The sequence below is a fragment of the Chiloscyllium plagiosum genome, unplaced genomic scaffold, assembly GCF_037043375.1.
Source record: "Chiloscyllium plagiosum isolate Xiang-an unplaced genomic scaffold, Cpla_swu_hap1 HiC_scaffold_34, whole genome shotgun sequence".
Taxonomy (NCBI): Eukaryota; Metazoa; Chordata; class Chondrichthyes; order Orectolobiformes; family Hemiscylliidae; genus Chiloscyllium; species Chiloscyllium plagiosum.
Window position 1 is genome coordinate 9,142,885 of NW_028270172.1, and position 278,034 is coordinate 9,420,918.

The 278,034-nt window shown below is 40.5% G+C and overlaps 2 protein-coding genes and 1 long non-coding RNA gene across 9 annotated transcripts; 1 reads left to right on the forward strand and 2 right to left on the reverse strand.

Annotated features, from left to right (window-relative positions):
- Positions 1 to 10,017: 10,017 nt before the first annotated feature.
- pign (phosphatidylinositol glycan anchor biosynthesis, class N) lies at positions 10,018 to 125,430 on the reverse strand. Its single transcript, XM_043719611.2, has 29 exons — positions 124,873 to 125,430; positions 120,765 to 121,023; positions 117,653 to 117,774; positions 114,549 to 114,647; positions 112,518 to 112,624; positions 111,340 to 111,464; positions 104,673 to 104,803; positions 102,246 to 102,362; positions 100,096 to 100,136; positions 93,068 to 93,127; positions 84,490 to 84,582; positions 82,146 to 82,201; positions 66,997 to 67,075; positions 64,091 to 64,273; positions 63,661 to 63,803; positions 62,487 to 62,583; positions 59,936 to 60,028; positions 56,844 to 56,935; positions 54,912 to 55,032; positions 53,691 to 53,799; positions 50,621 to 50,723; positions 41,058 to 41,160; positions 38,986 to 39,075; positions 33,849 to 33,904; positions 33,427 to 33,502; positions 27,667 to 27,740; positions 27,510 to 27,552; positions 25,210 to 25,262; positions 10,018 to 11,297 (listed from the first exon to the last, which is right to left on the reverse strand). The coding sequence occupies exons 2-29, from the start codon at positions 120,983 to 120,985 to the stop codon at positions 11,174 to 11,176; spliced, it is 2,811 nt and encodes a 936-aa protein (XP_043575546.2). The 5' UTR covers positions 120,986 to 121,023; positions 124,873 to 125,430; the 3' UTR covers positions 10,018 to 11,173.
- Positions 125,352 to 217,033, forward strand: relch (RAB11 binding and LisH domain, coiled-coil and HEAT repeat containing). Of its 7 annotated transcripts, none has more exons than XM_043719605.2 (30): positions 125,352 to 125,771; positions 142,487 to 142,576; positions 153,090 to 153,161; positions 153,259 to 153,323; positions 157,313 to 157,426; positions 158,687 to 158,884; positions 159,781 to 159,872; positions 160,521 to 160,856; positions 164,740 to 164,815; positions 167,349 to 167,444; positions 167,602 to 167,625; positions 181,445 to 181,557; positions 183,701 to 183,791; positions 187,897 to 187,968; positions 188,059 to 188,199; positions 188,292 to 188,456; positions 189,758 to 189,905; positions 192,632 to 192,788; positions 193,136 to 193,259; positions 194,528 to 194,576; positions 195,583 to 195,668; positions 195,758 to 195,864; positions 198,537 to 198,636; positions 199,664 to 199,746; positions 201,149 to 201,212; positions 203,989 to 204,127; positions 205,430 to 205,546; positions 208,100 to 208,188; positions 212,937 to 213,007; positions 215,809 to 217,033. In XM_043719605.2, the coding sequence occupies exons 1-30, from the start codon at positions 125,357 to 125,359 to the stop codon at positions 215,927 to 215,929; spliced, it is 3,615 nt and encodes a 1,204-aa protein (XP_043575540.2). In that variant the 5' UTR covers positions 125,352 to 125,356; the 3' UTR covers positions 215,930 to 217,033. The 7 variants fall into 7 exon arrangements, 6 of the variants coding, with proteins under 6 accessions (XP_043575540.2, XP_043575542.2, XP_043575543.2 ...); XM_043719607.2 differs by lacking the exon at positions 199,664 to 199,746 and adding an exon at positions 200,602 to 200,684; XM_043719608.2 differs by lacking the exon at positions 167,602 to 167,625.
- LOC148141119 (uncharacterized) lies at positions 146,862 to 226,278 on the reverse strand. Its single transcript, XR_015752806.1, has 4 exons — positions 225,834 to 226,278; positions 221,610 to 221,886; positions 167,338 to 167,426; positions 146,862 to 147,009 (listed from the first exon to the last, which is right to left on the reverse strand). It is a non-coding gene; the product is annotated as an uncharacterized LOC148141119 (long non-coding RNA).
- Between the last annotated feature and the right edge of the window lie 51,756 nt (positions 226,279 to 278,034).

Below are 278,034 nucleotides of genomic sequence, written 5' to 3' on the forward strand. Positions count from 1 at the left end.
TCAGAAAGGCTAGAATTGAAGTGGCACAGATATCTCGGAAGGTTGGGGATGGAGGGGATCACAGAGGTAGGAAAGGGCAAGGCTACAGAGGGACTTGAAAGCAAGAATGAAAATTTTAAAAGAACGATATCAGAGGAATCTACTGAGGAACGTTTTTTGCTGTGTCACGGAGGTATGAGAGCAGATGAGCAATAGCTTGGTCACAGATATAGGTTTACTGGAAGAATGATATAGGTTTAGAACTGAATTCTCTGCTGATGTGGAAATTCCTGAGTTCTCTCATTTAACTCTGTCCTTACCCAGGTTACTCAATCACATTGTACTCAACCCTCATAAAGTAGCAAGTTAACAACAGTTTAATGATTTGTCACATAGAGATTGGTTATCCTTTCTTCTTTATAGAGTTTGGCCTTTAGCTATAGGGAGGGATTTAAGTCACATGTTAAAATCTGGTAGGTGATCACAAACAGAACTAAAAGATATTTTCCCTTCAAAAGACTTTTGAAAGTGTAGATTCACAACTCCATGTTTTACCCAGTTCTTGTCTTTAACTTTTCCTAACACAGCGAGAACAATTCCCTGGAACCTTTTGACCTGATCACAGGACAGCGATTCCTTCAATAAACAAAAGGGAATTACAAATGTTCCTTTGCAGCTGCCTTTGTTACTATTTTATCTTCCAATAAATTCCTATGTAAATTAAGACATCTGCAATAACTAGGACACTCCTACAGTGCACTAGTGCAATTTAAGATCACAACCACATTCTAAATAAAATGCTTTAGAATTACCCAAAATAAATCATAATTACTGATTCATTTGATAAAATTACTTGGCATTGTATCTTGTCCAGTGTTTCTATTCTAATACTCAAAGGAAAAACACATAATTGAACTTGAATCCACAAAAGTTTAACACTCTGTTTTTTTTAAACTTAGTCAGCTTGTTGAATTATGGTCTTTCAGGAGCCAGAATGTAGCTTCCATCATCAGGAAGCATATCATTATATGTAGCTTTTTAAGAGGATGCTACAGTCACTTGTACTTTGGTTTCAGGGGAGTGATGCATCATTTTGTGTATGTAGGAATAATTAATAGATTTAATCGGTAGGATTAGGAGTGTGGCTGAGACAGTAAAGGTAAAGTAAAGTCATAGACATGTACAGCACTGAAGCAGACCCTTCGGTCCAGCTTGTCCATACCGACCATTTATCCCAACCCAATCTGCCAGCACTTAGCCCATATCCCTCTAAACCTTTCCCATTCATATACCCATCCAGATGCCATTTAAATGTTGTAATTGTACCAGCCTCCACCACTTCCTCTGGCAGCTCATTCCATACATGCACCACCCTCTATGTTAAAAATTTGCCCTTAGGTCCCTTTTATATCTTTCCCCTCTCACCCTAAACCTATGCCCTCTAGTTCTGGACTCCCCGACCCCAGGGAAAACACCTGGTCAATTTATCCTATCCATGCCCCTCATGATTTTATAAACCTCTACAAAATTACCCCTCACCCTCTGACGCTCCAGGGAAAACAGTCCCAACCTGTTCAGCCTCACCCTATAGTTCTAATCCTCCAACCCTGCCAACATTCTTGTAAATCCTTTCTGAACCCTTTCAAGTTTCACAACATCTTTCCGATAGGAAGGAGACCAGAATTGCATGCAATATTCCAACAGTGGCCTAACCAATGTCCTGACAGCTGCAACATGACCTCCCAACTCCTGTACTCAATACTCTGACCAATAAGAGAAAGCATACCAAAAACCTTCTTCACTATCCTATCTATCTGCGACTCTACTTTCAAGGAACTATGTACCTGCACACCAAGATCTCTTTGTTCAGCAATTCTCCCAAGGACCCTACCACTAGCTGTACAAGTCCTGCTAAGATTTGCTTTTCCAAAATGTAGCACCTTGCATTTATCTAAATTAAACTCCATCTGCCACTCCTCAGGCCATTGGCCCATCTGATCAAGATCCATTATCCGAAATTCTCATGCATACAGGAGTCAGGTTGCTCACTTTGGGAACTGATTGTTTGATTGCATCTTGTACAATCCTTTTGATCAAATCGCGCTGATGGTATTTATACACGGTCCTATTCACACACACATATACGTAACCAGTGTGCATTCCCCGTATATGCCTGAGACTCAGGAGATTGCTGTACTCAATTTCTACCTCTTGGTGAAGTGGATGTGCAGAGACAGCAGGATCTAGAGAGCAGCGAAATACTGTCCGGTGGATCACTGATGATTCAGTCTGACCTGTCAGCTGATAATGGATTGTGAAGTTTCAGGGTTCACGAACCAAAGTGTCCCTTCATCCTGAAACATTTTCAAAACTAGACTGCAGTACTCAGAGTGATAAACACACTTTACCTGCAGCCCAGGGATGACTAGAGGGTAGTTCTCTGACTGTGACCTTCATATCACAAGTGAATGTTCAATCGCAATAGCAGTAGATGTGAAACTAGCTTTTTAACTTCTATCCTTGTGCATTTTTCAAAGGGAATAGCACAAAGGGTGTCAGTAGTTTGGGGCTTAATCCACAGGGGGTAACTTGCTGTTAAACAGGGAGTTGTTAGACCCTTGTTATTTTTATAGTCACAAGAGATCACAGTCTAATCTGTTTGAAGTTTCTTTGACACCTCTAGTGGTTACATTCCATCAGTACACAGAATTGGTTTAGACTGGTTATTTAGACTTCATAGCAATGTTCTTTTGAAAGACACATTTTAAAAGTGTTCCAAATATTTTGGGGCTCAAATGCATTATTGCATCATATTTGAGTAACTGCACGACAGAGCAACAGTGAGAGAAGAAAAGGAAATGAATATGTAACAGCAAGGACTGGAAGACTCACTCTCCTTGTTCCCTTTTCATCATCTTCAATGTCAGCACTGGTGAAAAAACAAATCAGAGAAACATCCATCACCAAGAACTCGATTCTACAAATTTCAATACTGCTGAGGATACAAGACATTAACTAAACAGTCATGGCCTCAAGTTCAATTGTAACAACTCAAGGATTCTAAGAACCATTTAAACAATACACTCTTACTATTGTTACTAGACCCTCCCTCTTTTTAAGAACTTAACATCTGGGTTTGTGTTTAATGTCACATATAATTGCTTTTCCAGAGGTTAGTAAGTAATAAAATTTCTTTCTTTCCATTCAAAGAAACCTTGAAATTGGCTCTTGAACTTTGACAAGTACCACAGTTTAGTTGTAGTGAGCTATAGCTTCCTGATAAAAAAGTAATAAAATATTTGCTGTGACTGACCAATAGAGGGGTTTCGGAAGAGGGGAGCCTTGTCACCCCTCCTCAGATATTTTACAAATTGCTTTTCAAGTTTATGAAGTGTCAAGATAAGGTAGATAGCGATTGATGAAAGAATCACTTACAACATTTGGCAAGATTAAACAACAGGTAATCACAAAAAAGATTTCAAAGATTTGAAAAATTATATCAGCAGGATAGAATGTGTAATTCTACGGCACAAACTGCCGAGGAAGCAGAGCCCATAAACATTTTTAAGTAATTGCTTGAATAAAAGATATTAAAGCACATGAAGTGAGGCTGAGATTGGAGCAGATGGCCTAATGGCTTGACTCTATGCAGTAACATTTTATAAGTGACGTTAAATGGCAGTCTCACTGATAGCTGTGTTGGACCAAACTTTATTATAATAAAATTGTTCTTTTGTTTTGCTTTGTTATTCCAAATACTGGAGTTCTATTATCACAGCAGAAATGCTGGAATTTTGAGTCTTGGTGTTGCTGGGATTCCCTTTGAAAACTGATCTCTTGCAATATGTTTTAAAAAGCTTTGGTTTTCTGTAAAGAAAGGGTCACTGGACTCAGAACATTAACCCTGTTTCTCTCCACAGATGCTGTCAGCAATTTCTGTTTTTGTGTGTTTCAGATCTATAGCATCTACAGTTCTTTGATTTGTTTTATCATACTGGCTTTCTCATTCCTCTGTTTAACAAAGAACATGTCATCTTTAAAAAAATCATTCAGAAGAATGTTTTAGAAGATGTTAGTTGGGGTATAATTACTATCCAGGGATTCTGGAAGAACAGCTCTTTGTCACATTATGGCATGGGATCATGTAAGTCACCTGTCAGGGCAAATATTTCCTTAACTTTTATCACTTCTGCTTTGGTGAACTATTAAAGTATTTCTGATTTCTAGCATCTGCAGTTCTTTGGTTTTTTTTAAATAAAGTGTCAGGGTTATGCTTCAGGTTTGAACTGAGATTTGAAGACAACTTGGAAGGCTGAAGGTAAAGCTGACAGCTAAACCATATTTAAAGGCAGGAGCATCTAAAACTTTACGTCAGATATAAGGATTTTCTCTGGTTTTTTGAATACTTGAAAGGCAACCATCATTAGTCGATAATAGTTCCTTTTTAACCCTTATTTTCCCCAAATGCATTGGATAGTGAAAGAAAATGCAAGGGAACATGCAGAGGAAATAATGAATGCCTTGGATGAATAAAATGACTGGCAGTTGGATTAATAGTTCATATAGCATGTCAGGGATTTTGAGTTAAATTAACTGTTAACTTTCCACAAAACATTGCTATACACTGTGTATTCTAAATTAGATTAGATTCTCTACAATGTGAAAACAGGCCTTCGACCCAACAAGTCCACACCGACCCTCTGAAGAGTAACCCACCCAGACCCATTTCCCTCTGACTAATGCACCTATCACTACAGGCAATTTAGCATGGTCAATTCACCTGATCTGCACATCTTTGGACTGTGGGTGGAAACCTGAGGAAACCCGTGTAGACACAGAGACAATGTGCAAACTCCGCACAGTCGCCCAAGGCTGGAATCAAACCTGGGACCCTGGTGCTGTGAGGCAGCAGTGCTAACTGCTGAGCCACCATGCCGCCATCTATTTGTGCCACAGATGATTCAAAGTTATATAAATGCTTTGGCAACATCTGCCATCACTCCAGTATCTAATGTATAAAAATATTTGAAGCCATTCAGCCCATTCATTTACATCAGTTCTCTGCAATAATACTTTAGCTTGTACCATTCCCTTCTCTTCACCCTGCAAATCCTTTCTCTCTAAGTAGTTACTCAATACCCTTTTGCAAGCCACACTCAGGATGTTACAATGCAGGCATTTATTAATATTAATACTTGGATTCGAAAATGGAAATTGACTTTCAATTCTGTGAACATAGGAACTAGGAGCAGGAGCAGGCAATTTTACGTGATCATGGCTGATCTTATCAACTCCATCTCTTTATCAGAAGCATATCTATTTCTTTCTTGAATCTGTTGATTGATTCTGCCTCCACTGCACTCTGGAGCAGTGAGTTCCACAGATTCACAACCCTCTGGGGGAAGTAGTTTCTCTTCATCTTAGTTTTGGACCTGAAGAAGGGTCACTGGACCTTAAATATTAACTCAGCTTTCTCTCCACAGATGCTGCCAGGCCTGCTGGAGCAATTTCTATTTTTGTTTCTGATTTCCAGCATCAGCAGTTCTTTCAGTTTTCAATTTTGAACCTAGCCCCTCTCACTCCATATCTATGACCTCTTGTTCTAGACTGTCTCCTAAGAGGGAACATCTGTTCAAACACCCATCTTATCTGAAGGTGACATTTATTCGGATCTGTCAGAATATCATTTGGAACACAGAATTAAAGACAGCTTTCCAAGAAAACAATGACTATATTTCTCTATCATCTGCCTGAGAGGTTAATTGCTGAATGCTCACAAAGTTAAGTTTTATGATCCACAGATAGATAGTCAGGAGCCACTAGAACGTTGAGTTCAGTAAAAAAAAGTTATACCAACAGTGGACAGTGTTCTTTGGCTTTTCTCCAAGTCTGTATTCTGAGAGCGCTAGAAAGAAGTCTTAATGTCCTTCAGCAGCCTAAGGAGAAGAGCTAGAAAAGTCTGTGAGTTAGTGTGTATTAATGTGCCTTAGGCAAAGACAGAGAAAACTGCATCTAGTGATTGTACAAAAGGTCAGTTGTGTGAGAAGCTTAAAGCGATGATACTTCCCTGAGATTGATTATCTGTAAGGGACGTTGCTGGGAACATTTTTCTTTTGTAGTAGATAGATAGTGAAGAAGGCGTTTGGTATGCTTTGCTTTATTCGTCAGAGTATTGAATGTTGAGGATCAAAGAAACCTTGGAGTGCAGATTCATAGTTTGTTTAAAGTAGTGTCTCCGGTAGATAGGATAGTGAAGAAAGCATTTGGTATGCTTTCCTTTATTGGTCAGAGCATTTAGTATAGGAGTTGGGAGGTCATATTAAGACTGCACAGGACATTGGTTAGGCCACTTTTGGAATATTGTGTGCAATTCTGGTCTCCTTCCTATTGGAAGGATGATGTGAAACTTGAAAGGGTTCAGAAAAGATTTGCAAAGATGTTTCCAGGGTTGGAGGATTTGAACTATAGGGAGAGGCTGAATAGGCTAGGGCTGTTTTCCCTGGAGCATCGGAGGCTGAGGGGTGACATTATGGAGATTTATAAAATCATGAGGGGCATGGATAGGATAAACAGACATAAACAGACACCCCAGACCCTAGGGTAGGGGAGTCCAGAACTAGAGGGGATAGGTTCAAGGTGAGAAGGGAAAGATATAAAAGGGACCTAAGGGGCATTTTTTTCATGCAGAGGGTGATGCATATATGGAATGAGCTGCCAGAGGAAGTTTTGGAGGCTGGTACAATTACAGCATTGAAAAGTCATCTGGATGGGTATATGAATAGGAAGGGTTTCGAGGGATATGGGCCAGGTGATGGCAAATGGGACTAGATTATGTTTGGATATCTGGTTGGCATGGACGAGTTGGACTGAAGGGTCTCTGTTTCTGTGCCAGCTAAGTACATCTCTATAACTCTATGGCATTTTTGTTAAGATTTTCTAAATTACCTTATACTGTCACCTTTAACAACTATTTTTGTGTTTAATCAACTTTGATATTCTTTTGTTAAAAATGCATTAGCATGTGACCTATTCCAGATAGAGCTAGCAGACACAGCAGATTCACTAGTCTAGGCTACAGAAATAGTCGGAAAATAGGGCTGAAAAACGCCAAACTCACTTGAGCATCATATGCACATGTTCAATGAGTGCAATTTGGTTATCATGGTGGTCAAACAAAAATATATTATGATCTATCAAACCAGTTTCACTCTCAGATTGGATTTGTCTGGAATTACCAAACATTATAATAGTGTTTTTCACATCTCAACCAAACACTATGGAAAAGCTTTTCTTTAAAGCAGTGTGTACTCTTCCCAATCCTGAAGATCAAAATTTCCATACACCTGGCAAAAAGCAATTGAACTGAAGTGGCCTCTAGAAATATTTAAAATTTACTTTCTGAAAGTACTGAGCCAGGTTAACAGCTCCAGACTACTTATGAGCAATGCCATAGATGGTCAGCAAGGTTATAATGAAAAGTGATTTATCACTATTTTTGAATTATTTTATGTTGGTCTGTTTCTGTAAAGAGTTTGAACTGGCTAAAAATGAACCAACTGAAGCAATCAACAGTTATATATTCTTTGTCAAATTGACCATGTGGTTGAGATGTTCCAGTTTGCACTCAATTTTCCACCTTAACTTTACTATATTTGATGAATCCAAATTCACCATTTGCCATTATGTGAATGCCCTCAAAATCTCTCTGGGTTTCTGGTCTGCTCCATGGTGCATACACCACACCTCCAACATTACAGGCACTTTTAAGCTGGGGGTGCTATTTACATTTGAAACTGTGTTGACCTTGTCTAGACCTATTCCAGACAGGGCTAGTGGACAAAGCAGATTCACCAGGGTGAAAGTGAGGACTGCAGATGCTGGAGATCAGAGTCAAGATTAGAGTAGTCCTGGAAAAGCACAGCAGGTCAGGCAGCATCCAAGAAGCAGGAAAATCGACATTTCAGGCAAAAGACCTTCATCAGGAATAAGGCAGGAAGCCTCCGGGGTGGAGAGATAAATGGGAGGGGGATGGGGCTGGAGAGAAGGTAGCTAAGATGGAGGTGGAGATGAAGGTGATAGGTCAGAGAGGAGGGTGGAGCGGATAGGTGGGAAGGAAAATTGGCAGGTAGGACAGGTCATGAGGATGGTGCTGAGCTGGCAGTTTGGAACTGGGGTAAGGTGGGGGGAGGGGAAATGAGGAAACTGGTGAAGTCCACATTGATGCCCTGGCGTTTAAGTGTTCGGAGGCGAAAAATGAGGCGTTCATCCTCCAGGCATCGGGTGGTGAGGGAGGCTAGCCAACAATCAGAGCCAAAAATCAGGGGTAGAAAGTGCTAACCCATCCTCACTGTACATCCCAAATAGCACAGTACAACAAAATGCACACAATTTGGTCCTACAGAACAGGACACCTTAAACACACTGGAGGGTAATCATTATCATATTATTTATCCAACGATCTCTAGATGTTTGGCTATCAGTGAGGATGTTGTAGTGAAGTGAGTGCATACTACTGTTGTTATAAATTTACCTTGGTGGGAAGGTTGGTTCTTTTTAAATATATAGTCAGTGATGGTTGTGGAAGCCTGTTGTGGATTGTAGGTTTCTTTTTGTAGGTCAGGCTAATAAATTGCCGTCGAGTTATAGCTTGCTATGCTGACACCTCGCAATGTTTTGTGATGCTTACAGCTGTGTGCTTGCTGATGCTGAGAGCAGTGAATGCAGCTGGTCAGTTTATTTTCAAAATGCCACCTCTACCCCTTTCGGGAAATAGTTGTATAGTTGGCTGTCATTGTATCTATGGGGAATGAAACCTGCATTCCAGTGACAATGTGCTAAACCAACTCATAAAAGAAAACTCAAGTGTGAGAATAACTGGCCAAGACAGGAGAGTGTGGGGTTCAGTTCCAATATGTGGGTGAAAAACTGGCAGTTATGGACCGAGAGATAAATTATTTTATGGTTTCAAGTTGATGACCTTTCATCAAGGTCTGACAAAAGTTCACATTGTTTCTCAGTCCATGGAAGCTGCTGAATATTCTCGATTTATAATTTAAAAAAAAAATCAACATTTGACTGGTGTGAAAAGGGAATGAGCTAAAACGGGAAGACTAAATAAGCTAATATCCCAGAACTTTTTATAGTTTATAAAATTTGAAGGTTACATAGATAAAAGTTAGCCCAGATTATAGGCTAAAATATAAAGGGCAAGTAAAGTCAGAGTGCATAAATTAAGTAAATTTCAAACAGTTATCAGGAAAATACTCCTTTGGATGTAGGTTTGCTCGCTGAGCTGGAAGGTTCCGTTTCAGACGTTTCATCACCATACGAGGTAACATCATCAGTGAGGCTCCGGATGAAGTACTGGTGGTATGGCCTGCTTTTCGTTTATGTGTTTAGGTTTCCTTGGGTTGGTAGATGTAATTTCCTATGATGTCATGTCCTGTTCTTATTCTCAGGAGTGGTAAATGGGATCCAAGTCAATGTGTTTGTTGATAGAGTTCCGGTTAAAATGCCATGCTTCTAGGAATTCTCATGCATGTCTCTGTTTGGCTGGTCCTAGGATGGATATGTTATCCCAATCGAAGTGGTATTCTTCTTCTTCTGTATATAAAGATACTAGTGAGAGTGGGTCATGTTTTTTTTGTGGCTAGTTGATGTTCATGTATCCTGGTGGCTAGTTTTCTGCCTGTTTGTCCAATGTACTATTTGTTACAGTGCTTGCAAGATATTTTGTAAATGACAGTAGTTTTGCTTGTAGCTGTATAGGGTCCTTCTGGTTCATTAGCTGCTGTTTTTAGTGTGTTGGTGGGTTTGTGGGCTACCATGATGTCAGTGAGCAAACCTACACGCAGAACCTCAACCTGAGCTACAAATCTTCTCAAAACCCACTAATACTCCTTTATTTGAGGAATGATAAATTATTGAAATAATCCATTAGACAAGACAAGAGAGTTATTATCAGGACGATTTAAGATGTAACTAAACACTTAATAGAGAATTAATGTACTCAGGGGGTGGAATTCCATAGGCCAAATAACCATTTCCCATTCTTTATATTTTATTAATTCACAAATACAGAAACATATTACATAAAAATCTGGGTCACACACATTGAATAACAAGTCCATAAATATTCAAGTTGTGCACAGCACATTCAAACCATGACTATTATGAACTTAAGGCATACTGGATAGTTTCATTACATAGATAATTACATGGACTCAAAATGCAACATTTCAGTGAAGGCTACATTTGGTCACTGTATTACAATTAAGCAAAAGTCCCAAAAGTTGGAATTGCCAGGTTTATACATGCATTTAATGGCAAACTAGTTGTCTTAACATGGCATCAACATTAATCCTATTTAATTAAAAAGTGACGCCAGACATGTAAACGTTGTGGTACAACTTATTCTGCCACACCCCTGAAATTCACCTGATACAGCATGTTCGAAGAAAGAGCAGTAAGGAGCGTAAATTAAAATATGTACAAAAAAAAAGAACCTTTCAAAAAGGCTTAATCATTAAAAGTGTTGGGTTTTACATTCCACCACAGTAACCTCTTCAGTACCTTTCTCCTTTCAGTTTATTATCCTTTAAATTTGGTATTTCATTTTGAGATTTCCACATTTCCTTTCTGGCAAATCATCCACACTTTTGCTCTCTCCATGCTCAATTACAATGGCAACTTTTGTCTTTGATCATCAACTTTCTCACTGCAATTTGCAGCCAAATACACATTCAAAACTGTAGGAGACTTAGTCCAGCTGCAAATGGTACAATGATGCCCTGGTAAACACAAGTGCTTTTCATTTATTGTAAATTTAGTAAACTCTGAAAAGATTTTCTGAATTCAGTTTCAAATCTTCCAAAGCTAGATTAAAGTTGATCTTCGGTAAAATTACAATTGTCTAGTTATTAGTGTTGATTTCAGATGTTACAATGGCATATTCAAGCTGACTGCATATTAAAGTTCATCAGACTGGTAATAAAAACATGATTACAAACCTCTGGTCACTTTCTGTTTCTAGGTTAACTATTTCGTGTAACCAATTGGTAACACCATCTGGCACACAATGAGGATAAGCCAAGAAGGCTTGTGTGATCAGTCACAGTCAATGCATTTTGGTTTAGATTAAGACAGTCACAGTTAACCATTGCAGATCCATTTTAATCATCATGTTACTCAATAATTACATAAAATGCTGCTTAATTTTCTTGTGAAGTCCAATTCTCTGGGTAGTCAGGATCTTAGCCAAGCGACTTAGAAACATGAGAAAAATGGTCATCGACATCACAATGACGTAATGACTGATACTGCAATAAAGGAAAGATCAATTAATTTATTTAATTGCATAATTTTGAAGAGACAATGTTGCTTTTGTACTTAAGCTATCAAATCTGATTAAATGTTTCTGCTGTGATGGTTTTTATAGGTGATGTGGAGATTAATAGTGGTCTACCCTGGATAGGATTTTCCTTGCTTACTGAAAGCAGTCCAAACGCCAATACAGAGAGTTACACAGAGAGTAACGCCAATACCCAAAGGAGCATCAATACATATGACACTTGCACTCTTTATATCAAACTGTCTCACTACAGTCATTGCAACATTAAAGGTCTCATACTGGACTGACCATCTTGGAAAATTCCCTGTTGTCAACAGTGGAAGATTTTTGTTGCCTCCCAGACCAGAACAATTATTATAAAAATTACTATTTACAAATTCTTCGTGTTGACACCAGTTTGCAGGTTCTCTTCCTGCAGTGCTGAACATAAAGTAAAGTTCTGTTGTTATATTTAAGTAGAGGTTGAAGCAGGTGGAAAAAATGCCTAACACCCCTGTCTCCTTGAGAAATTAGACCAAGAATACATAGCACTGCCACAGGTTCCAGCTTTCACCACTGTCAATTCCTTTATAGCTGAAGGATATGACACAGGTGCCAGAGGTATAGGCTAAGATTATACATGATAGTTGAGCTATTGTTTTGAACGAACCACATCAGATCAACAGGTAGACTCTGTGGCCACTCCAGACGTGTTTCTAACAACCCCTTGCTATACTGTGCTTTCCATTTGAATGCAAACATATAATATAAAGATGATGTGAAAAGCAAGGTACAGACCTGTAAAGTCTGAAAATGCTCAGATTGAACAACCTTTACTTAGAGCTGCTCACTCAGTTTCAAAATCATGTTTCAGCTTCAGAGCAGAAGCCAGAATTGAAACTGACAGAAAATATAATGTAATAAGGCAAGTTACATAGATGGTAACTGTTCTATATCAATGGATTAACACCAGTTCAGTTTTATGGCAAACATGACTCAACATTATGATTGGGTCTTCTGAATGACCCGTAGAGAAATATAATTTTTATGAATTACAAAGCCAATAAAGCAGTTAAGATCTCAAGTTCGCACTCTAGTTTGTGCTGTTCAACATGCAGATTAGATGGGCCGATTGCTGTTCACTGCTCTTCAGATGGTCTCCATATTTCTCAGTGACAGAAAATAGTCTGATTGTGGCCCAGAGAATCTCGTCATTTTGTGCAATCACAGGAATAGACTTAGCTAAACTGCCCCCTCACAATCAATGTCTCAAATCACATGTAAAGATTAGCCACAGATAGGCAGGTTTTTAACACCTTTACAGGACTCTGAGGAGATTTACCATAACATTTCTATGGACTATGACAACTTTAAGTACATTTAAGTCATCCAACTTTAAGCACATTTAAGTCGTCATTGGACAAGCATATGGACATACATGGAATAGTGTAGGTTAGATAGGCTTCAGATTGGTATGACAGGTTGGCGCAACATCGAGGGCCGAAGGGCTTGTACTGCACTGTAATGTTCTATGTATGTTCTAAAGATTGAGGCGAGAATTTATAAAAGGTGATGACAGACTTAGTTAAGATACACAGAGAAAACCTGTTCTCATTAGTTGATCTAACAAGGAGTAGGAGACCTAGATTTTAGGTTTTTGGCAAGAAATGCAGGGAGTGACAAGGAAAAGCCTTTTTTAATGCGATAAATGATAACGGCATGGATATCTATGCCTACAAAGGAGGGTGGAGCTGAGACAATGATTTCAAAATGAATTTAGATAAACACAAGGGAATAACCTTGCAGGGCTACAAGGCTAAAGCATGAGAATGCGGTTGCATGGTGACCAAGCCTGGGAAATCAATATTCAAGGACATTGACATTCCAGAAGACTAGTCAAAAAGGAAAAGGTGATGGGGTTACTTTGTTAATAAAGGAATGTGTCAGTGTGGGCGTGTAGTGGTAAAGGTGTCAAAGATCCTGACGTAGAATCAATTTGAGTGGAAATAAGGAATAGCAAGAGAAAAAAATCATGGGTAGGAGAGTTCTACAGACTCCTAAAGAATTGTATCACTGTAGGACAAAGTATTAATCAGGAGATCATCGAGCTGTACAAGGAGAACATTACAATTGTTATGGGTGATTTTAATCTGCTTATTGACAAGACAAATTTGATGAGTAGGGTGACATGGAAGACAAATCTGGAGGATGCATGAGATATTGTTTCTATGAGCAGCATGTTACAGAATCTACCCAGGAACAGGATATTCTAGATCTAGTAAAGTTTAATGAAGTAGCATAAGAGATCTCATTGTTAAGAATCCTCTGGTGGTAGCGATCATAACATGACAGAATTTCAAATATGAAGGAGAGTAACCTGGGTCTCAAACCAGTGTCCTCAACTCAAATAAGGGCAATTACAGAGCAGACTGTGAAAATAGACCAAGAGGAAGGTTGACAGAAGAGCAGTGGCAGATGTTTAAGCAGAGATTTCATAACGCTCAGCAAAAATATACTGCAATCAAATAGAAGAGCGCAAGAGAAAAGCATGTCCCATCTGTGGTCAACAAAGGCTGTCAAAGAGAGAATCCAATCAAACATTAAGGCATACAAAGCAGCAAAAACTCATGGCAGGCCACAGGAATGGGTGTTTATTTTAAAACAAACCAGATGTGGATGATTAAAAAGCTAATAAAGAGGGAGAAAATTGATTATGAAGGTAAACTGGTACAAAATATAAAAGCAAACAGCAATACTTGTACCGATATAGAAAGATAAAGCAACCAAAGTGTGGGACTCTTGAAAGATGCAACTGGGGAATTGACAACAGAAAACTGACATAATTTAAACCAACAGTTTGGATTGGTCCTCACAGTGGAAGACACAATGAACATCACAAAGATAACTGATAAGAAATGGGAGGTAAGGTCTTGTAACAACCTCTATCTGGAGGGTCAAAATATTTGACAAACTAAAGGGATAGAAGGGCGAACAGACTGGTCTGCATCCCAAGGGTTTTAAAGGAAGTGACTGCAGAGATAATCGAGGCCTCTGTTCAAGGTGGGATTAACACAGAAAGCAGAAAACTGAGAGTTACTTAGCCCAACATCTATCATTAGGAATAAAAGATTTAGAAAAGCTTAACATAATCAAACAAATGGAGTCAACATGATTTTTGAATGGGAAAATGATGTTTGACACATTTGTTAAAATTCTTTGAGGATGTAACAAGCAGAGTCGATAAAGGGGAACCAGTAGATGTAATGCATTTGGATTTTCAGAAGGCTCTCAATACAATGCCACATAAAAGGTTACTGCATCAGATAAGAGCTTCCAGAATTGGGTGTAATGTATGAGCACAAACTGAGGATCAGTTAACAAACAGAAGACAGAAGGAAAGTATTAATGGGCCTTTTATCATGCTGGAACGACATCTAGTAGAGTGACACAAGGAGAAGTCCTACAGGCTGAATTAATGACTTGAAAGAGAGGCAGAATGTACCCAAATCTGCCGATGATATATAAGTGGGAAGGCATGTTATGAAGAGGACAGGTCAAGTGAATGGACAAAAACATGGCAGATGGAAGTTAATGTTGGAAAGTGCACTTGTTTCATAGTTTGGAAGGAAGAATGAAAAGGCAAACGATTACTTAAATGAGGAGCAATTGCATTTCAAGGGATCCGGGTGCTCTTGTGCATGAAATGCAAAAGATCAGCTGCAAACAGCAAGTAATTAACATGACAAATAGAATTTTGGCTTTTTTGCTCAGGGATTGGAGTTCAAAAATAGGGAAGTCTTATTACAACTGTACAGGATGTTAGTGGGGCTGCAGTTGGAGTACTGTAGATAGCACTGGTCCCCATAGTTACGGATATATTGGGATTGGAGCAATTCAAAAAAGATTCACTACACTGATTCCAGTAATTAGGAATTTATTCATTATAGTTTAAAAGGATGAAGGGTAATCCTATTGAAAAACACAAGGTTCTGAGGGGGCTTGATGTTGGAAGGGTATTTATACAAGTGAGGGAATCTTGAACCAGGGACATAGTTTAACTCATTTAAAACTGCGATATAAAGAAATTTCTTCTGTTAAAAGATAGAGTTTGTCTGGAATTCTCTACCTCAGAGTTGAGGAGGCTAAATTACTGCAAGTATTTAAAGAGGAGGGAGATTGATTTTTGAAATCTCGGGAGTTGACGGCTATGAGAGCTGGCATGAAAGAGGAATTGATATCTGGGCAGATCAGCCATGATCTTATTAATGGCAGGCTTGGGGGGTTGACTGACATACTCCTGTTCCTATTTCTTATGCTGTTATGAATGGGACTGACTGGCCTGGTGGAGTTGAAAAGTGTGGTGCTGGAAAAGCACAGCAGGTCAGGCAGAATCAGAGGAGCAGGAGAGTCAACATTTTAGGCATAAATCCTTCACGAGGAATGTGATCCTTGTGGAGGGAGGAGGAGAACTTCTTCAAGGTGGGAACCCTTGGAAGAGGCTTCACTAAGGTTTTTAGCAACTAGGAGAAAGTGAGGACTGCAGATGCTGGAGAGTCAGAGTTGAAAAGTGTGGTGCTGGAAAAACACAGTGGATCAGGCAGCATCTGAGGAGCAGGAGAGTTGATATTTCGGACGTAAGCCGTTCATCAGGTTGGTTGCTGGAAGAACTCCAGCTCAGAGCCGATGAACTGGAGTCTGAGCTTCAAACGTTGTGACACATCAGGGATGTGGAGAGTTGTCTGGATGCTGTCTTTGAGGAGACAATCACACCCCTTAGATTAATTGAATTTGGCCAGTGGTCAGGGACAGAAGGGTGAGGCTGAGTGAGGAGTGGTAGAGAGATCCAGGACATAGAACCTGGATCCTGCAGGAGCCTCAGTCCCTGTCCTTGCCCAACAGGTTCAAGCGTTTTGCTCCCTGTGTGGATAGGAAAGGGGACTGCGAGGACGATGACTGAATGCAACATCGTGGTACAGAGAGCCATTCAAGTGGCGGGAGAGAAGAGAAATGTTGTTGTAATTGGGAATAGTATAATTAGAGGCATAGACACTGTTATCTGTGACTAGGATTGAGAGTCCCAAAGATTGTGTTGCCTTCCTAGTGCTTGGGTTTGTGATATTTCATCTGGGCTGCAGAGGAACTTCGAGTGGGAGGGTAAAGATCCAGTGCTCCTAGTCCAAGTAGGTACCAACAACGTTGATAAAACTAGGGCAGAGGTTCTTCTAAGGGAGTAAGAACAGCTAGGAGCTAAATTAAAAGGCAAAACCATGAGCTAATTGGCACAGGGTCAATAAGATTAAGTAGGTAAACGCGTGGTTCAAAGATTGGTGTGGGAGAAATGGGTTTGAATTCATGGGACATTGGCACCAGTACTGGGGAAGAAGGAACCTGTTCTGATGTGATGGTCTTCATCTGAACTGTGCTGGGACCAGGGCTGTAGATGGGGCTTTAAACTAAATGAGGCTGGGGGGAGGGGGTGTTCAGTTATAGGGAAAATTAGAAAACCCGAATTAAAGGAGAAGGTAAGAGTGCAGAACTCAGGACACAAAATAGGACTGAGTGTTTGGAAAAGGTTAGCAACCAAACTTCAAGCACACTGGACATACAAATGACAATAAGAGGGACAGTTATTACAGGACTTAAAGTGTTATATCTGAATGCACACAATGTAATGAATAAGATAAGTTAGCTAGTGGCGCAGATCAAAATTGGCAGGTATGACGTGGCTGCCAGGGGATCAGGACTGGGAGCTGAATATTCAAAGACATACATCCTATCGAAAAGATAGGCAGGTGTAAGGAATGAAATTAAATCAATAGTAAGAAATTATTTAGGGTCAGATGGTGCAGAATCTGTGTGGGAAGAATTGGGGAACCGCAAAAGTGAAAAAAAAACCATACTTGGAGATATGTACAGGCCACTAAACAGTAGTAAGGAGCTGGGGCACAAGATACACCAGGAGATAAAAAGGACAGAAAAGGCAAAGTTACAGTGGTATGGGAGATTTTGATATGCAGGTGGACTAGGAAAATCAGATTGGTAGTGGATTGCAAGAAAAGGCATATGTGAAATGTCTAGATTAGAGTGGTGCTGGAAAAGCACAGCAGGTCAGGCAGCATTCGAGGAGCAGGAAAATCAATGGCCTGTCTTCATCAGGAATGGAGTAATCGGAACGCAATGTACTGGGCTAATGGTAAGATTCCTGGGAGTGCATATGAGCAGAGAGATCTCGGTGTCCATGTACACAGATCCCTGAAAGGTGCCACCCAGATTGACAGGGTTGTTAAGAAGGCATACAGTGTTTTGACCTTTATTAATGGAGAGATTGAGTTCTGGAACCAGGAGGTTATGCTGCAGCTGTACAAAGCTCTGGTACGGCCACACTTGGAGTATTGTGTACAGTTCTGGTCACCGCATTATAAGAAGGATGTGGAAGCTTTGGAAAGGGTGCAGAGGAGATTTACTAGGATGTTGCCTGGTATGGAAGAAATGTCTTGCGAGGAAAGGCTGAGGGACTTGAGGCTGTTCTCGTTAGAGAGAAGAAGGTTGAGAGGTGACTTAATAGAGACATACATGATCATCAGAGGGTTAGATAGGGTGGACAGGGAGAGCCTTTTAACAAGTATGAGGACGGCAAACGCGAGGGGACACAACTTTAAATTGAGGGGAGATAGGTATAAGACAGATGTCAGAGGTAGTTTCTTTACTCAGAGAGTAGTAAGGGTATGGAATGCTTTGCCTGCAACGGTAGTAGATTCGCCAAGTTTAAGTGCATTTAAGTCGTCATTGGACAGGCATATGGACGTACATGGAATAGTGTAGGTGGGATGGGCTTCAGATTAGTATGACAGGGCGGCGCAACATCGAGGGCCGAAGGGCTGTAATGCTCTATGTTCTCACAATGGCAGGAGTTTCTAGGAATAATTCAGGAGACACAAGAGAGATTCATCCTGAGGAAAAAAGCATGGTATAGGGATGATGAGGCGACCATGGCTGACTAGGGAAGTCAGGAATAGCATAAAAGCAAAAGAGAAAGCATATAATGTAGCAAAGGGCAGTGGAAAACCAGAGGATTGGGAAGGTTACAAAGACCAACAGAAGGCAAGAAAAAAAGAAATAACGAGGGAGAAGATTAAATATGAAGGTAATCTAGCCAGTAATATAAATATTGTAATAGTTTCTTTAGATATATAAAGGGCAAAAGACAGGCAAATGTGGACATTGGGACACTGGAGAGATAGCAATAGGGAACAAGCAAATGGCTGAGGTACTGAATAATTACTTTGTGTCAGTCTTCACGGTGGAAGACATGAGTAATATCCCAAAAATTCAAGACAGTGAGGGGACAGAGCTGAGTATGATGGCCATCACCAAGGAGAAAGTGCTAGAATGGCCTGAAGGTGGATAAATCACCTGGACTAGATGACTATACCCCAGAGTTCACAGAATCATACAATCCCCATAGTGTGGAAACAAGCCATTTGACCCAAGTCCACACCGACCCTCTGAAGAGTAACCCACCCATTTCCTACCCTATTACTCTACATTTACGCCTAACTAACATTTACACCTAACCTACACATCCTTGAACACCATGGCAATTTAGCATGGCCAATTGACCTAAATAGTACATCTTTGGACTGTGGGAGGAAACTGGAGCACCTGGAGGAAACCCACGCAGACATGAGTAGAATGTACAAAGTCCACACAGGTAGTTGCCTGAGGCTGGAATCGAACCCAGGTCCCTGGTGCTGTGAGGCTGCAGTGTTAACCACTGAGCCACCATGTCACACCAGTTCTAAAGGAAATAGCTGAAGAGATAGTGGAGGTGTTAGTGGTGAACTTTCAGAAATCGCTAACTTGATACACCTGCTCAAAGAGGGAGTAAGGCAAAAGGTGGAAAATTACAGACCAATTAGCCTAACCTCGGTCATAGGTAAGATCGTGGAATCCATTGTGAAGGATGAGATTTCTGAATACTTCGAAGTGCATGGTAAAAAAGAACGTAGAACATAGAAAAGTACAGCACAGAACAGGCCCCTTGGCCCATGAGTATTCCTAATCTAAAACAAAATAACCTAACCTATGCACCCTTCAATTCACTGCTCTCCATGTGTATGTCCAGCAGTCGCTTAAATGTCCCTAATGACTCTGCTTCCACCACCACCATTGGCCATGCATTCACAACTCTCTACGTAAAGAATCTACCTCTGACGTGTCCTCTATACCTTCCTCCTAATATCTTAAAACTATGACCCCTCGTGCCAGTCAATCCTGCCCTGGGAAAAAGTCTCTGGCTATCAACTCTATCCATGCCTCTCATTACCTTATATACCTCGATGAGGTCACATCTCTTCCTCCTTCTCTCCAGACAGAAAAGTTTGAGCTTAGTCAACCTCTCCTCAAAAGGCAAGCCCTCCAGTCCAGGCAGCAACCTGGTAAACCTTCTTTGTACCCTCTCCAAAGCCTTAGTATCTTTCCTATAATACGGGGACCAGAACTGGACACAATATTCCAAGCGTGGTCTCACTAGGGTTTTATAAAGCTGCAGAAAAACCTTATGGCTCTTAAACCCGATCCTCCTATTAATAAAAGTCAAAACACCATATGCTATCTTAACAATCCTATCCACTTGGGTGGCAACTTTGAGGGATCTATGTACTTGAACACCAAGATCCCTCTGTTCCTCCATACTGCCAAGAATCCTGTTTTTAATCTTATATTCAGCATTCAAGTTAAGCCTTCCAAAATGCATCACTTCGCATTTATCCAGGTTGAACTCCATCTGCCATCTCTAAGCCTAGCTCTGCATCCTATGTCACATTGCAGCCTGCAATAGCCCTCGATACAATCAATGGCACCTCCAACCTTTGTGTCATCAGCAAATTTACTAATCCACCCCTCAACCTCCTCATCCAAGTCATTTATAAAAACTGCAAAGAGCAGAGGCCAAGAACAGAGCCCTGCAGGACCCCACTCAACACTGACCTGCAAGCAGAATACTTTCCATCTACAACCACTGTCTTCTGCCAGCAAACCAATTCTGAATCCAGATAGCTAAATCTCCCTGTATCGTGACTTTATGAATAAGCCTACCATGGAGAACCTTATCAAATGCCTTGTGAAGTCCATATAAATCACATCCACTGCTTGACCTTCGTTGACCTGTCTCGTCACCTCCTCAAAGAATTCAATAAAGTTTGTGAGGCCCAACCTGCCCCTCACAAAGCCATGCTGACTGCTATGATTTTCCAAATAGTCATAAATCGTATCCCTCAGAATGTTTTCCAAAACCTTGCTGACCACAGACATAAGACTGACTGGTCGGTAATTGCCAGGGATTTCCCTATTCCCCTACTTGAAAAGAAGAACAACATTCGCCTCCCTCCAATCCTCCAGTACAACTCCTGTGGAGAGTGAGGAAGCAAAGATCTTTGCCAGCAGCTTAGGGGAATGGTCTGCATGGTTTCATCAAGTGGACGTCATACCTGTCAAATCTGCAAGCATTCTTTGAAGAAGTAACGAGCAGCTTAGACAAAGGAGAGTCAATGGATGTTATCTAACTGGACTTCAAGAAGGCCGTTGACAAGGCCTGTGCCGCACACGAAGCTACTAAGAAAGATAAAGGCGCATCATGTTACAGGCAAGGTGCGAGCAAGGACAGAGACATGGCTGTCTGGCAGAAAGCAGAGACTGGGGATAAAAGGGTCTTTCTCAACATGGCAGCTGGTGACAAGTAGTGTTCTGCAAGGTTCAGTGTTGGGACCACAACCTTTCACTTTATACATGAATGATTTGGATGTAGAAACTGAGGGCATTCTGGTTAAGTTTGCAGATGATACAAAGATAGATAGAGGGACAGGTAACATTGAGGAGGTGGGGAGGCTGCAGAAGGATTTGGACAGGTTAGGGAGTGGGAAAAGCAGTGGCAAATGGAGTACAACGTGGGAGAATGTGAGGACATGCACTTTGGTAGGAAGAATAGAGGCAGGGACTATTTTCCAAATGGGGAGAATATTCAGAAGTCTGAAGTGCAAACAGACATGGGAATTCTAGTCCAGGATTCTCTCAAGGTAACTCTTGCAGGTTGAGTCAGTAGTTAAGAAAGCAAATGCAATGATGGCATTTATTTTGAGAGGATTTGAATAAAAACAGGAAAGTACTTCTGAGGCTATATAAGGCTGTGGTCAGACCACATTTGGAGTATTTAGAAGAATGAGGGGGGGATCTAATTGAAACTTACAGAATACTGAATAGCCTGGTTTGAGTAGACATTGGGAAGATGTTTTCCATTTGTAGGAGAGACTAGGTCCCAAGGACACAGCCTTGGAACAAAGGAAAAGCCTTTTAGAAGGAGTTAAGGAAAAACATCTTCAACCAGAGAGTGGTGAATCTATGAAATTCATTGCCACAGAAGGCTGTAGAGGCCAGGTCACCAAGTATATTTTAAAACCAAGATAGATAGGCTCTTGATAGTCAAGGGGATCAAGGGTGATGGGGAGAAAGTGGGAGAATGAGATTGAGAAACTTATCAGCCTTGATTGAATGGCACAGTAGACTCGATGGGCTAAATGGCTTAATTTCTGCTCCTATGTCTAATGGATTGCTTTGCAGAGAACTGGCATGAACGCAATGAGCCAAATGACTATCACTCTATGATCAATGTGACTATACAGAAAGCTCATGAGTCTGTGGTTGCAGAGCAGTTTTTGAAATACTAGATGGTGTCAATGAGCACAACATAACTACGACAGCTACAGTGACATTATTAATTGCGTTGCTAGTATCAGGGGAAAGGGAGGAATATGTTTGTCTCGGCATTGGAATGAGCTCTAATCTTGAAAGCAGGGTGGAATTTCCTCGAGTTAGGAGAGATTCACACATCAATTCTTATTCTCCAATTCCATATTGTGAACAGGGCAAGAAAAAACTTCAGAATTCATGTTTTCTAAGCTATTCTTTTCAACACTGTAGAATGGGTATAAATGAGTCTAATGCATGCACACCATGGTACTAAACAAAAGCAAGCCTGAGGCTGTATTTGTAGAAGACTGCAATTCAATCAACATCACACAGAAACATCTATTCATTATTTTTTATGGCACTATGCCAAAACAATTAGGGTCTTCTTTCATGCACTTGGAGAAGTGAATAAAAGGTAGCAACCTATTATAACAGGCATTGACATAAGGTGAAAATGGATCCATGTCTAAAATGGTTGCCAACCCAGGGTCTGCACTGTTATGGGACATGACCTCCCAGTCTTTCAGTCAATTTTTCTTAGAAATTGCTTACTGGATGACTTGTAACAGAGAAGCACATGTTAATGGATGTTAAGGATTGTCCCCTTCCTGATCCCTCTCAATGTCAAGAGTGAAAGAGGTAACCGACCAAAGATATAGAGGCAACTTAAAGCTTCTGTGATGAAACCACCCATCCATCCATCCACCATGATTCTGAATGTGTGACTGAGTCTGAAAGGCACTCAAACTTTGACGTGTTTTATGCTGAACAGAGGATGGGCCTGTACAATATGATCCAAGGTGAAAAAAAGTTGGTTAGTAGCTTTCTCACATTTGTATAGTACCAAAAAATGCCCAATAGTCAGTCATAGAAGAATATATGCGATATATATTTCACACCAAAATTGTAAAAAGCAGAAATGGAATAAATGTTGATACTGGACAATTTTGAATCAGGTGCTTCAGAAATGAAATCTGGAAGAGATGAATAATAAGAAGCTGATTCAATGCACTCTCCCCCCACACCCCCACCCCAATACAATAGCCAAAATCAATATCATACCAAATTTTCCCGAATAAAATCTAAGAAACACTTCTGCGTTGTATTTTAATTGAATATATCAAAAACATTATAGAAATTGTTAAACACGCTGACTCTTAATCCAGCTACCAAAAACGCACATTTATTGGTGTCTCCAAGATGGGGTGTGGTAATAACAGTGTTTGCAAAGCTAAGTAGGCTTGATTACTCTATGCCTCTCTATTCTTCTGTAAGATGCTTCTTAAAACTCACCACTTTGGTCATTTATTGAGTCATCTGTCCCGATATTGCCTTACGTGGCTCAGTGACAAATCCTGTTTGAAACATATTCCTTTGAAGCACTTTGCAATATTTTATTATGTTGAAAGGTGCCACATAAACACAAGTTACTGTTGCCTCAACCTCTCTAATTCTCCAAAATTGGAGCCATACAACTGATAATAATTACATAGCTTCAGATTAGCAACAGCAGAAAGTGACAGTGGGCTTTGGTGGAGTAGGTTTAAATCAGAGACAGAGGCAAATGCAAAAGGAGGGAGTTAGATCAGGAGTATGGAGCAAGGGAAGAGGACGAGTTGCATTGTTTCAACCACAGACTGTTACTTTTCCTGACTAATTAAATCCTTGTGATTGAAGTGTTACTGTGCTAGCTGGATGTATCAACACCATAGCTCCAAGGTAGATAAAGGGCCACAACTCAAGTGAAGGGTTTAATTAAGTGGGAAATTCTAAAAACAGAAACTGAAAATCTCTCATTAATTCAGATGAGTAAAATGTTTTGAGCAATGACTGAAATTTGCAAATATTGCGACAAAGCCGAGGCTCTAGGATATCGTAAACTGGGAAAACAATAAAGATAAAAGATTGTATTTAGTCAATTGAATGAATGCTTTCATTTAAAGTGTTAAGGACTTTTTAATGCCTTCTGTATGATCTAAACTGATTATGGGGATAAGACGAAAAGTAGAGTGAGGGATCATAAGGTTAACAATGAGCTTGTTGAATAGCAGATCAGATAGGCCAAATAGCCTACTTCTGCTCTTATGTTTCATGATCTTATAAAATCATAAGACATAGGAACAGGAGTATTCTATTCAGCCCTCAAGCCTGCTCCATCATTCAATAGGATCAGTTGCATCACAGGTAGACAGCATGTGAAAGAAGGTTAAAAATCACACAACACCAGGTTATAGTCCAACAGGTTTAATTGGAAGCACACTAGCTTTCGGAGCGACGCTCCTTCATCAGGTCGAAAGCTAGTGTGCTTCCAATTAAACCTGTTGGACTATAACCTGGTGTTGTGTGATTTTTAACTTTGTACACCCCAGTCCAACACCGGCATCTCCAAATTGTGAAAGAAGGTGTTCAGCACGCTTGCCTTCATTGCTCAGACCACTGAGTCAAAAAATTGGGACATCAAGTTATGGCTGTAGTGAACAAAAATGTCAATCCATTCTTCTTCAATACTTCTGATCTGACTCCATTTACACCAATGCATTGTCAGCAATTAATATAGGCATGGTTACAACTCATGTTGCAGCATGCTAAATATCACTAACAACCAGGCTTTGGCAGGTGAAACTGACTACTGTGAAGTTAACTTCTCAGCATTGCAGAGTTTTTTCCAATGCTTACATTACTAAAATAGAATACTGTGGTGGCAAGTGGTGTAGATGAAAATTAAGGGAGGTGAAATTAAGTTTCATTATGAAGGATTTAACAATATGCTTTCACAAAACAGTTTTGTCTTAACATGTGTGTGCAAGTACATATTAAGTTATATACATTTCGCATGTACATATTTACATATGTCGACAAATATACATATTAATGTACATGAATAAGTATGTACACAATGAATAAAACCATCAAAAAAAACCTCAAAACCAATACAAAAAGACGAATTATGAGGAGAACGCCACTCATCACCTTGAGCCTATTCCACAATTCAACTACAGCATACTTGATCGATTACTTCATATTCTCACCCTGATAATCTTTCACTCATTTAATTGTCAAGAATTTATTTATCACTATCTTAAAAATAATTCTATGGCTCCATTTCCACCACCCTTTGAGGAAGAAAATATAAGGATAAATACAGAAGACTTAAATACCTTGTTCCAATATCCAGCCAGCTTCCATAGTCTTTAACCAGGAAGAAGAAATGCTGTGATAATAAATTTGTAAATTAACACCACCGTCATCCATTGTAAAAAAGTAATCAACATTCTTTTTCATTAACTGAAAAGAATATTGCCTTTATTAGATTCCTGCCTTTAAAAGTTAAGAAAACAGTAGCCTGGATTTCCTGCACAGCTTTGTTCAGGTACATGAGCAATCAAGGGTAAAAATCAAATGCTGGCCTAATCAATTGCAGAATTTTGAGCATTGGGTGTGTTACAGCACATGTTGACTGTCCATCAATCTCTCTGCTTTTTACACTGGCCTAGCCTCAACCCCATGTTCAGAATTGCAACAAAAACAAAAAATGCTGGAATTCACAGCAAGTCGGGAAGCATCCATGGAAAGAGAGCAAGCTAATGTTTTGAATCTAAATGACTCTTCATCAGAGCTGATGTGAAGTGTGAAGAATTGTATACTGTGCACAGTTGTGAAGCAAGGTCGGGTTAGGCGTGAAATTTTTGCTCTTTTTTTTCTCTACAGATGCTGACATACTTGCTTTCTTCTTCTAGCACTTTGTTTTTAATCTTGGGATATCCAGCATTCACAGATTTTTCTTTTATTGTATCTGTTGTTTGCTGTTTGCTCAGACTTGGCTGCAAATTACAACCAAATTTTCAGGTGTAACTGGAAACAAAATCACTTTATCATTTTCACTTTTTGTTAGGTTTGAGTTTTTTGTTAAAAAAAAGCAATCTTCACTGAGATCAACTCTCTGTTTCAGTGAAAACATTTTCATGGCATCAATACAAGCCAAGTTATAAAGTGAAAATCTTCCACAAATGCTGGATTTTCAATGTGTTGTGTCTTAGAGTCATAGAGATGTACAGCATGGAAAAAGACCCTTTGGTCCAACCCGTCCATGCCGACCAGATATCCCAACCCAATCTAGTCCCACCTGCCAGCACACGGCCCATATCCCTCGAAACACTTCCTATTCATATACCCATCCAAATGCCTCTTAAATGTTGCAATTGAACCAGCCTCCACCACTTCCTCTGGCAGCTCATTCCATACCCGTACCACCCTCTGCATGAAAAAGTTGCCCCTAAGGTCTCTTTTATATCTTTCCCCTCTCACCCTAAACCTATGCCCTCTAGTTCTGGACTCCCTGACCCCAGGGAAAAGACTTTGTCTATTTACCTTTTCCATGCCCCTCATAATTTTGTAAACCTCTATAAGGTCACCCCTCAGCCTCCGACGCTCCAGGGAAAACAGCCCCAGCCTGTTCAGCCTCTCCCGATAGCTCAAATTCTCCAAGCCTGGCAACATCCTTGTAAATCTTTTCTGAACCCTTTCAAGTTTCACAACATCATTCTGATAGGAAGAAGACCAGAACTGCACGCAATATTCCAACAGTGGCCTAACCAATGATCTGTACAGCCGCAACATGACCTCTCAACTCCTGTACTCATACTCTGACCAATAAAGGAAAGCATACCAAACGCCTTCTTCACTATCCAATCTACCTGTGACTCCACTTTCAAGGAGCTATGAACCAGCACTCCAAGGTCTCTTTGTTCAGCAACACTCCCTAGGACCTTACCATTAAGTGTATAAGTCCTGCTAAGATTTACTTTCCCAAAATGCAGCACCTCGCATTTATCTGAATTAAACTCCATCTGCCACTCCTCAGCCCATTGGCCCATCTGGTCAAGATCCTGTTGTAATCTGAGGTACACCTCTTCACTGTCCACTACACCTCTAATTTTGGTGTCATTTGCAAACTTACTAACTGTACCTCATATGCTCGCATCCTTTATGTAAATCATTTATGTAAATAACAAAAAGTAGAGGACCCAGCACTGATCCTTGTGGCACTCCACTGGTCACAGGCCTCCTGTTTGAAGAACAACCTTCCACCACCACCCTCTGTCTTCCACCTTTGAAGAATGTTGAATTCGTACTCAATGAAGACATTTACAGTCTGAGTTCATGCTTTTCTTGTGCCTTGATTGTTAACACTGATTTCCACCTATTTCACATGCACGGATATTTTCATTCATTTTGTAGTGAACTAAACTGTAACTTTATATCAGGAGACTTAGCTTGGGATTGGGCACACAACTTTTAGGTCCAATGTCTTTGAAAGTTGTCTATGCAGTAAAACGTCCAGCCCTTATCGCACCCCAGCCCAACTAGAAGTGGAGCAGCACTGCACAGATTTTCACTCCTGATATGTAGTAACATAACCTCAACCTTCAAGTAAATTAAAGTATCATCAATGACTCACCAAAGCCATGATGTCTGAGATGACGAGCACAATGAGAAATAAACTATTGGAAAAGAAAATGAGAAAATGTCTTAAAGAAAAGTTCAGTGATAATGTATAGCATTGACATTCCAACAAGTATCTAAAACTTGGAGAAGATAATTTTAATTTGGCGTACCTGTTTGAGGACAAATGAGTTGAAACTTGAATACTTTCGAATGCACACATCACGATAACAAAAGGTATTAGTATCTGCAAAACCAATAGACATTGTGTTTGGTTCACGTTCTATACCATAGTGGAAACCTTCAAGGTAACTAACAGATGAATTACAAAACTTTAGGTTTTTCTTCAAATTATATCAAATGAGTAAATCAACCTAAAGACTTTACGCAACAGCAACACCAAGGTTTTGTTCCTTTATTCTTTCATGGAATATCAACATCACTAGCAAAACCACCATTTGTTACCCATCTCTAGTTATCCATGAACTGAGTGACTTGCTGGGACATTTCAGAGAGCGAAAGTGAGTACCGCGGATGCTGAAGTTTAGAGTCAAGAGTGTGGTGCTGGAAAGGCACAGCAGGTCAGGCAGCATCTGAGGAACAGGAAAATCAAAGTTTCAGGCAAAAGCCCTTCATCAGGAATCAGCTGAGACATTTCAGAGGCCAGTTAAGAGGAACCACATTGCTGTGGGTCTAGAGGCACATGTAGGTCAGCTTGGATAAGGATGGCAAATTTCTTTCCCAAACCAGATGGTTTTTAGAACAATCAATGATGGTTTCATGGTCACCATTACAGAGGCAAGCTTTCAATTCCAGACTGAGAAAGCAAATTTAAATCTCACCAGCTGGTGGGAATTGAACCAGTGCCCTCAAAGCACTAGCCTTGGCCTCTAGATTACTCATCCAGTGACATTACCACTCACAAAGCTGCTCTTTTCTGCATTATCTGGTTGTGTCATATTGCCACATTCACGGCATTATTAGCAGTCACTGAGGAGTAATAGTACCATAGAAATAATAGCAGGTAACCAACAGAATTTGCAGTTTTGTTATTAGATGGCAGAAAACTCAATATAAGGAGAGGACAATCTTTCATATTGACAACAGGAAAGTTTTGTTTGATTATCAACTTTGTCATTCATGAGTCAATGTCAACACCACACTGAGATATAATAGGTCCTTTACAGGTCCTCAGTGTTTTGTTTGCATCAAGTCAAAGTAATAGGATTGGACTAGCAACCAGTTTTATCTGGTGTGCCCTTCCTGCCCTCAAAGTGCTGGGGGGGTGTATATAAGTTTCCTCAGAACCCCAAGCAAAAAATCTATATGGAAATTCCACTGTAGTTGTAAGGGGTTCTACCATTATCTTTCAGATAAGATATTAAATCAAGACCCTTTCTGCCCTCTCAGCAAATGTAGAAGATGTCATAACACCATTCAACCAATTGTAGGGGAGCTCTTGCTGGTGTGCTGGCCTATACTTATTCTTTAACCAACACTGCTAAAACAGATTACTGATCAGAAGCACATTGCTGTTTGTGGGAGTTTGCTGTCTGAAGGCATGTTTCCTATGTTACAACTATATTACATCACAAAATTAACAATAATCAAAATTATTTCATGAGGTGTAAAAGTACTCTGGCTTATGAAAAATGCTATATAAAGCAAGAGATTCTTTCTTTATCACAATTTGAAGCAGAAATCAAAAGCAGCTAGCAAAGTAAATTATGAGGACATAAAGAATCCATAAAAAGGATTTCAACAGACTGAATGGGTGGACAAACCTTTGAAGATATGGTATTATATGAAAATGTGAACACGTTCACTTTGGCACATGAAATACAGAAATATATGTTACTTAAATAGAGCGAAATTGCAAAACTGTGGTAGTGAGGGATCTGGGTGTTCTCATACATGAATCACAAAATGTCAGTATTCATGTACAGTAAAAGCAAATGGAATATTGCCATTTGTTGCAACAAGAATGACATGTTGCTACAATTGTACATAGCATTGGTGAGGCAATGAACATAGATCAGTACAGCACAGTATAGCCCTTCAGCCCTTGATGTTGTGCCAGCCTCTATTCTACTCTAAGATCAGACTAACCTACATACCCTTCATTGTACTAGCTTCCATGTGCCTATCCAAGAGTCGCTTAAATGTCCCTAATGTATCTGACTCTACTACCACTGCCGGCAGTGTATTCCATGCATCCACCACTCTCTGTGTAACGAACCTACCTCTGGAGGAAGATTATGGGGAGATGTCAATCACTTTAAAATTATGCTCCTTTGAGATAGACATTTCCGCCATGGGAAAAAATCTCTGGCTATCCACCCAATCTATGCCTCTCAACATCCTGTACATCTCTATCAAGTCACCTCTCACTCTCCTTCTCTCCATTGAGAAAGGTCTCAAACTTTCTTCATAAGACATGCCCTCCAGTCCAGGCAGCATCCTGGTAAATCTCTGCCCCCTCTCGAAAGCTTCCACATCTTTCCTATAATGAGGTGACCAGAACTGAACACAATATTCCAAGTGTGATCTGACCAGGACTGTGTATACTTTTGGTCTCCTTATTTAAGGAAAGATGTAGTTGCATTAGAAGCAGTTCCAAGAAGGCTTACTTTATTGATTCCTGGGATGATGGGGTGATCATATAAAAAAGGAAATATTGGATAAATTGGATTTGCATCCACTGGAATTCAGAAGAGAAAGATGTCATTTTACTGAAACATCTAAGATCCTGAGGGGACTTCACAGGGTGAATGCTAAGAAGTTTCCTCTTATAGGAGAGACCAGAAATAAGGGACATAAAATTATCAGATCTCCCATTTAAGATAGAGATGAGATTTTTTTTACTTGTGGAGGCAATTGGCCATTGGAATTCTCTACTCCTGAGAGCAGGGAAGGCTGGGACATTGAACATAATCAAGGCTGTGTTAACAGATTCTCGACTGACAAGGGAGTCAAAAGTATTGGTGGTAGACAGCAAAGTGGAGCTTAGATCACAATCAAGTCAGTCATAATCTTCTCAAATAGCAGAGCAGATTTGAGAGGCCAAATGGTCTATGCCTTCTCCTAGTTCATATGTAGCCATGGGAATATTCTTACTCATTGACAAAGGATAATGATATTATACAGTTAGCACAGAATTTGAAACCTAGCAACAACCAAACTATCTTCCTTTGTGCAAAAGGCTGCCTGGCATTTAGAACTTTCTGGTTAGAGCAGATTTTTGAAGCCCGAAAAAAGGGGAATGAACATCATAAATGAAAGATGCACCTGCTGTGTCGATTTAGATTAAAAAACAATGTAGTGACGCCTTGTGCAGGCACTGGGTGTGAACATGGATATTAGGGGGTACAAGACCAGTATCTAACGACCAAGCCACCTAAATCTCTGGAAAGCAAAAACGTAACCAATAAAAGATACCTCAGTGATTTTGTAGTCAATTCAATATTTATTTGAGGATCTTCCCACTGTAAAAGGATAATAATCATGCACAAAATAAATAATGAAATTACTACTTGTTTTAGTATGGATTCTTCATATCTGTGGGAATAATTGATGAAACAAAAGGTGAGCATTTTTTCAAAATAAATCTTGAATCACTGAAGCTGTGCTGTCCTGAGCAATTAGTGATAAACCCTGGAGTCCTGACACAGAAACTGAACCACTCTCTGGATTTGATAGATGAAATGAGTGACAGATTTGATCACTGACAGTACATTGCTTGCTGCTGATGGACACTGACTGAGTCACCAGTTCCTAAGGGGCAGCTCAGCTGTTTGAGCAAAAGTGAAAATGTTGATTGTCAAAACAGCTTAATTCAAAAGCAAAAACGTATCTAAAATAGAGTAATGAATAGCCAGAAAATGTTAAGAAAACATAAAATCTCCCATAAATGCACATCATTTCCATGAGGAATTACAAGGCATATTGCCACAGATGCTCTACTTATAAAAAAAACCAGTAAATTACAATAAAAAAATGAAGCTCCAACTGATGTATTTAAAAAAACCACCGATGACTAAACTTTGAATGAACTCAGCACAGCACTTGTACCTAGGTTGAACAGCACAACTCATGCTAGACAGTCCCCAAATTCTAACATCAGTAAATTGCCAGCTCTTAACTTTATTTTTAAATATTAAGTGATCACGGTTAAGTATTAATTTGTATATGATTCTGAAGGACTTCATGTTCCTATTACATTAAGCTTCACCCAATTTGGGTGCATAGAGTTGAGTTCTACATCCACCTTTGTGGGGAACAGATGTATTCTGTACAGTTCCCGACAGTCCTCTGTAATTATGCCTGACTGGTAATGTAAACTGTAACAATTGCCATCATACAATAAACTACTTAGTGATGTAAAATTAAATCTATTTCTGCTTAGACTCTTCTGTAGTCAATGCTGTACCACTGATCATTATACAGGTCCAAGACTCAGCACAGAAGTGGCAGCAAAAATGCAGACTCGAAATCACTTGCCAACAGCAGTGGTAACTAATATTATGACTCTGGGGTTGGATTTATGTGAAGGCTCTGCCACTCGTTCATACAGATTTAATGAAGAGCTGCAAAAATTATACATTTAAGCCTGGAAATTAAGGAAAATGATCTAGTAAGGATATGTAAAATAATCAATTTTCTAAAAATATTATTTTCAGAATATGGGTAAAGCTGGTGAGGCAAGCAGTGATTGTATATTCCTAATGGCCGATGAGAATGCAGTGGCACGTTGACTTCTCCGGTACAACTGCACGGCTTCCTGGGCCATTTCAGAGGACAACATCGGATCAAACACACTGCTGAGAGACTGGAGTCGGACCAATTAAATTGCCAACAAAATCAGTTTTTATAACAATTCAGTAGTTTCATGGTTATTTCTTTGCATTATGCTTGCTATTATTAATTAATACTATTACTGACATAAGCTTTTTATTCAAGATTTATTTAACTGAATCTAAATTATCCAGTTGCGGGGTGGGATTTGAATTCATTGCCCACAGACTATTATTCAGAACTTCTAGATTACCGTCCATAACATAACCAATATGTGTGATACCACAGAATGTGTATTTCTATAGAATCCCTAAAGTGTGGAAACAGGCCAATTGTCACAATCTGTCTACACCAATCCTCCAAACAGCATCCTACTCAGTCCGACCCCTCTACATGTCTCTGTAACTCTACATATCCCATGGTTAACACACCTAACTTACACATGCTGAAAACAATGGTAATTTAGCATGGCCAGTTCACCTAACTTTCACATCTTTGGACCGTGGGAGTAAATCAGAGCACCCAGAGGGAACCTATGCAGACACGGGGAAAACATGCAAACTCCACAGACACAGTCGCCCTATAATATAGAAGGGTCTAATCCAGAATATCACCTTAAACCTAAGTATGACAGGAAGAAACTGGCTCAAATGTAGAAACAGTAGACCAGTGTAGACCAGTTCCTCTTCTGTAATTCCAAACCCCCAATGTTAAGAGAAAATGTGGACTTCAGATAAAGCAAAAATAATATCTGGAAGTTCTTTTCATGCATGAAGCTTTGAAAATATGAAATGAACTCCCAGCAGATGGGATAACCTCAGAATAAATTCAGAAACAAGTGGATGCTACAATGGGTGAGATTGTAGGGCATTTCTGTTTGAATGAAGGAAATAGACTAAATGAACGACCTTATCTGGAATTATCTTGTCAGGATAAGAAAGTGAGCATGATCATGAAGACAGAAGTTTTCTACACATTAGGCTGCACATACTGACCTTCCACATCATATACATTAGGCTGCATATATAGACTTTCCGCATCATATACATTAAGCTGTATATTCTGACTTTCCACAGCATATACATTAGGTTGCATATATTGACCTCCCACATCATATACATTAGGCTGTATATACTGACCTTCCACATCATTAATGCTCCCATTACGAAAGGATTAAAAACAGTCAAGAAGCAGTAAACTGACGCAGGATCAAAACTGGAATGAGATAACAATGGGTGAAGTAGTTGTCGATTATGTATTTATTTGCAAATTGGTTTTTCTGCTCGTTAAAGTACACCTTCCAGAAAATGCTGAGGAAGACTTTTAAACAGAATCTGCTTTTCATATGAGTGCAATCATTTCTTCAAATAATATAAACCATACTCTGAATATTTAATGCTAAATCAGAAGGACAGTTTGCATGCAATCATGTGAATCAAGAGAATTCAATGCAAGCCTACGATGATTGTAATCTATAAGATTTCAAACACTTATTTTCTTTGCATAAGGCAGGGACTATCTGCAACAGTTAACACAGGTAGTATTAAACTACTCTTCTTACCTGTTGATAGAAGCTATATTTCCAGTTCCAAAGAAAGCGGTCACAATTAAGAAAATCTTAAATTTCCAAGATAAGAAAAGTCAAGACTTCAAAAATATAAATCAATTTGAAGCAATCCACATTGTACTGAATTACACAACACCTTAATTGGCTACTAGCCTAAGAATTGTATTTTTTTTTACTCATTCATGGGATTTGGATATCACTAGCTAGATCGGCATTTATAGCCAAGAAGCACATTAATCTGGGATTCTGAGTTACTAGTCCAGTGACATTACCATAATTAACATTATCACCTCCCCTTATTTTTATACAAAATACTGCAAATCAATCAATGATAGATTTCAAAATCTTGATATATTTCAATGCACACTGGAGTTCAAATTCAAGTGGTTCAAAATGGGAAAGTCAACAAGTGACTTCCATTATGGTTCAATGAAGTGTCTGCATTACCTAAATCAAATGAAATGTTTTGATTGGACAAACATTTTCATAACCCAATTTTAAGAGTAGATCCAGGATATAAAATTCTTCAATTCGTTAATACTGAGAAAAACACTAGAGTCTATGATAAGCCATAGCTATTAATTTAACCTGGGGCAGTGTTTGTAGAGGAATAAAACGGTGTTATTTTCTGGGTCTGTAGATTGTGAAGGAGCAAAAATGGCCTTTGCAGTGATACATACTTCTTATCAGATGTGGGAGTTTAAAGAGAGTTTAAGGGTTACTGCGGATTATATCTGCCATAAATGCTGTTGGATGTGAATCTTATCAAATCGAGTGGATCGGTTGGTGAGACAGATAGAAGCGATGAGGAATTTGCAACAGCAACAGTGTGCAATGGATGGCAGTTATAGGAAGGGGGGAAAGTCTCAGATACAGTCACATAGATGGGTTAACTCCAGGAAGGGTAAGAGAGGTAGGCAGCTAGTGCAGGATTCTTTTGTGGATATACCCATTTCAAACAGGTATGCTGTTTTGGAAAATGTAGGGGCTGATGGATTCTCAGGGGAACGTAGCACGAACAGCCAAGTTTCTGGTATTGAGATTGGCTCTAATGCAACAAGGGGTACGTCAGCTTCCAAGAGATCAATTGTGTTAGGGGATTCTGTACTCAGAGGTACAGACAGACGTTTCTGTGGCCAGCAGAGAAAAAGCAGAATGGTGTGTTGTTTCCCTGGTGCCAGGATCAAGGATGTCTCAGAGACGGTGCAGAATGTTCTCAAGGGGGAGAGGGGCCAGCAAGAGGTCATTATCCACATTGGAACCAACGACATAGGAAGGGAAAAGGTTGAGATTCTGAAGGGAGATTACAGAGAGTTAGGCAGAAATTCAAAACGGAGGCCCTCAAGGGTAGTAATATCTAGATTACTCCCAGTGCTACGAGCTAGTGAGGGCAGGAATAGGAGGATAGAGCAGATGAATGCATGGCTTAAGAGCTGGTGTATGGGAGAAGGATTCACATTTTTGGATCATTGGAATCTCTTTTGGGGTAGAAGTGACCTGTACAAGAAGGACGGATTGCACCTAAATTGAAAGGGGACTAATATACTGGCAGGGAAATTTGCTAGAACTGCTTGGGAGGATTTAAACGAGTAAGGTGGGGGTAGGTGTGGGATTGGGACCCAGGGAGATAGTGAGGAAAGAGATCGATCTGAGACGGGTACAGATGAGAACTGAAGTGAGTCAAACAGTCAGGGACAAGGTAGGACTAATAAATTAAACTGCATTTATTTCAATGCAAGGGGCCTAACAGGGAAGGCAGATGAACTCAGGGCATGGTTAGGAACATGGGACTGGGATATCATAGCAATTACAGGAATGTGGCTCAGGGATGGGCAGGACTGGCAGCTTAATGTTCCAGGATACAAATGCTACAGGAAGGATAGAAAGGGAGGCAAGAGGGGAGGGGGAGTGGCATTTTGATAAGGGATAGCATTACAGCTGTGCTGAGGGAGGATATTCCCGGAAATACATCCAGGGAAGTTATTTGGGTGGAACTGAGAAATAAGAAAGGGATGATCACCTTATTGGGATTGTATTGTAGACCCCTCCCCGCAATTGTCAGAGGGAAATTGAGAAACAAACTTGTAAGGAGATCTCAGCTATCTGTAAGAATAATATGGTTGTTATGGAAGGGGATTTTAACTTTTCAAACATCGACTGGGACTGCCATAGTGTTAAAGGTTTAGATGGAGAGGAATTTCTTAAGTGTGTACAAGACAATTTTCTGATTCAGTATGTGGATGTACCTACTAGAGAAGGTGCAAAACTTGACCTACTCTTGGGAAATAAGGCAGGGCAGGTGACTGAGGTGTCAGTGGGGGAGCACTTTGGCCAGCGACCATAATTCTATTCGTTTTAAAATAGTGATGGAAAAGGATAGACCAGATCTAAAAGTTGAAGTTCTAAATTGGAGAAAGGCCAATTTTGATGGTATTAGGCAAGAACTTTCAAAAGCTGATTGGAGGCAGATGTTCGCAGGTAAAGGGACGGCTGGAAAATGGACGGCTGGAAAATGGAAAGCCTTCAGAAATGAGATAACAAGAATCCAGAGAAAGTATATTCCTGTCAGGGTGAAAGGGAAGGCTGGTAGATATAGGGAATGCTGGATGACGAAAGAAATTGAGAGTTTGGTTAAGAAAAAGAAGAAAGCATATGTCAGGTATAGACAGGATAGATTGAGTGAATCCTTAGAAGAGTATAAAGGCAGTAGGAGTATACCTAAGAGAGAAATCAGGAGGGGAAAACGGGGACATGAGATAGCTTCGGAAAATAGAATTAAGGAGAATCGAAAGGGTTTTGACAAATATATTAAGGACAAAAGGGTAACTAGGGAGAGAATAGGGCCTCTCAAAGATCAGCAAGGCGGCCTTTATGTGGAGCCACAGAAAATGGGGGAAGATACTAAATGAATATTTTGCATCAGTATTTACTGTGGAAAAGGATATGGAAGATAGAGACTGTAGGGAAATAGATGGTGACATCTTGCAAAATGTCCAGATTACAGAGGAGGAAGTGCTGGATGTCTTGAAACGGTTAAAGATGGATAAATCCCCAGGACCTGATCAGGTGTACCCAAGAACTCTGTGGAAAGCTAGAGAAGTGATTGCTGGGACTCATGCTGAGATATTTGTATATCAATAGTCATAGTGAAGGTGCCGGAAGACTGGAGGTAGGCAAACGTGGTGCCACTGTTTAAGAAGGGCGGTAAAGACAAGTCAGGGAACTATAGACTGGTGAGCCTGACCTCAGTGGTGTGCAAGTTGTTGGAGGGAATCCTGAGGGACAGGATGTACATGTATTTGGAAAGGCAAGGACTGATTCGGGATAGTCAACATGGCTTTGTGCATGGGAAATCACGTCTCACAAACTTGATTGAGTTTTTTGAGGAAGAAACAAAGAAGATTGATGAGGGCAGAGCAGTAGATGTGATCTATATGGACTTCAGTAAGGTGTTCAACAAGGTTCCCCATGCGAGACTGATTAGCAAGGTTAGATCTCATGAAATACAGGGAGAACTAGCCATTTAGATACAGAACTTGCTCAAAGGTAGAAGACAGAGGGTGATGGTGGAGGGTTGTTTTTCAAACTGGAGGCCTGTGACCAGTGGAGTGCCACAAGGATCGTTGCTGGGCCCTCTACTTTTTGTCATTTACATAAATGATTTGGATGCGAGCATAAGAGGTACAGTTAGTAAGTTTGCGGATGAGACCAAAATTGGAGGTGTAGTGGACAGCAAAAAAGTTTACCTCAGGTTACAACAGGACCTGATCCAGATGGGCCAATGGGCTGAGAAGTGGCAGATGGAGTTTAATTCAGATAAATGCAAGGTGCTGCATTTTGGGAAAGCAAATCTTAGCAGGACTTATACACTTAATGGTAAGGTCCTAGGGAGTGTTGCTGAACAAAGAGACCTTGGAGTGCAGGTTCATAGCTCCTTGAAAGTGGAATCGCAGGTAGATAGGATAGTGAAGAAGGCGTTTGGTATGCTTTCCTTTATTGGTCAGAGTACTGAGTACAGGAGTTGAGAGATCATGTTGCAGCTGTACAGGACATTGGTTAGGCCACTGTTGAAATATTGTGTGGCAATTCTGGTCTCCTTCCTATCGGAAAGATGTTGTGAAACTTGAAAGGGTTCAGAAAAGATTTACAAGGATGTTGCCAGGGTTGGAGAATCTGAGCTACAGGGAGAGGCTGAACAGGCTGGGGCTGTTTTCCCTGGAGCATCGGAGGCTGACGGGTGACCTTATAGAGGTTTACAAAATTGAGGGGCATGGATAGGGTAAATAGGCAAAGTCTTTTCTCTGGGGTCGAGGAGTCCAGAACTAGAGGGCATAGATTTAGGGTGAGAGGGGAAAGAGATAAAAGAGACCTTAGGGGCAACATTTTCACACAGAGGGTGGTACGTGTATGGAATGAGCTGCCAGAGGAAGTGGTGGAGGCAGGTACAATTGCAGCATTTGAGAGGCATTTGAATGGGTACATGAATAGGAAGGGTTTGGAGGGATATTGGACGGGTGCTGGCAGGTGGGACTAGATTGGGCTGGGATATCTGGTCGGCATGGACATGTTGGACCGAAGGGTCTGTTTCCAGGTTGTACATCTCTATGACTCTATGACGTGATAACAGAGCAATTGGAAAGATGATTGGAATTGGGCAAAGCATACATGGGTTTATGAAATGCAAATTATGTTTAATAAATTTACTGGAATTTTTTGATGATGTAACTAGTAGAATAGATAAGGAAGAATCAGGGATATAAAATATTTAGATTTTCAGAAGGCTTTTGATAAGTTCCCTTGCAAGATTAGTGGGCAAAGCTAAAGTATATATACCTCTTCCAATAGAATTTGAGCTGCACTTGAAACAAGAATCTGGCAGTTCTGCCCTAAATTCAAGCCCCAGTGACAATTCAAGCCCCAGCTACAGCCTTTGGAATGTTGGTTGCTTAATATTTTATAATGAGATTGGATTATCGACATTTGTTTCCAAGTTTATAAATTTAATTGGTCAATCTCAGACGTTCAGCTTCTTGGTTTCAGAATTGTTCTTAATGTCAGAATCTAGAAACTAACCAGATACAAATACCTTAAAATATACTCACAAACCAAAAAATGAAATGCAGAAGGATACAAAGAAGTAAGATCGTCTTATGTCATCTAGCTCAAGGTGTCGAATTGGTGTTTCATCAGCTCTTTGGGCAAAATCTATCAGGGATAACTCCTGAAATGGAAGGAAACCACAGTCATAGGAGGAATTAGCATGAATGGAACTGTGCATAAACATTTTACCAGGAGATACCGTACATTATAAATATCAGAAAAATGCAACAAAAACAGAAATTGCTGGAAAAGCTCAATACATGTGGGGGCATCTGTAAACAGAAATCAGAGTTAACATTTCGGGTCCTTCCTCATGAATGCTCTGTGCACGCCTCATTCCTTGGAACTTTGGCATAATTCTTGATGAGTGGAGCAGACCACAATATATGAAGTGCAGACGGGTCAAGGCCTTGTACAGTTTTTAGAGTGTCGTATTACATTTGATTGGTATGGTACAGAAGCATATTTTTGTTTTCTTTCTGTCATAGTGACTTCAGTGTTTGAGCTAGTCTGGTGTCACGCTCAAACAACAGACCCACACAGGAAGGGATGGGAGTGCAAAGTAGAGACAGTGACAGGATGTACCATCTGACATGTTGTCAAGGTCTGAAAAAGCAATTTTGGGCTTCATCCCCAATTTCATATCCAAAACAACACAACACATCAAATCATGGTGACAGGTTCTGTCATTTAACTACACAATCTTTTGGAATGAATTAGACAAGTGAATTTGCTGCGAAGATTCTTCAAAAATTAACAGATACAGATGAGTGATGACTCGTTGTTCAATAATGTCATATCATTAAGTTGAATACATACACATTTGCAGTACTTTTAGTAACTCTTCTCTGTCCTTTGGCAGTGAATGAGCAGAGATCAACACTGCATTTTGCTTGCCAAAAATGATCTCATAAATACTGGTTTGTTTTACTTTAGAATTGATTTCATATTTAATTTTGAAATTATTTTAGATTCTGTGCCCTATTCTTTTTCTCTGACGGGGTAGATTTTATCAATTGTTGCTCTGGCAAAGAGTTCACTTGACAGAACTGTGATCAGGAATTCAATTGCAGAGGATACCATGAATGAATTTTAATTAGTTGAAAAATCATGCAGTGAGCCCTCATCTCTCATTTTGAATTCACAACATAGACTTGCATGGCAGTGAGCTTTGTGCAAGGAACACAAATTTGTTAAATCTATTAATAGATATCATTTCCATGCTTCTGATTGTTAAAGCCCTGGGAATATACAAATGGTCTGTTGCTTGAACTGGTTGAAAGTTGTGTCCTTGAATGGAAAGTATACTTTACTCATGACCCTTTCCTCGATAGTCTTCATTTTTTAAACTTTTTTGTCAGACAACAGCAAGCATGTTTTCATTGCTCTCACGCCTCTAGTTCTTATCATCCCAAGCCCTTCTCCTGGGATTATGACTCTTCTGAAGAACTGCCAATACTATTAAAAGTCTGTTCGAAGTTGTACAAGAGTAACTCCCCACATTGTTTCCTCAGCTTCCCTGCAGAGAGAGCATCTGGCCTTCGTTCAGTTCCTCCCCATGGGAGAGCAGCAAAGGTCAGGAAATCAGTTCAGTGACAGACTTGAAAATGCATCACATCTCCTCACATATGCCTCATAATTTCTGGTCAGGCTGCAGACTGACTTAGAAAGTGAGAATGAGACAACACAGGGAGGTCCTATCATGTATCCTGCTGTCCCACTGAGTACTGTCAGATCTGGCACTGATGGTTCTGCAACTGTTGGAGCTCCACTTGTGATGGCTGATTCTCAGTGGGGCTAAGGAAGCATTTAGGAGTGCACTGCTAAGCCAACGTGCTCACTGAACACAAAAAACATTGGCTATCACAGTTAGATCAACAGCTGGAAATGTTCATGTTGTGATAACAATATTGTCACAAGATTGTTTAGTGCTAAATACCCATAATGCTGATTTGTATTTTTGGAACAACACAAATAACTTATTTCACTCCATGGATTTGTTTAGATAATACAATTCTGCTTTTTCAAGGACAAACATGCAATGTGACATTGATCACAATGTTGAGTAAACTACCAATTTCAAAACAATAGGTTTTTTGTTACCTTTTGGGCAGGAGATGTACTGTGAATCTGGATTGTCTCTTGCTCCAGATTAATCCAAATAAACAACAAGCAGGCCAGTACTAGAGGAAATAAAGCTTCATATCTGAATAAAACACCAAGTTGTTAAAGGCTGAACCATTAAAAGTAATTTTTCAATATTCCACAATATCACACGGTGAAATCTGGGCCAGGTTATTATTTATTCATCTGCAATAAATAAAATAATGCTAATTGTTTCAACATCACTTGGCAAGATGCATCTAATATCAAACATGTATGAAAGTGAGTGAACAGCTCTGCAGAACGCTTTGATCAAGGAAGTGTTGCATTTTAGTTTAGTTACATGTGTATATATGTCACTGGAAATCAGTTTCACAGGCACAGAAACCCGTAACTACAAGAAACCCGTTAGGACTGATGTTCCTCACTGTTAAGCTGAGACAAGTCAAGATGCCAACCCTACAGGAAGGATTGGCCTGAAATTTCCAGGATTTAAAAATTAAATTCTGAGACTCTGCTAGGTGCTTTTTTTTTAAACTAAAGAACATTTTCTTTAATCAGATAGTCAATTATTAGAGAAGGTATACGGCTGTGGTGTGGAAGCACAGGGTGGCGGGGGTGGGAGTGCTGCTGTTCGATTCGGTGGCACACATGGATTCAGAACGTCATGGGAGGAAACCTCCAGAGATGTATTTGGAAACCTAGAATTAGCATGAATCTAAAGTGTCTTGTGCCTGATCTAACCTGCACCATTCTGCCTAGGGTTTCTGGACATGAGTTAGTTTAATAAATCCAACACATCTGCAGCTCAGGATTAAAGCCTCTGCCTTGAAATAGTTGAGGAGCCAAAAAAGCTGCAGATGCTGGAATCCAAGGCAGACGAGCAAGAAGCTGGAAGAACACAGCAAGCCAGGCAGCATCAGGAGGTGGAGAAATCAACGTTTCCTGAAGAAGAGTTATACCCAAAACGTTGGCTTCTCCACGTCCTGATGCTGCCTGGCTTGCTGTGTTCTTCAACCTCCTACCTGAAATGGGGGAAGGACTGCTAATCACTGCTGTTTTGCATTCATTCTTTCAAAAGACACTAGGAGGTACTTAGGCAGCGTAAAAGGCACAGAGACCCTACATCACAGATTATGCTTCTATTGGCATTCAAGCCAACAGCCTTGTGAGTTGGACACAAGAAGTATGGCAGTGTATCTTCACAGTTCATGCTCTCCCAGTGCATGTATCTGATCACATCTTTCACTTCAATATATTTGTGTAGGCTTATCTTGAAGAAATCTAAACCGCTGGTTCGGTAACATCACAGTAAGCCATATCCTACTGTTTCAGCAGGAAAGTGAAGTGAATGAGAAGTTATTTAAAGATCATGCAGGAAGCATATGGAGCTGACAGTCTGGGATTTTCACGAAGTCAGGAGCCTCCATAGAGAAATGAAGATGACAGTTAGGATCCTCTTCTGGAATTCCCAGCTGATTCTGGAAGTCCCAATCCCATTCCTGTGGTTTTCAACTTTCGGTAGTGCCTTTAAATGCTGTGGGCTAGTACCCGCGTCCTGTACTCACGACCGAACTGGTTCCATTCCAGAGATAGATTACTCTGCTCCTCTGCAACTTCTGTCAATTTGGATCAGATCAGAGATGGCAGAACTTTTATTTCTCAAAAGGTTCCCTTGCCCCAAAATGTTTGAAGATGTTTTTCCTCATGTCCACCATGCCAAGCCTGGAATTTTCTTGACTCCTGCTACCCATCTCAAGAATGAAGAATCAGAAGATATGTCTGGTGGCCAGGATTGGATGCTGACATGGTTGTATTGATGGGGCAGTGCCCAGAGTGCCAACAAGAACAAACATTATTGCCAGTAGCTTCCCCACATTGATGGAATGGCTGGGTAAACCCTGGACTTGGTGACACGTCGACTGTGCCACTCTTTTCATGAACCCTATGTTTTTAGTCATTGTGGATGCCCATTCAAAATGGTTGGACATGCCTAGAGTTCATTCTCAAATACGGGGATGATGAATGAAAAGCTGAGAGGATCTTTTGCAATACATAAATGCCCGTAGGTGTTGGTGATAGACAATGGCTCATCATTTAGCAGCTGGGAATTTGACTATTTCCTAAAGTCGAATGGTTGTTGGCATGTAAGGACAACTCTACACCATCCATTGTCCAATGATCTCAATGATTTGGCAGACAGAACAGTCCAAAATTTGAAGGCAGGCTTAAAGAAACAGCCCACAGCTTCACTCAATATCAAACTTTCCCAGCTCCTGTTCGATTATAGTACCACCCCTCATGCAACTACAGGGATAGCTCCAGTAGACTTGCTAATTGGAGAAGATTCCAGACCAGGTTAAACCTGATCTTCCAGGAACTGAGCACTGGGGAGGGGGGGGGGGGGGGGGGGGCGGTGTCAACACAGCATCAGGAATGCCAATGCCAGACACAAGACTCCTCTAACTGAGACAGTTTACTTCAGGAGACAAAGTTTGGTCTCAAGACCATGGCAATGGCCCTGCATGGCTAACATGCATGTTCAATGCGAGGTCAGGTCCCATGATGTACACAGTTCAGGTTGGAAGCGCAGTCTTGAACATGCACGTGGACCACATGAAAGCTGCAACGTTGCAAACGAGGCAGAAGCAAATATACCTGACTCCTCAGAACATCCAACAAGACTGTCAGAACCTGTGAGTTCACCCTCTCCAAAGACACCCCTGAAGACAAGATGGACAAGGCCTCAAAGCCATTACCACCTTAAGATGAATTTTAGCTGTGACGCAAGAGGTGGGCTATGGTCCAGTACACACCACCAGTATCCAACACAGAGTCAGAAGAACCAGACTTGGTGTGAAAATGCCACAGGAGAAGTCGCAGGAAAAAGAACAGACCCATGTCCTAGGATGTAGAGAGGGAGGGATATAATGATTAGAACAAGGTCAGCTGGATAGACATCAATAATTGAGCTCCCTGATTGGGGCAGTTAGCCTGGCCCAATCAGGGAGTCCTGGCTGACAGACATAAACAGGAGTGTTCCAACTCTATTTTGATTTAGTCCCTACCCTCCTCTTCACTGTTTTTGATCACACAGCACTGCCCTTTGATGTGAAGGGCAGTGTTTGTCACTGGCCACCCGAGTGTTTTCCTGTCTTCCTGGTGGTGGAATTTGAATAAAGATTCGTACACCTTGTGTCTCTCACTGTGTCTCACACCTGCACACACACACCATGGGTGCTGGGGAAAAAAATAAGCACTACCGCAGTTAGGCGGTAGTGTGGGGGAAAAACAAATAAAAAAAGAAAACAAAATTAACAGGAGATTCTTACCCTCCCCTTCACTGTAAAAAAAAAGAAATACAAAATAAACAGGAGTGTCAGAGGTTCTAGGAACTGGCTCTGAGCTAGCTGGGTCAGTATCATTTGCTGTGCAAATGCAAATAAAGATGACTTGGTGACAGGGTAGTGACCTTCATGGAGTTATTTCCCATGGAGAAAGAAGGGCCCTGCTGAAAGGCCCCTGACCTTACTGTGAAACTCACTACCCAATGCTCTTTACTCCTGTCATTGGTTCCCCTGCCACTCCTGCACCTTGGATGGATGCATCACCAGTAATCAGAGTTAAAAAGTGTGGTGTTGCAACAGCACAGCAGGTCAGGCAGCATCCAAGAAGCAGGAGAGTCAACGTTTCAGGCATAAGCCCTTCATCAGGAATGTCAACTCTCTTGCTCCTTGGATGCTGTCTGACCTGCTGTGCTTTTCCAGTGCCACACGTTTTGACTATGACTCTCCAGTATCTGCAGTCCTTACCTTCTCTTAGCATCACCAGCAATGCCCACTGCCTCACTGGTGGCACTCATGAGTAATGCACAATACCTCTGATTGGCCAGCAGCTCTCAGAAAGTGGTATTTCCTCCTCCATGATCCTCAATTCACAGAAAGGCCCACTGCTATCCACTTCAGTGCCTGAATTAAATCTTAATTCACTTCCCCAAAGGAAATGGCAAATGAGATCCCCACAGACTTCAACTGTCCTAACAGCTCTTTGCGTCTCTGTGAGAAAAATGTTTTTATCTGTTGCTTGTCCATCACCATGGTGAAATTTGCTATACTAAAAGGCACTGCACAGAGCTTTTGTGATTGATTGAATGAATGACCACCTAATATTTGGTGCTGGTTGAAGAGCATTAGAAATTTCTGCTTTTTTACAAGCAACAAGAATTCTTGCCACTCAGGTAAGTTTCATTCCAAGTATAGCACGTACTACATTGGAGTGACAGACTAATTTATGCTCAAATGGGACTCAAACTGAGAACCGTGCGAGTCAGGAATTATAACAACTCAGCTAAGCTGACAAACAAAAAACCTGTTTAACATTGTCTTACCACAAAGATTTGGTCATTTCTTTCCTCTTTCCTATTTATAGTGGAATTTGTAATATGATTGCTAGTCTGACCCCAGAGATTTATAATCAGAATAGTATTCATAATATGTGGAGTGAAATCTATAACTAGTGAAAGCTGAACTGGGTAGGTCTGATAAATGTTTTGGTGTTAGGCAAATAATTAATTACTATTAGCAAAGCTAAAATAGCTGAAATTACCTCACAATCATCCAGTACTTAACCCTTATGTCATGATGTTGGAAACTGCAAATTAAACTCAGGAGTAAGCTTTGAGATCCATGATCACACAATCTGAAAATATGCATGAAATTTACTAACCAATCAAATGAAATCATAAATAGATCTACATGATAACATATTGTGATGTTAACAGTCAGTTATGGTTTTATCCAGCTGCCAGACAGTTTATTGTTTTATTACATTTATGAAAAGATAATTACTTTAATTAAAATTTTATTTGAAATCAAAAATGAAATATAGCTAGATAAGCCATGGCACTTACATTTTTTTGGAAATAACTAAAAATTAATTGGCTAATTTGATAGATTTCTAAAGAGAGTTTTTATTGCTGGCAGCTCATCAATAGAACTTGACGATTTTTATTCAAGTAGTATTCCTACAGGATATTCAAAACATAGCCTCCATATAAGGAGGACAATCAAGTAGGTTTGTAATGAACAGTTTTGAAAGATAAAGGAACAGTGCCCGAGCGAAGAAAGTGATAGACAACAATAACTTTGTACATATCTAGCACTGGTTATCCATGAGGTGCTGAGCCATCAACAGCAGCAGAATTGTACTCCAACACAATCTGCGATCTCATGGCCTGTTATGTCCCTTACTCAACCTTAAACGTCAAGCCAGGGGATTAAGCTTGGTTCAAAAAAGAATACAGGAGGGCATGCCAGGTGCAGCACCAGGCATACCTAAAAATGAGTTGTCAATCTGGTGAAGCTGTCAAACTGGACTACTTACATGCCAAACAACAAAGCAGCAACTGAGTCCAACACATTAGTGCAAAAGAGCAGGTTGAAGCATTTACAGCAATCTTCAGCCTAAAAAGTGCAGAGTGGATGATCCATCTTGGTGACTTCCACTGATACCCAGCATCGCAGAAACCAGTCTTCAGACAATTAGATTTACTCCACGTGACATCAAGGAACACTGGAGCCACTGGATACTGCAAAGGCTGTAGACCCTAACAACGTTCCAAAATTCACAAACTTGTCTGCCCCAGTCGACCCATTGTTTCAGCCTGCTCATGTCTCACTGAACTTATCTCCACATACCTTGACACCATCCTGTCCCCCTTGGTCCATGATCTCCCCACATACATTCGAGATACCATCCACGCCCTCCCCCTCCTCCAACGCCTCTAAGCCCTCAGTTTCTTCCTCTCCCGCCAACCCAACCAGTACCTTTCCACCTACACAGTCATTTGATTGGCTGAACTAGTCCTCACCCTCAACAATTTCTCCTTCGAATCCTCCCACATCCTCCAGACCAAAGGGGTAGCCTTGGGCACCCGCATAGGCCCCAGCTATGCTGCCTCTTCATTAGGTACATTGAACAATCCATCTTCCGCAGCTACACTGGCACCATTCCCCACCTTTTCAGCCTCTACATTGATGACTGTATTGGCACCACCTTGTGCTCCCACTAGGAAGTTGAGCAATTCATCAACTTCACGAAAATCTTCCACCCTGACCTCAAGTTCACCTGGACCATCTCTGACACCTCCCTCCCCTTCCTGGACCTCTCCATCTCCATTTCTGGTGACCGTCTCAACACCACGGACATTTAATTCAAACCCACCAACTCCCACAGCTATCTGGAATACACCTCCTCCCACCGTCACCCGTAAAAACGCTATGCCTTACTCCCAATTCCTCCACCTCCACCGCATCTGCTCCCAAGAGGATCAATTTCATCATTGAACATTCCAGATGGTATCCTTCTTGAAGGACCACAATTTTCCCTCCCATGTGGTCAACCATGCCCTCCAGTGCATCACCTCCACTTTCCACACCTCCGCCCTTGAACGCCACCTCAATAAGGACAGAACCTCCCTGGTCTTCATCTTGCGCCCCACCAATCTCCGGATACATCACATCATTATCCGCCACTCACAAACAGATCCCATCACGAGGGATATATTTCACTCCACACCCCTATCTGTGTTCCGCAGAGATCATTCCCTTCCTTGTTAGGTCCATGCCCCCTACCAATCCACCCTCCACTCCCAGCACCTTTCCTCGCCACCGCAAGAGGTGTAAAGCCTGCGCACGGCCCTTCCCCCTCACCTCCATCCAAAGCCCTAAAGGATCCTTCCACATGCAGTAGAGATTTTCCTGCACCTCCACACACATCATCTACTCTGTCCGTTGCTCTTGATGTGGTCTCCTCTACTTTGGGGAGACAGGACGCCAACTTGCGGAATGTTTCAGAGAACGTCTCTAGGACACACACTTGAAAGAAACCCACCGCCCCGTGGCCGAACACTTCAACTCCCCCTCCCACTCCGCCAAGTACATGCAAGTCCTAGGCCTCCTCCACCACCAAAATTCTAGCCTCGAGAAAGAACATCTCATCTTCTGCCTTGGGACCCTCCAACCACACAAGATCAATGTTGATTTCACCAGATTCCTCATCTTCCCTGCCCCAGCCTTATACTAGATCCAACCTACCAAATCGTCAGAGCCCTCTTGAACTGTCCTACCTGTCCATTTTCCTTCCACCTATCCACTCCACCATTTGCTCCAAACTATCACCATCACCCTCCACCTTCATCTACCTATCGCATTCCCAGCTACCTTCACCCCCAGCCCTCTCCCATTTATCTCTCAGATCCCCTGGCCTCCCCCACATTCCTGATGAAGAGCTTATGCTCGAAATATCGACTCTCGGCTCCTCGGATGCTGCCTGACCGGCTGTGCTTTTCCAGCATCTGCAGTCCTCACTTTCTCCCAACAACGTTCCAGCAATAGTACTGAAGACTTGTTCTCCAGAACTTGCTATACCCCTCGCCAAGCTCTTCCAATATAATTACAACTGGCATCTATCTAACACTGTGAAAAATTGTTCAGCTAAGCAAGACAAATCCAATCTGGCCAGTTATTAGCCCATCAGTCTACACTTGATCATCAGTAAAGTGATGGAAGGTGGATCAACGATGCTATCAAGCAGCACCTGCTCAGCAATAAGCTGTTCAGTGACACCCAGTTTAGGTTGCATCGGGCCACTCAAATCCTGACCTCATTACAGCCTGGGTTCAAACTTGGGCAAAAGAGATCGACAGCCCTTGACACCAAGGCTGCATTCAAACGAGTATGGCATCAAGGAGCCCTAACAAAACTGGAATCAATGGGCATCAGGGGGCCTGCTCTCCACTAGTTGTAGTCATACCTGACATATAAGAAGATGGTTGTAGTTGTTGAGGGTCAGTCATCTCAATTCCAGGACATCTCTGCAGGAGTTCCTTAGGGTAGGTCCTAGGCCAACCATCTTCAGCTGCTTTATCAATTACCTTCCCTCCATCATAAGGTCAGTAATGAAGATGTTTGCTGATGATTGCACAATGTTCAAGACCATTCACAACTCCTCAGAGAGATACTGAAGCAGTCCATGTTAAAATGTAACAAGATCTGGACAATATCCAGACTTGGGCTGAAAAGTGGCAAGTAACATTTACACCACACAAATGTTAATCACTGACCATCTCCAATAACAGACAGACAATCTAACCACTGCCCCTTGAGATTCAATGGTGCTACCATTACTGAATCCCCCACTGTCAAACATCCTGGGGGTTATCATTGACCAGAAACTCAACTGGACTCACCACATAAACTGTGGCTACAACAGCAGGTCAGAGGCTAGGAATACTGTGGTGAGTAACTCACAATTAAGTAACTCCTGATTCCCCAAAGCCTATCCACCATCTACAAAGCACAAGTCAGGAGTGTGATAGGATACTCCCCAGAATAACACTCCAAACGCTTGGCACTACCCAGGACAAAGCAGCCCACTTGATTGGCACCGTATCCACAGGCATTCATCCCCTCCACCATCTATTCTCAGTAGCAGCAGTGTGTACTATCTACAGAAATTCACCAAGGATTCTTAGTCAGCTTCCAAACCCACGACCATTTCCATCTCGACGGTCAAGAGCAACAGATACAGGGGAACATCACCACTTGTAAGCTCCCCTCCAAGCAACTCATCATCCTGATCTGGAAATATAATTGCTCTTCATTAATGGTCACTGGGTCAAAATTCTGAAATTCCCTCCCTAAGGACACTGTGGGTCACCGTACAGCAGGTGGACTGTAGCGGTTCAAGGCAGCAGCACCTGCTCAGCAATAACCTGCTCAGTGACACCAGTTTAGGGCAATAAATGTTGGCTGGTCAGTGCTGCTGACATATCACTAGTGAATTTTTAAAAAGTGTAAATCCTTCCATTCACTTTCTTCCTTGTCATTGCAGCACCCAAAACTTAAGTAACTCATTATTTTCATATGCTCAAGCCAACTCCTGTGACCACAATCAATATTAATTGTCTATATCAATTGTGCAGACTGCTCAGTTTGCACTGGTCTGCACTTCCACACCACAGAATGCCAAGTCACAAATTCCGTCACGGGAAAAGGAAAATAAAGTGTACTGAGAAGTGAACATCTCTCGTTTGAAGTCCAAGGCATTTTTATTTGGTTGGGTATTGTTAATTTGATGTTCTGATGGGGATTGGTCCAGTGCCCTATTTGAATACATTACAAAACACAGTTATTGCATAACTCTGATATCAAAGTATGATTTTAGGTGTACACTTTAAATGAAACTGAATCAATTAGATCATCGAAAACTCTGCTGCACACAATAACCCTGCTGTTACAATTTGCTATATGCTGTCTTCAATTACGTACAGGTGCATTTAATCAGACAAAACATATAAAATATTCTTGATTAAACAACCAATTTTATGACAGATCAGGAGAGAAGCATAGAAAATAATACATAGCTTACAGAGCGTTTAAAGAGATGGACTGTACTTGGTATAAATTTACCCTCCAAAAAAGGTACTAAGCTTTCAGACGTGGTATTCTAACATTCTCCCAGAAATTATTAGCAGCAATGTGACTTATAAAGAAAAAGGATACCCTGTGCTGAGCAAGAGGTAGGTTGACATCAACGAGAGATTAATGCTTAGCAGTCGTTGGAAGAGTAATGTTGAGCTAAGCAAAGGAATCAGTAAGGAGGAGGCTGTAACAAAACATAATGAGGCAAAATCAATAGTACTGCAGTGTCAAACAGCAATATAAAATGTGGTATCACATCTCTGAAAGGGTCATCCCTTTCACATTTACAGCTTATTAATTATTCTATGATGGCTGTAATTTCTGGTTGATCAGGTGTTGCATTTGTACAGCAGCAAATATTCATGTACAAAAGAGAACTTTTACTTGACTTCAAAACCAAATGTTCCAGTAAAATCCCTCAGTTAAAAAAATTGTGAGCAAGATTCCACACACAGCAATGATGTTGGTTGTGGGGGGGGGGGGGGGGGGGGGCTAAGTGTTGGCCAGAATGCCAAGAGAATTCCCCAGCTACCTGCAAATCACATTACTGGAGCTTTAACAACAGCATGAGGGGTCAGGACAGGTCAACCTCCAGTTTAATGTTACTTCCAAAAGAAGTAGTCTCAAATGGTGTGACATCCTTCAGCAATACAAACTATATGGAGGAAATGGTAGGTGTTAAACTTTGCATCCATAATCAAGGTTGAACAGGAGCGCACAACACCCGTAAATAAGGGTATAAGTCAAGAAGAAGAACTATCGATTTAATACAAGTTCAGAAGAAATGCAAATGCAGAAAAGGATGGGACTTAAGATGGACTAATCTCTGGGATTTGATTGCTTCAGCCCCAGAGTGAAAAAATAAATAGATGAGAATTTTGCAGGACTATTAGTCATAATTTTATCAACCTCTCTAGATTCAGAAATTGTGTCTTCAGATTGGGTAGTGGCAAACTTTACTCCATTTTTTAAAAAAAGAGTTGCAAAGAAAAATTGAGTCACAGCAGACCTGTCAATTTAACATCAAATTTAAGAAAGCTACTCAAAACTATGAGCAGAGACAGAGTGACAGAACATTGGTCAACTGATAGTTGACCAATGTGCTATCATGGACTTGTGAAGGTTGGAGCATGTCTGATTAAGCAAGGGGAATTTTTTTTATTTGCTGTAGTCAACAACATGCAAGGTATTGGGAGACTATGGATGTTGTCAATATGGAGTTCCAGAAGGTATCTGACAAGGTTCTCCACCAGAGATAATTAGCAAAAATGAGAGCACATTGTGTTTGAGGAAATCTTCTAACATGGTATGTAATTATTGGGAGGCAGAAAAAACAAAGAGTTGGGATAAGTGATCTGTTCTTAATTTTGCACGTGACAGATCAGATTCAGGAACTTGTACAGGGTCCTCAACCATAAATATTAGTGATTTACACAAAGGAATCAAGAGTTGCATTTCAAAGTTTGCAAATTTTACTAAGTTTGAGGCAGTGAGTTACATGGCAGGAGCAGGAATTCGCACAGAGACGCAGGCAGACAATATGAGCAGACAAAACTATGGCAGACGGAATGAAACATTGAGTTATTACTGCAGATGCTGGAATCTGTATTGAAAACATGAAACGTTAGCTTGCTCTCTCTCCATGGATGCTGCCTGACCCACTGTGATCTCCAGCATTTCTTTTTTTCAGTACAGATTCCAGCATCTACACATCAGCACAAATGAAGAGTCATCTACACTTGAAATGTTAGCGTGCTGTCCCTCCATGAATGCTGCCGGGTCCGCTGTAATCATCAGCATTCCGTGTTTTCAATATGAAACTACCCACTTTTGATCCAAGAAAGCATATCAGAACATTTTGTTAGCAGTGCCGAAACTAGGAATGGTGACGGACAAAAGGGATTGTTAGCCATGCACTAAGGCTGGCAGAGATGAAAAGAGGAATCAAATGTGCATTTATCTCTGATGGTGGATATTTCACTGAGGAAGTGATAATTAGATTGGATTTTGATCAGAACCTATTTGGTGTATTGCAGTTATTTCTGTGCATCTTAGCAAACATTCTTGTGCATTGGGTGGAGGTTGGGGGGGGGTAATAGTGCATATTTATCATACTCAAGAAATTATGAAGATAGGTTACATAAATTAATCCTTTGAGTTTAGAAAATTGAGGGTCAAAACAACTGAGGAGTTCATATTAAACGATTTAGTAGGTTATTTACAGAAAATCAATTTCCTTTGTTGGGAGAATCCAGAACAGGGGGTGTAGTCTTAAAATAAGAGCAAGGCCATTTAGAAGTGAAATCACAGAGGTTTTGTTTTCACAGATAGGGAAACAGAAATCAGAATTCATTCTAGGAGAGGCACCTGGAGGTCAAATGGAGTTTTCAAACAGGTTAATAGCATTTTGTTTGGTAAGAGCTGTCAAAGAAATGGATCAAAGGCCATTCAGATCCTTGGATCTATTTAGCAGCTCCATTTTACCAATCAACCTGCATCTCAATTGGGTTTACCCTCAAATCTCTGGGCTAGAACTTTAATCCACTCTTTCTGATTCAAAGGGAATAGTTCTGCGACTTGTGTTTTATTTAATATAAAATCTGGCTTGTAGAAAGGGTGGGTTTCTTGTTACAATTCTACACTTGCACCTGTATCTGATCCAATCACAGAGATTGGTGTTGTAGTTGATAATGTTCCGGGGACCCGGGTTCAATCTTGCCAAGGCAGAGGGTGGAATTTGAATTCAATTAGAAGTTGAAATTAAGAGTCTAATTACCACGAATCCATTGTGAACTGGCGTAAAAACCCATCTGGCTCACTAATGCCATCCTTATCTGGTCTGGTCTACATATGAATCCACACTCACAGTCAATGTAATTGACTTTTAATTGCCTTCTGAGATGGGCAATAAATGCTGGTCTAGTCTGTAATGCCTTCATCCCATGAATGAATTTAAAACAAAAATCAGATGCTTGTGTCCTGTATTGGTTCTTGGATAGAATTATGCTATTAGTCATACTCCTCTCTCTTCCTTCAGACAGCAGTTCCAAAGTCAATTAAGCACCTCCCACCAAGCCCACAAAACCACATGGCAACGCATAATCACAAAGAATCAATTTTGTTCGGAAAACTTCCTATAGCACACACTCACCAAGCGTTGTCCAACTGATGATCTGACTGGCTAAAGGAAGCCCATGTTTATCTGCCAAACTGGAGTGTGTCATGTTCACAACATAGATTGATAGAACAATGCTTGTGATCTGCAAATGAATACCACATTTGTGTTAGGTTAAATGTTGCAGTTCCCAAAACATCCTTATGATTTAAGCATCCTGACAGTAAGATATTCTCACAACATAATTCACCAGTGATTTTAGTTCAGCTGTGAAGTCGGGAGAGATGCTAAGTGAAACTGCTCACCCAGAAATGCGCGTGTCAGAGGGCTGCAAGGTTAAAGATAAGAAAACCCAATTACTGCAGAGGTGAATTTAACGCATCACCACCAAGTACTTCAAGAAAACCTGAGCAGAAAATTGCTTGCTGTCCCAGGCTTGATATATAAACAATTGTACCAAAATAAATTGAACTGGATTACACGTGTATGCTATTATAAATAATTAAAATGAGTTTAAACATGAACTAAAAGTCTTGTCATCTGACTGATGAGGAAAACTTTGCTTTGCCCTTCTACCCATCATTAATTTGTTCTCCCAGTGTCTCCATACAGCATCCTAACTGGCTGCCAGGATTTCACTCTGTGCTGCAAGATTCTCAGATTAAGGGTCTGTGACATTTAAACTGTAATAACTTTTGTTTTAAAAAATAATTTGAAAATGAAAATAGTCTTGAAATTAAGGGACCAAAAAAAAGGTAGCCAAGGTTACTGCTCCTCATGGATGCTGCATGGGTTCCTGATGTGAGATTCATCGTAAGGTTCACTCATGAATACTGGCTACTTAAGGGAGTAAGCCTAAGGAATCTGACAGCGCCTGGACAGGCGAAAATGAGAGAAGAGTTCATAGCGTGCATACATAACAGCACTTCTGAGAACAAGAAAACAAACCGGAAACTGAGGTGGTTTCTTTTTGGCTTCTGCAATTTCTTTCCTTTTCTTTTCCATTGATAACCAGCAGTACTAAGTTGTATTGAAACTATTTGTGCTGATTTAACATGTTAAATTGTATATTTGACAAACCTGGTGAAAATCATTACTCAGAGCATTAACAGAATATGGAGACTTGGGAATATTAGTCAATTACCATCCACAAAGCAGCAAGAAAAAAAATTAATACTTTTTTCAAACGCCTCAAGGTAATTAAAGGTGTTAAATCTAAAAGTACAGGATGAGAAAAATAAAAATAAATATGCAAACCTGCGCAATGTATACACTTTTGTTCACTAGTGTTGTAGTTTCAACTGATTTTGCCATTGGAGTCTTGAAACAGCTGAGGAAGATGAAGCTGCAGATGACAGTCAGTATTCCAGCGCCAGTTCTGTTTCCAATAAAAGACAACAAATTAAACATAGGCGTACTCAGGGCCACAGGACAATCAGCCTGTCTTGTTTGTCAAAAATCACAGAATAATGCAGCACCCCAGGTGGTCAATCAATCGGTCACTTGTGTCCTGTATTGGTTCTTCGGTAGAGCTATGCCATTAGTTATACTCCTCTCTTCTTTCCAAAAACTCTCCAAGGTTTACCTTTGAGCATGTTTCCAAATTCAAGTATATGTCATTTTGATTAATTATAAATTAGTAAAATATATTTCAACACTGAAAATCTTACTGTTTAGCCTTTGACATGGTGCAGTGTGTTTTCCTACTTAATGAAATCATGGTAATTTTATGCTAGATATTAGGGATCTCCTCTTCCCACAGAAAGGATATGATTCGAGCAATAAACTATGAAATATGTAGAAGCAGAAATAAAATTGTTGGATGCATTTAAGGAAGGCTTGATGTTCCATCGTTTCAATCCTCAGCTCTGTTCACCTCCTTTATTCCATATTCCTTAGTACTCTTATCGCATGAAAATCTCTAAGCTTAATCCTGAGAATTTCAATTGACAAATACCCTCAGATTTGTAGGAGATCAATTTCCAATTTTTCATGACCCTTTGCATAAAACACATGACCTGTTTTTCACACTTAAATGGTCAAAGCTCTAATCTTTTGGCTTCCCCAATCTAATTTTGGATTCAATCAGAGTTAGTAATTCTTTCTTTACTTATCTTATCAAATCAGTTTTCATATTGAAAACTTGATTAGATCACCCTTCAATGTTCTAAATGCAAGCCAATTTTATGCAATCTGTCCTCTTGTTACAGCCTTTAAAACTTTATATTGGTGAATCAGCAATGTGCTTTCTCTGAGGCTTCCCTTAAGTCCAGTGCCTGAAATGAATGATCTGTCCAAGAGTCTGAATCACTGAGATGTCTTTTTCGTTAAATTTTGTGCCTGTGCATCAGCTTTTAATGATTTGTTGCACAATAGATCTTTGCGATAAAAATCTTTTCACTTGTCCACAGTTCTTTGTCTCTCACCATAGAGAAAATATTCTAATTCACCTATTCTGATCTGAACTGATAAACCTCATGTATAAACTCTTTATCTCCAAGTGACTGGAGTGGGAGATAGAACCAATAATTTCTTAAATCATGCCTCTCTCTTTCAATTCTTTGCTTATTGAAACCCTGTTTCCTTTCTCTCACTCTTTGCACTCCTCACTTCTCAGTTCATTCACATCTATCAATCAACTCTTGTTCCAATTCTCTCAAATTTACTTTGAAGCATTCAAAGTTCTATTCAAGTAATATCAAATTGGAATGAAGAAGGAAGCTATCTTTTTCTCTTTCTCTCCTGGTACAGAAATCCTCGTCAATTTGCCCTCTCCCTATCCGAAGAACCAAAGTTAATTGCAAAGACCCCCCGTATTGCCCCAGTGTTGATTGTTCAGTTCAGTTTGCACTGAAGGCTTAACCTTCCTGGTCTATGCAGCACACTACACATATGTCCAAACAGCTAGGCAGTTTCAAGCTGAGCAAACATTAATATTTTAAAATTACTGAAGAAGTTACAGATTCAATAATTTTATATCACTATAATAGAAGTACAATCATGTCTGAAATCTTGCAATGCTCTGCTTTGAAAATGATTTCTTCCTCAATTATTATTTAAAACATAAAAGCTCATATTTTATTTTTCTTTGCACCTACATCAGGATACCACTCTATTGAATTATGCCACCAATCTCCAAGTGACATTTAAAATTAAGTTTTGTTTCAAAAAATACTTAAGCAAACTTACACAAGAGTAATATTGGGACTCCTGCCAATGACTGGCATCAGTGGAAACACAGCCAGGATGGAGCTGAAAAAGATCCAGTTTAAAGACATGACCTAAGGAGATTAAAATACAACAAAAAAAAAACAAAATTAACAAAAACTGTATTGATGTACCAAATGGATTTTACATAGTTTATAACTAATGCAATGGTATGAGTCAAAGGACTACAACATTGTGTTTCATATATTCAAATTTAAATTTAAATGAGATTGACCAATGAGCAAAGAAGAGTTACATGTCATTTGTTTTAGGCTCGTATGTTTGTGCAGTAAGTGCTATAATTACTGAAAAAGAACAAGTGCCATCTCTGGATATATTGAACAGTGTATATACAAAGCAAACAGATTTCCTCTCCATTTTCACTCAGCCAGGACCATAATGACAAGAATAAAGTACTAGGATTCAAATGGATAACATTTTTAAAAATGGGAACTTTATTATTTTTGATACCACCAGAAAGTCTAGCCATTGCCTGCACAAAATGAAAATTCAGGGGCAGGGTGAGTGACCTTGTTCCTGCCAACTTGCCTGCTTGAGCAGACTCCAAATAAACCCAGGCCAAAGTGTTAAGGTTTTTAATGACACTTGCTATGCAGCAATTCCCAGTTGAAGAGAGAGAGAGGGGGAGGGACAGCGAGTGTGTGTGCACGTGTATAAAATGATGAGGACAAATTACAATTTGTTTCTGATGCTTTCAATCCTCAAACAGTTTGCCAATAATGCAATGTTTATGTATCAAAATACCTGATCTGCAAAATATTACAAGGCTAACAACACTTGGAGATTTACAACAGGTGCCTGCATCCAATGCAAGGAAACGAGAACAGAAAGAAAAAGATGCATCTCATATGATATTAAGTTCTATCCATTAAATGGATGATGAGAAAAATCAGCCATTACTGGGATAAAACAGGATGATGCATGGCTGAGAATTTCAATAGTGCCTTCTACTGAACAGCACTGGTCGAGTGCAGCAAAGCACTTTCCTGTCTTTAGATTCAAAATACAGAAATCACAGTAATTGGCATGTAGATTGCTGTTCACCTGACTTCATAATGCTCAGTACTGAAATAATATTCCATTCATCCATTACTAAGAAATAAGCTTAAAGAGACTTTAAAGGCAAACACTATAAATTACCAAGAAGTTTACTTTCCAAAGACAGTTACAAGAGCAGTCAACCTGGGGTGGCACGGTGGCTCAGTGGTTAGCACTGCTGCCTTACAGCGCCAGGGACACGGGTTCAATTCCCACCTCGGGCAGCAGTCTGTGTGGAGGTTGCACATTCTCTCCGTGTCTGCGTGGGTTTCCGGTTTCCTCCCACAATCCAAAGATATGCAGGTTAGGTGAATTGACCATGCTAAATTGCCCGTAGTGTTAGGTGCAGGGGTAAATGTAAGGGTGGGTTGCTCTTCGGAGGGTGTGGACTTGTTGGGCTGAAGGGCCTGTTTCCACACTGTGGGGAATCTGTTGCTCAAACACAAAGTATGTTTGTGGTATGTCATTTTAAATGGATTAAAAAAAGAAACTGCAAGTAGTGGAGATCTGAAATATAAACAGAAAGTGTTGGTAATATCATAGAGAGCTTTCAGGGTCTGATCTTCTCCAGATAACACTGACATGGAAGACTGCCCAGATTTAGAGCTGCATAAGATAACATAGCACATGCTTAATTTTTTTTCTCTCTATGTAGCTGGCTTCTCCTGTAGCAGATAAGTAGTATGAAGCCAGAGGCGTGACAGACACCATTTAACATCAAACATGGCCAACCAGGAGACTGTCCTTACCACCTACCACAGGTATATTGGAAGGATGTGTAAGTTGATAATCAACCTGGTTTGACACATTACAAATGCACTTTCCATGGTCACCATGCGTGGGATGGAACTTGAACCTGGAGGACCTGGTTCAGATGCAAGGAGGGTAACCATTACAGCACAAGATCTCCTATGGTGAACATATGAAACATTGATCTCAAGAACATTTCAAACACAAAGAGGCACCCACATTCACCAGTCTGTATATTTGTGATTTATCATTGATAAAGCCATTAGTATTCAGTTCATTCTATAGAAAGAAACACAAAGACAGAAACAGGAAATATTTGGAATGCTCAACAGGCTTGCAAAAATTTCTCAAGAAATAAAGTTAATTCAGTGAGTCAAACATGAAATACCAATCTATCATCCTAGGATGCCAATTGACCTGCTACACATTTCCAGGACCTCTGATGGAACTTCAGATTTTCAGCATTCTCCATTTTGTTTTAATTCTTGATAAAACATACAGCTAATATTTGTAGGTTTCCCAATGAATATCTTGGTATGATTTTTAGTGTAACCAGCATTGCAATACACGTTCTCATGACTAATCACTGGACAAGAAATGTTAACTGCGTTCTCTTCACAGATCCTACCAGACCTGTTGAGATTCTGCATCAATTACTGCTTTTGTAATGATTTCCAGTATGTGCAGATCTTGTTTTTTTTTCATTCATTCATGGAATGAAGATGTCGCTAATCTGGCCAGCATTTTTGCCCATCCCTAATTGCCCAGAGGGCAGTTAAGGTCAAATGAAGTCAAATGTAGGCCAGATCAGGTAAGGATAGCAGTTTCCTTCCCTAAAGGACATTAGTGAACCAGATGGGTTTTCCAACAATCAACAATGAATTCATGGTCATCATTAGACTCTTAATTTCAGATTTGTTTTGAATTCAAATTCCACCATGGTGGGATTCGAACCTGGGGCCCCAGAACAGTCCAGTGATAATACCACTAAGCCATCACCTCACCCTTTATTATACTACAGGTTGTTGTGATCATGTGAAATTTGGCACTCTAGCACTTGTCCTGATGAGTGCAAATTGAAAAGCTTCGACAACATCGTTCTCTTTTCAGGAATATACAAGCTCTGTACTGCTGAGTGGAAGTATGATTTAGGCTTAGATAAATATATGCATATAGATAGTGTAACTGAAATATCTTTCAAAAAGAAACACTTTTTCATTTAAGGATATATAGCATATTAGATGTGTGAACTAAGAGATGGGCACCTTGTTCTGCCGCAACAGCTTTGAATGCACTGGCCAAATGGCAAACAATACCAGCCCAAACGTGAGGACTTGCCGGTAGAAAAAACTTGCAATCTAAAAAGAATAAACATCCTACCATCAAACACAGATGCAAAGAGATATAAAGTCAGAAAAACTATTAAACAAAGCACAGATGAGCGAAATGAAAACATATTGCAGTGGCACAATGCATGATTTGCCAGTACTCAGAATTTAATATTACTAGTTGCATGTCTGTTTCTTGCAATGGAACGTAAATGGTTAAGAGATACTAGCACTGCTAAATGTCAATAGGTTACTCTTACAGAGGCACATCAGGACGGGCTTTAATTATTTCTAATTAAATGTTCTAAAACTGCAACAATATTCAAGATGGATGTGCACAATTATGAGTAATTTTACTCAAGTATGATACACGAAATCCATCAGAAGGGTACTTTATAGCTTAAGTGATGTACTACATAGAACATTTCAACTGTAGCTCAGACAGAACATAATTTACAAAAAGTACCTTAGTTCAAATGGGAAAGATTATGAAAGATAATGAAGGTTTGTCTTTTATTCATTCATGGGGTGTGGGCATCGCTGCAAGGCCAGCATTTATTGCCTTTCCTTATTGCCCTTGAGTTGATAATGGTGAGCTCTGCATGACCCCTGTAGTCCATGTGATGAAGTTACTCCCACAGAACTATTTGGGAGAGATTTCCAAGATTTTGACCCAGGCATACGAATGGCTATTGCTTTTATTTAATCCTCTTCACTGAATGCCCTATTAACTTCCTTAGGTAGGTAAATATGTAAAAGTGTTGTAAATAAACTCTTAGTATCATCACAGCCTGTATCATTTACGCTACTAGCCATTCTACCTTGCCTGCTGATCCATACATAAGGAGTGTGATGTCGAAGAGCTGATCAGAGGGGACACTGGGGTGAGGATTATCAGACATTCGTTCACAGTATCCTGGAGAGGGTTATTTGAATATAACAATTATTGATCGTTTGAAAACCTGAATTCATTCTCAATACCTCAAGTTATAGGGTAGGTGAAATAAACCATTTATCAAACTAGTCCATCCAAATGCTACACACCTCAGTGCTTGGCTGCTATGTGAATCTAATGTCTTGGGTAAATCTGACTCAATGTAACACACCAAGATTGTTTTCGCACAAATAGGCAGAAATCTTACAATCTGACCCAAGGACCCCTGAATCTCTTTTGCCAATGGGCATATTGCATCATTTAAGAAGCTGGTTGCAGCAATGTTGGCCATGTTCTTTCCTGCTCTTCACTCAGGATGAGTCTGACTGAACCAAAGTCATATTGGTTCATCCATATTTTATGAGGAGTCTCAAATAACAAGGAACGGAATACTTTTCCACTCTTTATCCCGGTCATCACCACTCAACTCTTCCAGGTCAGCATAACATGGGTTAAAGTACAGAATAAAGGACTCTTTTCTTGACATGATCATCTTAGTCCATGAAGACTAGTGAGGAGTGATGGGGAAGATAAAACTTGCAAAAATTTCAAAAGCAAACCCAATTATCTATTTCTGGTTTGACTCGAGGTGGGTTGGGGCTCGAGTTGCCAGTCTTCTTTCAGAAGACCTAGTGGAAATAGATCTTTAGAGAAGAATACATGACTCCATTTTAATTAGATTTTAGTTTAATACATAGAACTAACATACAACTGAAAGATAGCAAGAAAGGCTAGAACCATGAGGTTAATGACTTCATAGCATTGATTGTGGGCTAGGCGGAAGAGGAGTACATCCCCCAGGGCTGACAAGCTAACCTTCATGTTGTTGGACCTTGACATTACCTTGCTCCTACTCCCACAGCTTGCTGTCCTCCCCAAATCAGGATTTCAGACCGACTAGCATTCACTCCACCCAACTGCCTTCCTATCAGGCAGGGTGATAGCTGACTAATCTGGTGGGTCTTTTGGCAGAAAACCCGTTGAAAGGGTTCTAAAACATCCTACAGTTAATATCTACAGGATGCTTGGGAAACCTAACTTTTCAGGTTTTGCATCGGGAAATTTTCCCTGTCCGGTCTCTTTCCCACTTGAGTAAATATCTGAGCCAGTGCTTTTAAATTCCACACAAAAAAATCCCAAACCATTCTACTATTAAATAGAAGAGACAGCACAGAAACAGGCTACTCAGCCCAATCTGTGCACTCTGCCATTTATGTTCCATCTGATTTTTCCTCATCTAACTCTATTGTTCATCCTTTCTGATCTAACTCTATCAATATAACCTTCAAATTCTTTTTACTTAACATATTTATCTAGTTTGCTCTTAAATACCTCTAATCATCTCTCTCTTTAGTAGTTTTAAATGTAAATGTCCTTATCCTCAGATCTCTACCTCATGTGAAAGACCATCACAAATCATTGATCATATTATGCTCAGAACTCATATCTATCAAAGTTGAGTTCCAAAGCATGAGGACATTTCCTTTAGTGATGAAAAAGAGTTTCATCCATAGATAAGAAAACAATGTTAGCAAAGTAGTTTATGCTACTTACCATTGTTTCAATGCCCAGGATAAAAAGTATTAAACAGCCCATGGATTTTGCAGGATGAGTTAAAACTAAATTGATTACATTTTGAATAAGTGTAAACCTGTTAAACAAATCAAAGCGATAGGTTATTATTTTGGTTCAAGAAAATCATTGAATGTCTACTTAATTTCCAATTCACAAATAACATTTACAAAAAAAATTCAGAAATCAACATTCTTAAGGTGAAAGTCATAACACAGGATACATGAACAGCACTTGCTAGAAATACACAAGTCAGAAGTAGCATCAAGTAGCACTAATAGTTTGAATTTTGATTTTCCATGCAGCAGGATTTAGTTAGGAGACTTGCACAGGCCACAAAGGGAATGGTCAGAGCCACTGTCTGCCTCTGGCCACTGGATATAATCTACACAACACCACTGTGAAGCAGTGCTGTGAAAATTTATTGCCCTCCCCTGCTGTTGAGACAGGTGAGGTAAATCTATTATTATAATCAATTTTTAAGCAATTCCATGTCCTAAACAACCAATTACTGTTTCAGAACTTTCAGGTTCTTAAAAGTTAAAAGTCTTTGCGGTAAATAATTCTATCAAACTGGAGCAGCATTTTCCACTTTTATAGCTTGAATATTATTATTTAACTCTTTTTGCCTTAATGCTGAGACATATAATGAATGATTTGGTAGCCTTTAGTTTGGAATAAAGAACCATGAGCTAATTAAAACTTTTTGTCCAATTCTAGAATTGATAAAATGCTGAAATTCTCTCTTAAATATATAAAATTGTAAATAATTTCAGTTTTTAACCAGGATACCATAGTGAAGGATGTAAATTATAACTGCACATTGCAAAGCTATGCCTCCATATAACATGGACTTCAGTTTATCTTGTTTCCATAATGAAAAATATCTGCACACATTTTTGCAATTGAATTTTGAGTGAAAAAAACTTCTGTTAAAAACAGCCACAACAAAATGTGTTGTCAGTGCAACAGCAGTAGTGGTATGCTATCAACATGCAAGACTGCCAACTAGCAAATAAACAAAAAGAAAAATAAAGACAACAATAAAGGATGAAAAAAAGTCTGTTCACATTCTTCGTCACAATTTTTTGGCAGCTTTTCAATGCTATGAAGCCTAAGAAATATAACAATCAGATCTAAATTATTTCCCACTTACTCCTTTATTACTGCGTACCACACTGGGACTGGCAGCAGGCAATAAATGTAATAGGTCCATGGACAGCTCTGAATTAGCAGTAATAGCGTTATCACCACACCAGCCCCAATGAATATTGCAGGAAGGTGATCGCTGGAGGATAGCTGTGAAGTACATGAAATACAACATAGATTTGCAGTGAGGTAGAATAGCTGCCTCTGAAATTATACAAATAATTCAGACTGAAACATGTCGAGGAAGCAGTGGCAATAATCACTTTTAGTGATTTCAAACTGCCATACTTTTAACTGTTATGAGACATTTTAATAGGCTCCAAATTATAAAAACAATTTTACAAGATACAACTAGATTTTCTTTATTTGTTAAAGCTTTCTAAAATTATTGCTAAGGATAGGTATTTTTGATACTTTATTGGGCCCTTTCCACCTACCTTGTCCAGCTGGCAAATTGGGTTGTTTAGTTTTGTGTGGTGTTTGGCAATCAACACAAAAGCGTAAGTTGTCCAGCCCACAAATCCCAGCACTACACTGATTCCCAAGAAGACTCGATCATAGGTGTGATAGTAAGACAGTCCTTCCAGGGCAAGGTTTATTAATGACTTGCAAAGATTAATCTGTGAGATAAAATGTGATCAATGGAAATTATTTTATAAACAAAAGACATTGCCCTTAGGCAGGATTATCAAGATGTATGTTAATCCAGTAGAATTTTCATGTCAATGAATATCTATTATCAGTTCCAACATGGTGCACAGTAATAAAGGTGCAAGTGTGAAATAACTTAGACCTTATGGCCAAAATTGTCTTGTTTCAATGCAATGAACAGATGCAAATACTGTCCGAAAGAATGTAATGTAACTTTTTAAAAAACCTTTTGGCTACCAGTATTGGCATAATGAAACGGTGTAGATTGAGACTGAACATATTTTGTTGTGGTCGTTCTTAACAGAAATTTGCTTTACACAATTAATTATGATATGCATATGTTTTCTTAAAGCAATAAAATGATGATAATACCACATTTGCATGGCATTGAAGTCAGGTAAAACTCCAGATTGAGTAAGGATGGGAGCTCTCTTTAAATTAATCTGTGAACCAGTCAGGAATTTAGGACAACTTGATAGCTAGATTATCACTTTTACTGATAGTTTTAGAATGTTATATCAGCATTTCCAAACAATTTCTTCACACAAATACAGTAATTGAAAACTGGAACTCTCTCCCACAAGAAGCTGCTGAGGATCATTTATTTTTTAAAAATTTGAATAAATTTGAGATTCGTCTTTTGTAAACTATTAAGAAAGATAAATAAGTTGAGACAATGTCAGATAGTGGACCAGGCATGGAGGAAGCTGAATGACCTCCTCCTTTCTCCAGGTCCCTGTGATGGAATTTTGTCTCCGTGACCAGCCTAGGTCCATAATTACTTGAAGGGAAAGCTTTGTGGTATTATCGCAAGACTACTAATCTAGAGACCTTGTTAATGTTCTCGGGACTCAGCTTAGAATCTCACTATGGCAGGTAGTGGAACTTGAATTCAATAAGAGTCTGGAATTAAGAGTCTCACGATAACCATGAAACCATTGTCGATTGTTAGTGGTTCACTAATATACTTACCTGGGTTGGCCTACATGAGACTCCAAACCCACAGCAATGTAGTTGATTCTTAACTGCCTTCTGGACAATTATGGACTTTCAAAGCTCATGAATGAATAAAAGAAAAATTGTTCCAAATGTAGTGTCTTCACTTATTCTGGTGCTCTTCAGACAGTAAATGGGGAAGTCAGATAATGAGAGGATTAGTTTTTCCATAGGAATTGAAACCATGTGCTGGACTTTACTGGAAGCAGTATTTCCTCCAGCTAGAATGTTGATCAGGAGCCTTCTCATGAAGGGTCATTGACTTGTTCGGTTTGGGGCTTCTTATCCATTCCCACCCCCCTGTAAATCTCACTTTAGCGAGTTACTGGCTCTCAACTCTACATTCTGTAGCAGTGCCAGGTTTATAGCCATCCCCTAAGGTAAAAGAGCTAATCGAGGCTGGACTGAAAAAAATTCAGGACCGAGGGGAACAAAAGGGAGCAGCTTTGAGAGGCTGTATCTTTGCTAGAAATGTTGATGAAACTAATTCCTAGAATGGGGAGGTTGTCAGATGAGGAAATGTCGAACAGACTAGGCTTGTGTTCCCTGGTGTTTAGAAGATTAAAAGAGGAATTGATTGAAGCACATCATATTCCAAAGGAGTCTTGACAGGGTAAATATGAAAAGGATGCTTCCTCTTGTGGTAGAATCTTGAACTAGGGATCACTGTTTAAAAATTAAGGGTCATCCATTCAAAGCAGGGATGAGGATTGAACTCTACTCCTGAAAAGGTATCAGAAACAGAGCCTCTGAATATTTTTAAGACAGAGGTACACAGATTCTTGATTAGGAAGGGAATGAAAAATTATTAGGGATAGATTAAATATGGAAGTAATCAGATGAGCCATAATCTTACTAAATAGCAGAGAGGTATCAAGGGATGAGTGGCGTACTCCTGCTCCCAATTTTTACATTTGTATGATACAGGGAACAACCAAAAGACATTTTTCTCCTCTGCCCCATCCTTCCTAGCTTCCCCAATACCAGATTACACAGTACAAGCTGTCATGCTACCTGTCAGACCTGGGCCTTCTTCTGCTGTGGATAAAATCACACTTGTGGGATAAGGCACTTGTGTGGCTGTTAAATTACCAATTAAGGGTCTCCACAGAACCAAGGGTGGGCAATCTGTCCAGCTTCCCCACTCTTCGGAACATGAGCGACAGGTTAAGGGTGTGCAGGTAAAAACTGCACAAGTATCCCACCTTCTATTTCATAATGGGGCACTGTAAAATCCAGGTCCATCATTTAAAGCATACACAATAGCATGGGGGATGCTTGCAAAATCAATATAAAAAATGAAATTTTACTTTATTAATCTTTTCACAAAACTGTCTCTATGGCAGTCAATTTCCATAGTAGCTTATTTCAAGTGAAAAAATAAAAAAGAACAGAAGCATGGAAGGCTATTTACCAGAACATAACTTTTTTGAGAAAGAGATAAAATATAATTTTTTTCTTTGAAGTACAGGTCTCCCAAGATACAGTATAGTCCACTGAACAGCTGCACGTCATACTTCATCGACAGAAGACAAGATAAATATTTATTTCCAGAAAAGAGTAATAAATTTTAAAAATACACTTTAATTTTATGTTAAAAGAATAAATCAACAGCATACTTCTGTTTAAAAAGTGCATAAAATGAAATTAATTAATTTCTTCATGTGAATAATTGCACTTTCAATGTAATACTTACTGCTTCATTGTACTGGTGCTGTTGAATATATAACCGGGCTGTGCGAAGCATGTCCTGCCCTTTGGAAAGGGGAAGAGGCCTAACAAAAGAAAATAAATATTCAAAACTCTGAATCCCCAAACAACTGCAAATGTTCACTGACACAAATTGGCCATTGATTTGTTCCAATTTCAAGAGCAAGATATAATCTTGTTTGCCTCCCTGATTGTATATAACTAGATTTTATTATTTCAGTAAAAGGGAAAGCACATGTATAACTAGCTATAATTGAAACTCTCAAGAAAAATATACAATATAATTTCCTTAATCTGGTTAACCATCTGAACCAGATCAGATCAATGCCCCAAACAGGACTGATACATTTATACAGGGATTGTACATATTTAGTCGCTGGATTAGTGGTGCTGGAAGAGCACAGCAGTTCAGGCAGCATCCGAGAGTTGCACCAGCTGACCATTCCAAATCATTATATAATAAAAATGGTTGCAATATTCTGAAGGCAGTGCAACTGTATGGCAATGTTGTTAATGTGACATAATAAATAACAGGTCGTTCTCAAGGTCTTTTAAATGAGTTTCTGACATATTGATCAACGAGTTTACCAAAAAGAAATAGAGCTTAATAAGAGCAAAAATATGATTACTCTCCAAGTTTTGTGATGCATTTAGAAACTTGATGAAATTTGAAGACCTGCCTTCATCATGTGGAAACCTAAATGGAAGAGTGTCATTTGATGTTGAGACAGATGGAGAAATGTAATGAGAGATCACTTCCCTTGAATTATTGGCAGAACATTAATGAGTTAAAAGAACAAAAAAAAATCAGCAGCAGTGAACTTAAACCTATAAGAATATATAGCGACCAGTGTTGAAGAAAAAGTTTAAAAAAAAGACTTGTATCCATACAACACCTTTTATGAACTCAGGATACACCAACCAACATTGCAAGCTGGCACAAGTTGTAATTTGATGTTGATTGATAAATATTGACAATAACAACAGGAATAGTTTCCCTTCTCTTTGAAATCATGCCACTGGGTCTTTTACAGAAGAGACAAGGCCGTGGTTTGGACACATCCAACAATACAGCACTTCCTAGGCCTGCATTAGGTATTTGAGCTCAAGAACCTGCAACGGGTTTGGAATGTATAACCTTCTGATCCATAGCCAAGAGTGCTACCAACTGAACCATGGATAACGCATTCAGAAAATGGGCAGTAGCATACATGGAACCCACCTTGCTTCAACAAAATGGTATGCTGGCGCTATCTGCTCCCCCAATAAAATAATAAAATATAAAGCATTTAATCAACCAAGCCCTGAGTATACTTCCCCAATATATTACTTCATTCTTTCACAGAATGTAGGCACTGCTGGCAAGACTGACACCTTTATCGTCTACACCTAATTGCTCCTAAACTAAGTGGTTTCCTTGGCCAGGAAGAAATTCAGAAGGCCATGATGTGAAGGTGTTGGACTGGGTTGGACAAGGTCAAAAATCGCACAACACCAGGTTAAAGTCCAACAGATTTATCTGAAAACATAAGCTTTTGCTGCGTTGCTCCTTGAGTGAGGGCTCCAAAAGTTTGTGTTTTCAAATAAACTTGAACTATAACCTGGTATCATATGATTTTTGACTTAATTCAAGAATAGTTAGGAGTCAACCACATTGCTGCCTGGCTAGAGTCACCTATAGCCAAACCAGGTCAGATGGCAGACTCCCTGAACTAAGGACATTAGTGAATAAGATGGGTTTTTACGACAATTGCTGATAGTTTCATGTTTAGGATCACTGGGATGAGATTTATTAATCAATCAATCAGCAACTATGAAAAAATTTGAACCAATGTCCCTAGAGTATTCTGAATTACGAGCCCAGTGTCAATGCATCCCCTTAAATTATGGCCAGACGAGTCAGTTTTAATGAAGGGTCATTAGTCTCAAAATGTTAACTCTGTTCTTCTCTCTACAGATGTTGTCAAACATTGTGTTTCTCCAGCAATTTCAGTTTTTGTTTCAGCATTCCAGCGTCAATAGTTCTTTGTTTTTATTTTAGGAAAATTGGGAATGGATTAGTTATAAATTTCCAATACTCCAAATTATGAATGTAAAACACGGTGGCAAAGTCTTAGGTTGAAAGGTTAATCATTGCGGCCTGCAGGATGTGCAGTAATAACTGAAATGAGTGCAAACCTTTAAGTTTCTCTAGCCCAGAGAACTGCATCATCTCCATTGTTGAATAAATTTAAAGCAAAGATTGACAGACCTTTGATCTCTCAGGGGACTGAAGGACACGGAGAGTGGCAAGAAAGTCCGTTGAAGTCCAAGATCAGCCTGAATTGTATTAAATGGCAGAGCAGGCTTGACAGGCTTTTTGTGCGCTTGATTTGCTTGATTCAAGAAAAAGATCACTGCAGACTGGACAACAGCAAAAATCATACCCTTATAAAAATATTTAAAAAAAAGACACACAGGACTGCTTCTAATACCAGTAGTTGAAAAACTGTAAAAGACCATCGCCAAATTTGGAAAATAGATTAGATTAGATTAGATTACTTACAGTGTGGAAACAGGCCCTTCGGCCCAACAAGTCCACACCGACCCGCCGAAGCGCAACCCACCCATACCCCTACATTTACCCCTTTAACCTAACACTACGGGTAATTTAGTATGGCCAATTCACCTGACCTGCACATCTTTGGACAGTGGGAGGAAACCGGAGCACCCGGAGGAAACCCACGCAGACACGGGGAGAATGTGCAAACTCCACACAGTCAGTCGCCTGAGTGAATCAAATATAAATTGATTCAAAAGAATCAGCAAGACGTGAAAAATAGGTCATGTCTAACATAGCAGAGCTCTTTGCCATATGTGCACAGAGAAAGATCAATATCATTTACATGGCTTTTCAGATGACATTTGATACATGTAGCAGCACAGTGGCTCAGTGACTAGCATTGCTGCCTCACAGTGCCAGGGACTGGTTTCAGTTCCATATGCAGATGACTGTGTGGAGTTTGCACGTTTCTCCAGTGTCTGCACGGTTTTCTTCGGGTGCTCCAGTTTCCTCCCACAGTCCAAAAATGTGCAGATTAGGTGGACTGGCTGTGCTAATTGCCCATAGCATCCAGCATGTGCAGGTTAGAGGGATTAGCCATGGGAGATGGAGGGTAAGGGGGGAGTGGATCTGGGTGGGGTGCTGTTCTGAGTGGGTGTGAACTCAATGGTCTGAATGGCCACACTACAGGCATCCTATGAAAGGAGGCATTACTAGGTAAAAATTGAGACACATGAAATTGCACAGGAACTGGGTAGAAGGTAGGATAGAGATGAAATAGAAGGAGTCTTTATTTTAAAAGGTCATTCGTGAAAAGTAGGCACTATTGTTGAGGTCAGTGTTTAAGGCTTATCCTGAATTGTCCTGAACTGAATCGTTTACTAGCTCAATTTTTAAGGGACAGGTAAGACTCAGTCATATTGCTTTGAACCTTGAGTCACATACAGGGCAGAACATGTAAGATGAGCTTTCTTCCTCAAAAGGAGTTTTATCATTCAGGGGGTTTTTTTACAACACTCCAGTTGATTATATGCTCACAATTACTGGTACTAGCTTTTCACTCCAGATTGACTAAGTTAATTGAACATACATTTATCAGTTCCTATGGTAGGATTTGAGCTGGTATTTTCAGATCATTGATCTAGATATCTGGCTTACTGGACCAGTATCATTTGCTCAAATGAGACAGAAATTGTTTCCCAGTTTAACTCTACTTAGAGTCATAGAGTCAGAGAGGTACAGCATGGAAACAGACCCTTCAGTCCAACACGTCTGTGCCGACCAGGTATCCCAACCCAATCTAGTCCCACCTGCCAGCACCCGGCCCATATCCCTCCAAACCCTTCCTATTCATATACCCATCCAAATGCCTTTTAAATGTTGCAATTGTACCAGCCTCCACCACTTCCTCTGGCAGCTCATTTGAGGTATTTTTACTTACTGAGTTTAGGAATAGAGGAAAGCATGTTTATGTTTGCATGTGATAGCAACTAGGGGACACAACAAACCATGTACAATAGGGTAAAATTAGAAATTAATATGGACAGACAAAATGAGTGGGTGCAAAATGATCGGTGCTCAGTGTAACAAATCTGCAGGTGCACCTTCCTAATTTAAAAATTTTACATGGAAATACAAGTTGATCCAGAAAGCTAGAGTAGGGAGTGCCTGAGCAAGAGAGTTCACTTCGCTTAGGCACAGACTATCTTAAAAACTAGCTTGCTGATCTAAAAAGTGATCACAAAAGCCTTGGATAAGTAAGGCAGAATCATTACAGTTACATAATGCCTTGGTCAGACCTCATTTGAATAAATGTGTTCAGTCTTTTGCATCCCAATTAGTAATAATACATGGGCCTTGGCCAAAGTCCAAAGTGATTGATTAGTATGACACCAAGTATAAAGTGATTGAGCAATAATGAGACTGGGTCAACATCCCTAGAGGTGAGAAAGAAAAAGGGTGATTTGACTACAAATTAACATTAGGCATATTGAGAGAAGAGTGGATAGGGATTTCCCACTCCCTCCATCAAAAGGGCAGGGAAGGGTGCACATTGAGGGGAACACTGATTGTCCACAGCCATTTAAGGACCAGTAAAGATTGAAGGAGAAATTTCTGTCCCTCAGTGACAGGAAGTCCCACCTCACAGAGTTATTGACCAATCAGAAGCTGGCAGCACTCATGCAGTTACCAACAGAGTACTGGATTGGGATTTAATCAGCACTTCAGGTCTTTGCAGAGTGCCAAACTGGCAGGCTTGAATGAGGGAGTTGGGGAAGAGGGGATAAAACTGTGGTGTTCCCCCACCCAGCCAACCTCTGATAAACCCAGGAAGCCCAAAGAGATCCCACCCCTGCCCACCACTAGACCTCACAGGGAAATCTGTCTGGCTGGCTCCTGGAATCTCTTTTGTTTCCATTTAAAGACCAGATGCAGTGTATGGGACTCTCATGTGTGAGCTAACTGCCTACTTCAATTGAAGATAATCTTCAAACAAACCAGGCCGACAACAGTAGTAGACTCTGACCTTGTTTTCATCTCCACACATAACTTTATCATAAATCTATATTCTTGCTAATACCTTTATCAGTTTTACTTGAAAACTACAGCAAAAGTTTTGCAAATAAATTAGCACCGATGTTAAGTTTGAAGTTTTGCTGCTTTCTTTTTTTAAAAAAATTGAAACACTTGCAAACTAAAAGTGGTCCTCACAAACGGATACAATTTCAATTCATGGGCTACTACAAAAGCACAGCTGGTGTGGTCATGAGATTACCAACTCTCCAAGATACTTGCACTCTCTCCCATTCTGCCTCTGATACATTCCCAATTTAGGTGACTATGTCTTCAGTTATCTGAGGCCTTACGTCTGAAGGTCCAACCCTAAAGCGCTCTGTCTGTCTTCAAGTGTTTCCCTTCACCCAAATTCCATAGTCTGGTTTTCGAAACGAACCTTTGCTAAACTAAAGAATGACAAGCAATTTCAAAGGAGCATATAGCAATTGTGAAGGGATTTGTTCAGATAGAGGCTGAGAAACCGTTTCCCTTGCTGGAAAATCTGGAACACGGCGGACAATCTCAGGACTGGGGGTTGATAATTTAGTCGCAAGATGATGAGAAATTACTTCACAACCTTAAAGAATTGTCCATCTTTGGAATTCCCTGCCTCAGGAGATTGTGGATGCTCCATCATTGAACACAATTAAGGTTTGAATTGGCAGACCTTTGACCTTGGGGAACTATGGAATATCTTTGAGGAGAAAGTAAGGACTGCAGATGCTGGAGATCAGAGCTGAAAATGTGTTGCTGAAAAAGCGCAGCAGGTCAGGCAGCATCCAAGGAGCAGGAGAATCGACATTTCGGGCATAAGCCCTTCTTCAGGAATCAGTTTCCTGAAGAAGAGCTTATGCCCGCAATGTCGATTCTCCTGTTCCTTGGATGCTGCCTGACCTGTTGTGCTTTTCCAGCAACACATTTTCAGAACTATGGAATATGTAAACGACACAAAAAGTGGAGTTAAAGCCAAACGTCAACATGACTGTATTGAATGATGGAGCAGGCCTGATGGACTGAATGGTCTACAAATTTTTTTTGTGCTAAGTAGATTTAAAATTTCCATCACTCAGTGAACTGAGAAGGTTTCTTGTCACAGTGCACAGCATAAATGTTGGGAATGAGTGCTCTTGAAGTTTCTATGTCTGCTGCACTTGAAGAAGCAGCAAATTATCCCATGCAAAAAAAACCTTGCTAATTTTAGATCAGACTTAAAACCTAACGAGAAAGACAATTTCTGTTAAGTTAGCAAACTTTTACAACAAAATATATGATATTCTTGAAACAGTTTCGATGTTTTACCTCTAATGAGCTGTAAGGTAAGTTTCAAAAAACTGTAAACTGTAATTTGTACAGCAGCTGTTAAATAATATAACTGCATCTATACCGCTTCCACAGAGACAAAATGTCAGCAGATTTTCTTCAAGGTGCCATACCTGTTTTCAATTCCAATCAGTTGCATACAGATTCTCTGGAAAGTTCAGTTTACACTTCAATGCAAATTTGGCAACAATCAAGTAGTTTCATGTCATACATTTACGAAGGAGACAGGTGCCAAAACATAGCATGTTACAGTACTCTGCTGGGACAGAATGGATTGATAGATACGAGTAACTGTCTCTCTAAAAAGGCCAATTTGGCATACAACTCATTTATGAGCCATTCTAGTAATTTCCTCTGCCCCTTGGGTCAATCTCAACAGAGGAAACAGTTAATATCAACACTTACAAATAGAATAATAAGGCCCTTCCACCTTGATGGAGTGCTAAAGGCTGCAGACACTTGGCTTTCCTGCTATTGATGGCAATCTGGAAGATAAATGTTCTAACCTCAGAAGCAATGACAGCAGCACAGACTATAATGATTGTAGCTCTTGCAATCTGCTGTGAAATTAACTGCTTCCTCTTCAGGAAAGCCAAATGTTCTGAGCTGGTTCAACCAGTCAGTCAGCATGCTAATGTTGTTTTGTACAACATTACCATCGTGACTGAAACTCTACTGCAGATCCTTCACTATTGCTGGATCAAAGTCCTAGAACTCTCTTTTTAATAGAAGTATGGGTGAAAGCAGCTCGCCACCACCTTCTCAAGGACAATTAAGGATAGGCAATAAATGCTTGCCTAATCAATGATGCTCAGGTCACAAGAAAGAATAAAAATTATTTCAGTGGTGATGTATGTATACTGCTGAACAGAGTCAGCTGTGTCAGTTCTCACACCCACTGAGCGCATCAAGATTTGCAATTGTCTCATGACACAGAACTCTCAGTTCTGTGACTCTGGTTTACAGAATAGCCAAGAAAGACATTTCTGTCATTTACACCACCACATCACAGTCCTGGTGTTGTGATATCAAGAGGCTCCAGAGAAGAATGGGACACAGTTTATCAAATCATCTGCTGATGAAAGACTAATGATTCATAAATGTGAGAGAAAATCAAATGGAAGACATTTTAGTGTAATTCTCTTGGGATATAAGGAACAGTAGAGAGAATATAAAATTAACCCCAATTTATGTTCCAAGATCAAGACCGAATGCATAACTAAAGTTATGTCTGAAAATCTATAAGAAATTCCCTCAATGTAATACTGAAGCGTTGATAATATAGCAGCAAGATACATTTATTATATGAAATACTTCAGAATTATTTAACAAAGTAACAAGATAGTGGACTGGGACTTTTCTGTCAGCAATTAACGAATAGTATCAGTTTGTCGACTTTGCAGCAGAACTTTATTAGAAAGTTAAGAGCTATATTGGAGCAGTGCCCTTTAAATGGAGCTGGGATCTGCGCAACAAGGGAAATTAAATGTGAATCAAACTAAGGCATCATTAATGAGCAGTACAGAAGTCATTTTTATAAATCATTCTGAAGCAGGGCTCTGTTGTGACCATGTTCCTGTCTCTGAGCCAGGACACCCAAGTTCAGGTTCCACCTGCTCCAAAGATGTGTCATAACATCTCTTAATTTTAAAAAAAAAGGTCTCTGGGATCTGGGTGCTACAGATTGCTCCTGCATTTATTGCCCATCCCAAGCTGCCTTTGAGAAACTGATAGTGTCTTCAAGCTGTCTTCTTACAGTCTATTTATTTGAGATAAACCCATAAGTCTAAGTCAGTGTGTCAATTAAATAATTAATTCAATGTCAAATAAAGGTATAAAAAGCAAAACAAAGAGGAAAAAGAAAAGAGAGGTATTAAGAAAGAGAAATTAGAGAAAGGTATTTTTAAAAACTTTCCAACTATAATTAAAATTTGAAATCAATAGAAAACACCCTTCCAAAGTTTAATTTTTAGGAAAAGGGAAGTTGTTTGGCACTAACTAAAACTTGCCAAAGAACAAGAACAAAGAACAATACAGCACAGGAAAAGCCCTTTGGCTCTTCAAGCCTGCACTGACACATTTTGCTCTTCCTTCTTAAAACTGTCTTCATTTCCAGGATTCACATCACTCTAGTCATATATTTGTCCAGGTACTTCTTGAATGCTGCTATTGGGTCTGCTTCCACCTCCTCTGGCAAGGTGTTCAAGGCACTCACCATTCTTTGTGGGAAAAACTTGTCTCGCACATCTCTTTTAATCGTTCCCCACCTCATACCTTGAACCTGGGTCCCCTAGTAAGTGATCCCTCCACTCGGGAAAAAAGCCTCATTCTTTCCACTCTATCTATGCTATTCACAATATTTTGAACATCTATCAAGTAACCCTTCAAACTCCTGCGTTACAATGAAAACAAACCCAGTCTATCCAACATTTCTTCATCACTAAAATCCCCCAAACCAGGCAACATCCTGGTACACTTGATCTGTACCCTCTCCAAAGCATCCACATTCTTCTGGTAATGTGGTGACCAAAACTGTTTGCAATATTCAAGTGTGGCTGAACTAAAGTTCTGTAGAACTGCAGCATAACTTGCCTATCCTTATACTCAATGTCCCCTCCAATGAAGGCAACCATATCATAGGCCTTTTTTATTACCTTATCTACCTATGATGCTACCTTCAGTGATCTGTGGATCCGCATAAGCAAATCTCTCTGCATATCAATGCTTCTCAGGGCTCTGCCATTCACTGTATAATTTCCACCTGTATTTGACCTTCCAAAATGCATCACCTCACATTTGTCCAAATTAAACTCCATCTGCCATTTTTCTGTCCATGCCTCCAACTGATCTATATCATGCTGCATGCTCTGACAATCCTCATTATCTGCCACTTCACCAATCTTTGTATCGCCTACAAACTTACTAATTAGACCAGCCACGTTTTTCTCCAAATCATTTATGTAGACCATGAACAGCAGAGGTCCCAGCACTGATCCCTGTGGAACACAGCTAGTCACAACCCTCCATTCCAAAAATATCCTTTTTTCTGCCCTCTGTCTCTTATGGCTAAGCCAGTGTTGTATCCATCTTGCCAGCTCACCCCGATATCATGTGACTCTACCTTTTGTACCAGTCTGCCCCGAGGCATTTTGTCAAAAACTTTACTGAAGTTCATGTAGACAACATCAAGCACTTTTCTCTCAATCATCTTTGTCACTTCATTAAAATCCACAATGGACAAGTCCCAACATTTTCTGGCTATCTTGGTAGATCTCTACCATGTAAACAATGCAACTTCTCAGGGAAAATCAGCAATGGGCAACAAATGCTGGCCTTTCCATTCCATAAAGAATAAAAAAAAACCATGTCCTTCAATGCATTTCAATGCACAACCTTTAGGAAAAACACTGGTACAACAACTAGAGAAGGGAAATTGAGTAGCAACTTGCTAATTTCCACATTAAAGTGTATAGCGGCTGGAAACTTTCTTATTTACTCCATAATACCTAAGCATTGCTATCCTTGTTGCTATCTCTAAAGCATTAGTGCCAACAGTCACTCAACTGAGAGCATGCTTGCCTCTGAAGTACAGGACTTTGGGTTCAAGTCCCCCTCTTGAGCTTATGCATAAAGTCAAGGCTGACAAGCCAGTTCAGTAATGAAGGAATGTTGCACTACTGGAGGTGCCATCTGTCAGATGAAAGTTAAATTCAGGCCCTGTCTTTTTTTTTCAGGTCTATATGACAGATCTCATGGCACTATTTCAAAGAGCGGGAGAATTATCCCCATTGCCTTGACCAACATTTATACCTCAACACTGCAAAAACAGATGATTATTAATTATCACTGCTGTTTCTGAGCATTTGCTAGGCACAAATTAGGTGCCGCATTTCCCACATTACAATTGTGACAACCCTACAAGAGGTACGACATTGAAACATGTAAGAGACAAGGTATAAAAATGTCATATGCAAGTCTCTCCATTATTTAATTTTTTCCAGTCTATCCCAAAGAGAACAACTAATTGCCACATTCAGATACCAGATCAGTAAAGCGTCGGATCCCAACAGGGTAACTATGCTACGTGTACAAAATGGTAATAAGCAGTTATATACAGAGCAAATAGAAATCCAAAATGAACACAGGATTGCATTCTTTGTTTTTATCTTTGTAATCCAGCCTCAAACCATCTACCCCACAGAACAAATCATTCCCAGCACAAATGCCACAAACAGTAGAATTCTGAAGCAAAACAAGGAACGCTTGAAATACTCAACATACCAATTAGCAATCAGTTAACATTTCAGGCAGAAACATCAGAATTAATGATTGAACCCAGTCAAAACAAACCTTTTACCAATTGGTATACTTTCTGAATGTTGCATGAATAACAGCAGTACTAACCATGATCATTTACCCTTCTCACAACAAGTCAGTCACATGCAACCTTTCAAGACATTTCTGAATTATTGTTAACATTTAATTGAGATAGTTTCACAGCCAGTCTCAACAATAATTAACATTTATAGAATGGCTTTAAAACATTCCCAATGATAAAACAGTGGGGAAGCAAGAGGTCCTCAGTTCAAATAGAATCCTTCACAAATGAAACATCTTTTGCTCTTTTCCAAGATGAAGGTGATTTATGGAGGGAAAAATGGGTGCACTGCTGAAATTGAAGTTTATAGGTGGCTCAGAAAAGAGCATTAATTGTTGAGAAGACACTGGAAAAACTGGTGAGGTATGGTAACTAAAGGAGAGCAATTTCATTGGAAACGCTACTCATACAACAAACAGAATTTATGCCACAGTTACAAAGACAGGCATGAAATAAACACTGAAGAAATTGCTCGTTTCAAAAATAAAAATAAGTTCTTACAGAAGAGATAGTCAGTCAGTTATCAATGTAAGAACCAAATGCAAACAGCAAATCACATGCGGTGGCACTCCACTGGGGATCCACATGAAGAATTTACTTCAATATTAGAAGCAAGTCTTTTTCGTCTACACTAACACAATCACAGTGCTAAGATGACAACTCTCAATATTCCTCAGTCAATTCACATTTACAGATAGTGGCAAAGGGAATGGCAAGCTTCCAAAATAAAAATTCTCCTAAATAATTTTGTTTTTTACAATATTACTTATATACTAAAATCTAGATCTCATTACAAAAGATCTTCTTCAGCAGGTCAGTTAGAAATCACAACAAAGGCAGGAAACGTTAAAACGTTAGCAACAAGAAACATATGCTCTTGACAATGACAGCATACCCACCCCTCCTTTCAGCAGCACCAGCTGCTTTAATGAAATCTTCATTTCACATGTTGGCGTCTAGCACTGACAGCACAACTGCAGATTCCTGTTTTCCTTGAGGTGACATCGCAGCCACATGACCATTGTGCTAACAGGGTTATGGTGCTGGCTTGTATCTAACAAAAACAGAAGCAATATTGCTGTCTGCCATCTGGCACTTGGTCGTTGACATTTTCAGCATTATCTATTCATTTAAATGTGTCCTCTCTAGTTAATACCAAGTCACAGTCAGACTTGTGCCATCTATTATTCAAGTGAAAGAGGAGAGCAAATGTTATTAACCTTTTCAAATTTAAAGTTGATTGTCAGCTGCAATGCAGTGGAGTGCACTTTTGGTTCTGAGGTAGAAGGTTGGGGATAGAGGATACATTCAAGTTATTTAAGTAGAAAACCCAAGCTAATGTTCCAGCGCAGAACAGAGAGAGTTGCACTGTTAGAGGTGCCATTTTTCAAATAAAACAATTAATTAATGCCCTCATTATCTTGAAGTAAAGAGTTACATGGACAAGCAATGGAATTCTCCCCAGCATCTTGGAGAATTTACCCTTCAACCAAATTTGTGAAAAAAGGCATTATCACAAATTGGCAATTACAAATTTCCTATGGACAAGAGCAATTGCTGTTCAGAAGTATTTCATTAGTTGCTTAACACTTTGGTATGACCCAGGGTCATGAAAGGTACTGAACAAATGCAGGCATTTTCTTTCTTTCCCATATACCATCTGGACATCACAGTGGTATTAACACAAGTCACTGACACCTGAGCACTAAAATTACTTATGTTTAAATAAGGGATACTTTTCAGTTCACTGGTTTATCTGAAATTATTGTCATTGAGGCTTTAAACTAGTAACTCTAGTGTCCTGGTCAACATTTATCATTCAACCAACATTATTAAAAACAAATTATTTTCAGTGTTGCTAGTGGGCGGTTTCAGCATACAAAATGGCTGACCCATTCCTATATTACATCACTTTAACACTGGCTGTAAAACATTCTGAGATTTCTGAGACCGTGAAAAGTGCTATATAATGCACTCGACTGGTATAAACTGTCCAGAACTATTCTCAACATTCGGAATTCCAAATCCTGCTTCTCAGAGACAGTCTGGTTCTAAATTAGTGGTTGCATATTTGGTGAAATCAAACAAAATGCTAATTGCAGGCAGAAATCAATAATACTGGAATTCCAGATTGAAATTATGGATCAGATCACTGAAGGCAAATACTATTAACATTTAATAAATATTGTATCAATCCCTCCGTGTTTCAGAGAACAGTCTCTGTATTTGCTATGTCCAACTTGGCTGCAGCATTTCCTACATAACAATGACTGCAAAAATACTTCATTGGCCCTAAGGTACTTCTGACATCCCGAGGTCAAAAAAGAAGCCACAGAAAAGCAAGATTTTAATTTTGGCATTCTCTGACATGACACAGCAATCTCTGGTAGTCACCTATCCACGGAGGGTGTCACAATCTCACTGAAATTTCAATAATGAGCTAATTTATGTGGCATTAATTATGAAATAGCTTGTTATATATTCTACATCATTTTTATTGTTAGAAAAGTTCTACAAAGCATTCAACATGTTGAAATGCAGAGTAGAGGAGGCAATGTTGGTTATATTTTGAAACCACAAAACATTTCAGTACTGGAAGAGTTAAATTAGCTTCAACATTACTTATGAATGTGATTATTTCTATCAAGCTAGGAAACTAGCTGCAAAATAACCTGACACATCACTTAAAAAGCTGACAATTCAAGAACAGCCCTGATATATGAAAACAAGTTGTTAAACAGGTTATAAACTTAACCACTGAGAAGTGCATGATCTTCCTTCACTTGTATTGGAGGAAACAAAAGTTATGCACGTGGAACTCATTTAGGGGTAATCCAAATGCTGCAGGTATAATACTGGTCTTGCCCTTCTGCAGGTTGGAAGGTCTGCATGGGCGGCACGGTGGCACAGTGGTTAGCACTGCTGCCTCACAGCGCCAGAGACCCGGGTTCAATTCTCGCCTCAGGCGATTCTCTGTGTGGAGTTTGCACATTCTCCCCGTGTCTGCATGGGTTTCCTCCGGGTGCTCCGGTTTCCTCCCACAATCCAAAAATGTGCAGGTTAGGTGAATTGGCCATGCTAAATTGCCCGTAGTGTTAGGTGAAGGGATAAATGTAGGGGAATGGGTCTGGGTGGGTACGCTTCAGCGGGTCGGTGTGGACTTGTTGGGCCGAAGGGCCTGTTTCCACACTGTAAGTAATCTAATCTAAAAAAAAGTCTGTACCACTGGAGATCAAAAAATGTTATTTCAATTGTCATTCTCCCATTTCCAATCAGTTTCATATCACTGTCTTAGTTCACAAAGGTACTCTTAAGCTCTTCAGATATAGTCAAAGTTACTGTACCTCAGTCAATCCCCTACTCTTTTTTTGGAAGTATTCTCTTCATCCAACTTTCTCAGTTCAATTTTCACTATGAGAGTCATAAACTCTCCCTTCCAAACCAAATCCCTCAAGCTGATAAGCTTCAGCTATTATCACCCCACGCTCACCTAAACTACTGAAACTAGTAACTTTCCTTCTAGCCCCCCAAAGTACTCACCACTCACCTTGCACAATTTAATTTTGGCAGTTGCCTTCCCCCTATTCACTCAGTGAATGCCTCCTTTCTCCCCACCATTCCTTAGCTTTTTCCTTATCCTATTGCATTTCAAATACAGCTTCTGTCCTTTACCATTTATTACCACAGATTATGCTCCCTTTGTCATTGCCATTTGTTTAATTCCTTCTTCATTTCCATATTTTTTTTCCTCCTTTCACTATTACCTTTTCCCCTTATAATTCCAACCATCACTACAATCCCTTCTCCTTTCACTGGTATCCACTTTGATTCCTGCTCTTCAAACTTCTCCCTCTGCTTGAGATCATTCCAGCTCCCTTCCCTCACTGTCTATTTCTGCCATGCCCCTCTCATATTTTCCTCCTATCCTATCTTGCTGCAGTTTAGAGTTTTCAGGCTTTGGTAGGTCGTGCTCTCTTTCCTGGCTTTGCCACCTTGGCATTCCACAAGTTGGAACTCTGGAAAGAGTTTCTACCTAGAGTCCACAGATGCATCACCACTAATCATGACTCCTGGGAATATGCCAAAATGAGGAGTGGAAGCTGTCCAATATATTAGACATCATATTGAAGAACAGTAGGACTGAAGATGAGAGGAGCAATAGGGTTGTTTTGACAAACACTGGCACACTGACACCAACAATTAAGACTGATGCTTAGCATACATGCACTATATCTCTTAAACTTTAAATACTTCAGATAAATGCTTCATTCTCAATTATACAAAATGGAAAAATAAATTTCAACTCACTCGGGGCAATAAAAAAACAGAATTTACTTACTTAAAGGGACTAAACAAAAAGGACAGTGTGGTCTCTTTTTTATGATTCATTTTCACCTGTAAAATAATTAAAAGTTTCAAAGTATGTTCCATGTCTAAGAGTTTTCTGGCATTTATACAGCAGTAATATTCCCTATCTTCAATTTTATAAGAGAACTTGAGAGGTGTCCTGACATTAAAATTGGTACAGCACTGATATGCGCATGGAGATATAGGAAGTAACTATTACCATGAAATTAAATCAACATTAATAAGATGCGGCTTAAAAGTAAGGTTTCAAAATGTAATTAATACTCTGCACATCCTTCCTTGCTAATTCCTCTTCAATTCCTTAGCTAATGGCACTCCATATTTGATGACTTTCTCAGTTCGGATTTCTTTACAATAATCACACTGAGTGGGCAGAATTTTACGGATGATCAGAGATTCCCTCCCTGCAACATGAACACTTAGTGGGGCGGGGGAGGGTGGCATGATGGCTGCCTGTGAAATTTTCCCTTCCTCTTGCAAGCCCGCTGACCTGAAGGCAGAGAGGTATGGGTTATAAACTTTTGCTCATAATATTCCACATCATGCACATATAAATCCTATGGACTGGAAGATCAAAATATTACACAAAATCATGCTTTGATATATGATAGACATAAAATTACTAAGTCTTCTGTTCTATCTCAACCTTTCTCATGATCCTAACATTCTAGAATATTTCATCTTCTTAAATCTTGAAAGTTATTAAGTCCAAAGAAATGTCATCCAATTGTGATTTGCTGATTTAATCAATTTTACTCCTTTGACCAGAGGCCTTTCGCTGAAATAATTTATTTTTTAACAATTTATTTAACAATAATTTATTTTTTAAAAAAGCATTAGTTTAACCAGGAGACCCTGAATTTCCTCAGTTGTCTGAACAATTTGTAATAATTTCAATCATTTGGACCTTTGCAGCTGGAGATCAGTCATTCCCTGCAGAGATTCAGAGCCAGAGTGCTCATTACATTTTGGCAGTGCCTTTGGCAACCACTGGATTTCCCTTGCTGGGAAATTCTAGCCACACTTTCAACTGAACTATAATCCTGGGTTAGCTTCATTGGTTCAGCAAGGTGGGCAGTCAAAAGGGTTCTTGCCACCAAAAGGGAGTCCACCAAGGAAGACTCGGGTGAGGTGAAGCAGGGCTGGGGCCCAGGCCCAGGTTGGGGAAAACGGGGGCCTGGGACTGGGGCCAGAGTGGGAAACGGGGCACACCAGCTTCTGTTCCCATGGCCTTAAAGCCTAAAAAGGGGCAGCATGGTGGCTCAATGACTAACATTGCTCCCTCACAGCATCAGGCACCCAGATTCAATTCTAGTCTCAGGCACTGTCTGTGTGGGGTTTGTACGTTGTCTATGTGTCTGTATGTGTTAGTTCCAGGTGCTCTGGTTTCTTTCCACAGTCCAAAGTTGTGCAGGTTGAGTGGATTGGCCATGCTAAATTGCCATTAATGTCCAAGGATGTGTACGTTACGTGGATTGGCCATGGGAAATGCAGGTTTATAAGAATAAGGTAGGGAGGTGAGACTGGGTGAATGTCGGTGTGGACTTGTTGGGCTGAGTAGACTGTTCCGATGCTATAAGGATTCTTAAGAAAAAGACTGGGAACAGGTGCAACAGGGCCTACTTGGAAACTCAGCAAATTGAAAGTTACCTTTAAAAGGGACAGAACCAACAAACAAGCCACATCATGAGAACGAAAAGCTTTTATAAAAACTCCTCCTTCCACTTTGGACATTGTGGACACTAGCTTAGCCTATCAGCTTCTAATTGGGCAACAGCAGAAATGGTAAAAACTGGTGGTAACTAGGTGAGAAGACCAAACCACATTTACAAACAGCATTCATTTACAATAGCCCAGCAGAACAGGGAGAGTGAAGTTCATGGTTGCCATGGCTTTTTGCCCCATTGTTTATTTCAGCATCTACCTACTGTGGAATGGCATAGGAGGTGAAATTCCAGTCCAAGTAATCATGAATTATATAATTCATAAAAATATACTAATGTAATCGCAAAGCTGGAGTGCTATTAAAGTTATTGCGCTGATCCAAAACAAAAAACAACGTACTGGCTATCATTTTTGACTTATACGTCAACATAACTTGGCTCAGAATCAAGTAATGTCTATTTAAGTAAGCTCAGAAAATTTAATCATGAGATTTTGAATTATTTAATGCTACGATTCAGCTCATAATCATGAATAACAATACCCAGAAACATTGTTTGAGGATCTGAATCACCCTCTCAACACACTGGTTTTTTGGGTGTGTATTTAAACTTCAAAACAAAAATAATATTTAATAATAACAAACTGCATACCGTAAATTGTTCCAATATTTGCACAGTATTTGTTAGTATGCATTCAGCTTTAAACTGGTCGCTGTTGTTTAAGTATTCCAAAGGTAAAATACCCTAAGAGAAACAGAATACATTTGACAAATTGAAACACAAACCACAAAAGAATAACCTAAAATATCTGAACCAACTGCTTTCAGTTATTTTAATACATTCTACGGCATCAGTTTTCTCAGGCTATATTTACTCTGAGTACAGAGTACCTCTCAGTTTTACTTAAAAAATAAAGTTAACAATGTGAAGCAGTTTATCAACAAAATAAAGAAATTAGTTAGACTGCCTAAGCAAGACAGCTGTCAGATTTCACAACGTCGTGTACTCTTGAATAACTGGATGCACTCTCCCATTCGATGTTATAAACTGATGAAAAGTAACAGAAGTGATTTTTGAGAAACAAAAAGAAACAATAAAAATGTGGTGCATGTTGATAATCCACCTTAAATTATATAATTTTCAAAATAAACATCATAACATCGTGCTTCATGAGATAAAATGTGTAGTTTTCCTTTTCATTTTGAACAGGCTTGATGGACCAGCTGGTCTCTTCCTGCCTGTCAATTTTGTATAATTGTCAATTTCATATAAATGCAATTTGGCATGGTCTTACATAACCAAATGTTATACATCTCCTTGAAGGTTGTTTTGATTTTTTAATGGCAGAACTCTCTCCATGATGAAGGAGCAAATCGAGGTTAATACAATCAAAACAATCACTAACGGCCTACTTATAAACATTTCCTTTTAAAGTAGCACCACCATCCAAAGGATGATAATGCTTTTGCCCCATTTTGGTGTCAAGCATTCATACCATATCTGTAGAAATACTCCAAGTGCATTATTTTAATTCAAAGTAGGATTCGTTAAAACCAAACCCTTTCATACCAAGAAGGGATGACCAAAGCAAACTATTGTATACTGATAAAACTTACCTATAAACTAAAGCTCAATTCAAAGAATGATCTGGTTTGGCATCATGATAAAGGGTCTGGTCCAAAGCCACCCAAACTTACTTTGGATTCACCCCTTAATGAGGATATAAGCACACTGCTGCTAGTCCCAATTGAGAATTCTAATCATGGCAATCAAGATATTTACATGGCAAACACAGCACAGAAGTGTTACTGAATCAGGTTGTCAGTGTCCTGGATATCCAGAGGCTCAGGCATGGGTGTAGGACCAGAGAGATGGTGTCTGCTATGGACCTATTGTGAATGTAGGTGAATTGCAGTGGATCAAGGTAATCTTGGAGACTGAAGTTGATGTGTGCCATTACTAACCTCTCAAAGCACTTCATAATGATGGATGTCAGACCCACCAAGGAGCAGTCATTACAGCACATTGTATGACTTCTCTTTCGCACCAGGAGTACCTATGCACGTTGATCAGAAGGTTTTAATACAGGGATATAACTCCCTTCAAGTATATCAACAATAATGTCAGTGCATGGAATTCAAGGTAATCTTGCAAAACAGATAAGGAAGGAGAAGATTAAGGAAAGGCAGTACTCTGCATGGTAGATGTGCCTAATGGTGTTGCCTAAGACTTGTACTTGGATTTTTGTTTTTCACTTTATGGATGAATAACTTGGATGTAGAAATATTCTGCTGCAGTTCAAGAAGGGAACTTCCCATCACATTCTCAAAAGCAATATGGGATTGACAGTAAATGCCAACCAAGCCAACAACATTCACACCCCATAAAAGAATGCATATGCATACAATAGGAAATTATATAATCATGTTTATATTCAAGTTCAAAGACACAGTTGGATGTATCGCTGTAAACAGGAACTTACAAAACAATGTTAAAAGAAAACAAAGTGAGTATCTAAGTGGAGCTCTACATTGGATGGTAGCAAGTCACATATTCAGCACCTTTGAAAAACAAATCAGGAAATCTTCATATTAGTGAGAAGCTGTAGAGTAGCAAAGAATCCAGTGGCAAATTATCACCTCCCAACTCCCCAAAGCCTGTCCACCACCTACAAGGTAAACACTTGTTGCATGTGCAACTCCAACTACACTCAAGATGCCTGACATTATTCAGAACAAAGCATCCCACTTAATTAGCACCTTACCCACAAACATTCAGCTCCGCCACTCAAGAGCAGCAGTGTGCACCATTCATAAGATATACTGCAGAAATTCACCAAAGTTGTTTAGACAACACCTACCATAAGACCATCAGAAATAAGAACAGGAGTAGGCCATTCAGCTCCTCAAGACTGCTCTGCCATTCAATAGGATCATTGCTGATCTGACACTTCTCATATTCATTTTCCTGCCTTTTTGCTGTAACTTTTAATTCCCTAATTGATCAAGAATCTATCTGTTGTAGCTTTAAATATACACAAGCACTTTTCCCCCACAGCACCCTGTTGCAAAATATTCCATTGACTCACAACCCTCACAAGACCTTCAAACTCATCTCAGTCTTATATCAGCACCCCTATATTCTGAGTCAAGAGTGTGGTGCTGGAAAAGCACAGCAGGTCAGGCAGCATCCAAGGAACAGGAAAATTGACGTTTTGGGCAAAAGCCCTTCATCAGGAATGGGGCCGGGAGCCTCTGGGTGGAGAGATAAATGGGAGAGGGGGCGTGGGGCTGGGGGGAAAGGAAGCTGAGAGTGCAATAGGTGGATGGAGGTGTGGGTAAAGGTGATAGGTTGGAGGGAAGGGTGGTGCAGAGAGTTGGGAAGGAAGATTGACAGATGGGCCAGGTCATGACAGCACTTCAGAGAACACCTCTGGGACACCCAAACCGATCAATCCCACCACCTGTGGCCCAACACTTCAACTCGCCCTCCAACTCTGCCGAGGACATGCAGGTTCTGGGCCTCCTCCATCGCCACTCCATCATCACCCGATGCCTGGAATATGAACGCCTCATCTTCTGCCTCAGGACCCTCCAACCCCATGGCATCAAAATGGATTTCACCAGTTTCCTCATTTCTCCTCCCCTTACCTCACCCCAAGTTCTAAACCTCCAGCTCAGCACCGTCCTCATGACCTGTCCATCTTCCTTCCCAACTATCTGCACCACCCTCCCCTCCGACTTATCACCTTCACCCCACCTCCATCCACCTCCCCCAATATCCCCCTCCTCCCCAAAACCCCCCACCCCCCATTTATCTCTCCACCCCTGAGGCTCCCAGCCTCATTCCTGATGAAGGGCTTTTGCCTGAAACGTCAATTTCCTGCTCCTCTGATGCTGCCTGACTTGCTGTGCCTTTCCAGTACCACATTCTTGACTCTAATCTCTGACATCTGCAATCTTCACTTACCCCTATATTCGGAGACTATGCCCTCTAGTCTGAGACTCTCCCATGAGGGAAAACAATCTCCCAGAATTTACCTTGATAAGACTCTTAAGAATCCCTTTGTTTTCATGAACTAACCTCTCATTCTTCTAAGTTCCAGTGAATAGGATCCCAAGCTGTTTAGCATTTGCTTTTAAGATAATCCCTCCACACCATGAATCATCCAAGTGAGCATCCAATTAAATATCTTTCCTTAAATAAAGGGACTAAAATTGCTCACAGTACTCCAGATGTGGTCTAACCAGCACCTTGTAGAGTTGCAGAAAGATATCCTCACTCAGCCACCAATCCCAAGGGCCAACATTCCACTAGCCTTTGTGAATACTTGCTGCACCTGTCAGCTTTCTAGGCTTCAGGTACATGTATCTCCCAGTCCCTTAATGTTGTCACTTTCTGCAGTGTTTCTTCATTTAAGTAATATTCTGTTATTTTATTCTCTCTTCCAAAATGGAAACTTCACATTTTCACACATTATACTTCATTTTTGCATTTTTTCAGTTTTTTGCCCACTTATTTAACCAATCAATATCTCTCTGTAAACTGTTTGTATCCTTCTCGTAACTTGTCTTTCCAACTATTTTTGTGTCGGCTGCAAATGTGGCTACAATATACCTACTTCTGTCCTCTAAGTCATGAACACACACTGCAAGCAACCCAAGACATTTACCATTTAGAAGGGCAAGAGCAACAGATACACAGGAATGTCACTACTACAATTTCCTCTTCAAGCCACTCACCAATCCAACTCGGAACTATAGAATCCATACAGAGCAGATAAAGGCAAGTTGATCCATCGAATCTGCACTGACCCTCCGAACAGCACACCACCCTATCCCGTAAATCCACATTTACTTCAGTTAAACCACCTAACCTGCACACTACAGGGCAATTTACTATGGCCAATCCATCGAGCCTGCACATCTTTGGACTGTATGAGGAAACCAACGCAAACATGTGAAGAGTGTCTTTGTGGAACTTGCACAGTCACCTGAGGGCGGGATCAAACCTGGGTTCCAGTGGCAGTGAAGCAGCAGTGCTAACCACTGAGCTACCGTGCTGCTATACAATTGTTCCTTCAGTGTTGCTGGGACAAAATCCTGGAGCTCCCTCCTTGACAAAATGGTGAGTGTACCTACACCAAATGGACTGCAGTGGTTCAATGCACTAACTAGAGATGGGCAATAAATGCTGGTCCCGCCATTATCGCCCATTCCCATGAATGATTTTTTTTTAAATTAAGATAATAGTAGTGAAACATCATTAAACGCTAGTGCACAGAGACAAATAGAATTCTAAAAAGGACAAACATAATGCCAGCTTTTAACTTAATTCAAAAATGAGGAAATTGTCTAACCTCATCGTTTTCTGTGTCAAAAGTAAATATCTATTGTACAGCTGATGAGGAAATTCTGCAAAATCTTGGGCTGTAAGATGTTATTAAGAGGTTGAGTATGATACCATAGGATTATCATCCAAGGTGGGGTGCCTACCTTTGTTGACTAGTTTGCAGAAAAGCCATTCTGCTGAAGGCAGCTGATAAGGAAATCTTGATAAATGGCAGGACAACTACTTGGAGAAATTTCCTAAAAGCTGAGTAACACATCACATGCTCATATATGCAGGGTTTTGTGTCCATTGTATTGGTGGAGTTGCAGAAAAGAAAATAGTTGCTATGGAGCTTTGTAGAATATGTACAGGGTGTACACCTGGGCACTGACATCTTTATGGGTGCTAACAAAGAACTAACTTGTCTTTTTTCTTCACAAAGATGTTGAGAGTTCTTTTACATATTATCAGCATTTGTGGGGCACTGAATTTGCAGTAGTTCTAGCTCCTCATTCATTTTAGATGAATTAGATTGATTAGAGCGCTACTGAAGACAAATTGCTTTTACCTGCTATTTCCTTAGCAAAGGCTCAAAGCTGCATTTTTTGTGGCGTCTTGTGAATGAGTAGTGACTATCTTCTTGGAAGGGCTGTATCTAAGATGCGATAGAAGACTGGAGGAAATAGGAGACTGGAACTAATCTAAGTATTCAAGTTTAATAAAACCAAAAGTAAAATACTGCAGATGTTCAACATCTGAAATAAAGACAGAATGTGTTGGAGAAATTCAGCAGGTGGGACAAAATCTGTGGAGAGAGTAACAGGTTCAAGTCCAATATGACACTTCATTAGACCAAATGAAAAGTACAGAGAACGTAGAACTTTACAGCGCAGTACAGGTCCTTCAGCCCTCGATGTTGCACCGACCTGTAGAACCAATCTGAATCCCATCTATCCTACACTATTCTATTATCATCCATATGTCTATCCAATGACCATTTAAATCTCCTTAAAGTTGGCGAGTCTACTAATGTTGCAGGCAGTGCGTTCCATGTCCCTACTACTCTGAGTAAAGAAACTACCTCTGACATCTGTCCTATATCTATTACCCCTCAATTTAAAGCTTTGTCCCCTCGTGCTAGCCATCGCCATCTGAGGAAAAAGGCTCTCCACCCTATCTAACCCTCTGATCATCTTGTGTGTCTCAATTAAGTCACCTCTCAACCTTCTTCTAACGAAAGCAGCCGCAAGTCCCTCAGCCTTTCCTCATAAGACCTTCCCTCCATACTAGGCAACATCCTAGTAAATCACCTCTGCATCTTTTCCAATGCTTCCACATCCTTTCTATAATGCGATGACCAGAACTGTACACAATACTCCAAGTGCAGCCACACCAGAGTTTTGTACAGCTGCAATGTGACTTCATGGCTCCAAAACTCAATCCCTCTACTAATAAACGCTAACACACCGTATACAATCTTAACAACCCTATCAACCCGAGTGGTAATTTTCAGGGATCTATGTACATGGACACAGAGGTCTCTATGCTCATTTACACCACCAAGAATCTTACATTAGCCTAGTACTCTCTATTCCTGTTGCTCCTTCCAAAGTGAATAACCTCACACTTTCCCGTATTAACTCCATTTGCCACCTCACTTCTACAGCTTATCTATGTGCCTCTGTAATCTGCAATATCCTTCATCACTATCCAAACTCCACCGGCCTTTGTGTCATTTGCAAATTTACTAAACCATCCTACACCACTAGTAACTGAACTTCAGGATGAACACTTCCCATCAACCACAATACTGTGTCTTCTCTCAGCTAGCCAATTTCTGATCCAAACCGCTAAATCACCCTCAATCCCATACCTCTGTATTTTGTGCAATAGCCTACCATGGGGAACCTTACCAACTGCCTTATTGAAATCTATATACACATCAACCACTTTACCTCATCCACCTGTTTGGTCACCATCTCAAACCATGGCCTATCTCATGGCTTGCTAAACCTTAAAGTGGACTTGAAGCACTCAGCCTGCAGAGAGAGATAGAGCCATCACCCTCCTCTCAGACAGTAAAGAAGAAATCCAACATGATCAAGGATGATCAGCTGAGAGGACAGCAGACACTGACTCCGAAACCACACAGACCACCAACTTTCACAGACAAAATGTGCCGGCTGGGGAGTAAGGATCTAAAGCTGCAATCATAGAGTCATAGCCATAGAGATGTACAGCACGGAAACAGACCCTTCAGTCCAACCTGTCCATGCCGACCAGATATCCCAACCCAATCTAGTCCTATCTGCCAGCACCCGGCCCATATCCCTCCGAACCCTTTCTATTCATATACCCGTTCAAATGCCTCTTAAATGTTGCAATTGTTGCAGCCTCTACCACTTCCTCTGGCAGCTCATTCCATACACGTACCACATTTTGCGTGAAAAAGTTACCCCTTAGGTCTCTTTTATATCTTTCCCCTCTCACCCTAAACCTACGCCCTCTAGTTCTGGACTCCCCGACACCAGGGAAAAGATTTTGTCTATTTACCCTATCCATGTCCCTCATCCGATGCTCCAGGGAAAATAGCCCTAGCCTATTCAGACTCTCCCTATAGCTCAAATCCTCCAACCCTGGCAACATCCTTGTAAATCTTTTCTGAACCCTTTCAAGTTTCACAACATCTTTCCGATAGGAAGGAGACCAGAATTGCACGCAATATTCCAACAGTGGCTTAACCAATGTCCCGTACAGTCGCAACATGACCTCCCAACTCCTCTACTCAATATTCTGACCAATAAAGGAAAGCATTCCAAATGCCTTCTTTACTGTCATAGGCTCATTACATTTGGACTTGAAACATTAACCCTATTACTCCCTATACAGATGCTGCCAAACCTCACAGCTTATTTACAAGGGTTAGTGGGATTAAGCTAAAAGGGGAGGGTGAATAGGCTGGGCTATTTTCCCTGGAGTGTCGGAGGATGGGGGGGTGACCTTATTGAAGTTTTTAAAATCATTATTTGGAGGTGCCAGTGTTGGACTGGGGTGTACAAAGTTAAAAATCACACAAACACCACGTTATAGTCCAACAGGTTTAATTGGAAGCACTGGCTTTCGGAGCACTGCTCCTTCATCAGGCCACAACCACAACCAAGGTGTAGCGCTCCAAAATCAAGTGCTTCTAAATAAACCTGTTGGACTACAACCCAGTGTTTTGTGATTTTTAAATTTAAAAACATTAAGGGCATGAAGAGGGTGAATGGTCAAGGTCTTTTCCCCAGGGTAGGGGAGTCCAAAACAAGAGGTCATAGGTTTAAGGTGAGAGGGGAAACAATTAAAAGGGGCCTAAAGGGCAACTTTTTCACGTGGAGGGTGGTGTGTGTATGGAATGAGCTGCCAGAGGTGATGGAGGAGGCTGGTACAATTACAACATTTAAAAGGCATCTGGATAGGTATATGAATAGAAAGGGTTTAGAGGGATATGGGCCAAATGCTGGCAAATGGGACTAGATTAATTTAGAATATCTAGTCAGCACGGACGAGTTGGACCGAAGGGTCTCTTTCCATGCTGTACATCTCTATGACGCCATAATCTGCTGAGTCTTCCAACATTTTCTCTTTTAGTTAATGAAATGTAAAGTGTTACTCAGTGTATTGCTTGTAACATGACACTGTTCCCTCTCCTGAAATCACATGCCCAAACATTGGACACCTGAGGTTGCACAACAGCTTTGCATTCTGCAGCAGCCATCAGCAAGATTCTGGACTGCTGACAGAACCTCACAGAATATACACTTAATCATCACAAAAATACAGAATCAAAATTACAGAACTTTCACAATTATGCACTGTCTGCAACATAATTAGATAAAATTTCAAAATATTAGCTCACCACAGAATTAAGAGGGAAAGGAATTCCGATTAAAGCAGCTATCAGTGGTGCTACATCAGCCTGTGCAATGCAAAATAGAAACAATTAGTTGCAACATTTCAAGGTGAACAGCAGTAATAAAGTAATATAAACTTTCGCACTCTGTTAAATCCAATAATTAGAAGAACCCATTGTCAAGACCTTCACATTTTTTATTTGTGTCATTTTGGTTTAGAGCTGTTAACTAAGAGCTGAAGGTAACTTTTGAGCTCTTAAAAAAAGAACAAGAACAAACATATTTGTTTATGAGGCCAGGCTTGAAAATTAATTCACTGTTCAAAAAACCTGTAGATGCTTCAGGTCTGGGCAGGCATTATGCTCAAACGATGGAAAATGATTGAATGTTAACAGAGATTTCAGAGGGAGGTTGGTATCCAGAGAATGTTGAAAAAAATAGAAAGACAAACCAAAGTTTGCACAGGTTTTGAACTGTCTGGTTTTTGTCAGAAGGATTGTCAATAATACAGGATGGAGGTTTATCGCACCCTGGCTATCCTCCCAAAATCAACTTCTGGAAAGTTTAACGAATAGAATTTGTTTTCAGAATTAAGTTAATATTCCACAGATCATACTGGAAACTGTTTGCATTGACCAGTGTCTTCAGAAACTACATTGATTTTTGTGTAAACTCCAGAAGCATCAAGCTGTTTATGTACCTGGCAACAAAAGCAGCAGCTATGCTGAGTTCAGAGCATTTACTTGAATAGTACTTGTCCCTAAATAATGGCACATAAAACCAGTGATATCAGCATCTTGGATAGGGATTGAAAATCACATACAAAAGAGCATCTAAAAGAAGCTGAAAACTGAACTGCAGAAAATAGTAACGTTGAAGGTTTTGTACTCATCAGGGTAAATGCAAGAATGCCAAAATAAATCACAATTACAAAGAAAGGAGAAAAGAATGCTGGATTTTGAAAGTCCAATCCAATTGGCCGAGGGGTTTCAATAGGAACCTACAAGATTCCTAAACTTTTGCATAATTTTTTCAAAAAATAATGAACTCATGGGATGTGAACATCACTGTCTGGGCTGCATTTATTGTTTATCTCTTGTTGCCCATGAGAATATGGTGGTGAATTGCACTCCAATTGGTATAGGTAGATGCAGTGGGGAGGGAGTTATATGATTATGACCCAGCAATACTGATAAAAGAGTGAGATATTTCCAACGGAACCGTGATATATTTCCAACTCAGGATGGTGAGGGCTTGGAAGGGAACTTGCATATGGTTGTGTTCCCATGAATCTGCTGCCTTTGACCTTCTCACATGGTAGTGGTTGTGAGTTTGGAAGGTATTTCTTATGGAGCCTTGTTGAATTGCTGCAGTGCATCTTGTAAACAGTACACACTGCTGCTGCTAAGCATGAATGGCATAGGGAGTGAATGAGATCGTTCAAATATTTTAGGATTTCTGATCTTACAATGGGCAGCATGGTGGCTCAGTGGTTAGCACTGCTGCTTCACAGTGCCAGGGAACCAGGTTTGATTCCAGCCTTGGGCAACTGTCTGCATGGAGTTTGCACATTTTCTGTGTGTGTTTCCTCCAGGTGCTCCAGTTTTCTCCCACAGTCCAAAGATGTGCAGATCAGGTGAATTGGCCATGATAAATAATCCATAGTGTTAGGTGCATTAGTCAGAGAGAAATGGGTCTGGAAGGGTTACTCTTTGGAGGGTTGGTGTGGACTTGTTGGGCCGAAGGACCTGTTTCCACACTGTAGGGAATCTAATCTAAAAAAAATTAGGATACCTTTTCTTGAGCCAATTGTTCGAAAACGAGAAAATATATCATAGGTTTAGCTTGTGTTATGTGCATTCGAAGTATATTGTGAGTTTTAGTTTGCGGGGAGCAGTCCAAAGGCAGAGCTGTAGCAGCACGGAGTGAGTATAAAACTCACTGAACTGGGGGAGCTTGGCCTCATCTGTGGAGAGCAGTCGGAAGGCAGAGCAGCCGTAATAACATGGGGAAGTAACATGGAATGAGTATCAAACTTCTGCTGCAAAAAAAATACTGGAGTGATGGCATAGGGAAGCTGTGACCTGATTGGTTGATTGACTGCAGTGAGTTTGAAAAAGAGCATAGCAAAGAAGTATTAAAAATTAATTAACTCATAAGTATATATAAATAAATAAAGTAACTAACTAAGTAGAGATGGCTGGGCAGGTGATGTGCTGTAGGTGTATGTGGGAGCTGGCTGATCGCATTGTGAACTGCAGTGATCACATCTGCAGCAAGTGTTGGTTGCTGGAGGCTCAGAATTAATGAGCTGGAATCTGAGCACATCCAGGAGGGAGAGAGTTACCTGGACGCTTTGTCTCAGGAGGCGATCACACCTGTAAACCAAATTCAGTCAGTGATCAGAGACAGCAGGGAGTGATTATAAGTGAGGCAGGTAGGGGGATCCTGAGTTCAGGAACAGAGGAGCCTCAGCTCTTGACCTTGTCCAACAGATATGAGGTACTTGCTCCCTGTGTGAAAGAAGGAAAGGACTGCAGGGAGGATAAGCCAGCTGACCACGACACCATCATGCCGGAGGCCATTCAAGAGGGGGGAACGAAAAGTCATGTGGTAGTTATAGAGGATTGTATAATTAGGGGAATAGATAGTATTCTTTGTAAACCTATTTAGGAATCCTGCATAGTGCATTGCCTGTCCGGTGCCAGGATACAGGACATCTCTGACCGACTTGAAAGGATATTGGAACAGGAGGGGGAGGATCCAGCTGTTGTGGTCCACTTTGGAACAAACAACATAAGCAAGGCTAGGAAGGAGAACCTGACTGGGAATTGTCAAGCACTATAAACGAAATTAAGGAACAGGTCCTCAAGGGTTATAACCTCGGGATTACTACCCAAGCCACATGCAAATTGGCTTAGGGATAAGAAAATTTGGAAAGTAAACATGTGGCTAGGGAAGTGGTGTGGGAAAGAGGGATTCCATTTCATGGGGCATTGGCATCAGTTTTGGAACAGGAGGGATCTGTATCGATGGGACGGTCTCCACCCAAACCAATCCGGAACCAGTGTTCTAGCGAAAAGAATTAAGTAGGGTGGTCACAAAGACTGTAAACTAGTGAGTCGGGGGCGGGGGAGGGGGGGAAATGACAGGAAGTATGATGGTAAATAAAAAGGTAAGCAGCAGGTTAGCATGTGTGCAGGAGGGTTTAACAACAAGACAGACTATGAAAGAAGTAAAATGAAAGGATAACTAAGGAGACATTAGAAGTGTTGGAAATCACGAGGACATAAGGGCATTTTATCTGAATGCTTTTAACACTTGTAACAATGTTTACTTTAGCCACTCTTTGTATTCTGTGCTAGTTTTTTTCTCATTTTCTGTTTTACTTTTCTTTATAGCTCTTTTGGCTATAGCTCGAGTGGCTTTCTATTGACCTTTAAAACTTGCCCAATCTTCTAGTTTCCTGCTGATCTTCTCTACTTTGTATGCCTTCCCTTTCAATTTGATAGCCTCCCACAAATCATCGGAAATGAATATGATTTAGTGACCATTACGGAGATATTGGTACAGGATGGTCGCGACTGGGAGTTAAATATCCAGGGGTATCAGACTATTTGGAAGGACAGACAGGAAGGTAAGGGAGGTGATGTAGCTCTGAAATTCAAGAACGACACCAGGGCAGTGCTGAGAAATGATCTCAATTCTATGGAGAATAAGGTTGAATCCATTTGGGTGGAAATTAGAAATTCTAAGAAGGAAAAGTCACTGATAGGCGTAGTATTTAGGCCACTAAATAATAACATCACATGGACGGGAAATAAACAAAGGAATAATTAATGCCTGACTGGTAGGGCAATTATCATGGGGGATTTTAATCTACATGTCGATCAGTCAAATCAGCTCAGTCAGGATAGCCTTGAGGAGGGGTTTGTTGAGTGTATCCGCGATTATTTTCTTGAACAGTATGTAACAGAACCGATGAGGGAGCAAGCTATCCTAGATCTGGTCCTGTGTAATGAGACAGGAATAATTAATGATCTCATAGTTAGGGATCCTCTTGGAAGGAGTGATCGCATTGTGGTTGAATTTAGAGCACAGATGGAGAGTGTGGGGGAGACTACAATAGGATGAAGGAGGACTTGGCTAAAGCAGACTGGAAACAAAGATTTTATGGTGGGCCAGTTGATGAGCAGTGGAGGACTTTCAAAGCAATTTTTCAAAGTGCTCAGCAAAAGTATATTCCAGTGAAAAGGAAGGAGTGTAAGAAAAGAGGTAATCTGCCATGGGTGCCTAAGGAAATAAGGGAAGCTATCAAATTGAAAGGGAAGGTACACAAAGTGGAGAAGATCAGCAGGAAACTAGAAGATTGGGTAAGTTTTAAAGGTCAATAGAAAGCCGCTCGAGCTATAGCCAAAAAAAGCTATAAAGAAAAGTAAGACAGAAAATGAGAAAAAAACTAGCACAGAATACAAAGAGTGGCTAAAGTAAACATTGGTCCTTTAGAGGATGAGAAGAGGCATTTAGTCATAGGATATGATGAAATGGCTGAGGTATTGAATAGGTATTGTGTGTCGGTCTTCACAGTGGAGGACACGAATAACATGCCAGTAATTGACAAAGAGACAAAAGTAGGTGAGGACCTGGAAACAATCATTATTACAGAAGAGATAGTGTTAGGCAAGCCAACAGAGCCAAGGATAGACAAATCTCCTGGCCCTGATGGAATGCATCCCAGGCTACTAAACGAGACGGCAGAAGAAATAGCAAACCATGCAGTTGTGGGAAATTTTCCAAAATTTGCTGGAGCAGTTCCTCCTGAAAATAGATTGGAAAACAGCAAATGTGATGCCACTGTTTAAAAAGGGTGGTAGACAAAAGCTGGGGAATTATAGACTGGGTCACTTAACTTCCGTAGTCGGGAAGATGCTTGAGTCTATTATCAAGGAAGAAATAGCAAGGCATCTAGATAGAAATTGTCCTGTTGGGCAGACGTTGCATGGGTTCGTGAAGGGCATACTTTACAAATTGTTTGGAATTCTATGAAGAATTCCATGGTGGACAACGGGGACCCAGTAGATGTGGTATACCTAGATTTCCAAAATGTCTTCAACAAGATGCCACACAAGAGGCTGCTGCATAAGATAAAGATGCATACCATTACGGGAAAAGTATTAGCATGGGTAGAGGATTGGTTGACTAACAGGAAGCAAAGAGTGGGGATAAATGAATGCTATTCTGGTTGGCAATCAGTAACTAGTGGTGTGCCTCAAGGATCAGTGTCGGGATTGCAATTATTCACAATTGGGGACCACGTGTCAAAGTTTGCAGATGACACTAAGACGAGTGGCAGAGCAAAGTGCAGAGGATTGTGAAACTTTGAAGAGGAAGATAGATACTTTAAGTGAGTGGGCAAAGGTCTGGCAGAGGGAATACAATGTTAATAAATGTGAAGTCATCCATTTTGGTAGGAGTAACAGTAAAAAGGACTATTTACTTGAATAGTAAAAAGTTGCAGCATGCTGCTATGCAGAGGGACCTGGGTGTCCTTGTGTCTGAATCACCGAAGGTTTGCCTGTAGGTACAACAAGTAATTAGGAAGGCAAATGGAATTTTGTCCTTCACTGCTAAAGGAATTGAATTTAAAAGCAGGGAGATTATGTTGCAGCTGTATCGGGTGCTGGTGAGGCCACACCTGGAGTAGTGTGTGCAGTTTTGGTCTCCTTACTTGAGAAAGGATGTACTGGCTTTGGAGGGGGTACAGAAGAGGTTCACTAGGTTGATTCCAGAGTTGAGGGAGGTTGGCTTGTGAGGAGACACTGAGTAGACTGGGATTATATTCATTGGAATTTAGGAGAATGAGGGGCCTCTTACAGAAACATATAAAATTGTGAAGGGAATCGATAAGATAGTTGTAGAGAGGATGTTTCCACTGGCAGGTGAAACTAGAACAAGAGGACATAGCCTCAAAATTAGGGGGAGCAGATTTAGAACTGAATTGAGAAGGAACTTCTTCACTCAGAGGGTTTTGAATCTACATTCAGTAAATGTTTTTAAAGCTAACATACATATTTTTTTGAACAATAAAAGGAATTAAGCGTGAGGTGAGAGGGTGGGTAAGTGGAGCTGAGGCCATGAAATGTTCATCCATGATCTTACTGAATGGCAGAGCAGGCTCGAAGGGCCAGATGGCCTACTCCTGCTCCTAGTTTGTATGTTCTAATCATTTCATCATTGATTCTGATGCCATCAGTTGCATGGGTCCATGGGTCTAGATTTCCCTCTCTACACCTTTCTGCCTCTATATTTTCCTTTAAGATGCTCCTTAAAGCAGATCTTTTTGACCACAATACACACAAACCTAAGTTTTTGGTCATCTAACAACATTAATATTGACTTAAAAACAAAATAAAGCACTGAATCTCCTGCATCTTATTAGGTTAAAGGTACTGTTAAAAGATATGCTGTTGCTATTTCTCTCTTTCTGAAAGATTAGAGCTCTGTCCAGTTTAATTTCAAAGGGAGCCTGGTGAAAGTTTTGAACGTTGTTTGGCATTGGGTAGGGGAAAGCAAAGAGGATCACAAATCAGGCTGACTCAGCAGGTTCCTGTTCAACAAACTGGTCAACACACTTATGACATGTTGGAAGCAGGCATGAGGCTCATTTAACATTATATGGAATTCAAATGAATAGTAATGAACATATGATTCACAGTAGCCATGTGACACACATCCAACCCATCCTTATAAAATGGTTCTTCCAGGTTGTCAAGATGGACAGTGATAAGCATACCAGCATTTAAGGATCGATGGGAAAGTGAAGTGGAGGTAAAAGGTCAGCTGCAATTCTATTATGGTACTGCAAGTTCAAGGGGCAAATCATCTAATCCTGCTCCATTTTATGTTAACAAGATGGTATCTTTGTACTTAGAACCCTGGAGCTTAAAAAGTGAGAATATCTTAGGTGTCAGTTTTCTTTTCACAATGAGAATTAGAATATAATGTTCATCTTTGAGCAAGATAAGGATTTTACCTGGTTTAGATCTAATCTTCTCGAGTCATTTAGTTTCCATTCTGAAACAAACATCGAGAACAAATTTTAAAAATGAAAGGTAATAATTTCTCAAATCTTCCCTTCCCTCCACAAAAAAACAAAAATCTAATTAGTACATGCAATGTGAATGGCATTGGAAATTGCCTTGGAAAAAGACACTACTCCTCCAACTCATTTCCACTTTGGTACCGAATGTAAATCCCCAATGACTGACAGCAAATCAGTGACTATGTAGAATGAGACAGAATGATGGATTGTCATCTAAGACTACAATTGCATCACTTTGCTCTCCTCAATTTCACTTACAAGGTCATTGATGAATAGCAGAAGTGAAGCAGAGGCATACATCTATCAGACTTGTACAAGGTAAGATTACCTTGATGTTTCTGTTTTGAGCAAACCATTCAATACTCAACATTCAGTAATAGAGAGTGGGCTACAGATCTTTTCACAAAAGCAGTGTTTTCCTTCACAACCACCTCTGGACCTTCCTCCGTACCCTGCTTTCCCCAGTAAGGAAAAGCAAGAGGAGTAGAGGAGCCCAGGAGAGTCCTGATGCACAGGCAGCAAATGAGTTAGGAAAGGGGTGATCCAGCCAAACATTCACCCTGCATAGGATTCATCACCCCAAATTTCTGAGGAGTAAAGCACCACAAAGCAGGTTTCTCCAGGAAATGTTAAATGACTCATGCAGGAGACCTTCAAACTGGACCTTGCAGCATTGTCTTGCACTCTAACAAAATAGACATTCAATGACTCTACAAGGTAGACTTATCCTGATCAAATGCAGAGGATTTTTGCTACTGCTCAATCTGCATGGGGCATCGTGTATGCTATTGATGCTCCCTCAGAAGGACTAATTTGTACACTTCTACTTTCCCGGACATAAGACCATAAGACACAAGAATAAAATTAAGCCATTCCAACCATCAAATCTGTTCTGCCATTTGATCATGGCTGAAATGTTTTTCAACCCCTTTTTCCTGCTTTCTCCCTGTAACCCTTGATCTCCAACCCATCAAAAACTTAGTTATCTCTGTCTTAAATTCACTCAATGACTTGCCCTCCAAAACCCTCTGTGGCAATGAGTTCCACAGATTCATCACCCTCTGGCTGAAGAAATTCCTCCTCATCTCAGTTCTAAAGGATTCTCCCTTCACTCCGAGCTGTGCCCTCAATCCTAGTCTTTCCTCATGGAAACATCTTCTCCACATCCACTGTTTCCAGGCCTCTTATTATTCTGTAAGTTTCAATCAGATCCTACCTTATCCTCCTAAACTCCATGGCGTGCAGATGCAGAGTCCACAACCACTCCTTATTTGACAAGCCCTTCATCCCCCAGGATCACTCTTGTGAAGCTCCTCTGAGCCCCCTCCAATGCCACCACATTTCTCCTTAGTTTCCGGACTCAAAACTGCTCAAAATATTCTAAACATGGTCTGTCCGACCAGAGCCTTATACATCTTCAGCTGTACATCTTTGCTCTTCTATTCTAGCCCTCCGGAAAACTTTTGCATTTACCTTCCTAACTGCCAACTGAAACCACATGTTAACCTTGAGATTCCTGAACCAGGATACCTAAGTTCCTTTGTTCTTCAGATTTCCGAGGCAGTGATATCAGAGGCAGTGTGACCTCTGCATTTGTGGTGCCAACGCACACATCCTCAAATATAAAGCAATTGGATTGACTGGCAAATTATTCATGTTATATATTAACAATCTGGACGAAGGAACTGAGAGTGTTGTTGAAATGTTGTTGCCTTCTTTACCACCTGCTGCCCCTGCATGCTTACCTTCAGTGACTGGTACATAAGTACACCCAGGTCCCGCTGCACATTCCCCTCTTCCAACTTACAGCCATTCAGTTAGTAATCTACCTTCTTGTTTTAAATAGAAAATGGCTAATGTTAGGTTTTGAAAAATATTAGCTTTTTTGAAAAAAGAAAGTTCATGCAGAATAGTTTAATACTCCACAATGGTGACCACAGTTGAAAAACGACTGAATGACTAAAGTGCATCAAAACGTCTTATGGTTGTGCAAGATGTAAATAAATATCTGTCTTTCTTTTAGTTAGCTTTTCCAAGTAGGCGGACTAGGGACAATCAAACTGGAATGTGATTAACTGTACCTTGGAGAAAATCATCTTGAAATTGTTGATTTGAGTCAACCAATGGTCCATTTACTCCCGCTCCCCATGCAACCAAGGGTGTGAGGGTTTCTGAGGGGTGGCCTGCACCATGTGAACCTGTATCAGTAAACAAATTCAAAATTTACAAATGAATTTGATGTAGCAAGATACATCTTGTCAAGACCCTTTTGAAACAACGACAATGACGCAAAGGAAAATTTGGTCTTGAACATTTTCTCACACACACAAATTTTCAAACTGTTTTTTCCCATGCCGATATTATTCAGCTGCTAAGAAAATGGATCATTTTATGGAGAAATATCCCTGGAGAAAGGTCATTTTTTGTCTTTTAACTTCTAACTTCTATTTATAGCTTCTAACTTCTATTTATAAATGAAACAGCGGTGGGACCAATATTGGAAAGCGGCCACTCAGATTGCGCCTGCTGTGATATTTAAAGCAGAGTTCGATCTGGGCAGTCAGTGCTCCCCCTGCAAAACTTGCAAGAAACTAATTAAAAGGCAGAGGTCAATGGACTTCGTGGAATGGCCAACATTATTTTTGTCAGTTGCTTCATCTGCTACTTCCTGAATCCACTCAAACTCTATGGGTTTGTACAGGAGTGAGGGCACCCACTCCCTTTATGCTCATCAAATATTAGCCAATCCCAGAGGCTGTCAGCAGCTATTCAGTACAATTTATTTTGCTGGAAAAATAAGAACACAAGACATAAAAGCAGAAGTAGGCCATTTAGCCAATCAAGTCTGCTCCACCATTCAATGAGATCATGACTGATTTGATAATCTTCAACTCCACTTTTCTACCTGTTCCCATAAACTTTGATTTCTTTACTGATTAAAAAAATATACTTAATGACGCAGTCTCAACAACCCTCCATGATAAAGAATTCCGCAGGTTCAAAACCCTCAGAGAAGATATTCCTCCTTAAGTCTGTCTTAAATGTGCAACCCTTATTTTGAAATTATGCCCTCTTGATCTGGGTTCTTTGACAAGGGGAAACAGCCTTTCTACCCTGTCACATCCTCTAAGAATCTTATATATTTCAATAAGGTCGCCTCTCATTCTTTTATATTCCAATGAGTACAGGCCAAATCTACTCAACCTCTCCTTCTAAAACAATCCCTCGTTTCTGTTAGCAGCCTAGTGAACCTTCTCTGTACTGCCTCCAATGCCAGTATACCTTTCCTTCATTATGTGGCTCAAAACTGTTCACAGTATTCCACCTGTGGTTTGACTAGTAACTTACATAGTTTTAGCAAATCCTCCTCACTTCTATACTCTATTCTCGTTGAAATAAAGGCCACTATTCTATTTGCCTTCCCTATAACTTGGATGCTAGCTTTTTGTGATTCATGGTTGAGGCCTCACAAATTCCTCTGTTCTGTAGCTTTCTGCTATCTTTCTAAATTTAAATTATAATCAGCTCCTCTGTCCATCCTGCCAATGTGCATAATCTCAATTTCCCCACAATAGATTCCATCTGTCAAGTGTTTGCTCACTTATTACCTTATCTACATCCCTCTGCAAGGATGGGTTTCTCGGATTTTGTTTCCTGCTTGGAAGGATACTTTGCCAGTCAATCCAATTGCTTTATATTTGAGGATGCGTGCATTGGCACCACAAATGCAGAGGTCACACTGCCTCTGACATCACTTTCAGAAAAATCCCAGCAGGTGCCCGCCTCCAAGATGACGCAAACCAAATTTAATTGGAAACAAATACTGTTCTCACCTTCCGAACCATCGCCACTCCATTTGCTATCTCACTCTTTGCCCCTCTGCTATTCCTCATCAGTCCATTCATTCCCTCCCCACTGCTAAGCTTGTGGCAAATAGCGAGGGCTTGGAAATGAGCAGTGAGCAGGAAGTGGTAGAGGTTCAGAAGAGAAAGGGACAACAAGTGACAGATACTATGTGTCCAGGAGGCAGTACGCAGGCAGCTGATGGAGGCGGATGACGAGTGCAAAGCAATGACATCTGCAGTGGGAGAAACCAGAATTGTGCCAGCAGATGGAATGAGGTGCCAAATGGGCATCAGCAACTGTTCCTGTTCATTGGCAGGAACTGGAGAATTTCTTTTACAAAGGTATTTGCCACTCCCCAGTAAAAACATTGGTGCAGCACCACCCGATGGCAGATGTGATCTACTGCACCAAGAATTCAGACAAAGCTGAATATCAGTAGATTAATGATCACACAACATTTGGTGCTAAATTATGCAGAGTTTAATACAAAACCTCATTATTCCCATGCTTCTTATAATGTCGTATCCTTGGAAAACCTGACAACAATCAATATTTTGTTAATTACATAATAGATTATTAAACACCACATGGACAATAATCTCAATATTATTGTCCAGAATAATAATCTCAATATTATTGTCCAGAAATATCAAAGTTCTTACCCCAATCTGTCATCCCATGATCAGAAGTGTAGATGAAGACAGTGTTCTTATCATTTCTGTAGAAATCTTCAATGATAGACACAACTTCTTCTATACCTTTATCGACTGTTCGGATATTTTCCTTGTACTCGCTGAATAATAAACATTCAGAATCACGTGTAAGAAAAGCAAATTCACGCACTTCTGTAATTTAGTGAAAGATTGCATTTATATGGTGTCTTTCATGACCTCAGGATGTGCCAACTGTTTCAGTGCAAAGGAAGTAGTTCGGAAGCATAATCACTGTTGTAGTGTAGGAAACATGGCAGCTAATCTGAGCACAGCAAGTTCTTTGAAATACCAGTGACAAAGCCACCACATAATGTTTTGTAATATTGAATCAGAAATAAACAATGGCCAGGATACAGGGATAACTCCTCTACTCCTCTTCAAACCAGCGCCATGGGATATTTTACCTGTGAGGGCAGGTGAGACTTCAGTTTAAAGTTTCAGCTGAAAGACAGCACGTCTGACAGCATAGCACTCCTTCAACACTGCACTGGAGTGCCAGCTTAGCATTTGTACCTATACCCAAGACTGGGACTTCAACTCATAACCTTCTGACTCTGAGGGGACTACCATACACTACCTTCTGACTACCATACACTACTGGCCTTTTGCCAGCTCATGCAAGCTAATTAGAAAACAAAGAAAATTATGCAATTGATGTTGTAGTCAACAACCACAAGGACATGATATTCCATAAACTTCTGAACAGCAGGTTCTATTCACCAAGTTCAAATGTCAAGTACAGGAACTTAACAACATAGAGTGATGGACTGCTGGCTTTTCAAATCCAATAACCTGAACTTTAGAATAGCAAGTCAGCTATCCAAAGTGAAATAAGTTTCAGAAATCTCAAATGGATTTATAATCAATTGTGCGACAAATTGAGAAATCCCTCAAAGAGCAGATGATAACTTGATGTCGAAGATGCACAAATGAAAACCATATTCCTGGAATCAAAGAATTTCCAAATTCCGATGTCCCAGTGATTTAGATAAATATAATATGATGTGTGTGTGCACCTTACAACAATGTTAAGAATGGACATGCAATCTTTCAATGATAAAGTACTTACTGTAGAAAATCAATGACTGAAAATACCATGCAAATCTTATCTACAGATATTTCAGAGAAATAATAAGACCTGCATATCATAAATACTTGAGACAAGTGTCAGCTGTCACAAGTTTGTTATTGCCTCCAATGTTTACCTCAAAAATATATCTAATTCTCTGAATATTTGTTTGGTGTACAGATTGAATAATTTTGGCATAAGGACACAGTCTTGTCATACTCCTCTCTTTGCTGGAAACCTATCTATTTGTCCTTCTAGCCTATTTGATCCCAAATCACACATCTTTACATTAAGGTAGCATTTTTATGTAACATGTCTATTAATAAATGTTTTTTCATAGTCTACAAAACATAGACAAAAGTCCTTGCTTAGCAGAAGGAGGTCATTTGACCCATTATGTCTGTACCAACGCCTGAAAGAGATACCCAGCTATATATACCCAAATATATATCCAGCTCTCTGTTGAAATCTCCTATTATATCTGCCTTCACCACTCTCCTCAGCAGCACATTACAAATCCTAATAATTCTGAGTGAAGACGTTTCTCCTAATCTCCCGCCTATCCCTTTTGCTGACAATCTTGAATTGTTATCCCTAGTTATTGTCATATCAGACAGTGGGAACAGAAGATCCTTCTTTACCCTATCAAAATTGCTCATAATTTTGAACACCTCAATAAAGTGACCTCTTAATTTTCTTTGCTTCAAGGAGAATAAGCCCAATTTCTCAAAACTTTCCTTGTACCTAAAATCCCCCATTCTTGGTATCATTCTTGTCAATCTCCTTTACACTGTCTTCAGGGTTTTAACATCCTTCCTTAATTAATGTGCCCAATTCTGAACACAAAATTCCAAATATCGTTTGACCAATGCTTTGTAGAAGTGCAGCATCATTCCTTGCTTTTATACTCTATGCCTCTTTTATCAGCCTAAGGATCCCATAAGCCTTCTTAACAAGTGATTAAATTTGGCTGACCACCTACACAGAATCATGCACTTTTAGATAATTATTGAATACTTATGTTCTTAGGCTGCGTAAATGCTGACAACACAGCACTATTCACAGAATCAGTCCAGCCCTATAAAATATCTCTCATGAAATCAAAGTGAGAAGTTTAGAATATAGGTTGAACATGAACAGCAAAAAGATTCTTAAAATGTAATGAAAAGGAACATATTAGAAGAAACTAAAGGGAAGACTCCCAAAATGTTGATAGTGAGGAATTCAGAAGGCAATGCCACTGACTATCAAAGGGAGATGGTTAGATTCTCTCTTATCCGGGATGATTATTGCAGGGCACTTGTGTGGCATACTCGTCACCTATCACATATCTACCCAAGCCCTGAAAGTTGTCCAGGTCTTATTGCATATTAATGTGAACTGCTTTCGCCTCTGAGGAGCCATGAATGGTACAAAACATTACACAATCTTCAGCGAACATTCCCACATAATGGCAGGAAGGTCATGACAGAATCATAGAGATGTGCAGCACGGAAACAGACCCTTTCATCCAACTCGTCCATGCTGACCAGATATCCAAACCTAATCTTGCCCCGTTTGCCAGGACTTGGCCCATATCCTTCTAAACCCTTCCTATTTGTTTACCCATCCAGATACCTTTTAAATATCGTAATTGTACCAGCCTCCACCACTTCCTCTGTCAGTTCATTCTAAACACTCACAACCCTCTGCTTGAAAATGTATGGGTAGCTTAGTCTTTTATGTTCAAGAGGCATTCTTATTTCAGAACAGGAAGAAGGGTAATTTTTTTTAGATTAGATTAGATTCTATACAGTAGGGAAACAGGCCCTTTGGCCCAACAAGTCCACACCGACCCTCCGAACAGTAACCCACCCAGACCCATTCCTCCACCCTCTATTTACCCCTGACTAATGCACCTGAGTATGAACATGTGGAAACCGTGACAAACAGCAAATTTTTTTGACAGAAGTATTCTAGTTAGTTGAGAGATGCCAACAACGTTGGATTTGATGTGTTGAATTGGCAGAGTGGCTTGAAAGCTGCTCTGCTTCTCAACAAACTGCCCACAATAAGGTGATAAGCTCATGACTGATCCTATTTGAGCAGCAGACAGGACTTACCCTCACTTAGTGCCCAATTTTTGGAATAAACATTTGCACAGTAGGGAGCATTGAGCCAAAATCAGACTGTTTTATTCATTCCAGGGGAACACTCAATTTCTGGTGACAAGATATGCCCATGAAATGCATTAAATATCACAGCAAAAATATAATGGCATGTAGCGTAACCTCACTACATTCATCACTCTGCAACTAAAAGGTATTCAAAGCTTAATAATGAAAATGGCATTAAAACACAATTCATAAAATTTTACTTTATATCATATCTAGTTTTACATCAGAATGAGATCTGATAGCTTCCATAGATGACTTGCATGACATAGATCTCTTGGTGGTATTTTTTCTGAAGTCTTCTTCTCGAGCTTTGTCATGCTATATCAAGACCGGACTAATGCTACATACCGAGTCTTAGATCAATTGCAAGCATCAGGAAAATGAATTTCAACACTTTTTTGTTGCAGAATTTTCCAAGCTGCCAGAGGTAAGTTACTTGGAATTAGAATTGGTTTGAACTTGAAGAATTTTCTCAAGCCAACCAATTAAACCTGTTGGTTTATAACCTGGTGTTGTGTGATTTTTAACTTTAAACTAAAGAATATCAGGATACATTATCCTCCATCTATGCACAGTACTGAACACGTCACTCTTATATTTAGCAATGCATAGTGTTTACAGCATAACATCACGCCATTTGGCCCTCGAATTTCATGCCAAAATATACATTCCACACGAGTTTCTTCCCATCTCTCTTCATTTAACTCTTTCAACATTTCCTTCCACCTGTTTTTTCCTCATGTGTCTATTTAGATTCCTTTCAATACAGCAATACTATTTATTGCAATGACTTATGACAGCAAGTTTCACATTCTAATCACTGCTGGGTAAAGAAGCTTCTGCTGAATTCTCGATTGGGTGTACTACAATTATGGCCTCCATTTTTGTTTTCACCCCCGAATGGTAACATTTTCTTCACATTTACGCCATCAAATTTATATTTGCCAGGATTTGGTGTTGGAGAGGCTGTTAGGTCTGAAGGTTGATAAGTCTCCGGGGCCTGATGGTCTGCATCCCAGGGTACTGAAGGAGGTGGCTCGGGAAATCGTGGATGCGTTGGTGATTATTTTCCAGAGTTCAATAGATTCAGGGTCGGTTCCTGAGGATTGGAGGGTGGCTAATGTTATACCACTTTTTAAGAAAGGTGGGCGAGAGAAAGCAGGTAATTATAGACCAGTTAGTCTGACCTCAGTGGTGGGAAAGATGCTGGAGTCTATTATAAAGGATGAAATTACTGCACATCTGGATAGTAGTAACAGGATAGGACAGAGTCAGCATGGATTTATGAAGGGGAAATCATGCTTGACTAATCTTCTTGAATTTTTTTTGAGGATGTAACTATGAAGTTGGACGAGGGAAATCCAGTAGATGTAGTGTACCTGGATTTTCAGAAAGCTTTTGATAAAGTCCCACACAGGAGGTTAGTGAGTAAAATTAGGGTGCATGGTATTGGGGGCAAAGTACTAACTTGGATTGAAAATTGGTTGGCTAATAGGAAACAAAGGGTAGTGATAAACGGCTCCATTTCGGAATGGCAGGCAGTGACCAGTGGGGTACCGCAGGGATCCGTGCTGGGACCACAGCTTTTTACAATATATGTTAATGATATAGAAGATGGTATCAGCAATAACATTAGCAAATTTGCTGATGATACAAAGCTGGGTGGCAGGGTGAAAAGTGATGAGGATGTTAGGAGATTACAGGGTGACCTGGACAAGTTAGGTGAGTGGGCAGATGCATGGCAGATGCAGTTTAATGTGGATAAATGTATGGTTATCCACTTTGGTAGCAAGAACAGGAAGGCAGACTACTACCTCAATGGAATCAATTTATGTAAAGGGGCAGTACAGAGAGATCTGGGTGTTCTTGTACACCAGTCAATGAAGGCAAGCATGCAGGTACAGCAGGTAGTGAAGGCGGCTAATAGCATGCTGGCCTTCATAACAAGAGGAATTGAGTATAGAAGCAAAGAGGTGCTTCTGCAGCTGTACAGGGCCCTGGTGAGACCACACCTGGAGTACTGTGTGCAGTTCTGGTCTCCAAATTTGAGAAAAGACATTCTGGCTATTGAGGGAGTGCAGTGTAGGTTCACGAGGTCAATTCCTGGAATGGCAGGATTACGTTACACTGAAAGACTGAAGCGACTGGGCTTGTATACCCTTGAGTTTCGAAGATTGAGAGGGGATCTGATTGAGACGTATAAGATTATGAAAGGATTGGACACTCTGGCAGTAGGAAACATATTTCCCCTGATGGGTGAGTGCCGAACCAGAGGACACAGCTTAAAAATACGGGGTAGACCATTTAGGACAGAGATGAGGAGAAACTTCTTCACCCAGAGAGTGGTGGCTGTGTGGATTGCTCTGCCCCAGAGGGCAGTGGAGGCCCACTCTCTGGATTCATTTAAGAAGGAGTTGGATAGAGCTCTCAAAGATAGTGGAATCAAGGGTTATGGAGATAAGGCAGGAACAGGATACTGATTAGGAATGATCAGCCATGATTATATTGAATGGCGGTGCAGGCTCGAAGGGCTGAATGGCCTACTCCTGCACCTATTGTCTAAATCCTTTAATGATTCTGAAGGCTTCCATCATGTCAGCTCTCAGTGACTTCTAGAGAAGAAGCCACATTTCACTGCACTATTTCATCAGTTTAGATCTGGACTGCTGATTGCGCCAGTGTGCTTGGCATTTCAGGACAACCTGTTGTTTCACCAATTCGGCTAACCAGGCACAAGGACATAACACCTTATCCGAATAGAGTAATTAAAGAAGTCAATGGAGTCTAATTAAAACACTCAGTAACCATGGCTCAGCTGCTTAATCCAGGTATCATCTAGATCATGATCACTAGACTTTCATCAAGGCACGTAGGTCTTTCCTAAAGGTAGGCCAAAATTATCAAAGCTCCTGGTCAGTATTTTCTACTGCCTTCTTGATCATACACCCTTCTCCTCACAGCCAATATCAGCTACTAAATTTTAATACATTCCCAAGTCTTTCACATTTTCATATGGAATGAAAGGGGAAAGAATTCAATCTTTTTACTCCCAATTCATTCCATATTTATCGTGCTATGATGTTCACAATACCTCACCCCCATTTTGTTAGCAACCTTCCAGGTGGAACCATACTAAATGCCTTCTTAAATCAATCAGGTAAGATTTCCAAATATTAGTTTTTAATGGATTCTAGCAGTTTTCCAACTGATGATTTAAAACTCACCAGTATACAGTCCTTAACATGTCTGTTAATTGGTTTTGAACAGTAATTTTACACTTTCTGCCTTTCAACCAGGGAACGTGAAGCCAGCAAACCTTGGGAGATGAAAAAGGTACAACTCAAAGTGCAGGAAAATGCTATAAAAATTAAGAAGTACAAGAGAGAATCACCTTGACATTGGCCTGTGAGCATGTCCGTTGGTATCCAGCCCAAGCAAATGAAGGAAATAAATAACTTGATCTTGTCTCATTTTCTTTGACAGCAGTTCATTTTGTTTTGCAAATTCAAAAAACTCCTGTTGGAAAACAAAAGAAAAGACATGAGGACATTGGGAAACAAAGATCAATTTGCACAGGCAGCTACAGTAATGTTCCTTCTATTACGGTCCCACATCATGCCTCATCCTTCCATGTCTGATAACTTCTAAACAACACCCTCCACTCTTCAATTTCATGAATTCACACAGCTCAAGTATGAGTGACAAGTACTGTCAAATCAGGCACAGTACTGTGTTACCAAGAATTAAGATCTCAAATCCATTTCATGCAGGATTCTAACAGTGCGTAACCAGGAAGGTTTCATCTTATCTATCCAGACAAGCTTCTGGCTCACACCCCAGAAGTGAAAGGATCATGTCTTAATGCACTACACCAATCATTCCAACCTCCACTTCCAGAGATCTACTTTCAGCACAGCCAAAGGCATTTCTTATTATGCATTACCATTCCCTTAAGTCAGTCAGTATTATTCTTGTCTGCAAAACTTTTTCCATCTGTATTTCAAAATCAGATCTGAGATTTTTTCAGGTCAGATTTTAAACAGCGACTGAAAATTATGGAAGTGTCTTTATGAACATACGACCAAGAAACAAGAGTGGGCCACTCAGCATTCGATCATGCTCAGCCATTTAATAAGTTTTTAGTGGATCTGATGTTAACTTATACTCTACATTCCTGCATATCTCAAATAATCTTTCAACCTCTTGATAATTAAGAATTTACAGCACAAGCAACATAACTACAACAGCATCTTTCATTAACTTGTATTTGTGTAGCATCTTGAATGTTGTCAACCATCCCAGAGCATTTCACAAATGTAATCTGATACTGATTTGTATGACGAGATATTAAGGAAGATGACTAGAGAAGTGAAGAACTTTACGGAGAGAGTTACAAAGCTTAATGCCTAACAATTAATGATGGAGTCGTGAAAACTGGGCATAGGCAAGAGGTCAGAATTAGAGGAGCATCAAATTAAAATGGGGACAGTAAGTATCTTCTGAAAGAAAGTTAGCATTTTCCAATTACTATTGGTAAACATGCGAACAGGTGAAGCACATTCCTGATACCTTTACTTCATCGAAAACCCAGGTGTCCAGCTTCGATGCATCCTGAGCAGCAAAGTCCTCCTTCTCAGCTGGATACATTTGTGTGAAGACATGGTCACTGCTGGCACCTGCAGCATACAAGCATTTTGATAACTTAAACCAGGATGACCTAATAATGGAAAATAGAGACTTTGTACACAGGAGTTTGTACACCCTGATCAAACAGACATGTGAATTCGAACAGGAATAGACCATTCGATACCTGGAACCTGCTCCACGTTTCAATAAGAAAGGCTGCACAGAGCTATGGACTCATTTAACAAAAAGTCTGACAGGTAGTTCAATTAAAGTTTGAACTGAATAATGAACCTTGTTGTTTTGAACCTTAGTAAAGCAGTATATATGGTTTTCTACATTTCAACTTATATGCATTCTTAGATTTTATAACTGTAGAAAATAATTCCTATAAGGCAACACACATATCCAACATCCCTCTGCAAAGTTGAGGGAAAAGGTTCTCAGAAATGATGCGTTGCTTTCTATTTTACAAACCTGGTCCAGAAATACATATACATCAAATCTATAGTTTCACATAGTGCGATGATGTATCAGGTCATAAAAAATTGGAACAGGAGTCAGCCATTCAAAAGTTGACACAAGCAAATTGAATCAAATTACTTCCTGCTGTGCTGCATCATTTTAGAATTCTATGTTGCAGCAGTGCATTGTAAATGTCTGTGATAGACAATGACAGCACTCTTAATGAACAACTGCTTGAAGTCATGGACCCATTTGCTCACAAACACCTCAAAAACTCATATCCAATAATATTTATTATCTTAGTGAGTTTTGAGAAGATTTGTAGCTCAGGTTGAGGTTCTGGATATAGGTTTGCTCGCGGAGTTGGAAGGTTCATTTTCAGATGTTTCGTCACCATACTAGGTAACATCATCAGTGAGCCTCAGGATGAAGCACTGGTGACTTGGCCCACTTTCAATTTACGTGTTTAGGTTTCCTTAAATTGGTGATGTCATTTGCTGTGGTGATGCTATTTCCTGTTCTTTTTCCTCAGGGAATGGTAAATGGGATCTAAGTCATGTGTTTGTTGATAGAATTGCGGTTGGAATGCCCATGCTGCTAGGAATTCTCGTGCGGCATTCCAACCGGAACTCTATCAACAAACACATTGAATTGGACCCCATTTACCACCCCCTGGGCAATAGAACAGGAAACGATATCACCACAGGAAATGACAACACCAACCCAAGGAAACCTAAATACATAAATAGAAAGTGGGCCATGCCACCAGTGCTTCATCTGGAGGCTCGCTGATGATGTTACTTAGTATGGTGACAAAACATCTGAAAATGAACATTCCAGCTCAGCTAGCAAACCTACATCCATATTTATTATCTCTCCACCATAATGGCAGATCCAGAACTTGAGCCATGACATTATGGAACATTTACTTTTAGTAAAAAAAAAATCTTAATATCAGAGGCAGTTTGATGGTAATTCCACTCCCTCCCCCATTCCTCAAAACAGGAAGGTATACACATAATTGCGGATCATGTGAGGTCTACTTACGTCTCTTGCTTGTTTTCTTGAATTTTGTAACCGTTCAAAAGTATTTTTTTAAAATGCTGAGTTTTTATAGCATACTGCAGTGAATACACAGGAGTAGAAATTTGATTCCTTTCTTAGTTTTGTTTCTTTTTTTAAAAAAACTATCTTCCCATTTTCAAATCTCTCCATGATCTCACCTCTCCCTACCTGTATAAGCTCCTCCAGCCCAGCAACCCTCCACGATGTCAATGCTGCTCCATTTCCTTCCTCTTGCAACTTCCTATTTTCACTGATCTTTTTAGTGGTTGCCATACCTTCAGTTGCTTGAGCCTGAATCTCTGTAATACCTCCATAAATTTTTCTACTCCCTGCCTCAAATCTCGTCTGGACATTCCTTACACCCTAGCTCTTCACCAAAGCTTGTATTTTTAAAAATGTTATTTTTGATACGGCTTATGTTGCAGCAACAAGACCAGTGTGCCTTACCTTTCGCAAACATTGGCAAAATGTCAGGACTTCCCCAGCACCAGGTGTATTTGCTTTCATTAAAAACAGAATCAAATTCCACTGGGTTTTCTTTCCAACCTGCAAAATTATAAGAATAAAAGCAAGTAATTGCATCTACTTAATTAATAAATTACACCAACTTCTGAAATTCTGCCAACTTCTCACATTACATCAAGAGCTCGCTGGGTGGTGCCTAAGTCCAACCATACCTTCAAATACTTTTACAATTATCTTCCCTTCAACATAACATCACATGATGAAGGAGCAGAAAATAGGCCATTGAACCGAACAAGTATGTCTGCCATTCAATGAATGCATGGCTGATGTGATAATCCTCAATTTATGGTTTGATGTGTTTTCCTCATAACCCTCGATTCCTTTACAGATGAAAAACTCCCTTTCTCAAATTGAATATAGTTAATGACGCAGCCTTTACAACCCCCTGCAGTAAACATTTCCACAGACTGACCAACCTCAGAGAAGAAATTCCTCCAATTTTGTCTTAAATGGGTGACCTCTTACTCTGGTCCTTGACTCTCTCACAAAGGAAGATAACCACCCCACATCTACCCTGTCAAACCCCTCTAAAGAGAGAAATGGAAATGTTTGCAGATGAATGCAGTATCTTGTATCACTCACAACTCCAGATACTCAAACAGCTGGTGTCTATAAGACCTGGAGAACCTTTCTGAGCTTGGACTGCTGAATGGCATGTAACATTTGTGTTTTTGAAAAAGAAGCATCAGGTAATAATCATCTCTGAAAAAAAAATCTTTACCATATCTCCATGATATTCAATATTTTTACCATCATTCAATCCTGTTATCAACATCTTAATGAGTTACCATTGACTAACTACATAAATACTGTGACAATAGGAACAGACTGGGAACTTAGCAGTGAGTAACTCACCCTCTGAGCTTTAAAGCCCATCCACCATCTATAAGGAACAAGACAGCAGCATGATGAATTACACTCCACTTTCCTGGATGGCTATAACTCCAACTTCATTTAAGAAAGGTGATACTATCATGACAAAGCAGCCCCTGGATAGTACCCCACCTATCATGTTCAAATTACACAACTTTCATCAGTACACGTGCCGTCAATATGTGACATCTACAAAATGCGTTGTAGCAATTCATCAAGGTTCTTTCGGCAGCACCTTTCAAACCTTCAACCACTACCAACTAGAGGAGAAAGCAGCAGATGAAAGGAAACACCACCACCTTCAAGTTCCAGAACTTGACTGCTGTTCCTTAACTGTGGCATCAGAATCCTGGAACTCCCTCCCTCGTGTAGCCCCACTGCAAGGATGGCAGCACTTATATGTCCACATCCTGAGTTTTTTGCTTCCTTGGTTACAAGGATAGTTCATCTGTCCATATCACTAACAAGGAGCCTCGTACACTGGTAGTGCACACAGGAATTCAGGCATGAACTTTTCATGATTTTCTAACTGCTATTGGTCAAAACATTGTGACTTGTACATTGCTGTGCTACTGAAGTGTCCCCGTAGTGAGTGAGGTTCCCTGCTCATCCAGCCATATAGTCATACAGCATGAAAGCAGACCCTTCCATCCAACCAGTCCATACCGATCATAATTGCAAACTGAATTAAACCCACCTGTCTGCTCCTGGCCCATATCCCTCCAAAACTCTCCTATTGATGTACTTTCCAAATGTCTTTTAAACATTGTAATTATATCCACATTCACCATTTCCTCAGGAAGTTCATTCCACACACAAACAACCCTTTATATAAAAAATTTGCCCCTCATCTTTTTTAAACATGTGTCTTAAAGATTGCACACTCTACAGATAAGCTGCTGAGGATTTCTGCAACAATATGCATTCTGTAAGGCTAATTTTTATTGTTTTATTCACTCATGAGACCTCTAGTTACCTCTGAGAATGTGGTGGTGAGCTATCCTCTTAAAGTGCTGCAGTCTTTGTGCTTAAGGCTGAGCCAAAATGTCCTTAGGAATTCCAGGATTTTGACCCAACAGCAGTGAAGGAACGGTGATATATTTCCAAGTTGGGATGGTCAATGGATTGAAGGGGAACCTGCAGGTGATGGTATTCCTATGTATCTGCTGTCCTTGTCTTTCCAGAGAGAAATGGTTATGGGTTTGGATGACTCCATCTAAGGATCGTTGGTGAATTTCTGCAGTGCATGTTGTAGCTGGCACACACTGCTGCTGAATGTCAGTGATGGAAGGAATGGATTTTGTGGATGTGGTGCCAATCAAGCTGACTGATTTGTCCTGCATGATTGTGAATGTTGTTGGAGCTGCACCCATCCAAGCAATTGGAGAGTATTCCATCATAATTCTGGCTTGTGTCTTGTTAGATGGTGGACAGGCTTTGGGGAAGTCAAGAGGTGAAGTACTCACCGTTTCCAACAGAAACTGATATCATTTATCTGATGTGTTGTACTGTCATATTTTTAAAAAAGCAATAACTTCCACAGCTGCACACATCTCTGGAAAAGCAAGCATTTGCACATTTAGGTTTTGAACCTGAATGTTGCAAAACCTCAAATATTTCTGTAGTGACTCAGCAAAATTGCCACAAAGTTAGGAATTCAAGGGACTTGGACCAAGTATACACAGGATCAAATTGAAGCTTATAAAGACACAGACATGCAATCCTCTATTGCAATGCTGGAGTACGCTATGCTAATATAATAGGTGACATATCTGATTTCATAATGCTGAAGCTCTTAAATGGATGTAAAGCAAAGTTGTATCATAGCAAGGGTAAAACTTCTGGTTATTAATACATTTTACAAGTTAGATTGCATTCCATGGGACAACTAATATTAACATGCATTGCTGTAAAATATATTAACCAGCTAAAGCAGTCACAAATAATTCCCACATTATTAATAAATACAGTTAGCAAATGACTCCATGGGGATGGGGTTACTGTTTGTTTACACTGACCACATTTATTAGTTTTCTTTCTAGTACACCTTTAGAAGGGATGTTTAATTAGATTGCTTTGGACTTTGTGGAAAAGATAAAAAGAACAATGAGCAAGCCAAGTAAAAATATATAAATTCATTAAATACTGCACACCTTTAGCAACAGCACTGACATCTTCATAAAACCCTGCAATCAAAGCCACATGACCAGGTCTGGATTCAGTTGGAACCCGTGTGTGAGACACACCCCAGCTTCCATGGTGCTCAACCACATTCCTGTAAGCACATACACAATTTACAAAATTGAGCATACAAGGAGGAAGTTATTCCAAACATGCAGAACGTCTGTTTTTGGTCTGTGTGTTCCTACAGTCAAGTGAACATAGCATTGAGCACAATACTAAACTGTTATTCATTACTGTAAACCCTCATTATATCCCTCACCTTCCCCTATCTGCAAAGCCAAAGTGACCAATACCAGTTGTACTCCCATTCTACACAGACATAGGCACGCATATACTGACTCCCTTAATCAGATTCCTGATCTAGTTGCTGGGATGAGCTTAAATTAACTGGGAGAACAGGAGGGCTGCTGATGCTGGAGATCAGAGTCAAAGAGTGTGGCGCACAGCCGGTCAGGCAGCATCCGAGGAGCAGGAGAATTAACGCTTTGAGCATAAGCATATGTACAAAACGTCAATTCTCCTGCTCCTTGGATGCTGTCTGACCAGTTGCGCTTTTCCAGCACCACACTTTTCCACTCTGAGCTTAAATTAAGTCAAGAGGACCAAATTAATTTTCAAAATTCACCACCAAAATGGCCATTTTGTGAGCTGTATGTGAGCCCTTTGCCCCTGTAAACTAAGTATTTTCTGACAAACCAACAGTATTTTTGACAAGAAGTTTCAAGTTGTGGATAATCCCATGCTATTTCTATAGTAAATTAAATCTGTTTCACATCTTCATATACAACCAAAAATGAGTGTTTCTTTGTACCAATGAGTGCCGCATTTAAACCCAAGTATATTATTCAATCACTAAACTTTTTTTTTGTTTCTGTTTGCGATGTTTATATTTCTATAGAATGGTCCATTTCACTGTATGAAGTTGGAACTGCAGCAGTAAAACTGGAATTTACTGAATAATCTGCAATGTGCATTCAAACACTGGCGTTGATGCCAGATCATGTCTATATTGTTGATTGTACCTTGTGGTTCAACTCATCTAAAAGAAACTGCATTTATACATCTATAAAAAGACAAACTCAATTCAATTAAGGTGAATTGATTATGTTCACCTTAAAAGTCACTACTTTTAGAGTCATAGAGAATCTCCCCTTTTCTGAAAATATGGATTTCATCCTTAGATCATCCAATTGGATTTTATTCATGTGTAAATCTGAACAATATGATACTCTCGAGTATCTAATCAAAAGAAGTGTTCAACAGACTTCAATTTGAAGCCAAAATGCATGTACCATCATCAGATAAAGAGCGATAGTATTGCCAAATTACCACAAAATAATACTTCTTGCACTCAAACTAATCTTTTGGTGAAAATGTTTTAAAAAATGAACAAGATACTTAAAATATTTCAAGCTTTCTACAACTAATGGAAATAAAACCAATTGGCACAAGTGATGAAAACTATATACATGGAAGGACACTTGCTGGACATGATCTAAAATTAGAAGGTAAAGTATTTGAAAAACTTTTCAAAGGACATTTGGAGTCATAGAGATGTACGGAATGGAAACAGACCACTCAGTCCAATTTGTCTATGCCAACCAGATATCTTAAATTAATCTAGTCCCATTTACCAGCATTTGGTCCATATCCCTCCAAACCCTTCCTATTCATATACCCATCCTGATGCCTTTTAAATGTTGTAATTGTACAAGTTTCCCTCTGGCAGATAATTCCGTATATGCACCACCCTCTGCATGAAAACATTGCCCAAGGTTCCTGTTAAATCTTTCCCCTCTCACCTTAAACCTATGCCCTCCGGTTTTGGACTCCCCTGGGGAAAAGCCCTTGACTATTCACCCAATTCATGCACCTCATGATTTATAAATGTTTATATGGTCACCCCCTCAGCCTCTGACGCTCCAGGAAAAATAGCTCGAGGCTATTCAGCCTCTCCCTTTAGCTCAATCCTTCTAACCCTGGCAATATCCTTGTAAAGCTTTTTTCAACCCTTTCAAGTTTAACAGTATTTTTCATATAGCAGGGAGCCCAGAATTGAATGCATTATTCTAAAAGTGACCTAACCAGTGTCCTGTACAGCTGCAATTTCAAGAACAGAATCTCATTTATATTGACCCTAAAACACGGAAACAAGTCATCCAGCCCAACTAGTGTTTTCATCTAGTAAAGTCTGAAGTGAAGCAGTTCTAAAGATGATGGTTATGTGAGTTGAGGGCAATTTGATTGGAACTTGTTTGGGTAAGTATTATACATCTGTGAGAAAGTAACCAGTGGTATGAGCTGTTGGTGTGTGAAGTGAGATGCTTGGGCCACACTAAAGATTCAAAGGCCAGGGCAAAAGCGGGTCAATAGGAGTTTTTAAGCTCATAGTTATTATCTCTTAACGAATGTGGCCATTAGAAGTAAGGCATGTACATAAGATGCCAATGTTGTTACATTACAACTGAATGCAGTCACGCACAAATGGCAAAGTACACCATGTTTTGTGCGATAACATAATGACAATACCTTAAATAATAGTCAAATAATATTAAACATGTGGGTCCACGTTAACACTGCTTCTCTGGCCATAATAGGCCAAGACATTGCATGAATCCAGTCATGGTAGGCTGAGCAACTATAACTAATTATCTAGTCTCAGTGAATGTATATAAACATTGTATCCATCATTGTTTGGACAGAGTGAGTGTGAAGAACTCAGCAGAACTGACTGGAGGCTCAATTGGTCCAAGCCGGTCTTTTCTCCATACAAGCATTTTCTCGCCTTTCTTAAGCTCAGGGTATCAATGTATCCTGCTGTTCCCTTCAGCACCATACTTTCACCCAGCCTCCACTGAAATGAATTTTTGTGATTTAGCTCAAGTACTCCTTTTGCTAGCAAGTTCCACTTTCAAAAGACTCTCTTGGATATAAAGTTTCCCTTGAATTCCTACTGGATTTACTAGTGCCTATACTTAATTCTCCCTATAAAAGGAAACCACAACTTGACTTCTACCCCTTTCAAATAGTTTCATGATCTTAAAAACGTTTCTTTGAAATGCTTCAAATGACCACTCATACCGGAGAAATGGTGAACGTGTTTGTCCATTCTGATCCAGCTCAAAAAAGGTATCTGCACGCAATCCATCAGCAACAAAGAGAACAAGACGCTTAGCTGGTGGTGGTAGTGCTGTTCGATGAGGAGTCGTTCCATGCACCAGGGGAGAGGTGAAATAAATGTCAAAAATGGAGGCAAAGAAGATGAGATGCACAAGCAAGCCAATCAGGAAGAATGTCAGCATGTTTAAACATAAATCTGATCACTTCATTCCAGGAAAAACTGAAAATCAAACAGAAACATGGAATTATTTTTAGCAATTTAGACACAGCGAGTGTATTTCTAACCGAGCTGAATCCTTTCCCTAGTAACCACATTGTTTTATAATAGTTACATATTAAATTGTCTATTTTAATATGTACTGATATTCAGAAACCTCAATTCTTGGAAGTCTTTATACAATGTTACAGATCTTTACAGCTAAACAATGTGAAAAACAATCGATTGTAATAAGAAATATCTGATTGGAAATGCATTTTTAAAAGTTTTTAATTATTAAAAATTTCATTCATGGAATAAGGTGTTATTGCCCATTCCCAATTGCCATTCAGAACATTGTGCTAAGCTGTCTTCTTGAATTGTTGCAGTCCTCTAGATATAGAGCCACCATATCACTGTTAAGCAAGGAGTTCCAGGGTTTTGACCCAATTACAGTAAAAGACTAGCAATATAGCTCCCAATCAGCTCAGTAAGTGGCTTGGAGGGGAACTCGCAGGTGTCAGCTTTCCCATGTATCAGCTGCCCTTGCCCTTCCAGGTAGCAAAGGCTGGAGGTTTGGAAAATGCTAGTGAATGCTTGGTGACCTGCTCCAGCATAGATTACATAAAGTACACACTGATATCTGTGAAGAAGGTGATGGATGGGATGTCAATCAAGTGAGCTGCTTTGTCCTGAATGGAGTCAAACTGCACCCATCCAGGGTAAGTGAAGAGTATTCCATCACACTCCGGACTTGTGCTTTGTAAATTGAAAACAGACACTACGGAGACACAGGTGAGTTGTTACCGCAGAATTCCTCACATCTGACTGTATAAATTAACAAAGTACAGATTAATATAGCAAAATTTATCATTTACTTTCAAGATAATAGTTATGTCTAAAAAAAGGAAAGAAAAAACATTATTGCGAGAAATTAGATAGAGACAACACCAATTACAAACGCAAGTATAGGTACTAAGGAAGAAAAGATCTCCTCACTGAGATGAGGAGGACTTTGTTTAGACTGAGGGTGGTTAATCTGTGGAATTTATTGCTGCAGTAGGTTATGGAGATCCTACCTTGGTATTACTGAGATAGATGAAAATTTGTGCTTTGGTATTATGAAAATGCCAGCATCGATATATAAATTAAGGGTTTGGATAAACAACATTGATTATAATTCAATTCATAAAGACAACGATGGATAGGTATTTTGATTACAAAACAAAAACAGGTCAATTGACCTAACTGGTTTGTGCCAGAATTTGTACCGAAGGATGTCCTCCCACCCTACCAGCATAACTTCTTGCTCCTTTTGGGTTTATCCAGATTTTGCATAAATGCATCTGTATAAAAGAAAAGTACTCCAGATTAGCCACCATAGTCTCTCAGGACCACAGAACTGGTCTCTTATTAGAAACAGACGACTGGTGGTGAGTTTAACCTGAGGTCACCATCTGTGGAGGTTGAGAAGGCAGGATCTTCATGGTCATCTCAGATAGTACAGAAATTGAACCAGTGCTGTTGGTGTTGTTGTGAAGTTGAAGGCATATACTGTACCTTTAAGAGAGAGAGAATGTTGTTCTGATTTTAACAACAGAATTCAGAACAGAAATGTGGAGACATTTCTTCAGCCAGAGAGTGGTGGGCCTGTGGAATTCATTGCCACAGAGTGCAGTGGAGGCTGGGACGCTAAATGTCTTCAAAGCAGAAATTGATAAATTCTTGATGTCACAAGGAATTAAGGGCTACGGGGAGAATGCGGGTAAGTGGAGTTGAAATGCCCATCAGCCATGATTGAATGGCGGAGTGGACTCGATGGGCTGAATGGCCTTACTTCCGCTCCTATGTCTTATGGTCTTATTACAAGCATTTGTGCATATGACTAGATGGCAGTCCCAGAGTTTACTGGAAAATTGAAAATATGCAACCTTTGGGTGTGAAATGGATACTTAACTTTTGGTTGCTGTTTTGACAACAATTCAAATTTAACCAGTTTACATTATGCTTCAGGAAACTAAAACCCAATCAAGTTTGAATTTATTGTTTTACCAACATCAAACCAATGAGACGATCTGATGCTGGGGGTATTAGAATTGGCCTGAGAGCAATTGCTGTAGAGAGAAAAACTCCTAGAGAGCTAAATTGCCCACCTAATATCTCGCTCTCAAAGATATTAGAAAACATTATCAAACATACCTTCTTATGTGAAACATACTCGCAGTAAAAAGATAATGACCGAGGAAGATCAGCAGCTGGAAGAGTGAAGACACAGAAGACAACAGAGACTGTGTTTTTGAAGTTGATGTAATTTTAATAAGTGTCTTATTAGAACAGTAGTTTGTTATAGAGTTGGACGCAGATAGTAAGCAGTTAAGAGAAAGGGGGGCTTAAATTTGTGAATAGTTTTTATTTAATGTTCACTTTTAGAGTTAGAAAATAAATTGATGTTATTTTCTTTAAATAGTAGAATTTGGGAGTTTTCTGTCACTCTATTTAATAGATTGTGAGGCAAGCTTCTCTGGTTATTTGAGTTAATTAGCAGAATAGCAGAAAAGGTTTGCCTTTGTAACAGTGTCACTCTGTAATACAAACCAACCATCCAGCCAACTAAGCTAACCAATCCACAGTAGTTGGAAGAAGAATTATACTGAATTCAAAACATTTACTCGGTTTCTCTCTGGACAGATGCAGTCAGATCTACAAAGTTTCTACTGCCCTCCTGTCTTAGTGCATCCATACTAAATCATTTTGGCAGCAAATTTTATATTTATACAATTGTTTATAGCAAAGAGTTTTCTCCTGAATCTCCTTGCAGCATAGGAGTAAACCATTTATCCCTAGAATCTGTTCCACTATTTAATGAGATCATGGCTGAGCTGTCATCCGTTGCAGACTACTCTCTTTTGCCTTCTTAATAAATATTTTTGGATGGCCTTAATAACTTTGGTTAACAAAAATATATCAGTCTCAGATTTAAAATTAAAAATTGATCTACTATTTGCAGAAAAGAATTCCAAAGTTTTACAAACCTTTGAATGAAAAAGCATTTCTAAAAGATCTGGCTCTACTTTTTTTGATACTATCCTTTCATACTAGATTCCTCAAACAGCAGAAAGAGTTTGTCTCCATTTAAACTATCTGTTTATCCTGATATCTTGAAGCCTTGTGTTAATTACCCCTGGCCGTTTACAGCCCATCAGGTCCACACCAACCCACTGAAGAGTATGCCCTACCCTCTCCCTGTAACCTTGCATTTCCTATGACCAGCCTGCACATGCCTGAATACTACGAGCAATTTAGCATGGCCAATACACCCCAACCTGCACAGCTTTGGTCAGAGGGAGGAAACCGGAGCACTGGGAGAATGTGCAAACTTGACACAGAGGAGTGGAATTGAGCCTGTGTCCCAGGCACTGTAAGGCAGCGGAGCTAACCATTGAGCTACTATCTATATACCCTGGGTAGTCACTTTATGTCCTCTTCCCAACTTACTTTGCTATCTACTTTGTATTATCATCAAATATAACAACCATACCTTTGCCCTCTTCATTCAAGCCATTGGCACAGTTTGTAAAAACAAGTCGAGGTTCCATCACTGATCCCTTTGGCACATCACTCATTATACCCTGGGTGGAAGGTGAGTAAATTCTTGGTTGGGGGAAAGAGGTGGGTAAATCCTGGGGAGTGGGGATTAATGCTGTGTGTGTATGTGAGTGTGTGGGGGGATAGTGATCAGGACTGCACTCGATCAGACACTCTCCATTGTCTGAACTAGAATCGAACTGACTCCCCCTCTCCCCTCAACAAAGTTAGATCCAAAAGCATAGGTCAGGTTATTTCAAAGCAAGACACACTCATTTCCACATTTACCTGCATGATTAATGCGCATCAATGCCTGGAAACACGCCTATGGGAAACGGACAGCGCTTGACATTGATTCGGTCAATGCGGCGTACTACGCCTGCGCGGCCGCTTTACAGTTGCGACCTTTGACCCTCTGCATCGTATGTCAAGTTTGCCTCCTTCAACAGCCGCAATCAATGAGTTATAAAAATAATAAAGTTTTTGCCAGCTGAGGAAAGGAGAAAACTACACGTTTTCTGTAATTATTAATACTCCATAAATGCTGTTGAAAGGCTGCGCTTGCTGACACCCATGAGCAGGCGCAGTTGCCCCGCGGTTTCGTAGGCGGGACTATCCCATGACGGGTCTATCCTAGTTGTTATTGGTGTAAGTTGCTGTCAGTTATTATGGGTGGGCAGCCTTCTTGTCCAATCATCAGATAGAGTAGGCAGGCCGTAGGTTTCTTCCGTATTGCTATCGCGAGATTACAACCAGGAAGACGAGAAGCAAGATGGCGGCGTCTAGTGTCAATCCTTTCCTCAGCGACTCGGATGAAGAATCTGAGAGAAGATCACGGAGGGGCAAAGATGTCGGTGCGCCGGGCCCGTCGCTCCCTGCCGCTCACATCCCCACGCTGCCCCTGTCACCTCAGCAGGAGGCGGGTTACGGTTACGCCGGTGTTGGGCTGAGGGAGACGGCGGTCGGGCTACCGCTGGGGGCAGAGCCGCCTCGCGTTCCCCTGGATACCATCGCGGCCCAGCTGCTGCGGGACCAGTACATCCTCACCGCACTGGAGTTCCACACCGAGCTGCAGGAAGCAGGCAGGGAGCTGCCCCGGCTCCGCGATTACTTCTCCAACCCCGGCAATTTCGAGAGGCACACGTCCACTCCCCCCAAGGACCTGGCTCCCGCGCCCGGGCAACTCAGTGAGTGGTAGAGGTAGCACCTGCAGGGACTGGGGACACAGAGGGTGGGTACTGGGGGCTGAGCTGGGAATTGGAGGCACAGTCTGAAGTGAAAGTGAAATGGTATTGAAACCTGCGGCAGTAATGAGACTAAGGAAGCAGGGTTGGTGGGAATGGCAGAATGATAATTGTGGAGTGAAGGCAGAATGAACGTTTCGGGTCCGGTGATCTTCCTTAAAGAAGGGCCACTGGACGCGAAACGCTAATTCTGCTTTCATTCCACAGATGCTGCTAGATTTGCTGTTTTGCGTTTTTCCAGCAGTCTCTTTATTTTTGACAAGTATGGGATTGCATTGTAAGTAGTGGAGGTTGAGTTCGAGAACAATATGCTTTTGAAGGAACGTAATGCATAACACTTAAATCACGTTAAAATGATCGTTGTGGTGTGCATAACAGCGAAGTACGGATAGATGGAACTGAGGCTCGGACTAGAGGGAAATTTGTACAAACGTACTTGTAATGCCTGTCAGTAACTAAAATCGTTAGAATTATTATTGATATGAATCATTTATGGTATCAATTTCGTTTTCGTCTTGGCCATACAAGAAAAATATTGAATATTCGCAGGAGCAGGTATACTGTGAGTTATAATTCCCTGGTTCATGTCTGATAGCAATGTTCGCTGGAAGCATCGTGTTTTGTTTTCTATCAATTTCCTGTTTGCGGCAGTCAGTATGACACTCACGCGTATGAATGCCAACCAATGTACCATATTGTGATCACAAGGCAATTTGGGGAAAAGGCTTCCGGACTTGCTGTTTTGCATTAGAGCACCTCATTCTATTTTCAGGCACTACATGCTGTCTGTCTGTAAGTGGTCAGAAATCTGTTTCCTCAGGGATGCTGCTGCCACGAGCTGAACCTCTCTCATTCCTTCACTCTCTAAATGACCAGACTACCTGTTTGACGTACAGAACTGGATGAACAGATAATTTGTTCAATTAAATATTAAGAGCATTGCTATCATTAGACTCAGTCCTACCACCATTTTACCAAAATTTTCCCTTCATGGCAAATATCTGAGACTTAATCAGTCCAATGTTTTACCCTGATGTGACTTCTTATTGCATATACACATCATCACTAAGATGACCTGCCCACCCCATTAAAAATCCTCAACTGTGTCCCAGGCTTGTCTTATTCACTGTTGAAATGTTCATCACTACTTCTGCACTTGACTTTTACACCTTTTTTTTAGATTAGATTAGATTCCCTACAGGGCGGAAACATGCCCTTTGGCCCAACTAACCCACACCGACCCGACGAAGAGTAACCCACCCAGGTTCATTTCTCTCTGACTAATGCACCTAATACTATGGGCAACTTACCATGGCCAATTCACCTGACCTGCACATCTTTGGGAGGAAACCCACACAGACACAGGGAGAATGTGCAAACTCCACACAGACAGTCGCCCAAAGCTGGAATCAAACCTGGGACCCTGGTGCTGTAAGGCAGCAGTGCTAACCGCTGAGCCACCGTGCTGCCCCAGAAATTGAGCTTCAGTGAGCCTGACATGATTTGAACACTCAACTGTCTGATCTGGAGGCAGACGCTCTACCATTGCGCCACAAGCCCACACTGCTCCAAGAGAGTCTCTGTTTTATTACCTGTAAACTGTGTTGGCTGTGTTGAAGGAGGAGTGAGGACTGCAGATCCTGGAAATCAGTCGAAAAGTGTGGCAATGGAAAAACACAGCAGGTCAGGCAGCATCTGAGGAGCAGGAGAATCGATGTTTCAGGCATAAGCCCTTCATCAGGAATGGCATTCCTCGGTTGCTGCTTGACCTGTTGTGCTTTTCCAGCACCACACATTTCAACTCTGGCTGTGTTGAAGCCCCAATCACTTGATACTGTGTTCACTGACCTGCACTGACCTAATAAAGAGAGCCTAGCTTTTAAAATTGTCACCTTTGTTTTCAAATTTTGTTTTCAATACTGTAACTGTCCTTAACTCTGTACTTTCCAATCACAAAACCTGTGAATTATTGTTTTGGGTTCAGCTGTCTGAGCTCTGAGCTTCAGAATTCTCACCACAAACCTCTTCTGCATCTTTAAAACTTTACTTTTTGACTGAGACTTTGGTCATCTGCCTTAATATCTCAGTGGTTTGGTTTATGATCGTGTGAAGCATATTGTGTTTTGTTAAAGGGGCTGTAAGATGATGTTACAGCAGCTACATGTCGCCCATTCTTAATTTCTTTCTTTACTTATTTGTATTAACAACCTGTGTTGTCAGCTTTGGTACATATCATGCATGTTAGCAGATGGAAACAAGATCTGTGTGAAACATTACACCTGCCAAGTTGATTTTGTGATAAAATTAATGTGCTTATTTCTCCATTATTGTGAAAGCTTTTTATTTTGATTTAAATGTAGTGAATAGAATAGACTGTATCTGCATGCTTGCATGAAAATTTCTGATCCATTGAATATTAGCTCCAGTTTCATTTATTTTATTTGATTCTAAGTTACAATTACAGTTGGAAGGTCCGACATTAGTGGTTTTAGGGCAGGATGTTTCTAAAAATCTTTGACTAAGTCACAATTGAGAATCTTTAATGACTGCCCTTCTTTTTTCCATTTTACGTATCTTGAAAGATGTTTCAAAAAGCTTGGTTTAATTTCAAGGCTTTAATTTTCAATTTTTAAAAATAATTATCCAACCTGATGAGCTTTGACTGAAAAGTTCCCAAATCTCATTATAAGCTCACTTTTTTTATTGCTTAGTTTATTGCTGATTTTAATTAGTTTATTGAGAAACCTTTTGAATTCTTATTTAAGCATGAATTATGCCTCCTTTTCTGCTTAGAGATGTAATTGCAGTTGTGAGTGCTGCTAATAACATGCCCTTCATACATAGGTTTGTGCGAAATAGCATTTGTTCTTTACCATGATTTTAAGGTTTCTGCCTCAGCTCAGCACTGACATTCACAAGTTGAAAAGTAATGGATTTGAAAGCTTATGCCAGAAACATGACGACAACATTTGGTTGTCACTGTGGTGCAGTGTTGATGGAGTACTGCCCTGTCTGTTGTCTTTCAAATAAAATGTTAAATTGTGATGCCTACTGATGCTGGATGTCAGTGATTGGATATTTGAAAAAGAATTGGAGATTTCTCTTGATGCCTTGGATAACATTTACCCCTCAACCAGCACCACGCAAGAGTAGATTGGCTGAACGTTGCTGCTGGTCAGATTTGGTGCACAAATCACCTCACATTGTTAGCTATTTTTTAAAAATGTAAAAGCCTGTAAAACGTTTTGGGAAGTGTAGGATGTGAGAATGTGTTTTATAAATGTACTTTTTTTCTTGTGTCTCACACAGAGACAAGGTTAGAGTGGCACTGATCAAGGTAGTGAATGAAAACCATGTAGATAATCTCCCTAGACTCAAATTTCAAACAATTTTAAACACCCATTTTTTAAAAATCCAGAATGAATAATGTGTTTTCATTGCAAGCAGTATCACTGCAAAGCACTTTTTGCTTCACATTGCAGCCGTGCTGCAAACACCTGAACCTTGACTGGAATGAAGTGGAGGAGAGTGTTTAAGCCTTCACACTTTATTTATGCTTTGTGATTAGCTTATGGGCAAGACAGTCATGCTTCATGCTGAATCTCTGAGGTGTGAATGCATCATGATGCCTATGAAGTAAAAATGTTTTAAATTGGGCAGTTACAGTTTTTTTGCCACTTCTGTGGCAAAACCAGAAAGTGCAGAAACTTAACAGATGGGGAGAAAAAAACAGTTAACATTCTTTTGTCATTGCACCTCAAATGTTAACTCTGTTTCTGTCTCCACAGGTGCTGCCAGACCTGCTGGGTTTTTCCAGCAGTTTCTGGTTTTGATTCAGATCTCCAGCATCCGTAGTGTGTTTTATTTTGTTGACCTCTTCTGTGGAGTTATAATAAACAGCTAAATCTTGGAGCACTGTGTTGCTAAAGTTGCAGGTGTGAGTTTTGCAAGGAGTATTGTAGTGATAGTGATCACAACTCCCTGATCTTAACTGTACTTGTGGAAAGAGATAGGTGCAGACGGTATGGGAACATATTTTAATTAGGGGAGGGGGAACTACAATGCTATTAGGCAGGAACTGGGGCACCTAAATTGGAAACAGATGTTCTCAGGGAAATGCACGACAGAAATGTGGAGGTTGTTTAGGATGCACTGCTGATAGTGCTGGGCAGGATTGTCCCACTGAGGCAAGGAAGGGATGGTAGATTGAAGGAACCTTGGGTAACAAGGGATGTGGAACATCTCGTCAAGCGGAAGAAAGAAGCTTACTTAAGGTTGAGGAGGCAAGGATCAGATAGTGCTCTAGGGAGTTACAAGGTAGCCAGGAAGGAACTGAAGAATAGATGAGAGTTAGAAGGGGGCATGAAAAAGCTTTAGCGGGTAGGCTTAAGGAAAACCACAAGACGTTGTATACTTATGTGAGGAACAAGAGGATGGCCAGAGTGAGACTAGGATCAATCAGGGATAGTGGAGGGAATTTGTGCCTTGAATTGGAGGTGTTAGGAAAGATTTTTAATGAATACTTTGCTTCCATGTTCACTACTGAGAGGGACCTTGACATTTCTAATGGCAGCGTAAAACAGACTGATATACTAGAACAGGTTGATGTAAGGAAGGAGGATGTGATGAAAAGTTTGAAAAACATAACGATAAATAAATCCCCTGGGCCAGATAAGATATACCCTAGGTTACTACAGGAAACGAGGAAAGAGATTGCTGTGCCTTTGGTGATAATCTTAGTGTCCTCATGGTCCACTGGAGTAGTGCCAGATAATTGGAGGATGGCAATTGTTATTCCTTTGTTGAAGAAAAGGGATAGGGATAATCCTAGAAATTACAGACCAGTCAGTCTTATGTCAGTTCTGAGCAAAGTATTGGAGAGGATTCTGAGACAGAATTTATGATTACGTGGAAAACCGCAGTTTGATTAGAGATCATCAGCTTGGCTTTGTAGATCATGCCTCACAAATCTTATTGAATTATTTGAGGATGTGACAAAACACGATGAAGGTAGAGCAGTAGATGTGATATACATGGATTTTAGTAAAGTGTTTGATAAGGTTCCCCATGGTAGGCTCATTCAGAAAGTAAGGAGACAGGGGATTATAGGGAAATCTGGCTGTCTGGATACAGAATTGGCTGGCCCATAGAAGACCAGATGTAGGTGGCTCAGCAACCAGTGGTGGTCCGCACGGATCAGTTCTGGGACCTCTGCTCTTTGTGATTTTTATAAATGACTTGGATGAGGAAGTGGAAGGGTGGGTTAGTAAGTTTGCTGATGACACACAGGTTAAGAGTTGGGGATAGTGTGGAGGGCTGTTGTAGGTTGCAACGGGACATTGACAGGATGCAGAGCTGGGCTGAGCAGTGGCAGATGGAGTTTAACCTGGAAAAGTGTGAAACGATTCACTTTTGAAGGTCAAATTTGAATGTTGAATACAGGGTTAAAGGCAGGATTTTTGACAGTGTGAGGAACAGAGGGATCTTGTGGTCTCTGTCCATAGATCCCTCAAAGTTGCCACCCAAGTTGAGAGGGTTTTTAAAAGCAGATGGTGTGTTGGCTTTCATTAGCAGGGGAATTGAGTTTGAGCTGCAAGTAGGATAAAAAGCTGGCCCAACATTGAGGACTGTACTGTTATACATTGTAGAATTCTACAATTTTACAATACAGTCCATCATATTGTACTGGCTCCCAAAAGAACTAACCAGCTAGTCCCATTCTCCAACTCTATCTCCATAGCCCTTTAAATTCATCATTTTCAAATATATATCCAGCTCTTTTTTTTTTTGAAATCACTTGTGGAATCCACTCTCCCGGGCAGCACATTGCAAATCCTAATAATGAGTAAAAAGTTTCTCCTCATCTCACTCCTAACTCTCTTGCACGCAGTCTTGAAATGTGGTCCCTAAACACCGACATATCAACTAATAGAAACAGAAAATCTTTCTTTACTGCATCAAAATTGTTTACATTTTGACACCTCAATAAGGTCGCCACTTGATCCTCTCTGCTTCAAGGAAAATAAGTCCAATTTAAGCAAAATCTTTCCCTGTATCTAAAATCCTTCATTCTTTGGAATTATTGTAGTAAATCTGCTTTGCACTCTCTCCAGTGCTTTATGTAGAGTCCTAGAACTGTACAGCATGAAAACTGTCCAACTTGTCCATGCCGACCAGATAGCCTATATTAATCTAGTCCCGTTTGCCAGCATTTGGTCCATGTCCCTCAAAACCCTTTCTATTCATATATCCATCCAGGTGCCTGTTTAAATATCGTAATTGTAGCAGCTTTCACCACTTCTGGCAGCTCATTCCATACACGCACCATCCTCTGCATGAAAAAAATTATCTTGGGTTCCTTTTAAATCTTTTCCCTCTCCCCTTAAACCTATGCCCTCTAGCTTTGGACTCCGCTACCCTGTGGAAGAGCACCATGGCCATTTACCTACTATGCCCCTCTGTAAGGTCGCTCCCTCAACATCAGATGCTCCAGGGAAAATAGCCTCAGCCGATTCAGTCTCTCCCTTTAGCTCAAACGCTCCAACCTTGACAACGTCTTTGTAAATCTTTTCTGAACCCTTTCAAGTTTCACAACATCCTTCCTACATCAGGGAGACCAGGATTGAACGCAGTATTCAAAAGTGGCCTAACCAATATCGCGTACACCTGCCATGCCATCTTCCAACTCTGATATTCTGTGTACTCACAAATGAAGGCAAGCATATCAAATGCCAACTTCACTGTCCTATCTACCTGCAACTCCTACTTTCAAGAACTTTGATTAAGTAAGGTGCTCAATTCGGCACACACCTCAATATCGACTCTCGTCTCTCAGATTGCCTCGAATCACTGCAATGTGTCTACCAATGTAACAGGTTCACAACGGATGCCATTTCCCTAGGCCTGCACTCATCCCTGGAACATCCAGATAACCAGGACTACAGCTCCAAATTGAACACCATAATCCCCTCCAGACTGATCTCAAAACTCTGAGACCTAGGTCTTAGCTCCACCCTCTGCAACTAGATCCTCAGCTTCCTGACCCATAGACCACAATCAGTGAAGGCAGATAACTGCACCACTTCCACGATAACACTCAACACAGGAGGCCTGCAAGGATGTGTTCTCAGCCATCTACTTTACTCCCTGTACATCGAATGATTGCCATCTGCACGTATGCTGATGACCCCACGGATATCACACAGCAATGAGTCAGAATGCAGAAAGGAAATAGACGGCTTGGTGACATGGTGCATGATGGCAACGTTGAAACTTTATTGCTGGAACAGCACAGCAGGTCAGGCAGCATCCAGGGAACAGGAGATTCGACGTTTCGGGCACAGGCCTCGACGCATGATGGCAACCCCTCTCTCAATGTCAACAAAACTAAAGAATTGGTCATTTCCTACAGAAAGGAAGGAGGAGAACATGTCTCCATCTACATCAATGAAGCGGAGTTTGAGAGAGTTGAGAGCATCCAGTTCCTAAGAGTTAAGGAAATGACAACCTGTCCTGGCCTTCCCACGTAGAAGCAATGGTCAAGAAGGCACAATAACACCTTTTTCTTCCTCAAGTGGCTCAGGAAATTTGGCATTTCCATAAAGACCCTCACCAACGTTTACAGATGCACCATAGAAAGCATTCTATCTGGGTGCATTATGGCCTGAAATGGCAACTGTTCTGCCCAGGACCGTAAGAAACTACCAAAAGTTATGTGCATGGCCCAGACCATCAGGGAAGGCAACCTCCCATCCATGGAGAGGTTGCTGCAGAAAGGCTGCCAACATCATCAAAGATCCCATCCCACCCCTGTAATGCTCTCTTACAACCACTTCCATCTGCCAGAAGATATAGGAGCTTGAACAAACGCACCAACAAATTCAAGAACAGCTTCTTCCCTGCCATTATTAGACTGCTAAACGGACTCTCCAACTTCAATAATGTTGATCTTATTAATGTTGTTCTTGTCTCAAGCATATCCTGTGTGGTGTAACCTGTATGCCTCACTGTCCAAGTTTTTTTCACCCAATTTTCTGTATGTCCTTGTTTATTATGATCTGCCTGTACTGCTCGCAAACAAAGCTTTTCATTGTATTTGGGTACATGTGACAGTAAATCAAATCAAATCAATACATGGTCTGTCCATAAAATGGGAAAAGATAAAATGAAAATCAATATTTGGTCGGAATCTCCAAATGCTGTACTCTTCACAAAACCATTAAACAGCTGTTTCAAATGGAGATCTCTGTCAGTGCAAGACCGTAACTTTCTATTCCAGATCTGCCTTCCAAAGAACTCTTGATTTATGTGAAAAAAGTTGCTTTGCTAATGAGCTATTCATTGCCCCAATGATGTGACTGAGGCTCAGTATTCTTGCTGAGTTTCCCATGCTCGTGTATACTTTTAAATATTCCACAAAATACGTTTGGAGAAATTTGATGTTGTTTTCACCTGAAGCCAACCAAGTCTTTTAGATGTGTACCCATTTCTTACCTATTCTGGATAACCATCAAGAATGGACTGAATCAAATCTCCAGATTTTTCATGCAGTTAAAGATAAATATTACTTTTCTTTAGTGGAAGACTTTATCATTCTGCTGTACAAATGGACAGCAATCTTATTTAGCTGCATATATTTATTCCAATCAATTGAATCATGTTGTTGGGTCTGTCCCTCGTGGGAGATGGGAGTGTGAGAACCCATCGAGAGAGCTGAGAACCACTGGAATGTCCTGGAGCTGTGCGAGGGACAACAAGTGTACGAGGACTGCCCGAATAGCAAGGCGAGTAGTGGGGCTGCCTGAGGGGCAACACCAGTACCATGGCTGCCCACGGGGCAAGGCAAGTACTGGGATGGTACAACTTGGCTTGTTGCAGCTGAGTGCCAGTGAGGACCAGACTGGAAGCTTGGAGCGGAGCAGGTCAGTTGTTGGCTGGTGCTGGTGATCAGACCATGTGCTGAACTGCTGCTAGCTGAAATTCTTTACTTGACTATAATGTAAATCCTTTAATTCAGCTATAAATATCTTATTTCTAAGTTATTTTATAGATACTGGTTGTAATGCTACGACTTTTCCTTTTAATCCTCTTTTGTATCCAACATTTGTACCTAGGTATTTTTATCTCAGATGGTGCCTTTTAAAGGCAGCCATTGTAAAAATGTTTCACTGTGCTCCTGTACTGGAGTACATGTGGCAATAAAAGATATTCTAATCTACTCTATTATAGTACTTTTATTCCTTCTACTGTCTTTTTAAACTTTCCTGTAATGGCAGCAATACACGTTGGGTTGTTGTTCAGTCGACAGTGGCAACACCTGTGGCATGTTGTCTACGGTTCATTAGTTTGCATCCTGATTCTAAGCTTGAGCAATCAGCATAAGTGTCGTTGTTTCCATCAACAGCAGCTAGATTGTGAAGAGGGGCAAAGACTGTTGGATTGAAACAAAAACTCAACCAACTCACCAATGGAAGGAAAGAAAAAAATTGGTGGTGAAGTGAACAGTGAAAAACGTTATCTTTGAGTACAGTGGAACTTGATCATATGGACTGGTGGGCTGAGGCGTGGCAGATGGAGTTAATTTAAATAAAAGTGAGGTGTTGCATTTTGGAAAGGCAAACCAGGGCAAGATTGATGGACTTAATGGTAAGATCCTGGGGAGTGGTTCTGAACAAAGACACCTGGGCATGCAAGTGCATAGTTCCTTGAAAGTGGAGTTGTAGGTAGACAGGGTGGTGACAAAGGTGTTTGGCATGCTTGCCTTCATTGGTCAATGCATTGAGTCTAGGAGTTGGAAAGTCGTGTTGCGGCTGTACAGGACATTGATTTGGACACCTTTAGGATATTACATTCAATTCTGGTCTCCCTGCAATAGAAAATATGTAGTTCAACTTGAAAGGGTTCAGAAAAGATTTACAAGCATGTTGCTTGGGTTGGAGGGTTTGAGCTATAGGGAGAGGCTGAATAAGTTGGGGCTGTTTTCCCTGGAGTGTCGCAGGCTGAAGGGTGACCTTGTAGAGGTTTATAAAATCATGAGGGGTGTGAATAGGCCAAGGTCTTTTTCCCAGGGTATGAGAGTCCAAAACTAGAGGGTATAGGTTTAAGGTAAGATCTGAGCCTGAATTGTTCAATTTATTAGTTTCATTTATGATTAGTTTGCAGTCACGTATAGACCAGACTGGATAAAGTTGGTACACCTACTTTCCTAAAGGGCATTAATAAATGTGATGGCTTTTTACAACAACGTTACTAATCCTGATTTTACATTCCAGGTTTATTAGTTGAATTCACATTCTATCAGCTGCCACAGGGGGATTTAAACCCCTGTCCGTGAGCATGAGTGTACCTCTGGATCAACAATCCAGGAACATTACCATGACACCACTATCTCTCCTCACTGCTCAAATTTCTACTAGTTTGATCTCCAATGATAATATTTTACATAATGTGCATACACTTTATTAACTGCAAAAGTCATCATAACTATACTCTCCTTCCACATGTATGGCAACAAATTGGCACCTACTGACTTGAGTCAAGAGTGTGGCGCTGGAAAAGCGCCATAGCATCTGAGGACCAGGCGAATCGACGTTTTGGGCAAAAGCCATTCATCAGGAAGGGCTTTTGTCAGAAACATCGATTCTCCTTCTCCTTGGATGCTGCTTGACCTGCTGTGCTTTTTCAGCACCACACACACACTCTTGATTCTGATCTCCAGCATCTGCAGTCCTCGCTTTCATCTATTGGCTTGAGTCATTTTTCTGATTCTGACGTATCTTATATAGCATTTAAAATTGTGCCACTTTAATATTTTCTCAAATGTGAAGTTGAAAGAAGTCTGACAGTGGAGTTTTCACTTTTAGGTAGTATATGGGAATTACGATGACTTGCCCTTTATGGGAAAGAGCTGTTGCATTCCTCAATCCCAAGGGATCTCCCTACTACAGAATTTTCATACTTTGAACAAGAACCAAATTAAACAAAACACTGAAAGCCTTTTGCAACATCAAAGCATTTAAGGTCACTGGAAGACGTGAAGAGTTCTCATCTTTTTACATGTTGAAAATCGCACAACACCAGGTTATAGCCCACCAGGTTTATTTGAAAATACAAGCTTTAGGAGCGCTGTTCCTTCATCAGGTAGCTAGCTTGTATTTTCAAATGAACCTGTTGGATTATAACCTGGTGTTGTGATTTTCAACTTTGTCCACCCCAAATAGGCTGCCAGAGGAAGTGGTGGAAGCTAATACATTTGCAACATTTAAAAGTCATCTGGACGGGTATATAAATAGAAAGGGATTGGAAGGATATGGGCCGGGTGCTGGCAGGTGGGACTAGATTGGGTTGGGATATCTGGTCAGCATGGACGAGTTGGACTGCAGGATCTGTTTCTGTGCTGTATATCTCTACGACTATGATTCTAGTCCAACACCAGCACCTCCATCTTTTTACATTGGTTTCCTTTGGCAAACCTGGGCTTCAATCAACTAGGAGAAAGTGAAGGCTGCAGATGCTGGAGATCAGAGCTGAAAAATGTGTTGCTGGAAAAGCACAGCAGGTTAGGCAGCATTGAAGGAGCAGGAGAATCGACGTTTCGGGCAGAAGCCCTCCAGGATGTCAACGCTCCTGTTCCTCGGATGCTGCCTGATCTGCTGTGCTTTTCCAGCATTACACTTTTCGACTCTGACTCTCCAACATCTGTAGTCCTCACTTTCTCCCTCCCGCTTCACCTTGGGAGGCATAGTTTCAGTGGAATGGTTCCTGTTTTACTTTACAGAATCTGTATTCTTTGCATGTGCCATTTGTAGTGTTGTATCTGTTTTACCTTTCCTAGTCAGATAATGTTGCTTTGGCAACATGAAGGATGCTGGGAAGCTAATGGTAGGTACTCTGCAGTCGCTTCCAACTGTAGTGCCTCAGAATTTGACAGATGTCACACTTGACTCTTGAATTATCATGCTTGCATAATAAAGTTTAAATATCATGAGTGATGAAGCAAAAATTCACTTCAATTATTCTCTGCGCTCTGCATCCATTTCTCCCATATAAATGGTATTACAGAGGCTGGGTACTGTGAGGTATTGTATCATAGGTATCTTTACCAGCTCACTATATTTACTGAACCTGAGTTCCCATTCATTCACTCATTCAGAACTCCTTGTATTTACTATAATGCATTTTCATTCATTCATCTCTTTTTAAAAAACCCTTTCAACCCATTAGTGCTTCTTCAATCCTTATCAGCCCCACACTCTAATCTTGTTTAGGCCTATTTCTACATCAAAAACTACCTCCTGAGTAAGTGTCAATATAGTAACGTATTCAAAACAATACCCTCCTAATGTAGTGTCTACATGACTCAACCAAAACTTTGGAAACATTATTATTATATTAATCAGCCTTTATCAACCATCACTCAGGACCTGAATAGATTACAGAACTTCAGTTTCCCCAACTACTATATATTAAACAGAGCCGCTATCCCCTTTGCCGTCAAAACAGTGCTTCCGTAAAACTGCACGAATGAAGGAGCACTGTCAAAACGGCAAATAGTAAATAAAATCTCTCGACCCAGCTGCGGTAATCAGTTTAAAATCCTTAATAAAAGAATAATGTATATGTATAATTTCTAACTTATTTAGATATACAGGCCTACACTTTCACTAACAGTTACTAGCATTTATGAACTTAAAAGATAAAAGGATGAATACCTTTTAATTATGCAAGCAGACTGGACACTCTTAGCAGCCAGCACTTAACAAATGTCTAAATGATCTCCTGCTTCCAAACTTCTTTGTACAATAGATAAAGCCATGTAACCCTATAATAGTAGAATGTTAATGTGTGTAGGAATGGTGTACAAAGAGGCTACTGTAAGAATTGTACTTTGGGATTCCATTGTCACCTCGAACTATGCTACTGCAGTTGCTGAATAGAGGCTATTTTCACCACTCGGTGATTTTGGTCGTTATTTGAATACAATCCCACTCTACTTTAGCTCCTGAAATCAAATGTTGTGTAAGTAGTTAGCCTAGGCTAATCCTGTGCACCTTCTTGAGGTGAGGTAACAAGTGGCATTGGTAGAAGTTGGAAAATTGATATCTATCTTGCTACTTTAGCCAGAATTGGTGAGTATAGACATAAGGAAAGGAAATGTGGACAAACATGAGAGAAGTATAAAAATGACTAATGTTGTGAGGAGCAAATTTTTACAAAAGTATATTTATGTTTTTTTTTACTCCGTTTTAGTTTTTGTGATGTGGAGGTACCGGCATTGGACTGGAGTGGGCAACATTTAAAAATCTCAACACCAGGGTTCTAGTCCAGCAGGTCTATTCAAAAGTACAAGCTTTTGGAGCACTGCTTCTTCGTCAGATAGCTAGTGGGGCAGGATCATAGTAAAAGATCAAAGTGTCGTACAATTGATGCAAAGTATTGAACAAACCACAATTGCTGTTAAGTCTTTAATTGCTGGTTTCGATTCATTAATATGTAAATTCCAGAACTTCTTTCAAGTCATATTCCTAAGATAACTGAAGACTTTATATTTACAAAACAGTGACATCTCAACTCAGACAATGCATTAAAGGTGTAGGGTTAGAGTTTATCTGTATTCCAACCTTGAGCTAGACCGGTTCTGTTTCCAAAGTAGGAATTTGTAAAATGTCACATGAACTGACTGCTGACAGATTGTGTGCTTTTTGAACAAAATAGAAGCGTCTGCACATACAAATTCACCCCATAGACTTTTGTGTATGTGCGTGTGTGTACGGGAGAGAGTTGAGAGTGTGAGCATGAGCGTGACTGAGTATATGTGAGAGGGTGTGTGTGTCTGAGAGAGAGAGGGTGTATGAGAGAGGTCTGCATGAGTGTGTGTGTGTGTGTGTATAGTGTGGTGGGGTCACCTGTAGTGTAATATGAGTCCAAGATCCCAGTTGAGGACATCCTCATGAGTACCAAATTTTTCTAACAGCGTCTGCTCTCCAACTCTGCATTGATGCATATCCCGAAGTCCGCTTTGGAGGATGGTCACCTAAAGATCCAAGGCCGAATGTCCTTGACTGCTGATATGTTCCCCGACTGAGAGGGAACATCCCTGTCTGACAATTTTTGCACGGTGTCCATGCATCCATGCCAACACTGACATGTCATGCAGTGGTCGCCATGACAGGGTTGTATGGTGTTGTGGTCTATGTTGTCATGGCGACCACTGCAAGTCATGTTAGTATCGACATGGATACTACCATTACATGTAGGGACACCACCCACCGCGTGCGCCGCAGGTACTCATGTGACTCGGCTAAATGGCTATCTCATAGCTGCAGGCGAGGATGCCTGAGGCATAGTACATTGGCGAGGCCAAGCAGACGCTACAACAACGGATGAATGGACACCGTGCAAACATCACCAGACAGGGATGTTCCCTATCAGTTGGGGAACGCATCAGCAGTTAAGGACATTCGGGTGACCGTCCTCCAAGGCGGACTTCAGGATACGCAACAATACAGAGTTGGCTAGCAGAGGCTGGTAGACAAGTTTGATACCCATGAGGATGGCCTCAACTGGGATCTTGGGTTCGCGTCACACTACAGGTGATCTACATATATATATTCTACATATACGCGCAGACTCTCTCTCATACACATGCTCTCTCTTAGATACACACACGAACACACTCACGTGCACGCCCTCTCACAGGCATATACCCATCCACGCGCACACATTTCCCCTCTCATACTCTCACACAGGTGCATGCACTCTCTCTCCCCCTCTCACGGATGCACATCTATTTGCATTTGCAGATTTATATTTGCAGGTACATTCTATTTTGTTCAAAAGCGCACAATCTGTCATCAGTCAGTCCATGTGACATTTTATAAATTCCTATTTTGGAAATAGAATGTGTCTGACTCAAGTTTGGAATACAGGCAGACTCTAACCTCGCATCTTTAATACGTTGTCTGAGTTGAGATGTCACTTTTTTTATATAAAGCCTTAAATTATCTTAGGAATGTGACTGAAAGAAGTTCTGGGACTTGCATATTTATGAATCAAAACCTGTAACCCATTCTAAGCGATTGAAGACTTAACAATGATCTAGATTTGTTCAGTACATTGTATTAGTTGTAGCAAGCTTGGAATAATTGGATTATTTGGGCTGCCAGAGGACGTCGTGGAGGCTAATACAATTGCAACATTTAAAAGGCATCCGGATGGGTACGTGAATAGGAAGGGTTTAGAGGGATATGGGCTGGGAGCTAGCAGGTGGGACTAGATTGGATTGGGGTATTTGGTCGGCATGGACGAGTTGGACCGAAGGGTCTGTTTCTGTGTTGTACATCTGTGACTCTATGACTATGACACTTTGATCTTTTACTATAAACTTTATGTCCTATGATCCTGCCCCACTAGCTACCTCATGAAGAAGCAGTGCTCTGAAAGCTTGTACTTTTGAACAAACCTGTTGGACTATAACCTGGGTGTTGTGATCTTTGTTTTACCTTTTTTTGTTTTTTAGACACAGTAATGGCTTCGTGAGAAGTAGTACTTAATGAAAACAAATAAATGTCAGTTCATTCAAGTCTCCTTGTCAGTGCTGAACCACTGAAACTCTTGATAAAAATTAGCAAACTGTTTTTATAATCAGCGATTAATTTAACATTTATCCTTTTCCTTAGACTTGTCAGCTGAGAGAACATTGAACCCAATCTTGCATTTCATTCCTCAGGACCAATGTGAAGCTGCTATTTCTCTATAAAACAGTGTACTTCAGCCCCAGTCTCTCAGAACTACCCCTTACTTTACCCTGGTGGCATTTATTCATTTCCTACACAAACATCTTGAAGCTTGTCTAATTACCAATGAATGCAAGATTAAAGATAATTCTGTGCAGTTGACTTTTTGGATTGGATCCAAGTTTCTCTCACAAAGGACACTTGGAGTCTTTCTTTCTCTTTGTCCGGATAGATTTAAGCATAAGCGTGGAAGTACTGAATGCGATGGCGCTACCAAGTTCCATTGAACTCACCACCATCTTCTGATGGGCAATAAATGCTGGCCCATAATCTATGAATGAATTTTTATGAATAGTCAAATTAAAAACAAAAAGAGCTATCCTTTTCCTTGGTGCAATTGAGCAAGTGTTGGTGTTGAAATCTGCCTTCAGTTTTCCCCCATTTTAGACTTTACTCACTGTAACAAGTGTCATGGGAAATTGGCTAGTATTTTACAAATTAGACTCGTGTGCCTGGTTTTGTACAAATAATAAATGACTGTTCATTTCCTCCTGGGGTAATATTTATTGATGTAATTGAGACAATTCAAAAGGTTGTGCCCCCTCACCAAATTTGAGATGGTCACAGTTCTTGGTTTCATGCCAAAAATGAATCCAGTCTTAGCTTCCCAAGGCTGATAACTGTTTCCTGCTGTGCTTAAACTTTCAAACCCTGAAAATAGTTGCCAAGTGAATGGAGTTTCGCTCCCCCTTCAGTGTATCATTATTGCCTGGAGTTACAATTTGTTGCTTCTACTTCCCGGCTACAGACCAATAACGTAATATAACGCAGTCTTGGTGCAAATTACAAAATCACAGATACAATTGGAGAATTCAATAAGATAATGGGAGGTTAAATTTTAACACCCATCCTTTTTCTTTATAGATCGAGCTGGCAGCATAAGCACATTAGATTCTTTGGATTTTGCTCGGTATTCTGATGATGGTAATCGGGAGACTGATGAACGGGTGGCAGGTAAGCATCATCTTGAATGTCTTGGCATAAACTAATACAATATTTCTCTGATAGTGTACCTTTTCAAATTCTTTGTACATGTGGCAAACTTATGTGATCAAGTCCTATTTAGACTGGACAAATCTCTTATTTTTTACAAATTTTACCCTGAAATTTGGTGAAGGGATTTCTATTTGACCACAAGTTAAACAAATTGTCATAAATACCGTCCCACCCCCAGAAATTGTGTTCTCCCTTTTCATATTATAAAAAGGACTGCTATTCACAAATGTTATTATGAATGTTTCCCTTTCAGACTTTAACTACAATGTGAAAATAAAAATCGGCAGTCGTTAGTGTTTAAAACTAAAAATAAACCACATGAGATGGTGGCTTGACTAGGAAAGCTTTGAATATTTTAGTTTCAACTTGGAATTTGCTATTGCTCTGTCATTAACTGATGCAGCTAGATCTGAGAGAGGAGAACTGACTGACCGATACTTTTTGTCTCCAGCCTTGTTTCTTTCAGTTAAACAAAGAGCATTTGGTTTTGTGAATAGAAAAAGGTCTGAAATTGCCATTGAAAGAAAGTTAGTGCAAGTGCGTACACCTCAAGAAACATTCATTTGTTGCAGGACATTTGAGTAAAGGTCTAGTATAAACGTAATTTAAATTTTAGGGGTATGGTGCTACCAATTAATAAACACATGGATTGGAAAATAAACTGTGACAATTATAACATCGATAGGAAGGAATAGTTGGAAAATTTGAGCATAAGAATTGTTTTCTTCATCTTTACAGTGCAGCATGTTTGTATGTTTTCGAATGTAGTGCATTCAACTAATATATTAGATATTCGCATTCAGTGTTAAAGTGAAGCTCATTTCCATTTTAGCTTGTTTGGATGTAAATGGGAACAACGCAGACGTGTTTAGTAAGGAATTATGTTTCCAGGTTCTATGCAGTGCTTTGGATTTATTGAATATTTCTGTGATCATGTTGAATTGCAGAGCAGCTTGAAAGGGCTGAATGACCTACTGTTCTATTTCCTATGTTCTTATGGACAGGCATCTCTTTATATATTTTAGCAAGATTGCTGAATTGTGCAAGTTGTAATTTATGTTAATTGTAACCAATTCTTTCTCATCCTTTTGAGATGTCAAGTACTATAACATTTAATGGGAGTACAACTGGGGTTCAACTAGTGAGAGATTAGTTTCTGACAACAGTGTGACTAATTTGATGGTTTCTTTGCAGGATAATATAAATAAGAATTTGTCCAGCCAAACATTGTGTATTTTGTTCCCAAACAGAGGAGCAGTATCTTGGTCTGGAACTTAAGATACTTCATCTTAGACGCTAACATTCCATTTTCCTCCTTAATCCCTACCAGACGTTTGTTCATGTTGTTCAAGAAATCAAATTTAACCTTTCAAGTATGGAAGTCTTAAAGTGACGCTACATTTACTTTCACAGTGAAACACATTATGGAATTGAATTGCCAGTCGACAGTACACACTCACTGACTTCTACTGCTCAAGGCCTTCTTGATAAGTTGTAAGTGAAGTGTGTCATTGGTGAATCTGAATAGCTGACAGCTGCTATGTTCCACTTCATCTTTTTCACTCAAGTTAAGGCCAATACTTTGCATCAAATTACAGGAAGTTCAATAATCTTTGTCACATGAATAATATCGCCTTCAGGCAGAAAGCTATAATAGTTCTGAATAGGAATTTCAGTCTATTATTTGATTTCATTATTTAAGTTTGAACACAACCTGCATGAGCTTGCTGTCGGTGAGTGTAACTGAAGACATTTACAAAGCTCCGCATACCACAAAATCACTGCATATGACAATAGACAATAGGTGCAGGAGTAGGTCATTCTGCCCTTTGAGCCTGCACCACCATTGAATATGATCATGGCTGATCATCCTTAATCAGTATCCTGTTCCTGCCTTATCTCCATAACCCTTGATTCCACAATCCTTGAGAGCTCTATCCAACTCTTTCTTAAATGAATCCAGAGAGTGGGCCTCCACTGCCCTCCGCAGCAGAGCATACCACCCAGCCACCACTCTCTGGGTGAAGACGTTTCTCCTCATCTCTGTCCTATATGGTCTGCCCTGTATTTTTAAGCTGTGTCCTCTGGTTCGGCACTCACCCATAAGCGGAAACATGTTTCCTGCTGCCAGAGTGTCCAATCCTTTAATAATCTTATACGTCTCAATCAGATCCCCTCTCAGTCTTCTAAACTCAAGGGTAGCTGAAAATGTGTTGCTGGAAAAGCGCAGCAGGTCAGGCAGCATCCAGGGAACAGGAGAATCGACGTTTCGGGCATAAGCCCTTCTTCAGGAACTCAAGGGTATACAAGCCCAGATGCTCCAGTCTTTCAGTGTAATCCCGCCATTCCAGGAATTGACCTCGTGAACCTGCACTCCCTCAATAGCCAGAATGTCTTTCCTCAAATTTGGAGACCAGAACTGCACACAGTACTCCAGGTGTGGTCTCACCAGGGCCCTGCACAGCTGCAGAAGCACCTCTTTGCTTCTATACTCAATCCCTCTTGTTATGAAGGCCAGCATGCTATTAGCCTTCTTCACTACCTGCTGTACCTGCATGCTTACCTTCATTGACTGGTGTACAAGAACACCCAGATCTCTCTGTACAGCCCCTTTACCTAAATTGATTCCATTTAGATAGTAATTTGCCTTCCTGTTCTTGCCACCAAAGTGGATAACCATACATTTCTCAACATTAAACTGCAACTGGGCTGCAACTGCATAGAATGTTCACAACTGGATGTATTACTTTTCCAATTAAAATGAGTTTTGGATTAATCTTGCTCTCCAGTATAGATTATATAGTTAATATAGTTTACCTGTTATGCCGTGTGACACCTAGTGTAGCAGCCTGAGTTCCTGATGGGTAGGTCTTGCGCAGCTGGCTGGAGCTGTGAGGTTGAACTGCAAGGATTCCCTAATCCTGACTTTCATCTAGTTTTGGGACTGCATTTAGTGAATTAAGACATTTTACCTTACACTAGAGTGGTGCTAGAAAAGCACAGCAGTTCAGGCAGCATCCGAGGAGCAGTAAAATCAACGTTTCAACCAAAAACCCTTCATCAGGAATACCTTACGCTGCCAACCACCTGAAATCCAGTGCCTCGAGCTGGTAGTGTTTGTGTAAATTGGGTGTAGTGTGAAGTCCAGTCAGCTTGCTTATAACATTTTCCAAGAGAGTCTGTGCTGGCATGATGGCTGGTAAATAATTGAATAGCATGAGGCTTTGGAATCCAAATGAGGTAAGCAGGAATCAAGAGGGCAAGGAAGAAGTGTTACCAATGCTGGCAATAGCACTGGAACAGTCTTGCTGGCTGGACTGTTCCATTTGACTGATGAGGACAGCAGAGGAGAGATGGTACAAGGAATGTGAAATTTGATGGAGACTTTCACCACCAAGAGCGCACATTCTAATAATTTGGTGGCAACACACACTCCCCGTAAAGTGTCTTCTGCTTTCACCTTGTTTATTGTCAGTATGCGATTATGGTGCGGGGAGGTAAGAGTGGGTGGAAAGCTGTTAACTTTAAATGATCTATAATACAAGATATATATCGTGGGATCACAAAAGTACCTGAACTAAGCTCAAAAGGCCATTGTTGTTCAAGCTTTGGTTACCTTTATATTTGGTTATGTGCCATGAATGAGAGCAGCTCTGTGGGAAAGCTATATTTATCGAAATGTTTTTGTTCAAGGTAGGCGCTTTTTATTTTTAGCATATCTCTCTAAATTTCTATACTTCTGTTGAGCATTGAACCTGAATCCTATTCCAAATGGAAACATTTGCACATGTGGCATTCTTTGAACTCTTGTCTAGAGCAATTGTAGACAAATTAGAAGGTTGCATAAATTATGCTATAGGCCTGACATTTCTGTCAGATTTATTTTGCATGTTTAGAATTCACTTGGGGCATGTTATGTATAAGTCTAAACCTGTCCATTGTAAGAAATATGTACATGTATAGCACAGAAATCATAATCATGGTGGTGCAGTTTGTGTTTTTCCACAGGCTGACATAAAGAACGATCTAATATAGTGTGATGTAAATGACTGGTACTACTTTTTTCCTGAGGTCTTTTTTAACTGTTGATATTTATTATTAGCATAGTCAAATGAACAGCAGAGTAAGATATATTTCACAAGGCATACATGAAACGAAGCCATGTTTAAACCAGCACATAGGCATAAAGGTGCCTTAGTACTTATCAGTGCTGAGTTGTTGCTGTAACCTGATCTCACGTGATCCCTTTCTGTTTCACAAGTATTGTGTTCTTTGTGCCTGTAGTTCATTGAAACTGAACCTTGCTATTTATTATATTCTGCTCCATCTGTGAAATTCTGTAGTTTCTTTCCTTTTGCATCCATTTGAATTAGTTGTCCTGCACTGTTGATCTGCATTATTGGGACAATAGTAAAAAATTAAATTTACAAAAATATCTACTTGTTCAGCATTGTAATTTTATAGAATTTTATACTACTACTTAGAATTTAAGATACGGGGAAGGGGAATGACCTTCCATAGGCTTAATACTACTTGAATTCTTATTTGGAAGCACTGAGACAGTAATTGACCAACTGCAGTCTGTTGTTCTGGTTCCAAAACTCATACCCAACATGTAGCAGCTGCCTCACTCATTGCTTCCATACAGCAGTGCATCAGGTTTGGGGCTTGAGGGAAGGTAAACGAACAGTGTAGCATGCAGGTTCCCTCATATACTCTGCTATTACTAATAAAACAGCATTTCTTTTAATCTCTACATTTTAGTTTAATTTTCAATTCCAACAAAAGAATTCGTGGCAGATCAACTGTAAATCTGCTAATTCAGTGATTTTCTTGAAAGTCATTCAGTTACAGCATAAAACAATTTCCAAGTTGCTATTTAATTGATGTATATGCAAATTGTGGATCTGTTTAATAATTTAAACTAACAGATTACTAAGGCTAAAAGAAAAACAGAACTGGAATCCAGATTCCTGATTGCTGTCACTGATCCTAGTTGGTAACACTCACTTGTGTCAAAGCTTTTGGATTCATATCCCAATTCAGGGTTTAAGAACAAAATTCAAAAGCTTCTACTGTAATACTGAGAGTATTCTGCATGATTGGAGGTGCTGCTTTTTTTGCTGAATTGAGGTCCCCTCTGCTGTCAAGTCAACCAAAAGAAAAATCCCATGGCACTACTTGGCAGACGAGTAAGGAAGTTATCTTAGTGTGCTAGCCAATATCTGTCACTCAAATTACATCATAAAAATAGACTATTTGGTTATTATCATATTGTATTAGTCAGAGCTTGATACATACAAATTGACTTCTAAGTTGCCTGCATTGCAATAGTGACTATGCTTCAAAAAAACCTCCTTGGCAGTAAAGCATTGACATACCCTGTGGCTGTGAAAAACACCAAACGCAAGTTTGCGTTTTCTTGTAGGAAATTGTCTCTCTGAATATTGGAAGCATTTGCAGTTTGAGTACAAATTTACTTGCAGTCCCACGTTTCCCAGTCAAACACATATGATAGTGCATTCGTCATAATTACTTCTTATATGGAAAAGAAAACATATAAAACATTTTGACAATTGGAAATATTCTGTTTTAAACCAAGTAGTGAGTTAAAATTAACTAATCTAATCTTTAAAGTTGACAAATTTATTTGAACTTTGAGAATTAATTCATCTTTTTTCAAACCCTCTTCCATTCCAACTAGCAAAATAAAAGGTAAATTACTTGCAATATTAATGAAAGGAGTTTAAAGGATATTTATTATTCAGAACTTTTGGTGATGAATGCCAGTATGAAAGTAAAAGAAAAAGTGAATTACTTTCCCTTTAGGTTAAGAGACTCCTGGTATGAAATTTCCTTAGGTCAGCATATATCAATGGCACTTTGCATCAAAGCAAACTTTACAAGAAATTTCAAAACTTTGAAATGTTCCAGATATAAAAAGTATTTTTACTTACTTTAGGGTAGTTTTGATTAAGTTGAAATTTCACCTTGGCAATAATTTGAGCTAATTCAGGATTGAGGTGTCTTTCATTTTATGTGGTGGGCCTAATCAGACATCCCGACAGTTGGGCCACAATCATGAAATAGTCAGAAATAGTTTGCATTTCACCTTTCTTTCAAATGTAAATGTAAAGGACTTGTATTAAGTCTGAACTGGCAACATAACTACTACCATATTGATTCTCATCATGATATTTAAATATGTCAGAAAGAGTCCTACATATGCTTCAGGACTCTTACAAAATATATGGGATGTTGGCTGGAGCATTTGCAAGCTCCAAATAGTCTTGCAGTTTGACCATAGCCTAAACAATGCACCTTTAAAGGGACTACTCGAGGGTGTTGTAGAAACATAAGCAAATTAATTCTTCACCTATCTCCACTACAACTTCTCTGTTGGCCACTACCAATCTGTACTCCAATCTGCTGCAATATTTTCTACTCCCTGTCCACCTTCTTTTCCTTCCCACCATTTCTCATCAAACTCCAATCAAACTAACTCCAACTTCTCAATCTCCAAAACTATGTCATTGACGGCAGTGTTGCAGTGTCATTGTTTATTCAGTGTGATTAAGATAATACTCACACCTTGGAAAACAGCACTGCTGTTGGTTTATTTACCTTGTGTGTGTTCAAGAGAAAGATTTCCAAAAATTCTCTTGGCATTGAGGCTAAAATGAGTAATTTCATGCTAAAGTTGCATTGTTGACTCAACCAGCCAGCAACTTTCCTACTGTATAAGGAATATAGCAGGACTGATAACCTTCCTGTTCATTAAAGTTGACCTGAGGAAAATTGGGTAAATGCTACCAGAAGCAATTAATAACTTGCATCTATTTAAACACTTCAATTACAGCAAACTCTCCCAAGACTTCTCACAAGAATATTATGCAGTTCCATTTCAAATATTCAATAATGACATTGTAGAATAGGTGAGCAGACATTTGGTCAAACATGGCATTTTAGGAACATCTTAAAGGTGTAGGAGAAGCAGAGAGATCTAGAGAGGGAATTCTAGAGTTCAGATTTAGCCAACTTAAGCACGCCAGTGGTGGAGAATGTATCTCAATTTCTGATCCTCCTTTGCCTCCAGTAGAGTTTGCAGGATTGAATTAAAGCTGATGTTAATTTCTAAAAGCGGTCACAGTGACTGCAAGTATCTCCAAGTCAGTCAGTCTCAATACCATTTTTGCAAAGTGAATTACGTGACTAGTTTTCAGTTGATGTTAGCAAAGTGCATTTGCTCTGATGGACTGGCAAGAATGGGACAGCAAGAAAGTAAGACATGGTTGATCACAACGTAATGTCCAAGACTGAGCAACTTTCAGCAAAGCAGGTTTGATCTTCCAAATCTCCGATCACTATTTGCATTCCATATGTACTTGCAGATCAACAATGCATTAGAATACTATGTAGCCCATGCTTGTATCTCTATCAGCTCTTGATCTGTGCATACATAACATTATGTCAGCACATTTCAAGACCAAATTAGATAATTTTGTTTTCGATCCAAACTGAAATTTTATGATTCGTGGCAATTTTAAACTGTGAATTTTTTTCCATACTGTGTTTTTGTTTCAGCAGTGATTTTCTGTTTTGCTTTTAATAAGATGTCGGTTAAACGTACACAGTTGTGGTTGACAGGAGTTTAATATCAATAGAGAAATGAACAATACTGCTTTTGTTTTTGCAGGAGAGGTGGGGAAAAATATCATGGTAACCTTTTCAGTTGGGTTTGTGTGTGATGGAAGTTCCTGACATTATAGTTATGATAATTGGGTATTAAATGTGGCAGGCAGATTTGTCTTTTCTCATTCTTTATATGGGCTTGCAATTGAGGTATCTTCAGGCAACTGTTGTGCAACAAGAAATATCTGAACAGTCTATCTAATGAATGCTAACTGGTATTTGCAGTGTTTTAGTCAAATAAAAGCTTTGTAGTGTGTAATTATGGTCCTGTTGCCTATTGTGCATAGGGATGCAGGTTGCTGTTCCATTAAGTATTTTGGTCTGGAGTTTTCACTCAAGTACATTTTTAAAAATAAAATCAATCTCCTGTTGGTGTACCTCATTCAAAAAGCTTACAGCATCTTGAGCATAATTTGAGTTTTTACCAACTTTTGTACTGCTTTTAAAGCTGATTTTGTGGTCACAGCCCCCAGGGTGAACTCATCTATATTGGGAGTTTCAATAATTGAATTTGGCTACAGGCCTTTGAGGAGGTTTCAAAAAAATTCAACTAAAACCTGTGAAGACTTGAACTGTATAAATTATGAATGTCAATTAATTGTTTCTTTACACTTACTAAGGAGCTGACTGCTGTACTTTAATCTGAACGCAAAATAGGTTCTTTTTGTGTGAACTATTTTGGTAATTTCAAATCCACTTTCAGTTGATAAATGCATATTTCCTGAAACCCATTTATTACTATATTATTCAACCTCCAATAGGTTACTACTCTAAAGAATGTAAAGTAATATTTTAAAAAGCAATTAAAACAATTGGGCCAATTGGATCATAACATTTTCCATAATTTACCATGAGTATTGTTCTTTGGCACCCACCCTTCCTCGGAGACACAATTAGATGTTTTGTCTTGCTTTGTTTGTGACTAGAATTAAGCGCTTTGTTGTAATCAGTGAGCTTCGAGCTGGTATATCAGCAGCTACTATCTATTTGAAAATTATCATTTAATTAAAACCCACAAAGAATTCATTGTCACACAGTGACTTGTATAAAGGTTGTTTTTTGTCCAACAATAAGATATTTGTATTAAATTGTAAACCATTTAATATGACAGTTGAAAATTATAAATTCAATGAAAAATGACCTCCAACCTGAGGTCTCCCATTCACTGTTTCTCGTGAAGCTGTAAATTGTAAGATACATCTTCCTCATCATGGCTGGAAACATAAGTATGTGTCATACTGAAAGAGTAGAGCTCACAGTTTTGCGTATACAAGATAGTATCTTGTGACAAGGCTAAATTTGGGTTTTCTTGGCAATTTGAAAATATGCAGTCTTATCCTTGATGAGAATGTGTTACAAAATGGAGTATGATCATACCTTGTTCAATTGCACTATGTTCTTGTCCTACTCGTGAGTGAATGGTACTTGGCAACTTATTGCCAGACAAGCCTTTCAGAAGATAATGTATTGTCTAAGTTGGTGGAATGGGAGGTGTCAGCTACAAAATCTATCTTGATAATGCCATAATAAGGATGCAAGCAGTACCATTGTACCTTAACCAGTATGCAGCTAATTGCAATCTGTTAGATCCAAAACCAACAATGGAAGTGCAAAAACTTCAGCAGAAGCTAACTGGGACTAAGTTTGAAAACACTGAGCTTCCATTGTCTGGTTCCAAAAATGGAACAAGCCCATACAACTAAAACTGAAAATCAGCCTGGTCATTTTCTTGACAAAGTGCAAGCTTAGACTAGAAGTTTAAAAATGTATATTTGGAATGGTGGCACAGTATGTCCACAAGATTTGTTAGTCATGCCTACCTTCCTTGAACTGCTATGCTCACCAGTGTGCTACAGGGGACAACAGCAGGAGAGGATTATTCAATCTACTTTTAGCATTCCAGCCGGTGAAATTACCCATCCAAAATTGTTCCTGCTTGTTATTGAAGGTTTTAGTTATTAGAAAATTTGAGAAAACTGCAGAGTCTCCAGAACACTGCACCGCATTGTATAAAATAAATGACACTGGAACTAGTACCAGTGCTATGGATATACAGAGCCTGTTGAGTACAAGAAAGCGTGAGACCGTGTCATCACATTTGTACTCTAAATTTCATAATATCTATTTACTGGTGGTAATTATGCATAGGGTCTTGTGTTCTCCAAATGAAAAGGCTTATTGTGAAATGTTTTCCTGTCATGTTGCGTGGGTTCACCTTTCCTTTAGGATTGTTATAAAGAAACCCTCGTTTAGCATTTTTTTACTTTTGCAGTTGCTGCTGTAGTTATACCTACTGGGATTATCTCTAATGTACTTTAACTCAAATTGGAATATCTTGCTCAGCTTTCATTGCATCTTTTTCCTTTTGTCAGCTTAACTTGATAATTCCCTGTAACTTTTGTATTATTTGCCAGTAGTTGCTATAGGGATTAAGTATAACTACACTACTTGAGGCTTCAATATATTTTTTGTGCAATTTAACCAGGATAAATTTTTTTCTCCGTGATATCATTTTACTGTTTTCATTAAGAAGCTCCTTTTCCTCTTAGAAACAAATTTTAAGATTTGGATAAATTGCATTAAGTATATGAAAGTATGGAAAAAATTTCACCAAGCTGTTCTGAAGCAAACTCTGCTGCATGTATTCACAAGATTCCATAAGTTGCATGCGTTCTGTTTTCAAAACTGTTTTTTCTTTTATTTTCACACCCATCCTTGTTTTTATTTTCCCTTTTTCTTGGTTGGATTCCTCTGTGTGTTTAATACAATCCCTGTCCAGTCCTGGAATTTGAACTACGGAAAGCCAAGGAGACCATTCAGTCCCTTCGTGCCAACCTGACACAAGCTGCAGGTGGTGTACATTATACTTTCTTCTCTTTCTGCTTTCATAATGCATAATCAAACCTAGAACATTTAACATTCGTGTTAATCTACTTTTGCTTTTTCAGCCTTCACAGAGAATGATGTTCCTTTACAGGAACGGAAAAATTATAAATCCAGCCCTGAAATTCAGGTAAGATTTTGTGGGGGCAAAGCAAATGAGTTTTATTTTATTGGAAAGCTTGATACTACCAGAGGAAGCAAAATACTTTCTTGGATCAGTTTTTTTAGTGTTTGAATACCTAGATTTGTTGTGTTTGGCATAAAGGTGTTCTTAATTGGTGGGGTTAATAAGAGAGCATTGATCCATGCTCCTTTCAAGTGAATTGTTTGTGTCTGAGAACATATTGTTGAAATATGCTTTGCCTATCCTATGATAAATTCCTAAATTTTCTTGGTTGCATACAGAGTTATGTAGTGTCCATTCATACCAACATTGTCTTTTCTCAGTTATCCTCGATATTTTGTGTCTCTAATTATAATTAACTGCCCTAACATTACATTCTGTTGAGTTGCAATTAACTGAGGTAATGGTACCTTACCAGCTTCCATGATTTGGCACATTGCAATTCCCAACAATATTTGCTAATGTAGAGTCTACTGTTGATTTTTGCCACATCACCGAAAGGCCAATAGCAAGAATAAGGATGTGCCAAACATTTTTAGTTGTGGACAAGTTATTTTTCCCACAAGTCTGATTCCCACATACAGTCTGTCACTCTACAGATTTTCCTCATACGTTTCCTTGCTGTGTTCAGTTAGTTCTCAAAAAGTCTAAGCATCAAGATTCTTGTCACTGAATTGTAAATTAAACTTTTTCTCCTTGATTCCTAGAAAGCACTGTTGCCTTTCTTCTCCTTTGCTGGCATTTGCAAAGGTCACTGCGCAAAATAAGAAGTCCTGATGTAAGAAGGGGTGGGGGGGTCAACATTTTAGCATACTTGTTATTTGGGATTCCAGAAGTAACCCATCTCTAATAATGTTAAATTTCTGTGATCTAACTGGAATGCATAAAGAAAAGAATGTTGATTTGATTGTTGAAGTTCACTTGTATTTCAAATTGCCTTTTCATCTGTGTAATCTGAACTGTTTTCTAAAATTTGAAGCGATGCACTGTATTAGATGAAGCAATGAGTATGATCAGTGGTGCAAACTGAGCACTTTCTAATCTCCAAAACACTCATTCTGATTGTTAAATTTCAATTCTCAAAATTATAATGGCATCTTCTATTGGGTTGATCTCGTTCTTGTTTTCCTTTTAACGTTTTTTATGTGTATAGTACTTTTGGATGTAGTATTTTAAATTTGTAAGGCCTGAGAGAGATTAACGAGATTTAAGGTGACCAAAATTGATGAAGTTGAATAAGTAAATGAGTAATATATTCCACCAGCAGAAGAGTCATTAACCCAAGGACGCAGCTTTACGATAATCGGCAAGAGAGCCAGGGGTAGATGAGGAGAAATTATTTTTATACAGCAAATTATGATTGCAATTTACTGCCTAACAGATTGGTGAAAATGGGTACAAGAGTAACTTTCAAAAGGGAATTCAATAATAATTGAAGAGTATATATTTACACAACTGTAGAGTTGTATTGAGGGAATGGGACTAATTGGGTCCATCTTTCAAGAAGCAACACAGGCACAGTGGGCCTTCTGCCTTTGTTCTGTTCTGTACGATTGTATAGTATGATTCTATAAGGTCCGAGACATTCCATTTCTTAATGGAGCAATAATTGTTCTAATATTCTGCATCAAACCCAAATCAAACGGAGCCCTTATTGAGCTAAATCTTGTTTTTTGATTATTTGCCATTTACTTCCACTTAAACAAGATTAAATAAAATTGAATCAATATATTTACGGTGCATTTTTACAAAAAATATGTAAAGTTGTAGATAAAGAAGCCAGGGTTGTATGTTTCTCAAAGAAAGTAAGGTGAGTCTTGGTCTCTATTGCTAGACAGCTACATCAGGTGATTAGGAGGTGAGCCTGGGGAATTATCAATGGTAATAATTCGAATTGGTAGAAGCATTCAGATTTTGTTTTCACTCTTGAGGACATAAAAATATCCCAGAAATTCTTGTAAGCCAAAAGACAAAATGAAGGGAAGGACTTCGAACAGTTACAATCACCAACAAACTAGAACTGAAGGCTGTCGACTCACTAGGACCTGATGGCCTGCATCTTAACATAAAAGAAGTTGCTACTGAGATAGTAGATGCATGGTTTTAATTTTCCAAATGTTAGAAAAACAGGAATTATAATTTAGAGTCTAGCCACCCTTCATCAGAACTGATAAATGGTCATTGGACTCAAAACATTAACTCTGTTCTTTTCTACTGAAGCTGCCAGACCTGTTGAGTTTCTCCAACATTTTCTGTTTTTGTTTTGAGTTCCAGCACCCGTAGTTTTGGCTTTATTTAAGCTACAGGTCAGTTCGCTTGATATCTGTCATAGAGAAAATGCTGGAATCTTATTAAGGTGGTTATAGCCGGACACTTAAATTTCAAAACAATCTGGCACAGTCAACGTGGTTTTGTGAAAGGCAAATCTCATTTGATAATTTACTAGAGTTCTTTGAGGAATGCAACAAACAGTATGGACAAAGGGAAACCCATGGATTTCCAGAGACATTTTCAAAGGTTACTGCATAAAATATGAGGTCCTGTTGCAAGGACAGGAGGGTCAACATTTTAGCATGAAAAGAGGATTAGTTGACTAACCGGAAGAGAATAGAGATGATTGGCTCTTTTTTATATTGGCAAGCTGTAACTAATGGAGTGTCACAGGGAGCAGTGCTGGGGCCTCAACTATTCACAATCTATATTAATGATATGAAGGTATTGAATCTAAGTCTGCTAGATTTACTTTGTCGAAAAGAACAGAAAAGCAGGTTCTATTTCAATGGAGAGAGTTTGCAGAACCCCACAATCTGGAGAAAATTTGATGAATCACAAAAAGTTAGTATGCAGCTACATCAGGTGATTAGGAGGTGATGGTATTATTGCTAGCCTATTAATCCAGAGATCAAGATAATGTTCTGGGGGTGTGGGTTCAAATCCTGCATGGGAGGAGATGTGATTTGAATTTGGTTTTCAAAACAAAATCTGGAATTAAGCATCTAATGATGACCACAAAACCATTGTCAATTGTTGGAACCTATCTGATTCACTAATTCCTTTGTAGAAAGGAAACTTGCCATCTTTACCTGGTCTGGCCTATGACTGCAGACCCACAGGAATGTGACTGACTCCTAGATGCCTTCTGGGTCGCTAGGGATGGGCAATAAGTACCCATATCCCTTGAATAATTTTTAAAATCCTTATATAAACAAATCAATATTGTTATGAGTCTACTGTTTTGGAAAAGAGAGTCATCTATCTTTAATCATGTTCCAGTGATATGAGTGTGAAATCATAATGTGAAATTATATTTCTAAGGTTTTTGATAACTGCTAAAGGATTTGATAACTGATAAAGGATTTTTAGGTTAATGTCTGTAGAATGGTGAAGTTTGTTTAGCTACTTTCATCTAGCTTGAAAATTTGAGAAATGAACTCTGCACTTTTAAGATAGCAAGTTTTGAGAAGATTTGTAGCTCAGATTGAGGTTCAGGGTGTAGGTTTGCTTGCTGAGCTGGAAGGTTCATTTTTAGACATTTCGTCACCATAATAGGTACCATCAGTGAGCCTCCGGATGAAGCACAGGTGGTGTAGCCCAATTTCTATTTACGTTTGTGTTTCCTTGGGTTGGTGATGTCATTTCCCTGAACATCAACCTGGCTATCGACAAACACATTGACTTGGATCCCATTTACCACCCCCTGAGAAAAAGAACAGGAAATGACATCACCATAGGAAATGGCATCACCAACCAAGGAAACCCAACCCCAAAGTAGGCTACACCACCAGTGCTTCATCTGGAGGCTCACTGAAGATGTTACCTAGTATGGTGGCGAAACATCTGAAAACGGACCTTCCAGGCCAGCAAGCAAACCTATATCCAGCACTTTTAGGGTCTCCTGTTTTGTGGAAAGAATTTCATGTTTTCCATTCACAGAATATTCTTAGATGCTTTGCCTTATTGAGCTCAAACTCTTCTTCTTTTTTATATATATATAGGAAGCTGTTAAACCTCTTGAAAAAAGAGCATTAAATTTCCTCGTGAATGAATATTTATTGAAGATTAATTACAAACTCACCTCAATAACCTTTTCAGATGAAAATGATGACCAGGTAATATTTCAATTATGCAAAAGCAAGCGTTAACTAATATTTGAACACTTTACTTTCTATAATGTGTAATGCACTTGTTTATATAAAGGTTCCCAGTAAGCTTTAAATGATATTTCTTAACAGAATGATTGGTGGAAGAATCACCACTACATTTATATCTGATTATTTGAAGTAATCTGATTATTTGAATATTCAAGTGTACATGGCATTTCGAAAGGACAGGGACCTGGGAAAAGGTGATGAGGTACTTTTGTTAATTAAGAAAGAAATTAGTGCAATAGGAGTGATGCCCTCCGTTCTAAAGATAAAGAATCAGTTTGGGTGGTGATCTGAAATAGTAAATATAAGTCGTAATTTGTGGAAGTCGTTTATATGCCCCCTAGCAGAAGGGATATACAAGAAGAAAATAATGGTTTTTGCATGGAATGATCGTGTATGATTGCAATCTATATAGATTAGACAAAATGTGAATTTAGCCGAGAGGATAAGTTCATGAGTATTTTTGAGACATCATTCTGAGAGCAGCATGTTCTGGAAAGAAAACTATTCCAGATCTGGTAATGTGCAAAAAGACAGGATTAAATATTTCATAGTAAAGGTGCCCTCAGGAGGCAGTGAAAAGAAGTCTTTTCATATTTGAATTACTTCTTTTAAGCTCTTTTGCTTTTTTTTCCCTGTAACGTCTGTTTGTGAAGAGAGAGAGGGAGAGGTAAATGCTTTCTGGCTGCAACATCTGGATGTGTTTTCTATTCTGCTGCTCTTGGCGCCTACAGCTTTTTAAAATTCTGTTATTCACTTGATGTTGCTTTTTGGAAGCGCATCATGACACACAGTTAGCCAAAATATGTAACACTTGATCTTCAAGTTACAGAACTTTCCTGGTGCTCCAGTTATAGCAGTTTAACTTCCATTGCACTTTATACTCGCCAAGAAAAGGAAAAATACATGATCGCTTAAAATACCTGCCAATGTTTTGTCTGTGCTTAATTTAATCAATGTCTTGAACCCAGCCCCTGCAGTTGATGTCTGATCCAGGTGAGGATTCATCACCGGTTCTCCATTTTTAAAGTTCAGTAAAGTAGGACCATGTACATTTTCCTCTGGTTATTGTAGAGTTGTGAGATTAGTTCCTAAAAATTCTTATTTTGTCACAAGGCGCTTGTGTGTAATCAATATTATACTTTGTAATGCATTTAATTTATAATGATGGAAAAGCTCCCATGGAAAATATTCTTCAGTATTTTTCTTCAATCTGTTTAGGATTTTGAGTTGTGGGATGATGTTGGATTAAACATTCCAAAACCGCCAGACCTGTTGCAGATGTATCGGGAGTATGGCAGCCATGCAACCTCATCAAAAGAAATGAAGGATGTGGCTGTTCAAGCGGAGCTGGATGACTTGGAAGAGCTCCCAAGCGTCGAAGAATCAGCCATATTACAGCAACTGCAGTTAGAAGAGGTGAGAGAAATTTCAACTGAACAGAACGGTGTCAACGTTTTGAAACTAGTTCACTGCTTCTTACATTTACCATGTTGGGATAGCAGATTGAGGCTTGGAAATACAGTTTAAGCTGGTAGCAATTTAATAAACATTAAGTCAAATGAAATGTTTGCCTTTATTTTAGGAAAGGTTTAAAAGTAAATTGTTTCCCTTGTGTCAGTAATTTGCATAAATGTATAAGTATACTCAGTACTACCTTGCATTGTGAAAATGAGAAAATGTTCTTTTGGTACCCCCACACCTGATGTCTTGTGGGATCAAGCAGATCAGGGTGGGTTCAGGTCCAAGCAGTGCTGTATACTTAGCTAGCTGTTTTCACCAAAGGTAGAGGCTTACATTGAACTGTTGGTTCATATTTAGAGATATTACCTGTTAGTTGTAGTCCTATACATGTACAGCATGGAAACTGATCCGTGCTGACCAGATATCCTAAATTAATCTAATCCAATTTTCCAGCATTTGGCCCATATCTCTCTGAACCCTTCCAATTCATGTACCCGCCCAAATGCCTTTTTATTGTGCCATCCTCCATCGCTTCCTCCGGCAGCTCATTCCATGCACTCACCACCCTCTCCCCTGTAGGTCCCTTTTATATCTTTCCCCTCTCACCTCCTCCATTCTAATTGCTAAATAAGCAACCCAATTACACGTTCTAATTGGGGAATTTCAGTGAAATAAAGTTTTTGAAGTGAATTGGAAGATGCTTACCCTTGAGTAGGTAATGTCCTATTTAAATATTTAGATTAAACTTAAATATTGGATAAAGGTATGCTTAAAATAGCATTACAGAATCTCTTTGCAAAGCTGTATTAAATTGATTTCTACATGTTAATATAATATATATTTTTCTCCAGCAAACAAAAATAGTGCAAGAGCTGCAAGATCAACTTCATGTCTTAAACAATGAGAAAATATCCCTTTCATTGCAAATCCGACAGCTTAAGAGGTATGTGAGTTTGTGAAGGAATGTGAAGTCGTCACTTTGTCCAATTTAGCTGAAATTCACCTCTGTCTCCTGTGAACATTTTAAAATTCCAATACAAAAACTGGATTTAATACAAGAGAAGATTTTATCACTCATTTGTTGACCATTCTTTTCACTGTATGCAGGTCTGTAAGTTATTTTTGGTGCTTAATCCTAAAAGCTTGCTTCAATTTTAATTGAGAAAGAATTCAAATGTGTTCCACATTAGTCATTCGAAACTGCAGCAGTGCTAATCTGCGGATGGTGTCTACTTAGTCTCCACGTTCAACATTTTTCAAGTCCTTGCACCTCCACCTAACTCAGTTGGCAAAATGAAACTTCTGATCCAACTTGAACGCAGTTCTTTTCCTGTATTAAAGTTAGCTGAACTCAAATATCTGTTCATGCTAAGATTCAAGAATTTGATTTTGCACAGATCCTAGCACAATTATCACTAATGCTTATTGCGTTATAGCAGTTTTCATGAAATGTTATTGCGCATGACAAATTTTGGAAATTGCATATTACGTGGTCACGGTTTTACAACACAGTCAAAATTTAAAAACTTTTTAACAGAATGTCAAAAATCTTGTATTATGCCAGTAATTGATTCTATTTTAATTCTAACAGTGAAATAGAAGCCCTCAAGCGGCAGAGCTTAGCTGCTGTGCCTACCGCCACTGATAGCATGGTGCATTCTCCAGCCATGACAGAACAAGTGCCTGAGAATCGACCCGTGGATAGTGGGGAGTACCTGGACATCAGGAGTTTTGAAAGGAATAGCTGTAGCGAAGAGAAGGAGGTCTCCACTACTTACCCAAAAGACACTATCACTGATTATACCTGTCCTTCTGTCACTTCAGTTACAGCAACAACACTAACGACAAATAACAAGAAAGAAACTGAACCGGCGATAGTTTGTTCTAAGTCAGTTCATGAGCCTGTACAGTTTGATAAACCAAACAGGTCAGTTGCTGTTGTAAGTGCCAACGGAATAACGTGCAATTGATCTGATTCATAGGAATAATATGCTATGTATCTCTTTTATTTGGTTTGCTTTCATGTATATTAATCTCATCTCCAATTTTGGAAGAAATCTATTTTGACAAGCTGTTAATCTGCTTGTTATGCTTAATCACTGAGCATCTTTTTGGATTACTGTTCACTGTCATCAGGAAAGGACTCTTACAAAATCAGTAAAATACATCACTAGAAACTTTGAACTACTTGCGAAAGCTATCATCATCCATGCTGCGCTTTCTGTATTATCAAATTTATCTAGTACTTTTCACACATGTTCATCACAGTTAGAGCAAGTGATTATGTAAACAATTTGGTATCCCAGGAACCATAATATGCTGGGTTCTGAATAGATCTGAGCAATTGCAAGCACTTGTCCTATAATCCTCAAATGCTTCAAGTGGGTCAGCAATTTGGTTTCCAGATCTTTGATGGGATTTGTTATATGCTTCACTACTGAAATTTTTTTTTTTTGGACAAGGGGTGTGACTGTTGAGCTAAGGGAGCAGTGAAAGTTTAATCATACATACTCAGGATATTGCAATGATGACTGTCCATACAAAAGTAATTACCATTCACAGTTTAAAGTTTTCACTTATTCATATTCTGTAGCGAAATCATTACTCGCAAATTGTCAAGTGTCAGTAGTAAATATCACTGAATGTAACACAGCTGAATTCAACTCCGAATCTACAATGGAGGGGGTGTTGAATTTGGTTTTGCTTTTCTTTTGTTTGGAGGGGTAAGTAGGGAGTAGAATGTTTTTGCTCCCTTGGCTCACTGGTCACACACTTACTGCTGTGTCAAAGCATTAAGGGGTCAAGTCCTATTCCGGTGACTTGAGGACATAATCTAAGTTGGAATTTGCAGCACAGTATTAAAGGTGTGCTATGCTGTTAGAGGTGTCACCTTTGAAAATAACAACCTGCCCCTTAAGTCCGATGTAAGAGATTACATGGCATCAATCAAAGAAGGACAATGAACATCTGGTCAAGATTCATCTATCAAACAGTGCCTGGAAGTTGTATGGCCTATCACGCCTGCCCTGCCTCTTCAAACAAGCACCATTACCAAATGCCAATCTCTTGCTTTCTCTCCATATCCTTATACACTATTTCTATCCAAATAATCATCCAATGCCCCTCTTAATTGTCTCAATTGAGCCACCTCCATCACATTTCCAGGCAGTGCATTCTTTACCCTAACTACTCTCTGTGAAAGAGATTTTTTTTTAACATCACCCTTGCTTCTTAAGCATAAGACTTCCAATCTTGTCCTCAGAACTAAAGTTTCTCATTTTGGAACCATTCCTGTAAATCACTTCTGCAGTCTCCAATGAAATCATATCTCTTCTAATAGGTGGTGCCCACAACTGTACACAGTACTCCAGCTGAGGTCGAACAAGTGTCTTATTATTTATTTCACTGCTGTTGTACCAGTTGACTGCTGCATTGCTGACATTACAATAGTGATGACCCTCCAAAAATACTTAATTTGCTTAAGGAACTTCAGGACATTCCAAGTTTGTGAAAGAATATATAAATCAAGTCCTTTTTTATTTTTCTTTCATCTTTCTGATCATAAGGCTGTAAGATGTCAGAGCTGAAGTCGCCAATCAGCCAATCAGCCCATTTGTGTCTGCTCTGATGATCCTCAACTTCATTTTCCTGCGTTTTCTGCATATCCCTGATTCCTTTGCTTACTCAAAATCTGTCTATCTCAGCCTTGAACCATGCAGCCTCTACATCCCTCCATGGTAAAGATTTGCAGATTGGCTACCCTCAGAGTGAAAGAAGTTCATCTCATGTCTTAAATGGGCAGCTTCTTACTCTGGTCTTAGAATCCCCCACGAGAAGAAACAACATCTCCGCATCAACCCTGTTGAGCCCTCTAAGGATCTTGTATGTTTGGATTCAGTTGACTACTTCTTAAATACTAATGAGTACAAGCCCATTCTACTTGGACGTCCCTTCATACCCTTGACCAATGTAGTGAACCTTATGATCATTTGTCAACAAGATCCAGTTCAAGAGATACTGATTGTGGCTTGTGTTGATTTTAACATTGTTATATGCCACAGGATTAGAATCCAATGCTGAGAGAGAATTTGGTCTTTTCTAAAATGAGCAAAAAGAAAATTTGGTTGTAGCTACTGAAAGCTAATCCTCTCAGCCCAAGCCATTGCTGCAGTAGTTCCGAACAGTGGCAGCTCAACTTTTCTGAAGTCTGACTGGTAATCTTATCCTCCATTGTAGATTCGGAGTTGAGAAAGTTAACTGATGACTCCACAGTGTTCAGTTCCATTTCCTCTAGTTATAAAATGTTCAGTGCCTATATTCAACTAAACCTGTACAACATCCTAAGTTGGGCTAATGAATGTTACTTGCCACTTAAATGCACATAATGAGCATCACCAATCAGAATTGAACCAACTCCCTTTGACGTCGCGATTGCTAATCCATCTGTATCAATAGCCTGAGGGTAACCACAGACATAGCTGGATCAATTTTATAAGTATAAGGCAGAGATTAGAAATTTGGTGTTAAGTATCAGCTCCTGAGTCCTCAAAGCTTGTCCACTGTCTACACTGCACATCTCAGGAGTAGGTAACAAGTCACTTGAGGAGAAAGTGAGGACTGCAGATGCTGGAGATCAGAGCTGAAAATGTGTTGCTGGAAAAGCGCAGCAGGTCAGGCAGCATCCAAGGAGCAGGAAAATCGACGTTTCGGGCATGAGCCCTTCTTTCATGCCCGAAACATCGATTCTCCTGCTCCTTGGATGCTGCCTGACCTGCTGCGCTTTTCCAGCAACACATTTTCAACAAGTCACTTGACACCAGGTTATGGTCCAGCAAGTTTATTTGAAATCACAAGCTTTTGAGACGCTATCTCTTCATCAGCTGACTTCACCAGATGTAGGAGTAGCAGTACAAAAGCTTGTGATTTCAAATAAACCTGTTGGACTATACCATGTGACTTCTGACCATATCCACCTCAGTCCAACACCAGCACGTCAACATCAGTTCAGGACTGTGATGGAATATTCTTCACATATTTGCATAAGCGCAATTCCAACACCCCTAGTGAAGTTCAGCCCCACCCAAGATGAAGAAGCCCACTATACCTCCGTATTCCCCAGCACTGCTCCATGTGTACTATCAGCGAGATGCACATTGCAACAACTCGCCAAAGCTTCAACAGTACCTCTCAAACCCAGAATCTCTACTCCCTGATGGAATAAAGACACCACCACCTCCAACTTCAGCTCTGAATCTCACGTCAACTAGTGCGTTATTGCTATTCCTTTTTACTGGAACACAATCCTGAAGCTCCCTATCTAAAAACACAGACAGTTTCCCTTCACCACATGACTGCAGCAATTCCCGGAAGGCCATTCACCACCACATTCTGGCAATTAGAAATAAATTATTAATGTTGATGCTGTGACATATCCCATGAATTAATTTTTAAAATGTCAGTGAACATCATGAATCTTGGATGATGTAGGCTTATAGTAAATTTTTCAATGTGGTGCAACATGATTTTTCCTCTTCGCTAGTGGAATGAAGACCATCTGAAACAAAGAATTAAGTAGATTTTTCATTGGAAGTTACTTGGCTCTATCTCACATCCTGAGCTCGATGATCATGACTGCTGTTTAACTGTAACATTAATTTCAAGTTTTTATACTTGGGATGAGCAAAGAGCAAGGTGAGATGTACCCAAGAATAACTGACCATTAAACTGCTTATGATGGGTTTTATTAAGCATATTGTAATTGTACACAGTAAAAGTCCCAATTTTAAAATTTTGTTCGATACTTTTTACAGGACGTTATCACCTGCATTTCATCAAGCATTGATGTCCTTTTGCCGTATGGCAACTGACAGTCGCTTGGGCGCAGAGGTAAACTCTTGATCCAAAATTTGCGCATTTATGCAGACCTAAAGCATGTTCTCTGGAATCTTTAGAATCAGATCCCTGTATAATATGTTAAATATAGTAGCCGTCATGTGAATCTTAATTTCTGCAGCTTGCTGTTTGTGAGACTGTCCTATACCATTTCACTCCTACTGTTCACTTGTCAGTTCAGAGTTGGGCGATGGATGCTAAATGCCTCTATTTTTCTAATATTGATAGTTAATGATTTGTGGTAACTTTTAGTTGGAGATTGGAGGCATCCAATTTTCAGGACCGAGCCTTATATTTGATGCAGCCACAATAAAAATACACTGTCCTTTGAAGGATAATAACTTCAAACCAGTGTATACAGTGAATACTTGCATGGAAGATGGGTTCCATTTTTCACTTCCTGTTTATATGTGGCATGATGGCTCAGTGGTTAGCAGTGTTGCCTCACAGCATTAGCGGCCTGGGTTAGATTCCAGCCTTGGGCGACTGTCTGGGTGGTGCTTGCACATTCTTTCAGTGTCTGCGTGGTTTCCACTGGGTGTCCCAGTTTCCTCCCACAGTCTAATAATGTGCAGATTAGATGGATTGGCCATTCCAAAATACCCATAGTGTCCAGACATATACAGACTAAGTGGATTACAATATAGAACAGTACAGCACGGTACAGGCCCTTCGGTCCACGATGTTGTGCCGAACACTTACCTTAATCTAAAATTAGAGGAGAAAGTGAGGTCTGCAGATGCTGGAGATCAGAGCTGAAAATGTGTTGCTGGAAAAGCGCAGCAGGTCAGGCAGCATCCAGGGAACAGGAGAATCGACGTTTCGGGCATAAGCCCTTCTTCCTGAAGAAGGGCTTATGCCCGAAACGTCGATTCTCCTGTTCCCTGGATGCTGCCTGACCTGCGCTTTTCCAGCAACACATTTTAATCTAAAATTAACCTAACCTCCACACCCCTCCAATTTAATGCCATCCATGTGCTTGTCTAGCAATCGCTTGAATGTCCCTAATATCTCTGATTCTACTACCACCATTGGCAGTGCATTCCATGCACCCACCACTTTCTGCGTAAAGAACCTACCTTTGACATCTCCCCATATAGCTTCCTCCAGTCACCTTAAAATTATGACCCCTCATGACAGCCATTCCTGCCCTGGGGAAAATCCCTGGCTATCTACTCTATCTATTCCTCTCAGTACCTTATACACCTCTATCAAGTCATCACTCTTCCTCCTCTCCAGTGTGAAAAGCCCAAACTCGCTCAACCTCTGTTCATAAGTCAAGCCCTCCAGTCCAGGCAGCATCCTTATAAATCTCTTCTGCACCCTCTCTAAAGCATCTACATTCTTCCTATAATGAGGCAATCAGGACTGAATACAGTATTCCAAGTGTGGTCTAACTAGGGTTTTATAGAGCTACAGCAAATCCTCACGGCTCTTGAACTCAATCCCCCTGTTAACGAAAGCCAAAACACCATACGGTTTCTTAACAACCCTATCAACTTGGGTGGTAAGTTTGAGGGATCAATGTATGTAGACTCCAAGATCCCGCTGCTCCTCCACATTGCCAAGAATCCTGTCTTTAACCCTGTATTCAGCATTCAAATTCGACCTTCCAAAATGAGTCACTTCACATTTATCCAAGTTGAACTCCATCTGCCATGTCTCAGCTCAGCTCTGCATCCTGTCAATGTCATTTGATAGTGATAAATGTGGGATTCTGGAATAGGGTGGTGGTGGGGGGTAGCTGGGTCTGGATCTGGATGGGATCCTCTTTAGAGGATTGTTGAGACTCGATGAGCTGAATGGCCTCTTTCCACACCGCAGGGATTCTGTGATCTTCTTTATTTTCCAATTATGCATTGAATGCCTGTTGCACAGCTAAGAAACAAGCAAGGCTCTCAGAATTTTGGTTAGCATGTTCTGTACATAGATCAGTGCAGCACTTGCTGACCCTATCTTGCATGTTTACTCCCATTTCAAAGCAAAATGTGAGCAAGAAGGATAAGAAGGTTTTCAGGGAACATTTACCCAGTACTCTCCCAATGAAAGCTGTGTTCTTGTCCTTGTTCACAGTTTCACAAGGAAAAATGATGTACATGATTTGAGACCTCTACCCTTGAATGACAAGGTAGCTTCCAAACCCGAACAGAGCACTTTGAAGTATGGATGAATTTGCTATTAATGGGGAAAATTTAATTTGTGAAACTGAGGAGACATTGGACATGTTGAACTAGTTAGTAAGACATGAGGAGCCCTTGCACTTGCACCTGAGTACAGTAATGGATAGACAATCTGAAAGGTCCATGGGTACTTTATTGAAAAGATAATTCCACAGCTCTTGATGGGTATGAAGTGAAGCTGGTCAGTTAGTGATATCATGGTGGTGACACCATTTCAGAAAATTATGACTCTGACCATGTGTTTTTATTTTCAATTTTATTTTGCCAATTTGCAATGAAAGCACAATTTTAAACAACAGATCTGTGCAAAGAGTTGCATAAGTAAAGTTTATTTACCTTTTGTCCAGGTTTCTCGAATCGCAGATAGTGAACAATGTGTAATGCTGATGTTGGGACGATGTCTACCACACATAGTGCCGAACGTGCTGTTAGCGAAACGAGAAGTAAGAGAAAATAATTATTTTGTTATAAGTGCAGTTACAAAGATTTTATCATGCTTTCATTTTGTCTCTTACAATTTGATTAACATCACTCCTGTTCTGTATTCTGGTGCAAGCCTGTGTTATAAACTTACTCTTGTACTTGCATTTCTGATCCTAGAAAATGGTTATACATCTCTGTCAGGTGAGTTAAGAAGACCTCAAGGTATCCAACAGACTTCCTCCATTATTGCTGCTACAGTCTTTATATTTTTTTGCTGCAGCTTTGATGAATTAAAAGCCTCAGGTTAACCCATTTAATTCTATTAATATCATAATGGTCATTTCACTAAGGGTTTTGCCTTTTTAGTGAGTAGATTTCTTTAACTCCTAAAACTCTTAACTTTAGTGTGAGGCTGACTGTGAGGAAGCTAATGTAGATGGTGTCAACCTTGCATCATTTACAGTGTGGATTTTGGTTATTTCAAATAGAATTCACTGAAATTGTTAACAATGTTGGGAGTAAAACCGCTTATAGTGTTTTCTTGTAGGTTTTTTCAATTCACTCATGGGGTCTCAGTGTCTCTGGCTAGGTCAGCATTTATTGCCCATCCCTAATTGTCCAGTGGGCAGTTATGAGTCAACCGCATTGCTGTAGGTCTGGAGTCATGTGTCACCTAGACCAGTTAAGGATGACCATTTCCTTCCCTGAATTGACAATGGTTTCATGGTCATCATTAAATTCTTAGTTCAAGATTCCTTATTGAATTTGTAATTTGATTCTCAGTAACCAGAATGTTAGCTGAGTTTATGGATTCGCAGTCTAGTGATAATACCACTGGGCCATTGCCTCCCCTTTTGCTGTTGAAGAGTAAAAATTTAATCTCATTTGATTTACTTCAAACGGTATTTTTGTGTTACTTTTCCTGTCCAGCCCCCAGCACTGTCTCTGTGGCCTTGCCACCAGATACATCACCCTTTCATGCACTCTTAACAAACAATAGACAGATAACAGCAGTGTCCTCTTCAAGCTGAATCTCTGACCCCATTATCCTACACCTCTGCTTCAAAGCCTTCGTTCCATGGGATTGTTCAGGATGAAGGTATCAAGTTCAGAGACAGCGAGGGCCTTATTTTGAGAGTTGAAGAAGGATCTTGGGATTAGTTTTGCACTCTGGAATACATTTTTGAGGTAAACTGTAATCCTATTAGGGTCAAGGTGAACCAATGCTGATGCACACCCTGAAATTGTTAGGATGTGGCTCTATTGTTAAAAGGTCTAAACCTTGTGTTTCGAAGCATGCTTCTTTTTCTCTAGCTAGTCTCTTTGTTTTACGTGTTCAGCCTGATGCAAAAAATTTGGGGATAAAGTCTTGCATCTCTTTGAAGCTGGAGTAGATTAACCAGTAGTTATCTAAATAGGTGGTTTGTTTTTTCAGTTTCCCTAGGAATTGGAGTGTTGACATTTATAAACAACTGATAACAACTTTTCCGCACGTGTTCCCTCATGTGCGGCTGTGCTTTATTAAGATAAACATGGAAACAAAGTAAAATTGGCACATGCTTGGCATGTCACAGGATATATGTAGTGTGGTGACTGTAGCAACCAACCCTAATTTCCCAGGATAACCAGGGGGCTAAGAAAGTTGAGGAAAGACTGAAGCAACCGCAGAGGACAAATTAATGTTTTGCCTCCATTCATGGAGAATAATTTTACAGCGAGAATGAAAGCATTTACGATGAGGTGAAGCAATTAGCAGGTTAAGCACAGTCAAAGTTGTGGCCATGGAAGGGAGAGGGAGGAAGGAAGGACAGCAAGATCCCAAAAACAGCAGTGTAATAATGACTCGTGAGTTTTGAATGATATGATGGTGGGTTTTTTTTCTGTTATTTTGTTTCCTTGAATGGCTTCATTTATTTTCTAATCAACCTGTTCAGAGATTTTATTGCACACCTCCTGGAGCAGATGGGTCTTGAAACGAGGCTTCCTGGCTCAGCGACAGGGACACTACCACTGCTTAAAAGAACCTTACCATGTTGGTGGGTTTAAAGTATAAAAGGCTTTGGACTCAGATGGTATGCCTTATAGCTTGCTGAGAATCATTAAATTGAAGAGGATATAACCACAATGTTCTTAGATATGAAAGTTGCACCAGAGGACAGGATGGTAGTATACATGGCATGAGGGGGATAAAGCAAGCAATAATAGACCTACTAGTCTGACACCAACAGTGTCTAATCTTTGGAACTGATCTGCAAGTTAAAACCAATGCTTACAAAGAAAGAACTAAATGAATTGTGATCTCATACCAAAACCTTGTTAAATAGTACACTGGGTCTGGTAATCTGGATAGTGCTCTTCGAGAAAATAATGCAGTGGACTGTTAAAAGGTATGCAATAGGCCACATATGCATTTTCAAAAGGCATTTGATATTTTGCCAAATGAGAACCTTGTTGATGAAATTCAAGTATTTGATTTGAAAGGAAACGTTGCAGTATAGGAAGTTGAAAGAGCAAACATATTGGTGGTTAATAGATTTTTTTGGAACAGAGGAATTTTAACAACAAAGTCCCAAAGCAGTCCATTATTTGTATTGATTGTGCAAATGATCTGTGGTTACAGGGCATCAATGGAAATTGTAGATGACAAAAGGAATGTTGGGATTAGCGGAAGTGGACAGTAAACAGAGTAAAGTGCTTGTATCTGGACCAAATCGGGTCAGGTTCAATGTGGGAAATTGTGAGCTAATGTGCTTGTTTAAGTGAATGATGGCAAATTAGATATGAATTATGCACTAACTGGTAAATTCTTGCATACAGACATTTTGCATGAAGCTGAATAGTGCACCAATTGACATTTCTACAGTATGCGCAGTCTGCTCTGACTGTGGTCACGTGGGTTTATTGGCACTGATCTTGTACCATAAATTGCCTGTAAGTACAAGTTGAGTACCTCCACAGTTAGGTCAGCACTCTGCTCCTGCCAATGATTTTAAATACTTTGCAAATGCAACAGTCTAGTCTGTTGCTGGTGCTTGTATTAATTACCTGAAAGACTTGTGAGATACCACAACTTGCTGCCTCTTGTGAATTCACAACAGGAATAATCACATCTCGTTAACCACACCATGAGCATAATAAATACCAGAAATGCACGTGACCATGTGTCAGTATGGATTGCTGAGCAAAACTGGCATTGCCATGTGTGACAGACTCGACAGTTGCCTGAGGCAGGAATTGAATCTGAGACCCTGATGCTGTGAGGTAGCAGTGCCAACTACTGAGCCACCGTGCTGCCCTAACAGAAATAGATAAAAATCTAACAGGATCAAACCAAGTAAATGTAGGAAGGTTGTTCTTAATGACCAGAAAGTCAGAACTAAGGGTAATCATTTTAGGATACAGGTAGACCATTTATGACTGAAATGGAAAGCAGTTTCTTCACCCAGAGAATGGCGAGCCTGTGGTCTACTCTGCCACAGAAAGTCACGTAAACATTGCATGTTTTCAAGAAGGTGTTTGATATAATTCTAGGAGCTACAGGGATCAAAAGGTACAGGGAGAAGGTGGGAACAGAGAGCTGAGTTGGATGATTAGCCATGATCATTATTAAATGGTGTGAGACAAAGAAATTGCAGATGCTGGAATCCAAAATAGACAGGCAGGAGGCTGGAAGAACACAGCAAGCCAGACCTGAAGAAGTGTTGCACGTGAAATGTCAACTTCTCCACCTCCTGATGCTGCCTGGCTTGCTGTGGTCTTTCAGCCTCCTGCCTGTCCATTCCAAATGGTGTAGCAACCTCAAGGGGATGAATGACCTGCTCTTGCACCTAAAGACTAGATTGTGGATTGTTGAAAGAAAATGTGGCTACACGGTTACCATTAGACCAGCTTTTTGACACAGATTATTGTTGAAATCAAATTTCACTTTTTTTTCCCCATTAGTGAGATTCAAGTCCATGTCCCCAGATCACTTGCCTAGGGCTCTACAGTACTAGTCTAGGGGCAGTAAATGTCACTCATAACTAGAATTAATGGTCAATCTACATCAGTTGCATTGGAAGTTGTCTTGGCTGGGATTTTTGGGTAAGGTTAAGGAATGGGGTAAAGTTGCAGAGGGAAAGATCGTTTTGGGGCATTAGAAAGAAAATTAGTGGCATCACACTGGAACTATCGTTTAAAGAGGTGTGAAGGGTAAAGCCAAATTACTGAAATCAATATTGCAAGAGAAGATAATTTACTTGGAGAGGCATAGATTCATCTCAGATAATCAGCACGAATTTGTTAAGGGAGGTTTGTGTCTTACTAACTTCAATTTATTGAAGAAATAAGGAGTTAGAGTGGATGTTATCAAGATGGATATTATGCATTTGACTTTGTCAGATGATTGTTAAGAAAAATTAAAGAACATGAGATAAAGAGGAATGTGGCAACCTTAATCCAAAATTGCTTCAGTGACAGGAAACAGGATAAATGTGAACGGATCTGTTGTGGTTTTTTTTTGCAAATGGAAGATGAGTTTGGTGTTCAGTTTTGGGTTCCTCGCTGTTTGTGATACATAATGAAGATTTAGACTTAAATGTGGAAGTCTTGATTGGGAAATATGCAAACAATCCAAGAATTGGTAATCTTACTGATAGTCAAGAGAGTGCCTGTTTACTCTGGAATACATCAGTAATTTGATCGAGTAGGTGGAAAAGTGATAGATGGAACTTGATCTGAAGAAATGTGAAACAATGCATTTAATGAGGGCAAACAATCCACTATAAATGGGAGGATGTTGAGAGGGGTGAAGGAAATGAGAGATCATAGAGTGCATGCCAACAGGCCCCTGGAGGTGTTGGGGGCAGACAGATAGTGAAAAAGAAGATATTTGGGATGATTCCCTTCATTGGGCAAAGTATTGAATACAAGAGCAGGGACATAATGCTGGAACTCTGAGGCCTCAGCTGATGTTTTGTGTACAGTTCTGGTTATGACATTACAGGAAGAACATTATTGTTTTGGGGGTGGTACGGAGGAGGTTTACAACAATGTTGCTGGAACTTGAAAATTACAAGGAAAGACTAGATAGGTTAGTTTTTTTTCCTGAGAACAGCGGAAGCTGAGGTGCACAAAATAATGAAGGGCTTCAATAAAGTGGGGGCATATACATCCTTTGCCTCAAGCAGAGAGATATGTTACTTGGGACCACAGGTATAAGATTACAGTAAAAGGATTACCTTTTTAACCAATAGGGTGGTCTTGAATTTGCTGCCCAGTTCAGTGTTTGTGGTGGAAACCCCCAACTCATTAAGAGGAGCTTGGATCTGCACCTGAAATGCTGTGGCCTGCTCGAGACAGGTGCTGGAAAGTAGGATTAGAATGGGCAGTTTGTTCAGCCAGCACAAACGTGATGGGATGAATGGCCTCTTTCTATGCTGTAACCTTTAGACGGTAAATGATCTGTTGTATATGGATGCAGGTGGGGTTGAAGATGAGGGCAAGGAATACCAAAGTCGTCATAAGTTCATCCAAACCTGGTCTATTCATCTTTGGTACCTGTAATTGCTGTTTTGAAGTTTACCACTAGATGGCATCAATATTTATTGTTTTTGCTGGTGTTTACATGTGCTTCATCTGTAAATAAATCCCAGTTATTGGGATAACTTCACCATTACTACATAATACCTAAAAGTTCACATCACCAAATCACCTATTTTAAAAGAAAAGTAGGTATTTCCATTGGAGAAGTAATCCTCAGTTGCAGAATGTTGAAACACTAAGTTGAGTGTTATTAACATTCTGGTGCAAGTTGCCAGGCAGATTTCAGGAAGGATAATGTTCATTTACATTGGCTTCGTAGTTGGTCAGAATTGTGGTGAGTGGATGAGTCCTTAAAACCCCTGATTGAATGGAGTTGGGATTGCGAAATAGATGCTTTACGTCTGTTCTCTGTAATACTATATGCTGTTTCTGCACCTAAACCACTTGGAGATTAATCAAAATCACACTCTTTCATTCTACATATTTTGTACAACATTTTAATTTTATTTTTGAGTTCCCCATGATGTGACTTCATTTACACCTCCTCCCTACCTCCTGTAAAAACGTATCCCATATTCCCAGTTCCTCTGCCTCCGCAGCATCTGCTCCCAGGAGGACCAGTTCTACCACAAAACACACTAGATGGTCTCCTTCTTTCAAGACCACAATTTCCCCTCCCATGTGGTTGATGATTCCTTCCAGCGCCTCTCATCCACTTCCCCTACCGCTGCCCTCGAACCCCCACCCCTCCAACCGCAACATGGACTGAATCCCCTGGTCCTCACCTTCCACCCCACCAACCTCCATATATATCGCATCATCCTTTGCCATTTTCACCACCTACAAACAGACCCCACTACCAGGGATATATTTCCCTCCACACCCCTATCTGCTTTCCGCGACTACCTCATCAGGTCCACTCCCCAACAACCCACCCTCCCCTCCTTGCACCTTCCCCTGCCACTGCAGGAATTGCAAAACCTGTGCCCACAACCTCCATCTGAGGACCCAAAGGAGCCTTCCACATCCGTCAAAGTTTCACCTGCACTTCCACAAATGTCATTTACTGTATCCGTTGTGGTCTCCTCTACCTTGGGGAGACAGGACGCCTACTTGCAGAGCGTTTCAGAAAACATCTTCAGGGCACCTGCACCAACCAACCCCACAGTCCTGTGGCTGAACACTTCAACTCCTTCTCCCACTCTACCGCAGACATGTAGGTCCTGGGCCGCCTCCGTCACCACTCCCTCACCACCCGATGCCTGGAGGAAAAATGGTCTACTTACCGCCTTGGGACCCTCCAACCCCATAGTATCAATGTGGATTTTGCCAGTTTCCTCATTTCCCCTCCCCCTACCTAATCCCAGTTCCAGCCTTCCAGCTCAGCACCGCTGTCCCACCTGTCCATCTTCCTTCCCATCTATCCACTCCACCCTCCCCTCCGACCTACCACTTTACCACCACCTCCATCCACTATTGCACTCTCAGCTACCTTCCCCCATTTATCTCTCCACTCCCAAGACTCCCAGCCTCATTCCTGATGAAGGGCCTTTGCCTGAAACGTCGATTTTCCTGCTCCTCAGGTGCTGCCTGATCCGTGCTTTTCCAGCACCAAACGCGTGACTTCATTTGGCTCGAACTACAGCAAACCATATGCGTCCTCTGTAGATTGTAGTGGTTACTTCGTAAGAAAGGAACTAACTCTGCAATCTTCCCCATTTGATTTTCCATCGCTTCATCTTATTCAGAAGGCGTTATTCGCCAGTTCAGTTAATGGTCCTGGAAAAGCTTATTTTAGGATTCCTTGTTAGTCTGTCACCTAATGATGAGCCAGACCTCCTTTTGTCTCCTTTAACCGTGTTGTGTTTACGGCATTGCCTTCAGTTGCAGTACCCTTCGAATTCTAAAGACAGCAATTGTCTCCCCTCTGTATCTTCTCCTTTTTCATTAAGAGCAGTTTGTGTAATTGGTCCATTTTAATCCGATCCTTTCATTGCCCTAACCGTTCTCGTTGCTCGATTTTGCTGCTTTTTAACAGCTGCAGTAACCAAGACTGTACATGGTATTCTAATTGATGTTGCATCAGCAATTTACAAAGCTTCAGGATTACCTCGCAACAAGGGGTCTATATTGACCTTTAGATACATATCCCATCATCTGATTTACTTTAGTCATTTTCACCGTGCATTGTTATGGTAATTTTTGATTACTGTCAATTAAATAGATCTGAAATTTTCCAAGCACCTGTTTTCCCTCTGATTTTTACAGGCCTATGTTGTTTTGTCTCCATGTCAAGCACTCTTAAATTTCTACATTGAATTCAATCTACCAACAGTCGAGAAAATTTGAGTCAAATCCCTCCAGTAGCTTAAGGTTCCTACTTTTGATAAAATTGGCTGAAAGATCTATTTCTCACAATAAAATAAGTCAAGCTTCAAAGTGACTGTTGGGAAATGTAACTGTAAAATTGGAATTTTGATCATTCTGTGTGATACAGATCCTACTGCAGCGTACATGTTGGATCAAGTTGAAGTGACAACTTTAAATTGAATAGAAATAAAAAATAGACAATTGAGATAATGAACAGAAAATGAAGGTTAGGAAAAGGAAAAACAAGACAATTAATTTTATGTAGTTATTTTTGAGGATTTGTAATTAATTTGAATTCACTTGAGATTCACACTGAGTTTGTTTTCAGCTCCTTCATTATATTGCTGCCTTATACTCTCAAGGTATTTTGTCTCTCACTAATGATCCTGATGATGTTTGGCAATTGAACCAAAATTAATAGAATGAGCACACGGGGTTGAATTGTGTCCGAGGAATTTAGCTTCAATAACTGCAAAGTACAAACCAGAAATGCATAGTATCGGAGACGAGATCTAAAACAAAAAGAGAGATAAATCTTTCAGATTTGAGGAGAATGCAACATTCTGGACATTCAGGTCTATTTGCATTATGAAATTAGGAGCTGGGGTGTGGGGCTGACTGGTTGCTGGAAAGAAGGGGCTATGAGAGAAAATGGAACTGGGGTGGACTGGAGCTTAATGGTGAAACCAGGGGTGGAAAGAATGACTGATACATGCGTTTGAGACCAGGCTGGAGGTAGGAAATGAGATTCAAGGACAGTTTCTCTAAAAGGTGAGAAATATAGCCAATACCCCTAGGGGTGATATTGGCTATATTTTCACAAACCTCCCTGTGACACAAAAAAGGGATCACTGGCAGCCTCCAGTCTGGACCAGGAAAGGGTCACGCCAATCAGGTCAGGGAAGGTACTGCAGTAAACAGCATTAACAGCAAATCTTGAGAGGCTCAATGAGATTTCTGGTCCTGATAACCTCATGGCACTGAACTGAAATGGACAGTTTTAAATTGGACTGCTTGTACCATCTTTGAAATGTGTAGGTGGAGCATGAGAATGTTCTAAGATATAGTGATAGAGTTGTAGATCACAGAAACAGACCCTTTGGTCCAACCTGTCCATGCCAACTAGATATGCTAAATTAATCTAATTCAGTTTGCCCACATTTGGCCCATATCTCTCTCAACCCTTCCTATTCATGTGCCCATCTAGATGCCTTTTAAATATTGTAATTGTACCAGCCTCCCCCATCTTCTCTGGCAGTTCATTTCAGATACGGACCAACCTATGAGTGAAAAAGTTGGCCTTCAATCTCTTAAATCTTTCCCCTCTCATCTTAAACCTATATCGCCTAGTTTAGGACTCCCCTACCCTGGGAAAAAGACCTTGACTATTCACCTTATCATACCCATCATAGGTTTATAAACCTCTATAAAAAGTCATCTTTCAGCCTCTGACGCTCCAGGGAAAATAGCCCCAGCCTATAACTCTCTCTCTAGCTCAAACCTGTCAACATTGGCAGCATCCTTGTCAATCTCTTCTGCACTCTTTTTCAAATTTAACAACATCTTTCGTATAGCATGGAGACCAGAATTGAATGTGGATTCCAAAAGTCGTGTAATTAATATGTCTTGTACAGCCATAACATGACCTCCCAACTCCTGTGCTCAATGCACTGATCAATTAAGGAAAGCATACCAAACACTGCCTTCACTACCCTGTCTACCTGTGACTCCACTTTCAAGGAATTATGAACTTGCACCCCAAGATGTCTTTGTTCAGAAATACTCCCCAGGAGCCTACTATTAAATGTACAAGTCTTGCCATAATTTGCCTTACCAAAATTGCAGTTTGTAGTTATAATTGTACAAGGAAGAGGAGTCAAATGCAACATTCCATCTTGTCCTCTCAAATTACTGCAAATAATACCCTGCAACTCCTCTCCCAAGCACAAATGAGTGTTAGGCTAATGTCAGCTTAAAACCCCCAGTCTTTGTGACTGTTTGTGAAAACCTAAATTAATTTGAGAAAACCTGTAGTAGAAGAAATAAAGAATAATGTATTTTATGTTATGTTTGGACAAAACACATACCTGTAACCTTGTGGCAGATTCTTGGACCGGTGACTGACTTTAATGGAAGAGCTTATCAAATTTGATCAGCCGATTGAATCATTGCCAAATCTTGTGTACTGAAACTACAGTGCACGTTAAAAACAGTTGAGTCGAGCATGAATTGAAATTCTTATACAAATTAGGCAGCTTTTTATCAGTTTATCCTGAATTAGCATTTGCTGATCTTGTTATAATGAATGGGCAATTTTATTTTAATTTCAATATACTATTGATTATTAATGCTGCTTAAGGTTCTACCATTTAGACTGATTGACCTGATCTGAATAATTTGAGTTCAGTGAAATGCGGGTGTTGTTAATTACAAAACACATTGTAAAGGCTTAATGGAATAATGGTCTTTATCTGGATGCTAGTATCCAAAAGAATGGAAATGGTGTTTGTTATTTCAAGCTCTGAGCAGACCACAATTAGAGCAAGGGATTCAGTTCTGCGCATTCTGTCAAGAGAGGCTTTATTGACCTCGGTACACAGATTCATCAGAATGATAGAGTTATATAGCATGGAAACAGACCCTTCAGTCCAACTCGTCCACGCCAACCAGATTATCCTAAAGTGATCGAGTCCCATTTGCCAGCATTTGGCCCATATCCCTCTTGAATCCTTCTTATTAATGTACCCCTCCAGATGCCTTTTTAAATGCTATAATTGTACCAGCCTCCACCACTTCCTCCAGCAGCTCTTCCACACACGCCCCACCCTCTGCATGAAAAGGCTTTATCCTAAGTCCCTTGTAAATCTTTCCTCTTTCATATTAGACCTATGTCCTCTAGTTTAGACTCTCCTACCCTGGGGAAAAAGACTTGGGCTATTCACTCTGTCCGTGCCCCTCTACAGAGTCACCCTTCAGCCTCCAACACTCCACGGAAACAGCTCCAACCTATTCATCTCCCGAGAACTCGACCTCCAACAACAGCAACATCTTTAACTTTTTTAACTGGGTGAAGTGAGTTGAATTGAGGCCAGGTTTGTAGTCTAGTCTTTTCTACCCTAGCATTTAGAAGATTCAGCATTAGACTAGTTGAAGTATTTAGCATTTATGAGATTTGTTTTGATTAAGAGCAACAATTTCCTCTGGTAGGAGAGTCCAGAACAAGGAGCAGAGATGTTAGAGTTTGGCCACTTGGGGCAACATTGGGAAGTGATTCTTCAAACAAAGTGTTATGGAAATCTATAGCTTTCTCTCCTTCACACGAAACCCACTCCCTCCACCTATACTGGCCCAAAACATTGGTGTGATTAGAAGAGTCAATTGAGAATTTCAGAGCTGACCAGAATTATCAAGATATGATGTTTTTCTTTAATGCATGGGACAAAGGTGTCACTGGCCAGCATTTATTGTCCATGAGCATGCAGTAGATAAGAATAAAATTGCAGATCAGGCCTTACCTGTAATGGTGGACACATTCTGTTGATAAATGGTCTCCACTGGTTTCTAGTCCAGTGTTCTTCCTAAAGGCTCTCAATGAGGAATTAAAGATGTGAAAAAGTGGAGTAAGTAAGGTTTTGTCCACTGGTGTTCAGCATCTAGTTAAATGTTTCTTTTTTTGCTCCAGGCCTACACTTCAGCTGTTTTATAATGAGCTGTTTTGGGTTTTTGTTTTGCTTAAGAATTCTGCATTAACTTTTTTAACCTCTGCTGAGCATGTGCTATAACATGGGTTTTGTATAAAACTGTATACGTAATGTGGTAGCTAAAACTGGAAATGTAAGTGTACCATTTTGATTTTTTTTAATCTACATTCAAAGGCTACCTATGTGAGCTTTATTTTTAGCAAGTAGTTTGTTTTATGAATCTCTCAAACTTTATCAGTTTTAAGCATGAAGCTACATAGCCACCTTACACTGAACCCTGGTTATGATATCTGTGTTTTGTCAAGCATATATGATCTTATTCACCGGTAAATGCCTTTCACTTTTCAGTTTTATCTAGAATACTGTCCAGCTATCATGCCCAAACTCTGGAATTTTCTTTGGACCTTTTCTGGTTTGATATCTTCACTCGTTGAAGTATAGAAGTCTTACTACAGTTAAGCAGTGCATTGATGAGACCACACCTGTAGTAGTGTGTGTTGGCTTGGCTCTGAGAGGGAGTGCAACGAAGAGACTGATTTCTGGGTGAGAGGATCATCTGAAGAGGAGAGGTTGAGCAATCTTAACCTGCATTGTCTGGAGTTTAGAAGAATGAGCAATGACCTAAATGAAATATATAAAATTCTTAGTTAGCTTGATAGGGTATACGCTGAAGGAAGGATTTCCCTGGCTGGGGAGATTCAAACTTAGGGTCACAGTCTCTAAATGAGGTTCTGGTAAATACTTATCCTGATTCTCTCCACACATTTGGCTTGATTTGCTGAGTATTTCCAGCATTTTCTGTTTTTGCACTAAATAAAGGGACCACTGTCTACAGCTGAATTAGAGAAATGTATTCACTCAAACGGTCATAGATGTTGGGAATTCTCTACCCAAGAGAACTTGGAATGGTTAGTCTTGTGCATCTTTGTGACAAAGGTCAATAGTGTTATTTTTTTAAGGGCAAGAGAAATGAGGGCAGAACGAGAAAGTGGAGTCTTAGAAGATGATCAGCACTGACCTTGTTGAAGGGCATATAGGTTAGTCCAGCTCCTGCTACTTATTTTTGTAAGTGGTAACAACTTATGTCAATTGTGATATTTGGTGATTAAAAGGGACTAAGGGATTGACAAAAACATGAGAAATAAGAACTGTAGTAGACCATTCAGCCTGTTGAGCTATTCTGCAATTCAGTACAATTGTGGCTGATTTTGGGGCTGAACTCCAGTTTTCCAGCTGTTCCCCATTTCCGTAAATTCCCTGAAAGGTGAAGAATCTGTCTGACCTATCCTTCAATGTGTTCAGCAATGGAACATCCACAATCCTTTGGATTAGAGAATCCTGAGGATTCACAACATTTGAGTGAAATAATTTCTCCTCATTTTTGCCTTAAATAATAGGCCCCTTAGCTGACTGAGCTCCTCCCAACCATGTTTTAGGTTCCCAGGAGAAACACACGGAGTCTGCCTAATAAAGCCCCTTCAGAATTCTGCATTTCTCAATGAGATTGCCTCTTATTCTTTTAAACTCCAGAAACTATGACCCAATTTATTCACGATAGGACAGCCTTTATCCCACAGGGGAGCTAGTCATAACTGGAGAAAGGTGCTAAAATTACAATGAGGGGGGAAAAGGAGTCTTCTAGCAGGCAAAGAAGATATTCTTGAACCTTGTCCAGAAATGTTGCAGCAACAGGTTGCTCAAGACTGGTGTGTATTTGACCTGGATGGACGTAGGCCCTTTTAGGAAATTAAATTGTTGTTTGGAAGGAAACATTTAGCCAAAAGTGGAAGCTGCATTTCTGAAGCAGCGTTAGTATTGAAAGAAATATGGATGTTTTACCAAATATTCAGCAACAGAAGTCTAGAGGTGTGGAAATGCATAGAAATAAAGCAACTTTTGTTGTGTGATGAGTCACTCAAAGGCTAACAATTGGTTCTGTAATTTGGGAAAGCTCAGTGTAAAAGAATGAGAGAACGAATCTGCATTTGTCATGCCTTTCAGTGCCTCGGGGAGCCTGACATTATTTTGCAGCCAGTTAAGAGATTTTGGAGTCTGGTCACAGTTATAAAGTAAGAAAGAATGCACTGAAAAGAGAAGCTAACAAGTTCAGCATCTGAGGATTTGCAGAAGATTCAGCAAGCAGGAAAATAAATCACCCAGTAACACTCTAATGATCACTACTTCGTTGGCACTCTGAAAAGAGATCAGAAGAGTGAAGAGTTTAAAAAAAAAAATACCAAGTCATGCTTCAGGATGAGAACTGCAGGAGTTCTGTTACTGATTATGAAACTCAGAACACTGGACCTAAATAACCTGTTGAGTGAAGAAATGTCAAAGTATTTTTGTAGATTTAAAAAAAAAACCCAGCTGTATACAAATACAATATTGCATGTTATTTATCTGTTTCTTTTCCCTCCCTGACTTAGGAGCTAATTCCTCTAATCCTGTGTACAGCTTGCCTCCACCCTGAACCCAAGGAGAGGGATCAGCTTCTCCACATTTTGTTCAACCTGATTAAACGTCCAGATGATGAGCAGAGGTAGGAGTTGCTGTGTATCTCAAACTCGTTTCTTAACAACAGTCACCACATTTCCTTGGCATGCACGTGCTCTCATTCCAATGGCATAACTGTTGATCAGTATTGTTGACCAGACAAACATTGTGCCTAAAGGACCTCCTGAAATATTCTTACGTTGATCTGAAAAGCACATTAGTGTTTTATTAAATACATAAATAGAGACATAAGAAATAGGAGCAGGATTAGCCCCTTCAACCATTCAATATGGTCATGACTGATCATTGAGCTCAATATTCTAATCATGCCTTCCTCACATACCCCATAATCCCTTTAGCCGTAACCACCTTCTTGAGAAAACACAATATTTTGGCCTCAGCCACTTTCTGTGCTACTGAATTCCCCAGGGTCACCACTCCAGGAGGAGGCACAGTAGCTCAGTGGTAAGCACTGCTGTCTCATAGTGCCAGGGACCAGAGTTCGATTCCAGCCTCAGGCGACTGTCTGTGTGGAGTTTGCACATTCTCCCTGTGTCTGCATGGGTTTCCTCCACATGCTCCAGTTTCCTCCCACAGTTCAAAGATGTGCAAGTTAAGTGAATTGGCTGTGCTAAATTGCCCAGTATTCAGGGATGTGTTGGCATTAGTTGGGGTAAATATAGGGTAGGGGAATGTGTCTGGGTGGGATACCTTTTCGAAAGGTCAGTGTGGACTTGTTGGGCCGAAGGGCCTGTTTCCACAATGTAGGGATTCTAATTCTAATTCCTTGGGTGAGGAAATTTCTAACTATGATCCATGTTTCTGGACTGTCCCCATCAACAGGGATATCCTTCCTGCCTCAAACTTGTTTAGTTCTGTTAGCACTTTAAGGGTTTCTATAAGATTCTCTCTCATTTTCCTGAACTCCAGCGAATAAAATTCTAACCGACTCAATCTCTCTTCATATGTCCATCCAGAATTCAATGTGGTAAACATTTGCTGCACTCCTTCTTTCATAAAAGCGTCCTTCCTCGGAAAAGGATAACAAAACTGCACTCAGTATTCTTGGTGTGGCCTCACTAATGCTCTGTATAATTCCAGTAAGACATCTTTGTTCCTCGTCTCAAATCCTCTTGATATGAAGGCCAAAATATAGCTGCCTTTTTGCTGTCTATTGTTGCACGAGGCACCCGGGCCTCATTGAACACTCCCATATCTCAATTTACAGCCAATCAAATAATATTCTGCCTTCCTATTTTAGCTATCAAAGTAAATGACCTCACATTTATCTACATTATACTGCATCTGCCATCCATTTGGTCCATCACTCGGCCTGTCCAAATCACGCTGCAACATCTCTGCAAACTCCTGACAGCACATCCTCTAACGCTCTTCCACCACTTGTCCTCTAACCTTTTTACAGCAATTATTCCCCACGTTTGCCCACCTTTTCTTGTAGAATATAAATTTTAAAAGACTAAGTTAAAAATCACACAACACCAGGTTATAGTCCAACAGGTTTATTTGGAAGCACTAGCTTTCGGAGAGCCGCTCCTTCGTCAGGTGGTTGTCACTATTACCTGATGAAGGAACGGCTCTCCGAAAGCTAGTGTGCTTCCAATTAAACCTGTTGGACTATAACCTGGTGTTGTGTGATTTTTAACTTTGTACACCCCAGTCCAACACCGGCATCTCCAAATCATGTTTAAAAGACTACTTTAATTTCAAAAAAGTTGGGCCTTTCTTAACTGAAAGGAATAAACTAACATCTATAATCTCACGATAGGGTACTGGCTAAATAAATACCTTTAAATCAAATGAAAAATAATTCACAAATTGAATTCAATAATCCAATTATAGTCATCAAGAATGAAGAGTTGTTTGTGGTGGAGGCACCTTGAACAAAATATTCCACCTGTAATAATGCTTACCCTGAAACTAAAGTCGATGGTTAACTTTGGTTTCTGATGTGACTCCCTTTTGTTCATTGCATAAACCATTCTTCAATTCTTTTCAGAAAATATCTTGCATCTGATCCAGCATTTTGGGGCACCCATGTATGTGAGATAGTGGACTGGGAAATAAAATGGAAAGGCAGCTGAACTTGTTTCATCAAATGTGATGAATATTTTTCAGGATGCATAATCTCTGCTTTAATAATCTAGAATTTTTCTTCCCCTTCAATGCAGGCAGATGATTTTAACAGGCTGTGTAGCATTTGCTCGGCATGTTGGACCAACTCGTGTTGAAGCTGAACTTTTACCACAGTGCTGGGAGCAGGTAAGTGCAACATCTAACTTAAAATTCAGTAATTGCCTTCTCATTTGCTGCTTTTTTAAATATAACTTGAGCTTTAAAGTAATAAAAGTGACTTGGTGAAGACCGTAACTTGATTAAAGAATCTGTTTGCAGACATGATTTGGGTCCCATGCAGATATAAAATCTGGAGCATTAAGATGTTTGATTATTACTGCTCAGCAGGTAGTCATTGCAGAACTACCTGAGCCACTCAATGCAAACAAGCATTTGAATGTTGGTTATGCGAATACCAGGGGAAAATTGAGATGTTGTAGTTAATGTTGAATAAGGACTATGTGGAAGATATTCCTCACAAATATTTCATTGTCAGGGAATCAAATTTTTTAAAAAACACATTTTGACACATCTATTGGTTTTGACACTATAATGAAAAATCACCTATCAACTCTACTCCCTGAAGACATTTGCGTAATTGGCTCCCTTTCTGCCATTGTAAACATCTCCTTTTGTTTTTCTCTTCTGCTTTAGAATTTTAGATATATTAGGTTCTCTTGTGCAATCCCTAACTTTCATGTGCCACTGTTGAGAAGTTCTGATTATTCCTTTTACATTTTAAAAACAACTCTGAAGGTTATGTTCTGTGGAATTGACAACAATACCTTGTGTTACCCGGCCTGGAGTCGAGTCAGTTCAGCTTGATGACTTCTGTCTTAGTCTATGCTTTCATGTCATGGATTATTCTGTCATTGATGTGCAAGGTACTTTGCCTGTGATTATGAGAAACCACCTGAAAGATGAAGCCTAATGTAGATTTAACACAGTATGTCGTCAGGCCTTCCTTCACTCATTGCAAAGTTATCTCATTGATAGAGATGGGAAAATTGGATTTTCTCCTAAGTGAAGCATTAATGAACTTGTTGCAAAATCTCATTAGCAAGCCTAATGACAAAGTGACACCTAAATAGGCTAGCAGAGTGGAACTGTATATTACCATGGTTCCTTCAGTTATATAAATGGTTTACAGTTTCCAAGAACACACCGGTGTTTCTCAGCCACTGCATTGGGTTTATGTAATTGAGGCTTTTCAAAGACTGCTTTTAGGTTCACAGATGGAGAATATTAGGTTCACTGGTACTTTCAAAAGAATAGGACTCTGGAAGAGATGTGACAGAATCAGGCAACAAGACCAATTTTGACACCTGGAGCATCTCTTACTGCCTTTATACTTTTTACAAGTGACTGTAAGATTCTCGTGAGGCACTAGCAAAATGCAGTTGATGATGGTTATTGTCTGTTAAGTGCCTTGTTGATGTTGCGTTAATACTCAGACTCCATTTTACCAAACTTGCCAAACAAGATTGAAGTAGAGAAACTCAACGTGGAAACCAGAGCTAACACCTGACAAATCCAGCTCACCACTTGATCCAAGCAATCTCCTGCTGGATAATGGGTGCCAACATTTCAGTGCTCCCTGGACATTGGCCATACATCTGCAGTCATTGTTTTTACCTCATTGGCCATACACAGCCCATGTCCACAAACATGGCATCCAATATGTTCCAGCCTCTCAGAACCCACATGGCACATCTGTGATTCACTTAAGGACAGTTCTGCATTTTAATACTGCACCTCAGGCTGCATTGCCTGCTATCTTTATCACGTTGCAGCAAGGAAACTGTGCTCAGCCAAACACGCATTGAACCCATGATTGGACTAGGCTGCATCCCCAAAATGCTCAGTGTCATTGCATACTCTCACTCTGGACATTCCTGGAAGCTAGAATTTTACAGTGCAGAGGGAGGCCATTCAGCCAATCATGTCTGTAGCAGCTCCAGAAGTGCTATCCGGTTAGTCTCATTCTCTAGCCCCATCTCCATAGCCTTGTAACTTTGTCGCTTTCAAATATATATCCGACTCTCTTTTGAAACCTCATATAGCATCTGCCTTCACCACTCTCCCAGGCAGCACATTCCAAATTCTAGCAGCTCTCTGACTAAAGAAGTATCTCCTCATCTCACTCTTGGCTCTGTTGCTAGCAGTGTTGAAATTGTGACCCCTTGTTACTGATTCACCAACTAGTGGAAGCAGAATATCATTCTTTACTATATCATTCTAGTAAATCTCCTTTGAACTATTTCCAGGACTTTAAAATCCTTCCTTAAATAAGGTGCAATGCAATCTTTTTCTAAATTTGTGGGATATGGGTATTGCTAGCTGGTCACCGTTTATTGCCCATCCCTAGTTGTCCTTGAGAAGATGGTGGTGAGCTGACCTCTTGAATCATGGCAGTCCACAATGTCATTAGGGAGGGAATTCCAGGATTTTGACTCAGTGACAGTGAAGGATCAGCAATATATTTCCTAGTCAGGATGGCAAGTGGCTTAGAGGAGAAATTGAAAGTGGTGGCATTCCCAAGTATCTGCTGCCCTTGTCCTTCTAGATGGAAGTGGTTGTGGGTTTGGAAGGTCTGTCTGAGGATCTTTGGTGAATTTCTCCCTTACTTTGTGGAGAGTAAGGGAGTTCCCCTTATTTGAAGCAAGTAAAGGAGACCCTTAGATTAGCCACTCATTTTGGTGACACATTGCATAAATTTGAGAGTGAGAAAAATTATTTCTGAATGAGCTTTATTTCAGTTATGTTCACTAATCATTTCAGTACTTCTGACATCTTAAGTAGCCTTAAGTAGTTGTTAGAAAAGCATCATCTGAACTCCATACACGGATGCATGAACTACAGCTAACACAGTTTTTTAACTTAAATTCTACTCAATTTATTCTCAATTGGCAATAACCTTTCACGCAAAAATGTGCTGCATTTTATGGTAGTGAGCTGGTTGCACCTACTCAGTGCTGCAGTGGTAGGTGCAGGCAGCACAGTACTTCACAATCTGAATTGTGAACCTGGTTTCTTCTGGTTGGGAGAGATCCCTTTCACCTAAAGCAAAACCAATGTACTAAGGATATTAGCAAATGTTTAGAAATGGCTGCTCCCTTGGCCTCATTGCAAAACATTTATGACTGAGTCCCATATTTGTACGTTATTTCAGATTCCTTCCAGCAAGTCTCTGATGTTAACCTAGAAATAAAAATGTAAAGCATTTCTCACATTGTTTAGTAGTTAGACTTTATTTAATTCATGCATGAAATGTGAGCATTGCTGATGAGGGAAACATTTATTGCTCATTTCTTATTGTGCTACAGTGATGATCGTGAACGAGAATAACTGCAGTCCATGGGTTGTAGTTGCTCCCTCAGTCGTTTGAAGAGGGTGCTGCAGCACTGATGAAGGAATAGTAATATACTTAGTCAATGTGGTATATAGCTTGAAGTGGTAGTGTTCTCTTGTGCTGCCCCTGTTTTATACAGCTTGTGGATTCAGGAGGTGCTGTTGAATTAATCTTCATGATTTGCTGCATTTGATGATGTAGATGGTCAATACTGCAGCTGTGATGTCAGTGGTGGTGAGTTATGAACAATAGGTGGCGTGCCACTCAAACAGACTGCTCTGTCATCAACTTGTTTTGAGAAATTCTCAGTAACAGTGAGCTCATGAGAAGATCAGCAAGGTTATATTGATGTCAGTAAGCAATGAACAATTAAAATAGCCAACAGCACCGGGGCTAATCCTTGTTATTTTCAAGCTTTTAGCTTCAGGAAATCTCTTGTGATAGCTGTGCCTTTTTGATCATTGCATAGCTGGTGTTTGGATTTTTCATTGGTTGTCATGTTATCTTGCAAATGGCCCTATCAGTGTTGGCAGGTCCTTATCTAGACAAAACTTGGATCCAGACTTCAGCAGAAGGCAACATTTGAACTCCAATGTTTCATTCTGTGTCAGTGTGTTGAAGAATTAAGCCAACCAGTTAAAAGACAAACGGCAAGATAAATGCTTTATTTGGTTTCGCCTACTTACTCTGCATGGGAATGACCTGCAAACACAATTTTACAGCGTCAGTGGAAATGCTTGTGAATTGAATGGTCTTCGGTTTCCTGTTGTCTATCTGTATATCTGTTGTTGATTAATCTGATTTGAATTTGATCTGAAGTATTTGTCTTCATGGAGAATGAGGAAATTGATGAGTCTTTTATTCATGTCACAGTATTATCTCTTCCCTGCCCCCCCGCAGATCAATCACAAATATCCCGAACGAAGATTACTGGTGGCTGAAGCCTGTGGAGCCCTTGCACCTTACTTGCCTGTAAGAAGCATTTAACTCTTTTTTTTCTGTTTTAAAATGACCCAATAAACATAGTGATTACTGTGCTAACTTGATTGCTCCCACTTTCAGAAAGAGATTCGCAGTTCACTGGTGCTCTCAATGCTGCAGCAGATGTTGACGGAGGATAAGGCAGATCTTGTGCGAGAGGCAGTCATTAAAAGCCTTGGTATAATTATGGCTTACATTGATGATCCTGACAAATATTTGCAGGTATAGCACTGTTACAGATCAAATATCTTCATGGAAGTTCCCACATTTTACTGTTCTTCTATACAAGTTTGTTTTCTCTTCCCCAACCACAGGGTTTTGAATTGCAGATGTCTGCCTTAAATGACCCTTCAGAAAGGGTAATTAATGCTACACATCAAGTTTTCCTGCCAGCTTTTGCAGCATGGACCACAGAGCTGGGTAAACTCCAGTCCCATCTCATTCCAACTCTTCTAAGCAACATTGAAAAAATACTCAGGGTAGGTTAAAAAAAAAGCCATTTTAAAACTTGATGCAAATCCAGTTAATTGATTGTTATTGAACGGAAGTGCTTATTTATGATTGAAATCCATTGCTACTTCAGTGTTAAAATTCTCATCCTTCCCTTATTACCTTTCATGTCCTACCTACTCATATCTCAATATTCTACCCAGCCCCATACCTGCATGAGAATTCCAGCATTTGTTCAGTTTGAGCCCTTTGACTATTCTCACATCTAATGGCTCCTCAATTGGCAATCATGTCTTCAGCTTCTTGGGTCCAAGGTCTAGAATCCCCCTTCAAAACATTTTTGTATCCTTACCCCGCTCTGCTTCTTTAAGACCTTTTCTTAAACCTTGCCTATTTGAACAAATTTTAACTGTCAGACCAGGTTACTGTTCAGGTGATACTCAATTTCAAATCTTGTTTGACAATGACCTTGAGACAGTTTAGGTATTATATAAATTCACACCGTTATTCTTTTTCCTTTTTAAATATTTGTTGAAATTCTTACTGTCTGTTTTTATATTTTTGTCTAGCTTTCTTTCTGACTTTTATTTTTGTCATTAATCTTTTGACCATTTCTTGAAGTGTGATGCTATCTTTAACATTTCTAGTTAACTATAGATGTTGCATCCACTCTTGGAGTTTTGCTTCCTGTTTGAATGTACCTATTCTGTGTATTCTTGAACATCCCTTTAAATGTCTGTCATGGCATGTCTGACTGTTCCTTTAAACTAATTTACCAATTCACTTTAGCCAGCTTTGCTTTCATGCCCTCAATTGTCTTTATTTGTCCTTTATTTCCTCTCCTTCAAACGGAATGTGAAATGCAACATGTCATTTTTATCACTTTTAGGGCTGCCATTACTGAGAGAGTTCATTGCACAATACCAGATCTAGTATAGCCAACTCTCTCTTCTAAGAAACTAACCTGAAAACTATATCTTTTTTACATAAAGTATGTAAAATCTCTCACTTTCGACTTGTAAGTACTTTTCACAGATATCTACAGGTAAAAATACACCTACTGGATATAACCTGATTTGTATTCCATTCAGAAATGGAAAATTTGCCAAGTGAAATATGTTAATATTTACTTTGCTTTAGTTAAAAAAAATTTAATTTGATCTGGAAGACAATCTTCAAAGTGATTATGAATGCTGTAGAATTTTTAAAATGTATATTGATATTTGGCTTTGTATAGATCATATAGTAAATTTGCTTTTTAAAATAGGTATTACTGATACAAATCTGAGGCCTAATTTATTTCTAAACCCTATTCTGTTTCTGCATATAGGATGGAGAGCATGGACTTGATGATCATAAGCTCCACCTATATCTTTCAGCCATGCAATCGCTGATTCCACCACTCTTTGCACTGGTCCTGAAAAATGCTCCTTTCGCAAGCAAAGCAAAGCTTCAAGGAGAGGTGCCACAGATAGAGGGTATTGTATTGTACAGTGATTTGCTTGTGCACATTGTTTATGAAAAATGCCCCAAGTGCAGTTTTGATGAGGCACATTTCGTAATTGCAAGTATTTAGAGTGTCCTATATTCCAGTGTACATTAAGTGCAAATTATTGCTTCATGTCATGCACTCATGAAATTTAGTGGGAAAAAAAATCTAGGGTTTGATACTTAGTGTAAGAATTACCTTTGTCGTTCAGCTCAATGTGATTCTTTATTGGAATATAGCAAGCATTATAATTACAGTCATAATCAGATTCTGGTAAATAGCCACCAGATTCTTCTGTTCATTTTACTATAAGCTAGCAGATCGACTACAGACAACCCAAGAAAAATAATATCTACTCTCATTCCAGGGTCTTCTGCAAGTTGTGAAGGACAAGCAAGAGAACTTGCTTCAACCTTAGCCCCCTCCTTGTCTCTTAATGTAACCATCCTCTTAAAACTCTTCTTTAAAACTATTGATATTTATTATCATTATATCAATTATATTACATTTTGGTCACCAAAGTTTTCTCTTCAAAATAATAAAGTGGACCAAATTAATGCCTCATCAATCCTATTACATTGCCAATTAACAGCAAGGGGCTTTTAGCCCCTTGACCTGGCTCTGCAATTGTGTAAGATTATAGCTGATCTGATTCTAACTTCAAACCACATTCCCATCTACCGCTGATAATCTTTCACCCCCCGGGCTAGCCAATAATCGATCTACCTCTACTTTAAAACTATTCAAAACTCTGTTCCTGAAAAGGCAATGGAAATAAAGTTTCAAGGACTCTTAATCAGGGTGACTCTTGATTCTTAAGCATTGACCTCTCATCTTTGACTCCCCGATAAGAGGAAAATCCTTTCCACATCTACTCTGACAAGGGCCCTTAGAACATTGCATGTTTCACTTAAGTCACCTCTTGCTCATCTCAACTCCATCAAATACAAGGATGTCCAACCTATCTTCATAAGATCTGCACATTCCAGGCACTATTCTGGTAAACTACACTAAACTGCTTCCAACGTGTTTAAATCTTTCCTTAAATAAGGTGACCAATTCCATGCATGGTTTCCAGATACTATCTGACCAGTCTCCCTGTATAATGAACCATAACCCCTCTACGTTTAGATGCCATTCCCCTTGTGATAAATAACATTTCATTTGCTAATTATTTGATGCACCTGCATGCTAGTCTTTTGTGTTTTATGTACCAGGACACCCAGATCCTTCTGCATCTCAGGGCTCTACAATCTCTCACTGTTTAGTTAATATGCTTCTTTTGTATCCTTTCTATCAAATTGGACGATTTCACATTTTCCCACAATGTTCTCCATTTGTCAGATCTTTGTCAAATCGCTTAACCTATCCTTACCCCATTTTAGTTTTCTTTTGTACTCTTCAGACTTATTTGCCAAGCTATCTTTGTGTCTCTCAATCTTCTTAAAAGTATCTCATTAAATGTTTAAAAAGTTGATACTTTAGAAGATAATCATTCCTGTTCTTAGGTAAATGAAATTTAATGCTTAGAGATGTGAAATGTTTAAATTTGGTAGATAAGATACAGAAGGACAACATTTTAATAAAGGTTGCAATTTTAAGCGGGTGATGGCGTAGAAGGCTCTGGGTGTATATGTGCACAATTTGATCCAGATGGCAAGACCGGGTTAAGGGAGCGGTCAGTCAAGAACAGGGCATCCAGGTTTCATCAGTGGGGACATAGAAACAAGGAGATAATGTTGAACTTGTGCAAAACTAGTTGGGCCTCAGCTGCAGTACTGTGCCCAGTTTTGGGCACCACACTCAAGGAAGGATGTAGAAAATACTCACGCGAATGGTCCCAGGGATGAGATATTTCAGTAATGTAGATAGATGGGAGGATTTTCCATGGAGAAGAGAAGGTTGAGAGGAGATTTGACAGGTATTCAAAACTGAGGAACCTGGATTAATAGATAGGGAGAAACTGTTCCCATTTCTCAGGATTAAGAACCAGTGGGCAAATTGGAGTTGATTGGCAAAAGAAGCAGTTGTGATATGAAGTAAAACGTTTGTAATGCAGTACGTGACCAGGATCTGGAACACACTGCCTGAGTGAGGTTAGAAGCAGGTTCAGTCAAGGCATTCAAAAGGGAAATTGGATCAGTTTCTGTAAAGGGCTAATGGGTAGAGATGTGGAGTGATGCTCAGTGAATTGTTCAAGCAGAGGGCCAGGATGGACAACGTGAGCCAAATGGTTACAGGGTGGAAGGATTTTTTTTGGTGGTTGGCTGTCTTCCACGTAAATCAGAAAGTAAAGGTTGAATGGTGGAGTTCTAAGTAATGCTAAATGTTTTGGAAATGTGCTTTATTATTGGAGATGATGGAATTGAAAGGTATCTGTGGAAAGCATTTTCTGTAAGGTAGAGTTGGTTGTGGTCTGTAAATTGTATGAACTTTTTATCAATGAGAAGCTAATGCAAACTATGCTCCCAATGTTACTGCACAAGGGACAAGAGTAGACTACTGACCCTTTGAGCCTGCTGTGCACTCATCTGAGATCAGCAATGGGACCAAACTGGAAATATCCTACTTCTACAAGATTACATTCATCAAGCACTCCCAGGTTGATGAATTTTAATGCATCCACAAAATTTGTGAGGAGAATTGGCCAATGCTTCTCCTGAAAACATAGTCATGTTTTATTTCATCCGTAAATTAATTTTATTTTCTTTTTAGTGACAAGATTCCCTCGACCAGCTTCCCCTCTTCAAGATGTGGCAACAATCATTGGAAGCAGAGAACAGTTATCGGTGCTTTTGCAACTCTATGATAATCAACTAGAACACGAGGGTACAACTGGCTGGGAGAATCTTCTGTGGGTCGTTAATCAGCTGTGAGTTAGTCTCACTCTCATCCTCCCTTCACCAGTGACCCTTCAAAGCTGTGATTTCTTATTGACATCCAGTTGTGAGCCATTTTAACGTGGATCCATGTTTACTTGGACAATGATGAAAGTGTCCTTGAATATGAAAAGTAGTTTGTTTTTAAACTTCATATCTTAAAAGAAGCTTCTAATTTTAAACTTTTTTTTAAACTCTTGTGAGTTGACTTGAAATCTTGCAGACTGAATTTGCATTTTAAAATGTTGAGTTACTGTAAAGATTTTAGAGTACTCAAAACTGAGGGTTCAGCCACAAAACGGAGCAGACGTTCTAAGTGACTCGCATTGTTTTGTTCCAGATTACCACAATTGATAGAAACTGTTGGTAAAATTAATGTTACCTCCACATCCTGTGTCCATGATTTCTCCCGGTATTTCTGGAGGTTGTGTCGGACATTTGGTAAAATTTTCACAAATACAAAGGTGGGTTAATTTAAACTCCTTGTCAGTAGATGCTCAGCTGACCCAATTATTCTTTAAATGAATGTCGGAACAATGCAAGTGTTTGTGTAACTTTAACTATTATATGACATGGACAAGTTTACAATGCCTCTCTTTAAGAAACCCCGAATTAATCTTTTGGAAGTGAGTTCTGCAGTCGGAGCATAGACAATAGGAGCCCCATTCAGCTTGAGCTTGCTATACTATTCAACTAGATTGTGGTTGATCTTCCACCTTAGCACCATTCTCCTGCACTATCTCCATATTAATGCTCCTTGCTGTCCAGAAGTTAACAGGATAGTTATTGAAATATGCTCTAGCATAGCATGAGTCATTTGTATCTTATGAAAGATTTGATTATTTCAGCCCTGTGTTGTCAGAACATATTGGCAATTGGACATAATATTTGAGACTTGTTCATTTTATTCGAGACTTGTCTAAATCCATTTAAATTTGTTTATATTTTTCTGTAGAATTGTGGAGTATTAAATTACCTTAGTCCTCCATATCCATTCTTTTGTAGAGTCAAAGTGCAGCTTTGGAAGTCTGGCTTTGAGGCTCGTTCTGAATTTCAGTTACATCTGATTTGAAAACTCAAATCATAATTAGATGCTTGAATTTCTAGAGCAACAGATAAAAGGACAGAACATGAAGCAGCTGCTCCTGTCTAAATAATAATACTGCTGGATGTCCAAACCGAGAGTTGACAATTATTCATTCTGCTCGTAATTCCCCACTTCTATTCGAAAATTAACAAAACGAGTAAATGTGTACTACTTCTCAGATGTCTTGAGTATTTTTTTAAAAAAAGCTTACGTTCAGTCAATGTTCAGGTTCCTGAGATGGCTTTTGTGCAGCAGGACCATAAGACAATGTATAGCAAAAGATTCGTGTAATGCAACTGACATGATATATTGAACAAACCTAGAACAGCAATCTAGGTTTGTTCAATATATCATGTCAGTTGCATGATACTGTAATCTTTTGCTATAAATTCTGTGTCTTATAGTCCTGATGCACAACCACCTGATGAAGGAGCAGCACTCCGAAAGCTAGTGCTTACAAATAAACCTATTGGACTGTAACCTGGTGTTGTATGATTTTTAACTTTGTCCACCCCAGTCCAACATCGTCGGCTCCTCCACATCATGTGTTTAATAAGCAGCTGCCATAGTGGGTGTGTAGTTCTGTTTGACTTGAGATTGTTTTGTCTTTGTTTAAATCTAACGTGATATATTATACATCCTTAGGTAAAGCCACAGTTCCAAGAAATACTGAGGCTTTCCGAAGAAGCTGTTGGTAAGTGCACCCACACACTGCCACCCCTGTAAAACTATCCGGTGCTGCTTATTTATTGAAAACCTAATTTTGCTGTTCTGAGCGAGAACAGACTATAAAAGCAACGAGTTATGGTTGGCTATAATTCATATCCACTCTATTTTGAAATGTTCTGACTCTGCCCATCTGATAGTTCCATTTTTTAAAGAAAATTGTAGTGCAACTTGTGTTGATAGTAATTGGCTTTCTCAAAATTTTAACGAGCATTACTGTACAATTTCAGAAACCTATTGTTATTATATATGTTTCCACCATTGTTGAGAAAGTTTTAAAACCGTGGGGCGGCACAGTGGCTCAGTGGTTAGCACTGCTGCCTCATAGCGCCAGGGACCTGCGTTCGATCCGGGCTCGGGTGACTCTCTGTGTGGAGTTTGCACATTCTCCCCATGGCTGCATGAGTTTCCTCCAGGTGCTCCGGTTTCCTCCCACAATCCAGAGATGTGCAGGTTAGGTGAATTGGCCCTGCTAAAGTGTTAGGTGCATAAGTCGGGGGTAAATGTGAGTAGATCGGTCTGGGTGGGTTACTCTTCGGAGGGTCATTGTGGACTTGTTAGGCCGAAGGGCCTGTTTCTACACTGTAGGGAATCTTTTAAAAAAAAATCTGGGCTCTTTTGAGAGGTGACTGTGACCACCTGGAGTTAGAAAATGAATTAATTGCATTCAATGGCATAAAATTTAACTTAATTGTTCTATCCAAATTATCACATCAAGTCTAGAGGTTTGTGCTGTTCATGTGGTTGTATAGAAGAAGGTTATGTTGGCAGAATTTATTGTAAATTCTGCTTTCATTAAAGCTTCAGTTGAATTGTTCTAAACAAAAGTTCCATTTGAAGTATCAAAATATAATTCTACGGCCACTTAATGTGCAAAAATCATGATACAGTTAAACAAAAGGCCACTGAAAAGGGCATAAATTGTAACAGATCTAAGATAAAGTGCATTGACGTTTCTTTCTTGCTTTGCAAAGATGTATCAGCTACAGCTGGCAACGGGGTGCTAACAAAGGCCACAGTTCCCATATATGCAACAGGGGTACTCACTTCTTACAATCAGGTAAAGGAAGTCGACATTTGTAATTTTAGACTTGGTAAACTCCTCTTGATTTAGTAATGAATTTACTAAAATGCTGAATAATCCTGCAGGAAGAAGACCGGAAACTCCTCGTGGGATTTTTGGAAGATGTAATGACCACGCTTTCATTATCTCATGCGCCCCTTGATAGTCTGAAGGCTTCATTTGTGGAACTGGGGTAAGATATTCCACCATTTATGAAAACTCTATAACTTTGAATTCTGTTTGCTCCCATTTTCTGGCATTACTTGTTTTTGATGTTCTATTTGTAATTTTATTCTATGATAGCCACCTTCAAATGCAATATTTTATTTCTGATGTTTATGCCTTACTATAAGCAGTAATTATCATTCCCAGTGTCTGCCTTGACCCTTGTCTTGATGTATCCAAGGCAGAGATATGGATGTTATCACCGTGCCTCGTGAGCCCTGACTTTCTCTGGTGAGGTTAAAAAAGCAATTAGTATGTAAATAGGCATTTAAAAAGAAATCAAGGAGACTGGTGATGGTCATTATCTGAAGTAAACCTGAGTTATATATGCTAACCAGCTTTTTTCTGGAGGTTCAAAGTTCAGAAAGTATCTCAATCTATGAACTTGCTGAATATTGCATCCATTTGCCTTTCTTCAATATATACTGTTGTAACTTCTAGCTTGCCATGTTCCAGCACACACGTCTATCCATCTTCCTAAGAAAAGAATCCATCATAACTTACAATTTCTCTTTGCTCTTCAGCTTACTCCTTTGTCCAAGCTAGTCCCCCTTATTTGTTTCCTATGATCTTACTTTCCCGTACATTTTATGGCTAGTACGTGGTATCATAGAACAATGTCTTCAGTCTCTAATAATAGCTAGTAATCTCATTGATCTCCTGCCTTCTGTCTGCATTTAACTTCCTGCCTTTTCTAAAGCTGTAAACCATTTCCTTGAACTGAACCTAGTTTCCACATTTGTAAACATCCCAAGCAAACAGACCTCGTTATCCATTTAATTTACTCTTCACTCAGCCACTTTCCCTTTCTGTTGTCTTTTACTGCCCTCACTTTAGTTCCTTATGGGAGCTTTTTAATTGCCCATGTTGTTGTAATTGTTGTTTTCCTTCTCAAATTGCCCATGTTTAAAACCATCCTTTTCCCAAGAGTCATATGGCATAGAAACAGGCCCTTCGGCCCACCATGCCTCTGTCAACCTCAAACACCAAATTATACTAATCCCAACTACCTACACTTGGTCCATAGCCTACAGGGCCTGGAGTTTTGTACTCCTCCAGATGCTGCTTCAATGTTGAGACAGTACCTGCATCCACCACCCTCTCAGGCAGCATGTTCCATGTTTCTGCCACCCTCTGGGTGAAAACATGTTTCCTCAATTCCCCTCTAAACCTCTTAACAACTCATCCTAAACTTGTGTCCTCTAATTTTAGACATGGCTGCCATGGAGAAGAGATTCTGATGATCTACTCTGTCCATGCCCCTCATAATTTTGTATACCTCCATCAGATCCTCCCTCAGCCTCCTCTGCTCCAGGGAAAATCAACCCAGCCTATCCAGTCTCTCCTCATAGCTGAGGCTTGTCATCCCAGCTAATATCCTGATGAATTCCTTCTGTACCCTTTCCAGTATAATTACATCCTTCTGCTAGTGTGGCGACCAGAACTGCACATTCTATTCCATTTGTGGCCTAACCAATATTCTATAAAGTTGCAAAAAGACTTGCCTGCTCCTATATTCTAAGCCTTGGCTAACGAGGGCAAGCATCCCATGTGTATTCTTCACCCTGCCTTCCTGTACTGACACCTTCAGGGATTCCTGGATTTGTACACCAAGGTCCCTTTGTTCCTCCGTACTCCCTAGGGACTTACCATTTATTGTGTAAATTCTTCCCTTATTGCGCCTCTCAAAATAAATCACCTTGCACTTATCAGGACTACATTCCTTCTGCCATTGCGGAGCCCAATTTGCCAACTGATCAATATCAGACTGTTTCCTGAGACCATCCCCCTCGCGATCAACAGCACCGTCAATGTTTTTGTGTTATCTGCAATGATCCAGCTAAGACCTTCTGATATTGTGCTCCTGTTAAAATGCTATCAGATGCCTTCCTTAACATTACTTCATTTCACTGGCTCCTTTTAAGTTTTCATTCTTGTGGTATTTCCCTTTCCTGTGTCCCTGTGGCCTTGAATTATCCCAAGAGTTTTTCTTCCCCTTGTACGTGTTGCCATTTTGATTTTCCCACTTTGGAAGCTCCACACCATTTCTGCATCTTTCAAGAGTTGGTTCTGATGTTGCAGATTCCTTTTCTCGCCAGAATACTTATTTCCCAATGGAATCCATCAACTGTTTTAATTTCCAAGTGTGGGATATTTTCAGTTTGATCTGTTTGGATTTATGTTTGTGCATTGCTAAGATCACAGCAATGCCAGTGGCCAGAAGTAGAGAATTGGCAATTCTATTCTATTCATTCTGTACTTTGAAATTTAAGTGGTTTTTGAAAGACAATTATTTAAATTTTTTTGAGCAGGGCTTTATTCCAAACTGATTCATACCACCTCAAGTTTGAGCTTAAAACTGGAATTTCCCATTGTAGTTTTAACCACCTTATGATCAACATTATCCTGCAACTTTAATCATGATTGTAAAGGAGATGTCAGAGAAGGCTGTCTGAACAATTACTTTTGTTTAAAATGCTTTCAACAGAAACTGGAATGTTTATAGGTAGCAGAGGAGTCGTCGTGGGGAAACACCTATTGGTGTTGAGTCTGTGTAGAAAGGACATGTTTTTCCTAAAAGCACTTAACATTTGATAAATGTTTTAAGTCTGATCTTTCTAATTCTACTTATTTTGTTAGAGCAAATCCAGCTTACCATGAGCTCCTGTTAACAGTTTTATGGTATGGAGTTGTACACACTTCAGCACTTGTCAGATGCACTGCTGCAAGAATGTTTGAGGTAAGGATTTCAATGAAATCATTCTGTTTACAAAAATCAAATGTAAAATAACTCAGCTTCCTGAAAATGCTATTGATATTCTACGGAGATTAGATATTAATAAGGCAGCACTTGTCCTTCTGGTAAGAATATAATTGAATGGGAGTTGAATGACTTTAATGTAAAATGTTACGGTGGTGGCATATCTATTAATATAGAGTTGTGTGTGATCGCATAGTTATTACCTTTGTTATTACCTACTGTGTTTTAGTTCAATGTTTTTAGATTCTTCCGTGCTTTAAAATGTAAGCTTTGTCTGTCAGGGTGAGATCCTTTTATGCTTCTGTACCTTACCAAAGCTGACAGATCTGATTCAGCACAGTTGTGTTTTTTTTAACAGCATGGTACACTGCAGAATTGCATCAGCTGCTAGTAATTCAATTTCAAATTCAGGGGAAGAAATTTAAGGGTGGGGTAATGTGTTGGGGTTGGGCTTTGTGAGTATGGCTTGACAGAGCTAGAAGTCTAAGAGGCTATTTACTGTGAATGGAAAATCTAGGGAGGAGAAGGAGTTAAGAGGTCATGTTTCACAGTAATGAGTCACTATTTAGGACTAAGATGGGACGATTCTTTGACTCTGAGAGCTGTAGATGTTTAGTTGATGAGAATATTTAAAATAGAGATTTAGAGTTTTTTTGGAAAACCATAATAGTATGACTTAAGTGTTTGTATCAATTGTAATTGGAATAACTGCAATTTTCCTGGAAAATAAGAAATACTGATCAATTTGACCTGGCAACCCTTGGAATTCTGATCTGTGAGATCAGCTGATCAGCTTTGGTACATGCTGCTGCTACTTAGAAATTTTGAGCTGTTGTAGTGTTTCAAACCCTGTAAATGTTGAGCTGTTCTGTAGAAATTGTTGCTTCTCTAATTTTTGTTTGCTCTTTTGTTCCTCTCTCTCTTCGATGTGCCATGCTACTTCCCATGATATTCTGCTCACTCTTTCTACGTATCACATGTGACATCCCTTGTTCTGCTCAATCAGCTGTTGGTGAAGGGGGTGAATGAAACTCTGGTAGCTCAGAGAGTTGTCCCTGCTCTTATCACTCTCTCCAGTGACCCTGAAATGTAAGTTTCTTCCTAACCAGTTGAAGTGCATCTCTTTTCAGTACTTTGCTGAGAAATCACCCTTTGATTTGTTCATTTGCTCTCACTGCAGTGATGCACAGCTAATCTTGTAACTAGCTGCTGCAGACATTGTTAAATGTGCAAGGTTATGTTAGAATTGACTGTGACTAAAGCATGCTTAGTTTGCAATGTCTGGCTCCTTGTTCCAATTTTGAGATTGTGGAACAGGGAAGGAATGAGCTTTGTAAATATCTCAATTCATTTTTGAAATCATTCACGTCATTGCTGTTTGAAATCCTGAGAAAAGCACTTTGCGTGTCATGCAAACAAGCTTAAATTATGCAGTGTTTTAGTTGGGGTGGATGAGTTTTTGTTTAATATGTTTTAAGGTTGAAGTCACCTCCTTCAGATACATTGGTTTTATCAAAGAGAAACCTTTTATGTCAATTGGCACAGAGCTATCCAAACTTCAATCTGTTTATGTTTTGGCTGCTATTTACTTCCAAGAGCTTTAAATTTAACGAAGTTACAAGAATATCATCCAAATGATTCATTTTAATAATACTGGCCTCCCAACACAGCTACTCTGGCAAAATATCAAATTAGATGGGTGATTTTTTTTCAGAGCTAAAGAGATGCGTGCATTTTATTTAACCTGACTAATTTCTCACAGGTTGATATTAACTAGCTGTTGAGCATGTGCCATATGCCTTATCTTTATGGAGTGTGTGGTTGAATACTTCCTTGAATGAACTGAGAATCTAAGTGCTCATCCTCCGTCAACTAATCAATCCTTTTCATCAATGTTTTTTTTTGTTTTATTTTTGTTGCATTTTTTTTTTTGACTGGTTACAGCTGATCGTGCGAGGCATGAATGAAGCCTTAATTGACAAGCGGGTTGCACCGGCTCTTGTTACCTTATCCAGTGACCTTGAATTGTGAGTTGTTCAGACTGAGACCATAGACTTAAACAGAAAAGAAAAGCAGAAGAGAAAAAGAAACCTAATCGTCAATTTTGACACTGACTTCTGTTTGATAACATTGCAGTTGTCTTGCCAGATTTGGTAGCTGACCAACTGATAATTCTGTTCAGAGCAAACTCTTGCTTAAATCTTATTAAGTTAGCTTCCCTTTGCAAGTTGTGCTCAAATGCATCAGAGTTTATATTTGAACATGTTGCCTTTTGTAATGTAAATGTTTGATGTACTCTGTAATCATTAGCTCAGGCATCTACGAAGTGCTGATGAAGAAATTGTATTTTTTAGATTTTATGCCCACTAACTATTACGTTTAAACAGTCTAACAAAACTTACACACTAATTTTTACTACAAATATGTATATATTTTAAGTTGATACTTTATGGAGGTACAAAATTGCTCACAGCTTTCTTCCTCTTTCCAGCTCCGTACGAATAGCTACAATACCTGCTTTTGGCACCATTATGGAGACAGTAACCCAGAGAGAGGTACAGTCATCTGAATATCTGTTGCATTGTGTCTAGCTGTTGTTTCACACAGCATGGCAGTTTGTAATTATTATGCTGTAATAGATGCAATGCATGTTGTGATGCAATGGATCCAATACAAAGCTGAGCTTGAGGCAATGAATGCCTCTGAACGTGTGTGATTTATTAGTGCTTTGAGGCAAATTGATCATCCTAAAGCCAAGTGTTACAGGCAGAAATTGAAGACACAGGGAAAACTGCAGCAGATCTGGCAGCAGCTGTGAAGATGGAATGGAATACAGAGGAACCTCAATTATCCGAATGAGATGGGCGGGCAATGTTTTATTTGGATAATTGATTATTCAGTTAATTGATTCAATGCCTCTCCTCTGATGCTTGGAGTTTTCTGAAGTTTCCTTTTTCCTCACTCTGCCTGCCTTGCTCCCTCCCTCTGTCCCAGGGTTTGTTTCTGAGCAGATGCTCCCTTGTGTGTAAGGAACCTGCAGCATTGCTAAAGCCCCCCCACCCCCAACATCAGTTCAATGGGATTGACACAGTAAGCACTTGCTAAGTCTGCTCGCCATTCAAGACACTAGGCAGCAGCACACCATGCACAAGCCCCCACAGCCCATGCTTGCTCTGTTTCCATTTCGGCTCCCACCACTACTCAGTTCCCAGCTTGGCTCACGCTCACGCTGCTCCCTGCTCCGGGACAAGCCCCACAACTTGTCTTCCTTCGTCTCACCTCCATTCTCCAGGTAGGGCAGTTTAAAAAGTTAGTAGGGGAGGGGATGTTGGGGGAGAACAGAGGGAACAAAAGTAAGGAAAAGGAACTGGTGAGCAGAGGAGCTCCAGATGGAACGTCTTAATCTGCCACTATCTTGTGGCATAGAAATAACTAAAGTCTTGGCTTATTGGTGTTTTCTCAGAAGTGGAAACTCTTCACAAACGTAACAGACTTTAAGTAAGTGCAAATAACAAGAATGTATAAAGGGGAAAGGTCTATCATAGACAGAAATTAAATGCACTTCCTTAAAGCCTGTCACATGTCTTTTTACAGTTCTGTGTAAGACTGTTGACCTGAAATGTTTGTTGCATTGTATTTCTTCACAGATGCTGCTAAACCCACTGAGTATTTCAAACATTGTTGAGTTTTACGTTAATAATCAAAACTGACCCAAAACAAAAATAGTTTTGTACGTGCATTAAAATTATGGTGAAAAGATGCGTAAACAACACAATTCAAACCAAGGCTGAAATGATGAAAATTAATGGTTTTTTTCAAATGTTGGTTTTGGGTGGAGTTTCTTTGAATTGCACAAAGACAAATGAGCCACTTTTTTACGGAGTTTTGCAAAGCTGCAGTGAGAAGAATTGACCATGGTCACTGGATAGACATTGACAGCACTTGAAAAGAGTCCAGTTAGTGGCCCATGCTCATCTTTTCTTTTTCCAGGTTACTGTGCTATACAATTCCCTTCTGTTTTAATGCCAGTTAACTTGTTTTGTTCAGCAATTGAAGATTATCCAGATGTGATGAAAGCTGTATAATTTACATATACTAATATAATTTTTGGAATTTAGATTTCAGGATAAAGATTAGATTAGCGATTAGATTCCCTACAGTGTGGAAACAGGGCCTTTGGCCCAACCAGTCCACACCGACCCTCCGAAGAGTAACCTACCCAGACCCATTTCCCTCTGATTAATGCACCTAACACTACAGGCAATTTAGCATGGCCAATTCACCTAACCTGCGCATTTTTGGACTCTGGGAGGAAACCGGAGCACCCGGAGGAAACTCGACACAGACAGTCGCCTGAGGCTGGAATCAAACCTGAGAGTCTGGTGCTGTGAGGCTGCAGTGCTAACCACTGAGCCACCGTGCCGCCTAGCTGTGTTTTGGTTACTTGTGAATGATTTCCTTTTCTAAAACAAAAAGATGATCAGGAAGTCCTTCTGGAATGCAGTTTTGTTCCAGCGTTTTGTCAGATAGCAGGAGATTGCAGACTCCTGTGGTGTTAATAGAAAGATGTTTACACTTTGGAATTTATGACCTGTCATATGTGCATGTAAGGTCATTAACTTGTTTTCAATTCAGAAGAATCTAGGGTTTTTAATTAATTCAATTCACAAATCACCAGTGTTGACTGAAAACAAAAAGTTATGGAAATATCTGCAGTTCAAGCAGCATTCATGGACCAAGGATAGGCTAATGTTTCAAGTCTACATGACTTTTTATATCAGAGCTGACCAAAGTTTAGGTTCTCCAGTTTGTGAAAAGTTCATGTTGACAGTTTTAGAAATGACTCATTAAACTGCACAATCCAGAGGAAAGAATATGGATGGTGTCAGTTAAGTAGAACCCTAAAAAGCTGAGATGGGGGTGTAATTTCTTTAGACTTAAGTCTCTGTAGCAATATTGGAAAACTGCTTAAAAACTGTTTTAATGTATGTTGTGATATCCTTCTATTTTCTGTATTTAATAACTTTTTTATTTCATCTCTTCTGTAGTGACCTTTTGTTTTCGAAAAAGTCTACAGCCTCAAGTGAAAATTACTCTGACCATGTTAACTAACAAAACAAAAATAAAAAGATCTATCATCTTGAATCTGACTTGTTCAGTAGTACTTTCAACTGGGATCGTAACACCGTGAGAATGGGAATAGAGTCCATTGTTGAACAAAGTTTTGACCCGGTCTTTAGCAAGAATGCAATGTGAAATGACTGAGATTCAATTTTTGTAGCAGCCTTGGTGTTAAAATGCTAATTGCTTTCCTCCATTTGATATTAACAGCTTTTGGAAAGAGTGAAGATGCAGTTGGCTTCGTTTCTTGAAGATCCACAATACCATGATCAACACTCTCTGCACATGGAAATAATCAAGACTTTTGGAAGAGTTGGGCCAAATGCTGAACCAAGATTTAGGGATGAATGTATGTTTTATTTTAATGCTTTACATCCTCTTTCTTTTCTTGCCAATATCAACAATATCAAACATATTTTAACTTTACCATGTTTTGCAACGGAAGTCAATATGTAGGATAACTGTTAATTGGAGGTATTTCAGAGACTGTATGTTAATATCAGATAACTTTTAAGACCTTCAGTATGTAGATGGTACTTAATGCCAGAAATATAAGGAATGATGGAGTTACATCAAGGCGGAGAAAAAAAACAATGACACCTTCCATAAAAATCAAAACATCTGCCTGTGCCAGGCATGCTTTTATTGTCACTGTAATTGTATATTTAGCTGAGTGAGCACCAAGTTACTTTTTCACTTGGGAAGAGTTGCAATGATAACTGAATGTCTTTGTTTTTAAATACAGGTTATTCCATTGACAGGAAGAACAATTGGTCTTCCTTACATACTTGACAGTGTTAATTTTTTTTCTGTTGACACTATAAACCACTGTAACACTTGCCAGACTTAAAATAAATTATAGCATTGTAACTTCATCTGGATCACCAGCTTTCCTACATGGCAGGGTTCTCATACTGCCTGCAAGCTGTCAATCTGTCCAGGTTCCACCGTGTAATTTATTTTGTTGAACCTGTGGCTTAATAGAACCTGATTTCCTGTCACATCATGGGAGAAGTCGAACTGTGAGACCCTCCCCCATGATCAATATATTGTTATGACTGAAAGGATATAAAAGAGATATAAACAAGAAATCAAAGCGTTGACTGATCGGAGAACATAAAGGAAAAGATGATGCCAGCATTACATTCCACAAACTCAGTAGAACTCATTGCCGCAGAAAGCTTTGAAGGCCAAATCATTGAGTCTATTTAAGACAGAGCTATAGGTTCTTGATTAGTAAAGGGGATCTTGGGTAACTGGGAGAAAGCTGGAGAATGATGTTGAGCAACATCAGCCATGATCAAATGATGGAGAAGATTTGATGGGTGGAATGGCCTAATTCTGTTTCTATATCTTATGGTCTTCATTCATTTTGCTTTGCACGTGAGCTGCCAGTCTTTAAGTGGAAGCCAGGTACTTTCCCATACAATAAAAATAAAACATTTTCAAAGAAAAGCAGGAGAAGCTGAAATGAGGCATACAAATAGCTGCCTTTACACTAGGGTTTGTTTTGCTGGCTTTGTTTTTTTTCCTTGTAGATTCTCAGGCACATGCTAAATGGAGAGGTAAAGTTCAGTGTAAAAGAGAAAGCAAGTTCACCTTCCGTTTCAAAGCAAAAGTTACCCATTGTCTTTTTTCCCTTTTTACACAGTTGTTCTCCCTAACCTACACAAGTTAGCAATCTCAAACAACCAGAAAGCAGTTGACACAAAAAGATTGGACATTGCCATTCAACTCTTTGAAGCCTACAGTGCATTGTCCTGTTGCTGTATCCTTTTGTATAATGCAGTTAATGTTAACTCTGACCTAGTACTAATGAATTGCAAAAAGCATTCCCATTCTGAAAAATGTGAATGTTGCTATTTAAATTGTTTTGTATTTAATTATCATTTATCTTTAATCTCATCACTGGTTAATGAGATTACTTCTGTGTTTAAGCATCTCAGCAGCTCTTAATTTGCTAGTGATTTATTTAACTGATCAATTGTTAAGTCATATTTGTTTAAAACTTTTGTTTCCAACAGTTTCATTGATATAGGAGAAATATATTTAAAACAGCTATTTCCATAATTACGCAAGTGAGCGTATTTGAACACAGGCAGAGAATTTTCATGTGCCTTGTCATTAGATCTCTCTTGGACCTGAGCCATGTGCAGCCAGCCAGGCATGTAGAGTTTCATAGATCCACTACTTCACATGGTATTGAGAAGTTTAAAGTAAAGAGTTATATCATAAGTCACACATCTGGTTGTAGTTTGACCTGTTCTGGTCCTCTCCCTGGACCCATACAATTAAATCAAGGCATATAACAATAATGACTGGATGAGACTGTGTCCACATTTACAAATTATTTTGGTCAGACAGTGGTGAACGAGAGAGAAATTCCACAACGTGAGAACTAGATTAGATGTGGTGGAGTACTAAGTGGGAGTGGGTCTATGTATACAGGAAGCGTGGGTAGCAAATTCAACTGGGCGGCACAGTGGCTCAGTGGTTAGCACTGCTGCCACACAGCACCAGGGTCCCAGGTTCGATTCCAGCCTCTGTCAACTGTCTGTGTGGAGTTTGCACGTTCTCCCCGTGTATGCATGGGTTTCCTCCGGGTGCTCCGGTTTCCTCCCACAGTCCAAAGATGTGCAGGCCAAGTGAATTGCCGTCATGTTAGGTGCATTAGTCAGAGGGAAATGGGTCTGGGTGGGTTACTCTTCGGAGGGTCAGTGTGGACTGGTTGGGCTGAAGGGCCTGTTTCCACACTGTGGGGAATCTAATCTAATCTAAACAATGAAGCTCATAATGAGAGGATGAAACCAAAAGCAGCTAAGGAGAGGAAAATAAAATGTTAAAATCTAAAATAAAAGCAAAATGCTGTGCATGCTAAAGATCTGAAAGGAAAAAGTGCTGGAGAAACTCAAATTTGGTATTTCAAAGAAGATTCCTATTGTACTGTACTCGTGACAATAATAACTGTTTCTACCTCCATAGATGCTGCCAGACATGCTGAGTCTCTTAACAGTTACTATTTTTATTTATAATCTGAAAGTGTTGAACTCTTGCATTGAGGGTGAAGGACCGTTAAGTGCTTTTGGAAATAGCACCTCTTGGTCTGATTTAATTTTTCTGTCTAGATATTGCAAGATATTGTATGTGGTTGTCCACCTGTTCTGATTTAGACCATTAGGAATGACTGGTTATACCTCCATGAGCAGGAGAAGAAACAGCATTGCTTCATTATGAGTTCAACTTCATCATAAAAACATTGTAGTTTCAATATAATGCTGCCTGATCTTAACCTTTGAATGGCCTGCCCAGGTTCAGAAGGCAATCATAATGTTTTTTGTAAAATATGCAAGTAAAGTGAACAAAAGTATATTTAGGTGGTCTTTCCCATTTCTTCTACATAACGTACATCTTTTCCCCACCCAGAATTTGACTGGAATTAATTCTGACAGTTAATTTCCTTTGTCTTGTAGTTAACATTAGTCAGTTCATGGCAAAATCAATTAAAGTTTAATTAGTGGAAGAAATGCTAAGTAAAATTCATGCTGTGGATGATGGGTTGATTACTAAAATATGTGAACAATATGCTACATTTTGAAGAATACGGATTCAATTTGTATAGTTTTTTTTCAGTGTTCTGAACCTGAATCAGTCATCTGAATCTCCTAGCCTTAAAGTAATTTCCAAACAGTGGTTCATGAGATTGCAAAAATAATGAATCATTTTACATTTATTTCACACATCATGATGCTTGTTAAAACTTTTATGGTTTTATGAATTCTTTCAAAGCCTTAGGGAATAGAGCAATTACTTGGAGCTTATTCTTCACAGTTTTTAATTTCAAAGAACTTGCTATCTTTCAAATAAATATAAAAGGATACAAATGTTTGACTAGAAACCAAGAAACTCCATTTAATAGTTCCATTTATCATTTTATTACTCGATATGTATCTTAACCTCTCTTATGATCGTTCCCAATGTCTAGTTTGTAATTAGTTCTTAATGTGTTGCCTTATTTTCAACGTGAGTGCTATGTTGAATAAACCGTGATGTCATGACACAAAATTTCATAACTAGTTCGGGGGAAATGAGTGATGGACTAGTAGCCATATAATGGCTTTACGTAAATTCTTCGTATTCTGTCATCCTCCTATTTCTCTGACTGTAATTTTATTAAAAATCTTAGTTTTTTTTAGAAAGTATCAGTGTCCTAAGATATGAATGTGTTCATGCTTTCAAACCTGAAGGTATTTGATAGCCTTAAAATGGCTAGTCAGTGTATTATAAAGTGAAAGTTAATTATCCTTAACAGTTGTGCTTACAGTTATTTCGGAAGAACTGATGGTATGCCATTTTCTCCCTGGACTAAAGTGTTTGCGAACAGATATGGAGCACCTTTCCCCAGAGCATGAGGTTTGTACCTACAAATTAAGTGACCCCACCCCCATCTCCTCTATTGAATATTTACATATGTAGTTTATTGTTTCAGCACAAACCGCCAGTAGCCCATCCACCCCAACCAAAATTCAAAGTGAAGGATGTTGGCGGAGTAGTGGTAACATCACTGGACTAGTAATCCAGAGTCATAGAGATGTACAGCACAGAAACAGACCCTTCATTCCAACTCGTCCATGCCGACCAGATATCCCAACCCAATCTAGTCCCACCTGCCAGCATCTGGCCCATATCCCTTCAAACCCTTCCTGGGTAATCCAAGATGGAGGACGGAAGAAAATTCTGGCTGTAACAGCTGCTCCTTTTTTTTTTGAGGTATTTCGGGTGTTGGAGGTGATTTCCTCGAATTCCAGGAGCAGCAATTACTGTTTTATATGCGTTGCATTGTTTTGGAACTTTGGGGGCAGTTTTAAAAGGGAGCACATGGTGAGGTCAGTGCAGGAGAGAGAGAGAGAGAAACTGACAGAGCAGTGAACCTGCACAGTTACTGCCCTTGCTGTTTGAATTCAGAGCTTCTCGGGATGTGAAATTGAATCCCACCATCGCAAGTGATGAATTTTGAATTCCATAAAACGATGGCCGAATGACTGCCAATTGTCATAAAAACTTACCTGGTTCACTAATGCTCTTTAGCGAACGAAATCTGCACCCTAACCTAACCTTATTCAGGACCTATGAGGAAAGATTGGCAGATAGTATGAAGGAGAATCCTAAAGTTGCCTTTAGGCAAATCAATTGTAAAAGACTGATAAAAGGTGGAGTAAGGCTGATCATGGGCTAAAAGAGGGGGTTTACACACAAGGCAAGATGAGTGATTTACGTGTTAAATGAGTACTTTGTATCTGTATTGACCAAGAAGGTCAATGCTGCCCAGATGAGACAACTGGAAGCTCTGCCGCCATAAAGATTCAAAATTGATGGAGAGAATTAAATTGGATAGGCAGTTGATACTTAGTTATCAAGGCACCAGGGCGAGAGAAGATCCATCCAAGGATATTGAAGGAGTTAGGGGTGGAAAATTACAGGTGCACTGGTCAAAATCATTCCGTGTTCTCTAGATTCAGGAGGTACCAGAAGACAAAAAGAGTGCAAATATTACCCCTTTTTTCAAAAGTACATGCCCAGCAATCTCAGATCAGTCGGTTTAGATTCCGTGCTGGAGCAACTTCTAGAACTGACCTGTAATTTGTAGCTGGATCGAAAAAAATAGTGTTGAGGAAGATCTAGCGTGGATTTCTAAAGGGGAAATCATTTTTGGCAAACTTGCTGGAGGTTTTTGAAGAAGTAATGGAAAGTGTTCATGAGGGTAATGCTGTTCCTGTGGTTGTAAATGGACATTCGAAAGGTATTTGTTATAGTGCCACATAATAGACTAAGAAAACTTAACTTCTAGTTCATGGAATAAAAGAGCCAGTAGCAACATGGATACATGGGAAACTGAGGAGGACAGTATAGAACTCCAAAAGGACAATGACAAGTTGGTGCTGTGGGCAGATGGATGACAGATGAAGTTCAATGCAGGGAAGTGTGAAATGATTAATTTTGACATGAAAACAATGTAAGACAGGGAATACATTACTTAAAGGGTCACTAGAGCAGATGGACATGGGTGTGAATGTGTATAGATCCTGAAGGTGGCAGGACAGATGGCGAGAGCAGTTAATAAAACAGACAATACCCAGGGCTTTATTAATAGAGGCATGGAGTACAAGGGCAAGGAGATTATGCTTAATTTAGACATTTGTTAGATCGCAGCTGGGAAATTGTGTATAGTTCTGGGTGCCACGCTGTAAGAAAGATGTGAATGCATTGCAGAGCGTGCAGAAAAGATTCTCACAAATAGTTTCAGGGGTTAAAGGCTTCATTTATGGGAATGGATTTGAAAAGGTGGGACTGTTCTCTTTGGAGACAAGAAGGCAAAGAGGAAATCTGATAAACATTCTTAAAATGATGAGAGGTATGGGTAGAGTAGCTAGAGAGAAACCATTCTCAAAATGAGAGTGCAGATTGAAAGTGATTTACAAAAGTAACAAATGTGATGGTGAAAACAGTTTTCACATGGCGACTGTTTCAGATCTTCAAAGTTTGGGAGAAGATTTGTAGCTCGGGTGCTCATTGTTGTGGTTCTGTTTGCCGAGCTGGGAATTTTTGTTACAAACGTTTCGTCCCCTGTCTAGGTTACATCCTCAGTGCTTGGGAGCCTCCTGTGAAGCGCTTCTGTGGTGTTTCCTCTGGCATTTATAGTGGCCGGAGGAAACACCATAGAAGCGCTTCACAGGAGGCTCCCAAGCACTGAGGATGTCACCTAGACAGGGGACGAAACGTCTGCAACAAAAATGTTTCAGATGTGGAATGCATTGCCTGGAACAATGGTAGAGGCAGAGTTAGTTGAGCCATTCAGGTGGATATTGGATGATTTGAATCGAGGCAATGTATTTGGGTATGGGGGAAAAGGCACAAGAACAGAACAAAGCCATGATGCTCATTTGGCAAGATGGTGCAGACACAAATGGCATTGGGCAGTCTTAGGTTAATTATAACCTGAACCAAATGGAGAGTGGAACTCCCTCAATGCGTGTACACCCCATCCTATTAACCACACATCAGTGCTCTCAAACTGCTGAGTGCAAATTTTATAAATCACGCTTGGGGGTGGGTGGGGGGTGGGGGGGGAGGGGGGGAAGAGAATATAAAGAATTGAGTCTTATTTAATGTTTATTGTGGTGGTTACTGTAAGTAATCTACTTCTATTATTGTCTCTGGTTTATTCTTCTATGGGTCTTAACTATGAAGGTATTATTTGAATCTGATGAACGGCTGAGGATCCTGAGATTGTACTCATTAGAGTTTAGAAGGTTGAGGGGTGATCTAATAGAAACTTACAAGATAACGCATGGCTTAGAAAGGGTGGATGCTGGGAAATGATTTCCATCAGGTGGGGATACTAGGACCCGTGGGCACAGCCTTAGAAATAGAGGGGGTCAATTTAGAACAAATGAGGAGACATTTCTTCAGCCAGAGTGTGGTGGACTGTGGAATTCATTGCCACAGAGTGCAGTAGAACCCAGGACATTATCAATCGCTCCCTTGAAGACATTTAAATTCTTAATCTTGCAAGGAATTAAGGGCTACGGGGAGAGTGCGGGTAAGTGGTGTTGAAATGCCCATCAGCCATGATTGAGTGGTGGAGTGGACTCTTTGGGCCGAATGGCCTTACTTCCTTTCCTATTTCTTATGGTCTTATGGAATCTGTACAAATTAACTGCCATCCTTTCCCAATCCAAATTGTTTTTCTCTGTTGTAAATTCAGTTGTAAGACTTGGTTAAACAAAAACCTTCAAAAGCAGAAAACTAAGTAAAATATTAGATGTTTTGGCCTCCAGTTCTTGTTATAGCTTCATAGTCATTTAAGGCACAGACAGCCTGTCCAGTCTATACTGGCTACTTGTGGAGCAGTACAGTTATTCCCACTGCCTCACTTCATCCAGTAACCCTGCAGAGCTGTTTGATTCAAGTACCTATTTAATTTTGTTTGTAATATTGATCATGCCCATATCCATCACCCTAAGGTAGAAGTTGTCACAACTCACTGCATGGAGCTGTGCTCCTACATCATGTTTGGTTTAATTTGACATTGATAGTTGTAGGTTGGGTCTTCAGCATCTGCCCTACTGCACTGTGAACAGACATCAGCTTGATAACATGATGCAGCATATGAGGAGTGCTAGCTTGTGCACTCTTCGTTTCAGGCTGTACTTCTGCCCGTCTCTCCAAACACAAAGGTCAAGGTCATTTGCTGGTCACTGAGTGATTTCGAAGCATTCATTTTGTGTTCCATCCTTCTCCATTTACGGAGAACCATTCACAAAAGCTTCAGTCCAATATCCCAGATGTCTCATTGACCAACCCACAATGGCACCCTTGCATGGATAAATGAGCATGGAGCCTCAGTTGATGGGTTGCTTGCTGTGTAGAGTAATGTGAATTTTCAGTAATTTCCTCTTTCAATAGTAGACAATGTCTTGGTACCAAAACAAAACAAGCGATAAATGAAATTTGTCTTTGAGTATCAAAGTAACCCAGCCTTGCATTTCATATTTCAGCTCTATGTTTTGTAATCTATTCATACTCAAAGGCTATGATTCCCTTTGTGATATCAACTATGATGGAATTAATAGGAGACTCAGCAGACAAATATTAAGTTATTGAAAAGAATCTGGAAATTTAAAATAGTTCCCACATTAGTACATTCTGCATCTGGATTAGATTTGGAAATGGTTTTACAAATATGGAACATTGGTAAAGTGGAAATCTGCAACTGACCTTACATCTGACTTAGGTACTTTTGCTTCAACTGAGAGGAAAATAAATGCACCAAACATCAGTCCTTCTGCAATTAATGCCTACAGTGCCAAGGGAAAAGTTTGAAACTCTCTGAAAAGCAACGTTAAGAGTAAGGAGGGCATGTGGGATGGAAGGAGGCTTTTGTGGGGGATAAACTTTGGCAATTGACCACATTGGCTGCGACTGGTCAGACTCTGGATTGGTTCCATGTCAGCACAGAAGGAAAGCATTCACACTTCCAGAGTACTTCATTGGCTATCATGAAAGGTGCTGGACAAATGCAGTGTTGTTTTATATGCAAGAATTTGCCACATGTATTAAAATAATAAATGTTGAGTGTTATTCGCTATGCTTCATTTCAGGTTATTCTTGGCTCCATGATTAAGGAATGTGAACAGAAGGTAGAGAACAGGACTGTCCAAGAGCCCCAGAGGTAACTATTCAAAATCTGTCTTGGTGAGACAGTCAAAAACAGAAATTGCTGGAGAAACTCCCAAGTCTGGGCAGCATCTGTGAAGAGAAAATGGAGTTAATATTGTAAGTCCATTGACCCTCCTTGAGAACTAACGGCAGCTAGGAAAAGTGGTATTGTGCTGATGAGGCAGATGGTGGAGGGGAAAGGAGTGAGCTGACAGATACTGAATGTTAACTGTTTCTCTGTCTACAGATGCTGCCAGATCTCCTGAAATTCTCCAGCGATTCTGTTTTTGTTTGTTTCAGATCTCCAGCATTTGCAGTTCTTGTTTCTGTTTTAGGGATTGGGAAGAGCAGGGGGCAGATGATCATGACAGCTGATGTAGTTTGATGTTCTGTTAGCCAAATTTCTGATGCAGATGGGGGAGTGAATGAGAAATAAACCATTTTACACCTAAGTCTCATAAGTGTTGCAAAAAAATTGCACTTCGTCAGACTGCACTTTCAGATGCTTGACCATAGTTTGCTAGAATCTTATTTCAAGAGAGAAAGGGACAGAAAGTTTCTGTCTATGTGTCACTTACTGGCCTGCTTTTCATAAAATCTGGCAACATTCTTTTCTACCTTAAATAAAAATCAGACACGTTGCAGAGCTGTCTGCTGTTTTCAGCCTGGAATTTAAAAACTTCCAAAAATTTCACACTGGAACAGAATAAAAACTGAAATTGCTAGAAATGCTCAGCAGGCCAGGCAACATCTGTGGAGAGATTGTGAGGACCCTTCTGAGGAAGGGGCATGCGACTGAAACGTTAACTCTAATTTCTCACCACAGATACTGCCCCAGACCTGTTGAGCTTTTCCAGAAATTTCTATTTTTGTCTCTGAGTTCCAGCTGTGATCCGTAGTTCTTGCGGTTTTTATGAGAGTGATTTAAAAATGGGTTAGCGTTTCAGATTTGTGATTTTTCAAACGAGCTTTCATGTGGTGCTTTGCTTTTATGTGGCAAATAGTGATGCCTAGTGTAAATGGATAGACTGCAGGCACCTCTGATCTGTCCAGATAGCTGAAGTGCTTTATCAAACTGGGTTCGATCTGTGCTTTGCTGTCCTAGCTTTAAACTGTTCAATGAGCAAGCTGCCTCCTCAGAAACTGAAATGTTGCAGTTGTATTTTTCCATCAAGTGCTCCATCTCCAGTGCGTTAGGACAAAAGGAAAGGGGACTTTCTCCTCAGTAATGTTTTAGTAGGTGGATTTTCATGAAGGTGCGAATGTGTACAGGATTTCAGAAGACTATCTCACATCAGCAACCCCACCAATTTTAAGAAATAGTCAGTATAGGAGAATTGAATGTCCCTCTCCCTGTGCCTCTACACTCACGTGGCAGGGGCGAAAGTTAATGAAATTAGTTTCCTTGTGTCCAGCAGATCATAGGAACAGGAGTAGTTTATTTAGCCCATCAAGCCTAGCCTGCCATTAATATGATAACGGCTGAACAAACGCCAATATCTTTTACTTACCCCATAACCATGTATGTCACCGGTAATTGGAAGTCTGTCAACCTTTAACTTAAACATACTGGAAAAAAGACTAAGAATCCTCAGCCCCCTCTGGTAGAGAATTCCAAAGTTTCACATCCTTCTGAGTAAATGAATTCTCCTCACCTCCGGCCTAAGTGGCTTCCCCGTTATTTTTAAATTGTACCTTGCGGTTCTAGGTTCCCCAAACCAGGAGAAACATCAGAGGGCATTAGATGATTATTTAGATAAAATGGAGTTCAGGACTACGCGGAAATTAGCACTCGGTTTCAGAATCAGTGCAGGTACAATCAGCCAAATAGCCTCCTTTTGCACTGTAGCAGTTCTGTGATTCTGGGATCTTTCTTGTACTTAACCTGTCTACCCCTTTAAATATTTTGTAAATTCCAATGAGATCATGCCTCGATCTTTGAAACTCCGGAGGACACAGACCCAACTTGCCCCATCAGTTACTTGCTCACTATTTCTGTAAGCTATAGATGAACTGATGTTTCTGTTTCCTGCAGCAGCTTGGAATGGGCTAGGAGTGAATACAGTCATGCGAGTAATGACCGATCACTGACAATGCGATCCTCCTGGTGGAGATTACATTCCAAGCAAGACTGCAGCCTATCTTCTGAGAGACCAAGACTTTTCCACCAATGTTCTGTTTCACACTGGATATCACTGAAACAATGCAGAAGGCTCCAGTGGAACAACATTTTATGCTACCATTAAACTAGTTTTTTTTTCCCAATCTTGGGATGTGGTCATCACTAGCTACACCAGCATTTATTGCCTGTCCCTAGTTGCCCTTGAGAAGGTGGTAGTGAGCTGCCATCTTGAACCTCTGCAGTCCTTGTGCTTTAGGTAGACCCACATTGCCTTTAGGGAAAGAAGTAGAATTAGGTTTTATTATCATATGTACTCCAAGTATGGGAGTACAGTGCAAAGTATACAAAATCCAGGGATACTGAAGGAACAATGATCTATTTCCAAGTTGGGATGGTGAGTGGCTTGGAGGTGGTGGTGATCCCAAATTCAGTGAATTTTTAGCCTGTTGTATTTTAACCCTGCGATTATTGGTTATTTTTGTTTCAGTGGTTTGGAATTTTAAGGTAAGTTGTAAAAGACTGCAATTTGATGCATAACTTGAGGTAACATGAAAAATTGCATCTTTAAATGAAGTGCGAATCCTGAGACGATGAAAAGTCGTTTGATGTGTGTCAGTTATTGAACTTGTACCATGTTTTCAGCAGCCAAGTTCAACAGAACCTCAAGTTATTTTTTGTGTTTGTTACTTCAGCTCAATGTCTATTGCTGCAAGTCTTGTCAGTGAAGACACAAAGACAAGGTTCTTGAACAAAATGGGTCAGCTCTCCACTTCCGGTGCAATGTTGGCGAATGTCTTCCAGAGGAAGAAGTGATTTGAAGCAAGCCAGTCCATTTACACACTAAAATGACCTCTTGTGGGTCAAAAATCTTGTACTTGAAGTAAATTTTTTGCCTTTTTAAAAAATTTTGTTCTGGTAATTATTTTATTCTAACTTCCAAAGATATTTGCACTTAATATTTTTGTGTGTATATTGCTGTTTCCTGTGTGATGGGTGTAAAGACGATAGTGTCGGTGTCTATGTATGTTGTTGTCTTCTTTTGCTGTATCCAGTATTTTCTCCGATATGGGCAATTTTTTTTCTCCTTATTCTGCAATGAGACTTTGAACAGTAAATACTTGTATTATACACTGAAGCACTATATCTGTAATCTCTTGGATATATTGTAAATTCCACATTGGTGTCAAAATAATGAAGTGAAACCATTTGTGTATTTAATTATGGGGGATCCATTCAGACTGCTTTTATTGACTGGATTCTTGACTGATGATTAAAAAGTCACCAGCATATTCCTGTGCCTTCCTACCAGAAGAAAACAAGACTACAGCATAATACATGACCATGGAAATTGCCGTAGGGAAGCTGTTTTGTCACTTAGTGTTTCTTTTTTAAATTCAGGACTATTTTCTGTTGTGTTGCAGTAAAAAAACCCTCCTTTCTTTGCAATAAGCAGTTAAATAGTTCAGTTGTGTTGATGAAGAAGCCACGATTTCTTTACTAACTTTACACTTGTAAAATCAGGAATGTGAATTAGTGTATCTGTTTTGTGATGTTTATACAAAAAGACATTGCAGAAAGGCTGTGAATATTGAATTCCTGCATTGCTTTTAATTCAGCTCAGTTTTAACTGTGACCAAGGGATGTCGGTTACATTTAACTAAACAATGAACCAAACGCAAGCTGCATGAGTGTACTGTTTACCCTGCAGTGCAATACACTTTTTTTCCATGTAAAGTTCAGAGATTATTATATTTCACTAGCTGGAAGTTTGTGTAATCTTAATATAAATCTTATAATGTTTGTTTGCGCTGGTTGAAAGATTTCATGTAAAACACAAGTAGATTAGACATTCAATAATGTAATTTTAAATAGTTTGTGAATGGTGATTGAAACAATAAAAGTATTTCTGTGCCGCGACCCTTTTTACATTAATCATGCAGCATTCTTACCTTTTCGCATATCAAGGAACTGAGTAAACCACTTGCACGAATAAAGTTTAAAGATTTTTGTTTTTAATCTATTTATTTATGAGCGTGGTGGAGTATGTGAAACACTGCTACATACCAGGTCCTGAACATATCCCAGTTCTTTAAGACCTAAACACTAGATTCTGATGCAACAAATTAGCATTGTGGTAACATGACTGGATTCATAATCCAGAGGGTGAGGCTATTGCTCTGATTTCAATAGTTATCAGTTTTACTTAATAATGTCCATATATTCTCAGGGTGGTGGAAATTTGGAGGTGCTCTCATGTATCTGCTACCCTTGTCTTTTGAAATGGTAGTGGCTATCGGTTTAGTAGATGCTCTGTATGGACCCTTAGTAAATTTTGTGATGATACAATGGGGTTGAGATATATTTTATCCTGGGTTTTTTTTAATGAAGAAACATTGCGACAGAGGTGCAGCGTGGTCTGCTCAAAACCAATAAAGTAAACAACTTGTGAGGCCTTGGGTTTTGAAAAAGAAATGTGAATAATCAAAGCAGCCTGAATGGATGAGGTCAGGTATCCACAGAACCAGAATCTGAAGTTTTAGCTTTCTGCATTTGGTAGGACTTGGAAGCTGGAAGTGCAAGTTCTTATTTCTCTCACACAACTATCAACCGAGGTTCTCTTCCTGCTGCTCGCACTGCATGTGAGCTTTCTGTTTTACTGAATTTGTCTTTGTCAAGGGAATGTTTATGGAATGTGACTATATTGTATCAGTTAATTACTAATATATATTTTAAGCATTTTGATAGTTACAGTTAAGCTGATTCTTTCATTTTTATTCGGTAGGTTAACTGTAGTGTAATCTGAAGTGTGTTTGGTTTAAACTGGAGTAGTCTGACCAATCAAGTTGTATCTGGAGGGGCTTTAGTCTGGTTCATAACAGTTTCTGCAATGCATCTTGTAGCTAGGACAGATAGCTGCTATTGAGTGCCAGTAGTGGAGAGAGTGGATATGCTGCCAGTCCTGCTTCATCCTGGATGCTATTGAGTCATTGGGTGTTGTTGGAGCTGCTCTCTTCCACTCATTCACCCCCCCCCCCTTGAATTAATGCCCTTCACAACTGATACATGGTGGCAGCAGGGAGTGCCATTTACAAGGCGCACAGCAGAAACACACATACACCCCCAACAGCTCCTTCCAAACCCAGAGCTCTACATTTTTAAAAATATAAGGACAATTCCAGATATGTGGGGCCACCAGCAAGCTTCTCTCCAAGGCGCACACCATTCTCACTTGAAATTCTGTTGCTCTTCCTTCATTGTCGATGAAATGAAAATTCTGGAACTCCCTTCCTAACAGCACTGTGGTTGGCCCTACATCCCAAGGACTGCAGCAATTCAGAAGGCAGCTCTCAAGGACAGGTTAGAATGGGTATAAGCTGCTGGCGCATCCAGCATATGCAATAAACAAAGAAACGTGGGGAGAGATCTGGCCCTTCCTCTTTCTGCTGTGCTGCACTTAATTCCATCTGTGTATCGGGGGGGGGGGGGGGTTTAATTCAGTCTGTGTATCCATGGGGAGGTGTGTTAATTGCACCTGTGTATTTGGGGGTGGGGGCAGAGTGTTAATTCAGTCTGTGTATCTGGGGGGCAGTGTTAATTCAGTCTGTGTATCCAAGGATGGGGAATTGTTCATTCCGCCTGTATATCTATGGGGGGGGAGGAGGGGGGGGGGGGGAGTTAATTCTGCCTGTGAATCCAGGGGAGGGAGTGTTAATTCCACCTGTGTATACGTGGTGGGGGAGTGTTAATTCCGTCTGTGTATCTGGGGAGTGTTGTTGTAAATAATGTTTCTGTCACAAGTCAAGGCTCTTGGAAAACCATTTTCTGCCTGAGCTGATGGTTGAGCAGAAGTGTCTGAACCTGCCAATGTCCTCTCAGTTTACTGACATAACCCTTGGCTGGTTTCTTCTGCAATTGCTCACAAAGTTGTGTTGTAATAAATAAGTTAGCCTGCTGAGTTGCGCAAAATGTAATTGCCGTATTAAAATGCATGTACTTCTATATTTTAGATATGACCATATAACTGATTTATTGTCTCTTCAATGCACCTGTCCTTAGAAGTGAACCTTAATCTCCATCCTGCTACAGCTATACCTCAAAGTTTGTGAAAAGATTTGTAGCTCGGGTGCTCGTTGTTGTGGTTCTGTTCACCAAGCTGGGAATTTGTGTTGCAGACGTTTCATCCCCTGTCTGGGGGCCATCCTCCGTGCTTGGGAGCCTCCTGTGAAGCGCTTCTGTAATGTTTCCTCCAGCATTTGTAGTGGTTTGTATCTGCCACTTCCGGTTGTCAGTTCCGGCTGTCCGCTGCAGTGGTCAGTATATTGGGTCCGGGTCGATGTGCTTGTTGATTGAATCTGTGAATGAGTGCCATGCCTCTAGGAATTCCCTGGCTGTTCTCTGTTTGGCTTGTCCTATAATAGTAGTGTTGTCCCAGTCGAATTCATGTTGCTTGTCATCTGCATGAGTGTGGCGTTGATGATCTGGTGTGTGTTCTCTATTTCTGTGTTTTTAATGGTTACAGAGAACACACACCAGATCATCAACGCCACACTCACAGGAATCAGATTCACTAGAGAGGAATAAAAGGGCAACCAACTCCCATTCCTAGACGTGATGGTACAGAGAACACCAAACGGAGAATTTACCACAAAGTTATACAGGAAAGCCACACACACAGACCAAGTCCTGAACTATGAAAGCAACCACCCCAACACACACAAACGAAGTTGCATCAAGACACTACTCAAAAGGGCCACAACACACTGCAGCACACCAGAACTGCAAAAAGAGGAAGAAGAACACCTCTACAACGTATTCGCCAAAAACGGATACCCCTGCAATTTCATCAACAGATGCTGAAGGGAAAAACAACGGAATGAAGACATGCCACAACCCAAAGCACTAGCCACACTACCATACGTCAAGAACATTTCTGAACTGACAGCCAGACTACTACGACCACTAGGACTCATAACAGCACACAAACCAACAGCCACTCTCAGACAACAACTCACCAGGACAAAGGACCCGATGCCCAGCATGAGGAAAACCAACGTGGTGTACAAAATCCCATGCAAGAACTGCACAAAACACTACATAGGACAAACAGGAAGACAGCTAATGATCCGCATCCATGAACACCAACTAGCCACGAAACGACACGACCAGCTATCCTTAGTAGCCACATATGCAGATGACAAGCAACATGAATTCGACTGGGACAACACTACTATTATAGGACAAGCCAAACAGAGAACAGCCAGGGAATTCCTAGAGGCATGGCACTCATCCACAGATTCAATTAACAAGCACATCGACCTGGACCCAATATACCGACCACTGCAGCGGACAGCCAGAACTGACAACCGGAAGCAGCAAATACAAACCACTACAAATGCCGGAGGAAAGATCACAGAAGCGCTTCACAGGAGGCTCCCAAGCACTGAGGATGTCACCTAGACAGGGGACGAAACGTCTGCAACACAAATTCCCAGCTCGGCGAACAGAACCACAACAGCTATACCTGTATGGTGTAGTCTATTTAAAAGAACTGAACCTGAGGGCTTTAGTTCTTTCTTGATTTAAGTGCCCTATACAAAAATGCCAATTTCTCTGAATAGGTGATGCCATAGACCACAGAATTCAGCTGAAGTATCTAATGGTTACTTAAAAGAAAATAAATAAGCAGAACAATATTGTATAGATGTTAAAAGTACAATCAATACACCAACAAATGGGAATTTTGTATCATGTAATGAGCTCAGTAACGTAACTTCTAATTTAATTCAAGTGTTTGCTGATTGATTTATTATGCTAAACAAAAAAAATTAAAGAACTGTGGATGTTGGAAGTCACAAACAAAAACACACTGTTACAAAAACTCAACAGGTCTGGCAGCATCTGTGGAGAGAAAGTAGAATTAACATTACGGGTCCTGTGACCCTCTTTCTAGTTGCAGTCAATTCTGAAGAATGGTCACTGGATCAAAAACTTTAACTCTGCTTTCTTTCCATAGATCCTGCCAGACGTGCTGAGTTTTTCCAATAATTTCTGTTTTTGTTTCTAATTTATTATGCTGTTTTTATGGTCAACTTTTACTTTAGAGTTGTGAATTTATAAAAATAATTGTTTAGGGCATAATGTTTTGGACAGCTGTACTATGCCTGTTTCTGAAAGATACATTGCAACAAGACTATGTCTGCATATAAAAGATCCCATGGTATTATTTGAAAGAAGAGTGGGGAGTGATTGCAGATGTCTTCCCTGTCAAGAAACATCACACACACCGATGAGCTCTTCCTGGTGACTCTGCCATTTGAGGCAGTTTGCTGTGTGCAAATTGATTGCTACACTTCAATAGTTCATTCGCTGTGTATCACTCTGGCAAGTACTGAGCTTTTAAAAGGCACTGTTTAAATACAAAAAAAAATCTTTATACCATATTTTCATTTGTTAGCTTTACAAGTGTCAAATAACAAAGTCATTAATCTATTACCTGCTAGCAGTGATCTCAGATGAAGCCAGGTATCATTTTGATCATAGAGTCATAGATGTTGTGGTTCTGTTCGCCGAGCTGGGAATTTGTGTTGCAGACGTTTTGTCCCCTGTCTAGGTGACATCCTCAGTGTTTGGGAGCCTCCTGTGAAGCGCTTCTGTGATCTTTCCTCTGGCATTTATAGTGGTTTGAATCTGCCGCTTCCGGTTGTCAGTCCCAGCTGTCCGTTGCAGTGGTCGGTATATTTGGTCCAGATCGATGTCCTTATTGATTGAATCTGTGGATGAGTGCCATAGAAACCATGGTCTCATTCAATGTAACGGCACTGTTCACCTCTATCGACAAAACCCTAGCCAGAGAAACAATAGCCAACCTGCTGGACATACAGAACAGACAACAGAACATTGAACCTATGAACAAAGACAGCATACTCAAACTACTGGACCTGTGCCTCACAACACACTTCACATTCAACAACCAAATATATGAACAAATATGGCACTCATCCACAGATTCAATCAATAAGCACATCGACCTGGACCTCATATACTGACCACAGCAATGGACAGCTGGAACTGACAACCGGAAGCGGCAGATTCAAACCACTACAAATGCCGGATTACAGAAGCGCTTCACAGGAGGCTCCCAAGCACTGAGGATGTCACCTAGACAGGGGACGAAACGTCTGCAACACAAGTTCCCAGCTCGGCGAACAGAACCACAACAACGAGCACCCGAGCTACAAATCTTCTCACAGACTTTGAATAGAGTCATAGAGATGTACAGCATGGAAACAGATCCTTCAGTCCAACCCGTCCATGCTGACCAGATATCCCAACCCAATCTAGTCCCACCTGCCAGCACCTGGCCCATATCCCTACAAACCCTTCCTATTCATATACCCATCCAAATGCCTCTTAAATGTTGCAATTGTACCAGCCTCCACCACTTCCTCTGTCAGCTCATTCCATACACGTACCACCCTCTGTGTGAAAAAGTTGCCCCTTAGGTCTCTTTTATATCTTTCCCCTCTCACCCTAAACCTATGCCCTCTGGTTCTGGACTCCCTGACCCCAGGGAATTGTTGCAATTGAATAATTGTTAGGGTCTAGTAGAGGCCATTCAGCCCATCTTGTATATCATGACTTGATGCCATTCTCTTGTCCCCATGACCCTGTTGTTATTTAAATAACCATCCAATGCCCTCAAGTGACTCCATGAAATCTGCCTCCACCACACTTCCCAGGCAGTGACTTCCATACCCCAACTACTCGCTGTGTGAAAAGGGGTTTCTCACAGATTACCTTTGCTTCTTTCTCAAATGATCTTACATCTGCATTCCTCATTCTCAATGAGAGGGTATAATTTCTCCCCATGTAGACTGCTCGGCCCTCAAATGTTTTTGAAAACTTCGACTGAAACTTCTCTTAGCCTTCTTCTCTGGAAGGAAAATTGTCCCAAACTATCTTCATCCCTGGAAGTGTTCTTTTCTGACCAACACATTGCCATCCTGTCTGAAGTGTGGTGATCAGAACTGTACACAATACTCCAGCTGAGGTGGAATAAATACCTTGAAGAAGTTTATTGTAACCTCCTTGCTGTCTGTCCATAGCTATATTAATAAAGCCTAAGATGCTGGATGCTTTATCAGCTGATTGCTCTACCTGTCTTGCCATTTTAGTGACTTATGCTCATATACACTGCATCAAGGTCCCTCTGCTTCCATGCCCCTTTAAGAAAGCACCCTCGCTGTTGTACTGTATCTCTATGCTGTTTCTGCCAAAACATATCACTTCCCACTTCTCAGCATTGAACTTCATCTGTCAACTCCACCAACTTATGATGTCCTTTTACCATTTTATGCAGTCTTTCTTACAGTTTACAATATTTCCATGTTTTATATCATCCACAAAGTTGGAAATTGATTCTTGCATAATCCCTACATAGCACAAAGTCAGAAGTCACACAACACCATGCAGACACAGGAAGAACATACAAACTCCACACAGTCTCCAAAGCCTGGAATCAAATCAGGTCCCTGGAACTGAGAGGCAACAGTGCTAACCACTGAGCCAACGTGCAGCTAAAATTACTCTCAATGCGGTTTTATTTAGTGGAGTTCTGTTCATATTCTCAAATTTCTTAATATATTTTGCAACTGATGTCTATATAGTTTAGAAACCTTACAATGTCGAGAAACCTCTTCCAATTGTGCATGGTTGACATCTACTTGATTGTCTACCAAACTGGTTTTTTCAGTGTTTACAGTTTTCCTTGTGAAATGTTCTACCTTTTGGAATTCCCCAAACCAGCACCACTCCATTTCTGGAATGGTATTTTATCGAGATTCACTGAAAATGTACACTGTCATTTAATAAGAAAAACCTCATACTCATTGGGTATAAAGCTAGTTCATAATCACTTTAAAATGATTCAAAATATATGTTTCTAATTTACCTGTTAGAGGGAATTTGTTTTAATTAGGTGCTGCTTTTGCAACAAACTGCAGTTCTAAGACAAGATTACATCCTACATTTTCTTGACATCATTTTAGAAGCTTTAATTCAGTCATGTATTGTTTGAAAATGTTGTTTCAGTTAAATTCACAAATATATTTTAAAAGTGAGTCACTACACTACTGTTGTTTCCTGGTTGTGAAGCTATGATGTGGAGGTGCTGGTATTGGCCTGGGGTGGACAAAATCAGAAGTCACATAACACCAGGTTATAGTCCAACAGATTTATTTGTAATCCCAACACTGACCCACACTATTGGAGGTACAGCATTTTGGACAGTGTGTAAAACTAAGACCCTCAACTGTTTTACTCAAGTGAACATTTGTGTATCACACAAGGTACTATTTGAAAATAGGAGGGGATCTCTCTCATAGTTCTAGCCAGTGTTTATTCCTTAGCTAACATTATCAAGTTAAGAAATTAACAAATCAAAGCAGATTACCATTCTCATCGCTGACTGTGGGACCTTTCTGCTTGCATAGTCATCTCCACATCTTGCAACAGTGACCACATTTCCAAGCTGATTAATCAGCAGAAAAATGGTTTGGTTATCCTAATGGTGTGAAATAAATTCTAAAACTATCATCTCCAACTCAACAATTTCTTCTGAACTTTTTTTTTAATGACACATGATCCAATTGCTACTCAATTCACTTCTTCCAATACCAACTTCTAATTCCTGGGTTTTTATGCTGACTTATTTATGTTGGAATCAAATTGTGTAGCTGTTGTTGTGGGACTGAAAGTCAGATTCCCTGGGATTAGGAATCCAAGCCTTTGTAATTGTGGGGAAGTCTCAGCTGGATCTTAGTTACAATCATGTTCATTCTCAGTTTCGATCCTAGAAACTGGTTCTGATGGGGAGAGGAATTGAATCCAATCTCTAAGTAGAATGTTTACGAAAGACAGCAGTTGATCCATTGTGAATGAACAAAGCCCCTGATCTTGTTAAAGCAAAGTCCCATCTATCGAAGAGGTATGGGTCAGTTGTTGTTCTGAATCCCAGGTGGATAAACAGACAAACCAACATGCAAAGATAATAGATAGGATCAGTCTTTCCATTTAAATTCATACAGGCTATAGTGGTTTATTTATACTTTGATGGGATATCAGCTTTACTGATTCGGCCAGCACTTGTTTCCCATTTCTGATTTCCCTAAACTGCATGGCATGCTTGGTCAGTCCAGAGGCCAGTTAAGAGTGCACCATATTGCTGTGGGTCTGGAGTCACATGTAGACCAGACCAAGTAAGGGCAGCAGATTTCCGTGTTTAAAAAACATTGGCAAACCAGATCGTTTTTTATGACAATTGGTGATAAGTTCATGGTCGCCAGGGGTGACCCTATCAAAATTTTTAAAATCATGACAAATATAGATCAGCTGAATGGCAAGGTGTCATTTCCCTACGGTGGGGTAATTCAAGGCCGTGGAGCATGTTTTTAAAGTTAGAAGAGAAAGGTTTAAAAAGGACATGAGGGCAACCTTTTTTTTAACACAGAGAGTGATCTGTGTGTGGAATGAGCTTCCAGAGGAAGAGGTGGATTCAGGTACAGTTATAATAGTTAAAATAAATTTGGATACCATATATACTCGAGAAAAAGGTGATCTCATGTAAAAGTCGACCCCCTATTTTTGGTCAAAAAATCTGGAATTTTCCATATATCTCGTGGAAAAGACAATCTTAGTTCTTCATATGATTCACACTTACTTTTGGCTTCAGATTTCTTAAGTTCACTATCGAGCGAGCACTATAATTAGCAGAATTAGTATTCACTTTTTGTTTGGCTGCTCCTCGCCACTCTGGGCCTCCAGTTTGCCGGCTGTCCTGCTCCATTCTGGGACTCCACGCTTCCGGCCGTCCCACTCCAGTCTTCCGGCCGTCCACTCCACTCTTCCGGCCGTCCCACTCCATGCCTCCGGCCGTCCACTCCACTCTTCCGGCCATCCACTCCACTCTTCCAGCCATCCCACTCCATGCTTCCGGCCGTCCCACTCCATGCTTCCGGCCGTCCCACTCCATGCTTCCGGCCGTCCACTCCACTCTTCCGGCCGTCCCACTCCGTTCTTCAGGCCGTCCCACTCCACACTTCCGGCCATCCCACTCCGTTCTTCAGGCCGTCCACTCCACTCTTCCGGCCGTCCCACTCCACTCTTCCGGCCGTCCCACTCCACTCTTCCGGCTGTCCACTCCACTCTTCCGGCCGTCCCACTCCACACTTCCAGCCGTCCCACTCCACACTTCCGGCCGTCCCACTCCACACTTCCGGCCGTCCCACTCCGTTCTTCAGGCCATTCTGCTCCAGTCTGGGATTCCAGTCTCGCCCTCAGCTGCACTGATGATGTCATTGCTGCTCCAAGCTAAGTTTTATTTATAAAAGAGAAAATAACAAGAATAGAAAGAGGCAGGTGGAGTAATTACTAATTCATTTTTGTTTCTGTTCTCTTTATCAGGTAATTACTGTAATTCATTGTGTCTTTTTCTTTATTTGTTTAGAGATCAACTGGGCTTCTAATGATATGGTCTGAGTTTTGACGGGCATGAATTTCAGCCATTAAAAAGTAGTATCTATATAATAGTCGACCACATAAATTTAACCTTAAAACATAGTCTAAAATATTCGACTCTTACACGAGTATATATGGTAAGTTCATGAATAGGAAAGGTTTGGAGGGATACAGGCCAAGCGCAGGTGGGACTAGATTAGTTTGGGAACATGGTTGCTGTGGACTGGTTGGGCTGAAGGGTCTGTTTCCGTGTTGTATGACACTATGACTCTCTTACCAAGGCTAGAAAATACATTTAAATTCCATGTTTTTATGCATTGAAATAAATGCATAACATTTTTATTTTCATTTAAAATTCCAGGTAGATGAATCTATAAACCAATATACAAAGAAGGGAACAGTCCTTTGGTCTATGCAGCAGATTTTCCGTTTATTTATTCTTAAGTTTAAATTTGAGCAGCTGCTATGGTGGAATTTGACCTCTGTTCCCAAAAGCATTAGCCTGTGGTTCTTGATCCCTACTGTTTCCCCCACTACCTTTTATCTGAAGCATCTATCCGTACGCCCCAGACCCCACTGTCTCACCACATGCCACCATTGAAACTTGCGGGAGAGTAAATGAAACCCATGTTTCACTGGCGAGTTTACTTTGCGAATGCAACCTCAGCAACAACTTGCACTTATATAGTGCCTCAAAAGTAGCCAACTTCCATGGCCGCATTATTGATGCCAAGTCACATGATGAGATATTGGGACAAACAACCAAGAGTTCGGTCAAAAAGGGAAGTTTTTTATGTAAAGTGTAGCATAGCTCCAGACGACTGAACTTTCATTACAGAGACACAACTGGTTGCGCTTTAAACAGGGAGACATCGTGCCTCAGACGAGGGGAGAGGTTGAGAAGGAGAGTCCTTCATTGCAACCTTGGTCAGTGTGGGAATTGAACCTGTACTGTTAACATCATTCTACATCGCACATCAGCCTTCAGCCAACTGAGCCAACTTGAGGAGAGCCGGGGAATGGGCAGCAGAGCTTTGGATGAGCTCAAATTTGTGGACAGCAGAAGAAGGGAGGTGTGCAGAAACAGGGAGGAGGGCAAGCAGAGTATTGGAAGAATTGAGCATAATAAATCTGAATTGTCATCTGCTCTCATGTTCCACCTGACAGTTCAGATTCAGCTGTCAAGATTCAGATTTGGTGGGTCAAAGGTCCTCTTCTGCACTGGACATGTGTGTTAAATTCAGAACTTTCTTGCAAAGTATATCTGCTGTAATTGTGCTGTCATTTGGTAACACAAATGTCATCTGGCACCAAATGAATGACGCCGAGAATTCAGAACTGTTTATACCTCAGGAGAAAGCATTTCCATTCAGAGCACATCTAGCAGTTAGTTTGGTCGTGCAAAGATCCTTTGTCCTCATAATCTTGAAGCCACACTTGTTTAGCTTTTTACAATCACTGGGAAACTTGTCAAAATAAACAAAATTTAGAGTGAGTCATGTTATCCAACACAGTAAAGAACATCTCATGAGTAAGTGACAGTTAAGCGATAATATGCAAATCTTCTCCGAAGAAACAAAACAAGATTCTAGTCGCAGCGTCTAACTGATGAATGTTATATTTGCAGGCATCAATGTGTGAATGTAGCATTGTACCTGACACCACCAGCATGTTCAAACTGAGCAGATTCAGAACAAACACTGCCTGGATTTGTTTTCCTTGGTTGGAGCTGCTTCCCTGGAAATTGATCAGTAAATACAGATCCAACAGAGGCCACGATCACAATATTCTCATGTACTGTAACAGTCTGTGTGTTACTGACGCACTGCCGTGTACTGTAACAGTCTGTGTGTTACTGACGCACTGCCGTGTACTGTAACAGTCTGTGTGTCGCTGACGCACTGCCGTGTACTTTAACAGTCTGTGTGTTACTGACGCACTGCCGTGTACTGTAACAGTCTGTGTGTTACTGACGCACTGCCGTGTACTGTAACAGTCTGTGTGTTACTGACGCACTGCCGTGTACTGTAACAGTCTGTGTGTTACTGACGCACTGCTGTGTACTGTAACAGTCTGTGTGTTACTGACGCACTGCCGTGTACTATAACAGTCTGTGTGTTACTGACGCACTGCCGTGTACTGTAACAGTCTGTGTGTTACTGACGCACTGTCGTGTACTGTAACAGTCTGTGTGTTACTGACGCTCTGCCGTGTACTGTAATAGTCTGTGTTCTACTGACGCACTGCCATGTACTGTAACAGTCTGTGTGTTACTGACGCACTGCCGTGTACTGTGACAGTCTGTGTGTTACTGACGCACTGTCGTGTACTGTAACAATCTGTGTTCTACTGACGCACTGCCGTGTGCTGTAACAGTCTGTGTGTTACTGATGCACTGCCGTGTACTGTAACAGTCTGTGTGTTACTGACGCACTGCCGTGTACTGTGACAGTCTGTGTGTTACTGACGCACTGTTGTGTACTGTAACAGTCTGTGTTCTACTGACGCACTGCCGTGTACTGTAACAGTCTGTGTGTTACTGACGCACTGCCGTGTACTGTAACAGTCTGTGTTCTACTGACGCACTGCCATGTACTGTAACAGTCTGTATGTTACTGACGCACTGCCATGTACTGTGACAGTCTGTGTGTTACTGACGCACTGTCGTGTACTGTAACAGTCTGTGTGTTACTGACACACTGCCGTGTACTGTAACAGTCTGTGTGTTACTGACGCACTGCCGTGTACTGTAACAGTCTGTGTGTTACTGACACCCTGCCGTGTACTGTAACAGTCTGTGTTACTGACGCACTGCCGTGTACTGTAACAGTCTGTGTGTTACTGACGAACTGCCGTGTACTGTAACAGTCTGTGTGTTACTGACACGCTGCCGTGTACTGTAACAGTCTGTGTGTTACTGACGCACTGTCGTGTACTGTAACAGTCTGTGTGTTACTGACGCACTGCCGTGTACTGTAACAGTCTGTGTGTTACTGACGCACTGCCGTGTACTGTAACAGTCTGTGTGTTACTGACACCCTGCCGTGTACTGTAACAGTCTGTGTTACTGACGCACTGCCGTGTACTGTAACAGTCTGTGTGTTACTGACGAACTGCCGTGTACTGTAACAGTCTGTGTGTTACTGACACGCTGCCGTGTACTGTAACAGTCTGTGTGTTACTGACGCACTGTCGTGTACTGTAACAGTCTGTGTGTTACTGACGCACTGCCGTGTACTGTAACAGTCTGTGTGTTACTGACGCACTGTCGTGTACTGTAACAGTCTGTGTGTTACTGACACGCTGCCGTGTACTGTAACAGTCTGTGTGTTACTGACGCACTGTCGTGTACTGTAACAGTCTGTGTGTTACTGACGCACTGCCGTGTACTGTAACAGTCTGTGTGTTACTGACGCACTGCCGTGTACTGTAACAGTCTGTGTGTTACTGACACCCTGCCGTGTACTGTAACAGTCTGTGTGTTACTGACGCACTGTCGTGTACTGTAATAGTCTGTGTGTTACTGACGCACTGTCGTGTACTGTAACAGCCGTGCACTGTAACAGTCTGTGTGTTACTGACGCACTGCCGTGTACTGTAACAGTCTGTGTGTTACTGATGCACTGCCGTGTACTGTAACAGTCTGTGTGTTACTGATGCACTGCCGTGTACTGTAACAGCCGTGCACTGTAACAGTCTGTGTGTTACTGACGCACTGCCGTGTACTGTAACAGTCTGTGTGTTACTGACGCACTGTCGTGTACTGTAACAGTCTGTGTGTTACTGACGCACTGTTGTGTACTGTAACAGTCTGTGTGTTACTGATGCACTGTCGTGTACTGTAACAGTCTGTGTTACTGACGCACTGTTGTGTACTGTAACAGTCTGTGTGTTACTGACATCCAGCCGTGTACTGTAACAGTCTGTGTGTTACTGACGCACTGTCGTGTACTGTAACAGTCTGTGTGTTACTGACGCACTGCCGTGTACTGTAACAGTCTGTGTGTTACTGACGCACTGCCGTGTACTGTAACAGTCTGTGTGTTACTGATGCACTGCCGTGTACTGTAACAGCCGTGCACTGTAACAGTCTGTGTGTTACTGACGCACTGCCGTGTACTGTAACAGTCTGTGTGTTACTGACGCACTGTCGTGTACTGTAACAGTCTGTGTGTTACTGACGCACTGTTGTGTACTGTAACAGTCTGTGTGTTACTGATGCACTGTCGTGTACTGTAACAGTCTGTGTGTTACTGACGCACTGTCGTGTACTGTAACAGTCTGTGTGTTACTGACACCCAGCCGTGTACTGTAACAGTCTGTGTGTTACTGACGCACTGTCGTGTATTGTAACAGTCAGTGTGTTACTGACGCACTGTCGTGTACTGTAACAGTCTGTGTGTTACTGACGCACTGTCGTGTACTGTAACAGTCTATGTCAGACTGCCATGTACTAACCCTTTCAGTATTAATCCTTTCAAACTCTCACATCTTTGTACCTGCTCTAAAACACTGTGTATTAAAGTTGTTGTGTGGGTCTTTTGTGGCAGGATACTTGGGTTCAATTCCCAGATTTTCCCGAGGTCTCTAATAACGGGCGGCACGGTGGCACAGTGGTTAGCACTGCTGCCTCACAGCGCCTGTGACCCGGGTTCAATTCCCGCCTCAGGCGACTGACTGTGTGGAGTTTGCACGTTCTCCCCGTGTCTGCGTGAGTTTCCTCCGGGTGCTCCGGTTTCCTCCCACAGTCCAAAAGATGTGCAGGGTCAGGTGAATTGGCCATGCTAAATTGCCCGTAGTGTTAGGTAAGGGGTAAATGTAGGGGTATGGGTGGGTTTCGCTTCGGCGGGTCGGTGTGGACTTGTTGGGCCGAAGGGCCTGTTTCCACACTGTAATGTAATCTAATCTAATCTAATCTCCGAACGGGTTTGTTACAAAATATTGACGGCACAAAATGTAACAATGTCTTCAGCAGAGCAGTTAGAATGATACTTAGTTCTAAGTGTTGAGCAGGAACGTTATTGGTACTCCATAAAAAGGAGTCATTAATTATCCTATCACTCCTTATCATGTCCTGCTGTGAATTCTGTACATAATGAGATACAGGAAAGATCATACAGGAAATTAATTTCCCTTTTAGTCCCACACTTATGATAAAGAAGCATAGAGTAGTACAGCACAGAAACAAATCCTTTGATCCAACTAATCTATACCAACCATGTTTCCAAACTAAATGAAACCTTCTTGTGTGTGTTTGGACCATACCCATCAAAACATTTCCCATTCATGTATTTATCCAAATTTTTTAAAAAAGTTACATTCACTGCTGTAGCAGTTCATTCCACACGTGACGTGCTCTCTGTGTACACAAGTTGCCCTTCATGTCCTTTTTAAATCTTTCTCTTCTCAACTGAACAATACACTGCCGAGTTTTGAACTCCAATGCCTGAGGGAAAAGATCCTTGCCATTCACCTTATCTATGCCCCTCATGTTTTTATTAACTTCTGTAAGTCATATGCTCTAGTGAAAAACGTCTTAGACTATCCTTACAAATCAAACCCTCCAGTCCTGCAGCATCCTGGTAAATCTTTTATGAATCATCTCCAATTTAATATCGATCCTGTAGCAAGTCCACCAAAACTGGACACAGTGTTCCAGACGTGGCCTCACCAACGTCCCATACAACCTCAACATGACGTCCTAACTCCTACACTCAAAGGTCTGACCAATGAAGGCAAACTGGCCAAAGATCTTCTGAACCACCCTGTCCACATGACGCAAATTTCAAAGAATTATGAGCCTGAACCCTGGGTCTCTCTGTTCTACAACGCTATCCTGGGCCCGACTATTATGTGTATAAATCCTGCCCCTCTTTGTGTTTCCAAAATGCAATACCTCACATTCAGAGTCATAGAGCACGGATACAGACCCTTCGGTCCAACCCATCCATGCTGACCAGATATCCCAACCCAATCTAGTCCCACCTGCCAGCACCTGGCCCATATCCCTACAAACCTTTCCTATTCATATACCCATCCAAATGCCTTTTAAATGCTGTAACTGTACCAGCCTCCACCACTTCCTCTGGCAGCTCATTCCATACACGTACCACCCTCTGCGTGAAAAGGTTGCCCTTTAGGGCTCTTTTATATCTTTCCCATCTTACCCTAAACCTATGCCCTCTAGTTCTGGACTCCCCCACCCTAGGGAAAAGATTTTGTCTATTTACCCTATCCATGCCCCTCATAATTTTGTAAACCTCTATAAGGTCACCCCTCAGCCTCCGATGCTTCAGGGAAAACAGCCCCAGCCTGTTCAGCCTCTCCCTGTAGCTCAAATCCTCCAACCCTGGCAACATCCTTGTAAATCTTTTCTGAATCCTTTCAAGTTTCACAACATCTTTTCGATAGGAAGGAGACCAGAATTGCACGCAATATTCCAACAGTGGTCTAACCAATGTCCTGAAAAGCCGCAACATGACCTACCAACTCCTGTCCTCAATACTCTGACCAATAAAGGAAAGCATACCTTCCTCACTATCCTATCTACCTGTGACTCCACTTTTAAGGAGCTGTGAACCTGCACTCCAAGGTCTCTTTGTTCAGCAACACTCCCTAGGACCTTACCATTAAGTGTAGAAGTCCTGCTAAGATTTGCTTTCCCAAAATGCAGCACCTCACATTTATCTGAATTAAACTCCATCTGCCACTTCTCAGCCCATTGGCCCATCTGGTCAAGATCCTGTTGTAATCTGAGGTAACCTGCTTCGCTGTCCACGACATCTCCAATTTTACTACCTTACTAACTATACCTCTTATGCCACATCCAAATCGTTTATATAAATGATGAAAAGTAGTGGACCCAGCACCGATCCTTATCCAAATTAAACTCCGTCTGCCACTCCTCAGCCCATTGTCCCAATTGATCAAGAGCTCTTTGTAATTTTAAATAAACTTCTTCATTGCCCATGATACCACCAATTTTGGTGTCATCCGCAAACTTATTAACTATGCCTTCTATATTCTCATCTAAATTATTTGTATAAATGATAAACAAAAGTGGACACAGTACCAATCCATGTGAACACTACTGGTCACAGACCTTCAGTCTGAAAAACAACCCTCCACAACTACTCTCTGTCTCCTACCAGAAAGCCAATTTTGTATCCAATTGGCAAACGCACCCTGAATCCCATGTGATCTAACTTTAATAATTCATTTACCATCCAGAACGTTGTCAAAGGCTTTACTAAAGTCCATGTAAACAACATCTACTGCTCTGCCCTCATCAATGTTTTTGGTTGCTTCCTCAAAAAACTCCATCAAGTTTGTGAGACATTATTTTCCTCACATAAAAACCACGCTGACTATCCCTAATCAGTCCTTGCCTCTCCAAATGCCTATAAATCCTATCTTTCAGAATCACCTCCAACAACTTACGCACCGCCCGATGTCAGACTCACTGGACTGTAGTTCTTAGGCTTCTCCTTACAGTCTTTCTTAAACAAAGGCACAACATTAGCCACACGCTAGTCCTCAGGCACCTTACCCGTATTTATAGATGATACAAATATTTATGCTAGGGATCCCATAATTTCTTCCCTAACTCCCACTACGTCCTGGGATACACTAGATGAGAGCCTGGAAATTTATCCATCTTTATGTTTTCCAAAACCTCCAACAGGACCTCACATCCCCCTTCACCCCTCTCCCCCCACCATTCACCAACTGCTGATAAAGGGCTTATGCCCGAAACATCGACTCTCCTGCTCCTCAGATGGCTGCCTGAGCTGCTGTGCTTTTCCAAGGCCTCCCTTTTCAACTCTAACACCTCCAGCACTCTGTCTTCCGTAATGTGAACTGTTTTCAAAACATCAGTATTTATTTCCTCTGTAGCCTCCATTGCTTTCTCCACAGTCAAAACTTTTGTGTAATATTCATTTAGTGTCTCTCCCCAAGTCCTGACATTCAAAACATAAATGACCTTGTTGATCTTTAACGGGCCTTATTCTCTCCTTTGGCTCTTTCTCTCTTACTGCACTTGTAGAATCTCTTTGGATTATCTTTAACTTTATCTGCCAAGGCTGTTCTCATTATCCCCTCCTTGCCTTCCTGACTTCCCTTTTAGAATGCTTCTACACTCTTTATACTCCTCAAGAGATTCATTTGATGCCAGTTGTCTGTATCTAATATATGATTCTTTCTTATTTTTGACTAGATACTCAATATCTTTATTCATCCATTGTTCCCTACTCCTACCAGCCTTACCCTTCACTCTAACAGGAACATAATACCTCAGAACCCTCGTTATCACACTTTTTAAAGCTTCCCCCTTGTCACTTGTCCCTTTACCTGTAAACAGTATACTCCAATCAACTTTTTAAAGTTCTTGTCTCAGACCATTAACATTTGTCTTCCACCAGTTAAGGACTTTAACTTTTATGGAAGACTTATCCTTTTCCCCATAACTATTTTAAAACTAACAGAATTATGATCACTAGTTCCAAAGTATTCCCCTACTAACACTTCAGTCACTTGTCCTGCCTTATTTTCTACAGGAAGGTTAGGTTTTGCACCTTTTCTAGTCGGTACATTTACATATTGATAAACAAAATTTTCTTGAGCACATTCCTCACTATCCAAACCTTTGACACTATGGCACTCCCAATCAAAGTTTGGAAAATTAAAATCCCCTATTATCACAACATATTATTTTTACATATATCTGAGATCTCTCCAAATATTTTCTCAATTTCCCTCTGACTATTAGAAGGCTTATTGAACAATCCCATCAAGGTGATCAACTCTTTCTTATTTCTAATTTCTAGCCGTGTAGTTTCACTGGACAATCCCTCAGAAACTACCTCTCTAATTAGAATAGTAATATTTTCCTGAATCAAAATCTCCACTCCCCCTTCTCTCCTGCCTCCTTTGCTTTCTTTCTTACAGTATATAAAACCCAGAACGTTGAGCTGTCCTTCCCTCAGCCAAGTTTCTGTAATAGCTACAACGTCTCAGTCCCATGTTCCTATATATGCCTTGAGTTTACTAACCTTGCCTGTAAGACATCTTTCACTGAAATAAATGCACTTTAATTCTTCAAAGCTTCTGATTCAAAACCATCCTCATCTGTTTTTCTATTCTCACTGCTACGTGGGAACCCCACCAGCACACCACCTCCACCTCGCCACCCCAAATAGTTTAAAGGCACCTAAAATAGAACGAGCAAGTTTCTGCGCCAGGATATCAGTACTTTCCAGTTCAGGTGAAATCTGTCCCTTTTGAACGTGCCCCAGAAGAGATCCCAATGATCCAGAAATCTGAATCCTTGCACACTGCACCAAGTCCTCAGCTGTTGGTTCATCTGCCCTATCTTTTTATTCCTACTCTCTTTGGAATGTGACACTGGGAGTCAACCAGAGATTACTACCTTTGAGGCTCTGTTTATAACTTTCTACATAACCTCTTATATTCACCCTGCAAAGCCTTAAACCTTTTCCTAACTATGTCGTTCCTATGTGTACAACAACTTTCAGCTTCTCACTCTCCCTTTTGGCAATATGCTTCAAACATTTTAAGACATCCTTAGCCTGGCACCAGGAGAGCAACATACTATCCTAGACTCACGGTCACCACTGCAGAATTGCCTGTCTGTGCCCCTGATAGGAGAGTTCTGTATAACATTTATTCTTTTAAGTCGCGACAAACCCTACTTAATATAAGATTAATTCTTAGTGCTCAAGACCTGACTGGCACTTCTATTTTCCTCTGAGAGACTAGTCCCCTTCAACAGTACCCAAATGGAATACCTGTTTGAGAAAGGAATAATCACAAGAGACTTCTGAAATACCTTCTTACCTTTCCTGACAGTCACCCATCTACCCTGACTGATCCTGGTGTGTGACCACCTCTCTAAATCTACTAACCATCACACTCTGTGTCTCTTGCAATGCCCTCGGTGACATTAATCCTGAAAGGAAAAAGTGCTTAAAAACACCTTTTATATTAAAAACCTTGTCTGGACATGTTACGTTACATGTCCATAGCAGGCAGATATTTTCATAATCGATTTGTTCAGAGATACAATGATACATCTCTGGAGCAGGGGGAATGTGAACCTGGGCCAGAGGTAGAAACACTACCACAGACCCAAAAGGGCACTAATTTCCTTTTAGAACTCCTATTCCAAACATGAGGTAGTCACAAATAAATCCAATAAGAAACTCAGGAGAAACGTCTTTACCCAGAGAATGGTAAGAATGTGAAACTTGTTATTGTAATAAGTGGTTAAAGCAAATAACTTGAGTGTTTTTAAGCATGTGAGGGGGCAAGAGATAGAAGAATATGCTGATTATTTGAGATGAATTAAGTGGGAGGAGAATTCTAGACAGCATACATTCCAGACAAGTTGAGTTGAATGGTCTGTTTATGTGCAGTGGATTGAATGTGGCTCACCTACTTACCACTCGTTAGAAATAAGATGGCAATCTTGGGCTGATGAACACCCTATAAGTTTGATCAGAATGAAGTTCTGGTATTAATCCAGACACAATCACAATGGAATTCCAAGGAGATTGTTCTGGTCTCTTTGCTATAATTCTAAGGTAAACTCTTTTTGGCATTTACTCCTGGGATGTGGGTGTCACTGGCTGGGCCAGCATTTATTGTCTGTCCCTAGTTGCCCTTCAGGAGGTGATGGTGAGTTGTTTTCTTGAACTGCTGCAGTTCATGGGCTGTAGGTTGACCCACCGTACTCTTAGGCAGGGAATTCCAGGATTTTGACCCAGCAACAGTGAAGGAATGGGGATATATTTCCAAGTCAGAATGGTTAGTGGTTGGGTGAGGAACTTTCAGAGGGTGGTGTTCCCATGTATCTACTGCCCTTGACCTTCTAGATGGAAGTGGCCATAGGTTTGAGTTTTTTCTAAGAATCTTTGGTGAATTTCTGCAGTGGATTGTACACACTGCTCCTACTGAGCATCAATAATAGAGAACGTGAATGCTAGTGAAAGTGTGCTGCTTTGTCCTGGATGGTATCAAGCTTCTAGATACTTGTTGGAGCAGAAACAATCCAGGCAAGTGGAGAGAATTCCATCACACTCCTGACTTGTGCCTTGTAGGTGGTGGACAGGTTTTGTCATGGACTGCCAGTTCCTCAGGCATACCATCTGCGGTTATAACATTGATATCCTGAAGAACCTAATGCTCACATTTTTGCTGGGTTTAAATGTGTGAAACAAAAGGAAAACAATAGCATTCCAAATGAAGTTAAAGTTTCAATGCATTGGCATTTTGCCTGTTGCCAGTACCTGCAAGAGTTGTTGCCAATAGGGATGGGTAGGCTGTCCTTGCCATGCTCTGATTGTCTCTGCGTGAACTTCTGTGAAAATGTAGGATGCAAACTTCTGGGGATGTAACTGTACATTTCTGCTGAAGCAGGACATCCTGTGGTCTGTGGTGTTACTCTGACATAAGCTGACTCACTTATTGACAATACGTCTCAATTAGTGAGCGCTATGATGGTTATTAAATTTATAAAGGGGACTGGAGTAAGTGAGGGGGCAAAAGATTTGGCAGATAGAGTATACATTGGGAAAATGTGAGGCTACCCACTTTGTTTGGAAGAATCAAAGTGGAAATGGAGAAAGAAGTTGCAAAATACTGTGGTCCAGGAGGATCCGGATGTTCTTAATGAATCAAAAAATTTATGAAAATCATTGCAAACAAGGAAGGAAAACGGGGTGTTGGTCTTTATTGCAAATGGAGATGGAGTTTTGTTTTGTTTGTTTACAGTATGTGGGCATCACTGGCTGAACCAGCATTTATTGCCCATCACTAACCACCCAGAGAGAAGCTAGGAGTCAACCACATTGCTGTGGGTCTGGGGTCATATGTAGGCCAGACCAGGTAAGGATGGCAGATTTCCTTCCCTAGTCAAAATTAGTGAATCAGATGGTTTTATATAACAATTGGCAATGGTTACATCATTGCAATTGGATCAGCTGTTCAAGGCGTTTTTTGTTTAAATTTCATCATCTGCCATGGAAGGGTTTAAATTCATGCCACCAGAACATTGCCATCAGGCCACTGACTTCCTTGAACCCCTGCAGGCAGTTTGAAACAAATCCTGAGGTAGAAGGGTTGTCTTGTGAGCTATTTGGTCCCATATACATTGAAACGTAAGAAAATCAGAGACAATCTTATCAAACGTGGATGGGATTTCTAGGATCGATGCGGAGAGGATGAGGATCCAGTCCCAGGGCTTCAGCATATATAAACCAAGATTAACATTCCAGTGCAGTACAGAGCGAACACTGTACATTGGAGCTGCTGTCTTTCAGATGGGATACAAAACCAAGGTCTTGTCTGCCTTCAGGTGGGTGTAAAAGATCCTGTGGCACTAGTTCAGAGAAGAGCAAGACTATTTATTGGCTAATATCTATGCCTTAATCAACATCATAGGGGGAAAGAAAAACCAGAAGATCTTGTCTGTAATACACTGTTAACATATTCAGAATAAAAAGGTGTTGATGGAATGCAGATGATCATCATGAAGTGGAAAACGAGTCATTGTCTCAGGGTCTTTTTTAATGCAAGATGAAGATAATGAGGATTTCTTCTTTCAGGAGTCAATAATTTTTGGAATTGTCTGTCCAAGAGATTAGTGAAGGTCAGGATATTGAATATGTTCAAACCAAAATTCTTCAATTCTTTTTATGGCAACTGGAAGAGAAATGGGTTTAAGATTACAATGGGATCAAGTATGATCTTACCGAATGGTGGAGCGGGGTCAAGCGGTCAAATGGAGAAAGTGAGCACTGCAGATGCTGGAGATCAGAGTTGAAAGGTGTGGCGCTGGGAAGAGCACAGCAGGTCAGGCAGCATCCGAGGAACAGGAGAGTCGCCTTTCATCAGGAATGTTGGGGGGGGGAGGTGTGGAGATGGGGAAGAGGGCTAAGAGATAAATAGGAGGAGGTGGGGGGGTAGAAGGCGATAGATAGATGCTAGTGGGGGGTGATGGTGATAGTTGGAGAGGATGGTGGAGCAGATAGGTGGGAAGGAAGATGGACAGGTAGGACAGTTCAAGAGGGCAGTGCCAAGTTAGAGGGTTGGATCTGGGATAAGATGGGGAGGGGAAATGAGGAAACTTTGAAATCACCATGACTCCGTGCAGTTGGAGAGTCCCAAAATGGAAAATGAGGCATTCTTCCTCCAGGCGTCGGGTGGCTAGGGTTTGGCAGTGGAGGAGGCCCAGGACTTGCACGTTCTTGGCGGAGCAGATGGGACAAGTTGGTGTCCTGTCTCCCCAATGTAGAGGAGATCACACTGAGAACAACAGACACAGTAGATTACGTGTGTGGAGGTGCAGGAAAATTTTTGTCAGATGTGGAAAGATCTTTTGGGGCCTTGGATGGAGGTAAGGAGGAAGGTGTGGGTGCAGGTTTTACACCTTTTGCGGTGGCAAGGGAAGGTGCTGGGAGTGGAGGTGGGTTGGTGGGGGGTGTGGGCCTAATGAGGGAGTCGCGGAAGGACTGGTCTCTGCGGAATGCTGAAAGGGGTGGGGATTGAAATACATCTCTGGCGGTGGGGTCTGATTGTAGTTGGCAGAAATGGCAGAGGACGATGTGCTGTATTTGGAGGTTGATGGGGTGGAAGGTGATGACCATGGAGGTTCTATCTTTGTTGCAGTTGGAGGGGTGGGGTTCAAAGGCAGAGGTGAGGGGAGTGGAAGTCATGCACTGGAGGGTTTGGTTGACCATGTGGGAGGGGAAATTGCGGTCCTTGAACTAGGAGGCCACCTGGGATGTCCTGGAGTTGAATTGCACCTCTTGGGAGCAAATATGATGGAGGCGTTTTTACAGGAGGTGGGGGTAGGAGGAAGTGTAGGCCAGGTAGCTGTGGGAATCAGTGGGTCTGAAGTAGATGGCTGTGTTGAGTCAGCCATCAGAAAAAGAGACAGAGAGATTCAGGAAGGGGAGGGAGGTGTCCAAGATGGTCCAGGTGAACCTGAGGTCAGGGTGGAAGGTCTTTGTGAAGTTGATGAATTGTTCAATCTCCTTGTGGGAGCACGAGGTGGCGCTGATACAGTCATCGATATATCAGAGGAAAAGGTGGGGAATAGTGCCGGTGTAACTGTGGAAGATGGACTGTTCCACGTATCCGACGAAGAGTGAGGCATAGCTGAGGCCCATGCAGGTGCCCATGGCTACCCCTTTGGTTTGCAGGAAGTGGGAGGATTCGAAGGAGAAGTTGTTGAGGGTGAGGACCAGCTCAGCCAATCCAGCGAGAGTATCAGTGAAGGGGTATGGTTGTGTCAGATGAGGATGGCAGTTTCCTTCCCTGAAGAACATGAGTGAACCAACTGGGCTTTTCCCCAATAATTTCATGGATTCGTCATTGGACTCTTAATTCCAGACATTTTTTCAAAATTGTAGTCAAATTCCATCATCCCAGGTTCCCAGATCATTACCTGGCTCTCTGGATCCATAGGTTAGCAATAATACCAGCACGCCATTGTCTCCCCATGCAATGTGCTCAAGGGATATAAAAAGCTCCACTCTAATTCCTACTTCTTGTGTTTTAAAATGTTCAGGTCAGGCAGAAAACCTGAGCGTTATTTACCAGGATGGATTGGACAAAAATCTAGAGAGCACACCTCTTTAACAAGGAAGTAGTTCGATGATGATTAAGAAACCTCAACAGGGCATAATTACATTGAAATGGAACTGGAGTAATTTGAGGCATGGTAGAAGTTACAACATTGTATTAATCATTAGGAAACATTTGCCTAAATTAGCGGTTCAAGTCACTTCCGTGTCATTCATGCTGAGCTTGATTTTGACTCCCAATGTTAATATCCTCACCAAACCAGAGGATTGGACAAACTTGCAGTGTAGATGCACCAGTGTGGTAAAATGATGAATGTCGTGACAGGAAGGCCATGGATATTCTGAAATGGTGGAGATGATCAGACAGATCAGGATCACCACACGCTCAGTTTACTCTGCAAGAACTGTGAGGAGCACAAACACTCTTGCCTTGCTCTTGATATTGACCTGTCTATTAAAGGCATGTCATATCCCTGACTTTTAAGATGTAGATCTTTGTCCACTTTTTAAAGAAAAAGTCCATTATCAATGTGCTGCCAGATGGCCTCACTATATGTACTTAAAAACTGCCTCACAGTCTAAATGGAGACAAAATGGCACATCCCTGATGGAAAAGCTTGACATTTTGCTGAAATCAATGGCGCTTTCTTCCAACAAAAAAAGGTGATCATGTTAAATCCTCTGATGAATGTTTCAAAACAGAGTGTGCCTACTACTAGCTGTTTTGACCAAATGTTACATTGTTACGACCACCACAGTCAGAAATAAAACTGCAAATTGCAAACGGTGCATGAAAAAGCAGTCATTTTTGGCCCTTTGTTATCTTTAAGTGCTGACTTCAGAATGTCAGGCAGAGTACCAGAAGAGACAGGAACATCAATGTCTTAAGAAGCAAAATTGCAAAGTTACAAAACCTATTCCTTTTTGGGTTTATCAATTTCTTTGCTGACAGACCAGAACTCCCAAAGTACAGCAGACATTTTTAAGTTGTAATGATAACTTTTATCTTTTTTGGGGCTTCTTCCTTAATTCTATTCCATGTGTCTAGAGTGTATTTGTGCATTTTTTTAAAATCAAGGAACACTGCAGATTAAAAGAAAGTCTGCAAGTCTAAATTTGGAAACAAAAACAGAAATTGCTGGAAAAACTCCGCAGATCTGGCAGCAGGGAGAAAGTGAGGACTGCAGATGCTGGAGATCAGAGTTGAGAGTGTGGTGCTGGAAAAGCGCAGCAGGTCAGGCAGCATCTGAGGAGCAGGAGAATCAACGTTTCAGGCATGAGGCCTTCATCAGGAATGTAGGAGGTGCCCAATGGGACTGAAAGATAAATGGGAGGGGGGTGTGTGGCTGGGAGGAAGGTAGCTGGGAAGATCTGGCAGCAGCTGGGGAGAGAATTCAGAGTTAACGTTTCGGATCCAGTGACCCTTCAGAACACTACCGGTTCTAAAGAATCCATAACGTTAATTCTGATTTCTCTCCACAGGTACTGCCAGGCCTGCTGAGCTTTTCCAGCAATTTCTGCTAATGTTTCTGATTTCCAGTATGCAGTTATCTCGGTTTTTTATTAAGTCTAAACAAAGTTCTATCTGGGACCCGTGGGCTATCAGAGCCGAGAGTGTGGTGCTGGAAAAGCACAGCAGTTCTGGCAACATGCTTTTCCATCATGACTCTGAACTCTAGCATCTGCAGTCCTCACTTTCTCATGTGAGCTATCACACCTGTACAATATCAGGGAAACTTTGAATAGAAAAAGAAGGTTGTAACAGGAAGAAATAATCCGGGAATTCTCTGTTTTACCCTCTCTCAGCAGAAAACCATCTCTTTCAGACACCTTTGTGTAGGCAGGTAAAGTGTGTTTTGCAGCTCAAGGCGAACATGACAATTGAACTTTAATTTGTGTAAAAGCTGTAAATGTGCACTATTCGCTTTGTTACGACACGGGGTAAATCCATCTGCTAATTTAAACCAGCAATACAGAAAAGATTCACCTCGTGCTGTAATCTGTTAAAATTCAAAAGCAAAGAACTATCCAGAGGTCACTATTTAAAGTAAAATTTAACAACTTTTATCCTTTACATCCAACAGAGAATATTAACTAACATCTATTTACAAGTCCTTTCTCTTAAACCTATCTTTTACCTCCCACTCTACAATACTATTCTAATAAAAAAATCGCGATTATGATTTACGAAAAAAAATCACGTTTCAAAACCAGTCAGCTTTGCTGTGTCTCCTTTGTAGATTTTCCTCTGTAGATTCTCTCCAGGTCAGCCTCGATGTTCTGCAGTGTAAACACCTTCCCTTTTAGAGAGCTGTTGAGCTAGTAGTCTCTGTGGCAGCTCTCTCTCAACTGTTCAAAAATGTACAGTTTTACACCACAAAACATTGGAACATTTCATTGGTTTTAATATTATCAGAATACTAAATTCAAACTTGATTGGAATTTGGTATCTTGGGGCATAATTTAAATTGATTGGCCTAATTCAAATTTGTTTTTGTCTCATGGCAAACCAGCTACTACTAGCTGTTTTGACCAAATGTTACATTGTTACCTTGTTCAGAACACTTTGTGCTGTGTCCAGCTTTTTATGCCCTGAAGAAGGGCTTATGCCTGAAACGTCGATTCTCCTGTTCCTTGGATGCTGCCTGACCTGCTGCGCTTTTCCAGCAACACATTTTCAGCATACATATGATTTTAATCTAAGTTCATATTAACTTCTTTCCACATAAATATGACATTGAATAGATATCGATCTTATCTATACTTTAACAGTTAAATCTGCGATTACATTCTTACGACCTGCAACATGTACTAAATGTAAAGTAGAAGTCTGTAATGTAAGACTCCAATGAAATAGTCTCATATTCTTGTCTTTAAGGCATACTAAGAATGCGATCCATGTATACATCCATCTCCGACACATTATTTGTGACACACATATTAAAATGTTGTAAGGCCAAGACCAAACTCAATTGTTCTTTTTCGATTGTGGAGTATTTCCTCTGGTGGATGTTGAGTTTCTTCAAAAAGTAACCAACTGGCAGTTCAATCCCATCCTCATCTTCCTGTAGCAGTAGAGCCCAACTCCTATGTCACTAGCATCGATGGCAACTTTAAAAGGTTTTGAGAAGTTTGGTGTAGCTAAAGCTGGTGCAGTGGCTAATATGGCTTTCAAATGGTGGAATGCCTCCTGGTGTTGTTCTGTCCACCAAAACTTAGTGGCTCTTATTCAACAAATCAGTTAACAGTGCCACTACACTGCTGACATTTGGAACAAACTCCTGATAGAATCCATTTAGTCCTAAGAATCGAAGCACCTCTTTCTTTGAGGTTGGTCGTGGAAATTCCTCGATGGCCTCCGTCTTTGCATTCCATGGGATCAACCTTCCATGACTGATGTTATGTCCCAAGAATGTCACCTCTGCTTTTGCAAATTTAGTTTTGTTTAAGTTTATCACCAGTTTTGCTTCTCTTAGTCATTCAAAGAGCTCTGCCAACTGTACCATGTGATCTTTCCAGGACTTACTAAAGATCACTACATCGTCCAAACAGACTGCATAGTTTGTTAACCCAGCCACAACTCTGTTCCTGAGTCTCTGGAATGTGGCGGGTGTGTTCTTCATTCCAAAGGGCGTCACTTTAAAGTGATACATCCCATTTGGGGTTACAAATGCGGAAATTTCTTTTGCCGTCTCTGATAAAGGTATCTGCTAGTAACCGATCATTAAGACCAACTTGATGATACAATTGACTTGTCCGACTTTATCGATACAGTCCTCCAATCCCGGAATTGGATATGAGTCCGATTTTGTCACTGCTTTGACCTTCCGATAATCCACGCAGCATCATTGAGTCCAGTCCGGTTTGGGAGCTAAGACGCTCGGCAAATTCCACTCGCTCTGGCTCAGTTCAATGATGTCCTCGTCAAGCATGGCCTCCACCTCCTTCTCGACCTGTCTGATTTTGAAAGGATTAAGCCAATAGGGGTATTGTTTTATCGGAGCAGTATTCCCTACTTCTACTTCATGAACAATAGCATTAGTCCTCCCCAGGAGGGCCTCTCACTTCATGCCCAAATATTAACTCGAAGAGAGTGAACAGAGTAGATTCATTTGGGCCATCTCCAATGGCAAACAATATGAATGGGATACCTTTATCCCCAAACATTCGGGTAATCCTGACAGTATGCTCTCAACATGGTCTTCAAGGTCTGATACCACTTTTCTAAAACTCTCTGGGATTTAGTATGATACAAATGCTGTCTACCTAAGCTATCCATAACCTCCTTAAACAGCCTAGCAGTAAAATGTGGCCCTTGGTCCGATTGAATCTCTCTGAGTAGCCCATGTGAAGAAAGCTACTGACTCCTCCACCACACTTTGTGCTGTGTCCAGCAAGCCTTGCTAGCTTTTCAACTCTCTTAAATCTTCAGGATCTCTACACCTTCATTGCATCTTCAACTGTACTTTCCCTGGGAATGTGTATCTCTCTAATTATGTGAGTGAGTTCCCTTTTGTTAGATTTCAGAGCAAGCATGTGAATAAATTAATCTCTTTACTTAATCCCACAGCTTGCCGGTGATTGTTAAATTGTCCACATGATTAGATTAAAAACACACATCTTCCTATGCAGTGTAGATCTACCAGACAGAGTCCAGACAGGACTGCGAAGGGTGAATTATAAGAAGAGATGACACAAGCTAGGGTTCTATTCTCTGTAACTTAAAACCATAAGAGATGATTTGATTAAGGTTTTCAAGGTCTGATAAGTGAGATAGAGAGAAGCTATTTCTGCTGTTTGAGGGGAGTGAAACAAGGTGGGGTGGGTAGTCCTTTCAGGAGTGAAATTAGGAGACATTTCTTTATGGAAAGATAACAGAAGTTTGTAATTTTCTTCTCTAAATGATAGCTGATGTTAAGTCAATTGTTAATTTTAAGTCAAAGTTGATAACTCGTTAGTCAGAACGATTAAGAGAGAGGTGGAGAGTGGGATGGCATGTGAAGTTATCTCACATTCAGTCATGGCCCTCATTAAATAGTGGGGCTAAATACCCTTTCCCATTCCTCTTTGCCAGTCATCAATCACCTAACAAAAATCCACATGATATACGAATGTAATTGAGGCTGTTGGAAATAAATAGACTCTTTTCCAAACAAATTGGGAAAGAGATCCCACCTTTATACAAAGCATCAGGACAGGAAATCAACCTCAACAAAGAAGTTGAACTGTGAGGAAAGATAGATTTCTATCAGTTTTCTAATAGACTGAGTTCAAGTTTGTATATTTCACTAGTGGTCTCAAACTAACAGAGCACATGATGTTTTACTTAATAATTTCATAGCCATATAAGTTTGCTTTTGGCATATCGGAACAAGATGTCCATTTTAATGTCATAATTTCCTTGCCTCCTTTATTTTTTAATTATGTAAAATGTGAAATTTTAGTCTTTTTATCATATTTATGGACTCCCTATAATGTGCTGTTTTAATAATAAGTTGTAGTTTTGTTCATTTATGCCTAAATCTGGCACCATATAAATGTGGCTTATTTATTGTACTTACCAAATCGCCTAACGATTAAGTCTTATGTTGGACCTCCGTTATGTTCCCAGTCATATTCCAGGCACGACCTGAAAATGGTGAAATACCAGGAGAAAGTCCATCAAAATTTTCCTAAGATGTTACTGGAAATGAAAGTTATAACGAACCAGAAAAATTAAACACAATGGGGCTCATTACTGCAGGGGAGTGAAGACTGAGAGTGTGACCTGAGAGACTTTCTGGAAGGGTTTGATTGGTAGATGTGGAGATGATGTTTAGACTTGGGGGGAGGAGTACAGACAGCAAATTTAGAGATGGGTAGCTAATAGATTCCAGAAGGAAGTCAGAATAAGCTTCTTTGCCTCATGAGTGGTGAGAATATGGAAATTGCAGTACAGAGAGTTGGACCATTGTCTGGCTTCCCCTTAATGCACCAATCATGAGGGAGAAGAAAGAGGGGATAGGTGGCTAACAGGAGATGAAATAGAGATTGGAGGAGGATTTTGGAGTGTAAACAATGGTATGGAACAGTTGCTCTCTTTCAGTGTTGTGAATACAATGTGATTGGATCAATTTGTTGCTTCAGGTATTTAAATGTCTCAGTCAGATTTGTGGTTGACTTAGAGGATTAAGGCATTTTTTAAAATGATTTTTGGTGTTTGGGGGGGAATGCACAACATGGAATTCAGATCAAAAACTGGTCTGTTATGCATAAACCAGCAAGAGTTACGTCCCAGAAACCATTTAGTAACACATAGCCACCACTTGACTACCAACATCAATAAACTCTCGGTTAGCAGACATCCAAAGATGGAGAACAAAGATCAAGAATAATGGCAGAAGTGTATGGAAAAGGGAAGATATAATTGGAAAGGGAGAGAGTGGGAGAAGAGGAAGTAGGTTTCCAACAGGAATTAAAGGTGAGTTTTTCAGGGGTTAGGGGTGTTGCTAGCTGAGCTAGCATCAAATGCCCCACCCCTCACTGCCCGAATGTCCTGAGCACTGGCAGAAACAACAAAAGACCCAACAACTTATTGAGATTTTCTTTCTCATATTGGCTGAAGTCAGTTATCAGGTATAAAAATATTTGTTAAAAAAAAACTGCTTGATGGGGTAGGGAAGTTGGAATTAGGATACAGTGCAATAGAACTCTCCAGGAAAACGACCCAAACCTGAGATGCCAACCATAAATTTAAAAAAAAACAGAACGTGGTGGGAAAAACTCAGCAGGTCTGGCAATACCTGTGGAGAGAGGAACAGAGTTAACGTTTGGAGTCTGATCTGACTTCTTCAGAACAGGTTCAGTTTGACTGGATTTAACGCGCTCTCACTCAGGTGCGGCCAAACCTGCCGAGTATCTCCGACAACATTTGTGCTTGTTCCAGAAAGTTAGCCCCAGAGAATTCCCAAAGATATCACCGATTCCATTTTCAGATCTATTTTATGGGCTAGACTGAACAAAAACCCCATCAACTTGTCCCTGAAACATTAAAAAGGGAACCTCGGCGGTGTTTGATCAATACTGTGCTCTTATCTCGCTGGAACATATTGCCGGAGTGTACTTTGTCAAGAGTCACGGAGCTTGCTAGACAACTTCCGCAAACTCATGTTGCAGTCGGGTTTTTGCAAAAAGAGCAAGTTGAATGTGTCAGAGTCAGCGGCGGCTCCTTTACTGACAGACAGTCAGTGCCTATTGCTGCAGGAACCAGGACCCTCAGCTGGAGGGCCATTCATGCCTGATCTTTTGGTCTTTTCTACAATGGACCTCCGTTTGCCAGCGCCCTGCATTCTGCAATTGTGGACTGGAACCCTCCTCTGTGTCCTCGTTCTCTCCGCACATGTAAGTACATGTTCCCTGGAGCTTTCCCATGTGTGGAGTTTGGGTTAGAGTTGTGATGCAGCTTGTCAAAAACTGCAGCGCCCTGGTATGTCGCCTTTCACCCCCAAGGGGGGCAACTTGCCTCACATCATAAAATCTTCTAGGAGAAAGTGAGAACTGCAGATGCTGGAGATCAGAGCTGAAAATGTGTTGCTGGAAAAGCGCAGCAGGTCAGGCAGCATCCAAGGAGCAGGAGAATCGACGTTTCGGGCATGAGCCGAGTCATCTCCAAGTCATGAGTCGGTCGTCTTCTTTCCTGAAGAAGGGCTCATGCCTGAAACGTCGATTCTCCTGCTCCTTGGATGCTGCCTGACCTGCTGCGCTTTTCCAGCAACACATTTTCAGCTCACATCATAAAACCCACTTCTGGTATTTGAAGCAAAAGCTTTCCTGTGTGCACTTTTGGAATCTGAAAAGTCTTACTGGCACGTACAACTGCTGTCTCATTTGGGTCCCCAGAGCTGAGGGCAGGAGAGAGGTTGGGGAGGAGAGTCCTTCATGGTAACCTCACCCAGTGTGGGAATGATTGAGGTGTATACAATTCTGAGGGACATAGATAGTGTAGATAGGAAGAAACTTTGCCCCCTTATGGAGGGATCACTCACCAGGGGCATAGATTCAAGGTAAGAGCTGGGATATTTAGAGAAGTTATGAGAAAAACCATTTCACCAAGAGGGTGGTGGGAACCTGGAATGCACTGCCTGTAAGCGTGGGAGAGGCAGATAACCCTCCTCACATTTAAGAAGCATTTAGATAAACACTTACAATGCCAAGAGATACAGGCTATGGGCCAAGTGCTGGAAGATGGGAAAGAATAGTTTTTGCAGTGTAGATCCTTATGGCTCTATTAACAAAGCATTTACTTCTTGCAATGATGTGCTATAAAACAGTAAGTGTCTGAGGATTAATGTCCAAATAAATTTAAGAAACAAAATGCAATTACTGCATTATTCTCCAACAATGTTTATTCAAACAAAATTAAGAAAGTGAGAGAGGTATGATTTACAACTAAAAGTCATTCCTACTGTTGCTCCCAACTTTGGGGAAAAACTAAATTTCCTTTTTTTATTAAAAAAGTAAAGTTCAGATCAGGTTGTTGGTACCCATCCCCCCAGTGTTGTTGCTACTAACTGCTAACATCATGAAGATGATGCATTCCCAGTTTTAAGCTCACTTTAAATAGGAACACGCACTGGAGTTGTGCAGTCGGATGTTTTCCTATGGTAACAGGGATCATCTTTATGAACTGTTGAAAAGTACTCTATTGTTCACATGACTTTCAGTGTAAGGTGAGGAGTTAGACTACAAATGCACTAACACTCAGCAATCGAGGTGGGAGGATAGGCTGACGGTGTAAAGGAGTTCTAACTGCACACCCCATCATTCATTCTGGTTATGTCTTGAAAAGGATTAATTTTCAGCATTTTTTGGAGAAATAGTTGTGGTGTTGAACTAAGTCAGACAGCTCTTTCAGAGAGCGGGTACAGGCATGACATATAAACCTACCTGCAAACTCAGAGTAGACCATTCAGCCCCTTTTCTTCTGCTCTACAATTCAGCAAGATCATGGCTGATCTGGCTGTGGCCTTAATCCACATTCCTACCTACCTGAATGCCCTTATCAGTCAATAGTCTATCCACCTCTGCTACAACACCACCGTTACCACTCCCTGGGGACATGATCCCAAAAGGACATGATCCTTTGAGAGAAAAGATTTCTCCTCATCTCAGTCTGATACGGGAGATCCCTCCAGGGTCCCAAGCTTAGTCTCTCCCACAAGAGGAAACATGCTTTCTGAATCTGCCCTGTCAAGTCCCCTCAGAATCTGAAATCTATTAATGAGATCAACCACCAATGAGCACAGATCCAACCTGTCTAAATGTTTCTCATAAGATAACCACAACCACTAACCCCCACCCCATTCCAGTAATCAGTCAAATGAGAACCATCTATGAACTGAATTTACATTGTTTCATTGAGAAGAACATCAATAAAGGCTAAGTGACCTCCTCCTTTCTTGTAAAATTCATTGACTCCATCTTGAGTTTCATTGCAACTAAATCAGAAATTATTTCTTTAAATCTGTTCAAAGTACTTTATTTTGTTGTTTTTGTTATAATTTCTAATCACTTCCCATATATTTGCTACAACTCTGATTTCCTCCTGAGCTTAAGGGTGGATCTGTGGTTCAGGGTTAAGTGGTTACTTCAATTTTTCTGTCTGCTTCCTCAAGCCAGGAGGAATGTTGCTTTCAATACAAAACAATTTTGTTCACTAGGTTCATGTTCCCTGGGATTTAGAAAGCTGGGGAGTAATTGGATTGAAGTTTTCAAACTATTAAGCAGACTATTAGGGTAGATAGTGAGCAATTATTTGCACTGGTCTGGGGAGTCTAGGACAAGGAAACATTGTCTGAAAACTAGGGCCACACCTTTCAGAAACGAAATTGGGAAGCTTACAGAAAGGAAGGTAGAGAGCTGGCAATTCCTTCAATGATAATTGATGGTAGATCTATTGCTAATTAACACTGAGATTAATGCCAAGTTAGTTCACATATCAACCTTGATCTTATTGACTGGCAGAAGGAAGCTTGAGGGATTGAAGAGTCTTCTGCTGTTCCTAAAGGTTATTGGATTCTCAACAGTAGTAGGGACATTCTAGAAGTTTTTTTAGAATTGATTACTTACAGTGTGGAAACAGGCCCTTTGGCCCAACAAGTCCACACCGATCCGCCGAAGAGCAACCCACCTAGACCCATTACCCTGTATTTACCCCTTCACCTAACACTCCGGGCAATTTAGCATGGCCAATTCACCTGACTTGCACATCTTTGAACTGTGGGAGGAAACCGAAGCACCCAGAGGAAACAGTATTATAGCATTTCACAGGAAAGAAGGATGTGAGATGCACATTATAGAGGGATATGATTGCACTGCAGAGGGTGCAGAGGAGACTTACCAGGTGGCTGCCTGGACTAGAGAATATTGGTTCTGAAGAGATTGGACAGACTGGAGTTATTTTCCTTGGAGCAGAGGAGACTGAGGGGGGACATAATTGAGGTGTAGAAAATTATGAAGGACCTAGGGTGGTTGGGAATAAACTTTCCCCCCTTGGTGGGGGTTGGGGGGAATTGGGGGCAGTGGGTGGGGGCATTGATTTGAGGATTAGGGAAGGAGGTTTCAAAAGGATGTGAGGAGAATATTTTTTATGCGGAGTGGTGGGAACCTGGAACCTACTGCCTGTAAGGATGCTGGAGACAGAAACCCACATAACATTCAAGGCACCCACGGCTATGAGTCTGGCATATGGCTATGTTGGAAAATGGGATTAGAGTACGTAGTTAGGTGATGTGTTTCTTTCACTGTTGCAGACCCAATGGGCCAAATGGCTTTTTCTGTGCTGTGGTCCTCTGTGGCTCTATGGCCCTATCTAATCTGACCTTCACCAGATTGCCCCTCGCTGAATGTTATTGGGTTGTCTGGGATGTCCAGTATCCACACAGGACAGATCGCAGCTGGTCAACCCAGCTTCACATGGGGACTTCAAGACGTCCTGTATTTTGGTCTAACACCTCACCCAATGAAACAAAAGAATAGTGAAACAAACAGGCTGAATGATGGAGAAAAGACATAGGGTGATTCAAAGTCAGATTCAAGACAGAAAAAAAAACTTAGGGAAGAAAGGACGTAGTAGATTCAGAAGGAGATCAAAAAGTGACAAAATATGAAAAACAAGATGATATTGTAACCAGGATTTGAAAAATCTTGTGAAAACAAAATAATGCGAATACTGGAGATCTAAAATCTAAACTGACCTGTTCTAAAAAATGGTCACAGGATTTGAAACGTTAGCTCTATTTCTCTGTCCACAGTTGCTGCTAGAATTGCTGAGTTTCTCCAGCAATTTTGCTCTTGCTTTCAGATCTCCAGAATCTGTAGTTCTTTGATTTGTTGAAACAGTGTTAACACTTTTGAGTCATAACTGAAGAAGACGAGTCAGGCTGGACTTGAAACATTAACTCTGTGTCTCTCTCCACAGATGCTGCCAGACCTACTGAGTTTCTGTTTATGTTTGAAAATTTTTGTATTGGTCTTTGAGAATTTAATGTATGAGTGGTAGGATAGATATATGAAAAATACAAACATTCTTGAGGCTAGAATCAGTATGATCATCACAATTAAGAAAAGTGCAACTGTTTCAATAGAAACGCAACAATTCTAAGTGTGAAAGCTAAGGTTCATTGAGTTCACGTTCTACTATCCTGGTAATCTTACAATAGTGGAGTTATTCACTCATCATGTTATCAATCTCTATAAATGAGGCCTACAACACTCCCTAATATGAGGTGAAAAAGCATGTGGAGAGAGAGGTTCAAAGTCACCTAATCCTCCCAGATGTCAGATTATTTGTGTAACAAACACTCCCCTAAAGATTTTGGTTTTTGAAGGAAATCTATCTAAATTGCATTTCTAAGCTTTGAATCAACCTTTTACCCCGAATGTTCACCTTCTGTTGTTAAAAGGAGTTTGGATGTCAGGGCTGATGTAATGATACTGCCAGGAAATATATACATTTTAAGATTATGAGCAGCAGCTTTTAATGAGGCCATTCAGCCCATTGAAACCATACCACCATAGCGTTTTGTTTGTTTCAATGCTAAAGCTACTGGTGAGGTTGCAATTCTTTCATTATTTGGGAATCAAAATATTTAGAAATTAGTTGGGAATTGGAGCGCATGGTATATGTCCACTTCACAACAAATTGCTCGATTTGTTTGTGAGGTACTAATGCTGATTGCCAGAATTCACTGTCATTTTCCAGAAATTTATGCTCTCACATAGCTGGGAAGGCCAGAGTGGATTAAAACCAAAAACGCAGATTTTACTCTCATGGAAAAAAAGTGCGCAAATACACTTAGACTGTATGCTCCAGTGAAAATGTGCTGATAATGTTAATGCATGTGGGGGTGCATTTCCATTTTTAACACTGGCTGAAATGCACAAAAACGCGCGAGAGAAAGAAGTGGGAGCAGGTCATTTGGCCTCTTGATCCTGCTGTGTCAATAAATATGATCGCCTGATCCTGGCCTTCAATATGAGATGACCCGCAGTTGATACTCTGACTGGGAAAGCCTTTATAAGAGTGGTACCAATGTAACCTAACCCTACTGGACAATGTTGGAGAGGCACTAAAGCTGGACAGAGCTATGACAGAAGTAGTAAGAAGGTCGGGAATGAGGAGGATGAATAGATTATCATTGATTTGATTTGATTTACTGTTGTCACATGTACCTAAGTAAAGTGAAAGATTTTGTTTTGTGAGCAATACGGGCAGATCATAGCAAACAAGGACATGCAGATCATAGGATGCTTAGATAGAGAGAGGCACACAAGATTACACTGCACAGGAGGTGCACAAAGTAAGATCAACAATAGATTTAAAATTAGAGAGTCCATTCAGAAGTCTGATAACTGTGGGGAAGAAGCTGTTCTTGAACTTGGTGTGTGTATTCAAGCTTCTGTATTTTCTGCCTGATGGAAGGGGTTGGAAGAAAGTATTATCAGGGTGGGAGGGGCTTTGATGATGTTAGCAGCCTTGAGGCAATGGGAAATGTAAATGGAGTCCATGGATGGGAGGATTGACTTTTGTGATGGTCTGGGCTGTGCACACCACCTTCTGTAGTTTCTTACAGTTCTGAGCAGAGCAGTTGCCGTCCCAGGCCATAATGCACCCGATAGAATGCTTTCTGTGATGCAGGTGTAAAAGTTGGTGTGAGTCCTTATGGACTTGCCGGATTTCCTAAGTCACCCGAGGAAGAAGAGATGTTGTTGTGCCTTCTTGACTATCACATCTATGTGGCAGTCCCAGAACAGATTGTTGGTTATTGTCACTCCTACAGTAGAGGCTGAGAACACATTCTTGGGGGAGTTGCTGTGTTGAGGGTTATTGTGGAGGAGGTGCAGTTATCTATCCTCACTGATTGAGGTCTGTGGGTCAGAGAGCTGAGGATCCAGTTGCAAGGGGGATGAGCTGAGACAAGATCTCGAGATTTTGCGATTAGTCTGGTAGAGATTATGGTGTTGAAGATAGAGCTGTAGTGGATGAGAAGAAGCCTGATGTCAGTGTCCTTAATATCCAGATATTCTAGAGATGAGTGCAGGGCTAGGGAAATGGCATCCACTGTGGACCCATTACATCGGTAGGCAAACTGCATGGGATCAAGGCAGGCTGGGAGGCTCGAGTTGATGTGGGCCATGACCAGCCTCTCAAAGCACTTCATGATAATGGAGATCAGAGCCACTGGGCGGTAGTGGTTGAGGCACGTTGCATATGTTTCTTCAGTTCTGAGATGATGGTGATCTTCCTGCAGGAGATGGACTTCAGATTGTAGCAAGGAGAGGTTAAAGATCTCAGCGAATACCTCTGCCAGCTAGTGCACACAGGATCTAAGGCCGGGGACTCAGTCACAATCATATGGGATGTTATTACTTTTTATTCACTTGTGGGATGTGGAGGTTGCTGACAGACATTTTTATTGTCCGTCCCGAGTTGCCCTTGAGAAGGTGGGGGTGAGCTGCCTTCTTGACTTGCTGCAGTCCGCATGCTGTAAGTTGACTTAGAATGCCCTTAGGACAGGAATTCCGGGATTTTGATCCAATGACACTGGAAATGGTGATATATTTTCAAGTCAGGATGGTGAGTGGCTGGGTGGGGAAATTGCAGGTCATGGACTTCCCATGTATGTGCTGTCTTTGTCTTTCTAGATGGAAGTGGTCGTGGGTTTGAGAAGTGCTGTTGGAGGATCTTCGGTGAATTTCTGCAGGGCACCTTGTAGAAAGTGCATGACCTTGTAACTTTGATCAGTGAGTTTTGGCTGCTTGTTGCAGGGGACGAAACCTGATTGGAGGGACAGGGTTTTGGAATTGATGGGCATAGATTTTGGGAGGTGGCAGAATGATTCACAGACTTTGGAGAAGAAAGGGTGGATGGTGATTAAGTGCAAGGACGGAGGAGTGAAAGTTTGTCTGTTTTTGAAGGAGATGTGATGACGGAAGATTTGAAGGAGAGAGGGATAATATCTTAGCTGAGAGAGCTGTTAACCTGTCAGCTAGCATGGGAGGTCAGCAAGTTCAGAAGAATAGAAGCTAAAAAGCAAGAGATCGGTCTCATCAGGGCATGAAGGACACTTTTAAAGACACTTAAAAATAATTCAGGACCAGGGTGTGAAGAGCCCTTTTTAAAAGAAGTTTGACCTAGTTGGCTAGGTGAAGGGACGAAAGCAGCAGAGTCAGTGGAGTTAATGTTCTCAAACTTTGTAACAATAAGAATCATGAGGAAAGGATCAGGAGAAATGTAGGAGGGTTTTAGTTTGTTATGTCCTTAAGCAATGAGCCTAAATTACATGGACAGAAATAGAAGATTTACCCCAACCATTCCATGCCCACATTTAGGTAATTGCAGAAACAAGCTTTTTAACAAGGAAGTGGCTAAATACTTAGAAAAAAAGACTCAGAGCAGGTGATTAGACTTAATGGCTAACATAGTTCCACTTTCCAGTGCCCACACTCTAAATGGTTCCCTGTAAACTTCTACAATTCTCTGTCCAATAAGCAAAAACACTGCTGTTGAAGTCCTTTCAATCTGATCAGCCAGACATGTTCATTGCTTCTGGGTTGCAGCTTCGAGAGAATGAGTTGAGTTTATCCACTCCAGGACTTCCCACTGTTGATGGGCGTGCTTGTACCATAAGTTTCAAGGAAGGTAGAAGGGGTCATTTTCCAACTTCACAGTCCTGCACCTTTCAAGTCCCTTGGTGGTGATGGTGCCTTCAATAACTTAGACCCTTGGCTAAGAATTCCACCACCCCCTGTCTGAGATCAATATCTCTCCGTCCACATTTCTTAAAACCTAACTCTTTAACTCATGCCTTATGTGATCTGGTGTTAAATGTTGTCGAATGATGCTCTTGTGCCTTGACGCTTGACTATGTAAATGCAAGTTATTGTTGTGGACTTGGCTTTATAGGTATTTTATTCCAATATCTCTTGATCTCAATTTTGACACTAGTTTACATGATTTCCATATTGTGATAGATTACTTTTTTTTCCTTTTGTCTCAACTCTCTGTAGTTTAAGAAAATAGGTTTGTGACATTAAACACATGGGTTCTATTCTATTGTTTGATGCTTTTTTTGGTCTGCCACATGTTTGTCAGCCTAACACTATTTCCCTCTTAAGGATCAGCATTTTCTTCCATGCATTACAAAGTGATTTAACACTTGAAGGAAAAAAATCAGTCACCTGGCATTGTACCAACTCCAGTAAAAATAATCCCTGGGATTTCCACAGTTAAAACTCGAGAGTACCTATGGTCTCACCACCGCTCTTGTCTTGAATTGTATTATGTTTATCTATGGTGCGTGCAAAGCTGTCCAGGTCCACACAGAACTTTCTGACAATCTGGAGGGTTTCTGTCGTCACGAGTAAGATGTTCTACTCTTACGCTTTGAAGCAACTCAGCCAGCTCACAACTTAATAACATGAACATGAATTAGCTGCTGCTTGCAAAATAGCTTCTTTGTTGTTTAATTAATTGTTCTGCATCTTAAGACCTTGAAGAGTATCATTAACCTATACTGCAATCTATAACTCCAAAATGACTGGTTTCCTAACTGAGGCGCTGGGTCAGCATCATTGAAACAGACAGGTCAGGAGCATTCTGTACCATTCCCTACCCTGGAGATTGATGAGATCATGATCGCAATAAGATTGTGGCTGTTTTGATTGTGGCCTCAACTCCACCTTTTTGGCTGCTCCCCTCTCCCTCTCCACCTCACACATCACCTGACGAAGGGGCAGCGCTCCGATAACTTGTGATTTCAAAGAAACCAGTTGGACTATAACCTGGTGTCGTGTGACTTCTGACTTTGTCCACCCCAGTCCAACACCAGCATTTCCACATCATGACCTTGTACCTTATACTCCTGTCAATCAAAAATCTAAGCTGAAAATGTGTTGCTGGAAAAGCGCAGCAGGTCAGGCAGCATCCAGGGAACAGGAGAATCGACGTTTCGGGCATAAGCCCTTCTTCAGGAAAGGCTTATGCCTGAAACGTCGATTCTCCTGTTCCCTGGATGCTGCCTGACCTGCTGCGCTTTTCCAGCAACACATTTTCAGCTCTGATCTCCAGCATCTGCAACCCTCACTTTCTAATCAAAAATCTAACAATTCCCTGAATATATACAGTGACCTAATCTCTGAGATCTCTGGGGTAGGGAATTCCAAAAACTGATGACCTTTTCAGAGAGAGCTTTTTTCCTTGCCTCTGCCCGAATGGGAGATCCCCTACTTTGGAACTGTGCCCCCTGGTTCCACATTCCTTCTGGAGGGGATAGGTCCTCTCAGCAGCCAGTGTGTCAGATCCCCTTGGCTTCCTATGTCATTTTCAACTTCATGGTCCTGATCTTCAATAAGATCAGCTCTTGTTTTCCTAAATTGTAAGGAGTAGCAGCCCAATCTGCTCAACCTTTCCTCATAAATCAATCCCTTAATTCCCTGGATTCGGCCAGACCACCTCAGATACAACTATATCCCTCCTTAAATAAGGAGACCAAAACTATACTCACGTTCAGGTGTCGATATACAGACACATAGGAACTAGGTCAGCCCTTTGAGCATGATCTGTCTTTCAATAAGATCACGGCTGATCTGAAAATCCTAGCAAGGCTTGGCACAAAGGTCAGCCGTAATTAGCATGCCCCAGTCCCTCAATTTTGGGTGTCACCTCTTGTCCATAAGTCAGTTACTTTGTAAAACCATTATCTGGGTTCCCTCGATTTTGTTGTTGTTTTCCATCTCCCGTGCCATCTTCTCTGTCTTTTTCCAGTCACCCACTCTTTCTAAGAAGTAGTTAAATGCAAGAAAAAAGGCTGATGTTGCTAGAGCATTTCACAATATCAAGATGTTTCAATGTGTTTTTCAGCTAAGGAACTACTTTGATGTGTGGTCACTCAGGATGCACTGCATTCCTTTGCAGATAGAAAGCTCCCACAAACAGCAATGGAATAGCGGTCAGACAGTCAGCGTATTTGTGATTTCCCTAAAAGGACAGATATTGGCCAGGATTCCCCTGATTCTTTTCTAACTACTGCCATTTTATAACCAACTCAGAGGGCAAACAGGGCCTTGATATAACAACTTCCCTCGAGGATGGGGTCCCCCATTGAGCAGTATTTAACATAGTCACAGACCTATGTTTTGTGTTAAAGACCTGGAGTGAGACAGCAGTCCCCAACCCTTTGTTTCAGGGGCATGAGGATTATCCATTGGCAAATGACTGTGAAGGCTGCTATTACTAACATTTAGTCTCTCCACCACCGAAGCTCAGTAGGTGCAGTGTGTACCATCTGCAAGATGCACGGCCGAAATTCACACAAGCCGAAATTCAGGCAGCACCTTCCAAACCCAAGGCCTCTACCATCCAGAACAATAAGGGCAGCATATACATGGGAATGTCACCATCTGCAAGTTCCCCTCCAAGGCAGGCACTATCCTGACTTGGAAATATATTGTCATTCCTTCCCTGTTGCTGGGGGTCAAAATCCTGGAGCTTCCTTCCTGAAAGTACTGTAATGAAAGCTGGCATAGCCCCAGGGAACCATTGTCTGCTCTCTCGTTAGAGAGAGAGAATCTTGCTGGAGGGTTTATCCTAAGGGTCACCGCACTCAGGTGAGATTGAGAAGGAGGGATCTTCAAGGTCACCCCAGCCTGCAGGGGAATTGAACCCACACTGTTGGCATCACTCTGCATCATATACCAGCCAAATGAGCTAACTGACCTCTAGCGTGGTTCATAGTAGCTCACTGATACCTTCCAAAGGGCAAATAGGGATGGGTAACAAACAATGGCCTTGCCAGGGATGCCCATATCCCATGAATGAATAAAAATATCTTGTATGCATGTGGGAATACCCCTTGAGGATAGAGTTCCTTGTGATGCAGTGGGGTACAGTTTGTCTTTCCCTCTTAAAACCCATAAAACCTAGTCACCACTGAGCTGCCTTTTGTCTGGCTGACATTCCCAGTTTCTTTTTACTTGACGGCACTTGTGGTAGTGCCATAGATGCTCACATCTGACAAAATAAATTTTTTTAAAGATCTCAGAATGTATGAACATGCCTACAGATGAAAGCACTAGGAACAAGTGTTGGCCATTTAACACCTCATGCTTGCTTGACCATTCAATGTCATCATGACTGATCTGATGGTAGTCCTAATGTCACTTTCCTGCCTGTCCCCTGATATTATTTGATTCCCTTGTCAGTCAAAAAACTGATTTCTGAATTGATTTATTGGTGTCATATGTACCTAGGTACAGTGAGAGGTTTTGTTTTGCATGCAGTACAGATAGATCATAGCTTAAAAGATCAGAGGGTGATTGAACAGAGCAAGGAATACAAATTTACGGCTGCAAAGGTGGTGCACAGAAGGCAAGATCAACATTAGAGTTGAAATTAGTGTGCTCCAATCAGAAGTCTAATAACAGTGGTGAATAAGCTGTTCTTGAATCTGTTGGTACATGTGTTTTAGCTTTTGTATCTTCTACCCCTCGTAAAAGGTTGGAAGAGATAACCGAGATGGGAGGGGTCTTTGATGATGTTGGTTGCCTTTCTGTGGAAACAAGTAGTATAGATGGAGTCCATGGATGGGAGGTTGGCTTGTGTGTTGTGTCATGGAATAGGCCAGACCATTCAAAACATTCTTAAGCAGCCAGCCCAGACCATAACTTTGCAATTTGTTTTGGTAAGTGTCCAGTGAAAATTATCTGGAGCAAATTAGTGAGGTTGATTACCAGGTTTTAAAACAGATAAAAATTTATTCACAAAATTGCATAATGAAACACAAAGAACAGAATAAAGAACTCCTACAGAACTCACTCTATCCAAACTAGACTTAATATGCTGTTCCAAATATACACAACAGTTCCAATAAGCAAACCCCCTTAAAAACAGTAAGTATTGAACAAATGCTTACAGGTTGAAGTTATAAGGGCAGAAGGAGAGGGAGAGGTTTGCAGCCTGTTTCCATACAGCTAAACTCCTAACTAGTTCTAGGGTGAACTGCTCAGCTAGAGAGCTGACCGTTCCCCTTTCATTATACAGGTCACTTCTAAAACATGACCACTTTGGCCTGAAGTCTCATCTGTTTACATATAAACAAAAAAGCCTCTCAACATCCTTTTTCATCGCTGCACCAAACTAGTCACTCAGAGCTGGGAGGGTTTTATGCCCCCTCTGAAAAAACCCAAGGACACAGTATCCTTGAGAAAAGGAACAGCTTTTAGTAAAAAGGGACCAGCTTTGTGACACCTCCCCCCTTAAAAAAAGAACCATCAATATCAAAAGATGGCTTCATTTTTAAAAACCCTTCAAAGAACCTGGTTAGTAGTCTAAACACACACATAAGCTATACTAACTATACACATGCAAACATGTACAACCTCATGCAATTTCAGGCCACTGTACACCCACCACCGAACGCGTCCGCATCTCACTTGAGTCTCGATAACGCATCAGCAATCACGTTTTTGCGACCTGCCACCTGCACAATTATCAAGTTGAATGGCTGCAACAACAAACTCCATCAAAACAGGCTGGCGTTTTTGTCCTTAAATTTTTCCACAAATGTCAATAGGTTATGATCAGTGTATGCGATTGTCTCAGATGCATTGCTGGTAATATAAACACTGAAGTGTTCTAATGCCAACACCCAGCTCAAAGTCTGTTGGTGATCATTCAACTTCCTGGAAAAATACCTGATGGGACTTTGTATTTCCTCGTCATCCTCCTGCAGGAGCATCGCACCGACACCCACATCACTGGCATCAATAGCCACCTTGAAAGGCTTTCTATAATCCGGTGTGGTTAATACCAGGCAGTGGTTAACAGTTTTTAGGCTGTCAAATGCCTTTTGACAGTCCACTCTCCACTGAAACTTCTTGCCCTTTTTTAACAATTCAGTGAGTGGAGCAGCCAAACTGCTAAAGTTCAGCACAAACCTTCGGTAAAATCCAGTCAACCCCAAGAACCATAGCACTGCTTTTTTTGTCGATGGTGTGGGAAATTCACTAATTACTTTCATTTTTGCAACCCAGGGGCCATTTGTCCATGTCCAATAACATGGCCCAGGAAAGTGACCTGGGCTTTGACAAATTCACTTTTAGCGAGGTTTACCACCAAACCTGCCTTCTGAAGTCAATTGAACAAGTCCGATAAATGCTGTAAATGTTCCTTCCATGAGTAACTAAAAATCACCAGGTCATCAATGTAAACAACACAATTGGGTAACCTAGTAATGACCTTATTAGTCAGTCTCTGAAATGTGGTTGGAGCGTTTTTCATGCCAAATGGCATGACTTTGAACTGATATAGTCCAATTGGCATTACGAAAGCTGAAATTGCCTTTGCTTTCTCTGACAGAAGTATTTGCCAGTAGCCTCTGAGCAAGTCCAAATGTAAGTTGCTTGTCCCACTTTTTTGACAGTCCTCCAACCATGGAATTGGCTATGCATCAGTCTTTGTAACGGCATTGACTTTGCAATAGTCCATACGTAACTCCAGCATCTGCAGACCTCACTTTCTCCTCCATACGTAACTGTTGGGTACCATCTGGCTTTGGCACCATGACTATGGGTGAGCTCCAGTCACTGTAACTCCCTTCGATTATGCCATCTTCGGACATACGCTCTATCTCCTTCTGAAACTGTGCCAACTTTAGAGGGTTATGCCTGTAAGGATGTTGCTTAATTGAAACAGCATCTCTTATCTCTACATCATGCACAATTAAGTTAGTACTTCCCAGTTTATTTCCACATATCTCTCCATGTGATAGTACTAGCTCTTTCAGGTCATTTTGATTTTCTTGTGGAAGGTAACTCAATAATTTATCCCAATTTTTGATAACTTCCTCATTGTCCAATTTGATTTGAGGAATGTCCAATTCAGAATTCTCTCAACGTGGTTCTTCCTTCTGTGCTGTAATCATTAACACCTTCTCCTCTTGCTTTCCTTCCCTATCAAAATACATTTTCAGCATAATCACATGACACACTCTGTGAGATTTCTTCCTGTCTGGAGTCCTTATCAAGTAGTTCACCTCAGTTTCCTCTCTATTTGATGAAGTCCACTAAACCTGGCTTTTAAAGACTCACCTGTAACACCAATAACTTATTCCCAATTGCAAAATTACAAATTTGTGATTTATCTGCTTTCTGTTTCATTGTGTGCTGTGATACTTTTAAATGCTGTCTAGCCAACTCTCCAGCTCTATTTCTCTAAAATTTGACACAGAGTCCAAATGGGCTGTCTCTGAATTCTGACTTCTCCTTAATCAACACTAAGGTCCTCTTACTTCATGCCCAAAAATTAATTCAAATGGACTGAATTTGGTCGATTCATTTGGTGCATCTCTGATTGCAACAGGTACAAATGGAACTCTCTTATCCCAATCATCTGGATAATCCTGATCATGAGCCCTCAACATGGTCTTTAATGTTTGATGCCATCTCTCTAGCACACTCTGCAATTCTGGAGTGTACACAGTAGATTTTAATTGCTTTATTCTCAAATTATCCATAACCTCCTTGAATAGTTTGGATGTGAAGTTTGATCCTTGATCTGACTGGATCTCAACTGGTAGTCCATATCTCATTAAAAAATTAAATAATTCCTCTACAACCCTTTTAGTTGTGATGTTGTGCAATGGGATTACCTCTGGAAATCTAATCAACACATTGATTATTGTGAATAAATACTTATTCCCACTTTTTGTTTGAGGTAGGGCACCTATGCAATCAATCAAAACTCTTGTGAAAGCTCCTTCAAATGCTGGAATAGGTATTAAAGATATAGGTTTTATTACTGCCTTTGGTTTTCCAATTAGCTGACATGTATGACATGTCTGGCAAAATTCAACTACATCCTTGTGTAGTCCAGGCCAGTAAAACTCTTTGTATTTTAGCCTGTGTTTTCCTCACCCCTAAATGACCTCCAAGTAGAAGCTAATGCGCCACCTGCAGTACCTCCTTTCCATACCCTATTGCCAAAACAATTTGAGGAATCTCTGCCCATTTCTCATCTGTTTGAATGTGTAATGGTCTCCATTTCCTCATTAAGATATCATTTGTTAAGTAAGAACACACAGGTGTGCATTCAGTTTCCTCTGTAAATGCCTTTTGATACAACTGTTTTAACTTTTCATCTTTCTGCTGTAACTCAATAAGCGTAGCAAAGCTAAAGCATGTTTACCTAGTTGCTCCTGCTCTGTCCCACTTATCTGATCAAAAGAAGTCCTTGATAAAGCTACGTTAGCTTCCTTATATGTGCCTTTTGATCTCTCCTGCTTCAACTTGTGCCTCTGTGGTCTTGTGATCACACAATCTGGGAAAATTCCTGAATAAATATCCTCTATTTCTTCAGTTGCCTGCGTCTCCACTAGCTTTACAACTTGAGGAGGCTTACCAGTGAATTAGCAATATCAATTGCAAGGACAAAGTGTGTTCCTGGAGCTGAGAGTTTGTCCAGTACTCCTACCACAAATTCCCCGCTCTTCTCTGAACTCTTTAGCCTCACTTTACATAATTGAGCACTTTTTATCTCACCATGAATATTTGTTACCAGTACCTTTTCTGGCAATAGACCCTGAGGAGAGTACATATCTCCTCATCCTTCAGCATTACAAACTGAGCGGATCCTGTGTTCCTTAATATTGGAGCCTCTTTCCTTACTACTCCTGGCCCATGTGAATAAACTTTACCCTTGCATGTTTTTTCTTAAGCAGATCTGGCTCTGCATCCTTAATCAACCTCTTGGTCCACTCTGAGGCAATTGTCTAACTTCCCTTGTGCTTTTTGTTACTTGTCCAACAAAACTCCCAGGCTTGTCCAGTTTTCCTATATCTGCCTTTCTCCTAGCCCACCAACACTGTGATTTCATGCCCACTTTATTACAATGAAAACACCAGAGCTTTTTAACTTCTTTGTCCCCTTCAATGGTTTCTATTTTACCCTGTGGGTAGATATTCTTATGATCTTCCCTGAGATCTACCTTTCCCTTTCCACGTGAGGATTTCTCATTGCCCCAATTTCTATCCCACTGATTCTGGAAACCAAACTGAGTTTTATGGACCAGCTCATGATCATCAGCCACTTCAGCTGTTAACTTTGCTATTTTAACTCTCTGCTCTTCCCCATGAATTTGCACTACTGCAGGCAGTGAATTTTTGAATTCCTCCAAAGTGATTGTCTCTCCAAGGGCATCATAGGTTTGCTTGATTTTTAAAGCTCTTATCCATCTATCGAAATTACTTTGTTTGATCCTTTCAAATTCAATGCAGGTTTGACCTGGGTCCCTCCTTAGATTCCTGAACATTGTATGTAGGCTTCTGATACAAGCTCATCTGCACTTAAAATGGCTTCTTTTCACTTCCTCATACTCCCCAGATACCTTCTCTGATAGGGATGCGTATACCTCACTAGCCTAACCTACAAGTTTCGTTTGGATCAACAAAACCCACATTGCCACTGGCCACTGCATTTGTTTAGCCACCTTTTCAAATGAGATGAAAGAGGCTTCCACATCCTTCTCATCAAATTTAGGCAATGCTTGATCATACTTAAACAGTTTCTCACTGGGTTTCTGACTACCAGGGGCTTGTTCCTCCTCACTCTCTTCCTCACTAAGCCGACCCTCAGCCTTTATCTCCAGCCCTCTAAGCTGACTTTCTTTTTTAAGTGTTAGCTTTTGAAGTTCAAAAGCTCTCTCTTTTTCCCTTTCTTCTACTGCTCTCTCTTTTTCCCTCTCTTCTGCTTTTAACCGTAACCAAACTGTTTCATTTCTGCTGCCCTTTCTTTATCTCACGCCTCTAACTCAAGCTGCTTCATTTGCAATTGAACCCTTGCCACCTCTATAGATTCTGATGGTGTCTCCAGCAAGTTTAAATGCTGAGCTACTGATGTGATAATCTCTCCTTTCCTCACAGAAGCAGGCAGTTCCAATTCCAGCTTCTCTACTAATTCCTATAACTTGGTCTTATTCACCTTTTGCAAAACTTCCAAAGTCACCACATTCACTTCCAGAAAACTTTTGGCGACTGAAAGTGCTATTTCTAGCCCAAGCTTTGCATCCCCAACCAAACCAACACCCAAAATAAAGACACTAGCACCTACCACTCGCTGTTTAAAATCCCACAAAGAGCCCCCAATCTGTTATGGATGAGGCCAGACCACTCAAAACATTCTTAAGCAGGCAGCCCAGATCATAACTTTGCAATTTGTTTCAGTAAGTGTACAATGAAAATTACCTGGAGTAAGTTAGCTACATTGACTACCAGGTTTTAAAACAGACAAAAATGTATTCGCAAAATCACACAATGAAACTCAAAAATCAGAAGAAAGAACCCCTACACAACTCAGTCTAAGATAGTCTTAATTATGCTATTCCAATATACACAACAGTCCCAGTAAGCAAACCCACTTAAAAACAGTAAAAATGGAACAAATGCTTACAGGTTGAAGTTGGAAGGGCAGAAGGAGAAAGAGAGTTTCACAGCTGAATGCCTAACTAGTTCTGCACTGAACTGCTCAGCTAGAGAGCCGATCACTCCCCTTTCATTACTACAGGTCAGTTCTAAAACATGACCAATTTGACCCGAACTCTCATCTATTTGCATATAAACAAAAGGTCTCTCAACATTAATTTTTAATCCCTGTACCAAACTAGTCACCTCAGAGCCAGGAGCTGCTTACAATCCCTCTGAAAAGAAAAACAAGGACATACTATCCTTGAGAAAAGGAACAGCTTTTAGAAAAAAGGGACCATCTCTATGACAGATGGTCTGGGCTGTGTTCACAACTCTCTGTAGTTTCTTATGTTCCTAGGCACAGCAGTTGCCATACCAAGCCATGATGCATCCAAATAGAATGCAGGTGTAAAGGTTTGTGAGGGTTCTTATGGACATCGATCCCTGCCTTTAAAGTATTCAATGATCCTTCCTCCAGTGTTCTCTGGGGAAGAAACTTCTGCAGACTCACAACTCTCTGAAGGCATTGGCAGTGTGTCCTGATCTACAAATGCAAGGAAGGGTGTTGGAATCTGTAACTGTTGATTGCATAAGCTCTGCACTGTCCGGTATTCCAGAAACGGCTATGGTTAATGGTCTAAATGACTCTTGGAGAGACTTTACATCTGGCTACATAGCCTACTTTCCTATAATTTTACCAACAGAATAAGTGCATCCTTTGAAATCTTGAGGTGATGCTCAAAACATAAGACAAAGGAACAGAAGTACACTATATGGGTCCTCCAGCCTGCACCAACATCAATATAATCATTGCTGATAAGCTACATCAATGTGACCTCCTTAGTCTATCCTCAATTCTCTTGGATCTCAAAAATCTATCTTGGTATTGAATTTATTTAACAACTGAGCATCCCCGAGATTCTGGGGTAAAGAATTCTAAAACTTCAGCATTGAATGAAGCAATTTCTCCTCATCTCAGTCCTTATTGATTGACCCTTTCATCAAGACACATTGTTCCAGTGTCCCCAGCAAGTCTGGAATTCAAAGTCTAATGTCATCAACATCTTTTGTAGAGGCAAGAAATAGATAGCACCAATGATGGAAAGTGAAGTTAAAAATTGTAGTTTTTGTACATTCACCTCGTTATTTTGTACCGGCTAAAGCCACAATTCCCAGTTGTGGACTGCCTTGGCTTGTGGAAACCAATGCCCTCAAGGGTTTTACAAACCTAGGATCAAACTAAGATAAATGCATTGAATATTTATTGGCACAAATTATTTGGAGTCAGCCAAATTTGGAGCATTTCCAATTCAGCATTCACCCCAAGCAAAGCCCAATATGGAATATAGAAGTTTAATGACTATTGGTCTTTTGGGGTCATATCAATTACAAGGAAAATATTGTGTTTTCCATATACCAGCATTAAAGTAACAAGGGGGCCTTGCATTTAGTTTCTGAAAGGACTCCAGTAATGGTTTGATGTATAACCACTGTGGTGTAGTTTATCAGCCACTTCTGCAAGATAATATTCAACAGATAAATCAAGTCTGGCTTCAGTAAGTTTAAAAAAAACTGTCTGTGTACTTTCAGGAAGTGACATCATTTGTACCATGGTGTAGGAGTTTGGGGTGATCTTTATCATATCTAACCCAGCAGATGAGGGAAGGGAAGCTCTTACATATTTCCATTTTATATTTAAATATGAGGTCATTTCTGATCACTTCTATGTATTGCTCTGCATCTACCCACCTTTTCTCCCTATGTTTGTCCCTGGAAAATACACTTGCAATTCAGCTACCCCTTCATAGAGCCTTTGGCCTTCAGTCTGACAATCCTGTGGCTAATGATTTGCTGATCCACACTTTCACTTCCACCAGTGATGTTCTTATCCCTTTTAAAATGATTATTGCTTCTCATCCTGGTCATTCCCTCAGTACAGCTTTTACCTCTGCTCCTTAAGTTCAACGAATGCGATGGACAGTTGGTTTAGATTTGGATTGACCACATAAAGTATTACTGTGTCTTCTGCCCCTCTGAAACTGGTTCTCACTTGAGAAGAGACAGTGGTATAGTGGTAATGTCACTGATCTAGTAATGCACTGGGCCCAAGCTGCTCTTATCGGGACTCTGGTTCAAGTCCAACACTATTAGCTGATGGAATTTAACACTGAAATTATTGCCAATCATTGTAAAAAAAAACCATCTGGATCATTTTAGAGAAGGAAATCAGCCATCCTGACCCAGTGTGGCCTATTTGTGACTTCAGACACACAGTGATATGACGGATACTTGCCTTCATCCTTCGGGGCATGGAGTACAAGAGTTGGCAAACAATGTTGCAGTGATATAAAACCCTTGTTAGCCTGCATTTGGTGTACTGTGAGCAGTTTTGGTTGCCACACTACCAGAAGGATGTGGAAGCTTTGGGGAGAGCACAGAGAAGGTTCACCAGGATGTTTGCCTGAGGACATTGGCTATGAGGAAAGGATAAAAATACTGGGATTGTTTTCACTGGAAAGACAGCAGCTGAGAGGAGACCTGATAGAGGTCTACAAGATTATGAGAGGCATTGATTGTGTGGATAGTCAGAGGGTTTTCCCCAGGGTTGTAGTTTCAATTACAAGGAGGCATAGGTTCAAGGTGAGAGGGGAAAGTTTAAGGGAGATGTGTGAGGGAGTGTTTTTCAGGCAGGGAGTGGTAGGAGCCTGGAACACACTGCCAGAGGGGGTTGTGGAAGCAGGCACAATGGCAACATTTAAGAGGCATCTGAATGGTCACATGAATGAGGAGGGAATAGAGGGATAAGGACTGAATAAGGGCAGAAGGGTTTTTTTTTAAAGTTTAGTTAGGTCATGATGATCGGCACAGGCTTGGAGGGCCGAAGGGCCTGTTCCTGTGCTGTACGTCTCTTTGTTCTTTTTTCTGAACTGCCCTCAGTTCAAGGGCGATAAAGGGATGGATAACAGATGTTAGCTTTATCAGTAATGCTCACATCCATGAAAGAATGATCAAAAAAAGATTATTCTTGAGTATAAAGAAAACTCCTGGCTTAATTTCTCAACTCCACATCAGCCTCTTCAACTCCTCTGCTTGGTCTACTCCTAATCTTAGCCCCTGCTGCTTTCTTCCCTCCCACTTGCTCACAGGCCCACAGTACCTTTCAGGATTCCCCCTCTCCTGGCCTTGAACTCAAACTGTTCTCTAGTTGCTCTCCTATCTTTCTTCATCTTCCTGAAGAAGGGCTCATGCCCGTAACGTCAATTCTCTTGGTCCTTGGATGCTGCCTGACCTGCTGCGCTTTTCCAGCAACACATTTTCAGCTCTGATCTCCAGCATCTGCAGTCCTCACTTTCTCTACCTTTCTTCATAAGCCAACCTTGTCTGTGAGACCCACCTCAGAGGAAACTACTACTTTATTTTTAAAAAGTCATACTTACAACTGTCCGCCTTTGGTGTACTGCAGCTCCATTTTGAAGCCAATGTTATGAGTTAGTTCAGTATATGTCATTTGCACGATTTGCTGTTTTTTTTCCTTCTGGCACTTTCTGCTTTCTCAGTGTTATCCCCACTAGGTTGCTGGACCCCCATCTTCCCTTCCTGGTTGCCACATTAGCTGATATTGTTAACAATTCTCTCTTCTTAGGCTCTATGTCCCCTTCCTGCAATCTGCCATCATCAGTCATCTCCTCCAACCAGTAACCCTTGACTAGTGAGCTGTCTTCCTGAGCTGCTGCAGTACTGGGTCATCCATGTTACCGTTAAGAAGGGAGTTCCATAATGGGGATGGTGATGGATGTGGTGCCAATCAAACAGACTGCTTTGTTCTGGATGGCATGAAATTGTTGGAGCTGCACCCATCCAGGCAATTGGGCAGTACTCCATCACATTCCTGATCTGATTTGGAGATGCCGGTGTTGGACTGGGGTGTACAAAGTTAAAAATCACACAACGCCAGGTTATAGTCCAACAGGTTTAATTGGAAGCACACTAGCTTTCGGAGCGCTGCTCCTTCATCAGGTGATTGTCGCTCCGAAAGCTAGTGTGCTTCCAATTAAACCTGTTGGACTATAACCTGGTGTTGTGTGATTTTTAACTCCTGACTTGTATCTAGTAGGTGGTGGACAGGCATCCTTTCAAATAGCTCTGTGGGTCTAGCTACACAACGTAGGCTGTAGTGGTTCATGATGGCAACTCACACGTCTTTCTCAACGACAACTAGAATGGCTAACACATGCTGACCTATCTATAGTCACTGGCATCATAAATCCATGGTTGTTTGCTGGAACACCTCCTTCTATGTCTGCGTTGTAAAATGTTGTTTTATCATTGCTCCTGTGAGGCTGTGGGATGTTTTATTGTGCTCTCATTGACATATAAATGTTGGTTGTCATTTAAAGTGTTGCATATGGATTTATAAAAAAATGGATTTGATTTAGGAAGCATTTGAAGATGAGAAAACAAGAGTCTTCTTCACTCTCAGAAAAGTGTTGTGTCTTTATTATGAAATATGAACAGTTCACAGATTGATTGCTGCCTATATGTTTATGTAACATGTCCTTTGTTTTTAAACACCATTGAATCTACAACACTGATAACTGTAAAGGAAGTGCAATGTAATTAGTAACCTTTGTGGCAACCAGAAAACTAGTCATACTTACAGATAACAGAAAAAAACCCTTCCGCTATCACATCCACGTAACTATTCTAATCCCATTTAGCAGCACTTGGCCAATAACCCAGTATGCCTTGGTATTACAAGTGCACATTGAAACACAAATGTGATGAGGGCTGCTGTCTCTCCCATCCTAACAGGCAGCCTCTGAGTGAAAATGTTTTCACTCCTGTCTCCTCTCAACCTTATGCCCCTTACGTTAAATCTCTGCCCCGTTCCTTGGTCTCTTCCTCAAGACCATAGATACAAGAGCAGAATTAGACCATTCAGCCCATCAAATATGCTCCAATATTCCATCATGGCTGATAGGTTTCTCAACCCCATTCTTCTGCCTTCAACAGGAAAAGTTTTTTTTTGTCTATGCCCCTCAACATTTTATACATCTCAATCATGTCCCCCCTCAATGTCCTCTGTTCGAAGGAAAACAACCACATTCTGTCCAACCTCTCTTCATAACAAAAGTTCCAGTCCTGGCAACATCCTGATGAGTCTCCTGTGCACTGTCTCCAGTGCTGTCACATTCCTCCTATAATTTGAATTCCAGAATGGCAAACAGTACTCGAGCTCTGCCCTAGCCAGTGCTTTAATCCAGGTTCAGCATAACTTCCCCACTCTTAAACTTTATGTCTCTGCTAATAAAGGCAAGTATATCATATGCCTCCTTAACCACGTTATTCACCTAATCTGGTACTTTAAAGCACCAAAGTCCCTCTGAAACTTGATGTTTCCCAGGGCCCTCCCATCTATTCCCTTGCCTTGTCTGTCCTGTCCAAGAGCACCACCTCACATTTATTTGGATTGAATTCTATTTCAATTAGCCCATCTGACCCACCCATTTACATCCTCCTGTAATCTAAGGCCATCCTGCTCACTATCTATCACCCCACCAATCATTGTATCCTCTTTGAACTTACTGATCAGCTGTCCTACGTCCAAGTCGAAATTATTTATATAAACCTCAAAAAGCAAGGACCCCAACCCTGTCTCCAGTGGGGTCCCTCAGGGGTCAGACTTCCAACTAGGCAAACACCGCTCAACCATCACCCTCTGCTTCCTGCCTCTGTCAGAATTCATCCAGGCAAATGGAAGTCAAGATGGAGATTGAAGTTGCTGAATGTAAGAGGGGCAACATTGTGAGTCAGTCCAAGTTTATGCTTTGTTCAAATTCTTTCACAGGATATGGGGACTGCTGAATAGGGTGTTTATTGTCCATCCCTAATTACCCTGGGAAGTGCTGTCATTGCATCTTGTAGATGATACATACTGGTCCAAGGAATGGATGTTTGTTGATGTGGTGCCATTCAAGTGTGTTGCTTTGTCCTGGATGATGTCAATTTCTTGAGTGTTGATGGAGTTGCACCCATCCAGGCAACCGAGTACACTCCTGATTTATTCCTTGTAGATAGTGGACAGGCTGTGGTGAAAGTGAGGACTGCAGATGCTGGGGATCAGAGCTTAAAAATGTGTTGCTGGAAAAGCGCAGCAGGTCAGGCAGCATCAAAGGAGAAGGAGAATCGACGTTTCGGGCATAAGCCCTTCTTCAGGAATGAGGAGGGTGTGCCAGGCAGGCTAAGATAAAAGGTAGGGAGGAGGGACTTGGGGTGAGTCAGGAGGTTTGTTACTCGTTACAGTTTTCCTAACCTGTGACCTGCTCTTGCAGCCACTGTACTTATATGTGCCATAGAATTCCTACTTCTAACATGCTTTTGTAGCCTTAGTCTTTATACGGCTCATCCAGACTGCCTTTGGCCAAAGGTAACCTCATCCACTACATGGGGTTGGGGGAGAAGTTCAGAAATGGTTGTGCCTTTTAATGTCAAGGGGAAGATACTTGGATGGTTAGGAGTCAAATTATTTTGTAAACTTTTCTCCATTCCTGTATCTTAATTTTCTTTGTTGAACATATCCAGCTCAAAGGTAGAAGACAGAGGGTAGTGGTGAAGGGTTGTTTTACAGACTGGAGGCCTGTGACCAGTGGAGTGCCACAAGGATCAGTACTGGGTCCACTGCTTTTCGTCATTTATATAAATGATCTGAAAATGAACATAGGCGGTATAGTTAGTAAGTTTGCGATGACACCAAAATTAGAGGTGTAGTGGACGACGACGAAGGTTACCTCAGATTACAATGGGATCAAGTGGGCCAATGGACTGAGGAATGGCCGATGGAGTTTAATTTTAGATAAATGCGAGGTGCTGTTTTGGAAAGCAAATCAGAGCAGGACTTATACAGTTAATGGTAAGATCCTGGGGAGTGTTGCTGAACAAAGAGACCTTGGAGTGCAGGTTCATACTTCCTTGAAAATACTGTCGCAGGTAGTGAAGGTGGTGTTTGGTATGCTTTGATTTATTGCTCAGAGTATTGCGTACAGGAGTCATATAGCGGCTGTACTGAACATTGGTTAGGCCACTGTTGGAATATTGCGTGCAATTCTGGTCTCCTTCCTAGCAAACTCGAAACTCAAAAGAGTTCAGAAAAGATTTATAAAGGTGTTGCCAGGAGGGTTTGAGCTACAGGCAGAGGCTGAATAGGCTGGGGCTGTTTTCCCTGGAGCATTGGAGGCAGTGTGGTCATCTTACAGAGGTTTAGAAAATCATGAGGGGCATGGATAGGGTAAATAGACAAAGTCTTTTCCCTGGGTTGGGAGAGTCCAGAACTAGAGGGCATAGGTTTAGGGTGAGAGGGAAAAGATATAAAAGAGACCTAAGGGACAACGTTTTCACGCAGGGGGTGGTGTGTATATTGAATGAGTTGCCAAAGGAAGTGGTGGAGGCTGGTACGATTACAACATTTAGAAGGTATATGAATAGCAAGGGTTTCAAGGGATAAGTGCTGGTAAATGGGACTAGATTAGTATAGGATAACTGGTCAGAATGGACGAGCTGGACCGAAGGATCTGTTTCTGTGCTGTACATCTCTATGACTCTCTGACTCTGACTCCAATAGAAAAATTATTTTCCACTGGAGTAAATTTTTCTTAACTAGTCACATGGATTAAAGATGGTGCAGGAAAAGTTGCCATAGTGTGAGAAGACCGCTGCTCTCTCATTAAAGAGAAACAATTGGTTGTGGTTTAACCCAAGGGTCACCGTGCCTTCATGGTAACCTCAGCCGGAATTGAACCTATACTACTGGCATCACACTACAAATTGAAGGTGGTCACACTGACTCTAATTCGAATCTTCAGAGTCTAGAAGACGACCACCAAGTGAGCAGGAAGCTGTTTGAATGTATTTTCATGATAAGGCAGCAAGTAGAATTGCCAACGGGGTGTCAGAGTGGAATAACAGTGCAAAAATGTGTGTTTTCTAAATGTCACAAATCATCATTGAAGGTGAAGGAACATCTTTTCCCACAAAATTCACCACTTTTGAAAGTTTTATCCCGAGTTATATTATTAGAAAACTTGATATACTTTGTCAGTGCTACTTCTTCTGTGGAAATTCCCTTTTATTCAAGAGGTCTTGGCATAGACACAAAACATCGAGGTAATCCAGACCGCTCACTAATCAGTGTCAAATAAACAGGAACTCCTTACAGGTGAAAGTATGAATTCAATGACAAACACTTTTAACCATTTATACTCACTCATATGAATAGTTCCTTTCTTTGGATCTGGGGACAGAAACGTAGATTTAGTTGATCACCATTACAGAAGGAGGAGGAGAAGCTTAGAAATATGTTGCTGCAAAATAGAGTCATAGAGATGTACAGCACGGAAATAGACCCTTCGATCCAAGATATCCATGCCGACAACATACCTGAAATAAATCTAGTCCCATTTGCCAACATTTGGTCCATATCCCTCTAAAGGCTTCTTATACCTATACCTATCCAGATGCCTTTTAAATGTTGTAATTGTACCAGTCTCCACCATTTCTTCTGGCAGCTCATTCCATACACACACCACCCTCTGTGTGCAAAAGTTGCTCCTTAGGTCGCTTTTAAATCTTTCCCCTCGCGACCTAAATCCATGCTCTCTAGTTTTAGACTCCCCTACCTTGGGGAAAAGCCTTGTCTATTTATACCCTACCTCATGATTTTATAAATCTCTAAACGGTCACCCCTCAGTCTCTAATGCTCCATGGAAAATAGCCCCAGCCTATTCAGCCTCTCCCTGTAGCTCAAACCCTTCTTGTAAATCTTTTCTGAACCCTTTCAAGTTTCACAACATCCAAGCCATAGCAGGGAGGCCAGAATTGCAAACAATATTCCAAAAATGGCCTAATCACTGCCCTGTACAGCCACAACATAACCCCCCCCCCCCAGATCCTATACTCACTGAAATGAACAATAAAGGCAAGCTTGCCAAACGAACAGGCTGGGGCTATTTTCCCTGGAGTGTCGTAGGTTGAGGGGTGACCTTATAGAGGGTTATAAAATCATGCATAGGGTAAATAGTCAAAGTCTTTTTCTTACAGTGGTGGAGTCCGAAACTAAAGAGCATAGGTTTAAGATGAGAGGGGAAAAATATAAAAGGGACTTGAGGAATAATTCTTTTAGAGTTGAAACGTGTGGTGCTGGAAAAACACAGCAGGTCAGGCGGCATCCGAGGAGCAGGAGAATCGACATTTTGGGCATAAGCCCTTCTTTCAGGCAAAGGATGGTGCATATATGGAATGAGTTGCCAGAGGAAGTGGTGGACGTGGGTACAGTCACAACATTTAAAAGGCACCTGGATGGATATATAAATAGGAAGGACTTAGAGGGGTATGGGCCAGATTCTGGGGCATATGGGACTAGATCAGTTTCAGATATCTGGTCAGCATGGATGAGTTGGACCGAAGGGTCTGTTTCCATTATGTGTGAGTGAATGACTGTGACTCGAAGTGGATACGATTTCCTGATGCCAAAGAAGACAGCAGCTGCCTGACATTGATTACTTGTTTTTACAGACTTACACAGCTGCTATGTTCAGTCTGTTCATCCCAGTCCTAAAGGCTGAAGTGATTCTTGTCTCTCCTGTCCACCCACCCCAAGCTTAGCTGGGTCACTGAGCTGCTGTTACAGCTTCTGTGTTGATAATTGGCTCAGGCCCTATCTTTCAGAAAGCTGTGCCTCTGCGAGCTGCCAACCAATTAAACGCTGGAAATCCCTCATCTCAGCAGCACCCCCCAGGAGTGCAGGCCACAAGTAGAATTGCAGGCAGTCCACAATGATGAGTATTGACAGAGCAGGATTGGATGAACAATTGGGTTCTTCCACAGGGGCCAGCTTGGCAGGACTGGCTGAAGGACCAGGATTGGGGTAGGATGAGACCCATCCACAGGGAACAGGGAGAATCTAGAACTAGGTGCTCCTGTTTACAAATGAGGAGTTGTCCATTTAACAGAGACATGAGAAGAATGTTTTTTTTTCTCTCACAGGGGATTATGAACTTTTGGAACACTCTTCCTTTCATGTATGTGTAAGGTGCCCAACGTGTATTAGATGGTCCTTTTAGACTTCCTTTCTTCCATTTTGCTTAAGATTAGATTCCCTACAGTGTGGAAACAGGCCATTTGGCCCAACCAGTCTGCACCGATCCTCCGAAGAGTAACCCACCCAGACCTATTCCCCTACATTTACCCCTGACCCATGCACCTAACACCTATGTGCAATTTAGCATGGCCAATTCACCTGACCTGCACATCTTTGGATTGTGGGAGGAAACTGGAGCACCCAGAGGAAAACCACGCAGACACAGGGAAAATGTGCAAACTCCACACAGACTCACCCGAGGGTGGAATCAAACCCAGGTCCGCTATGAGGCAGCAGTGCTAGCCACTGAGCCACCATGCTCCTCTCAGCATCATCCAACATGAGGTGGGCACAGAAAGTCAATTGCTGCTGTGATCTTTTCTAATGACTACATAAAGACTCAATGTTATTTTCTGCTTGTGTTTTCTCACATCATTTAAAATTTGCACCTTTTTCTCCTGATCTATTCTTATCCTGTTTCTTCAAACAATTTTGAATAGGAGGCAGCAGTGGGAGATTAGCCCACGCAGTTGAGCTTAATCTGTCTTGAAAGAATGCTGACTGAGGAAGCTGTTCATTTATGGTTATTTTCAAGTTATTTTAACCAAGTGCATGCTTAATTTTGAGTTGCAATGGATTTTAAAGTTATCTTTCGGAGGATGAAGTGAAAAAGACTTGCAGCAGCTGTGGCTCTTTGAGTGGCATTCTTACCATGGCTTCAAGATTCACATCAGAGATTTCAGCTCCAGTATCGAGACTGGCGCTGCGGTATCATACTGAGGGAGGGCTGCGCTACTGGAGGGCATTCCTGATGAAGGGTTTTTGCCCAGAACGTTAATTTTTCCTGCTCCTCGAATGATGCCTGACCAGCTGTGCTTTTCCAGCACCACTCTAATCTTGACTCTAATCTCCAGCGTCTGCAGTAACCACTTCTGCCTGCACTATTGGAGGGGCCATTACTCAGGGGAGACATTAAAATAATGTCCTGAATGCTCTCCCACATGCATGTGAAAGCTCCCAATGGCTGTATTGTCTGTGGTCACTATTTGTCACTGAATCAGTCGTGATGAATGTATTTTCTACATTTCAACAGGATTGGGGCAGGATGAGACCTCTACACAGGGAACAGCGAGAACCTAGAACTCGGGCCTCCTGTTTACAAATGAGGAGTCCGCACTTCATTAGCTGCAAAACACTTTGCCTTGTTGTGACAGGTGCTAAATAAATGCAAGTCTTTCAGTGCAGGTAGTGTGCAGTGACTGTGTCCCATGTAACACTCTGGGATTCTTTCCTGGACTCAGTGGTAGTGGAAGCTGAGTGAGCTCATGCATTAGGAAGCAGTAGATTTCTCTTGTGTGTGAACACTGTCAATTTTTAACTGGAATCCTCAGCACATCCAACTACTCTGTTTGGGATTAATAACACTCCTTATTTTCCCAAATGATTCAATCATTGTCGCTAGATAACAAGCTGCCTTTTTTTTGACTCCAACAGTTCAGAGCTGTTAGAATTGATGGTTGGAGCTGTTATTTAATCTTTGGATTCATACCCAGTACTTTGCACCTGTTGGGTACTGTTTCAGCTGACATTATTTACACAATGGTAGAGAGCTCCCTGTCATGCACTGTTGGAAGACCTGTTAAACCAACCAGAGAGTTTCATTAAAGA

What these genes read in the sequence shown, in the direction of transcription:
- pign (XM_043719611.2), bottom strand. Translation starts at nt 120,985, where the DNA reads ATGCTGACATTCTTCCTGATTGGCTTGCTTGTGCATCTCATCTTCTTT. An exon ending in CATCAGTTGGACAACGCTTG is followed by an intron (nt 50,724 to 53,690) that starts GTGAGTGTGTGC and finishes GTTTTGTTACAG; the next exon opens with CCTCCTCCTTACTGATTCCT. An exon ending in TGGCTGGATATTGGAACAAG is followed by an intron (nt 11,298 to 25,209) that starts GTATTTAAGTCT and finishes CCTTTATTGCAG; the next exon opens with TATCAGTCATTACGTCATTG.
- relch (XM_043719605.2), top strand. Translation starts at nt 125,357, where the DNA reads ATGGCGGCGTCTAGTGTCAATCCTTTCCTCAGCGACTCGGATGAAGAA. An exon ending in CAGTTTGATAAACCAAACAG is followed by an intron (nt 160,857 to 164,739) that starts GTCAGTTGCTGT and finishes TACTTTTTACAG; the next exon opens with GACGTTATCACCTGCATTTC. An exon ending in ACCAAGATTTAGGGATGAAT is followed by an intron (nt 204,128 to 205,429) that starts GTATGTTTTATT and finishes CTTTTTACACAG; the next exon opens with TTGTTCTCCCTAACCTACAC.